We start from the raw sequence: 288358 nt of genomic DNA on the forward strand, positions 1-288358 counted from the left end.
CATACAGAATAAAGGAGAGAGAGAGAGAGAGAGAGAGAGAGAGAGAGAGAGAGAGAGAGAGAGACGAAGTGAATGCAAGGTAGTACCTCTGATTCAAGTCGCATATCTCTTGTGCACCATATTTTGATACATGAAAGGAATCGGCGACCGAGAAATTGAAATAGCCCGAAGCCATCCGGATTTACCGTGACATCCACAGTTTCTGGAGTCTTATTGATGGCAGTCGTAATACGTCTTTGACCGCCCTTGTCACGAGTGAAGAAGCATTTTGTAGCTATAGGATCTCCAAATGCATTCCCAAAGGTTATTTATTTGATTATACACATTCCCCATATTATATATATATATATATATATATATATATATCTATATATCATCTAAAATTGAAATGGTTGAATAAAATTTTCAATGTCATTGATCATCTAAAATTGAAATGGTTGAATAAAATTTTCAATGTCATTGACCTCGCAACAAATCTTAGAAATTTTATGCTAGAAGGAATATGTGAATGTGTCCGGAAGCATATTACATTCCATTATCATTTATAGATTTTGTATTGTAATTTTTCTACTTAAAGAACTTAGCATATTTTGAATTTCGTCTTGTATCTTAGTTGATATAATTTTTAGGTAAATTGGACTTGTATATCAAGCAGTTATTTTCCTTTTTGCCCAAGCAATTTCTTTTTATAGTTCACAGGTTTATTGCGAAATTCGACTTTTTGGGTCACGTATCTCATCTAGAATGTGTACCGTATTTAGTTTATTGGTTCTGCCATTCAGTCTTTATTTTTTTAACTCCTCTGAACCTTGCCCGAACACGATACGATGTCTTCCTTCAACTAAAAAGAAGAAATAACTTTATTCTTAATTTAAATTTTGGGTACTGCCACCACAGAGAGGGACCCACCTTCTTCACTGTCAGTCAAATTTTCAAATGAATCTTAGCAATATCATTACTATGATCATCATTCCCATAGCCCAAAGGCTGCTTCGATACCGAGCATCATAACCTGAAATCATCATGTATTCTGACATACTGTATTAATAAATACTGTATATCATTAGTAAATCGAATTATTTATATATAGTAAGGCATAGGGAAAAAAAACTATTTCAATCAGGTTAAGGAAGGAAATGCCATGGTAACCAAATCAAAAGTAATAACTGCTCTAAGTGCATCTGAGATTCAAAAACGTAGAAGTCGTACGAATTCCAACCAAGGTCTATAGATTATATCTATAGACCTTGATTCCGACGACGCATATTCGGTTGTGACCGAGGCTTTATAGTGACGGACTACCGGGTGAGAATTAATTCTCACCTTGAGTAATCTTTTGTTAGCTTCAACATATTTCCAAACCTTGCCTTTTTGGTACGTAAATCAAGAAACCTCAAAGATCACATCAAATCAAGGTGTTCGTTTATCGTGAGGGAATTTCGAAGAACTCAGTGCCTAAGGATGTTTAGCCTACATATTAACCCAATATAACTGCAGCTTTTGAAAAATGGACGAAAGGAATAGGGGCATGTTTTTTTTTTTTTTTTTTTTTTTTTTTTTTTTTTTTTTTCGGGTGGGGGACAATAGGGATACACATATATTTAGACTCTACACTTATAAATATACACTTGGTTTTTTAAAAAGTCTCTACTGAAAGTTCCTTACATATATTTTTAAATAAATGAGGAGGATAAGCATTATATTAAAATTATTGTGATATAAATTCAATCTCATTAAGGATGTTTTGCCCGTTGGGTGATAACGTATGGATATGCTGCTATGTTTGAACATGGATGAATAACAGTCATAAAAATCAATATCTTGACATGAGAAAGTCTTTTTTTTTTAAATAGTATCATTTAAAACATTCACTTATCGAGAGATTAAAATACCTAGAAAGATTAGCTGATTATCATGTTTATGGTGAATCGTTAAATTTGTTAGAGTGTAAGCCGTCAGCATACTCTAAAAATGTTTCAGCTGTCTGTTCTTTTTCGTCCACATAGCGTTTAATTAAATGATAGCCTTACACCGAGAGATGCCTATCCAGCACATGTTCCTCAATTTCTAATAGTTTCTTCAAATCTACCTTGCTAAAATCGTTAAAGAAATATGTTTTTATCATCAGAGATTTTTTTTAAATAAGAGCAACCGTCGCGTGCAACGGCATGTTTGTGAATAGGGGTGTGAAATCAAAGTTCAAACCTCAACATATAGAAGTCAGTGTCCTACGATATAATGCTAGGTAGAATGTTTGCTGAATTGAATAAAGAATATCCGTTAATTGTATATAACAGTTACATGGGAACTAAATATTTGGATATTTGATAATTTGGATTATTTTATAAGATGCGAAAATAGGTCGTAATGGAATATTTTTTTGTGTATTTTCTGATGGGCATATGATAATCCATTTTAAGAAACTAAGCGAAAAAAGCATTCCATCGTTACCATTATCTACATTTAAAGTTCTTAGTTTCTTAATATATGATGAATGTAGTAGGAATAGTTCTCAGATTTGGTGCTCCTGTTCAAGCCGTCTGCGAGCGCTGGTCTCAGTGAATACAATCTCATCAAAAGGTGTTAATGGAAATTTATTTTCCTATACCAATGCACTTGAAATCTATCTTAGAAGAAGAGCTATTAAGTGCAGTACAGTACATATGCACTTTGTTTTTCTTTTCTTGTTAATCTAACAGCACACAAGAAAGAAAATTAGCAAGATTTTGAGTTATTGGTGGAGGTATGCTCATAGGATGTTGGTCTGAGATTACTATTGTTTTATACCTACTCGTAAGATAAATATATAGGTCTCAAAAAAAAAAAAAAAAAAAATTCACGCAGACTTTTATCAAAATAAATTCAAGAGAATATTTCAGATATACTTCTATAATGTAGGTGCAATCTTGTGGCTACTTCCTAGCTTAGTGGTCACTAACTTCTCTTGAGAGGGCTTTCTTTAAGGCTAGAAGGAATTAAGTATAGACCACAAAATATCAGGATTTTTTTTTTATTAAAACTGACAAACTTAGACAAAACCAATTAGTAAACCTTTGGAAATTTTCTCTTGGGAAGGCTATAAAATCTTTTTTTACTCTTGGTTTATTTCCTAACACGTATTTTATGAAATATCCATAATGAATTTTAAAGAACATCATTAAGCCTGCCATTCGATTTTCATAATATTGTACCAACCGTGTGTCACACGATCATACATAGTAACGACCTTTTTTTTTTTTTTGTATATATTATGCTTTGTACCTTCGCTCTCCCCTCGCACTGATAAGGACCTGAATAAACATGTCTGTTTTTCTCACCGTTAACTGTTAACAGCAACAGTTGTCGGTTGAACATGAAATTGCCTGTTATGTTCCTATGATCTTTTTGCCTACTGTAGAGTTTATGTATATATAAACAGATGTTCTGTAATAAAGTTACTCAGTTGCTTTCATCCTGCCTTCTTAGTCACAACCTCTCTCGGCCTGTCACATTGGTGACCCCGGAAGTCGACTCGCTCCTCCCGCCTTCCAACCCCCCCACCCCCCCCCCCCCCACCCCCCACCCCCATCATTGGTACTATGGCTGACTCCACGGAAGTTGGCACCGCCCCATTGAAACTTTCGTCTTTCACCAGCCGAGAGGCGTTTGCTTGGTCTCAGCGCACAGAAGTCCAGTTCCGCATCAAGGGCATGAATCGCTCAACCACCAAAGCAGATTATGTTCTCGCGGCAATACCCGAGGACACCTTCCCGGAAATATCCGACTGGCTTTGTGAACAAGGAGACACCCCAATAGCGTATGACGCCTTCAAAACATACCTTGCAGTCGCCAGCCGCCCGTATAGCAAAGTTTTTCAGCTCTCTCAACAACCATTGGGGGACCAAAGGGCTTTGCTCGCCCTCAGGGATATGACCAGTATCGCTTGCCTGCAACCTGCCGCAGACGGCTCTCCTCGTGAGGTGAACCTACTTCGTGCTCTTTGGATACGCCGTTTACCTGAACCTGTACGCGCTGCCATACCTGATGTCGATAGTATACCCATAAAGGACTTGATGACCAAAGCCAACGCCCTTATGGACAGCCACTTCGCGACCTTCAAGACCTCCATCAACGCCTCCACTCCTGACAAAGAGGACACCTATTCAACGTCAACCGAATCTGACGTGAATGCCGTAGGACATACACGCCTACCCGTGACGTGCCGGAGCGGCGACAAAGCCACCCATCACCCACCACTTGCTCGCGCCCCAACCAACGACTTCTACAGCCACTTACTGCCGCCCATCGGCCGCAGTTTTGCTACTACCATTACAGATTCGGGGCAGCCGCGAAGAAATGTGCCAAGGATTGTCAGTGGCCAAAAACGTGTAAGTTGGCCATCGCTCGTGGCAGTGGGCTCCCGTGTTTCTTATCTTTTCTTTTTACATGAGGCCGGAACGGCGGGTGTGCGATTTTTGGTAGACACAGGTGCTTGTCGTTCTCTTTTGCCAAGGGAACTCTTCAGGACATGATATAGTCTGTCTACGTGTGCCAACGTCCGCCTGGTAGCTGCTAACGGATCTGCGATACCCACCTACGGTTACGAGAACCTCACATTATCGTTTGGAAACAGTAAATTTAATTGGAAGTTTCTCATTGCTGACGTCACATTGCCAATCCTCGGTGTGGATTTCCTCTCTCATTTCCACCTTCTGGTCGATGTCGCCCACCGACGATTGGTCAACGCAGACTCGTACTTGTCGACACCTCTTCAACCCACCCCCTCCAACCTCGCTCTCCACATCAGCACACCCACGGATACCTACACCCACCTTCTCACGTCGTACCCGGAAGTTTTCCGTCCAGAACTTCGCCAAACGCCCACGGCTCCTGCCAAGCACGATATTTATCACCATATCAAGACGACGGGACCCCCAGTCTTTGCAAAATTCAGACGTCTGGCACCGGTAAGATTGGCAGCCGCCAAACAGACGTTCACCGAAATGGAGGAAATGGGCCTTTGCCAAAAGGCCTCCAGCCCATGGTCGTCACCCTTACACATCGTTCTGAAGAAAGACGGCTCCCTTCATCCGTGTGGGGATTACAGGCGCCTGAACATGCAAACAGAACCGGATCACTACCCCCTCCCAAACATCGCCGACGTAACCTCCTACCTGCACAAATCGAAGGTTTTCTCCACCCTCGACCTCCTGAAAGGGTATTATCAGGTGCCTATGAACCCAGAAGACATCCCTAAGACCGCCATCACCACTCCGTTTGGTACATACACCTTCATTTACTCCTGTTCTTGCCTTCATAATGCTGGGGCCACTTTTCAAGGTCTCATGGATGGCATCTTAGGGGGCCTCCCCTTCTGTGTATGTTATGTGGACGACATACTTGTGTTCTCTTCCTTAAAATAGGAACACCTCCGTCACCTGCGCATCGTGCTCGACCGCTTGCAACAAAACGACCTTGTAGTCCGGTACGACAAGTGTACCTTTGGCGCCAACGAAGTGTCGTTCTTAGGGCACCGCATCATTCCTGAAGGAGTCCATCCACTCCCTGAGAAGGTAGCAGCCGTTCAGAACTTCCCCATGCCCTCGACCGTCAAAGCTCTGCAGGAATTCTTGGGCATGATCAACTATTATCACCGTTTTCTGCCAGCCATTGCCACCACTCTTGCTCCCCTCTACGCCTCCCTCAAGGGCAAGCCAAAAGACCTGAAGTGGGGTCCCCTTCAAGAAGCGGATTTCTGCAATGCAAAGAAGGCCCTATCAACCGCTGCAGCTCTCACTTTTCCCATCCCACATGCCCCTCTCCTTCTCTCCACCGATGCCAGCAATGTTGCTATTGGTGCAGTACTTGAACAGGTGGTCAACGGCTCGCCCCTCCCATTGGCCTTCTTCAGCAGAAAACTATCCAAGGCAGAATCGGGTTGTTCTACCTTCAATCGCGAATTGCTGGCGGTGCACATGGCTGTCCATCACGTTTGCCATTTCTTAGAAGGTACGCCCTTCGTCATTCGCACAGACGATATGTCCCTGGTGCATGGTCCGTCCTTCAACGCCGACATCTCTCCCCCATGGCTGAATACAATTGCACCCTTCAACACGTCCCTGGGAAAATGAATCCCATTGCCGATGCCCTGTCAAGAATCACGTTGGCTGCCATTTAACTGGGATCGGATTACAACGCCTTGGCTGAAGCCCAACGACAAGATCCAGAGTATCAAGCATGTAGGACATCATGCACATCCCTCCGTTGGGAAGATATCCCCCTTGACGACTCCAACACCACCCTCCTCTGTGACGTCAGTACTGGTAGACCGCGACCTTGGATTCCTGCTCCCATGCACCGACAGTTGTTTGATTTCATTCACAGCCTTTCACATCCCTCATGCCGTTCTACTGCACAGCTGCTGAAGACGAAGTTCATTTGGCACGGCATTTCTAAGGATGCTAAGGATTGGGTCCGTGCCTGTACTTCTTGTCAAACTTCCAAAGTACATCGGCACACGGATTCAGGAGTGGGCACCTTTCCTCAACCTCAGCGTCATTTCGCCCACATTCACGTCGACGTTATAGGCCCCCTACCCACATCAGAAGGACATCGTTACCTGTTTACTGTCATCGACCACTCCACTCGTTGGCCTGAAGCCATTCCCATGGAAACTGCAACGTCCGCCTCATGTACATCTGCCTTACTCTCTGGATAGATTGCAAGATTTATTATCCCTGAGCATATTACTTCTGACAGGGGTACCACTTTTACCTCTCAATTGTGGACATCATTAGCGAATCTCCTGGGCCTCATCCTACATCAGACAACTGCCTACAACCCCGCTGCCAATTGAATGGTTGAACGTTTTCATCGCACCCTCAAAGCAGCTTTGATGTCCTGCTGCAAGGATTCCAACTGGTTCACTCAGCTTCCCTGAGTCCTCCTGGGACTAAGGACCACTCCTAAAGACGCCCTCGACATCTCGGCAGCTGAAATGGTGTATGGCGACACGTTGGTCGTCCCTGCCAAATTTTGCCTGTTATGTTTTTATGTCCTTTTTGCCTGGGGTTTATGTATATATAAACGGATGTTCTGTAATAAAGTTAATCAGTTGCTTTCATCCTGCCTTCTTAGTTACAGCCTGTTATGCTTTTATGTCATTTTTGCCTGGGGTTTATGTATATATAAACGGATGTTCTGTAATAAAGTTAATCAGTTGTTTTCATCCTGCCTTCTTAGTTACAGCCTCTCTCGGCCCGTCACAATATCCTGTTTATTCCACAAAATTTGTGTAAGGTTTGGCTATCTTAATGTTTTCATGTACCTATTTTTATTATTCATGTTAAAAAAAGAAATGTAATATTTAACAACAAAATCTCATACCTATTAGAAGATGGATTGGGAATTCATTTAATGTTTAAAACACTTTTAGCTTCCTCTACTCCTGAGGGTAGATGATTGGGAGGAAGCTTCTTTAAAGGAATGCCCTAGGGTCTCTCTTGATCTAATTCAGCCCATGCTCTAGTATGGCTAGCAAGCATTGTTAAAGAAGACTGTTACTTGACATGCTTATTTTGCAAATGTATAAGTCTTGCTTTGAATTTTCCTCTTATAAATTTGTATGTATATGAACTTAAACATTCATACACGAACTTAATTACCTTTAGCAACCATGCATTAATTTCCTCCCATTTTATTCAATCTCACTTATTCTTTGTACTCACCCAACCATGCATAATTTTACTTCCCTCTGAGTTTGTGTTATGTTTTTTTTTTTTTTCTATTGCAAATCTAAAGTAATTTTAATAATGTCCAATTTCAAATTAATCAAAGACGATAACTGAAATATGTTTTCTATTAAGGAACATTTCGTAATTAACCAGTTTTTAAATCATTCCAGATCTGTGAGGTGGTATATCAAGTTGTAAAACAAGAAGTAGGCTATTTTTGCCAAGAGGAATTTCGCAGTGTAGGAAATGGATGGACGTCGCAACGTAAGGTTTAATTGTGGCCCACAAGAATCCGAAGATGCCTTCCAGAGGGATGGCGAGAGTGGTGAGATAGCCACCAACAAGATGTGCGTCTTAAGGAGGCATCCGAATAAATTTCATTGTCAATCTCATTGTGTTAGTCACTACCATTTCCGGCCGTTTCCACTATTCAGAAAACAAAATTACTCTCAGAGACTCAGGATACAGGAAAACATGACAAATCTTAACATTCGGTTACATCAAGAGAAACGTGTTCCACATAGTTATCAGTCAGTGAGACATGTTGATGTCGATCCTGTTCTGGTTACCTATTTGAAAAGTTTTGATGAGAGACCGTTATTTCGAATACCTGAGGAGTGTTGCCGAACAAACGCAAAGATTGAAAAGGAGCCTTGTTTAATGCAAGAAGCCCAGGTCATCAATATATGGGAGGAATTTATCCATGGCACCTCTGTGCTCAACAATAGTTCCCAAAAGAATAGCAGCGAGAGGGACAAAACCCTGGCAGCCACCTTTCAAGAGTATCTTGGTCAGTTTCTCTCTCAGTCTCTGATCAGCGTAGCAATATACCTCGCACATTTTATCATCTATTTCTTTTCAATGTGTTTCTATAACTTCTTTTGGTCGTTTCTGGGCTATATTCTCCTCGATGGTCACATCAGAATCCACGAAAGAGCTTACAAGTACAATGTTAACGTGAAGTTTGGAGGAAGTGTTTTCCAGGGACCAGCTTATATTCTCGTCAGAGATTGGTGTGATCACTGTCAGCAGACTGAGCGGGAGAGGATGTCGATTCGCCTCATGAAAAAGATGAAGAGAGACATCATACTTCATGCGAAAGGTCTCGTATAGCTATTTTGAATTTATAATTGTTTTCACATGCCGTTTGTATTATGTGTTATCCGCTGTAAACTGTTCTGCAGTAAAACTGCGCAATACAACTGTAATTATTACAAATATATTTATACATGTTTCGTTTTTATGTCTTGGATACATTAGTTTTGGTATATTGGAGTCATTCTTCTCGCATTCACATTAATTGAAGTAAACATAAAAATAAATAGAAATAAAACTATCAGTCAGAATAATAAATTTGTTAGAAGGGTTATTTGTATTTAATAAATCTTGGAATTAAATTTCTCATTACTTGCCATTAAATGGGGGAATGTTGTCTCCATAAACCTTTTGAAGAAGGACTGTCTTCAAATTAGTTCTGTTTCGAATTATCCATTCAGTTATTTCATTTCAGTGTGGTAGCATTAAACACTAAAGTGACTGCCCACTTACCACAGAAATGTAAATTCGAAGCTAGTATCCATGTCTCTCACACAAAATAAACAAAGTGCAAGGGACGAGGAAGATAAGCTTGACAAGTGTACATATAAGGAACTGGGATTCAATAAAGTTTGAAACTGTATAACTTTCTATTGAGATAATTATCCATGACGGTATGTTTTAAAAGGAAGTGTGCATATCTAATATTGTTTACTTCCATAAACAATTATTGCAGATGTAAGAAGTATTAAATGCTATACTCTCCATTTTGGCTCCCTCTAGTAAAGGTAACTTTAAGATGAAAAAACTTCAAAAGCTTTATCAATATTTAACGTTCAATCAACAATGAAGGTTTCACTGACTATGGAATAAATAGCCCATTAGGCCTTGGCTCTGTCCCAGTCACGTGTATAAAAATGAGAGGTTTTTAGTCTATATAACAACAATCGAAGAACAGAGACGTAATCCTTCCTGGTCCTTTTTTCCCTGATGTTCTGGCCAGATTGGTTGAATTTCACTAGAATATTCAGAGCTACAAACCTACAGTATGTACCTAAAAAGTAGAAACTAATGAATGATTACTTAACTTAATCATTATTCATAATGGCTGCTCAAATGTCAAATCAACTTGCTTCTCTTTACCAGTGGAACCCCAACCTGGGTTCGGTGAGTCCGACGCACGGTCATATGTTGCGACCGCACAGATGTCAATTTTGAAAACTTTGACAGAATCATTGAACTACAGCAGAATCAGGTTCAACAGAAACGTTCTCAACGCTGCTGTCACAAAATCGTTGCGCACCTTTTCGCTAAGTAGGAAATCCCTTGAGATATTCAAACCATCTGTTACAACGTACCCTTGCAAGCAATCCTTTTCGAGGTTGGAAGTCATAAAATTGACGAGAAAAAAAGTCTTTGTTGCGGAAATAATGAGAATGGCACTTGCCAAGGTGAATCCACGTATTTCTAAACATGTCTCTGAAAGGCAACTGCAAAAAGACATATTTACTGCAGCATATATTGGACTCTTGAGTGTATGAAATTCATATTTTGCTAATTTTGTTCTTTGAACCCAGTGATTTTGCGTGCAGCTGATGCTGGATTCATTTTGTTCATTAATGAAATATATACCTATGGTTTGAATTGGAAAAATGATATATATATATATATATATATATATATATATATATATATATATATATATATATATATATATATATATATATATATATATATATATATATATATATATATATATATATATATATATATATATATATATATATATATATATATATATATATATATATATATATATATATATATATATCATTTTCCAACTACGATGGTTTGGTGAAGGCACGTATAAAACTTGCTGAGTTCAGTATTTTCAACATGCGTGACGTCATGCAATGCTTCATCCGCATTTCTGTACAATTTTTGAAGGTTTTGTATTATTCATTTATCTTTTACACTTTCCAAATATACCAGTTAGCTTGAATTTTGATGACATTTTCTTCTTATGGTGCATTATTTGCGAACTTTATTTGGCGTACACCTTACATTAGAATTTGTATCCTTCGAACAGTTGTATACGCTTTTCAAATATGATATTTCCTTTCAATGCAAATTGTTATCTTTTTCGTTTATTAAATTAGAGTGTTCGGCGAGTTTGCCGAGGATTCGGTACCTCGTAAAATGTTGTGTTGAGAACCTAGAGTCTACTGTAGTTATATGCCGCATCCCATTCAGTTGTAACAGTGCTTATTTGATACACTGTGATGGAAAAATATTATGATTCACAAACTTGAAATCTCTATCCAGAGTGTTCTGGTAAGCAGGTATTCTGAATTTATTATGCAGCAAATTAACTCAACAACAACTTCACCCAAGATTTTCAGTAGAACTCGAAATTTCACGACAAAATCTATAATTTGTAGAGTTACTCCATTGCTATACAGCTGGCACATTTTCCCCTGTGGATATAAAGACAACCCGAACAAAGTATTGTTTAGGCATTCTTATTGAATTACCTAGCTGATATGATTGCATCATCATTTAACCTTCGTCCTGTAACCTTGATGTTTCCCATTAGTTGAAATACTAATCATCGTCAACTAGATATACGCAAATGCTAGGTGACAAAGGCTTCCCGTGTAAGTTGATCAGCAGATACACCAATGTATATAAGATATAGGACACCGCCATAAAATCCTCCTACGCGGAAATGTGGAACAAATGGAGATTTGAAACTAACATATCTGTCTAATCATTCCTGAATATACTGTAATGTCCTCCGCTTACAAAATCAATAAACTAACTGACAATGAAAGTGTTAAAACAATTAATCAATTTATTAATCCTTAAGGAAAAAATACTTCATGCCCAAAGTTCTTCCTAGCTTTTAATGAAAAGAAACATTACTTTCCTCATCCCTATTTTCAAGAAAAATTACACCGTTTCCGCAGCTAAGTTGGTATGAGGACCGAAAAAGCAAATAACGAGTACAATCGTCAATCTCAGAAATAGGTGTAAAATCCCAAGAACTAGTCTCCCACATCATTTAATTGAGAAACACATTTGTACCAACTACCGGAAATTAAACTGGCTGGAATTTCTGGAAACTTTGTACATTGAAAAGAAATTCTGTATTTGGCATTAAGGCTGAAGGGTCTTATGGAATTTCTCTCAGAGCAATAATAAACATTGTCGAATGGATTAGTCCGAAATATATAAAATAATTTTGATATAAGTATGTAATGCTCATCCTATATTGATTTGACTTGGCATTAGTAACTTTGTAATCATACTCGTCAAAATACAATTGGTTCCTGGTGCACCTTGTTAAATGTTTAAAAGGTATTCCACCATCAACTTGAACCTTCCACATCACATAAATATTGCAATCAATTTTTGAAAAGCTGACCATTTTTTTGTATCCTAGAGGTGGTTCGAATACTTTAATATCTCATGGATATTATAAGTTTTTACCGTAAAGTTGATAGGTAACACAAGAAGAATTATCGGTCGATGATAATTTAACGGAAAATATAATCAGCCATTTTTTCATAGCTTCCAACAACATGTTTTCGTTAATTTGTCTAATAATATACATGACTAAGGTTCTGGGTCAGAAAGAAGAAAGCCGAGAAATTACAATTCCCTATTATTATTATTATTATTATTATTATTATTATTATTATTATTATTATTATTATTATTATCAAGCTACAACCCTAGTCGGAAAAGCAGAATGCTATAAGCCTAGGGGCCCCAACAGGGAAAATAGCCCAGTGTGGAAAGGAAATAAGGAAAAATAAACTATTTTAAGAAGAGTAACAACACTAAAATAAATATTTCTAATACAAACTATAAAAACTTTGACAAAACAAGAGGAAGAGAAAATATTGTGTGCCCGAGTGCACCCTAAAGCAAGAGAACTCTAACCCAAGACAGTGGAAGACCATGGTACAGAGGTTATGGCACTACCCAAGACTAGAGAACAATGGTTTGATTTTGGAGTGTCCTTCTCCTAGAAGAGCTGCTTCCAACAGCTAAAGAGTTCCTTCTACCTTTACCAAGAGGAAAGTAGCCACTGAACAATTACAGTGCAGTAATTAACCTCTTGGGTGAAGAAGAATTGTTTGGTAACCTCAGCGTTATTAGGTGTATGAGGAGAGAGGAGAAGCTTTAAAGAATAGGCCAGGCTATTCGGTGTATGGGTAGGCAAAGGAAGAGTGAACCGTAACCAGAGAGAAGGTTCCAATGTATTACTGTCTGGCCAGTCAAATGTCCCCATAACTCTCTAGTGGTAGTATCTCAACCGGTGGCAGGTGCCCTGGCCAACAATAATCCTTTGGGTATAGTCATTTACATGGATTTTTTTACTCGTCTCTGACCATCCAATTCTGTGACTTGATCCTAACCAATGGGAGGCCAAGGCATTATTAAGAGAACCCCTGGAGACGGCGATCTTATGTTTTTTTAATCTGACCGAAATACCTTTGGATGTTTGGCCGACATAGAATAAGTTACACTCTGAACAAGGAATACAATATACTATATCATTATCCTTTCCATGGCTATTTTAATCAACATGTTTTTTTATGTACAATTATATTTAGACTACCTTAATATCTAGTTTTTTAAAACAGGGGTATAACATCTAAAAAACAATCATGAAATGACAAACAAAGCATATTATTAATTGCTTCCTTCCTCTCTACCTGGACACTATAAAATGTTTTCTTAGCCTTATTCATACATTTTTCTAAGAAATATTTGGGATAACAAAGATCTGTTGCAGTTTTTTTATTTTAGTGAACTCGTCCTCAATGTACTCAGGGCTACAAATTCTAAATTCCCTGAGGTACATGGAGGAAAAAACAGAAAGCTTTATATTTATAGAGTGGCCGGAGTAGAAATGTGCATATGAAAAGTTATTGGTAGGCTTTCTATATACGGAAAACTTAAATCTATCTGTTTGTCTACCTTTTAAAACGTCTAAAAATGGGATACTGTTATTTTCTTAATTTTCTGTAGTAAATTTTATAGATGGTACCAATGAATTAATGATTGAAACAAAACCCTCAAGATTGAAAATTTTCTTCTAAAATACCTAGAACATCGTCAACATATCGATGCTAAACAATTTGGGAGAACCCCACTGGTAGAATTAATCTAGATTCAAAAACTCCATATATATGTTGGATCAAAGAGGGGACAAAGGATTACCCATGGCCATACCAAAAACTTGTTCATAGTAATCTCCATTAAAACAGAATCTACACTTTTCAAGACAAATGAGATCAATAACAGTACGGGTTGGTAAAGGTAAATCATAAGCATCTAAAATACTCGAAAGGAAATCCAATGAGTCATCAACCGGCACCTTGGTAAACAACTAAGTCACATCAAAACTTACTAATCTATGTCTGGACATTAGGTTAACTTTTTGTATTTTTTCGCAAAGATCAATGGAATTTTTTATATGAGAGGTTCAAATAGATCTTAAGACTAGGGAAAGTAATTTGACAAAATATTTTGATAATTTATAGTTAATGGAACCAGTTGCAATAATAGTTGGTCTGTTTGGATTTCCTGTTTTATGGGTTTTAATTAAACCATATAAATAAGGCAAAGACGGACCAGTAGAGTTAAAGGCATCAATTAAGGACTTTTCTTGTTTTAAGATAGATTTTAAGTTCTTATCAAAATCTTTGATAACATCGTCTAGGGGATTTCTAACTGTTATTGACAAAGTTTCTCATTACGCTTCTGTGAGGTTGGTTCCACTAATCTGTCTGATACTGCATATTTTTCCTTTTAATTTTCATTTAAATTTTAATTTTCATATTTCTCTTGTATATGTTTTATTTGTAGCCCTGGATAATGTGAATAAGAATCACGAAACGTTGGGAATGAAAAGGATATCAGGAACAACTACCCTTTCCCATCAATACTATGAAATGTACATTCATTACTGGATTTCGCTACCTTCACCGATGATGTATATATATATATATATATATATATATATATATATATATATATATATATATATATATATATATATATATATATATATATATATATATATATATATATATATATGTATATATATATATATATATATATATATATATATATATATATATATATATATATATATATATATATATATATATACATATATATATATATATATATATATATGGTGTAAGAATTGCTCATAAAATTATTAATGAAATCTCGACTGGGGTAAAGAAGAAAAAGCATATAAGTATCAAAAGAGAGATGGATCTACTATAACAACAGAAGATGAAGAAAAACAATGTTGGATGGAACGCTTTAATGAGGTTATGAACAGGAAATATGAAGGGAATAATTTGATTGATATACCTGAAACTAATGAAGACCTTGATGCACCCATGAATGAATTCAGTCTGTTTGAAGTTGAAGCTATCCTCAAAACACTAAAGAGATGGAAAGCAACTGAATACGATGGAATAACTGTCGAGATGATACTGGCCGAAAATGAAGTGACTCCCAGACTACTTACAAGATTGTTTTGAAGAATGTGGCATGAAGAGGCAAAACCTGATGAATGGGAGTTAGAAGTGTAGGTGAAAATAGCATAAAAAATGGAGGCCAGACTGATTACAACAATTACAGAGGCATAACACTTACCTCAGTTGTTATGAAAATATATAGTATGCTTATTCTAAAAATTAGAGAGAAAAACTGATTAACTGATGAACAAGCAGGATTTAGAAAAGGTAGAAGTTGAACTCACCAAATTTTCATTTTGAGACGTTGTACAGCATTGCGTAGAATATAGAAATCAACTTTTGATGACATTTGTTGACTATAAAAAGCCTTTCATAGTGTGCACCGGCCAGTTTTGTGGAGAATCCTGTGTTATTTTAGAATTCCTCTTAAATATGTAAAGTTGATTAAGTCTGTTCATGAGCATAGCAAGTGCAAATGTAATGTTAATGGAGTATTGTCAAATGAATTTCCAGTAAACAGCGGAGTACTTCAAGGAAATGTATTGTCCCCTATGTTGCGTAGAACATTCGGAGATGGTGTAGATGGATTGGAGTGGATTGGTGATAGTAATTTAGCAGACCTAGAGTATTCTGATGATGCTGTCCTTATTAGCAGAATACCAGAGGATTTGCCATGCTTGCTTGCCAGAATGCATAAAATTTCACACGAGCTTGGCTGACGATAAATAGAAGGAAGACAGAGACGATGAGAACGGATTATGCAATAGAAGATGAAATATCATTGGAAGGAAAAAGGATTATAAAAGTAGAATCATTTAAGTATTTAGGAACTATGATCTCTAGTACAGGGTCTTTACAATTAGAGTTTAATAAAAGATTGAAAAAAGTAAATCAGACAATGGCTAGGTTAAGTAAAATTTGGAAATCAAGTCGCCTGAAATTGAATATAAAAATCATATTATATATCAGTTTAGTGAGATCAGTGTTACTCTATGGACATGAGTCGTGGTATGACAATGAAACAATCTCCAATACATTTAATAGATTTGAGAACAATACCGTCAAAAGGATGTTGGGAGTTAAATGGCAGGACAGGATTAGAAAGGAAACCATAAGAGAGATTACTCGAGTCCCATATGTGGATGAGATCATGATGAGGGGTAGATGGAGATTGTTTGGGCATGTTCTTCTCTTTCCCCAAGAAAGATTAGTTCACCGAACGTTCAGCTGGGCTCCAAAAGGAACTAGAAGAGTTGGAAGATCCAGACGTACATGGCTGAGGACTATGAAGCGCTAAGTACGAGATGATGAATGGAGGAGTATTGAATTAAAAGCTCAAGATAGAGACGACTGACGAAATCTAACAGAGGCCTTTTGCGTCAATAGGCGTAGGAGGAGATGGTGATGATAACTCTCTGATAAATGGGCGTCTCGTCATACAGGTGGATGCGTATTGGTGTGCTTGAGCACTCTCCCACATCATCATCACCAGTACTGATGACTGGAAGATGACATCGAAGTATTTGACAAAACTGGTCCTTCTGAGAAGAGTCCAGTTCGTCGGAGATAGACAGATTGTCTATCTCTTCCAATACGCTCGGTTCAGGAGTCAGGTCACACTCCTGTGCTATCAGGCAGGATAGAGGAGCATCCACCATTGCCATGGTGAACACCTTCCCCAAGAGATCGCCCTTCTTGATCTTGGCAGTTTCTTCAGATGAACCCTTGACTAAAACTGAGGCTTTCCTGTCTTTCAGTTCAAGGATGCCAGGGATTGCTGTAACTTTCCTTGACAGACCAGGGGTTATGATGTCGCCATCATAATACATTTCCGGCCAACAGTTGGTCGGACAAGCAGGGCACCTAAAAGACGTGTCAAGTCCCTTAGGCAAGTTAACAGTAACTGGAACAAGTACTGGCTTAATACTGGCAATCCTCATTGAATCGGCTGCGTGGACCTCAAGTGCGTAAAGCACTTGCTGACAACAGGCTCCACGTATCGGGACATAATACTCCCAAAGAAGCTCTTGGGGAGTACTGCCAACGCTCAGCCGATTTCGGGCTCCGTCAACTATCACCCCATTTGCTCTCAAGAACTGGTAACCAAGCACTACGTGCTCAGCCATAGTCCCTGAAGGCACTACATGGAACACACCCGGGGCGAATGTCATTCCATGCAGTATAGGGGTCAACAGTACAGTACCTAGGGTCTTAGGTCCTGTTTGCCCTAAACCCTTCAGTCCAATGGTGTTGGGTACCATCTACAGCTGGTAATCCTGTACTACTCTCGATGACAGGAGGTTGACCTCAGCTCCGGAGTCAATGAGAGCATCCAATGCTCCCGATGGAAACTCAGACATGGTCACTGGGACAACCATGAGTGGTCCAGGAGCCAACTGCTCCAGGTTAACCCTACGAAGGGTTTTCAATACCGCCTCAGCTTCTGCTTTCTCCCTGGAGGAGTCAGTTGGAGAAGCTCTGGACTGTGTCGAGGACAGGTTATCACAGGCCAATCCTGAAAGAGCCATTGGAGGTGCAATGACTTTTTCAGGTTGAGGGGTAACCTTGGAAAACGAGATTTCCGAGGCTGCCGCCGCAATACTAGGAGCATGCACCCTAGCACTCACACCCTCCCTCGATGTAGCCCCATCTTCTACATCGAAGGCCTGGTGTTTACAGCCCTATGATACTCCTCAGTTCTTGACTTCCTGGGCTTTGCCTTCTTGCCTCTCTTCTTCTTATTCCCCACAGTCCGAGAAGGAGCACTGGACTCGCTCCCATTTCGGGTCTCCCGGCTACTGGTAGATCCAGAATAGGACGACGGGGTCGGAGTAGCATTCACCGGTACTGCTCTCCACCTTGAAGGAGTCTGGACAGAGGTAGTCTCCCTCCCAGGGCTGCGGGCATTAGCTGTGTTCTGGACAGGTGATCTGCTCATAACCGGCGCCTGTCGTCCACACTGTGCCACATGATGGTTGGACGAGCCACAACGTAGGCAGAGGTTGAGGCGTCTGCGACACTCGTCCACAAAGTGCCCTGGTTTTCGGCACCATGCACAGTACCTCCTCTGGAATTGGGGAGATCTATCCAGGGTGCGCGATGGTGGCAGGCGCACTTCCACAGGTGCAGGTTTGGGGACCGGTCGAGGAGGAGTGCGTACATACGCTCTGTCAGGTCCAGGTGAACGGCTGGGGGCAGCCATGGCAACCCTGTCGGCATACGAGCCGTGCCATGACTGTCCCACACGACTGATGGCCAAATCCTCTGCCTTCTGGCTTCGCTGATGGGATGCCTCGTCGAGAACACTCAACATGTGCAAAACATCCTGCCAAGTGGCCTGATGGCCAGGGGAGACATTAATGGTGGCCAGAGTCTGTTCCAGCCAACTCGCAGCTTTGCTTGGAACAGTTCTGAGGAGCTTCCGCCTAAGCTCCCTCCGGTCCAAACTATGGCGAGGATAGGCAGACTTGTACAGGGAGGCTAACCGGACGGCGTAGATTTTCAGCAGTTCGCCCTCGCCACAGGTAGCACTGCTGAACCGGGCCTTTCTACCCGCATCACGCCTCTCTCGGGCTTCTCGACACCAGTTGAGGAGGCGTTCCTTCATGATGGGGTATGAGATCTCAGGACCCCCCATGGCTGAGAATGCCTCATGAATTTCTCCCTTCAGAAATCTTCCAAGGTCAACAGTCCACCGGCCAGAGCTTCCTGCGGTATATTTACTGGCACAGTAGGCCTCGAAATCCTTCAGGAATCGGGCAAAACTCTGGCCAGTTTCCAGCTGGAAGATTCCAGGCTTGGGGTTCCTCCTGGAGTCGAGGACCTTAAGCAGATCAGACAGACTGCGTTCTGTCTGGAGGGACTGCACGTGGTCGGTGGAGACTGTGTCAGCTGAGCTGACACTGAGGCAGGAACTGATAGTGTCTCCAGAAGTCTCGCTGCCAGAATCGTCGCTGGTTGAGTCCTGCGACATGGTCATTTCGGGTATGGCTGGTCTGGTTCTTTCCTTGGCCTGGCGTCTCTGCTTTGTGATAGCCCCTGTCTGGGTAAGAACTGCCTCAGCGGTAGCTGCTGGAGCCTTTTCTGGCCTACTGGCTTCAGCCAGATTATCCAGGAACTGCTCCCCTAGTCCACTGGCTGCAGGCTCTTGTGGACTAATAGAGTTAGTTGCCAGAACAGGCGAGGAAGCAAGCAGTTCACTTGGCACAGGAGACTCCCAAAAGCCTGGTACAGGGGGGATTAATGGTATGAACCCTGGAGGGGGCTGGAGACCTCCAATCAGTGGCTCTGCTCCAGTCACTGGAATTGCCAGACCATTGTAATTTGGCCAAGCAGGGGACGTAGATGGAGCACTGGTGGTCACTGTGGTTGTGACTCCAGTGGCAACGTGGCACGTTGGTGATGGCTCAACGGTCTTCAGGGCCGCCACTTGAAGTGTCAGGGACTTGACCTGAGTTGTCAGGTCACTAACAATCCTGACAAGACTCTCTACATCCCGGCTCAGGCTCTTCTTAGCCTTTCGGCGTTTACTGGATGACGATGCCATCACTAAAGGTTGGTGTTTCCCTGGTCTGGGCACCAAAAATTATGTAGTGGTTTGCGGACTGTGGCCAGAGGTAGCACCCGAACTGCCTAGTGTCCGAATGCCGACCACAACCCGACGTTCACTACACAACAAATATACAACGGTGGAATACCCAAAAAACCTAAGTAACAGGTCAAGAGAACGGAGCTCTGGGCACCACCCCTTGATTTATACTGGGCAAGGGGACCCAGCTTGAATCTTGTTGTTTATCATACCTTTCATTGGTCTAGCTGGATTAACATGTGAGTAAAGGTATAAGAACATTAGGTGAAAGGGATTATTATAAGTTACTTGAAAGATTAAAAAAACAGTGGCTGAGTAGGGGAACTCAGTGGTTTAAGGAACTGGAAGGAGATGCTGTATTCATAAAAGAAAGAAAGAATTTATTTGTAAATATTCATCTGTCAATTCCAATAATCAGATTTAGGGCAAAATTAACATCCCTTTACATCAAGCTTCGGCAACAGGATAACAAGATAAACAAATTTTGAAAAAGAATAAAAAAATTATTCACATACTGGTCACTCACGTTTACTAAGCCATCTCAAACCAACCACCAATAAGAAATATATAAATCTGTGAGACTACTGAACTACAATACTTTCCCCTGAATCACTACTGTCCTTTCAATATCCAGTTCACCACTAAACTGCAAAGTCACTTAAAATTATCATACTCTAAACGGTAAGGCCGCATACGATGCCGTGCAGGTCTCTGCAGGCCCACAATAACAATGTCTCAAAAATTTTGTCAACAACACGAGCAATCGCCAATGGCCTTATAATACATTGGTTGTGGTGTTATTCAGTCAAACACATGATGGTACTTACAGTTCACAGGCAGTGTAAAATGAATACAGAGCAGACACACACACCACTACACACTGGTAACAGGCCATCAACCACATTCATAATTGTTATGAGCAGTACTAGACAGATACTCTGTTCCTATATACTGTACATACAGTGGTCTCGAGTAAACTTCCCTTACAATTGGGAACTTATGTCAACATAAATGTCTGCCGTATCTGTTCTTTTTTTTTCTTTTCTTGATGAAGGAACCTATTCTTGTACAGTACAGTACTTCTATTGACTCAAACTCTGGTTACACATTCAAACCCTACAGAGAGTAGGGCGTGCTGCAAAAACAAATGTTGTTAAGACAGTTGGTAGGACCAAACAAAAATATATACATACCCCTTAAACATATACATTATGCTTGCAAAACATTTAAACCTATTTAAGAAAAATTGAAATCTTTACAGTGAATAAAATGTTATATTTGGAAATGCTCTGTATTTTTCCAAACTACTATTAATTTTTTCACATTCCTCCCCTCTAGATTTTTTTTGGTCCACTCAACATTGACTAGCAACAACGCCCTACACCAACTCCATACATTCAAGTGAAAAAATTTTACCTTGCAAAAATAAATTCAGTAAAAAGGGTAGGATGATCAACTAAAGATTTAATTCACCATCCCTTCCTTCAGTTACATATCCAATATATCAATTTACATTAGGTACAATAAAATTTTCCCATAACAAAAAGCAATAGGAATAGACAAACTATCAGACAATATGGAAACACCATACTGAAAAACAAAAAATTTGATTACCGTCTATTCCTCCCAACAATGCTTCAATAATATACAATATAACAATTTCCATTATATTCAGGAAACATCAGTATTACAGGTATACATTCAGGATCAGTCAAAAAATTACATTCATTGTAGTCCAAAATCAATTTAAAAACATACAAAACTCATTGATTTTGGACTACAGGTATTACATGATGAAAGCAATTTATTGAATCTATTATAATTGTCACGGTCAAGGTCAATTTACAGTACAACAATAATGCAACAATTACAGAAACCGTGACTAAATAAAGATTTCCTCACACCACGTGTCCCTTTCTCAGCCTTTCAAATACCCAATGTGGGAATTAAAATATGACTAATAAAAACAAAAAAGGGTAATTACTATCAAAACTTTCTTTAAAAAACTGTTCAAAGATTAATTCAGTGGGAGAATTATAGTTCTTCTTCTGAGTCTCAAAATTCTGTCTCCGGACATGCGCTGGGATTCAGCAATCTGCTGGCGAGCCATATTAATATCTCGCAGCACAGAAGACAGGCTAAGCCGGCGACTCTCCAGATACAGGCTGGGTGTCTTCAATCGATCGATAACCTCGCACAAGAGTTGGTATCGGCGGGTGATCGACACACTTTGAGGTAAACCAGAGACAGAATCCGTACACTCAGAAGAGGACAATAAAAATCCCGAAAAATCAAGGGATGACTCGGGGCAACGTTGTGTTTCGGGCGACCCAAACCGTGTTGTAACGTTCAGGTTAGATATACCTGACTGTGCCACTTCAGCCTCGAGCTCTGACCGGTATTTTAATCCACCATCAGAATGTAGGAAAGGGTTTGTATTCTGAGGTGACTCAGGAATGGAGGATGGTTCCCTCTCTATAATATTCGTCTGGTCAGTGAGACAAGGTCTCCACTCCAGGACTCGAGACTGAACTAAAGGTAGGTCAAGAACAGGACCTTTTGACCTAGTCCATGGGGGACTAAATCCACTAGAGGTAGGATCCACAGGCAACAGTCGGTCGTCACAATCGGGTGGCAAAAAGCCGAAAAAGTCATTATCAGGATGAATAGACACTGCCGATTCAGAAACAGGGCTTTCTAAAGTAGCAGGTCTTGACCAATCTGGACTGGAACCCTTGGAACCAACAGAAGGTAGTTCCAATAATGGAATACTGGAAACTTCCCAGAATTCCCAACTCCCCGGAGGATGAATGATACCTTCCTCTTGGAAAGAAGAAGCTAAGAACTGGGGCGTTGGCAATTCAGGAACAGGACAGTGAACCACTGACTCGGGAGACAAAATAGGGGTTTTACACATTTCAGTGGGGCTGTTCTCCCATAGTTGGAGGACCAAATGATCTCGAAACGATTCAGGCTTTAATACAGGAGTTTCATCACAATTTTCTGGAGGATATAACCAAGCATCCAGTGCTGTCTTTCTCTCGTAAGTCCTAGCTGGCTTAAGAATGGGCTTAGGCTGAGTAGTAGCTCTAGTAGGATGGTGACTTTTCCTCTGTCGTCGGGACTTGATACAATCTCGAGACAGAAGGTAGGACGCCACTACTGCAGCCACCCCATAGGAGTCGCCATCACTACTAGAACTAGAACTCTCAGAGACTTCATAGCCCAGCGGCATAGTAAGAAATATGAAACCAATTGTTCAAATTGTTCTAAAAGCACCAAAATTGGCACACATGTGGATTAATACATTCTGAACAATTTTGGATATGGAGGCATTCAAGATTCTCCCCGTAGCACATTTGGCGGCCATTTTTCAAAATGGCCGCTATTTACCGTTAGCGTCATTGAATATGTACCATAATTTGTCTTTTTGTGGATGCTAAAGGTGATAAGTGTGCTAGAGGTGATAAGTATTGTACAATTACACATACTTCTGTGCTTACCAAATAATTTGGCTACCATTTCACAAGAAAATGAATTTTACTTTGCAGCGGCAGCGTTGGTGGCAGTGACGGCGGCTGCAGTAATAGTATAGTGTTGATAGTCATGGTGCTTGTAGTAGTAACTTGTGGTAACATGGTGGTGTTTTGTGTCTTTGCAGGTGAGGCAGCAGCAGCACCACCTGACATCAGAGACGCGTTGTTCCAGACTGCAGCCATGGCAAAGAAGTTCCAACTGGTCGATACTTTTGAGCAACGTACTCCCACAACACCTCCTGAGACAAACTGGAAGCTGTGTCTTGTATGTCAAGAGGAGACAACAGAGTCACTTGTCTGCCCAGTACTGTCTAAACGCCGAGACCCTGGGAGTGGATACACGACAATGGCTGCAAACTTGGTCAAATTTGATGAACTCGGAGAACTGCCAAGAACTGTTCAGTTACAGAGACTAGATGAAGGACAAGGTGTTGAGGCGACAATGGTTGCCCACCAGGCCAAGTGGCATAAAACATGTATGCTCAAATACAATAACACAATGCTACGAAGAGCAGAGAAGAGACGCATCGCAAGCAGCTCAGCATTTGATAGTACTGACAATGTCCAGGCCAAGCGCGCCAGAACACACTCTTCAGAAGCCACTACCAGCGGCACCTCCTGCTTTTTCTGTGGAAAGTCTGGCACAGAGACCCTACATGAAGTAACAACCTTCCAGGTGGACACACGCGTACGGAAGTGTGCAGCGCAAGTTGGGGACAATGAACTCATAGCCAGGCTCAGCATGGGTGATATGGTGGCTCTGGAGGCCAAGTACCATTCCAAGTGTTTGTTGGCTCTTTACTATCGTGCAAAGACCACTGTAGAAGCCGAGCAGAAAACTGACCATGAAGGTGTAATGTCAAGAATCGTACTGGCTGAACTGGTCCTGTATATCGAGGAAACCCACCTAGAAGAGGGCACCACCCCAGTCTTCAGACTCGCAGAACTTGTAAAGCTATACACAACAAGAATGGAACAGCTCGGGGTTGTTTTGTGCCAGAAAGTTAAAAGCACAAGGCTGAAAGAGCGCCTGTTAGCCCAGATACCAGGCCTGAGATCCCACAGCAAAGGCCGAGATGTTTTACTAGCGTTTGATGAAGACATTGGTGAAGCGCTAGGCAAAGCCTGCGAGCAAGACTGTGACACTGAGGCAGTTCACCTTGCGCGTGCTGCACAGATAGTTCGTCGATATATGTTTGAAGACACTTACCAATTCCGTGGATCATTCCCGGGCGGCTGTCAGGAGGACTCTGTGCCAAACGTACTAGTTGCAATGGTAAATATGGTGCTGGATGGCCCCACCATCAAGAATCAAAGCCATTCCTCTTCAACACAAGCAGCTCTTTCCATTGCGCAGCTTCTCAAGTTCAACAGTGTCAAGCAAAGTCGGAAGCAGGGAGCAACCAAGACACAGGAGCCTCCAGCTGTCAGACACAGTACGTCTCAAGAAACTCCTCTTCCAACCTATGTTGGGCTGATGCTGTATGCTGAAACACGCAAGAGAGGACTTGTGGACAAGCTCTTCTCTCTGGGCCTAAGCATCTCATATGACAGAGTCCTACGTCTTTCTGCCCAGATGGGAAACAGCGTGTGTCAGCTGTACCGCATAGAGGAAGTGGTCTGCCCGCCTACCCTGCGTAGCAATGTGTTCACAACTGCGGCTGTGGACAACATTGACCACAACCCAAGTGCCACCACAGCCAAGAATTCATTCCATGGAACAGGAATCTCGCTTTTTCAACACCCAACGTGTGCAGATGAGGGAGTGGATCATAGCATTGCTCTCACTGGGCGTGATACTGGATCAAAGACGGTTGAGCCTCTACCAGAATATTACACGGATGTACATCCTGTTGCTTCTTCTGTCAAAGGGCAAATGATCCCAGCTACTTCTGTGACCTCTCTTAGACGCCACAACTGTGAGCAGCACATAGAAGATGAGTATATGTGGCTGGAGAACACGAGAAGTGTTCTCAAAGATGATGTTGAGGCCTGTGAAAACACATCATGGGCTGCATACCATGCAAGGCACAAAGATCCAAAGCAACCAGTCATCACACCAACGTCCCTGCTTCCCTTGTTCCAGGAGAGTGCTCACACTGTGGCAATGATCAGACTCTCTATTGATGTAGTCAGGAGTGCAGTTAAACATCTCAACCCAGGCCAAACTCCAGTTCTGACTTGCGACCAGCCACTATTCACTCTAGCAAAACAGATCCAGTGGAAGTGGCCAAACACATATGGAGAAGACCAACTGGTGGTGATGTTTGGGGGGTTGCATATCGAGATGACGGCACTGAAGACCCTGGGTGACTGGTTGCAGGGAAGTGGGTGGACCCAAGCACTGGTACAAGCAGAGATCACAACTGAAGGAATAGCAGACTCATTTCTTCGAGCAGCTCACGTCACACGCACCAGAAGAGCACACCAAGTCACAGCGGCTGCGTTGTATAATCTCCAACGGCGTGCCTATGACAAGTACAGCACCACCAATACAGAAGATGATGAGCACCCTGAAAGCTTCGAAGACTGGTGCAGTCAGAGAGAACAGAGTTATCCGCAGTTTCAGTACTGGTCAACAGTCTTGGCACTGGAGCTGTCCACTCTGATCTATGTGCGATCTCTGAGAGAAGCCAATTTTAGCATGTACGTGGATGCTCTGACAGAACTGGCTCCGTGGTTCTTCGCACTAGACCACACGAACTATGCCCGATGGATACCAGTGCATCTACGGGACATGGCAGAACTGGCAAAGAAACATCCAGACGTTTTCACAGAGTTTAGCAAGGGACACTTCACAGTCCAGAAGACCAAGAGGATCTTTTCAGCAATCCCTCTTGACCAAGGACATGAGCAGAACAACGCGTATGTCAAGGGTGATGGAGGAGCCATCGGCCTCACAGACAATCCAACTGCACTGAGGCGCTGGATGGTTGCCGGACCGGAGGTTGCTAGAGTGATTGTGGAATTTGACGACTTCAATCTGCATCCACACGATCAAGAGGAGACACGTCACCACGAAGAGACACCAAGTGTGCAGAACACTTTTGCCAGAGATGTGCGCTCACTCGTGGCCGTCATTGAAGAGCTGGGTAACCCTTTCGAGGAGGACAGTCAGGACTTGCTGGTGCTCGACACAAAGGAGATCGCAGACCCTGCAGTCATAGAAACAGTCCGTAACGCCAAGCAGATTGGCCAAGACCAGTTTGAAGCATTCTCAAAGGAATGCATCGTGGACAGAACCAAGTCCATTGAGGTGGCAATCCACCGGAACAAGCTACCACTGTTTGCGACCAAGAGAGGACCCAATATACCCAAAGGAAAAGAACAGGTCAAATCTCTGAAGAATGATGTTGCGCTCTTCGCACGATTATATATCGGCTGCCAGACCCGTGATGGGAATCTAGAAGAGTTCTTCAGGCATGAAAATCAGCAATGCCCTCCAGCTTTATCTGACGGAGGGAGACTGTACCTAGGGAGCAAGAGTGACTTGCTGGTGTGCCTTGAAGGCCATGCTGAGCCTCAGTTTGAAGCTCCTACTGTCACTGCTGTTGTCCTCGATGGAGCAGTAATCGTACAGATGTTGAAGCCGGGTACTGCCAACACGTTCGAGGAATATGCACAGCAAGTGTTCATCCCATACGTTGTACAACGTTTCCAACATGTATCACGTCTTGACCTTGTGTGGGACAGCTACAGAGCAGATTCCCTGAAGGCATCAACCAGAGAACAGCGTGGAAAGGGAGTACGTCGGCGTGTTGTCGACTCAGCAGTCATACCAGGAAATTGGCAAAGTTTTCTGCGAGTTGATAGAAACAAAGTGGAGCTCTTCAGCTACCTCTCCACCATGCTTGCAGAGTCCTTTCAAGAAGAAGGCAAGGAACTGGTCGTCACTGATGGGGAGCAGGTGATCTGTGTTCCACAGCAAGAGGATGTCAACTCACTCGCACCATGCAACCAAGAAGAGGCAGACACCCGCATGATGCTACATGTAGCACATGCTGCACAACATGGTCACCACCAGATACAGGTTCGAACAGTAGACAGTGACGTCGTGGTCCTAGCAGTGATGGTAGTCCAGAAACTACCAGCTGGAGACGAACTCTGGGTAGCCTTTGGGACAGGCAAGAACTACCGCTACATTGCAGCCCATGAAATAGCTTCCTCCCTTGGTCCAGAGAAGGCATGTGCTCTTCCAATGTTTCATGCCATCACAGGGTGTGATACTGTGTCAGCCTTCATCGGACATGGGAAGAAATCTGCCTGGGCAACATGGAACACGCTGCCAGAACTCACTGATGCCCTGCTGAGTCTGGCAAATGCACCCACAAGCATCCAAGAGGATACAATGCATGTCATCGAGAGGTTTGTCATACTCCTGTATGACCGCACAAGCAAATGCAAGGACGTCAACAAGGCGAGAAAGCAGCTCTTTGCAAAGACGAACTCTGTTCAGAACATCCCGCCAACCTACGCTGCTCTGGAGCAGCATGTGAAGAGATCTGCCCTTCAGGGTGGTCATGTCTGGGGCCAGGCATTGGTACCAACGCCCGTGCTCCCTCCACCAACAGACTGGGGCTGGCATCGGAGTGATGATGGGCTCTACACACCACTCTGGACCACACTCCCTGAGGCATCCAAGGCCTGCTATGAGCTGGTGTCTTGCGGATGCAAGAAAGGCTGCAAAAACCGCTGCAAGTGCAAGAACGCTTCACTGCAATGCACTGGTCTATGTTTCTGTGAAGGCGAATGCCAGTAGATTGGGACAGAAAACTTGCTAACCAACATTATGATCTGTAGACATTCATAATTCTGGTGACCAGATTTGAAAAGTTCGGAATCATAATTAACATAGTGTGGCAAAATCTACGTTATTGTATTACATGTATGTACTGCAGGATTACACAAGTACTGTGCCTAGAGACTGGGCTTTTGGTCGACTATATAACTACAATCTGACCATACTGTAAACTTCCCGTACTCTGTGTATTATTTTGACTAGCAATTTTGCCAGCAATTTGAAATAAAAAAGCAACTTGAGCAATTAAAGTGTGTTCCTGAAATCAGGTACTGGTTATTAGAGGTATTATGTCATTGAGTATTGAAATATTCATCAAATGTCCACTTTTTCCACAAAATGGCGGCCAGTTTGGGGGCCATTTTTGAGAAGATTCATCTAAATATCTGTTAAACATTTATTGATGTTAATTCTGATGTAAAAAAAGGGAATTTTGGCCCATCTAGCACCAAACTAACGACACATAATGAAGTCTATGTAATGACGCTAATGTTAAATGGCGGCCATTTTGAACAATGGCCGCCATATCTTCCTAAGGGCTAATCTTGAATGCCTCCATATCCAAAAATGTTTAGAATATATTAATCTACATGTGTGCCAATTTTGGTGCTTTTAGACCAATTTGAACAATTGGTCTGCTATGCCGCTGTACTATCAGAAGAAACAGGACTGTCATCCATGAGTTCTGGACTATTCAGAGTCTCTGTTACAGGATCAGGACCCTTCGGATACCAGAGAAAGTGCCTCCTAAGATAAACTGGAGGTTCAAACCAGGCCTTTAACTGGATATGGTGAGCTTTTACCAGTTCACCATCACGCAGTCTCTGCAGCTCATAGGTGACCTTATTCTCGTGTACCTTAGTAACACTGAATACCCCCTCAAACCTAGGGATGAGCTTGTTCGTCAGAAGGTGTCCCAACAGGTGCACCTTCTTAAGCACCAGAGAACCCTCTTTAAACGGTTTGTACCGAGGATGTCCTTCAGCCCATGGGTCTCTCGTTTCTGCTGATAGCAACGGGATACTATCAACATCGTGAGCACCCTTCAGTATGTTCTCAGCTGGAGTACAGCCAATCTCAGTGTGGTGGGAATGGATGTAGCTGAGAACTGCTCGGGATAAGAACTGGTCCCATTTCCGAGATTCCCCAGAAATCACCCTCAGTAACTCACTAATGGTACGATTCACTCGCTCCACTGCACCGTTACTAGAGGGTTTATACGGAGTTGTTTTCACGTGTATAACATTATACCGCTCCAACAACTCAGTAAATTCCTGGGAAATAAACTCAGGGCCGTTATCAGTCAATATCCGGACTGGAACACGAGGAATAACAGGAAAAACTCGGTCTTCAAGCGCCTGGCATATCGTACTGCTCTTCTTATTCCTTATGGGTACTGCCGTCACCCACTTGGAATAATGGTCGACTACCATCAGACACCCAATAAAACCAGTACTGGTTGTTGGGAGACTCACAAGATCCATAGCAACCAATTCAAAGGGAGAAGAGGTCACTATTTTCAAGGTCGGAGGGGCAACCACCTCCCTTGAGACCTTACAAGTCTGACATTCCCAACACGTCCGGCAGATATCTCTGATTACATTAATCAAAGATCTGTGCCAGACGAGTCGACGGAGCATTGCACTCTTTTTCCCGATCCCCCAGTGAGCATTCTGGAGGTGTGTCTCGACAACTAGGTCAATCGGGACATTGAAGGTGACTACTGGGACTACTGAGCCGTTTAGATTCCGCTTCACTAGCAAACCCTGGTGAACTTCCAGGTTCAACCAACATCTCCTATAGGGTAGACAGGAGCGTGGAACTCGAGATGCAGGAACCCCAGAGTAGATCATCTTAATGACAGATTGAATCTGTCGATGATCTCCTTGGATCTTGGACACCTGACTAAAGGACAGAAGAGCATTTCCAGAGAACACTCCCTGATCAGATTCAGGATCAGTTACCTTCATAACAGTGGTCTCGGTATGCAGGGAGGAGACTGAGAGTACCTTGGGAGACAACTGAAGAACAGTAGTGTGGTCATACACCAACTGTTCTCGGGGTGAATCCAGTGTCAGGTAGGCTGCGTCCAGTATATTCCTACCAAGAACAAAACAAAAGTTAATGTCTTTGGCAGCTACCACCGCATAGTTAAACAGCGGTAGCCTCCACTCAGAAGGACACTTCACCTCTAACTGGACGTAGCCTAGAATGCTGGTGCAGAACCCAGTCAACCCCTCTAGCTGTTCTCCTGACAGTACCTGGTACTCTATGCCAAGTTGGCTCAGTACAGATTCACTTACTAGACAAACCTGTGCTCCTGTATCAACAAGAGCACAAAATAATGTCTCCTGTATCATTACTATCCCTACTGCCGAGTGTTGAGACACATGGGTACAACTGGACTGACGAGGTGCCTTTTCTGTCACGTACTGGATTACAGGACAATCCTCCGGCGCTTCCTGATCATCAGTGATCAAGCCCTCGGCGTTAGGAACACGAGATTTTACCTCCGCCTTATGGCCCAGAATCACGTCAGTTGGAGGGACGTAATTGCGGAGCTCGATCAGAGGGTTAAAATGCACTCCAGACAGACACTGAAGATGCACACACTGAGGCTCAGTCACGGATGGATCACGATAGACTACGGGACAAGTGGGACCCCAATGGACCCAGATTTCCAGGTTCAATAACTTTGATGCTGTCAATAGCAACTCCAGAGCTGGGACTGTACCTGGAAATCTCATTGCCTTGATCCTGTTCCTGCTGGTCTTGTCCAGTTTGAAGCCTAGTCGACCGCGTCTTTCAGAAACTGCTGAACTAAGGCATCCCGGAGCTTGGCTCCCTTCAGCGGAGAGTCGGGTGCGACACCTGACCCTTCTGTCCAGCAGTTCACGACTAGCTCCAAGGATTCGATAAGAGAATCTGGACCACCACGAACCTCCTTATACAAGGCCAGTCCAGTAGGCATCTTCGGAGTGGTGGGTTCAGTAGCTAACAGACAGTCAGTTAATGCAGGCCAGCGGGATAACCAGTCAGCGGCGGCATTCTGATCTCCTGGACAGTAATTAACAATAAAGTTAAATTCGGACAGTTCCTCCAGTGTCCGTGCTAGACGACTGTCCACCATCTTCATGTCATGAAGGTACATCAGGGGACGGTGATCAGAATGGATCACTAAGAACTGACCATAGAGGAAGGCTCTGAAGGTTTTCACTCCCCATCACAGAGCAGCCAACTCACGCTCAATGGTAGAGTAACGGGTCTCGCAGTCAAGGAAAGTCATAGAGTCGTACGCTATAACCCGACGCTCCCCTGGATGCTCCAAGGACTCCTGGCACAGACAAGCACCAGCACCTTCACCCGAAGCATCAACAAATAACTCCAAGGGTTTAGCATCAGCGGAGTAGTCAGGATATGACAACATAATGTCCTCTTTGATCAGTTCCTTCAAGCGCACAAAGGCACTTTCCATTTCTGCAGTCCACTTCAGTTTCCTATTTCCTTGAGATTTTCGTCCTCCAGTCTTCGCAGATAATGGTTTGGCTATCTGTGAGCACATGGGGATAAACTTCCGTTGGAAGTTGACCAGTCCTAGGAATCCCCGTAGCTCACGCAGAGTGGTCGGTTTAGGGAAGTCTTCCACTTTCTAGATGTATTCTGGTAGCTTACACATACCAGAACGTCCAACCAGATGACCAAGATACTGGACCTCGGCTTAAACCCAAGAACACTTCCCGAGTTTTATCTTGAGTCCGTGCTTCTGGAGAGTAGCCAAAACTCGTTCTACCAGTTTCAGGTGTTCCTCGAAAGAAGACCCAAGTATCAAGATGTCATCAATGTAGACAACCACCTTGGCTTTCGGGAACTCTTGGAGAATACTCTGCATTTCTCTCTGGAACACTGAAGGTGCATTTTTCAGTCCAAACGATAAGCGTCTGAACTGCCAGTGTCCTAAGGTGGTAGAGAAAGCCGTGTATTCCTTACTGTCCTCTGCCAACGGTAACTGGTAGTATCCACAAACCAGGTCAAGGGTTGTAAAGTATTTGACTCCTTGAAGTCCAAATACAGAGTCGGCCATGTTAGGCCTCGGGAACTTATCACAGACAGTCACCTTATTCAGTCTACGGTAGTCCACACACAACCGTATACTATTGTCCTTTTTTCCTACTGGAACAATGGGTGAAAACCAAGGAGAGATGCTGGGTTCAATAATACCCAGTTCAAGCAACTCCTTGCACTGTTCCTCGATGGCTTCAGCGACAGGTTTGGCAAACTGTCAAACTCTCTGATAAATGGGCGTCTCGTCATACAGGTGGATGCGTGTTGGTGTGCTTGAGCACTCTCCCATATCATCATCACCAGTACTGATGACTGGAAGATGACATCGAAGTATTTGACAAAACTGGTCCTTCTGAGAAGAGTCCAGTTCGTCGGAGATAGACAGATTGTCTATCTCTTCCAATACGCTCGGTTCAGGAGTCAGGTCACACTCCTGTGCTATCAGGCAGGATAGAGGAGCATCCACCATTGCCATGGTGAACACCTTCCCCAAGAGATCGCCCTTCTTGATCTTGGCAGTTTCTTCAGATGAACCCTTGACTAAAACTGAGGCTTTCCTGTCTTTCAGTTCAAGGATGCCAGGGATTGCTGTAACTTTCCTTGACAGACCAGGGGTTATGATGTCGCCATCATAATACATTTCCGGCCAACAGTTGGTCGGACAAGCAGGGCACCTAAAAGACGTGTCAAGTCCCTTAGGCAAGTTAACAGTAACTGGAACAAGTACTGGCTTAATACTGGCAATCCTCATTGAATCGGCTGCGTGGACCTCAAGTGCGTAAAGCACTTGCTGACAACAGGCTCCACGTATCGGGACATAATACTCCCAAAGAAGCTCTTGGGGAGTACTGCCAACGCTCAGTTGATTTCGGGCTCCGTCAACTATCACCCCATTTGCTCTCAAGAACTGGTAACCAAGCACTACGTGCTCAGCCATAGTCCCTGAAGGCACTACATGGAACACACCCGGGGCGAATGTCATTCTATGCAGTATAGGGGTCAGCAGTACAGTACCTAGGGTCTTAGGTCCTGTTTGCCCTAAACCCTTCAGTCCAATGGTGTTGGGTACCATCTGCAGCTGGTAATCCTGTACTACTCTCGATGACAGGAGGTTGACCTCAGCTCTGGAGTCAATGAGAGCATCCAATGCTCCCGATGGAAACTCAGACATGGTCACTGGGACAACCATGAGTAGTACAGGAGCCAATTGCGCCAGGTTAACCCTACGAAGGGTTTTCAATACCGCCTCAGCTTCTGCTTTCTCCCTGGAGGAGTCAGTTGGAGAAGCTCTGGACTGTGTCGAGGACAGGTTATCACAGGCCAATCCTGAAAGAGCTATTGGAGGTGCAATGACTTTTTCAGGTTGAGGGGTAACCTTGGAAAACGAGATTTCCGAGGCTGCCGCCGCAATACTAGGAGCATGCACCCTAGCACTCACACCCTCCCTCGATGTAGCCCCATCTTCTACATCGAAGGCCTGGTGTTTAAAGCCCTATGATACTCCTCAGTTCTTGACTTCCTGGGCTTTGCCTTCTTGCTCTTCTTCTTCTTATTCCCCACAGTCCGAGAAGGAGCACTGGACTCGCTCCCATTTCGGGTCTCCCAGCTACTGGTAGATCCAGAATAGGACGACGGGGTCGGAGTAGCATTCACCGGTACTGCTCTCCACCTTGAAGGAGTCTGGACAGAGGTAGTCTCCCTCCCAGGGCTGCGGGCATTAGCTGTGTTCTGGACAGGTGATCTGCTCATAACCGGCGCCTGTCGTCCACACTGTGCCACATGATGGTTGGACGAGCCAAAACGTAGGCAGAGGTTGAGGCGTCTGCGACACTCACCACAAAGTGCCCTGGTTTTCGGCACCATGCACAGTACCTCCTCTGGAATTGGGGAGATCTATCCAGGGTGCGCGATGGTGGCAGGCGCACTTCCACAGGTGCAGGTTTGGGGACCGGTCGAGGAGGAGTGCGTACATACGCTCTGTCAGGTCCAGGTGAACGGCTGGGGGCAGCCATGGCAACCCTGTCGGCATACGAGCCGTGCCATGACTGTCCCACACGACTGATGGCCAAATCCTCTGCCTTCTGGCTTCGCTGACGGGATGCCTCGTCGAGAACACTCAACATGTGCAAAACATCCTGCCAAGTGGCCTGATGGCCAGGGGAGACATTAATGGTGGCCAGAGTCTGTTCCAGCCAACTCGCAGCTTTGCTTGGAACAGTTCTGAGGAGCTTCCGCCTAAGCTCCCTCCGGTCCAAACTACGGCGAGGATAGGCAGACTTGTACAGGGAGGCTAACCGGACGGCGTAGATTTTTAGCAGTTCGCCCTCGCCACAGGTAGCACTGCTGAACCGGGCCTTTCTACCCGCATCACGCCTCTCTCGGGCTTCTCGACACCAGTTGAGGAGGCGTTCCTTCATGATGGGGTATGAGATCTCAGGACCCCCCATGGCTGAGAATGCCTCATGAATTTCTCCCTTCAGAAATCTTCCAAGGTCAACAGTCCACCGGCCAGAGCTTCCTGCGGTATATTTACTGGCACAGTAGGCCTCGAAATCCCTCAGGAATCGGGCAAAACTCTGGCCAGTTTCCAGCTGGAAGATTCCAGGCTTGGGGTTCCTCCTGGAGTCGAGGACCTTAAGCAGATCAGACAGACTGCGTTCTGTCTGGAGGGACTGAACGTGGTCGGTGGAGACTGTGTCAGCTGAGCTGACACTGAGGCAGGAACTGGTAGTGTCTCCAGAAGTCTCGCTGCCAGAATCGTCGCTGGTTGAGTCCTGCGACATGGTCATTTCGGGTATGGCTGGTCTGGTTCTTTCCTTGGCCTGGCGTCTCTGCTTTGTGATAGCCCCTGTCTGGGTAAGAACTGCCTCAGCGGTAGCTGCTGGAGCCTTTTCTGGCCTACTGGCTTCAGCCGGATTATCCAGGAACTGCTCCCCTAGTCCACTGGCTGCAGGCTCTTGTGGACTAATAGAGTTAGTTGCCAGAACAGGCGAGGAAGCAAGCAGTCCACTTGGCACAGGAGACTCCCAAAAGCCTGGTACAGGGGGGATTAATGGTATGAACCCTGGAGGGGGCTGGAGACCTCCAATCAGTGGCTCTGCTCCAGTCACTGGAATTGCCAGACCATTGTAATTTGGCCAAGCAGGGGACGTAGATGGAGCACTGGTGGTCACTGTGGTTGTGACTCCAGTGGCAACGTGGCACGTTGGTGATGGCTCAACGGTCTTCAGGGCCGCCACTTGAAGTGTCAGGGACTTGACCTGAGTTGTCAGGTCACTAACAATCCTGACAAGACTCTCTACATCCCGGCTCAGGCTCTTCTTAGCCTTTCGGCGTTTACTGGATGACGATGCCATCACTAAAGGTTGGTGTTTCCCTGGTCTGGGCACCAAAAATTATGTAGTGGTTTGCGGACTGGGGCCAGAGGTAGCACCCGAACTGCCTAGTGTCCGAATGCCGACCACAACCCGACGTTCACTACACAACAAATATACAACGGTGGAATACCCAAAAAACCTAAGTAACAGGTCAAGAGAACGGAGCTCTGGGCACCACCCCTTGATTAATACTGGGCAAGGGGACCCAGCTTGAATCTTGTTGTTTATCATACCTTTCATTGGTCTAGCTGGATTAACATGTGAGTAAAGGTATAAGAACATTAGGTGAAAGGGATTATTATAAGTTACTTGAAAGATTAAAAAAACAGTGGCTGAGTAGGGGAACTCAGTGGTATAAGGAACTGGAATGAGATGCTGTATTCACAAAAGAAAGAAAGAATTTATTTGTAAATATTCATCTGTCAATTCCAATAATCAGATTTAGGGCAAAATTAACATCCCTTTACATCAAGCTTCGGCAAAAGGATAACAAGATAAACAAATTTTGAAAAAGAATAAAAAGATTCTTCACATACTGGTCACTCACGTTTACTAAGCCATCTCAAACCAACCACCCATAAGAAATATATAAATCTGTGAGACTACTGAACTACAATACTTTCCCCTGAATCACTACTGTCCTTTCAATATCCAGTTCATCACTAAACTGCAAAGTCACTTAAAATTATTATACTCTAAACGGTAAGGCCGCATACGATGCCGTGCAGGTCTCTGCAGGCCCACAATAACAATGTCTCAAAAATTTTGTCAACAACACGAGCAATCGCCAATGGCCTTATAATACATTGGTTGTGGTGTTATTCAGTCAAACACATGATGGTACTTACAGTTCACAGGCAGTGTAAAATGAATACAGAACAGACACACACACACCACTACACACTGGTAAGAGGCCATCAACCACATTCATAATTGTTATGAGCAGTACTAGACAGATACTCTGTTCCTATATACTGTACATACAGTGGTCTCGAGTAAACTTCCCTTACAATTTGGAACTTATGTCAACATAAATGTCTGCCGTATCTGTTCTTTTTTTCTTTTCTTGATGAAGGAACATATTCTTTTACAGTACAGTGCTTCTATTGACTCAAACTCTGGTTACACATTCAAACCCTACAGAGAGTAGGGCGTGCTGCAAAAACAAATGTTGTTAAGACAGTTGGTAGGACCAAACAAAAATATATACATACCCCTTAAACATATACATTATGCTTGCAAAACATTTAAACCTATTTAAGAAAAATTGAAATCTTTACAGTGAATAAAATGTTATATTTGGAAATGCTTTGTATTTTTCCCAACTACTATCAATTTTTTCACAGTATAACATCAGGTTTTGGGATTTAGTCAGAATCTAAGAGTATTTAGTCTTATGTCGGCGACCTGTCGGCAGGGCGAATGGGTTGTAGGATACCATCATTCCCCTGCCGGCCAGGTGGCCGGTAATGGAGGTTAGCCCTTATTAGCCGCACTTGAAGTTATGGTAGGATACCATCTTCTCCTTGCGACTAAAAGACTAGTCCTATGCCACAGTTCTCTGGGCTGAAGAGTAATTTTCTTTAGCCTAGGATACGTGGCACTGGAACTCTGTTTCTTCTTTGTTGAGAGGAGGCGGCAGTGCCGCCATCCCCTTAACTGTGTCGGCAATCTCTGGGATGGAGAACTGAGTCTCTCCTGTTCCCTGGGATTCTGCCGATACCGAAACAGAGTTTCTTTTACAGGTGGTAGGACTGACAATTTTTGCCAGTTCCTTTCACACTCGTTACAGGACCCTGTTCCCAACCCCTCCGTCCACTTTTGATGGCTGAGCCATTGTCTTTCTTTAGGCCGGCATCTTGCAACCTTACCTTTGCTGGTAGGTTGTCGGAGCCAGCCAGACTCCCTCTCTAGTCTTGTCTTTGGCTGACGGCAGAGCATAATGCCGCCAACCACATCATCTGTCGGCAACTGCCGGCCCAGCCGGCAGCCAAGATGGCTGCTGGCGACCATGATAGCCATGAGAGGGAAGTCCCTTCTGTTCCCAAGGTTCTTCAGTCCTCCCTTGGACTGCTGCTACAGGTCCTGTTGCCGGGGTACTGCCGACCAGGCCGGCACAGATAGTGCTGACTCAGTTGGCAGCACGCCGACTGTACTGGTACTGCAGGACTTTCTGGCCGGCAGTGTATCGGCGGTACCTTGTCGGCAATAGTATTGTAGGTGCATGGAAGCTTGAATGGTACATTCTCCCCTTCTATTAGAACCTTCTTTCTGGAGAAAGGCAGTCAAATTAGACTTTTACATCCTTAATTACTGTATACATTCACAGTAAGGAGTAGCCTTTTTTCCATGCTATCTCTCTCTCCCTCTCTAGCTAGCATGCTGGGTATGCCGGCAAGACCTAGCTATGCCGGCTAAACTACTGTATATATTATACAGGCAGCCAGTATATCTGCAGTATAGAATATACTGCAGATGGAAAACAACTATATAGTTTATACTAGTAGTTATTTCCAATATATTTTGGATATCCAACACAGGCATTTGCTGAGCCCAATCCTATATTGAATGAATAAGATTTCTTCAATATCCTGATTAGAAATCAGTATTAGGATTACCCTACAATATTAAACACTTCAAGGCAGGAGTAATACACTCCTAACCCTTAAAGGGTGGAGCCTTTTTCCTTGAGTCTCCCTGATCAGGAAACTCTATATCTTAATATAGTAGGAAGACTACGGCAAATAGGCTGAGTGGGATATACAAATATATGTATTTATTTTCCTAGTCCAGCTGGCTTCATGCTAGATGGACCATACTGTCATATGCTACTATGAAGGCAGCATAATGACTAGACTACAATACATGATGTACAGTAGCCAGTAAATTGCAATATAGACTTACTGCAATTAGAAAACGACAGTACCATGATACAGTAGTATTTCTGATATACCTTGGGTACCCTTGTACGAGCATTCTGCTGGTACCGTTCATATATTGAATGAATAGTTTTCTTCAATATTCTGATCGAGAATCAGTCATCCTGACCCCACAGTATTAACATTATTTTTGGACAGTGATTTGATACTTCTCTACCCCTAGGGGTAAGAGTCCTTCTACTTGGAGTTACTCTATAGAGAAATCTCCATGTAGTTAATACTGAGGGGAGGCAACAACATTTGCTCACAGGGGTACACAAGTATGTATCTCCTACTATCCCTTTATAGCTTACAATCCTAAGCTACTCTATTGTAAAGGACATCTGCATGTTGATTGTCAAGGAGATAATCCATTGTATACTCATTTGGTTTTTCTTTCTTTACAGGAGGAACACCTGATACCTTGTGCTGCAGTCCTCTGCAAGGCCAAGAGTAAGTATTTTTACGGTCATAATACTTGCAGGTTTCATGCCCCCTGCAATATTATTTCCGGATCCCTACATTATTGGAACCCACAGGTTTGCAATATATGTCGGACATTAATGTCCGAAGGTTTTGAAAATCCCAAGTCTACAGAGACTAGGGATACAGCTCAATATGAATTACACAACTGGGTGAGAGGCTTTCAAAAGATCTCTCTGGGACCTTTCCTACCTAAGCTACTATTTCCGGAAGCAAGTGAGGAAACAGTAGTGTCTCAGGAGCTAACTACATCCCCTGACGGCCAGAAAACCTTTGGGATTAAGGGCAAGAAATGCCCCAAGGTAGAAGAGGAAAATGTTGCGTCAGAATTTCCTCCGCTTTAGAGCCATCGATGTCGACATCTTCATCTTCTACCCCTAATTTGGATAATGTGGTACAATTATGTATCCAACTGAAGAATCAAATAGAGAGCTTTCATAGACAAAACGAAAAGCAGGAAGTAAAACGCAAGATAGATCCTCGTAAAGTTTCTCTTGTCGCTTCCCAGGGGTCAGTCAAACGACCCATGAATCAAGACCTACCAACATGCTCCATAACCAATCCCTGGAGGCTCGCGGAGCAGATGCCGATTTCAAATGGCAATCTCTGCATCTCAGAGAAAATAGGTGCTGTTCCTTTGGACAAAATTCAATTTTGGCCAAGCTTTGATGCTTTCCCTAATTGTTGGGTTCGACTGAAGTACGAACTAAAGTCAAGAAAAGGAACGGAACCAAAGGAGGTCTTGATTCTCGACCATGATAAGGTACAGACTATCCTTTCAGGTAGTCTAAGAAAGGCAGGTTATTCAGAGTCGAAGGTATTCTCACTGAATAACGGACACCCTTCCTTTCTTGCTCCTACTTCACTCTCATTCCCCTTTATGGGGAAGGCATTTACTTCTGTTGCCAAAGCAGTAGAGGCGGGTAAGCCATGTCCCACACTCGATGAGTGCAAGCCTTTGTCACCAGCTTTTCCCGGACAGGAAAAGGATTGGAAGGAAGTCCATTTGACATTTTCAGTAGGAAAATTAGACAAGGGCGTCACAAGTCGACAATTCAAGGTATGTCTCCCTAAATTATCTGAGTTGCTCTTGTGTAATAAACAGGAGTCAAAGGAGAGACTTGCGACATCCCTTTCTCTACAAAACTACATAGAGTTGTGTTCAACCTACGAGAGTACCCCAGACATGCTCATGGTCATAGCCAAAATGCATATGGCTATCTTGGTGAAGGACCTTTACGCCTTTATGAAGGCTAGGAGAGCATGTAGAGAGTTTGTGTTCGCTGATGCAACAGTAAAACACGAAACAAGGAAGCTAATATCTTCCAACATCCGGGGTAAAGACCTCTTCCCACACGAGGTCACTAAGGAAGTAATTAAGAACGCCACCATGGAGAACATAGGTCTTCTCCAAAAATGGGGCATTCCTTCAAAGAGAAAATCTTCTGTGGTTGTGGGTCCCCAACCTAAAAAGAAGATTAGAAATGCTGGAAATATCCGGGCTGCTCAACAACATCCCACTATTCCAGTGATCACGATGCTACAGGCAGATGGTCAAAAGTCTAAGCCTACTGACTACTCGAAGCATAAAGACGCTTCGGCTAGGAGGAACTTTCCCTCAGGATCGCAGGACCTTCGATCCTTCGGTCCAAAGCCTATTCAAGATAAGCCATTGATGGGAAACAGAAATGTCCCTACCATCATTTCCTTACCTTCTCCTACAGTTCAAAACCCTCCTGGAGGAGTATACCTGAGAGCTATAGAGCATACAGGTAGTAAGAAAACTTTAGCTCATCGAGTTCCAGGAAAGGCTGCTTCGTGTTCACGAGAAGGACTCAAGATATCAATGAGCCATTCTGAACTTGTCGCCACTCAACAAGTTCATAAAAAACAACAAGTTCTGAATGTTAATCCTTCTGAACATATGGACCTTGTTCCAATTAAGGGTGTTTGTAGTCTTTTCAGACCTAAAAGGTGTCCTTCGGAACCTTCCAGTCAACCAACCCCCTTCCTCCTATCTAGAATTCATGTTACAGAGAGTAACATTCATCCTAAGGAAGATATGTGTCGGACTCACAGTTCTAAGTATCTTCAAAGGATTGACGAACTTAGTCACGTCAAATTCAAGCCCAGAAATAGATCAGGTATTAATATACCTGATCAAGAGGCTGGAGTGGGCAGCACCCGAAGTGTCCGGCTAATGTGCATTCAAAGAGATGACCCGGTTCCTGGGACATCACGGATGTAAGATAGGCTTCTAGAAGTCTCGACTTTCTCCAGCTCAGGGGTTTCGATATTTAAAAAACCATCGAAGCCCTCAGTCACATCAACTCTCCTCTCCTTTAGAAATATAAAAGGAGCTCGTGAGGTCTGTCAAGAGACTCAGGTATTCAGTCAGAATACCAAAACGCCAACAGGAAAAAGCGCTAAACTTTCCCCAGTTTGCTATAGTGACAGACCTGGTGCTAAGGGCACACCGGAAAGATGCGTTAAGAGCTTGGAGAAAACACGCATCAAACGCTTGAGGAGATAAAAAAAAGACTGAGATTGGTCCCCCTTTAATCGCTTCTCTAACAGAAATTAGAGCATGAAAGACCCAAGACTCTGCTGGTCCTTTCATGGGTGGGGAAGCCCCCTCCACACAGATCAGGCTCCCTACGACTGATCTGGGACACCGAAGCGATAATAAGACGTCACATTCGAACATCTCATTCAGTCTTGGTGAAGTTACCCATCCCTCTCTTAAAGGGACGGCACCTACCAGCAGTTCATTTACAACTGATCCACGATGTGACGGTGGATACTCTATTTCGATACAAACCAATAGAGTTGGAATGGTCCATGGGCGCAGACATATTCCCTCCCAGATGGGAACAAGTCCCGGAACTGCAATTCGACCTCTTCATCACGAGCGTCTTCGAGAAACTACCTCGCTATATAGCCCCATACGAGGATCCTCTAGTGGGGCTGATAGACTAGATGAGGCTGGTCCTAGCTCTGACCCTAGGTATATTTCCGAAGATTCAGAAATTAACTGCCTTCGTTTTATCACAGAGAACCCAAACCCTTCATTTCATGATTTTCTCGTTCTAGCGGTTAGAAAAAGGTTTGGGATCTCAAAAGGCAATATAGAATTCTTAGAAGAATACAAGGCCAAGTCAACTAGAAGACAATATGAGTCTTCCTGGAAAAAGTGGGTTGCGTTTGTCAAAGCAAAAGGACCGAAAGAAATTTCAATGAACTTCTGTCTGTCCTTCCTTGTCCACCTTCATAGCCAAGGTCTGGCGGCCAATACGATAAATACGTGCAAGTCAGCCTTGACTAGGCCTCTCCTATATGCCTTTCAAGTGGATCTGGCGAATGAAATCTTTAATAAGATTCCGAAGGCATGTACTATGCTTGAGCCCGCGGTACCACCAAAGCCCATCTCTTGGTCTTTGGACAAGGTCTTACATTATGCCTCATCTGTGAACAATGAAGATTGTTCTCTTAAGGATCTAACCCAAAAGGTTATTTTTCTGTTCGCTATCGCCTCCGGGGCTAGGGTTAGTGAAATAGTGGCCCTATCCAGAGATGAGGGTCACATTCAGTTCACGGAAGTGGGAGAACTGAATCTATTTCTTGATCCATTCTTTCTCACTAAAAACGAGCTACCCACTAAGAGGTGGGGTCCCTGGAGAATCTGCCCTCTGAAGGAAGATGTCTCTCTATGTCCTGTAGAGTGTCTAAAGGTCTATCTTCATAGAACTTCAGACTTCAGGGGAGGACAGCTCTTTAAAGGAGAAACTTCTGGATCAAATTTATCCCTAAAACAACTAAGTCCCTGGAGAATCTGCCCTCTGAAGGAAGATGTCTCTCTATGTCCTGTAGAGTGTCTAAAGGTCTCTCTTCGTAGAACTTCAGACTTCAGGGGAGGACAGCTCTTTAAAGGAGAAACTTCTGGATCAAATTTATCCCTAAAACAACTAAGGGTGAAGCTCACCTACTTTATTCGTAGAGCGGATCCGGACAGTACTCCCGCAGGTCATGATCCGAGAAAGATTGCTTCATCACTGAACTTCTTTCAGTATATGGACTTTGAGCGCCTTCGTTCATACACTGGATGGAAATCCTCCAGAGTGTTTTACAAACACTATGCAAAACAAGTGCATGAACTGAAACACTTAGTAGTGGCGGCAGGTAGTGTATTAAAACCTGCCCCCTAATTACTGTAGTAAACAATTTTTGGTTTGGGACCTCACATGTCCTCGCACATGTAACGGATGAGAATCATACAGAGTGTTCTACATACACTATGCTAGACAAATTCATGATCTGAAGCAATATGTGGTGACGCCAGGTAGAATATTTAACCTGCCGTCTAATTCTACGATGAACAGCTAATTGACTGGGACTGTCAATTAAAGGGAGAAGAGGTCACCCTTCTTAGGTGTGACTTCTTTTAATTAAGTGTCACCATGATAACACTAGCTCTGTTCAAAATCCCAGGTGTGGAATTATTCAGATAGCACTAGTGCCGGTGTACGAAGTACACAGTGCAGATAGAAGTAACCAGTACAGGAATTATGAAGAGAAATTGTTTTATAATTTTCTTCAGTCTGAGAGTGGCACTCATCATTTCTTCCTTCAAGAAGGAAAAATAGTCTCTGTACTTGTTACAGGTATAATCCCATTGTCATACTACATTCGTTTTACTGAACATCTTTTAGTCATTTATTAGTAATAAATGTCTATTAGAATGTAGTGCGTCCACCTTCGCCAGACAATTGTATGTATACATACCAGAGTTCTTCAACTTACCAAAGTAAGTATCCCTCATATATTTGTATGCATCAAATAATAGATATAAGAGACACTGATGTTATTTTAGCAAATATACAACTATGAGACTATTTGTATATTCAGTGTGTACTTATGTTTGGTCATACTATGTATGTTAACCTCAAGATCCCTTTTCTACTGTCTGGAATGACTCTTCCCTGTAGGAGGCAGGAAGCACTAACATTGGTTATGATTAGTGATGGTGACGAATAACGGTAATGTCCCTTGTCTCATGTGGTCCCCATGACCATAGAAAAGGTTGCTATAAGGTTAAGGCACTGATTAAAAATCCACAGATACACTAATGCTCTGGTATGCTTCCATCAGGACAACATGGCTAGAGCCCAAAAAACGGATTTTGAGCGAAGCGAAAAATCTATTTTTGGGTGAGATGGCCATGTTGTCCTGATGGACTCACCCATCTCTTCTTAAAGAAAAGATCTTCACAGTATTCCTCCCGTGGTACTGTATCTGTAACACCACGCTCAATGCTACAAGGAATGTCCGCCGTCGTGGGAATGGCGCTGTTGTATTCCCAATAGTATTACGAGAGCGGGGAGAGCCTTTGGACGGCTCCCTTTTGCCACATCCTCCTCGAAGCCAAAACACTGTTCGGGGTGCAGATTGCTATGGAGGCGTGTCAAGAATGCGTCTGCTGATATTATGCGATATCCTTTGGAGAAATTTTAAGAATATTCGCGCCAGGAGTTAGAATTCTGGATACCTAAAGGTAAAATTCTCTGGGAATATCACTGTAGTACATATACCCCTTAGGAAGCTACTTTAAGGAACTTCCATCAGGACGACATGGCCATCTCACCCAAAAATAGATTTTTCGCTTCGCTCAAAATCCATTCTATATATATATATATATATATATATATATATATATATATATATATATATATATATATATATATATATATATATATATATATATATATATATATATATATATATATATATATCAACTGCAGGAATCGTCATAATGCTTGTAAATCCCAGAACACTCCATACTCTGAGCTAGCCTTTGCTTTTTTTTTTCTTTTCTTTTTCTCAGCATTAAGCAAAATGCTATTCACTGGTTTACTAGCTAACAGATGGACGGAATTCATATCCCAAGATAACATAATAGCATTATTCTTTTATGTAAAATAGTATGTAGGCAAGCTCTGTGTATTTTGTTCCGGTTATAAGTTTTACAAGGTAAAATCAGCAAGTTATTTGAAGGTTGTAATTTTTCTGAATTGGCCTAATATTCATCAAATGGTAATTAGAATATTGTAAATTGCATAGGTCAAAAGTTTGTATTTCAAGACAAAATATCACGCAGACTATTGTTTCAATATTATGTATATCGTAGACTATTGCTCAACTCGTCGGATTCGTTCTCTGAATAAGACAGCCATGAGTGGTAGCAGGCATGCGATAAACCCTCCTCGCCCTCGGAAACTTGCCAAGCAATTGTATTTGTAGCCTCTACTACATCCCTGCATGTTGTCACGTATTCATTATGTTCTTAGGTCCGATTGCAAACAGTTAGCAGCAACATATATGCTTATCACATGCTAAACGTGAAGAAAAGTATGCCAGACATGTACATGAAATTTAGCGTGTACAATAATGTACTAAAAAAATCCTAATCATGTTCTGGTAGTATCTTTATCATCTTAATCATGCACTCAGTGACCTTTGAACTAGGGTAAACAAACCGCTAGGTAGTCAAAAAGATGTCAATTACAAATGGAGTTGTTCTTTTTTATATATTTTAGCCGATGTTATAACTTCAATTTCCATTATGCCATCGCTTTAAGTATTTTATTAATTATGATTAATCCGATTGTTTAGAATAAATTTAATCACAATACATCAGAAAAAAATTCGATAAAAACAATGTTTATTGTGGGAATTACTCTAGTACTGATAACTAATACTACTGTATATTGCTTACATCTTCAAATTATATAGATTCTACTGAAAATATCTCCTAAGATATTCCATATTTTTCTATCAATAGGTATCACATTTATAAAAGTGACTCTAGTCAAATATTTGAGAGTTTACGTGAAAAGAGTTTTTTGTTTCCAACCAAACGTATCCAGAGACAACTTTTACTCGTAAATAAGAGATAAAGTGCGGCTGCCGTGAGAGTGACCGTCTGCTGAATGACGACTGGCAGCTGGAAGTGCCAATCTTACCCTGTGGTAGACGAAACTCCTCAATACTTTGTGAGAATTTAACTATTAGATTAAATTTTATCGGGTATAATTCTGGCTTCTCAGTTTGTTGTTGTTTTTCAGGTATGAAAAAGTTTATAATCCCCGTTTCTCTGCTTTAGACATTGTGATAAATTATATATCATAAGAAATGACACTGAAAGATATTGTGTAGGTTACTGATTAATTAATCTTATATGATAGGAAAATCCTGTATGTTGACATTTGTGGTACCAAAGTCCATAACTTATTAATAAAATCAAGGCCAGTTTGTTATGGATTCTACAAGTATCGATTGGGTTGACCGACCTCTGCTGTTTTGATTTTTATTCCATGTAGTGTTTTGAGACTTTCTCACCAAATACTTTTCCAGAGTATTAATATATTATGTATATCTGACTATTTTCTTATAAACCACTAGATTATATGTTTCCCAACTTCTTAACTTGAAATGATTTATTAGAGTGAGTCTTGATTACAAATACAAAAATATTACAGAAGTAAAAAAAGAATACTGTACTGTATTCATAGCCTACTGCAAATCAAACCATAACAAGTTTGTGAAATCCATATCAAACAATAGTTATTGATAGTCATCATAACAATCATGCTGAGATTATACATGGAAACATGAACGTGTAGCAAAGTTTGTAACGAATACATTCTTACCTAACCTATCCGGTAAATATATACAATACAACTACTGTACTCTATATGATACAGGCAAAGTAGGGTTTTTCTGGCATTTTCATAAGTTTTGTAAGGTTTTTATATCCATTAGTAACAAAAATTTATTGTTTTGGAGTGAGGGCAATTTTTCAATAAGTCCAAAACCTAACATTTTCCGGTAAAAAACTTATCGCACCCATCATAAAATCGTGAAAATACACCTGGAAAATCATATTTCATAAAGGTAGAGATTGAAACTTTGAGAACAGGTCACTGTTAGCTGCATAATAGAAAGGTCATCCCTACCTTATAGTCAAAGTATACTTACATTATTAGAAGGCAAGTAAGTTATTGTTCACATGATATTTACAATTTTTTACTTAACAACTATTAAGAGTTCTTGAAAATACTCTTTACAGAAATAATTCATGCAATAACTTTTGATCTTATTGTTATTGATTACTAAGATTTGTTTTTATGTTAACTAATAATGCAAATGAATCCATAAACAAAATATTAAAGCCGGGATCAGTCAACATCCTATCTTCCCGATGGCTGGGGTTCAACTGTTTGAAAGACTTCAAGACCTCTAAATTTAAAATGAAGATCAATGGTAGGCCAAGAGAGGTCACATGATAGAGACTAACACCAGGAGATGACTTATGATGAGCCACTTTTTTTTTATATTGCACACTTAGGCTATGTGATCCATTATTAAGGAATATCGAGTAAATAGTTTTTTTACGTGAAAAGGGAGGGTTTCTGTGACTAGTTGCATGGAAGAAACTACTGTAGTTTGTTATTGAGACTAAGATTGTGTAAATAAAAATGCCTAAATCATAGCAAATACAGGTATGCATTCTAACCTTATGTAATACTCTATAGTTTTCCAGTTCCTTGACATAGAGTGCCAAAAGTCTTAATAAAACTCTGCGGTTCAATCCTTCTTAACCTTCCACATCATGCCATACCTAGCATGTGTTACAACCCCTTTTCTCCCCATCACAGCATGATTGGTCTCCTCATGATCGTTCCCCTTGTGACCTCGGCCCACCTTTGACGTTCCCGTGCACTTGCATATACGGGAGCAAGATAACCTGTTACCTGTTCTTTCTTACCTGGCTAGTCCATGAGCCAGGAAATTTGCTCCCACTTGCATGACAGGGAACAGAAACAAGTGACCCCCCAGGATCGCTCTCTGCACTCGCGCAAGCATTGAGATGCCCTATCGCTTTCTCTCGATTTGTATCAAGGTTCTTCGCCACTTGAGTGACCTGTGAGTGTGAGAGCCATAGGCAGTGTTGCATTTGAAGGGGAGGCAGATTGTCAGTCATGACCCCATTCAAACTCTTCACAGTATATTCTTGAGTCTGGTCTTGGTCCACATTGTGCATTCTCTTTGGGGGGGGGGGGTTAAGAAATAAAAAGATAAAACAACAACATTGCTCCAACGGTGTCCGACACCGGTCCTACGCCAGCATAGATTTCTGAAACTGAGGGATCATTCTTGACCTTCTTGCACTCATTAGTGAGAGTAATGTCCTTGCAAAACCTGGCTCCTATAATTGTGGGCGTGACTGTTGTTCATCAAAGTTTTGACTCCCCTCAAGGATCAAGGACCTCACTTTAATTACCAGGGTCGGAACTTGCTCTTATGGCCTTGGACACAGTTAAATTCCAGATAGCCGGGCCTGAGAATTCACTGTGATCGAGGAAGAGCCTTTCTCACTCGTTCTCTCAACAGGGGAGATTCTTTTGCCTTAGGGTGTGAGCCCATCTTTCTTCCGGTTGTTTTTCCTATCTCTACATAAATGACAGGTTTGCCTGCAAAGAGACTCAAGACCGAGGGCATAGTCACCTCAGCTCTTGAGTCTACTGCCATGAAAACCTTTCATAGTCTGCCTCGAGGCAGCTTCCTGGATTTCCCAGTGGTTTGGTGCTTTGCCACTACTTAGGATTTGGCAAATCCTGATATGGCAAATTACGGTAATACCTTAAGGTACGAGTTTAATCCGTTCCGGTACCGAGTTTGTATTTCAATTTCCTCGTATCTCAGATGAATTTTTCCCATATAAAATAACTGAAAACAAATTACTGTAATCCGTTCCCACCCTCTGAAAAACCTCTAAAAACAGTACAGTATATTACAGAGGGAAGACACGTTTTTAATTGTTGTAATCAACATCCTACACTAACAAAATAACAAAGGCTATAAGCTTGTTATGAAATGTAACATTATTATGGAGTTCTTACCTTCGAGGAAGACGGTAGCGGCTAACGGCGGTGTGTGCGGAGGAGGAAGAGGAGGGAGAGAGGACGGGGAGGAGAGAGACTTGACGGCAACACGTTCGGTACGCAACACTTTTGTAACACTTCGTAACATAACTTTTAATTGTTCCGTAACTGAAATACAAACCACGCTATTTAATATGGGTAATTACTTTCGGCGTAGCTGAAACGACGAGCCATTAGATTTTTAACGAGGGTTTACTACCCCACCGCTAGTCAGCGGGGGTTAGGGAGGGGTAGCTTGTCCCCCCCCCTCCTCACACACACCTGTGATTTAGCTCACTTTGCTATCGGCTGGGGTGACGGTCGGACGTGTCCGCTTTCACCCTCGCTTTTGTTGATCAGCCATTATTAATCTTTCTTTGCTTTTTCTTTTTCCAGAGTGTTTGTGAAGTTGGCCTCTACCATTCAGTGTAGCCTAAGTGGCCTGGTTTACCTGACCGCCCTTGTGGCACATTTATGTCGACGGTCGACACGGATCCCCACACCTTGTGTCCTCATTGTAGGGGCCAACGGTGTGATAGTGTTGACGTATGTTGTGAGTGTAGGGAGTGGTCTACCTCCCAGTGGGAGAGGTTTTCTCGGCGCCGGAAGAAGAAGTCCAAACGGGAAATTTCTCTTTCAGAGGTTTCATTGAAAAGAGAAAATCCCAAGGACTCTTCCTCCGTTGCCTAAACCTCCTCCGAAGCTCCCACTCGATCGGTTTCTCCCGAGAAGCCATCGAGTGATAGCGTAGACCGTAGTTCTGTTGACCGATCCCGGGGTTTGGGAAAGGGAGTTGCCTCCCATAGTGAGGCAGCTCCTCCTCCTCCCCCGGAGGAGGATATTTCTTTTTCTGTTAATAATAATGATTTATTACACCTTTGGGCTTCCTTGGCTCTGTTTGACATGATCAAGTTTTGAGCAGCTGTCAAACAGTCGCCAACGGTAGCAGAGATCGATCCTCTGTCTATCGTCGACGTTGTTGTGACAGAGGCTTCTGACGTGTTATCTCAAACCTCTGCTCCTGATGTTGCTGCGGTAGCTGAAGGCTTAGTTTCCCCCTCCGAACATCCTTTGAGGGAGGAACTAAGTCATACGGTCTCTCCTGCCGGTGATTCTACCCCTCGGGGGAGTTCACTCACAGAGACTCCTCTTCGGAGGACTGCTGATGGTCAGCTCGCTGACCCTACGGTCCCCAGAGGGCGTATAAGGCGGAAAGCTCGCCTTCCCCTTCGCCGTAGAGGTCTTCCTTCACCTCACAAGGATGTTAGGAGGCGCCTCTTCGGCTCGTCATTTCCGCAGTCCTCCGCAGAAGAACCTCGTCGTCGTTCACCTATCCTGCCAGCTACCTCCTTGGACCTCTCCGGAGATCGTTCTGGAGATCGTTCACGATCTCCTTCGGTTGAAGGTTGTCCTTACACAGGGCACGCCGACCTTCCACCCTCCAGAACTGCTGACCTGCCGTCGCCGTTCCTGACTGCCGATGCGCTGTGGGCGCCATCACACCCTGTTATTAAACAGGCAGCGGTCCCTTCGGGGCATAAGGGACTTGAGCACAAGATTGTGTCTGTCCCTTAAGCGCAAGGTACTCCCTGCACGCCAATGACCTGCAGCAGATGTTCCTGTCTTAGCGCGCCAGCGCTCACCTGTGCGAGTGCACGCACTTGCTGTTGATCCTGCTATTACACGCTAGGGTTCCCCTGCGCGCCCACGACCACCTTCGCGCCAGCGCGCCCCTGCAATAGTTCCTGCAATAGCGCGCCAGTGCTCACCTGCACGCAACCGCTCTCCAAACCGATAGCGCACTTCTGTGCACCCGCATCCTGATGCGCGTCATGCGAGCCCACGATCTCCTGCTCGCCAGGCACGCCCACGATCTCTGGATCTGGGCGTAGTTCCAGTTGCTCCTGCTCGCCAGCGCTCACCTGTGCGCCATCGCGCACAGTCTCCATCGCGCGCCCACAAGGTTGCGCAAGTGCGCACTCGCCTACTGCATCAGCCAGATACGCGCTCGTGCGCTAGAGATATTTCTCCTGCGCACGTGCGCCCAACGTTTTCCTCCTCACGGGCCCTTCGGCAAGATCTGCGCGCGTGCGAACAATCGCCTTCGCGCGCGAGCGCTCATCCAGCCTCCTGCGCACCACCTGTCATCGCCTGTTCAGGCCGCCATGCGCCCGCGCGCGCGCGATCATTCTCCCGCGCGCGACCCAGGGCAGGGCCCATCGCGCGATCCCCAGAGCGATCATAGGCGCGATCCCACATGTGAGGCCGCAGGACATCGCGCGGCCAGGTCATCATCGTCTATTCCCCACCCCGCAAGTGCAGAATAGCGCGCTCGTCGGAGGAGGGGAGGTTCCCGGATAGGTTCAAGGACTCTTCTTCTTCTGTTTCAGCATCTTTTCAGGCGAACCCTCGTTTGGTCACTCCCCCTAGGGATCGAACGATCCCCTTCCCTCCAGAGGAAGTGACTGACAGCGCGACTGTCAGTCCTCAGCCCTGGTTTGGTACCATTGTCAGAGCTTTCTTGCAGGCTTTTAAGCCTGTATTCTCTGAACTTGGTCACAAAACAGTGGCGGCTTCATCTCCCCTGAAGAAGAAGAGAGGAGTTCCTTCCGTGGTAACTTTTCCAAGGGCGAAACTGTCTCCTCGGAAGTTCTTGAGGAAGGCTCCCTCTCCCCCCCAGACTTTCTCTCCCTCCCCTGCGGACGAGGATTTCCCGTCCTCTGAGGAGTCAGGTGAGGCGGGTCATTCCCCCATCGCACCAATGGGGGAAACCCCACCTCTCCCCGAGAAGTCTTCTAGGGTAGGGGTTGAGAAGAGTCTTCCACCATCACTGCTGGAGTCCTGTCTCCCTCCTAGGAGGGAGCCGAAGGACTCGAAGACTTTGCCCAAGTCTTCATCAAGGATTAGACAGGAGCCAGCAAACTCTCGAGTGAGACCGCAAGACTTCATGTGCACACTGGACCTGAAGGACGTGTACTTCCAGATCCTAGTCCATCCGTCTTCAAGGAAGTACTTAAGATTTTGCCTAGACAACAAGATCTACCAGTTCAAGGTGCTGTGTTTCAGTCTCCCCACAGCACCGCAGGTGTTCACCAGAGTGTTCACCCTAATATCTTCATGGGCTCACAGGATCGGTATCCGTCTCCTCCGTTACCTGGACGACTGGCTGATCCTAGCAGACTCGAAGGCAACCCTTCTTCGTCACTGGGACAGACTTTTGGGACTTTGCCAAGATCTAGGGATCATGGTAAATCTCGAGAAGTCCTCTCTGCTGCCCACTCAGAAACTGGTTTACCTAGGCATGATCATAGACACCAATCTCTACAAAGCCTTCCCATCAGACGACAGGATAGCAAGGCTGAGGAAGGTCGCAAGCCCTTTTCTCAGATGAGAAGAACTTCCAGCCCAATCGTGATTACGTCTCCTCGGTCACCTTTCATCATTGGCTCGTCTAGTTCCCAACGGTCGCCTCAGGATGAGATCCCTCCAGTGGCGTATCAAGGTTATGATTTCCTGGACGTCCTGATCCCTATGGGACCTGCGGAATGGACGGACCTCCAGTGGTGGGTGACAGACGAGAACCTATGAAGAGGAGTGGATCATCTCGTTCTTCCCCCGGATTTGATGCTGTTTACGGACGCCTCAAAGAAAGGTTGGGGGCCCCACGTACTGCATCACAGGACCTCAGGCCTGTGATCAGAATCAGAAAAGTACCTCCATATAAATCTCCTAGAGATGAAGGCCTTCTTCCTGGCTCTTCAACAGTTCCATCAATACCTGGCGGGTCACTCTGTGGTGGTGATGAGCGACAACACCACAGTAGTGGCTTACATCAACAAACAAGGAGGTACCTTTTCGAAGCAGCTATCCCATCTTGCAGTAGAGATACTGAGATGGGCCGAAACCCACTTGATTCCACCATCGGCACGCTTCATTCCAGGCAAAAGGAATGTGCTCGCCGACAATCTGAGCAGAGCATCTCAGATAGTGAGTACTGAGTGGTCTTTGGATTATCTAGTAGCCAACAAAGTCCTGACTTTGTGGGGTTCTCTGACTGTAGATTTGTTCGCAACAGCGCTGAACTTCAAGCTTCCGCTGTACTGCTCCCCAGTCCCAGATCCCAAGGCTCTCTGGCAAGATGCTTTCCAACAACGGTGGGACAACATCGACGTTTACGCCTTTCGACTGTTCTGTCTGATGAGGAGGGTGCTCAACAAGACCAGAACATCAGTCAATCTCTCAATGACCCTCATAGCTCCGCTATGGCAGTACTGTGCGCGGAATGGTTGCCGGACCTTCTGCAACTCCTAACGGAGCTACCGAGAGAACTCCCTCCACAGCACAATCTTCTCAGACAACCACATGCCAACATCTACCACTTCACGCCTGGAGACTATCCAGCATCTCCTCGCTGAGAGAGGATTTTCGCAGCAAGTTGCTGTCAGGATGTCTGGACATCTGCGAAAGTCATCCGCAATAGTCTACCAGGCAAAGTGGAAAGTCTTCTGTGGTTGGTGTCGTGGAAGGGGTATCTCTCCACTCGATCCCACTATTCTAACAATAGCGGAGTTCCTGGTGTATTTGCGAGAAGAAATGCGCCTTTCACCATTGGCAGTGAAAGGCTATCGCTCAGCCTTGAGTCTAGCTTTCAGTCTGAAAGGAATGGACATTTCTTCATCGCTAGAACTTTCTCTACTCATACGTAGTTATGAACTTACCTGCCCTCAGTCGGAAGTGAGACCTCCTCCATGGAACGTAGTTCGAGTTCCCAGGTCTCTTAAGAGACCTCCCTATGAACTATTACGCCAGGCATCAGATCGCCACCTAACCTGGAAGACGGTGTTCCTAATAGCTTTGGCTTCGGCCAAGCGTGTTAGCGAACTTCATGGTCTCTCATATGACACTACCCATTCAAGGGGATGGGGGGAGGTAACATTCAGCTTCGTCCCTGAGTTTATTGCTAAGACTCAGAATCCTGGGGTAGCGGATCCTCGGTTCGACTCCTTCCGGATTTCTAGTCTCCGTTCTGTAACAGATGACCCAGACCATCTCTTACTATGCCCAGTAAGGAGTTTGAGGCTATATCTTAAAAGAACAGCTGCAGTCCGTTCTCATGTGCCAGCATTATTCGTCAGCACAGGGAGGACTAAGAGGAGGGTCACCAAGAACACCATCTCGGCATGGATTCGTAGGGTGATTCATCTGGCCTTGAATTCAGATCCTCCTCCGTCACATCCCCCCTAGAGCCAGGTTTCCCAACCCTGGGGTCGCGACCCCAAATGGGGTCACCAAGCGTTTTTCCTGGGGTCGCCAAAATCTCAAAATATCAAAATTAAAATAATAATTCAAAATATGGCAGAACTCGCAGTAGAGAAAAAATATATAAACGTATTTGCAGACCTTTATTTATCGACTTGTATATATCTATTCATATATAAATATAAAAAAAACTAAATTTCAATGGTGGTATCCCTGAGTGCCGTAAGCGTTTGATATGTGAATTGTGAACAGCATCACCGCCCACTTCCAACCAGGCAGGCAGGCACTCCAGCTGTACTGCCGTAGCGGGAAACACTATCTGCAATTTGTTCGTCTTATATCGGTATTCTGATGCATTTATATCTGTATAGTGATTTTGAATGTGCTGCATAGGTTGAACTCGGTCTTTGTTTCTTCAAAATTCTTAATTACTCTCGAAAAAGTGGTATGCCGACAATAGAAACTGAGTACTTCCCTTGCTGACGAAGTACTGCAACACAGTGTTAGTGGATGATAGCCTATCACAGTGTTCATAATTAAGGCTTCTAAAACCACATGGTACCCCCCACCATATTTAAAGAGAGAGATGGGCAAAGGAAGAGGAAGAGATGCGGAGAGGCCAGGGAGGGAGGAGGGGGCACTTTTTATGCCCTCTCTTACATTTTCCTCTTTCCCCTCGCCACCCTTTCCTTGCTTTTCTTCCCCCTTCCCCGTCTTTCCACGCCCCTTCTCCTCCTGCTTCTGTTTTACTCCTCCCCTCCTCTCCTCCGTCTGGTCCCCCCTCCTCTCTTCGATATTTCCTTGTCACCTCCCCTTCCTTTTTATTTACCTCTTGTGCGTTTGTTTTGTTTTTATTGTTATTTCATTTATTGTGTCATTAGATGAGTGATTTTATTTGTATGTTCTTGTGAAGTTGGCGCGTCTGCGGCGCTGGTCACTTGGACAAAAAGGTCGTTGGTTTGGCGGTTGTTTAGAAATTTGGAGGCTTTTATGTCGTTGGTTTTTTAGGTTGTTGGTTTGGCGGTTGTTCAGAGATTTGGAGTATTGTATATGGCTGGTTATTGAGGTGGTTGTTTTGGCGAGATTTGGAGTGCTGTATATTATTGATTTTTTCGGTTTTTGCTTCGTCTTATTTACTGCGATTTGCAAATATATTACATCTATTTTCCTTGTTACACCTTCCTTGACCCCTCCCCTCCTCTACACCTCCTCCTCCTTGTTCCTTGCCCCTTCACTTTTCTTGCTACCTACCCTCTTTCTTTATTCCTCATTGTCATATTTGCTTCTCTCCGTCCCCCCTCTTTCCTATTCTCTCAACCATCCTTCTCTTTCCTTGTCCCCCTCCTCTTCTCTTTCCTTGTCCCCCTTCTCTTCTCTTTCCTTGGCCCCCATCCCCTCTTCTCTCCTTGGCCCCTTCCCCTCCTCCTTCATGGCTGACTGTACCAAACATCTTTTGTCTGATTTGTAACTGAACTGCCATCAAAACAAAAAACAGAACATGATTTGAGGGTAGCACTTTGTAAGACTGAACCACGAATAGAGAAACTTAGCAGCATGATCCAGGCCCAAGGCTCCCATTAAAATCAGTTTACCATTTAACAGAAAACATTTATACTTTGTTTGTTTTTGTGGAATGTGACAAAATATTATACCAGAAGTGGGGTTTTTGATTGATATTAAGCCTTAAATTTTAAATATTAAACTTAGCCGGTGAATATATTGGCGTGCTACTGTCTTAAGCACACATTTGAGTATGAGTTGTTTTCAGATGTATTTAAATGGATTAACTGAATACATCTTAATAGTTTTTAAGTTTTATTCTATAAAACAACAGAGTTAAACATCTCCATCACTGGAGGAAGCTGTGTTGGTCCAGATGACCAATTCTGGTGAAGTTTAGATATGAACTGAATAAATTATCGATATCACAGATATCGTATGCTTGGTTTAATTTAGCCACGTGACGGAATCGGAAGACACCTGCATCCGGTGACGTCACAAACTTTCACACGAGGAGACAATGTGTTGACGTTAAGAAAGACTGTCAATTTGCCGAGGTTTGCATTATACGTCCTGTTTACAATTTGAATGACTACAGCAAATCCCAGGGTTAGCTCTTCCAACCAACATGACATATTACGTCATTTGTTTTAAACATGTAATATTAACTATTCTAATCATTACAAATATATATATAGCTTACGTCCCCGACAGTCGACAGATTCCAAAAACTCGCGAGCGATCGCCATGAAGGCTGCCGGGTGTGCCCACCAGCGCCGACTATCGGCCAGATACCGCATATACTTCTCAACCAAACCAGTTCTTCTCTGTCGGTGGTAGTGACAGCATTGGTTCCGCTCGCGCTTTACCTCAAGTTTCTACTGATTGGTGAAGTACTTGTTCATGGTTTTATGGCTTTCGCCGTGTTGGATTATTCTCAAGCAATACGATCTTCAAAAGAAATGCTTTTGAAAGAAGAGAAACATTTTTTACCCTTGCTTTTTTAATCTCTCTCTGGATTTTCCATAGAGAAAAGATGGCCGACCCTTCCCTCAGTGTACGGAAGTGTGTTAAAGGCTTTTAGTAATTATTTTATCACTTTATGAATTATTGTTGATATTTATAGATTTACCTCTATATATTTTATATCTCACCCGCCTTTATTAGGCCTCTTCGATTCCCTTTCCATTTATACTAAACACCGAGATAAATTTTATATATTTGTTTAGAAGCGACCTATGCCTATTCTTTGTAGGCGGTACGGACTTGGAAAGCGAAGTTAAACAACGTTGAGCCCATTCAACTTTTATATTTGTTTAGATTGATGAGATGAATATTTTTAGAAAATATTTTAAGAAATTTATTCTTTGAATAGCCTTTGTGCTGTTTTCAAAGATGAACTAACGTTTGGTTTATTTATGCTACGCAGTTTGCACTCTATCGTTACGATAGAGAAAGAGAGAATCACGGTTTCACTTTGCAGAAAGAGTAAATCGTTTTTGACGTTTTGTTCATTCTTCTTACAAACTGAAGTTTTTTAGATACTAATATAAAGGAACATGTTAATTTTCAATTTCTTAGTCCTTTTAGTATTTTCCTTTAGTCAAATAACCTTTTATTGACGAAGAGTGAGTGAGCCTTTCTCTTGTGAGTGGCAAGAGAGCGAGAGAGAGAGAACGATCCAAATCTTTATTCTCGCAGATATTTACTCTCGTCCCAAGTCTCTGTACGGGGGGAGAGAGAGAGAGAGAGAGAGAGAGAGAGAGAGAGAGAGAGAGAGAGAGAGAGAGAGAGAGAGAGAGAGAGAGAGAGAGAGAGAGAGGATATAACGTTCTAGTTTTTATTCTCATCCCAAGGCACTGTACGGTGAGAGATTGAAAACGTTGTCCTTAAGTGATTTGGTTTTAGTCTCCTCCCAAGTCACTGATCTTTTTAACTTTATATATTTCCGTTTTATTCTATATATATGTATATGTTTATTATTTGCATGTGTGTTTCATTTTGTACTAATGAGCTTACATTATACGACATTTTTCGCAATTCTAACCTTTTGATTTAAGGGAGAATTGCGTGCTTCAGGTAGAAATCAGCTTTATTCATGTCTAATGTGAAATTATTAAAAAATGCAATGTCAGTGAAGAAAGTGCGAAAAACATGTTCAGTGTTGCGGAGGGTTTGTTTGTTCGTGCTTGTCACTTGCCTAGTCCGAGACCTCTTTCAGGCTCCCCTACACCAGGGAGAAGGAATGTCGTAGGACCTAAGGTAGTGAGAGGTGTAAACCAACGAACAGACGTTCCCTCAAAGGTATCAGACGTTGCTCTTCAAGCACGTCCTTGCCATAGGACAGGAGAGACGAAGTTCTCCTCGTCTTCCGATGATTCGTCTCTTTAAAAACCTTGGCGTAAGGTTTCGAGACGGTTGAAACGTTGTTTAGTTCCTTCAGAACAAGTTCAATGTCCTAGCTGTAGTCATCATGAGAGTCCCGTTCATAGCGATGACGTTCATGTACAGACGTTTCCGACGTCACGATCTATTCAGAGTGCGGTTGATCCGAAGTTAAGTGTTTTGCAAGATATGCTGTTAAAGCTTTCTTCTTTAATGAAAGCTTACGATCCTGTTCCTGTGCGAAAGGATCCTTTGCTTTTTGTACGTCACGGTTCTGGGATACGTGATTCAGGTCTTCAACCTTCTAAACGAGCTTTGTTACGTCACGTTGACGTTATCCCTAGTGGCAGCTTTGCTGTTAAACGAGATGCGGAGCATAAATCTCGATGTAACTTTGATCGACAGTCAGTTAAGTCGAATCATAACTTTGATCAGCAGTCACTGCAGTTCCTCCGAGACTTTGAACGTCAGCCACCGCAGTCACAGCGTGACGTTGAGCTGCAGACACCGCAGACTCGACGTGACGTTGAGCGGTAGACACCGTAGACGCGACGTGACGTCGAGCGTCAGTCACCGTAGTCACGATATAGCATCGAACAGCAGTCACCGCTGTTACTACGTGACGTTTGAACGTCAGCCACCGCAGTCACAGCGTGACGTTGAGCTGCAGACACCGCAGACACGACGTGACGTTTAGCGGTAGACACCGTAGACACGACGTGACGTCGAGGGTCAGTCACCGTAGTCACGATATAGCATCGAACAGCAGTCACCGCTGTTACTACGTGACGTTTGAACATCAGTCACTTCTGTCACGACGTGTAGTAGAATAACATTCTCTGCAGTCACAACGTGACATCGACCCTCCAACTTTAACTTCTGTTCATATACAGGTTGATGTAGCCTGTCAGGCTTTTCCTTCACGTCATTCTGAATATAAATCTCCTTCTCGCAAGACTTTAGATTTATCAGATGATGTGCCTTCTGAAGAGGTTGATGACCCCCTTTCAACTAATGTACCTTTGGGGATTCATTCAGAAGAGGAGTAACCTAGGGTTGTCCAACAATCCCTTGTTTTTAAAATTATGAATTTCTTTAGGGAAATTTTGTCCTACTCGTTTTGTAACGGCTGCTCCACGTTCTCCGCCGTCTGAGTTTACTCTTGGCATGACTTTCTGCGACTCCTACATATACGAAGTCAGTTCTCTCTTGTTCTTCCAAGAGAGCCATGCTCTTACTGGGAGACTGGTTGGAATCCAGGAGAGGTTTAGGAAAGTCTGCTTTTGCTTTTCCTCCTTTTTAAATTAGCTTCTCGCTTGAGCGTCTGGTGTGACACAGGAGAAGTTCTCGGCTTGGGAGTACCTGCCTCTGCCCAGGGAGACTTCTTAAGCCTAGTGGACTCTCCTCGTCGTCTAGCCATGAGATGCTCCAAGATTTTATGGTCTTCTTCAGAGCTAGACCATCTCCTGAAAGGAGTTTTTCGAGCGTTTGAAGTATTTAATTTTTTGGATTGGTCCCTGGGAGCCTTAAGTAAGAAGGTCTCTCCAGCTGACAATGTATTGCTGTACAAATTATGTCATGCATGAACAAGGCTATAAGGGATGGCTCCAATGAACTGGCAGCCACGTTCACTGCAGGAGTACTTAAGATGTAAGTGCACTCAATGTGTTCATTGTCAAGACAAAGTTCACGATGAAGACTGCCAAATCTGTCTTGGCAGCAGTAAAGGAAGGCGTCTGGATGGTCTCTCTCGACCTTCAGGATGCATACTTCCACATCCCGATTCATCCAAACTTTCAACAATATCTGAGGTTTGTGGACGGGAAAGTAGTGTACCAATTTCGAGCACTGTGCTTCGGCCTCAGTCCTGCTCCTCTTGTTTTTCTCAAGGCTCATGCAAAATGTAGCAAGCTTTCTACATTTTTCAGGGATCAGAGCCTCCCTTTATTTTGACGACTGGCTAATCAGCGCGTCGTCATTAAATCGCTGTCTGGAAAACCTAAAATGGACAATAGACCTAACCAAGGAGCTAGGTCTCATAGTGAACGTAGAGAAGTCGTAACTTACAGTACTCCATCCCAGACTATTCTTTATTTGGGGATGGAGATACAGTGTCGAATTTTTCCGGCCTTTTCGTCTACCACAAGAATGGAACAAGCTCTGTTAAATGTCCGTCACTTGCAAGAGAAAAACAGTTGCTCTGTAAGAGTTTGAACGAGCCTCGTGGGAACTCTTTCATCGCTGGAGCAGTTTATCTCTCTGGGGAGACTCAACCTTTGCCCTCTCCAATTTCACCTAAACCATTGGAACAAGGAGAAGGGCTTAGAGAGTATCTCTATCCCAATCTCCAACTCAGTCTAGACATGTCTGACTTGGTGGGACAGCAACATCAGACTTCGAGAAGGTCTTTCTCTTGCGATCAAGAACCCAAACCATGTGTTGTATTCAGATGCATCGGATTTGGGTTAGGGAGCGCCACTGGACAGTCTGGAATGCTCGGGTCTTTGGTCCACGGATCAGAAGGAACTCCATTTAAGGCAAGTAACATCTCTCTTTTGACGAGATTTGTGCAAGGAGAAATGAATGTCTTAGCGGACTGCCTCAGCAGAAGAGGACAAGTCATCTCCATGGAGTGGACGTTGCACAAGACTGTGTGCGAGAAGCTATGGATGGCATGGGGTCAACCCACCATAGATCTTTTTGCGACTTCACTGACAAAGAGGCTCTCGACTTACTGCTCTCCAGTTCCAGATCCAGAGGCAGCCCACATAGACGCTTTCCTGTTGGACTGGTCTCGCCTAGACATCTATGCCTTCCCACCATTCAAGATCCTAGACAAGGTTCTTCAGAAGTTCGCCTCTCACGAAGGGACCAGGTTGATGTTGGTTGCTCCCCTCTGGCCCGCGACTGAGTGGTTCACAGAGGTACTTCTATGGCTAGTAGACATTCCAAGAAGTCTACTGTTGCGGATGGATCTCCTGCGTCAGCCTCACGTAAAGAGATTTCATCAAAGCCTCCCCACGCTTCGTCTACCTGCCTTCAGACTATCGAAAGACTCTCTAGAGCTCGAGGGTTTTCGAAGGAGGCAGCTAGAGCGATCGCGAGGGCTAGAAGATCCTCTACCATCAGGATTTATCTATCTAAATGGGAGGTATTTAGAGACTGGTGCAAGTCCTCCTCTATTTCCTCTTCCAGTACCTCTGTAGCGCAGATTGCAGATTTTCTGCTTTATCTGAGAAATGGTCGCTCCCTTTCTGCATCTACCATTAAAGGCTACAGAAGCATGTTAGCTTCTGTTTTCAGGCATAGAAATTTGGGTCTATCTAATAACAAAGATCTTCAAGACCTTCTTAACCCTGGATAGGTACGCTCCTCGGACACCCCTTTAAGGGTATACTCGGACGCGAACGACCCCGACGCCAAAAAAAATGCTTGAAAAATCAGTTTTTGCAGTAACCTCTTTTTTTCTTTTGCCAAAAAAAACTTCAATGAATGCTTAAAACAACTGTAAAGATAAATACTACTCATCTGCAGAAAAACTATTTATTATAAATATTTTAAAAAATTAAGTAGAAAAAAAAAAGACCTGACATAAAAATTCATAAAAAAAAAGTTTATACATATATACACAAATCCTTTTAGGAATTGATTCTTGAATGTTTAGGACACATCTTGATGTATTTTGGATGAAGTCAGACCCATGGAGGTGAAGATCTGAAATGAGAAAAAAAGTGTAACTTTTTTTGGCCAAAAAAATTTGTCCAAATTTCATGAATTTTTTTGGGTACCCAAATGAAATAGGAAGTGGCTAATTTTTTTGGGGAATAAACATATGTTATCCTAAAATAGAAATATGTAAAAAAATCTTCATTATTTTGTAAATTACATTTATATCAGGGGCCATATCTAAAGGTAATTTTTTGAGTACTTAGAAATTTCGTAAAAAAATACATATATTTAATATATAATATGATATTTATGCAGGTAAAAATATACCAAAATATCACAAATTCTATAGGGAACAAGAATATATATAGATAGGGCAACTTACGCTTCGGATATGTCCACAAAATGGCCGCCAACCACACTGACTCAGACTCCCTAATCTGCCACTTGAAATGTAGGAAGGGCATGTCAATTTCAAGGTGTTATTTACTAATCTAATTATTATTGGATATGCATAAAAATTGTATGGTGGGTTGCTGGATAATTGTCGATTATTTTACGACTATAAAATTGAAATTCTGACCCAAAAAATTTTTTTTGAAGGGAAATAAAATCGAAAAAAAAACAAAAATGTGGAACAATATAATATTTTAGCTAAAAAAATTTGATGATATTCAATCAAAAAAGAAGTAAACAAAATTTTCCGACAAATAAACATCTAGAGGAATCATTACTCTGTGATAGTTCCTTAGTACGTAGTAATTTTGAAAGAAATGGGAAAAAACGAAAAAATGGCAATCACTGGAAAATCGAACACATACCTATATATACGCCATATCTGGCTAAAAAAAAGATAGGCATGGGTAGCCAGATCATCTAGAAACACTTTCCAACACTATAAAAATATAAGTTTTGCGACACTACTTGCCAATTCCTTACGGTAACATGACTAAACAAAAAAATGCAAAACAAATAAGAAGGAGCACTCGCGGAAAAATGGCTAACATTCTAATATACGGCATTTCAGAAAAAAAAAAATTCAGCCACGTGCTAGGCAAACCATCAAGGCACATTTTCCGACAAATAAACATCTAAATGAATCATTACTCTGTGATAGTTCCTTAGTACGTAGTAATTTTGAAAGAAATGGGAAAAAATGAAAAAATGGCAATCACAGGAAAATCGAACACATACCTATATATACGCCATATCTGGCTAAAAAAAAAGATAGGCATGGGTAGCCAGATCATCTAGAAACACTTTCCAACACTATAAAATTATAAGTTTTGCGACACTACTTGCCAATTCCTTACGGTAACATGACTAAGCAAAAAAATGCAAAACAAATAAAAAGGGGTACTCGCGGAAAAATGGCCATTCTAATATACGGCATTTCAGAAAAAAAAAATTTCAGCCACGTGCTAGGCAAACCATCAAGGCACATTTTCCGACAAATAAACATATAAATGAATCATTACTCTGTGATAGTTCCTTAGTACGTAGTAATTTTGAAAGAAATGGGAAAAAATGAAAAAATGGCAATCACAGGAAAATCGAACACATACTTATATATACGCCATATCTGGCTAAAAAAAAAAAATAGGCATGGGTAGCCAGATCATCTAGAAACACTTTCCAACACTATAAAAATATAAGTTTTGCGACACTACTTGCCAATTCCTTACGGTAACATGACTAAGCAAAAAAATGCAAAACAAATAAAAAGGGGCACTCGCGGAAAAATGCCCAACATTCTAATATACGGCATCTCAGATAAAAAAAAAGACATGCACGTGTTAGCCCAACCATCAAGGCACACTTTCTAACACATAAACATGAAAAAAAAAATGAATAATATACGGCAATTCCTTACTACGTAGTAAATTTTTACAAATATTGAAAAAAAACAGAAATTGGCAACCGCAGTTAAATACCCAATATACCAATAACTACGTCGCATCTGACAAAAACAAAGTCACGCATGGGTAGCCAGATCATCTAGACACACTTTCCAACACTAAAAAAGCAAAAGTTTTACGACACTATTTGGCAATATCTTACGGAAAAATGACTTGGCAAAAAAATTTAAAAAAATGAAAAAGGGGCACTCGCGGTAAAATGCCCAACATTCTAATATACGGCATCTCAGATAAAAAAAAAGACATGCACGTGTTAGCCCAACCATCAAGGCACACTTTCTAACACATAAACATGAAAAAAAAAATGAATAATATACGGCAATTCCTTACTACGTAAAATTTTTTACAAATATTGAAAAAAAACAGAAATTGGCAACCGCAGTTAAATACCCAATATACCAATAACTACGTCGTATCTGACAAAAACAAAGTCACGCATGGGTAGCCAGATCATCTAGACACACTTTCCAACACTAAACAAGCAAAAGTTTTACGACACTATTTGGCAATATCTTACGGAAAAATGACTTGGCAAAAAAATGAAAAAAAATGAAAAAGGGGCACTCGCGGTAAAATGGTCCTCGTGGTGATGAACGACATTTTAACTAAAAAAAAAATCATGCACATGGTAGCCAAACAATCCACCAAGACTTTCCACAACTGATAACCTATACAAGTTGCACCATTCTACGACAATTTCATAATACGTAATAACTTTGATAATTATGCAAATTACCTTAGAAGGGTAAACTCGGTCGCGCTCGACCCCGACGCGTCTCAGAAATCGGGGAAGGAGTACAGCTACAGCAATGCACATCTGGACACTACTAGAGCGTGTAGGGGAGACACCTCCTGCAGGTCGATCACCCACAAATTCAGTCACGGGGGTGAGTCACGTGAGAAAAACCTCTTTTTTTTTTACGCTCGGGGTCGCGTACGACCCACCGTACCTATCCAGGGTTAAGTCTTTCGAGACTTCCAATGAGCGTCATATTTCTGCTCCTACTTGGAACTTGGACGTGGTCCTGCAGTTCCTTATGTCAGACAGGTTTGAACCGTTAAGTTCGGCCTCCCTGAAGGATCTTACCCTCAAGACACTTTTCTTGGTGAGCTTGGCTTCTGCGAAAAGGGTTAGTGAGATACATGCTTTTAGCAAGAATATTGACTTCTCCGCTAATAAAGCAGTATGCTCTCTTCAGCTTGGTTTTTTGGCCAAAAATGAACTTCCGTCTCGTCCATGGCCTAAATCGTTTGAACTTCCCAGTCTATCTGAAATTGTTGGGAATGAAGTTGAAAGAGCGCTATGCCCCGTTAGAGCTCTTAGTTTTATTTATCTAGAACTAAACTGCTGTGAGGTTTTTTCAGAGGCCTTATGGTGCTCCGTTAAAAGCCCTCTTTGCCTATGTCGAAGAATGCGTTGTCTTATTTTACTGTATTAGACTATTGATTAGAGAGGCACACTCTCATTCAAGTGAGAAGGATCGTAATTTGCTTAAAGTTAAGGCTCATGAAGTTAGAGCGGTAGCAACTTCAGTAGCATTTAAACAAAATAGATCCCTTAGAAGTATTAGGGATGCGACCTTTTGGAGAAGCAAGTCGGTGTTCGCTTCATATTACAGTACTTGAAAGATGTCCAGACTCTTTATGAGGACTGCTACACATAGGGACCATTCATAGCATCGAGTGCAGTAGTGGGTGAAGGTTCTACCGCTACATTCCCTTAATCCCAATATCCTTTTAATCTTCTCTTGAAATTTTTAATATTGTTTTGGGTTGTACGGGAGACTAAGAAGTCTTTCGCAATCTTTTGATTTGGCGGGTGGTCAAAATATTGTTTCTTGAGAGCGCCCAGATTAAGGGTATTGATGAGGTCTTGTTGTAGGGGTGTTCACCCTGATTATAACAGCTCCTAAAAGTCTTTCAGCATCCTGAGAGGATCGCTGGGCTTCATAAGGATAGCGAACTAATGAGTCAGAGTATTCATCAGAGTTAGCTTCCTTATCAGGTACCTATACTTAAGTTTGTTTTTTGAATATTTGTCAAAAACTCTTGAGCATATACGCCTTTATTGTTTTAATACTGGTCTCTACCCACCACCATGGGTGTGAATCAGCTATATATATATTCTCCAGCTAAGTTTAATATTTAAAAATGATATTTTCAATTTAAAATAAATTTTTGAATATACTTACCCGGTGAATATATATGATTAAAGGCCCTCCCTTCCTCCCCGATAGAGACCCTACGGACTGAGAAGAACTGGTTTGGTTGAGAAGTATATGCGGTATCTGGCCGATAGTCGGCGCTGGTGGGCACACCCGGCAGCCTTCATGGCGATCGCTCGCGAGTTTTTGGAATCTGTCGACCGTCGGGGACGTAAGCTATATATATATTCACCGCGTAAGTATATTCAAAAATTTATTTTAAATTGAAAATATCATATTTATAATGCTATGATAAAATTTAATGATGTTAATTTTGTCTTTTCCAACCTTATATTACCTCTTTTATATAAGGATGTTTATTGTCCCTTACTTTTACAACCAACAACTAGTAATATATAATAATGCATATACAACTAAACTAGTGGGGTTGTGGTCATGGCTTGAGGTGCATGATTGGGGTCACCTGAAAAAAAGGTTGGGAACCACTGTCCTAGAGCACATGATGTTAGGAGCATAGCTACGTCCCTGGCCTTCAAAAGAAATTTTTCAATGACGCAGGTTCTTCAAGCTGTGATATGGAAGTGCCAGACAACCTTCACAGCCCACTACCTGCAAGACATGACCCACAGGAGGCTCGATACGTTCTCTATCGGTCCTGTGGTGGCTGCACAACAGCTGGTTTAAAACCTCAAGCTCCTTATTGGACAAGTAGCAGAAGGTTGAGGGCATTGTTACCCGGTTTTAGTCTGCATGAATGAAAAGGTTTGACTGGCCCTTATTCTTTTCTTCATCATCCCCTCTCTTGGGGAAAGCAGCATCCTGGGTTCTCTGCATAGCTGACCTCAAACCACTGCAGGTAAACCATGTTCCCTTGTGTTCCTAGTATTAAGTTAATACAGTACTGTCACGTCCCCATACCCTGACGAGGTGGTATTGTTAAAGTCCTAGTCTACAAGTTTCCATCTAAAGAACTTCAGATCAACTTCCTAGGACGAGTCACACTTCATTATACCTTCACACACAGCTTGCGTAGGCCGCAGTCCTTGCGTAGCAAGGTTCTAGCGAGGTGCAGGGACTCCTTATTTCTTGGGTGCTGACACTCAAATAACGAGTCCCCGGGCAAAGCCAAAAAGCCAGTACTGGCTGGGACGTCCACCCTTCCTAATGGGTGAGTCACCCCTATTAAATAGCGTCGTTTGTATTTCAGTTACGGAACAAATGACAAATTCGTAGATAATTTGTATTTTTCCTAACTATACAAACCGTAGCTATTTAATCAAACTTGCCCGCCAGCCCTATCCCCCTTGAATTCCTACCTCCAAGCAAAGTGAGCTCAAGCACAGGTGTGTGTGAGGGGGGGTGGGTAGCAAGCTACCCTCCCCTACCCTCGCTAACTAGTGGTGTGGGTAGTAAACCCTCGTTAAATTTTAATGGCTCGTCATTTCAGCTACGCCGAAAGTAATACCCCTATTAAATAGCTAAAGTTTGTATAGTTAGGAAAAATACAAATTATCTACGAATTTGTCATTTTATTTTGTTCCCTCGGGGTTCCTCTTCGGAGTTCCTCCCTAGGGAATTTCTGTTAAATAATTATTTAATTTTATTTTCCCAGTTAACTATGCAGTTTTTCTTCGTTTGACTAAAGAGTGCCAACGAAACAGAGCTATTCTGTTCATGCGTAGGGAATCTGATGTCACCGCCGTCCCTCAGAGGACGTCGTCTTGGGCGTCATCCCTTCTCTTAGAAGTACTCCCGTGACAACATGGCCAGCACTTCAGATGATCATAGAACGCTAAAGGAGGTTCGCCTCCAGGCGTTGGACAACTTCCCTTCGTAGGGAAGTTTCCTCCCCAGGTGTGAGGTTGTATCTCCCTTCAGAGGGAGAACTTCCCATATCTTAATAAATTCATTGTCTCAGACTGCTGTTGCTGCCCTTCGGCCAGACTTCTCTCCCCCCTTGCTGAGTTTCTCTTCCTTCAGGGGCGGAGTACGGTCTTGGCAAGTCTCTTCTACGAAGTGTTCACCTCTCTCGTTCGCGAGAGAGGCCACTCATAGAGACTCCTCTTCGGAGGATCGCTACTGCTAAGGTCAGCTTGCTGATCCACCGGCCCTCAAGGGGCATCATCATGGTCGTCTTCTAGTCTCTTCTACGAAGTGTTCACCTCTATCGTTCGCGAGAGAGGCCACTCATAGAGACTTCTCTTCGGAGGATCGCTACTGTTATAGGTCAGCTTGCTGATCCACTGGCCCTCATGGGCTTTATAACGGGTGTCTTCAAGTCTCTTCTACGAAGTATTCACCTCTCGTTCGCGGGAGAGGCCTCTCATAGAGACACCTCTTCGGAGGATCAAGCAGACCTTCCAGCGCATCAGACCTACCAGGACCTCTTCGGTGGTTGCTCGCCCTTCCAAAGGGCACATCTCAGTTCCTGATCGTCCTGCCAGCTGACCTACCGATCTACCAGCGCAACCTTGTGCTGCAACGTAGTCCTTTGGAGTTCGGTTCTGGACTCTAACACGGACCTTTTACGGTCCCCATCGGTGGATGCTTGCCCTTCCAAAGGGCACATCCCAGTTCCTGATGGTCATGCCAGCTGACCTACCGATCTACCAGCGCAACCTTGCTCTGCAACGAAGTCCAAACAATGCAGACCTACTTACGGTCCCCATCGGTGGATGCTCGCCCTTTTTTAAAGGGCACATCCCAGTTCCTGATCGTCCAACCACTGGTCATCCTACCAGCTGACCCGCCAACCTACTAGCGCTACCTTCGCGCGCGCGCTCGCCGACATTCTTATGCGCTCGAGCGCCGACGATCTTCCTCGCGCGGGTAACGATGGTCTCCCGCGAGCACGTCGCTACCTTCGCGCGCGTGCTCGCTGACATTCTTACGTATGCGAGCGCCGACGATCTTCCACGCGCGGGTAGTGAGAGTCTCCCGCGCGCACCAATAGTCTTGCACGCGCGCGCTCGCCAATAGTCTTGCGCATGCACGTGCCAATAGTCTTGGGCGCTCGCCGATAGTCTCGCGCGCGCGCCAACAGTCTTGTACGCACGCGCGCCGACGATCTTCCATGCGCGGGCGGTGATGGTCTCCCCCGCGCGGCGACGATTTTCTGTGCGCGCATGCCAACGATCTTCCGCGCGTGCTAGCGCTAATGTTCTTGTGCGTATGCCGACGATCATCCGCGCGCGGGCGCCGCTAGTCCCCCGCGCGCGGGCGCCGCTAGTCTCCCGCGCGCGGGCGCCGCTGGTCTCCCGCGCGCCGATGATTTTCCAACCGTGCAAGCGCCAATGCTCTTGCACGCGCCAATAGTCTTGCACGCCTAGGGTCTCCCGCGCGCGCACCAACAGTATTGCGCGCGGGCGCCGATGGTATCCTGCACGTACGCCAACAGTCTACCGCGCATGTGCACCGACGGCCTTATGCGCACCGACGGCCTTATGCGCGGGCGCGCGCCGACGGCCTTATGCGCGGACGCGCGCCGACGGCCTTATGCGCGGGCGCGCGCCGACGGCCTTATGCGCGGGCGCACGCCGACGGCCTTCGCGCATGCGGGCTCCAATAATCTTGAGTGTGCGCACACAGCCTTCCGCGCGCCGACAATCTTCTACGTGCGGACGCCGATGGTCTTCCGCACGCACGTGCCAACAGTCTCCACGTAGTACTCTCATGCATGCGCCAATGCTCCCACTCTTGCACAACCAGTCACACGCTTCGGTGCATTCTAGGGAGAAAGCACAAAACTACACAGTGCCTTACTGCGCGCCAGCGCTCTTCCTCACTTTCCTGCGCCCTCCTGCGCAGTAAACGGTCCCAGATCCAAAGAGTCAAGGCTCGCAGATCCAATGCACCAGCTCTTGCCTAAGAACCAGCGCTTGCCTGTTCTCCAGGCAGATATTAAGCACCAGCATCATCCTGTGTGCCATAGCTCCAGACTCACCTACACACTGTTAGTAAAAAGGAATAAAAGGAATAAAACTATTTGGACAGGTCACCATTGCCCCATTCCTCCCTGCAAACACTTAAACATAGCCACCGGGAAAAGAGGAATAAGGCTCCACAGAAGAATTCAAGATCCCAAAGATTCCATCCTACAAGGGAATCGAAACGGGGAATCCTTAGTCCCTGTCTCTTCTGAAGTTTCTTTTTTCCTTGACAGACCACCGTCAGCAAACATGAAAGCATCAACAGACTGATCTCTAGATCACTGTTTGCTGATGGCTAGTTCACAGTTTACTGATCGCTAGGTCGCCGATCACCTGATCGCCAATTGTTAGCACAATGCTGATCTTTGACCTCTAGTCCCTCCAATGACTAACGATCTCCAATTGCTAGCATTTCCAATCACCGATTGCTAGTCAATAACCAGTCATCAGCTTGCTTATCACTAGATCACCGATGGGCAGCTCATCTTTCTTCGATTGTTGAACTGAGCTCGCTAATCTCTGACCAGCCCATTTTCAGCTTGCTCATCTCTGACCAAACAGGGGGGACCATAATCAGCTTGCTGATCTCAAACTCACCATCGGCTCACAGACCACCGATTCATCGGTCATCGGTTATTTGCCAGCAGTTCGTGACTCGAACTTACTAGTCAACCGCTTCTTGTAGTTCCTAGATCAGAAGTTATACAACATACTTCTCGCTACTGGCCATTTGCCATCACACTAAAGTGATCGGTAAACGTTCGACAACCCTCATCAACGGCTTGCCAACAGGGAACTACTTGCGAGCACTCTCCAACTGCACAGTAACCACGATACCCAATGGTTAACCATTGATTAAGATTCGCCAGATTGATTCTATTCTAAGGAATAGCATCAATCCTATTAGGGCGCGTGGTAAGGTTAAGCGTGGCCTTCCTTTTAAAGAAATTCTCTTTCAGAGAAGAATTATTATACTGGGTATCGCGCCTGATCCTTTACGACACGAGTCAAGACTCCAGCGTCGACAATCTTCCATGCAAAAGGATCGCCAAGGAGCTGATCCTTTGGGTCGATGTCCACACCATGTTGGAGTTCGATCAAGTGCTAAGACCTCAGGTCTTCATTTGCACATTGGACCTAAAGGACACTAACTCCCAGGTCCAAACCATCCATCTAGGAAGGTTGGAAGATTCAGTCTAGACAAACAAGAAACACCAGTTCAAGGCACTGTGCTTCGGTCTTTCCACAACACCTATCCTGGTCTCACAGGATTGGCTTCTGTCTCCACTCTTTCGGGACGACTGACTGACCTTAGCAGACTCAGTAGCAACCTTGCATTAACACTGGAACTTCTGAAGTCTTTCTTTTACCAAGATCCAGTGATCAGGGTAAACCCACGGAAATCTTCCCTACTTCCCTCCCAGGAGACTGGTGTATCTGGCAATGATTTTAAACACCAATCTCCAAAAAAACCTTCTCGAAACAAGAACGACTTCCATTCCAGGAGACTTGAGTTGGAAAAAGAAGAAAGGAGGGACCATAGTGCTGCACCACACGACCTCATCCCTCTGGACAGAACCCGAAGGTACCTTCACTTAAATCTCTTAAGAGATGAGGGCCAACTTTCCGGTCCTTCAACAGCCTCATCGGTTCCTAACAGACCACTCAGTGATGTGATGGACGACACACCACACACCACATAGAGACTCACATCGACAAGCAAGTAGGAACTGGCTTGTAGCCTCTTCCCATCTAAAAGTATAAACACCAAGATGGCCAAAGTCTGTTCGGTACCACTATCAGCCCGCTTCATTCCAGACTGGAAGAACGTGCTCGCCGACAATCTGTGCACAGCATCTCAGATAAGGTATACCGAATGGACTTTGGATCGCCATGTAGCCAACAAAGTCCCGACTTTACTAGGTCCTCCGACTAGGGGGTCTGTTCGCAATGCTCCTGAATCTCAGGCTACCGCTGCTCACCAGCCTTAGACCCCCAAGGCTCTCTGGCAACAACGGTGGGTATAACAATGACGTTTATTTCTCGTCCCTGTTTTATCTGCAGAAGGGCACTCAACAAGGCTAGAACATCGGTCATCCTCTTAAGGACTCTCCTAGCTCCGCTATGGCATTATGCAGAACGGTCTCCAAACCTTTTGCAGCTCCTGATAGAGCCTCCAAGAGAACCCTCTCCACATAACAGACAACCCACTTCGACACCTACCACAAGCTATAGCTTTGCTATGATTGTACGCCTGAAGACTACCCAATACCTCTTTGCGAAAAGGTTGTCTAGATATCTGAGGAATTCCTCAGAATCAGTCTACCAGGCGGTATCGCGTCTTGTGTGGTTGGCGTCATGTAAAAGTGTCTCTCCACTTGATACCTCGATTCCAGCAATAGCGGAATCCTCAGGTATATGCAAGAGGAAAAGACCCTCTATTCAGTTTCGACAGGTAAAGATGATCACTCAACCTTGATCCTTCACCTTCAAACTGAAAGAAAGGGACACCCTCTCATCGATAGACTTTTCCTAACTCATACGGACTTACAACTTGCCTTTCCCCAGTCGGAATTGAGACCTTCCTCTCAGAATATGGTTCAAATCTCTGATCCCTAAAGGGATCTCCTTGTGTTCCACTTCACCAGGCAACAAATTTTCTCCTGATTTAAGAACACGTTCCTACACACTCGGACAGCAACCATACGAGTCAAGGAACTTCATGGTCTCTCTTTCGACATCACCCATTATTGAGGAGGGCGAAAGACAATGTTCAGTTTCGTCCCTGAGTATGTTACCAGACACAGTCTCCAGAGGTGACGGATCCTACACAAGTCTCAACTAGGTAACGGACGATCCAGATCATCCGTTAATGTACCCAGGGTAAGGTATGAGACTTTACCTAAAGGAAACGGCAACAGCCTGCCCGGGTCCCTCCTCGTGTCAGCACTGGGAGAGACTAAAGGAGGATCACCGAAACATCATCTCGACATGACGACTTACAGTGTCAGGGGCATAACCATGCCCCTGGTCCTTCTTAGCAGATTACTCTGTGATGCAGGTTTTACAAGAAAGGATGTGAATGCTCCTGGTGACTTTCACAACCTTTCTCCTGCAAGACGTGACCCACAGGAACTCGATACGATATCTATCGGTCCGGTGGTGGCTGCACAACAGCTGGTTGTATACCTCAAGCTCCTTATTGGACAAGTAGCAGAAGGTTGAGGGCACTGTTACCCGGTTTTAGTCTGCGTGCATGAAAAGATTTGACTGGCTCTTATTCTTTTCTTCATCCTACCCTCTCGTGGGGAAAGCAGCATCCTGGGTTCTCTGCATAAGCTGACCTCAAACCACTGCAGGTAAACCATGCTCCCTTGTGTACCTAGTATTAAGACTAATACTGTTGCGTCCCCATACCCTGGCGAGGTGGTATTGGGAAGTCTTGGTTACATAAGGTTTTTCCGACATAGACTCAGAATAACTTTACCTAGACAGTCACACTTCTACACGTCTCAACACACAGCTTGCGTAGGCAGTGGACCTCGCGTAGCAAGGTTTAGCGAGGGCAGGGACTCCTTATTTCTTGGGTGCTTGCACACTCAAATAACGAACCCCCAGGCAAAGCCAAAAGCCAGATTGGCAGGGACGTCCACCCTTCCTAATGGGTGAGTCACCCCTAATAAATAGCATGGTTTGTATTCCAGTTACGGAACAAATGACAAATTCGTAGATAATTTGTATTTTTCAATATTAATCTTACCCGATAATCATGTAGCTGTCAACTCCGTTGCCCGACAGAAATCTACGGACGGGATACGCCAGCGATCGCTATACAAGAGGGGGGTGTACTCACCAGCGCCATCTATGGTCAGGTACTCCAGTACTTCTTGTCAACACCACCTCAATTTTTCCTCTGTCGTGCCGCCGGCAAGACCTACATGGATACGCTGTTGATTTTGGAGTCTTTGTTCACGGTTTTGGTGAAGTATTGCTCTGAAATTTAGCCTTCGCTATACAGGAAGCTTTTCCCTTAGCTTAGATAGCTTTTGGATTTAAATTGATTTAATGGTATAACGATCTTTGCTTTAATTTGGAATCCCCCCTTGACTGTTCTCTAATTCAAGATGTCCGACCACTCTCAAGCTCCTAGACAAAGGCGATGTAGTGTTAGGACTTGTAGTAGGCGTCTTCCGAAGGCCTCGGTTGATCCTCACACCGTTTGTTCCGACTGTAGGGGAAAATCTTGTCAGTTGGAAGATCGATGTGAGGAATGTGCCGGGCTTTCGGAATTCGATTTTAATGAATTCCTCAAGTATACGGCTAAGTTAGAGAGGGAGAGAGTTAGGAGGAGTTCTTCTCGCTCTTTGGTTTATTCCTCCCCCCATGATCCTCAACCTTTTCCTTCCCCTGTATTGGTGACCCCCGAACCTATTACGAGTGCTCAGCCTGATATGTCGGATATGTTACGTGCCATTCAGGCTCTAGGTGATAAGGTGGAGTCTTTAGTGAGTGACCACAATCTTCTCTTGGCAGATGTCAAGGAACTTAAAGTGAAAAGTGCAGTGGGAAGTGGTAGTGCCAGTGCTGTGCCTAGTGTCAGTGTCAGTGTTGCGCATGAGGATACTTCTGTGCGTGCCAGTCGTCCTCCCAGTCCGGGACCTCTTGCAAGCTCCCAAGCCCAGGGGAGAAGCAATGTCGAAGGGCAAAAGGGTTCGGCAGGCCTTGATCGGCGCACAGTTGTATCCTCAGTGGTTGCGGGCGTATCTGATAGAGATCGTCACTTCCACTCCCAGACGATTGAGCCCTTAAATTCCTCGTCTGCGGAAGAAGTTTCCAGGAGGAAACGCTGGACCCAGGTCTCACGGCCTCTTAAGCGTAAAGTCCAGACCGAGCGAGTCCAACAGCCCAGGTGTAGCCACTGGGCCAGTTCGGACTCGCCGCAGTCATCTGATGGCTGCACGCCTCCTAAGAGAGGTAAAGCGATGCCTCAACAGGCCTCTGCTCCAACTTCTGTTGATCCCAAGTTGGCTATGCTGCAGACAATGCAGTCGCAGATTGCGGTGTTGATGCAGGAGTTTCAGGCAGAGAAGGTTAGCACACCTCCTCCTGCGAGCGCTCCTCCACCTCTGCGCAGTCCACCCTGCCAGACGTATGATGTTAAGGCTCCTCCTGCCTCCATGCGTGAGCTGCCGCATTGGGAGTTGCCAGGTACCAGCGCTATGCAGCAACCTCCACTTTCCTTGAGGCAGGAGCCTCTTGCTATGCGGCAACCTCCTCAACCCTTGAGGCAGGAGCCTCATGCTTTGCAGCAACCTCCTCTACCCTTGAGGCAGGAGCCTCATGCGTTGCGGCAACCTTCTCCATCCTTGAGGCAGCAACCTCATGCGTTGCGGCAACCTCCACCATCCTTGAGGCAGCAGCCTCAACTCTTGCGGCAACCGCCTCAACTCTTGAGGCAAGAACCTCAACTCTTGAGGCAAGAACCTCAACTCTTGAGGCAAGAACCTCAACTCTTGAGGCAAGAACCTCAACTCTTGAGGCAAGAACCTCAACTCTTGCGGCAAGAACCTCAACTCTTGAGGCAAGAGCCTCTCTCTGCGCAGCCACCTCCTCAATCCTTGAGGCAGGCGCAACCCTTGAGGCAGGAACCTAATGCTATGAGGCAGCCGCCTCAACGCATGCAGCAACCGCATTCTTCGCAGCATGAACCTCTTCCCATTCAACATGAACCGCATACTATGCAGCATGAGCCTCATGCCTTACAGCATTCGCTTATGACCACGCTTGCTCCTCAGACCTCCGCAGAACCTCCTTCATCCCAGCCTCATGACTTTGTCATTGCCAGCCCTCATCCTCTTCAGCAGAGGCTTGATGATGAATCTGCAAGTGCGCATGCACCCGTTCTTCAGGATTCAGCCATTCAGCATACCGCTTTATCGTTACCTCTCGCTTCTCAACCCTCAGGTGATGAGGTTCCTGAGGATGAAGCTGCTCACCTGGATGATCCTCCTTCTGATGTGGAGGAACACAAGTCGTCGCCACCTTCCATAGACTTTCGTAAGGTCCTGACTCTGTTCAGAGAGTTATACCCTGAACACTTTGTTTCTGCAACCCCTCGTTCTCCTCCATCCGAGTTTTCTCTAGGCATGCAGCCTATTAAGTCTGCCTACACTAAGCTTGTCCTTGCCAGGTCATCAAAAAGAGCTTTGAGGATTTTAGGGGATTGGTTGCAGTCCAAGCAGCAACTGGGAAGGACGTCTTTTATGTTTCCTCCTCCTAAGCTGGCTTCTAAGTCGGGCGTCTGGTATGCCACGGGAGAGGAACCAGGCTTGGGGGTCCCTGCCTCTGCCCAGGCCGACTTCTCAAGTTTGGTTGACTCTCCCCGTAGGTCGGCTATGAGACGCTCTAAGGTCTGCTGGACCTTTTCTGATCTGGACCACTTCTTGAAGGGAATCTTTCGCGCCTTTGAAATTTTTAATTTCCTCGACTGGTGCCTGGGGGCCTTGAGCAAGAAGACTGCCCCTTCTGACAAAGACTCGGCCATGCTGATCATGTCCTGTATGGACAGAGCAATTCGCGATGGTTCTGGCGAACTTGCTTCTATTTTTGTCTCAGGAGTCCTCAAGAAAAGGGAACATCTATGCTCCTACCTTTCTACTGGTATCACCTCTTGCCAGAGGTCACAGTTACTGTTTGCTCCTCTCTCCAAGTTCCTGTTTCCGGAGGAGCTAATCAAAGAGATGGCTGCGGCTCTTATCCAGAAAGATACGCATGACCTCATGGCCTCTTCAGCACGTAAGGCTAAAATTGTACCTTCAGTATCGAGAGCTTACCGCACCCCGGTGGCTGATACACCTGCTACCAGATTTATTCCGCCCTTTCGTGGCAGAGCCCCCAGCCGAGGAAGTTCCCGTCCAGACGGTCACAGGGGCAAGTCCAAGAAAGGTGCCAAGTCCACGAAAAGCAAGCATTGACTTTCCTCCTCTCCAGACAGCTGTAGGAGCCAGACTCAAGACCTTCTGGCAAGCCTGGGAAAGAAGAGGTGCAGACGCTCAGTCTGTCAAGTGGCTAAGGGAGGGTTACAGAATTCCGTTCTGCCGCAATCCCCCTCTGACCACATCTCCCATCAACCTCTCTCCCAACTACAAGGAGAAGGACAAGAGGCTAGCGTTACATCAAGAGGTGTCGCTCCTGTTACAGAAGGAGGCAGTGGTGATAGTCCGGGACCATCAATCCCCGGGCTTTTACAACCGTCTCTTCCTGGTGGCCAAGAAGACAGGAGGTTGGAGACCGGTGCTGGACGTCAGTGCGCTCAATGCTTATGTCACCAAGCAGACGTTCACAATGGAGACGACGAAGTCGGTCCTAGCAGCGGTCAGGCAGGAGGACTGGATGGTCTCGTTGGATCTGAAAGACGCCTACTTTCACGTTCCCATCCATCCAGACTCCCAACCTTTTCTGAGATTCGTCTTTGGAGAGGTTGTGTACCAATTCCAAGCCCTGTGTTTTGGTCTAAGCACGGCACCTCTTGTGTTTACGCGACTGATGAGGAATATTGCGAAATTCCTTCACTTGGCGGACATCAGAGCCTCCCTTTATTTAGACGACTGGCTTTTAAGAGCCCCCACAAGTCGTCGCTGTCTGGAGAGTCTCAGATGGACTTTGGATTTGACCAAGGAACTGGGTCTTTTGGTCAATTTGGAGAAGTCCCAGCTTGTTCCTTCCCAAACCATCGTTTACCTGGGAATGGAGATTCAGAGTCGAGCTTTTCGGGCTTTTCCGTCGGCCCCAAGAATCAACCAAGCCCTAGAGTGCATCCTGAGCATGCTGAAGAAGAACAGATGCTCGGTGAGACAGTGGATGAGTCTAACAGGGACTCTGTCATCGTTAGCCCTGTTCATCGAGTTAGGGAGACTCCACCTCCGCCCCCTTCAGTACCATCTAGCAGCTCACTGGAACAAGGATATGACGCTCGAGGCGGTCTCTATTCCTGTTTCCAAAGAGATGAGGGCTACTCTAACGTGGTGGAAGAGCAACATCCTTCTCAAGGAGGGTCTCTCTTTAGCTGTTCAGACCCCCGATCTTCATCTCTACTCGGACGCATCAGACTCGGGCTGGGGCGCGACATTGGACGGACAGGAATGCTCGGGGACATGGAACCAGGAACAGGAAACGCTTCACATCAATTGCAAGGAGTTGTTGGCAGTCCATCTGGCCTTAATGAACTTCAAGTCCCTCCTGCTAAACAAGGTGGTGGAGGTGAACTCCGACAACACCACAGCTTTGGCGTACATCTCCAAGCAGGGAGGGACTCATTCGAGGAAGCTGTTCGAGATAGCAAGGGACCTCCTCATTTGGTCAAAAAGTCGAAAGCTCACGCTAGTAACGAGGTTCATTCAGGGCAATTTGAATGTCTCGGCAGATCGCCTCAGCAGGAAGGGTCAAGTCATCCCCACAGAATGGACCCTTCACAAGAACGTGTGCAGCAGACTTTGGGCCCTGTGGGGTCAGCCAACGATAGATCTGTTCGCTACCTCGATGACCAAGAGGCTCCCATTGTACTGTTCCCCGATCCCAGACCCGGCAGCAGTTCACGTGGATGCTTTTCTGCTGGATTGGTCCCACCTCGATCTGTATGCATTCCCGCCGTTCAAGATCATCAACAGGGTTCTTCAGAAGTTCGTCTCTCACGAAGGGACACGGCTGACGTTGGTTGCTCCCCTTTGGCCTGCAAGAGAATGGTTCACAGAGGTACTGCAATGGCTGGTCGACGTTCCCAGGACTCTCCCTCTAAGAGTGGACCTTCTACGTCAACCTCACGTAAAGAAGGTACACCCAAGCCTCCACGCTCTTCGTCTGACTGCCTTCAGACTATCGAAAGACTCTCTAGAGCTAGAGGCTTTTCGAAGGAGGCAGCCAGAGCGATTGCCAGAGCAAGGAGGATATCCACTCGCAGAGTCTATCAATCTAAGTGGGAAGTCTTCCGAAGCTGGTGCAGAGCCAATGCAGTTTCCTCTACCAATACCACTGTAACCCAAGTTGCTGACTTCCTGTTACATCTTAGGAATGTTAGATCTCTTTCGGTTCCTACGATCAAGGGGTACAGAAGTATGTTGGCAGCAGTTTTCCGCCACAGAGGCTTGGATCTTTCCTCCAACAAAGATCTGCAGGACATCCTTAGGTCTTTTGAGACCTCTAAAGAACGTCGCTTGTCCACTCCAGGCTGGAATCTAGACGTAGTCCTAAGGTTCCTGATGTCATCTAGATTTGAACCTCTCCAGTCAGCCTCTTTCAAAGACCTTACTCTCAAAACTCTTTTCCTCGTCTGCCTTGCAACAGCCAAAAGAGTTAGTGAGGTTCACGCCTTCAGCAGGAACATAGGATTCACATCTGAAACGGCTACATGTTCCTTACAGCTCGGTTTTTTGGCAAAAAATTAGCTTCCCTCACGTCCTTGGCCTAGATCGTTCGAAATTCCTAGCCTTTCCAACATGGTGGGTAAAGAACTGGAGAGAGTTCTTTGCCCTGTCAGAGCTCTTAAGTACTATCTTAAAAGGTCAAAACCCTTACGAGGACAATCAGAGGCCTTATGGTGTGCCATTAAGAAACCTTCGATGCCTATGTCTAAGAACGCAGTTTCTTATTACATAAGGCTTCTGATTAGAGAAGCTCATTCTCACATGATGGATGAAGACCTTGCTTTGCTGAAGGTAAGGACACATGAAGTGAGAGCTGTGGCTACTTCAGTGGCCTTCAAACAGAACCGTTCTCTGCAGAGTATTATGGATGCAACCTATTGGAGGAGCAAGTCAGTGTTTGCATCATTCTATCTCAAAGATGTCCAGTCTCTTTACGAGAACTGCTACACCCTGGGACCATTCGTAGCAGCGAGTGCAGTAGTAGGTGAGGGCTCAACCACTACATTCCCTTAATCCCATAACCTTTTTAACCTTTCTCTTGAATGCTTTTATTGTTGTTTTGGGTTGTTACGGTGGGCTAAGAAGCCTTCCGCATCCTTGTTGATTTGGCGGGTGGTCAATTCTTTCTTGAGAAGCGCCTAGGTTAGAGGTTGTGTTGAGGTCCTTTAGTATGGGTTGCAGCCCTTTATACTTCAGCTCCTAAGAGTTGTTCAGCCTCCTAAGAGGACCGCTGCGCTCAGTAAGGAAGATGTACTTATTAAAGGCAGAGTAATGGTTCAAGTCGACTTCCTTACCAGGTACTTATAATTTCATTTGTTATTTTGAATAACTGATAAAAATGAAATACGGGATACTTAGCTTCTTGATTAACATGTACGCTGGTTTTCACCCACCCCCCTGGGTGTGAATCAGCTACATGATTATCGGGTAAGATTAATTTTGAAAAATGTTATTTTCATTAGTAAAATAAATTTTTGAATATACTTACCCGATAATCATGATTTAATTGACCCACCCTTCCTCCCCATAGAGAACCAGTGGACCGAGGGAAAAATTGAGGTGGTGTTGACAAGAAGTACTGGAGTACCTGACCACAGATGGCGCTGGTGAGTACACCCCCCTCTTGTATAGCGATCGCTGGCGTATCCCGTCCGTAGATTTCTGTCGGGCAACGGAGTTGACAGCTACATGATTATCGGGTAAGTATATTCAAAAATTTATTTTACTAATGAAAATAACATTTTTCCTAACTATACAAACCTTAGCTATTTGTACAAACCTTAGCTATTTGTACAAACTTGCCCGCCATCCCTGTCCCCCTTGAAGTCCTACCTCCAAGCAAAGTGACTAAATCACAGGTGTGTGTACGGGAGTGGTAGCAAGCTACTCCCCCCCTACCCCCGCTAACTAGCGGTGTGGGTAGTTAACCCTCGCAAATTTTTAATGGCTCGTCATTTCAGCTCCGCCGAAAGTATAACCCCTAATAAATAGCTAAGGTTTGTATAGTTAGGAAAAATACAAATTATCTACGAATTTGTCATTTCAACTAGGACCTCCAGCTGCTTCTTCCTCAAAGAAAAGTAAAGACAGGGCTCCACCGTTTCATGCCCAACCTGGCGGCCAATTCAGGAAGGGTGGTAGAAATAAGAAGGGAGGATGCCAGACAGTACTACATTGGATCCTGCTCTCTGGATACGGTTCACTTTCCCTTTGCCTACATATACACTGAATAGTCTGGCATATTCTTTACAGATTCTCCTCAGCCCTCATACACCTGACAACACTGAGGTTCAAACAATTCCCCTCCACCCGAGGGGCTAACTACTGCACTGTAACTGTTCAGTGGCTACTTCCCTCTTGGTAAGGGTAGAAGAGACTCTTTAGCTGTGGTAAGCAGCTCTTCTAGGACGACACTCCAAAATCAAATCATTGTTCTTCAATCTTGGGTAGTGCCTTAGCCTCTATATCATGGTCTTCCACTGTCTTGGGGTAGAGTTCTCTTGCTTGAAGGTACACTCGGGCACACTTCTATCTAAGTTCTCTTCCTCTTGTTTTTTTAAAGTTTTTATAGTTTTTTAAGGAAATATTTATTTTAAGGTTGTTACTGTTCTTAAAATGTTTTATTTTTCCTTGTTCCCTTTCCTCACTGGTTTATTTTCCCTGTTGGGCCCCTTGGGCTTGTAGCATCTTGCTTTTCCAACTAGAGTTGTAGCTTAACAAGTAATAATAATAATAATAGTAATAATAATAATAAAGTTGGCAGCCCCTGCTGATGTGAGTGGGGGAAGGCCTGTCATGCCATTGGGTAACATGGGGAAGAGCATTGGATGGAAGAAATCTTTTGTCTCTCTTTCCTCCTGTGGAAAAAGGCTAGCCATGGGACCCTTAGTTTCCTTCACCCACCAGCAAAGGAGTTAGAGATCCAGCATCGGCTCACAAAGTTATGTACATCTGGTTCTCCTTAGCACTCAGGCAGAACCTGTCGGTGGCTTTGGTATTTAAACGGAAGCTTGATAATGCAGATTTCTCTTACCTCCCACCATCTGCGGGAGTATACTCTCAAGTCCTTAGGTACCTTTACTCATGGTGGCTACTGAGCAGGTTATGTAGCCAGCCTAGCACTTTCACAGGACAGGTTGCATATCATCAAAGATACAGTTCTGATGTAAGCTTAGATTGAAAGGTAGAATGACTAGCCTTCTACCCTTCTTTCTTCCCCCTTCCTAAAGGGTGCAGCAGTCACGGTTGCCATATATGAGCAGGTGAACTTCATAATTGAGCAAGCTTCTTTTTTAGACAAGATCTGTTAAGTAGTATTTCCCCTATCCTCCCAGACAAAAGGGGTTATATATAGAATGCATGGAAATCCATTTCTTAATGTGAAGAGTATATGTTCGTACAACATATTGTATACAATGATATAGGTTCTCCTTTCATTGATTACCATTTTTCTTGGTAGGAGCCTATCGTAACACCTGACATCTCCATCCTAAGACTGTTAGGAGGTTGTCAGGAGTCATCATCACCTTCCTTCCCAGAGGACAAGGTGTTCTAAGACTTCCCGGGAAAGTTAAAACAGGAATTTTCTCTCTCCTAATAGATGATGCTATTAAAGGATGATGATTTATATTCATGTAAGAACAAATCTCATACTTTTTAAGTACTGTAATTGTATTTTTCCTAACTATGCAAATCTAAATCTATTAAGTTACACTTCTCGTCTCAACCACCTGCAAGTGCTAGGCCTAAGGTTTAAAGCGAGTGTCTAGGTGACCAACAGGTGGGTTGGGATTCCCGCCACCTGCCGGTAGTTATAACTACTGTATCTCGTTTAATTTTAATGGCTATTCTAACCTTTGATGAAGTCATGCTTCAATTAAAAGACTCAGATTTTTATAGTTAGGAAACACAAATTAAAGTACAGTAATGTACTTCAAAAATTTGAGATTTGTTTCTACACTAATACAAACCATCATGTTTTAATAGGAAACTCCTCCTGAGGGGCCAGGAAGTCCCTATGAACCAAATTCTGGTTGCTTTATCTTTTCTGAGAAATTTCAGAGTACCTATTCTGTATAAGAGTGAAGGTGAAAAATTGTGATTTTAAAACTATAATGCATTAACATATTGATATAAAAGATAGAATAATACAGGTAGGTACTGTAATTTTAAATTATTGTTAAAGAAGAATAAAAGTAAATCTATTAAATTGTAGGGTGGAAGAAGCCTGCATTGGTGCAATATTGAAATGTTAACTGGTTATCAGTGAATAGCATAGATACAGTAAATTTCCCTATTGATTGTTCCTGGACTTTAAATTAGTTATTGAATATAATTTACAAATAACATTAATATTTTTTTTCAGGTTCCGCAATGACTGTTACAATAACAGCAGAACATGTTTACAAGGAACCTGTAGAAGTGGTGGCCGCCACCCACTTGTCAAAATTCCCTAATGACCACGATCCTAATATTGTACTCTGCAATACCATAGAGAGAAGCAAAACAACAGATGGACGAAATTATACAAAGAGAGTTGCTCTTGTTCGTAATGTTCTGCCATCCATACTGAGACGAGTAAGTGAAACTTTTAGTATATTAATTCAAGTACAGTTGTCTTATGTTTAAAGAAATGTAGTTGGTGGAGTGTGAAATAGGGTTAATAAACGGATTTTGAGCAAAGCGAAAAATCTATTTTTGGGTGAGATAGCCATGTCGTCCTGATGGTAGGTTCCTATAAGTAGCTTTCTAAGGGATATTTGCCACAGTGATATTCCCAGAGAATTTACCTTTAGGTCTCCAGAATTCTAACTCCTGGCGCGAGTATCCTTAAAATTTCATTTAAGGAAATCGCATTAATCAGGGGACGTACAGTATATCTTGATACGACACATAGCAATCTTCACCCCGAATAGCGTTTTCGCTTCGAGGGGGAAAGTGGCAAAAATAGAAGGGGAGCCGTTATCAAGGTACCCTTCCTCCCGTACTACTACTGAGTATCTAGATGGCACTGTATGTCAAGCTAGCGGGCTATTCCTTGTAGCGTTGAGCATGGTGCTACAGATGTAGTAATTTCGGGAGGAATCCTGCCAAGACCTTTTCTGTAGAAAAGGAGGGTGGGTTCATCAGGACGACATGGCTATCTCACCCAAAAATAGATTTTTCGCTTCGCTCAAAATCCGTTTTTTGGGCTCAAGCCAGGTCGTCCTGATGGAAGCTTACCAGAGAATTACTAGAAAGTACTGTATCTGTGGATTTTTAAAGTGCCTTAACCTTGGGACAGTTTTTCCTGGTCATCCAGACCATTGAGACATATGACGTTTCTGTTATACGTCATTACTGCTAAACATAAACCATGTTAGTGCTTCCTGCCCTCTGCAGGGAAGAGTCATACTAGACGTAGGAAAGGAGTCTCAAGGTTTGCATATAACATATGAACAAACATAGCATTAACTACATACAGGTCTCGCTGTATGTATAACGAATTGGAACAAGCATTACCAGATAATGTTTGTATCATGTATAAGAACAAGGGTTTGTTCCGTAACTGGAATACAAACCACGCTATTTAATAGGGGTATTACTTTCGGCGTAGCTGAAATGACGAACCATTAAAATTTAACGAGGGTTTACTACCCACACCGCTAGTTAGCGGGAGTAGGGAATGGTAGCTTGCTACCCCCCCCCCCCTCATACACCTTTGCTTGAGCTCTCTTTACTTTTGGCTCGGAGCGAGAACGGTTGTTTCCTCTCTCTCTCGTCGCCTATTTTGGACTGCCATTAATTTTTGTCTTTTTACCTACTTTTTCTTATACTTGTAAATATATATATAAACATTCCTAATCTTTATGTATATATATGTGTATAGAAATGTAGTAAATTTTCTTTTCAGTGTTTGTGCTGTGTGTGTGATATACGACAACGACACTTGCGTAGTAGCAAGGCCAGCACAGTTCCACTTCGTGGGGGACGGCATCTCCCTCTCTGGTCCATCGGTCTTCCCGTCTGCATATTTCCGTTAACTCAGCCGCCGCAGGGGAATCGTCATCACCTGGACCTTCTTCATTCATCTATTATCTTCGCTTTTCCTCTTTTCCTACGGGAAACTTGGATTCTGGGCGAAGGGAATGTGGCCTTTTAAGATTGACTACAGTCTCTCTCTTTTCGAGGTCGTTCACCTTTACTACAACTACGTACTATTACGGAAGCTCTTTTCCTGTTGTGGGTTAGGTTGCTATTCCGTTTGTTTGTCTCAATTATTTTTTAGTGAAATCTAATTGTATTTTAACTTTTCAGCTTTCTCCGTGGGGAACACTTCCCTTCGGGGGGTCGGTGGTTCTCACTATTAGTGAATATTCTTAGAAGATTTAGATAATTATAATTCTGTTATAATTCTGTTTATATTACAGTTACTCCACTCCCCCCCTTCTCCCATGGATGTCATCTGGGGAAGGAGGGTGCATACTTAATTCTTATTTGTTCCGTAACCGAAATACAAACCACGCTATTTACATAGGGTATTACTTTCGGCGTAGCTGAAATGACGAGCCATTAGATTTTTAACGACGGTTAACTACCCTCTCGCTAGCTAGCGAGGGGGTAGGGGAGGGGTAGCTAGCTACCCCTCCCCCCGCACACACCGGTGAACTGCTTCACTTCGCTTTTGGCTCGGACAGTGGGCAGACGTCTCTGTCCCGTCCTCGCATGGCAGCCATTAATGTTTTGTCTTTACTTAATTACTTACTTTTCTTATACTTGATATATATGTAAACATTCTTATGTTTATGTATATATTTGAGTATAGAAATACAGTAAGTTTCCTTTTCAATGTTTGTGCTGTGTGTGTGTGTGTGTGTGTGTAGGAAGTCCACTCAATTGTACGACAACATCTCCGTGTGGTTCCAGGCCCCCACGGTGACATTTCATGGTTCGCGATCTCTCTCTTGGTCCTTCGGTCTTCCCTTCGGCGGGCGCCGTGGGGAATCGTCATCGCTGGACTTTATTTATTAATCTGTTTCGCCGCCGTTCCTCCTTCCCTACGGGGAACTTGGTCTATCAGCGTAGGGAACATGGGAGTTTAGTTTGACTACGGTCTCTCTCTCTCTCTCTCTTGAGGTCATTCACCCTTTTATTACTACTACGTATTACGGTAGCTTCCTTCCCGTTGTGGGTTGAGTTGCTACTCCGTTTATTTTGTCTCAATTATTTTTAATCAAATCTAATTGTATTTGTTAACTTATCAGCTTCTGTGTAGAACGCTTTCCTTCGGGGTTCATTCGTTCTTACTATTAGTGAACATTCTTAGATGAATTACATAATTATAATTGTTATAATTCTGTTTTTGTTACAGTTCTCCGCCTTCCCCCCTTCTCGTGAGTGTCAGTGGGGGAGGAGGGCGCATTCCTGGTGCGTAATTCTTATGTTCTTTTCCCTCGGGGTTCCTCTTCGGCGTTCCCCCGGGGGAATAAATGTTAACTAATTATTTTATTTTTACAGTTAACTATCTAGTTTTTTCGTTTGCCTAATGTGCCAACGAAGCAGAGCTGTCCTGTTTGGGCCTGGGGAGTCTGCTGTTGCCGCCTCCTCTACGACTTCGTCATGGGCGTGTTTCCTTCTTCTAGAAGTTCTCCCGTGACAACTGTCAGCTCCTTAGTTCATTTAGAACGCTCAGGAGGTTCGCCTCCATGGGTGGGTAACTTCCCTTCCGAGGGAGGTTCCCTTCCCAGGTATGAGTTTTTTCCCCTTCATGGGGGGCAACTTCTCTTACCTTAATAATTCCTGGATTGGTTTTTTCCTGGTCCTCGGGCGGTTATGCTCATGTTGCTGAGCGACCGCTTTTGTAACCATGCTCTAGGGGCTGAGCGGTTGCAAGGCCGGACCATGGAATTCGTGCGATTACAGTATGCTCTTGGTGCTGAGCGGTCGCACTTGCAGCTACGCTCAAGGGGCTGGGCAGCTGCAGGAGCTCCTCTTCGGAGGGTTTCTCTTTATGGTCAGCTTGCTGATCCAATGGCCCTAAGGGGCGCCTTCATCAGTTCTTCAGGTCTCTTCTACGAAGTGTTCTCCTCTCTCGTTCGCGATAGAGTCTCTCGTTCGCAAGAAGACACTCATAGAGACTCCTCTTCGGAGGACTCCCCTGCTGTTGTTGCTGATGTTGCTGAAGGCTCAGTTCCCCCCTCTGAACATCTTTCAAGGGGGCAGCTGAGTCCAATGGTCTCTCCTTCGAGTGTCTCTCCCCCTCGGGGGAATTCACTAACAGAGACTCCTCTTCGGAGGACTGATGATGGTGCTCCTGTTCTTGGTCGTCTTCATCTTCAGCCTCAGAGGATCCTCCTCGACGAGAACAGACCGTTACAGCTGCTTCGCTAGATCTTTTGGCAGATCGTTCGCTATCTCCGACACCTGCCAGACCTTCTTGTCTTCCATCTCCGTTCCTGGACGCAGATGCGCAGTGGGCGCCACTCCACCCCGTTTTCCGATGGGCACCGGTCCCTTCGGGGCAAAGGGCTTATCTCACAATGTGAGTAAGTCCCTTAGTGCCAGGTTTTTACCTGTGCAACCTCGTTCTCCTGCGCACTCGCGCGCAGTAGTTCGTAAATACTCTCTGGCTGTGGACCAGTCTTCTGCTGAATCAACACTCCAGCGATCTCCTGTAGCTGAGTCTCGCCGTAGATCTCCTGATCGCCAACGCTTCTTGGACCTTCTGTGCGGCTACGCGGCTTGTGCACCAACGGTCTCCTGAATGCCCACGATCGCCTGCTCGCCGGCGCACATCTTATCGCCCTTTTCTGATGTGCGCAATGCACGCCAACGTTCGCCCTCGCGCCTACGATCTCCGGATCTGGGCGCAAGCAGGGAGATTATTTCTTCGCTGAACTCTACGTTCACCTGCTCGCCAGCGCACATCTGCGCCCCCTTTCCTGATGTGCGCAATACACGCCAACGTTCGCCCACGCGCCCACGATCTTCGCATCTGGGCGCAGGCAAGGAGTTTATTCCATCGCCTCCTCGCCGACGATCTCCCTGGTTCTGCACCCTCGCTGATATCTTCTGGCCGCGCATATCTTCTGGCCACGCAACTACGGCCTCGTCGCGCGCAGTTCAAGAAGTTCCTACGCTAGCGCACAGGCGCTCACAGGTTCTTCTGGACTCGCAGCGCCCTTCTGGAGTTTCGCGCCGTTGGCGCGCGGTTCCAGTTGCAGCGTGCCAACGCGCCAGCATGCTTCCACTTCACACCGCGCTGCCCAGGAGACACCTAAGCTAGCGCACGGGCGCTCACAGGCACCCCTGGGCTCTCCTTGTGCGCCAGCGATCTCCTAAGCGCCCGCGCGATTCTTCGCCTGGGAGCAAGCGATTTCAACGTGCCAACACTTCAATCGTCGTAGGTTTCCTACGCGCACATGCGTTAACTCTCCTGTATGCGATCGGTCGCTACGCGCCAACGCGCTATCGCTTGCCAACGCGCCATCGCTCGCCAACGCGCCTTCGCCCGCCAACGCGCCTTCGCCCGCCTACGAGCCATCGCTCGTCAACGCGCCATCGCTCGCTTACGCGCCATCGCTCGCTTACGCGCCATCGCTCGCTTACGCGCCATCGCTCGCTTACGCGCCATCGGTCTCCCGGCCGCCTGTGCTCGCCCTTACGACCGGGCGCCCGCGCACATGCGCACCCATGTTCGCCCGCGCGCGAACCAACGGTTTTCCATCGCGCGAGCGCCAGCGCGATTTCATTCGCGATTCCCGTCGGGTTTCGCAACACGGGCAACCTGGCGAGTCTTCTGGAGCGCGTACTTCCAGATCATTTTCGGCATGATCTCTCACCTGTAGACGCAAAGCAGCGCACGTGCAGGAGCAGGAAGAAGCTTTAGCTTCTTCTCCTTCTTTTCAGGCAGGCCCCATCATCTCTACTCCTCAGGATCGTCCGATCCCATTCCCTCCAGCGGGAGTCGCTGACACTGCGTCTGTTAGCCGTCAGCAGAGGAGGTACTTCGAGATCATGGGAGAATCTGGTTTAGCCCTTCCTCTCCACCATTCCGTGGAAGGGGCTTACCAGGGAATTTTTCTCTCGATAAATTCTCCGCCCGGCAGGTGACATTCTCGACTTCGGAGATCTTAAGCCAGGAGAAAGCCGCAAAGTGTGCCATGCAGGCCTCTTCGTGGCTGGTTGTCTGGCTTGGATCTCTGGGCATCCTGTTGCGATCCGAGAATTTGTCCAAGGAGAGCTCCAGGAAGGTCATGGAAACTTTCCTCCTCCCTCTCGGGCACGAGCACCATCGTTTCCCGGCTCACCAACTTTCGAACTTGTGGGCAAACTCGATGTTGAAGCATTGAGATGCAGTGACCGAGAGGTTCCTCTCGGAAGTCCCAACCATGGATGTCGGCAAGATCAGACACTCTTCCATCCTTGGAAAGACCTTGTTTTGAGCCCCAAGGACGGGGAACGGACAGCTGAGAGGTGGAGAAAGTCGAATCACGATTCGCTCCTCCAAAGGCGCTTACATCCAGACCCTACAAGCCTCCAGTGCCTCAACAACAGCCTCGTCAGCCTAGGACATCGGAACCAGCCCCGGCAGCTAAGACAAGGTGTCTAAACAGCAGCCCCCTCCTGTCAGAGACAAGAAGGGCGGGAAGTCCTCCTGGGGAGGCAATAATCCTAGAGGGAGCGGCCGAGGCCGCAAACGCTAGGATTGGCAACCCCCCTGCATGGTCCCCAGTGGGGGGATGCCTAAGGTTGCACGTTCAGGTGGCAGCAACTCAGGGCCGATTCCTGCACGATCTCCGTGATCAGCCAAGGATATCGCGTCCCGTTCTTAATATCTCTACATCCACTGACAGCGAATCCAGTGTCGCTGAGCTCCTATGCCATGGGATCGGCAAAGGGGCTAGCCCTTCGGGCAGAAGTTGAGACTATGCTCTAGAAGGATGCTCTCCAAAAGGTCATCGACGGCTCCCCCCCCCCCTGGCTTCTTCAGTCGACTCTTTCTTGTAAGAAAGCGTCTGAAGGCTAGAGACCTGTCATCGACCTCTCAGTCCTGAACAAGTTTGTCGAACAAACTTCGTTCAGCGTGGAACAGCAGAGTCGATCAGGCTTGTAGTGAGACCACAAGACTTCATGTGCACACTGGATCTAAAGGACGGGTACTTCCAGATCCCAATCCATCTGTCTTCCAGGAAGTACTTGAAATTCAGCCTAGACAACAAGATATACCAGTTCAAGGTGCTGTGTTTCTATCTCTCCACAGCACCCCAGGTGTTCACCAGAATGTTCACCCTGATATCTTTATGGCCACACAGGAGCGGCATCCGTCTCCTTCGCTTTCTGGATGACTGGCTAACCCAGGCAGTCTCGGAATCGACCCTTCTTCGACACCGAGACAAGCTTCTGGGACTTTGCCAAGATCTAGGGATCATGGTAATTCTCGAGAAGTCTTCTCTGCTTCCATCTCAACAACTGGGATATCTAGGCATGATATTAGACTCCAATCTCCAAGCCTTCCCATCAGATGACAGGATAGCAAGGCTGAGGAGAGTGGCAGAACCTCTCCTCAGACGAGGAGAGCTTCCAGCCCAATCTTGGTTACACCTCCTAGGTCACCTTTCCTCCTTGACCAGGCTAGTTCCAAACGGCCGCCTCAGGATGAGATCCCTGCATTGGCGGCCCAAGTCCCGGTGGAATCAAGACAACGATTCCCCAGACATTCTGGTCCCTTTGGGACCTGCGGAACGAAGGGACCTGCAGTGGTAGTTGACCTACGGAAACCCTTGCAAGGGAATGGATCTTCTCGTCCTTCCTCCGCATTTGATGCTGTTCTCGGACTCGTCAAAAGAAGGGGGGGGGGGGGGGGCACGTTCTGAATCTGGCCTATGGTCAGAACCAGAAGGGTACCTCCACATCAATCTGCTAGGATTGAAGGATGTATTCTGGCCCTTCAACACTTCCAACAGACCCTGGCGAGTCACTCCGTGAACGACAACTCCACGGTAGTGGCTTTTTTTCAACATGCAGGGAGGTACCTTTTCATTACAGCTTCCTCATCTTGCAGTAGAGATACTGAGATGAACCGAAGTCCACTCAATACCCTATCGGCTCGCTTCATTCCGGGCAAAGGAATGTGCTCTCCGACAGTCTGAGCAGAGCCTCACAGATAGAGAGTAGCGAGTGGTCTTGGCCCCCCCTGGTAGCCAACAAGTCCTGACCTTGTGGACCTGTTTGCGACAGCCTTGAATTTCAAGCTGCCGCTGTACTACTCCTCAGTCCCAGACCCCAAGGCACTCTGGCAAGATGCCTTCCTACAACGGTGGGACAACATCGACGTCTACGCCTTCCCACCGTTCTGTCTGGTGAGAAGGGTACTCAACAAGACCAGACTATCGGTTAACCTGTCGATGACTGATAGCTCCGCTACGGCATCATGCAGAGTGGTTCCCGGACCTTCTGCATCCCCTGACGGAACTCCCGAGAGAGCTTCCCCCACGACACGAGCTACTCAAGCAACCACCCTGCAACATCTACCACAAGCCGTAGCATCGCTTCGGCTTCACGCCTGGAGACCATCCAGCATCTCACAGAGAGAGGCGTTCCGCAACAAGTTGCGGAGCAGATGTTTCGACACCTGCGAAAGTCATCCGCAGGGGTCTACCAGGCGAAGTGAAGAGTCTTCTGTGGTTGGTGTCGTGGGAGAGGTACCTCTCCCCTTGATGCCACTATTCCAGCAATAGCGTAGTTATTGTATATCGGCAGGAGGAAATGCGCCTTTCGCTCTCGGCGGTGGAAGCCTATCGTTCAGCCTTAAGCCTGGCCTTCAGGCTGAAAGGAATAGACATTTCCTCCTCGCTGGATCTTTCTTCGCTCATACGAAACCACGAACTTACCTGCCCCCAGTCGGAAGTGAGACCTCCTCCATGGGACATGGTTCGGGCTCTTAGGGCTCTGAAGAGATCTCCTTGCGAACCATTACGCCAGGTTTCTGATCGTCACCTGTCTTGGAAGACGGTGTTCCTGCTCGCTCTGGCCTTGGCCAAGCGTGTCAGCGAACTTCATGGTCTCTCGTACGACGTCGCCCATTCAAGAGAATAGGTGGAGGTAACGTTCAGGTTCGTCCCTGAGTTGGTTACTAGACTCAAAATCTTGGAGTCCCGGACCTTTGGTTCGACTCCTTCAGGATTTCGAGTCTCCGTTCTGTAACAGATGACCCAGACCTTCTCCTACTATGCCCAGTAAGGAGTCGGAGGGGTTATCTTAAAGAAAAGCTGCAGTTCGTCCTCACGTGCAAGCCCTGTTTGGGAGCACAGGGAGGACGGAGAGGAGGGTCATCAAGAATGCCTTTTCAGCCTGGATTCAAAGGGTCATCCATCACGCCCTGAATCCAGACCCTCCTCCGTCACGTCGCCTTAGAGCACACGATGTCAGAGGCATCGCAACGTCCCTGGCCTTCAAGAGGAACTACTCTGTGACGCAGGTGCTACAAGCTGGAGTCTGGAAGCGTCAAACGACCTTCACAGCCCACTACCTGCAGGACGTGACCCACAGGAGCCTCGATACGTTTTCTATCGGCCCTGTGGTGGCTACACAACAGCTGGTCTAACCTCAGGCTCCTTAATGGACAGGTAGCAGAAGGTTGAGGGCATTGTTACCCGGTTTTAGACTGCATGAATGAAAGAAGTATGTCTGGCCCTTACTTCTTTCTTCATCCTCCCCTCTCTTGGGGAAAGCAGCATCCTGGGTTCTCTGCATAGCTGACCTCAAACCTCTGCAGGTAAACCATGCTTCCTTGTGTTTCTAGTATTAAGTTAATACTGTCGCGTCCCCCATACCCTGACGAGGTGGTATTGGGAACGTCCTAGCCTAGAATTCCAGCCAAAGGAGTTCAGGTCGACTTCCTAGGACAAGTCCCACTTCTTCTCTCCACACACAAGCTTATGTAGGCCGCACGTTCTTTGCAGAGCAAGGAACTTGCGAGGTGCAGGGACTCTTTTTCTCGAAGTGCTGCTCACTCGGATTCTGAGTCCCCGGGTAAAGCCAAAGCCAGTAGGCTGGGGACTTTCCTCCCTTCCTAAGGGGTAAGTCACCCTATGTAAATAGCGTGGTTTGTATTTCGGTTACGGAACAAATGACAAATTCGGAGATAATTTGTATTTTTCCTAACCATACAAACCTTAGCTATTTACACATATTTGCCCGCCAGCCCTGTCTCCCAAGGCAAGTCCTACCTCTAAGCGAAGTGAAGCAGTTCACCGGTGTGTGCGGGGGGAGGGGTAGCTAGCTACCACTCCCCTACCCCCTCGCTAGCTAGCGAGAGGGTAGTTAACCCCCGTTAAAAATCTAATGGCTCGTCATTTCAGCTACGCTGAAAGTAATACCCTATGGAAATAACTAAGGTTTGTATGGTTAGGAGAAATACAAATTATCTCCGAATTTGTCATTTTATGTTATTCCCTCGAGGTTCCTCTTCGGAGTTCCTCCCTAGGGAATTTCTGTTAAAATAATTATTTAATTTTATTTTCCCAGTTAACTATGCAGTTTTTCTTCATTCGACTAAAGATTGCCAACGAAGCAGAGCTGTCCTGTTCATGCCTGGGGAATCTGCTGTCGCTGCCGTCCCGCAGAGGACATCGTCATAGGTGTCATCCCTTCTCTTAGAAGTACTCCCGTGACAACATGGCCAGCACTTCAGATCATCTTAGAACGCTAAAGGAGGTTCGCCTCCAGGGGTTGGACAACTTCCCTTCTGAGGGAGGTTTCCTCCCCAGGTGTGAGGTTTTCTCCCTTCAGAGGGAGAACTTCCCATACCTTAATAAATTCATCGCCTTCGACTACGGTGGCTGCCCTTCGGCCAGACTTTTCTCTCCCCCCTTGCTGAGTTTCTTTTCCTTCAGGCGTGGAGCAGTCTTTGCAAGTCTTTTCTACGAAGTGTTCACCTCTCTCGTTCGCGAGAGAGGCCACTCATAGAGAGTCCTCTTCGGAGGATCGCTACTGATAAGGTCAGCTTGCTGATCCAACGGCCCTAAGGGGCGTCATCACGAGTGTCTTCAAGTCTCTTCTACGAAGTAGTCACCTCTCTCGTTCGCGGGAGAGGCCTCTCTTAGAGACTCTTCCTCGGAGGATCAAGCAGACCTTCCAGTGACCTCAACCTTGTGCTGCAACGTGGTCCTTTGGATTTCAGTCCTGAACTCTAACACGGACCTTTTACGGTCCCATCAGTGAATGCTGGCCCTTCCAAAGGGCACATCCCAGTTCCTGATCGTCCTGCCAGCTGACCTACCGATCTACCAGCGCAGCCTTGCGCGGCAACGAAGGACTTCGGTCCTGGACTCTAAAGCAGACCTGCTTACAGTCCTCATTGGGGGATGCCCACCCTTTTTTTAAAGGGCACATCCCAGTTCCGGATTGTCCTGCGAGCTGACCCTTCAACCTACTAGCGCGCTCACCGATCTTCTTACGCGCACAAGCGCCGACGATCTTCTTACGTGCGCAAGTGTCGACGATCTTCTTAGGCGCGCAAGCGCCGACGATCTTCTTACGCGCGCAAGCGCTGACGATCTTCTTACGCGCGCAAGCGCCGACGATCTTCTTACGCGCGCAAGCGCCGACGATCTTCTTACGCGCGCAAGCGCCGACGATCTTCCACGCGCGGGTACCGATGGTTTCCCGGGCGCGCACCGCTACCTTCGCTCGTGTGCGCTCGCCGATGGCCTCACACGCGCAAGCGCCGACGATCTTCATACGCTCACAAGCGCCGATGATCTTTCCCGCACGCGGGTATCGATGGTCTCCCGCACGTGCGCCAACAATCTCGTACGCGCGCGCGACTCATTCTGGTACGCGCCGACGATCTTCCACGCGCGGGTATCGATGGACTCCCGCGCACGCGTCAATGATTTTCCACGCGCGCTAGCACCAGCAAGCGCACAAGTGCCAACAAGCGCGCAAGCGCCAGTGCCATTGCTCCTGCGTGCGCTTCATAGTCTGGCACGCGCGCGCGGCAACAGTTCTGCGGGCATGGCCGACTTTCTCCCCAGCGCGAGGCCCTGGGGTCTCCCGCACGCACATCAGCAGTATTGTGCATGTGCGCACCGACTTTCTTCTGCGCGCGGGCGCCGAGGGTATCCTGCACGTGCGCCAATAGTCTACCGTGCAAGCGCACCGACGGCCTTACGCGCGGGCGCGCTCCAACGGCCTTCACGTGTACGCATTTCAATAATCTTGAGTGCAAGCACACAGCCTTCCGTACGCTCCGACGGTCTTCCGCACGCACGCGCCAACAATCTCCACGTAGTACTCTAACTCACGCGCCAATTCTCCCACTCTTGCGCAACCAATCACACGTTTCGGTGCATTTTAGGGAGAATGCACTCGGTGCATTCTAGGGAGAATGCACAAACTACGCAGTGCCTTACGGCGCGCCAGCAGTCTTCCTCACTTTCCTGCGCCCTCCTGCGCAGTTACAGTCCCCGGATTCATACGCCAGCTCTTGCCAAAGAGTCAAGGCTCGCAAATCCAATGCACCAGCGCTTGTCTAAGAACCAGCACTTGCCTGCTTTCCCGGCAGATATTAAGCACCAGCACCATCCTGTGTGCCATCGCTCCAGATTCTCCTACACTCGCGCAATTGTCAGTAAAAAGAAGTAAAACTTTTTGGACAGGTCACCATTGCCCCATTCCTCCCTGCAAGCACATAAACATTGCCACCGGGAAAAGAGGAATAAGGCTCCGCAGAGGATTCAAGATCCCGAAGATTCCATCCTACAATGGAATCGAATTGGGGAATCCTTAGTCCCTGTCTCTTCTAAAGTTTCTTTTTTCCTTGACAGACCAGTGGCAGCAAACAGGAAAGCATCAACAGACTGATCTCTAGATCACTGTTTACTGATGGCTACTTCACAGTTTACTGATCGCTAGGTCACCGATCACCAGATCGCCAATTGCTAGCTCAATGCTGATCTGTGACCTTTAGTCCCTCCAATGACTAATGATCTCCAAATGCTATCATCTCCAATCATCGATTGCTAGTCAATAACCAGTCATCAGCTTGCTGATCACTAGATCACCGATGGGCAGCTCATCCTTCTTCGATCATTGAACTCAGCTCGCTGATCTCTGACCAGCCCATCTTCAGCTTGCTCATCTCTGATCAAACAGGGGGATCATAATCAGCTGGCTGTTCTCGAATTCACCATCGGTGCACAGACCACCGATTCATGGTCATCTGTTATTTGCCAGCAGTTCGTGACTCGAACTTACTAGTCAACCGCTTCCCGTAGTTCCTAGATCAGAAGTTATACAACATACTTCTCGCTACTGGCCGTTTGCCATCACGCTAAAGTGATCGATAAACGTTCGACAACCCTCATCAACGACTTGCCAACAGGGAACTACTTGCGAGCACTCTCCAACTGCACAGCCCAACAGCTAATCAGTGATTAACATTCGCCAGATTAACTCTACTCTAAGGAATAGCATCAATCCCATCAGGGCGCGTGGTAAGGCTAAGTGTGGCCTTCCTTCTAAAGAATTCTCTCCCAGAGAAGAATCCTTACACTGGATATCGCTCCTGTTCCTTTACGACACGAGTCAAGACTCCAGCGTCGACAATCTTCCATACAAAAGGAACACCAAGGAGCTGTCCCTTTGGGTCGATGCCCTCTCCATGTTGGAGTTCGATCGAGGGTTAAGACCTCAGGTCTTCTTTTGCACACTGGACCTTAAGGACACTTACTCCCAGGTCCAAACCATCCATCTAGGAAGGTTGGGAAATTCAGTCTAGACAAACAAGAAACACCAGTTCAAGGCACTGTGCTTCAGTCTTTCCATTACACCCATCCTGGTCTCACAGGATCGGCTTCTGTCTCCGCTCTCTCGGAACGACTGACTGACCTTAGCAGACTCGGTGGCAACCTTGCATTAACACTGGAACTTCTGAAGTCTTTTTTTACCAAGATCCAGTGATCAGGGTAAACCTATGGAAATCTTCCCTACTTCCCTCCCAGGAGACTGGTTTATCTGGCAATGATTTTAAACACCAATCTCCAAAAAAACCTTCTCGAAACAAGAACGACTTCCATTCCAGGAGACTTGAGTTGGAAAAAGAAGAAAGGAGGGACCATAGTGCTGCACCACACGACCTCATCCCTCTGGACAGAACCCGAAGGTACCTTCACTTAAATCTCGTAAGAGATGAGGGCCAACTTTCCGGTCCTTCAACAGACCACTCAGTGATGTGATGGACGACACACCACACACCACATAGAGACTCACATTGACAAGCAAATAGGAGCTGGCTTGTAGAATCTTCCCATCTAATAGTATAAACACTAAGATGGGCCAAAGCCCGTTCGGTACTGCTTTCAGCCCGCTTCATTCCAGACTGGAAGAACAGGCTTGGCGACAATCTGTACACAGCATCTCAGATAGGTGTACCGAATGGACTTTGGATTGCCATATAGCCGACAAAGTCCCGACTTTGCAAGGTTCTCCAACTAGGGGGTCTGTTCATAATGCCCCTGAACCTCAGGCTACCGCTGCTCACCAGCCCTAGACCCCAAGGCTCTCTGGCAACTACGGTGGGTACAACAGTGACGTTTACGTCTCGTCCCTTTTTTATGTAGAGAAGGGCACTCAACAAGGCTAGAACATCGGTCAACCTATCAAGGACGCTCCTAGCTCCGCTATGGCATTATGCAGAAAGGTCTCCAAACCTTTTGCAACTCCTGATAGAGCCTCCAAGAGAACCCTCTCTGCATATGAGTGTACGCCTGAAGACTACCCAATACCTCTTTGCGGAGAGGATGTCTAGATGCCGGAGGAGTTCCTCAGCATCAGTCTACCAGGCAGTATCACGTCTTGTGGGGTGGGCGTCATGGGAAAGTGTCTTTTCTCGATACCTCGATTCCAGCAATAGCGGAATCCTCAGGTATATGCAAGAGGAAAAGATCCCCTATTCAGTTTCGATAGGTAAAGATGATCACTCAACATTGATCCTTCACCTTCATACTGAAAGAAAGGGACACCCTTTCATCGATAGACTTTTCCTAACTCATACGGACTTACTACTTGCCTTTCCCCAGTCGGAATTGAGACCTTCCTCTCAGAACATGGTTCAATCTCCGATCCCTAAAGGGACCTCCTTGTGTTCCACTTCACCAGGCAACAAATTTCCTCCTGATTTAAGAACACTATGTTCCTACACACTCGGACAGCAACCATACGAGTTAAGGAACTTCATGGCCTCTCTTTCAACATCGCCCATTAGTGAGAAGGGCGAAAGGCAAGGGTCAGTTTCGTCCCTGAGTATGTCACCAGACACAGTCTCCAGAGGTGACGGGTCCTACACAAGTCTCAACTAGGTAATGGTCGATCCAGATCATCCGTTACTGTACCTCAGGGTGAGGTATGAGACCTAGCCTAAAGAAAACGGCAACAGCCTGCCCGGGTCCCTCCTCTTGTCAACACCGAGAGAGACTAGAGGAGGATCGCCGAAACATCATTTCATCATGACGACTCACAGTGTCAGGGGCATAACTATGCCCCTGGTCCTTCGTAGCAGGTTACTCTGTGACGCAGGTTTTACAAGAAAGGATGTGAATGCTCCTGGTGACTTTCACAACCTTTCTCCTGCAAGACGTAACCCACAGGAACTCGATACGATCTCTATCGGTCCAGTGGTGGCTGCACAACAGCTGGTTTTATACCTCAAGCTCCTTATTAGACAAGTAGCAGAAGGTTGAGGGCACTGTTACCCGGTTTTAGTCTTCGTAAATGAAAAGATTTGTCTGGTTCTTATTCTTTTCTTCATTCTACCCTTTCGTGGGGAAAGCAGCATCCTGGGTTCTCTGCATAGCTGACCTCAAACCACTGCGGGTATACCATGCTTCCTTGTGTTCCTAGTATTAAGACTAATACTGTTACGTCCCCCTACCCTGACGAGGTGGTATTGGGAAAGTCCTAGGCTACAAGTTCCCATCTAAAGAACTTCAGGACAACTTCCAAGGACTAGTCACACTTCTTCATACCTTCACACACAGCTTGTGTAGGCCGCAGTCCTTGCGTAGCAAGGTTCTAGCAAGGTGCAGGGACTCCTTATTTCTTGGGTGCTTGCACACTCAAATAACGAGCCCCCAGGCAAAGCCAAAAAGCCAGACTGGCAGGGACGTCCACCCTTCCTAATGGGTGAGTCACTCCTATTAAATAGCGTGGTTTGTATTTCAGTTACGGAACAAATTACAAATTCGTAGATAATTTGTATTTTTCCTAACTATACAAACCTTAGCTATTTAATCAAACTTGCCCGCCAGCCCTATCCCCCGTGAAGTCCTACCTCCAAGCAAAGTGAGCTCAAGCACAGGTGTGTGTGAGGGGGGGGGGGGTTGGGGATAGCAAGCTACCCTCCCCTACCCCCGCTAACTAGCAGTGTGAGTAGTAAACCCTCGTTAAATTTTAATGGCTCATCATTTCAGCTACGCCAAAAGTAATATCCCTATTAAATAGCTAAGGTTAGTATAGTTAGGAAAAATACAAATTATCTACGAATTTGTCATATTAGCTATACATATTGTTCATAAGTAAATATATGCATTTTATTAAAGGGTAATAAAACTGATATATTTTGATTGAAAATCAATTGTAGGGCGAAATAAGACGCAAATACATATTGATAATTTTATTGTCAATAAATGACCAACATAAAGTAACATGTATAACATAAATGTTAATAAATGTAATGAGAAACATATCAAACAATCAAAGCACAGAAAATATTTGTTTTCACCTGAAAGGGAAAGCTTATTAATGCCACCATAAATCCAAAAATTCGATAAATTTTCTAATATGAATTTCTGTGATGTTGAATGTCTATTCACACTGTGTAAGTACACATGGCACAAGTGTTATTTATATGTTTCTTCAACTCAACTAAATAGAACAGTCCTTAGTGTCACCCTGGTGACACTCACTTCAAAAGTATTGCACTGAGAGGTGTCAACACCTTCACCTGTATAATTGATGTTCCCAATCAATTCACTGTTCATCGCAGCACTAGACGACAGGTTTTAGTACACTACCTGCCGCCACCACGTATCGCTTGAGTTCATGCACTTGCTTTGCATAATGCTTGTAGAACACTCTGGATGACTTCCATGCAGTGTATGAGCAAAGACGCTCAAAATCCATATACTGAAAAAAGTTCAGTGATGAAGCGATTTTCTTTTAATCATGACCTGCGGGTGTACTGTCAGGATCCGCTCTGCGAATAAAATAGGTGATTTTCGCCCTTAGTTGTTTTATGGATAGGTTTGATCCTGAGGTTTCTCCTTTAAAGAGCTGTCCTCCCCTGAAGTCTGAAGTTCTTCAAAGATAGACCTTTAGACACTCCACTGGACACAGCGAGACATCTTCCTTCAGAGGGCAGATTCTCCAGGGACTCCATCTCTTGGTGGGTAGCTCGTTCTTAGCGAGAAATGTATGATCAGGAAAAAGATTCAGTTCTCCTCATCTCTGGATAGGGCCACTATTTCACTAACTCTGACCCCCCGAGGCTATAGCAAACAAGAAAATTACTTTTTGAGTCAAGTCTTTCAGAGAGCAATCCTCATTGTTCACTGTTGAAGCAAAGTGTAAGACCATGTCCAAGGACCATGAAATAGGCTTCGAAGGGGCTGCAGGGCTTAGGGATCTTGTTAAAGATTTCGTTTGACAAGTCTACTTGGAAGGCGTATAGTAGAGGTCTAGTCAGAGCTGATTTACACATAGTTATCGTATTGGCTGCCAGAACTTGTTTATGAAGGTGGATAAAGAAGGACAAACAGAAGTCCATTGAGATTTCTTTTGGTCCTTTTGCTTTGACGTAAGCAACCCACTTTTTCCAAGATGATTCATATTGTCTTCTGGTTGACTTAGACTTATATTCTTCTAAGAACTCTATAGTGCCTTTCGAGATCCCAAATCTTTTCTTTTAAACATCTGACTTACCGGTAGTTATATATATAGCTTACGTCCCTGACGTCACGGCAGAAATTTCAAAACTAGTGGCAATCACCGATTGGGTAGCCAGGTGTACCACCAGTGCGCCCTCTAGCCAGGTGTACCACCAGTGTACCCACTAGCCAGGTACCTGGAACCATTCCAGTGATTCCACAGATCTTCCCTGCCACCGCACCAGCGACATCGTTGGATATTTCACTCGTTGTTAACCTGAATTATTGCAGTTATCTTGGTGATGTACTATTTGATTATTGGCTTTCGCTTGTTTGGATTTACTTTTGGATTTTCTTGAACCTCTATTGGACTTTTGTTATTTTGACCCTTGCTTGTTTGATCTCTCTTATAAATATTCAGAATGGCTGACCCTCCTAAATCTTATAGAATGTGTATGAGAGGTAAGACCCGGCTTGCTAAAGCCTCTATTGATGCCCACTCCATTTGTAATAAATGTAGAGGTAAAGTTTGTGAGTTGGGGATGCAAAATGCAAATTTCAACAGACACAGATATGGAAGTCCTCAACTTCCTACAGGGAAATAGGGAATAAATAATCCCTTATCAAAATTCAGATCTGCAAAGACTGGATGAGGACAACTACTTAATAGCAGACATTAAAATACACAAGATAATGAAAGCAGTGAAAACATTTAAACACAATGCACCAGATAAAGGTGACATAGACAAGTTAATGCTATCAAAACTACCAATGGTGGCATGGAGAAGACTCCAACAAATATTAAACCTTACACTGTCAATGGGATATTACCCAAAACCAAGCAAAGAAGGAATTCTCATACTTCCCCCCAAACCAGAGAAAGACCCAAAACTGCTAGCAAACAGAAGGCCAATCACTTTGCTGGAAGTGCTGGGAAAAGTTTTTGAAAAAATCATTTTAAATATTTAACTTAGCCGGTGAATGTATAATAGCTGCAACTCTGCGGCTCGACAGAAAACACACTCAAAAAACTCGCGAGCGATCGCTATGAAGGTTGCGGGTGTGCCCACCAGCGCCAACTGTCGGCCAGATACCACTCTTGTATGTAAACAAAACCTTCAATTCTTCTCTGTCGACGTTGACATGCATAAACAAGGCTTTCAGGGATGGCTCCAATGATCTGACAGCCACGTTCTCTGCAGGAACAAGTCCCTCAGGGATGGCTCCATGATTTGGCAGCCATGTTCACTGCAGGAGTACGTAAGAGGCAAGTGCGCTCAATGTGTTCATTGTCAAGACAAACTTCACGATGAAGTCTACCAGGCTGTCTTGACAGCATTTATGGAAGGCGACTGGATGGTCTCTCTCGACCTTCAGGAGGCATACTTCCACATTCCTATACACCCGGATTCCCAACCGTTTCTGAGGTTTGTTTACAGGAATGTGGGGTACCAGTTTCGAGCTATCGGGGATCCGAGCCTCCCTGTACTTGGACGACTGGCTTCTCAGAGCATCGTCCAGCCTTCGCTGTCTGCAGGATCTACATTGGACGTTGAGTCTGGCCAGGGAGTTGGGACTTGTGGTCAACCTAAAAGTCCCAACTGATCCCATCCCAGATTATTCTATTTTTGGGGATGGAGATTCGCAGTCAAGCCCTGCTCGAAGTCCAACTAATGCTGAAAATAAAACGTTTATTCAGTCAGGAGTTGGAACAGTCTCGTAGGGACACTCTCATCCCTGGAGCAGTTTGTCTCACTAGGGAGACTACCCCTTCTCTCTCTCCGGTTCCATCTAGCCTCTCACTGGAACTAGGACAAGACATTAGAGACGGTATCATTCCCAGTCTCCGAACCAATAAAGGCATGCCTGAAATGGTGGGACAGCAATATCAGTCTGAGAGAGGGACTATCCCTAGCAGTCAAGAACCCAAACCACGTGTTGTCCTCAGACGCGTCGGGTTTGGGTTGGGTGCGACCCTGGACGGTCGGGAATGCGCGGGTCTGTGGACCTCAAGTCAGAAGAGCATGCACATCAACGGCAAGGAGCTATTAGCAGTCCACTTGTCCTTGATGATATTAGGAAGCGTCTTCGAAACTAAGTGGTAGAGGTCAACTCAGACAACACCACAACTTTGGCGTACATCTCCAAGCAAGGAGGCACACACTCCTTCACGCGGCTCGAGATCGCAAGGGACCTTCTCTTATGGTCTAGAATTCGAGGCATCTCCCTGTTGACGAGATTCATCCAGGGGGACTTGAACGTCTTGGCAGACTGTCTCAGTCGGAGGGGTCAGGTGATACCCACGGAATGGACCCTCCACAAGGACGTGGGCAAGAGTCTTTGGGCTTCTTGGGGTCAACCAACCATAGACCTCTTTGCCTCCTCGTTGACCAAAAGGTTACCAATCTTTTGCTCTCCAGTCCTAGATACAGAAGCAATCTACATAGACGCGTTTCTACTGGATTGGTCTTTTATGGACTTATATGCATTCCCACCATTCAAGATAGTCAACAAGGTACTGCAGAAGTTCGCCTCTCACGGAGGGACAAGGTTGACGTTGGTTGCTACCCTCTGGCCCGCGAGAGAGTGGTTCACCGAGGTACTTCAATGGCTGGTAGACTTTCCTAGAAGTCTTCCTCTAAGGGTAGATCTGTTACGTCAGCCCCACGTAAAGAATGTCCATCAAAGCCTCCCCGCTCTTCGTCTGACTTCCTTCACACTATCGAAAGACTCTCAAGAGCTAGAGGTTTTTCGAAGGAGGCAGTCAGTGCGATTGCAAGAGCTAGGAGAGCTTCTACCATTAGAGTATACCAGTCGAAGTAGAAAGTCTTTCGAGACTGGTGCAAGTCAGCATCTGTGTCCTCGTCCAGTACCTCTGTAGCCCAAATCGCAGATTTTCTTTTACATCTGAGAAAGGTTCGCTCCCTTTCAGCTCCCACGATTAAGGGCTACAGGAGCATGTTGGCTTCGGTCTTTCGACATAGAGGCTTAGATCTTTCCAACAATAAAGATCTCCAAGATCTCCTTAAGTCTTTCGAGACCTCTAAGGAACGTCGTTTGGCAACTCCTGGATGGAACTTAGACGTGGTCCTAAGGTTCCTCATGTCAGACAGGTTTGAGCCATTACATTCAGCCTCCCTGAAGGATCTCACCCTCAAGACACTTTTCCTAGTGTGCTTGGCTTCGGCTAAAAGGGTCAGTGAACTTCATGCCTTCAGTAAGAACATCGGCTTTTCTACAGAAAAAAGCCACTTGTTCACTTCAACTTGGTTTCCTGGCCAAAATATGAACTGCCTTCTCGTCCTTGGCCTAAATCTTTTGATATTCCTTGCTTATCAGAGATCGTAGGCAACGAACTGGAAAGAGTATCATGTCCTGTTAGAGCTCTTAAGTTCGATTTAGCTCGTACTAAGTCATTACGAGGGAAATCTGAGGCATTATGGTGCTCAGTTAAGAAACCTTCATTGCCTATGTCAAAGAATTCTTTGTCATATTTTATCAGATTTTTTTTTTTTAATACGAGAAGCTCATTCTCACTTGAATGAGAAAGACCGATGTTTGCTTAAGGTTAAGATGCACGAAGTTAGAGATATAGCAACCTCCGTGGCCTTCAAGCAAAATTAATCTCTGCAAAGTATTATGGACGCGACTTCTTGGAGAAACAAGTCAGTGTTCGCGTCATTTTACTTAAAAGATGTCCAGACTCTTTACGAGGACTGCTACACACTGGGTCCATTCGTTGCAGCGAGTGCAGTAGTGGGTGAGGGTTCTACCACTACACTTCCCTAATTCCAATATCCTTTTAATCTGTCTCTTGAAATGTTTTTAATATTGTTTTATGGGTTGTTCGGAAGGCTAAGAAGCCTTTCGCATCCTGGTTGATTTGGCGGGTGGTCAAAGTCATTTCTTGAGAGCGCCCAGATTAGGGGTTTGATGAGGTCCTGTTGTATGGGTTGCAGCCCTTGATACTTCAGCTCCTGGGAGTCTGTCAGCATCCTAAGAGGATCGCTGGGCTCCGTGAGGAAGACAGACTTACAAGGCAGAGTAATCGTCTAAGTCAACTTCCTTACCAGGTACCTATTTATTTTGGTTTTGTTATATTGATAACTGTCAAAATGAAAAAACTCTTAGCTTATACGCTGTAAACATAATTAACTCTGGTCTCTACCCACCTCCTTGGGTGTGAATCAGCTATTATATATTCACCGGCTAAGTTAAATATCTAAAAATGATATTTTAATTATAAAATAAATTTTTGAATATACTTACCCGGTGAATATATAAATTAAATGACCCTCCCTTCCTCCCCAATAGAGACACAGCGGGACGAGAAGAATTGAAGGTTTTGTTTACATACAAGAGTGGTATCTGGCCGACAGTTGGCGCTGGTGGGCACACCCGCAACCTTCATAGCGATCGCTCGCGAGTTTTTTGAGTGTGTTTTCTGTCGAGCCGCAGAGTTGCAGCTATTATATATTCACCGGGTAAGTATATTCAAAAATTTATTTTATAATTAAAATATCATTAAACACAAGACTTAGGAGATTCCTAGAAAATAACAAAAAATTCCACAAACACCAAATTTTTTTCAGAACTGGAAGAAGCACTGAAACTGCCCTCATGGCAATTTACAAAACAATAGTCATGAACCAACTAAATAAAAAACACTAATGCAATGTCATCCGCAGAGATATCTCTAAGGCATTCGACAAAGTATGGCATGACGTCCTCAAATATAATATACTCCAATTGGAATTACCAATAATAATGGAAAAACTCCTCTCAAGCTACATAAAAGAACTTTCAGAATGCGTAACAGAGATGGAAAACTAGGAGAAACAATAGATATAAAAGTGGTGTGCCACAGGGGGCCATAGTATCCCCAACACTTTTTATAATCTACACAGCAGATATGCCAACCATGTCTGAATATGCCATAAACTGTCTATGCAGATGACATAACACAAGTAATAATGCACCCTACAAATTCCAAAAGATTTAAAAAAATAAAAACCGAAAGAGAGATCAAAAGAATAAATGATTTCGAAAATAAGTGGAAAATAAAAACAAACAGCAACAAATTTCAACTCCTATCAGTATAAAAAAAAAAACTGCACCAATAACAGTAAACAATATGAATATTCCATTTATCAACGAAGTTAAAATCCTTGGTCTCTCCTTCAAAAGAACTGGCATAAGCTGCCATATCAAACAAAAACTCTAACTGGCAAAACAGAAAAGGAGCATTAAAACGTTTCAAACTATTTGTTGAAAACATAGGTAGTAGGTTGGCCAGGGCACCAGCTACCCGTTGAGATACTACCGCTAGAGACTTATGGGGACCTTTGACTGTCTAGACAGTTCTACATTGGATCCTTCTCTCTGGTTACGGTTCTATCCCTTTGCCTACACATACACCGAATAGTCTGGCCTATTCTTTACAGATTCTCTTCTGTCCTCATACACCTGAATACACTGAGATTACCAAACAATTCTTCTTCACCCAAGGGATTAACAACAGCACTGAAATTGTTCAGTGGCTACTTTCCTTTTGGTAAGGGTAGAAGAGACTTTAGCAGCTCTTTTAGGAGAAGGACACTCCAAAATCAAACTATTGTTCTCTAGTCTTGGGTAGTGCCATAGCCTCTGTACCATGGTCTTCCACTGTCGTGGGTTAGAGTTCTCTTACTTGAGGGTACACTCAGGCACACTATTCTATCTAATTTCTCTTGTTGTTTTGTTAAAGCATTTATAGTTTATATAAAAATGTTTATTTTATTGTTACTGTTCTTATATTATTATATTTTCCTTGTTTCTTTTCCTCACTGGGCTATTTTCCCTGTTGGGGTCCCTGGGCTTATATCATCTTGCTTTTCCAACTAGGGTTATAGCTTAGCAATTAATAATAATAATAATAATAATAAGAATAAATCTCTACAAAAGCCTGATAAGACCTCTATTCAAATAGCCAGTAGCATCGCCATGCACAATAGCTCAATCAAAGACGAAAACCCTACAAAAATTCAAAAATGGAAACATAAGAAATGTACATGACTTAAACCATAATAACAATAATAATAATAATAATAATAATAATAATAATAATAATAATAATAATAATAATACTGTAATAACATAAATGAAAACGATACACTCCATAACCTATACAATCTCAAACCAGTAAATGTCAGGTACCACAGAAGAGCCACACAAGCCTGTGAAAGATTCAAAACATTTACCTAGAACTTGCAACAACAATTGAGGAAATAACAGACACACAAAATTAGCATTCCTGGTGGAAAAGGATTGCTCCTTTCATTGCTCAGGACGAACCAAATCCTGAGTATTGAAATAAACCAATAAGACAAAAGTAGACAGATATAGATAAATAAATAAGCCACAGAAAAAGGAATAATCATGAAAACACAAGTCCCTTGGAGGCTGGCAAGAGAACTCACCTTCTGGAAGTCCACAAAGCATGATGTTGACAACAAAAAATCAACAACAAAGAGCTATTGGGTCTGGCCCAATCTTTTCATTTCCCACTGTACTTCACTTTAACACTTTTCTCTTCAATCCTTACAATCCTAATCTCCCCCCCCCCCACCTATCCTATCCCCAATATTGTAGCTGTAGTTGTAATACAAGGAGCCCTTGGGTAAAACCAAAAAGCTAGATTGACAGGGACGTCCACCCTCCTAATGGTTGAGTCAACCCTAATAAATAGCGTAGGTTTGTATTCCGGTTACGGAACAAATGACAAATTCGTAGATAATTTGTATTTCTCCTAACGATACAAACCTTTAACTATTTATACAGTACAAACTTTCCCGCTGACCCTATCCGCCTTGAAGTCCTACCTCCGAGCAAAGTGAGCTAAATCACAGGTGTGTGAGTGGGGGCGGTAGCAAGCTACCTCCCCTAACCCCGCTAACTAGCAAGATGGGTTGTTAACCCTTGCGAACATTTTAATGGCTCGTCTTTTCAGTTTCACCAAAGGTAATACCCCTAATAAATAGCTAAAGGTATGTATTGTTAGGGAAAATACAAATTATCTACAAATTTGTCATGTTAGTTCAAGCTGGCAAATGGCTATAAAACTAATGAGGTGTCAACAACCATTCTGGTTGTTACCAGTGGTAGCAAGTAGAAGTACTGCCCCCCACCCCTGCTCCCTCTTACCCCTTCACTTTGATCTTAGCTGTGGATGGAGACAGAAGTTGGCTTCCACATTCACTGGCTGTGGCAAATAAAACTTTTTCTCTTGGGATTTTTTCCCATTGACACTTGCGTCTTGAGGATTTTTTTTTTCCTCGAGTTGGAGACTTGTTTAGACTCAGGAATCCATTAACTCCAGGTTGGTTAAAGGTGAGTAACTGTAGCCAGGGAATTACCTTACTGCCTTGGAGTTAGACCTCTCTGAAGTCCTAGAAGTCGAAATCCTCTAAAAAGGATGTCTGTTCCATCTATGTGTGCCGATCTGTTGACAGACACAAGAGCAACTTGCATCCTAAAGAGTGCTGTGGATTCAACAGTTCAGCCTCATTTATTGGAAGCAGTTGCTTTGCAACCAATTGCCAAATTTGGTGAGTGATTTGGGAAGTTCACTTTTTAAGCTACCTCTAGTCTAGGCACACTCGGACACTCAAGTGGATGGTAGTCTTTCACTTGAGAAATATGTTTGCCATTTTCGCCCTTTGATCCTGCGGGCCTTTCCGGTGTTTTGGCAGACAAAGTTGTTACCACGGTCTGCTGTCCTCTCCAGATAACTCGGAATCATTCTCACGTACCGACACTAGAGCGCTCAGGCTCTGTTTAGTTGCTGGGAGCACCTGGCGGCTGTCTCAGTTGCTGTGATGGCATCAGAGGTGAAAGCTAGCGTTTCACATGATAGTTTACTCAATGCGAGCGATCTCTACCACCTAGAGACATGATTCAAGCTCTATCGAGCCTGAATCACGGCACCAAAAAGGAAAATTTTCCTTTCACTTAAGAATTTTTTTGAGCCAAATTTACGCCGTGATTAAAGCTCTAGCGAGCCTAGATTGCGGCCCATCAAGGTGAAAGGTTCCTTTTTCCTGAGAGTTTTGCTTAAAGCAGCGATATCTCCCTTCTTTCAACGCTATTCAAGCTCTAGTGAACCTGGATTGCAGCACCAAATGTGAAAGCTACTTTTCAGCTGAGAGGTTTGCCAGAAACAAGCGATCTCTTTATTCCCCAGTGAACTTGGGTCATGGGGCCAAAGGTGCCTTTCACCTAAGAGGTTTGCTTAAAACCAAAGATATCTCAATTCCTTGTGACCCAGGCTCACATGAGATCTAAAGGTGAAAGTTTTTCTTTCACCTGAGAGTTTTGCTTCTACTAGCGATCTCTCATTTCCTAGCGACGTGATTCAGCTGGATCATGACGCCAAGGGTGAAAGCTAGTCTTTCACATGAGATTTTGCTGGAAGACAGTGATCTCTCTACCACTCCCAAGCATAGGCTCACAACAGGAATCAGTCTCTCAGAGACTCTGGATTGCAGTGCCAAGAGTGAAAACTAGCCTTTCACCTGGAAGTAGCTTGATGTAAACGATCTCTCAACACTTCACGACCTGGATCCGCATACGTTTCAGGGTAGCAATGCAATTCTGACTCGCAACCAGCCTAGATATTGGCACCAAAGGTGAAAGGTATCCTTACACTGGAGAGTTTGGCTTGAAACAAGCAATCTCTCATTGCGTGCAATTCAGTCTCTTGATGCAGCTCGATCCAGGCTTACGGGGAGTCTTCGCACAGTTGCTCTATGAGCCAGTGACTATTTAACTAGGCTCTAACAATCATGAAGCAGTTAGAAATCTATAATAAGTGGCTTTACCTCTTGTACACGGACATTAGTCCTGCCTTAAAGCTAAAGATTGTTTTTTTTTATGAGAAACCCTCGTTACTGCGATAGCTAGTTGTATGCTTGCATACGCTATCCAGCATTCATGTTTAAGAAAGTGTTTATGGAAACAAATTCTTTCGAGAGCCTTAGTCTCGGCCTTAAGGGAAGAAATAAAGTTGTCAACTTTTTTACTTTTTCCTACTCATTTCTTTCTCTCTCGTAAGATTGCAATAAAAATTCTGGGTTAGCTTGTAAAGTTCCAAAATATTTTGGTTGCTTGGAGGAAATATAAAGTGCTTTAGATTTGTAACTTCTCTTCGGAAATACACGATAACGATCGTGCATTTGACCCTATCTTAGAGAAATCAACAAAAATTCATACATGCTCGCATAAGACTCTAAGCCATCCCAGAGTTTAGAGAAAGTAGAACCTACTAGTACAGTACAATAATAACGTGGTTGCCTAACATTACGTATGGCATGAGTTCGATCCCGCTCGGGATTGTGTTCCTTTTTATTTGTTTATTTGGTAGATAGTAGATTGGCCAAGGCACCAGCCACCCGTTGAGATACTACTGCTAGAGAGTTATTGGGTCTTTTGACTGGCCAGACAGTACTACATTGGATCCCTTTCTTTGGTTACAGCTCATTTCATCTTTGCTAACACATACACAGAATAGTCTGGCCTATTCTTTTCACATTCTCCTCTTTCTTCATGCACCTGACAACACTCAGATTATCAAACAATTCTTCTTTGCTCAAGGGGTTAATAACTGCACTTTATTCGTTCAGTGGCTACTTTCCTCTTGGTAAGCGTAGAAGAGTGTCTTTAACTATGATAAGCAGCTTTTCTAGGAAAAAGACACTCCAAAATCAAATCATTGTTCTCTAGTCTTGGGTTGTGCCATAGCCTCTGTACCATGGTCTTCCACTGTCTTGGGATAGAGATCTCTTGCTCGAGGGTACACTTGGGTACACTTATCAGTTTTGTTTCTCTTCCTCTTGTTATTTTGAAGTTTTTATAGTTTATATATGAAAGATTTGTTTTAAAGTTATTTTTTTTAAACTTCTCTTGAATTTTATTTCTTTATTTCCTTTCCTCACTGGGTTACTTTCCCTGTTGGAGCCCTTGGACTTGTAGCATCCTGGTTTTCCAACTAGGATTGTAGCTTAGCTAGTAATAATAATAATAATAATAATAATAATAATAATACCTCGCAAAAAAGTTTATGGCTAGTTTCAGCTTTGCTGATGTACAGTAATATATTCACAGTAAAGAGCTCAAGGTTTGTATAGTTTGGGAAAATGGGAATTACTTTCAAATTTGCCATATTACACTACCTCCAAATTTGTCATTCTTTTATGAAAGCCTTTTTTTAGTATTCTCATTTTCTTTTCCAGAAATAGATGAAGCCTTTGTTTAAATTGTTAAAGTGCTGTAAATGGAAAATCATTTGAATTTTTTGAAGAACTTTTATATCTAGCCAACTGCTGATTTTGTGATTGGCAGGTCTCTACCATGACAGTTGATTTTAGGTGTGGCTGCCTGATATTTTGTCTAGTTAAAGTTATAGATAAAGTCCAGCTTTAAGATGCAGTAGTTTATAATAAGTGTTGTAGTCTGCATAAGTATTGTACAGTAGTCTCGTGTTGGTTTTTGTCACTATAAGCATTGCATGATTCATCATAATTTTTTGTAATTGTTATTATAAATTCATCATATTTTTTTTTAAATATTTTCATTGCTATATGTTCATTGCAATTTCTTTTATTGAAACATTAAAATCCTTTTCCATATCTCTGGAGTTTTATGTGGTGTGACTTCATGGATTTGTGCTATTTAATTAAAGCATAATTTTTGGGGTTAATGTGCTTTGTGGTTTCCAAGGACTTTTCTGTAAGAGGATAGAACACAGAATCAAATATGACATAAATTCCGATGAAATATTGTTTCCCTTCTGTAGGGCTAATGTACCGATGTGCAAAGCACAGACTTATTTTGTATAGGAGAGACCTTCAAGTTCAGGCACTATTGAACTTGACATAGCACCTCCAGTACTGAAGCCATCTGACTATGGGTGACTTCATTACTGTCTTCACTGAGAAACCCCAACTACAGCTGGAAACAGTGCTACCTGCTCATCAACTTATGCTCAGCTGCATCTAATTTCCTGTCATCGAATTGCAACATTGTTCCTGGCTTCGTCTTTGTATAGCGAGGAATCTTCAAATACGCTTAAGATATATAACAGGAACCATGTTATGTTTAGTTTCACTGTTCATATTTCCGTTGACATATTAATGGTTAATTTGTGAGAAACCCTTAGTAATTCCGTGATGGATGTGCTTTCTGGTCTGAGTAAGTACAGTACTTGATGTTCAGTGAAAGGACGGTCAAGGATCTGTCCTTTTAAGGCATGTCCCCAACGAACCCCGAAAGAGGTCCTAATGCCATGTAAGTCTACCTTGAATAGTCTGGCAGAGGCAGTTTCAGAAGCTTTAAATTTCCTTTGTTCCGTAACCATACAAACCTTAGCTATTTACACAGGGTTTACCTTTTAGCGCAGCTGAAATGGCGAGCCATTAGAATTTAACGAGGGTGTATTACCCCCGCGCTAGTTAGCGGGGGGGGGGGTGGGGGTAGGGGAGTGGTAGCTAGCTACCCCTCCCCTCCCTCACACACAGATGAATGCTCACTTTCACTTTTGGCTCGGACTGTGACAGACGTCTCTGTCTTGGTCCTCTCTTGGCAGCCATTGTTTGTTTTGTCTTTACTTAATCGCTTACTTTTCTTTTACTCAATATATATGTAAACATGTTTTCATGTTTGTATACATATTTGAGTATAGAAATCAGTAAGTTTCCTTTTCAGATTTGTGTGTGTAGTGTACTTATCTATGTGGTGTCCTCGGCAGTTGGCCGCCACGGCGTTATGGGTGGCGATCGAGTTTGACTTATGTCTTTCTCTCTCTCTCTCTCTCTTGAGGTCGTTCACCCTTTTACTACATGTTACTACGCCCTTGTAGCTTCCTTTCCGTGTGGGGGGGTTGCTACGCCGTACGTTTGTCTCAATTAGTTTATGAATCTAATTGTATTTGTTGATTTTTCAGCTTTGTAGAACGATTCCTTTCGGGGTTCTCGTTCTTTCTTTAGTGTTCATTCATTTTTAACCCTTTTACCCCCAAAGGACGTACAGGTACGTTTCACAAAATCCATCCCTTTACCCCCATGGACGTACCGGTACGTCCTTGCAAAAAAATGCTATAAAAATTAGTTTTTCATATTTTTTGATAAATTTTTTAGAAAATTCAGGCATTTTCCAAGAGAATGACACCAACCTGACCTCTCTATGACAAAAATTAAGGCTGTTAGAGCAATTTAAAGAAAATATACTGCAAAATGTGCTGGGAAAAAAATAACCCCCTGGGGGTTAAGGGTTGGAAATTTCCAAATACCCTGGGGGTAAAAGGGTTAAATTACATAATTACATACATAATTATAATTGTTGTAATTCTGTTTTGGTTACAGCTCTCCTTCCGTGAGTGTAAGTGGTTGTGAGGGCACGTGCCTGTTGTATAATTCTTGTTTCCTTTCCCTCGGGATTCCTCTTCGGAGCCTTCCCGGGGGAATGAATGTGTACTAATGTTTTTTTTTGTTTTATTTTTTTACAGTTACCGATCTAGCTCGTTTCTGTAATATGGCAACGGTGTGAGCTGTCTTGTTGAGTCCTGGGGATTCGGCTGTTGCTGCCTCCCCCCTTGTGTTTTCGTCAGGGGCGTGTCTCCTTCTACTGGAAGTACTCCCGTGACGACGGACAGCTCTCCAGTTCATTTTAGAACTCTCAGGAGGCTTGCCTCCTTGGGCAGGTAACTTTCCTTCCGAGGGAAGTTTTTCCTGTCCAGGCTTGAGTTTTTCCCCTTATGGAGGGTTCTCCTCTTGCCTTTTTTTCGTGCAACTATGCTATTGGTTCTGAGCGGTCACACCTGCAGTTTCGCTCAAGGGGCTGGGCAACTGCAGGAGCTCCTCTTCGGAGGATTGCTCCTTTTAGGTCACTGCTGACCAGTCTCTTCTACGAAGTGTTTCTCTTTCGTTCGCGAGAGAGTACACTCATAGAGACTCCTCTTCAGAGGTTTCTTCTGTTGCTGTTGGCCTCCCTCGCCGTAAGGCCCACCGTCCGCCTCGTCGTAAGGGCCTCTCATCTCCCTATAAGGGTGCTTGAGGTGCCTTTTTGAATCTCCGTTTGCAGCCTACAACTCCTTTTTCTCGATCTTCCGCCTTGGTGCAAATGGACAGCAGTCTGATCTCGTCTTCCGACGGGCAACGGTCTTCCCGACGGACAACGGTCTTCCCGACGGACAGCGGTCTTCCGACGGACATCAGTCTCCCGGCGGACAACGATCCCTTCGGGGCAAAGGGTTGCCTCCCACGGGGGTTCTTCCCTTGCGTGTCAGGGTTTCCCTGCGCGCCCTTCTGCTGTGTTCTCTCCTGCTCCTGCTCAGTGCTAACGCACAGGCGCTCTTCTGCTCATCAGCGCTCTCCTGTTCGTCAGCGCTTTCATGATGATCATCCCTGCTGTTCCTGTTGGTTCCGGTTAAGCGCCCTGTGCGCCCACGTTCGCCCTCGCGATCTAGAACTTCGGTTCAGGTCGGGGTCAAGGACTCTTCTTCTATACGCAGGCTTCCACGCGTAGCCTTCTGCTCGTCAGCGATCATCAGCTCGCCAGCGATCACCTGTCTCTCGGCGATCTCCGGATCGCCCGCGTGTGTTACAGCCGGCACGCCAACGTTCTCCAACTCTTCTGAAGGAACATGGTTCGCCAGCTACTAGCTCACCTGCGCATGCTGATCGCCATCGCGCGACCCTCAACTGCGGATGCTGATCGCCATCGCGCGACCCTCAACTGCGGATGCTGATCGCCATCGCGCGACCCTCAACTGCGGAGGCTGATCGCCATCGCGCGACCCTCAACTGCGGAGGCTGATCGCCATCGCGCGACCCTCAACTGCGGAGGCTGATCGCCATCGCGCGACCCTCAACTGCGGAGGCTGATCGCCATCGCGCGACCCTCAACTGCGGAGGCTGATCGCCATCGCGCGACCCTCAACTGTGGAGGCTGAGCGCCATCGCACGACCCTCAACTGCGGAGGCTGATCGCCATCGCGCGACCCTCAACTGCGGATGCTGATCGCCATCGCGCGACCGCACACCTGCGGATGCTGATCGCCATCGCGCGACCGCACACCTGCGGATGCTGATCGCCATCGCGCGTCCCTGCGCGTGCTGATAGCCATCGCGCGATCGCCCACATGCAGAGGCTGCTCACCATCGCGCGACCGCCCATCTGCGCATGCTGATCACCATCGCGCGATCGCCCTCCTGCACATGCTGCTCGCGATCGCTCACCTTCGCATATTGTTCGCCAACGCACGATCGTTCACCTGCGCATGCTGCTCGACCATCGCGTCGGCATAACACAACGCGTCATCGCCAACCTGCGCGTTAGCGCTCACCAGCTCACCACCGATCGCTTGTTGATCCATATTGCCAGCGGTCTTCCTTGCCCACGCGGCAGCGCGTTTCCTCGCCATCGCGCTAACGCTTGCGTTCGCCGCCTCGGACTCGCGCTCATCCACCTGCCCACCCTCACGACCGCTCGCCTGCGCGCCCGCGCGACCGCTCGCCTGCGCGCCCGCGCGACCGCTCGCCTGCGCGCCTGCTCGCCCGCGCGACCGCGCAACCGTTTGCCCGCACGACCACGCGACCATTCGCCTGCGCGCCCACACGCCCACATGCCTGCACGTCTACGCTCATGCGCGTCCGCGCTCATGCTCTCCAATGTTCGCCCACGCGCGAACCAACGGTTTTCCATCACACGGACGGATGGTGTTCCGTCGCGCGAACCTACAGTGTTTCTTCGCACAAACGTCGGCTTATTTCTTGCAGTATCCATTGCTCGTCTATGGGTTATCGCTCGCCGACCACCAGCTCTCGCCCTTCCTACCACGCTCCCCCTCCTTCTGCGCTCCTTCGCTCACCTTCGTTTGCGTTACCGCGCATGGGCGCTTCCACGTTCGCCCACGCGAAAATCTTTGAATTACCGTCGCGCGAGCTCCAGGGCGATTGCGACCACGATTCCCAATGGGGTTTTCGCAGCATGGCCAGCCTGGCGAGTTCTTCTGGAGCGTATTTCCAGAACACGGCCTCACCACGTAAACGCAGAGCATGGCACTTGCAAGAATAGGAGAAACTTAAGGGAGATCTGAGCAACACTCCTCTTTCCTGAACCTGGTTAGCCCTTCCCCGTCATTCCCTGGAAGGATTTTTGGCGGGGGGGGGCCTTTCCGTTCGAGATTTCTCCATCGGACAAGGGGTGACTGCTTACCCCTTCCTCTGGGAGCTTACCGGGTTCTTTCCCTCCTCGGTTACGGCCCGAGGTTTGGTTCAAGGAAGCTACAGGAAGAGCATGGGTACTTTCCTCCTCTCGAGCTCAGGCACCTTGGCCTTTCGTCGTTAAGTATCTAACTTGCGGACAAGCTCGATGTTGTACCATCTGGACGCGCTGACTGAGGGCTTCCTTCGGGTGTCTCATCTGTGGAGGTCGACGACCTCAGACACCCTTCCATCCTTGAGAAGAGTTTGTTTGTGCCCAAGGACAGAGACTTAGACAGCGGCTGTGCGGAGGAAATCGACTTCCGTTTGCACTCCTCCAAGGCGCTTTCTTCCAGACTCTGCAGGGCTCCAGCGCCCTTTTCTTTCAATCACGTCGGCCTAAGTTATCGGCTACGACAACTGGGACAAGGTGTCCAATTGCAGTTTCCTCCTGTCAGGAACAGATGGCACGGGAGACTCCCCCGGGGGGGCATAGTCCTAAAAGGAGTTCACGAACTCTAGGATTGCAGGTTTTTCTCTGGGAGGATGCTTAAGGTTACTCATCCGAATGACAGCTTCCCGATGCCCATTCCCGCACAATCTCTGTGATCAGCCAAGGATATCGCGCCTGCCGTCTCTGTCAGCGAATTCAGTGTCTCTGAACCTCTATGCCATAGCGTCAGCAGAGTTGCCCGGTTGGGCAGAATGATCCATACCTTAGCCGAAGGTCTTCCTTAGGATCATCGACGGCTTCACCCCCGGCCTCCTCAGTCGATCCTTTCTTGTAAGAAAGGATCTGAGAGGGGATGTCCTTAGTCGACCTCTCAGCCCTGATCAAGTTTGTCGAACAAACTTCGGCCAGCGTAGACCAGCAGAATCGATCAGACTGGTAACGAGGCGACAGGACTCCTTAAACCCTGGATCGGAAGGACGGGTACTTTCAGTTTCCATTCCATCCATCTTCCAGGGTGCTTGTCGAATTCAGCCTAGACTGCAAGTATTCCTGCTTATGATGCAGTGTGGCTATCCCGCCGTGGCATAGCAGGTTTGTTTCCCCAGAGAACTCTCCCTGCCTTCCTCTTGGCCGCTCAGGTGCAGGCTTCCGCCTCCTCTGCTGTTTGGAGGGCTGGTCAACTCCGGTAGGCTCGGGTTCGACCTTCTTCAGCGCCGGGACAAGCTTCCGGATGCTTACCATGAGTGTGGGCTCATGGTATTTTGCTTGGAGCCTTCTCTTCCCCTGCCTCAACATCTGGAGTATCTGGCCATGATATTGAGTCAACGGCCTTACCACGTTGGAAACCCCGCTTCTCGTCCGTCCAGCGAGGTTAAGCAATGTCGGTTCTGGTCGTTACTTGGATGGGTGACCACCTGGGGACGCCAGATTCTGTTACCACATCCTCCGAGCCTTCCTTTCGGTTGACTGTGGCAAGACTGAGGAGAGTCGCAGTACCTGTTCTCAGTCAAGCAGAGCTTTCACCCCTACCTTGGAACGTTTCCTAGTTCTCCTTTCCTCATTGACCTGTCTATAGTCCGAACGGTCGCCTCAGGATAAGTTCCATGTAGGCCGATCCAAGTTCCGGTGGCTTCAGGCAATGTTTAACCGGACTTCCTGGCCCCTATGGGACCAGCGGAACTATTAGACCTGCAATGGGTGTTGACCTATGGAGCCTCTTGATGGTAGTGGATATTCTCGTCCTTTCCCCACATGCTGTTCTCGGACTCGTCAAAGGAAAGGGGGGGGGGGGGGGCATGTTCCGGTCCAGGCCTATGGTCAAGACCTGAAGGATACCTCTCCATCATTCAGGCAGGCTTAGGGGCCTTAGTCTGGCCCCTCTACAGATCCTACAGCTCCTGCCGAGTCTCCCCGTGCGCGTCGACTTCATGATTCTGGCGTATTCTAACCAGCAGGGGACGCATTTTCACACCTTCACATCTTGCAGTAGAGATACCGGTATGATTGAGATTCTCTGAATACCACCATCGGCTCTCTCATTCCAGGCAGGGGAATGTTCTCTCAGTCTATCCGAGCAGAGCCTCGTAGAGAGAGTGTACCTGGGGGTCTTTGACCTTGGGTAATCAGCAAGTACTGGTCTGGGGGACCTGATCGCGACAGCTTGGAACCTCAAGCTTCCGCTATTCTTCCCCCCAGTCTCAGACCCCGAGACTCTGGCAAGATGCATTCCGGTGATGGTGGGACAACTTCGACGCCTGCGTCTTCCCTCCCTTTTGTCTGTGGACAATGGGTCTCAACAAGACCAGGTTGTCTGTCAACCTTTCAATGGGAGAGCTCCACTGGGACTATGCGCAGAACAGTTTCTGGACCCTCTGCTTCCCCTGACGGAACTCCCGGGAGAGCTTCTCCCACGGCGCAGACTACTCAAGCAACCACACTGCGACATCTCTCCCGAACCGGGGCGTCGCTTCGGCTTCATGCCTGGAGACACTACGCCTCCTCCTCAAGAAGAGACAACCCGCTACAGTCGCAGTACGGAGGTCGCGTCATCTGCGATAGTCATCCACAGGGGTCTCCCAGGCAAAGTGAAGAGTCTAAGGTGGTTGGTGCCGTGGGAGATATACCTCTTCCCTTGAGGCCTCTTCTCCAGCAATAACGGTCTTATTGCCTTTCGGCGGGAGGAAACTCCTTTCCGCTCTCTGCAATGAAGCCTGTCGCTCAGCCTTTCCCTGACCTTCAGGCTTAAAGGAATAACTTTTTCCTGCCCGCTGGATCTATCCTCGCTCATGCGAAGCTACGATCGTCCCTGCCCTAGTCGGAGGAAGACCTCCAACTTGGAGCATGGCTCGGACTTTTAGTCCTTTAAGAGATCTTCTCAAGACCCTTTACGACAGGCCTCGGATTGTATTCCGCCTTGGGTCTCCTGCTCACTCTGGCCACGGCCAGTGTGTAAGAAATCTTCTTGGTCTCTTACGACTCCCCCCTTTCTAAGGAAGAGGGGAAGGCAACATTCAGGCTCGCTCCTGAGTTGTTGGCTAGACTCAGAATCTGGGGGTCCCGGCCCTTCGGTCCGATTCATTCAAGATTTCGAGTCTCCATTCTGTACCTGATGTCCCAAGACCTTCTCTTTCTTGCCAGTAAAGGAATCGAGAGGTTAGCGCTGGGAACAGCTGCAGTTTGTCCTCAGTTGCAGCCGATTTGGGAGCACAAGGAGGACATGGGGGAGAGTCACCAGTATACCTCTTCAGCCCGGACTCAAGGACATTCATCTCGACCTGTCTCCAGACCCTCCCCCGTCACGTCGCCCTACAGCACGATGTTGGATACATCGCAACGTCCCTCGCCTTCGAGTAATACTACTCTGTGACGCAGGTGCTACAAGCTGGAGTCTGAAAGCGTCTAATGACCTTCGCAGCCCGCTTCCTGCAGGGGGTGACCCACAGGAGTCTCGATACGTTTTCTATCGCTCTGTGGTGGCTACACAACAGCTGGTCTAACCTCAGGCTCCTTTTTGGACAGGTAGCAGAAGGTTGAGGGCATTGTTATCAGGTTTTAGTCTGCATGAACGAAAGAAGTATGTCTGGCCCTTACTTTTTTCTTCATCATCCCCTCTACGGGGAAGCAGCATCCTGGTCTCTGCATAGCTGACCTCGAACCTCTGCAGGTAAACCATGCTTCCTTGTGTTCCGAGTATTGATTCAATACTGTCGCGTCCCCCATACCCTGACGAGGTGGTATTGGGAACGTCCTAACCCAGAGTTCCTTCTGGAACTCCAGGTCAACTGCCTAGGACTGGTCACACTTCTTCCTTCACACACAAGCTTACGTAGGCCACATGGTTCCTTGCGAAGCAAGGAACTTGTGAGGTGCAGGGACTCCTTTTATCGAGTGCTACTCACTCGGATTCTGAGTCCCCGGGTAAAGCCAAAGCCAGTATGGCTGGGGACTTTCCACCCTACCTAAGGGGTAAGTCACCCTGTGTAAATAGCGTGGTTTGTATTTCGGTTACGGAACAAATGACAAATTCGAAGATAATTTGTATTTTTCCTAACCATACAAACCTTAGCTATTTACACACATTTGCCCGTCAGTCCTGTCCCCCAAGACAAGTCCTACCTCTAAGTGAAAGTGAGCATTCATCTGTGTGTGAGGGAGGGGAGGGGTAGCTAGCTACCACTCCCCTACCCCCCCCCACTAACTAGCGCGGGGGTAATACACCCTCGTTAAATTCTAATGGCTCGCCATTTCAGCTGCGCTAAAAGGTAAACCCTGTGTAAATAGCTAAGGTTTGTATGGTTAGGAAAAATACAACTTATCTTCGAATTTGTCATTTCAGACCACAGTTGGTCAATGGTTCTTCGGTTGGAGTGACAGTGCAGGATCAAAACTCCCTTTTTGACCAAAACAGTGAAGGAGGTGCTACTGAAGGAGAGTAAATCACAACGTCAGGCTTGGAATTTTGGAAATTCAGATTATTGCCTTTTCCAAATAGGTTTTTAATGAAAACAATTTGTTTTATTGCTAAAAAATTATTTTTGTATATTCTCACAAGCGTGTCCACTTCTGTACACGACTATTTTCTGACCTGTGTACCTATATATTGACTTTTACGTCAATTTCTATGGAAAGTTATTTATTTTGGCATCCCTTAAACAGTAATTACTCCCCCATTTTCTTTGATTTCCTGAGGAATAGATTACTGTATTAGTTTTCTTATATTCGATATTGTATTCGTAAGTAAATTTTTGCTGCATGTATGTTCTTATTTCTTTTTCTGCTCATTTATATGTTTATAATTTTTATGCTATGATTACTGCACTGAACAGACAATAACCAAGCCAAAAGCATAAAATTAGCCCAGAAAAATACACAGCCGAGAACATGATTATGCTAGCTACATCTTGCTCGTGTGCAAATTTCTAATGTATTATATATTGTGTGTTTGGGGAGCGATGATTTTTTATGTGAGAGAAGTGGCTCACGACTGGCTAGTAAGTAACTCCGAAATAGAGGATTATATCCTTGATTAGTGAGTAACTTCGAAATAGAGAATTTTATCCTTAATGGTGAGAAAAATTGCTGCTAAAAGCCATACAGTATTTATACAGTACATACTAAAGTCTATTCGGTCAATCTTCAAAACAAAAAACCTTGAAGCCTGTTTCATCAAAACTTGTAATTTTCAGAGAAAAATTGCATCAAACTACAGTATTATACTTTTGACCAAAATAGATAAGGAATTTTATAACCTACGATCTTGAAAATTACTCTTTGAAAAAACTAAAAACTTCCATATGATAGATAGTCAGTTTTAAAAGTGACTTCTATACTTAGATAAAAATAATACCGTACTGTACATATAAAAAAATCTAATGCTATGAATGAAAATTTCTTCTTTCCAAATTTTTGTTTATAAAATTATCTTTCAAATACTTTTTTTAAATGAAAGATATCCATCAAAAAAACAGAAAGTAATTAGTTTGAAGTACTGTAACCCTAAAATAAAAATGTTTTTATGAGGATTTACACAGTTGAAAGGTTTTCTTGAGGTCTTTTTCCCTAAATAATGTGATGTTCAAGGAGGTACCAACCAATTGAATGACCATTTTCCTTTGGTTGTCGATCATCAGAGATCTGCAGAATTCAGTGTCTGGCAGAGTTTCCTTAACCTCGTTTCTCTCATGTCCTCTTTGGTAGTGAGAGCTATTTGATAATTCTCAACTGGCCACCTCTACTTTAGTAAAGCAGCTCGTAAGACTACCAATGAAGCCTCACAGAACTTTATTAAAGCAAAATTCAAGGTGAGGTGCCACATACTGGCTACCTTCGATCTGAAGTTTGAGGTAGAGGATTCCTTTACAGTTATCCTCAATAATATTCCTTTTCCCCCCAAGCTTTATTGGACAAAGCCAAAGCCAGTACAGAGTCAATGGCCCCTTGACCACTAAAAAATTTAGGAAATGTTTTCAGTCTTTCCTAAAGAAGTAGGCCTCCTTTCACAAGGCTGCAGCTTATAAGAACAATCGGCAGGCTTAAAAGCAACCCACAAAGATGACAGATCCTTTTTCCCATCCCAACATGTCCTACACCTTTCCCTTGGGAATATCACAGGCAGCAAGGCAAGGTTCAAATCCCTGATCATTCAGGACTTCTTCGAAGAAGGAGAGGCTACTGGAAACAGTAAAGGAAACAAGATCTGATCATTTGAGTAGAGGCAAAGGATTTCATCAATGAGAGGCTTCCGGTTGAGTGGTCATCTCCATTGTTTTCGAGAAAGCTGGACATTTTTTTCTGTGGCTGTCGTGTGGTTTTGGTTGGTCCAGGATGTTAAAACTACCTCCGCACCACCGATTTTCACAAGACAAGACCCTGGAACTCGACTCCTTTGTAAGCAAGATAAAAAAAAACAGTCTTACGTAAGAGCAGGTTCTTAGGATTCCAGGGTAGATTATTCAGCTTACCGGAGAAAGACTCCCCAGAGAGAAGAGTGACACTTGACCTGTCTCATCTCAACAATCATATCAGATGCGATGTATTCCAAATGAGGAGTATCATGCATTTTTGCCAATTACTACACCTAGGGGCTTGGACTTATACTTTAGGTGTAAAAGATGCGTATTGGCTCATCCTTTTGCCCCCCCCCCCCCACACACTTCCAACCTTAACTAGGGTTTTGGCTCAGGAGGCTTTTATGCAGGTTCAAAGCGATACCCTTTGGCCCCAATATCATCCCAAGAGTGTTCACAAAACCAGCATATTAGTGATCAAACTCCTGCATCTGCATGGAATTTTTTCCATAACCTATTTAGATGACGGTCTGAATTTGACAGAGACAATGGAATTGAGCCTCAAATAGACAAATCAAACCTGCAAGTTCCTCAGAAAATAGGTTTCCTGGTCAATCTTGTAAAATCAAAGACTTAATTCAAGTAAGGATATTCCAGTGGCTAGGTGTTCAATGGAATATGTTATCTCTAATTATCGATTCCTAGGCAGTGGTAAGAGATGCTCTGAATATGGATCGAAACAGATGGTGGTTGATCTATCTTTTTCCTCTGATGAGTTTGATTTCTAAGGCTTTGAATTTCCTTATGGGTTTTTCAGACACAGCTGAGCTCTAGTAGCTCTGCTATCGTCAAACAGCCCGTGTTATCCACTGCTTCAGCATCAAGGACAAACGTTACACAAGGTGCAGTCTACACAGCTGCATCAGAAAGTAGGTAGTTTAATTATCTTCACTTCCTCCTTTCTGACCCAGAGCCTCCATGCTTGGATTTTCTCCATTAGTTACTAGAGAGATTTATCAGCTTATGACATGACTTGTTTTATGAGGTCCAAGAGATCTTTATCCACAAGACAAGACCAATCAGTGGGGAGGCATGGATGGCTTATTTGAGGACTAGGACACCTTGTCAGTTAATCCTGGATTTCTCAGCTTCTTTCATGGTCCAATTCTTTAAGGATAGGATGCTTCAGTCATCATTGATCTTGTTCTACAGATCGTCATTGACAGAGCCTCACAAGTGTACGTTTGGCATGGATTTAAATTGACATGTTTCATAGTGCATAGACCATCTCCACCAATACCTGCATTATGATGGTCTGTGGATAGGGTGTTGAATTATTAGCAAAGTTAAATAATTCCTCCACCTCCCTCAAAGCACCATTACAAAAACCTTATTTCTTATACTGCAGCTTTAGGCTCAGGAGCAAGAAACAGTGAACTTGCTGTCTTCCAGAGAGGTCAGGAGTGCATTACTATATTCCCAGTCGTCTTTTAATCCTGACCCTAGGCCTCTGCTTTTTAGCCAAAAACAAAAAGATTTTTTTAGAGATGGTATCCACTATATCATTGCCCTAGAGTCTGGAGATTGTAATTTCTGTCCGTTATCTACCCGGCAACTATACCTACAGAGATCCGCCCCCCAGATGCTGAAGCCTTGATGAGGATAGGGGGCTTAGGGATTAGCAGCTGTCGATCCAACTAAATCAGTCAGCACTTTCTCTTTTACTTTTGGTTATTTCTTTTTTTCTCCCATCTCTTCCTTTTGGGCTTGATATTGTTGACGACATTGGCATATTTGATTATACTTTGGCTGCTGCTTTGGATTTGGCACAGTGTGGGATGGACGGCATTCCATCTCAACCTGTGCCAATTTAGACGCCATCACCCTCTGGCAGACCCCATTGGGTGCAGACCAAGTCTGTTAAGAGTCGGGCTCCAGTGATCCGGTTTTAAATCACCCATATTTGCGGGTAATGGGTGATGCCAGGCATTGGAGTCGACGGTGGGAGGGGCTAACTACCCCCACTGACCAGTGTACGCCCACCTAAAGAGAGGCAGCCCCTCTCTAATAGAGGACTGGTCCCCGCTGAAGCCTCTTCTCGTGTTGGGCCACATGGGATAGGAGGACTGACATCCTCCGATAAGAGGTGGATAACCCGGCTTGCTCAAACCAAAAATAACCCACCCCTCTGTTGACGACCTGGAAAATACAAACATGGACCTCGGGCCGACAGCTCCAACTCGGGTTCTAATATTATTACATTAGAACCTTATTCATATCATGTGAATAATAAAACACTAGAGAAGAAGAGAGAGAGAGTGAAAAATGATGACAGTACAGAAAGTTATAGAAAAGTAGAAGTATTACCTGGTCACTATGAAGTAGTGAATTATGAAAATTTTTTATCTTGGAATTTGAAAACGGAAGAAATGAGCGTATAAATGTTTTTAAAGCTAATAGGGAAATAGTTACTTTATGTGGAGGGCAGCCAAAAACTCTACCCCAGGGAAATGGAAGTCTCTTGATAGAGACACTGTCCCCATTACAAGGTGAAAGGTTAAAAACACTTGCAACATTGAATGGGCATAGCGTAAAATGCGTTTTGCACCATACTTTCAACCAGAGTAGAGGTGTGATATATGCTCCAGAATTGTTGGATATAGAGGAAAAAGAAATTGAGGATGAACTGAAAAATCAAGGAGTAGCTAAAGTAGTCAGAATGAGAAAGAGAGTTGGGGAACAACTTATTCCTCTTGCTACTTTAATTATAACATTTGATCAATGCCGATTACCAAATGTTATAAAAGCTGGTTGGCTATTTTTTAAGGTAAAACCATATATCCCTTCACCATTGCGATGTTATCATTGCCAAATGTATGGCCATTTAAGCCAGAAATGTAAGGAAAAACTAAGCAATAAGCCAGCTGTTTGTGCCAACGGTGGAAAAAGTAGTCATGGAATATGCATAGAAAACCCTAATTGCATACATTGTGAGGAAGCACACCCAGCTACATCTAAAAGCTGTGTTAAGTTTATTTTTGAAAAAGAAATTCAGGCCATTAGGACCATGAAAAGGGTTACTTTTAAAGAGGCTCGTAAAAGAGCTCTTGAAAAGCAAATAAGACCAGGGCAACCTTTTTCAATGGCTCTGAAGAAAAACTTGCCAAACCACACAGACGAAAATTATATCTCTGCTTCTAAGATAAAGAAACAAATGAAAGTAGTTAAAGAGGTTGAAAGTCCCATCGAAAATCTATATCCAGAAATTGTAGAAAAATCAAAACGGATACTTAAAGATCTGAAAATTATTCAAAAGCCAACTACTCCGATTTTAAACATTAGTACAAACCTCTCACATGCCGTGTCCTTGCCTGATCTGATGGAGGTTCCACTTGAAACCAATTTACCTGGTGAACCTGTAGTGGGGAAGGTGCAAAAACCTGATAGATCACAACCTTTTAATCGAAAAAGAGAGAGACCTCCATCTCTCTCGCCTCCTACCATAAGAAACATTAAAGTCACGACTTCAAATAAATATGATATCTTCTCTGCTGATGTTTCTGATCAACTAGAAGGTAAATTGAACCAATCAGAAATTCAAGTTGAGGTCCACCATCCTCCTCAACAATTAGATCAAAAGGACACAAAGAAAAAGAGAAACACAAAACCCACTATATCAAGATCCTCTCTAGAGATACCTCCAGGAAATATTGTTAGATCAAATATTGCCAATGGGAAGACTTCATCTAAGGTGTCTTCCAAAAAATAAACCATAGTTTTTTCCTCCATTCTGCAATGGAATTGCCTGGGTTTAAGGGCGAAATATGAACAACTTAAGCTCCTCATACGTGAGCACTCCCCTATAACAGTATGTCTACAAGAAAGCAAGCTCGATGCTAATACTCCTTGTCCTCAAGAGTATGTTAGCTATAGGACACCATATGATCAACGAGCTGGGAGCCATGGGGGAAGTCTTATATACGTTCGTCGAGATGTTCCCCAAATATCTTTGTCTACCCCTCTGCAGGCAGTGGTTGTACAGATTGATATAGGGAGAAAATACACAATCTGTTCTCTTTACTTGCCTCCAAATGATATCTCATATGATAATATAGTAGAAGTGATTAAACAACTCCCACAACCCTTTCTCTTACTAGGAGATCTTAATAGTAGACATCCTTTATGGGGTGATATTTTGGGAAATGCAAGGGGTAATATTATATCATCAATTTTGGAGAATGAAGATGTCGGACTCCTCAATACAGGAGAGCCCACACATTTTCATGTACAGACAGGTACCATGTCCTGCATTGACCTATCAGTTGCAAGCTCTAACTGTCTTCTCGATTTTAATTGGAGAACATTAGATGATTGGCATACTAGTGATCATGCACCAATCATTATAAACACCAACAATGGTCCACCTTTACAGAGATCGCCTCGATGGAATCTTGATAAGGCGGACTGGGATAGATTTCGGGAGCTAAGTGAAATTGAAGGAAATGCAGAACAGTTTGAAAGTGTTGATGATGCCATAGACTTACTCAATGGAACTCTTCACACAGCAGGAGTAAATTCCATTCCCAAAACAACAGGGATATTCAGACGACGACCAGTCCCCTGGTGGTCATCTGAACTAACTGCCCTGCACAGAGCCACAAGAAAGTCTTTAACTCGATTGCGCATGCGCCGTACTGAGGAGAATTTAGTCATATACAAGAAATGTAGAGCACAGTTCCGTCGTGCCATGAAAGAAGCTAGGCGCCAGTCTTGGATGTCATTTGCTTCCTCCATTAACAGTAGAACATCAACTTCATCTGTGTGGAGGAAAGTCAAAAAGATAGCGGGCAAATTCACCCCAAACCCACCACCAGTGTTAAAGGTAAATGTCCAGTATATGACTGGAGCAACCTAAGTTAGCAATGCCCTGGCTGACCATTTTTCAAATGTATCGTGCAAGTGTGAAGCTGCTCCTGGTCACCAGTATAGGAGCATTGAAGAAAAGAAAGTTTTAAATTTCGCAATAAGAAAGCAAGAGTCATACAATTCTCCTTTTACTGAAAGAGAATTTGATTCTGCTCTTGCTACGTGTAACGATACAGCCCCTGGACACGATGGAATTCCATATGCAATGATTAAACACATACATTCTAATACAAAGTTATTTATTTCAAGCATTTTTAATAGAATATGGCATGATCATAGTTATCCAAGTGTTTGGGAACCAGCCATTATTTTAGCCTTTTTAAAACCCGGTAAGGACAAGTTTTTAGCAGCAAATTATAGGCCAATTGCATTGACATCTTGTTTGTGCAAAATCATGGAGAAGATGGTCAATGTAAGACTGATGTGGTACCTTGAAAAGAAGGGTTTTTAAATATTTAACTTAGCCGGTGAATATATAATAGCTGACGCCTCCGGCGGCTCGACAGAAAAACACAAAAACTCGCGAGCAATCGCTATGAAGGTTGCGGGTGTGCCCACCAGCGCCAACTATCGGCCAGATACCGCATATACATGTAAACAGCTCCAATTCTTCTCTGTCGGTCTGATCGACAAGACGTACCATTACTCGCTGTTAACCTGGAATTTTTCAAGTCTTGGGGAAGTACTTCCTTTTGGTTTGAGCTTTCGCAGTGCAGGTGTTTTATCTTCAACTTAAACTATTGAACTCTTTTTTGGATAGATTTAATTGTTGATTACTTTGGATTGTTTTTTGGACTTTCTTTGACTTTTCAAAATGGCCGACCCTTCCCTTAATACGGAAGTGTGTTTTAGGCTTTTAGCAATTATCTTATCACGTTATAAATTTTTGTTGTTAATTATAGATTTTCCTCTATATATTTTATATCTCACCCGCCTTTATTAGGCCTCTTCGATTAGCTTTCCATTTATACTAAACATCAATATAAATTTTAATGTTTTGTTTATATGCGGCTTTACCTATTCCTCCCCTAGTCCGAGAGTAGGCGGTCCTAACTTGGAAACCGAAGTTAAACAACGTTGAGCCCATTCAACTTTTATTTTCGTTAAGTTTAAATCATTTGCTCTGTAAGAGTTATTAAATGAATATTTTTTATTAGATATTTTATGAAAGAGTTTCTTTGAATAGTCTTCGTGCTGTTTCAAAGATGAACTAACGTTTGGTTTATTTATGCTACGCAGTTTGCGCTCTATCGTTACGATAGAGAAAGAGAGAATCACGGTTTCACTTTGCAGAAAGAGTAAATCGATTTTGACGATTTGTTCATTCTTCTTTCAAACTGAAATGTTTTAATACTAATTTAAAGGAACTTGTTAATTTTCAATTTCTTAGTCCTTTCAGTTTATTTCCTTTGGTCAAATAACCTGTTTATTGACGAAAGGTGAGTGGGCTTTTCTCTTCGGTGTGAAATCAAGAGAGAGAGAGAGAGAGAGAGACGGAGAGAGAGAGAGGAAGAGAGAACGTTCCGATCTTTATTCTCGTCCCAAGCGAGTAACGTTGTTCTCGAGTCAGTTTTTTACTCTCGTCCCAAGTCTCTGTACGGAGAGTAAGGATAAAACGTTTTTAGTTTTTATTCTCGTCCCATGGCACTTTACGGTGAGAGATTGAAAACGTAGTTTTGAATGAACTAGTGTTTAGTCTCCTCCCCAGTCACTGATCCTTTTATTTTTATATATTTCCGTTTTATTCGATATATATGTTTACTGTTTTTTTTGCTTGCATTAATGTGCTTACATTATACGACTTATTTCGCAATTATAACCTTTTGATGTAGGGGAGAATTGCATGCTTCAGGTAGAAATCAGTTTTTATTTATGCCTAATGTGAAATTATTGAAAAATTCGATTTCAGTGAAGTAAGTGCAAAAACAGAAAATTGTAGTGATAAAGTGATAATTGCGCAAAGTGTTATCAGTGTTGCGACAGAGGGTTCGTCTGTTCGTGCCTGTCGTTCGCCTAGTCCGAGACCTCTTGCAAGCTCCCATGCCCCAGGGAGAAGTAATGTCGTAGAACTTATGGGTTCGAGAGACTTTAACCAACGAACAGACGTTCCCTCTATGGTTTCAGGCGTGTCTCGTCAAGACCGCCCCTACCATAAGACGAGCGAGACGGTTTTCTCCTCGTCATCCGAAGGCTTATCGCGTAAGAAACCGTGGAGCAAGGTTTCGAGACCCTTAAAGCGAAAGTCAGTCCCTTCAGGACAGGTCCAGCGTCCTGGTTGTAGCCATTGGGACAGCTCTGACAGTCTCCGAGAGTCTTAGTGTAGGCAAGGTTTTGCAGTCACAGACGTTACCCTCGTCTCTTACCGCACCCATTCCCGTTGATCCTAAATGGGTTGTACTGCAAGACATGCAGAATAAGCTTGCCTCTCTTATGGAGGACTATTCTGCTGAGCAGGTTCACGATGATCCTCGCCGCTTAGCTTATCGAGATCCTGGCCGTCAGCCGCCCAAACGAGCCTTTGCTCGTCCTGTTGACGTTGACGTTACAAAGTCACGTCAGTCACGTTTTGTAGAGCCTCACTCGATGCAATCCAGTGTTGACTTTCAGCCGCTTGTGGACGTTCAGCCGCTGCCGCATGCTCTTGTTGACGTTCAGGACGTTCGCCAACCAGCGAAGTTGACTTGTTTTGACGTTGAACGTCAAGCACCGCAGTCAAGAGTTGTTTTGACTGCTCAGTCTAGGCAGTCAAGGCAGTCTCGAGTTGACGTCGAGCGTCCTCCCGCACCTGTTGTTGTTGCTGGTCAGTCCTTTAAGCAGTTACATGACATAGCGTCCTTGACTGCTACTGTTGCTCCTTTGCGTGTGGACTCTGCTTGTCAAGCATTGCCACCACGGCAGGTCTCTCCCTTGCTTGAGACTCGGCAATTGTCGGACGAGGTTCCTTCAGATGAGGAAGTTGCTGATCCCCCTCCTACTGATATTCCCTTGGGGACTCTGTCAGACGGAGAGGAGCCTAAAGCTGCTCAGCCCTCTATGGACTTTAAATAAATCATGCTGATTTTTAAGGATCTTTGTCCGGATCTTTTTGTAACTGCTGCTCCTCGTTCGCCTAAACGTCAGAGTTTACACTAGGCCTAGCTACTTCGAAGCCGTTGTTTTCTAAGCTAGTGCTCTCTCGCTCTTCTAAGAGAGCTTTACGTTTGCTAGGCGACTGGTTGATCACCAGGAGGAGTTTGGGGGAGACAGCCTTTGCTTTCCCTCCTTTTAAACTGGCTTATAGAGCGAGAGTCTGGTATGACACGGGAGAAGTTCTCGGCTTGGGAGTTCCTGCCTCTGCCCAGATAGACTTCTCAAACCTCATAGACTCTCCCTGGCGCCTGGCCATGAGACGCTCCAAGATTTTATGGTCGGCTTCAGAGCTAGACCATCTCCTGTTAGGAGTTTTTTCGAGCGTTTGAAGTTTTGCTGTACAATTATGTCATGCATAAACAAGGCTATCAGGGATGGCTCCAATAATCTGACAGCCACGTTCTCTGCAGGAACAAGACTATCAGGGATGGCTCCAATGATCTGGCAGCCACGTTCACTGCAGGAGTACGTAAGAGGCAAGTGCGCTCAATGTGTTCATTGTCAAGACAAACTTCACGATGAAGTCTACCAAGCTGTCTTGACAGCATTAATGGAAGGTGACTGGATGGTCTCTCTCGACCTTCAGGATGCATACTTCCACATTCCTATACACCCGGATTCCCAACCGTTTCTGAGGTTTGGTTACTGGAATGTGGGGTACCAGTTTTGAGCCCTGTGCTTTGGCCTCAGTCCTGCTCCTCTCGTGTTTACGAGGCTCATGAGGAATGTGGCAAAATTCCTCCATATATCGGGAATCCGAGCCTCCCTGTACTTGGACGACTGGCTTCTCAGAGCATCGTCCAGTCATCGCTGTCTGCAGGATCTACATTGGACGTTGGGTCTGGCCAAGGAGTTGGGACTTTTGGTCAACCTAGAAAAGTCCCAACTGATCCCATCCCAGACTATTCTATATTTGGGGATGGAGATTCGCAGTCCAGTTTTTCGGGCTTTTCCGTCTGCCACCCGAATAGAACAAGCCCTGCTCAAAGTCCAACTAATGCTGAAAAGAGAACGTTTGTTCAGTCAGGAGTTGGATGAGTCTCGTAGGGACTCTCTCATCCCTGGAGCAGTTTGTCTCGCTAGGGAGACTACACCTTCGGCCTCTCCAGTTCCATCTAGCCTCTCACTGGAACAAGGACAAGACGTTAGAGACGGTATCAATCCCAGTCTCCGAACCAGTAAAGGCATGCCTGAAATGGTGGGACAGCAATATCAGTCTGAGAGAGGGACTATCCCTAGCAGTCAAGAACCCAAACCACGTGTTGTTCTCAGACGCGTCGGATTTGGGTTGGGGTGCGACCCTGGACGGTCGGGAATGCTCGGGTCTGTGGACCTCAAGTCAGAAGAGCATGCACATCAACGGCAAGGAGCTATTAGCAGTCCACTTGGCCTTGATGAAATTCGAAAGCTTTCTTCGAAACAAAGTGGTAGAGGTCAACTCAGACAACACCACAGCTTTGGCGTACATCTCCAAGCAAGGAGGCACACACTCCTTCACGCTGTACGAGATCGCAAGGGACCTTCTCATATGGTCAAGAAATCGAGGCATCTCCCTGTTGACGAGATTCATCCAGGGGGACTTGAACGTCTTGGCAGACTGTCTCAGTCGGAGGGGTCAGGTGATACCCACGGAATGGACCCTCCACAAGGACGTGTGCAAGAGTCTTTGGGCGACTTGGGGTCAACCCACCATAGACCTCTTTGCCACCTCGTTGACCAAAAGGTTACCAATCTATTGCTCACCAGTCCCAGATCCAGAAGCAATCCACATAGACGCGTTTCTACTGGATTGGTCTCATCTGGACTTATATGCATTCCCACCATTCAAGATAGTCAACAAGGTACTGCAGAAGTTCGCCTCTCACGAAGGGACAAGGTTGACGTTGGTTGCTCCCCTCTGGCCCGCGAGAGAGTGGTTCACCGAGGTACTTCAATGGCTGGTAGACATTCCAAGAAGTCTTCCTCTAAGGGTAGATCTCTTACGTCAGCCCCACGTAAAGAATGTTCATCAAAGCCTCCCCGCGCTTCGTCTGACTGCCTTCAGACTATCGAGAGACTCTCAAGAGCTCGAGGCTTTTCGAAGGAGGCAGCCAGTGCGATTGCGAGAGCTAGGAGAGCTTCTACCATCAGAGTATACCAGTCGAAGTGGGAAGTCTTTCGAGACTGGTGCAAGTCAGCATCTGTGTCCTCTTCCAGTACCTCTGTAGCCCAAATCGGAGATTTTCTTTTACATCTGAGAAATGTTCGCTCCCTTTCAGCTCCCACGATTAAGGGCTACAGGAGCATGTTGGCTTCGGTCTTTCGTCATAGAGGCTTAGATCTTTCCAACAATAAAGATCTCCAAGATCTCCTTAAGTCTTTCGAGACCTCTAAGGAACGTCGTTTGGCAACTCCTGGATGGAACTTAGACGTGGTCCTAAGGTTCCTCATGTCAGACAGGTTTGAGCCATTACATTCAGCCTCCCTGAAGGATCTCACCCTCAAGACGCTTTTCCTAGTGTGCTTGGCTTCGGCTAAAAGGGTCAGTGAAATTCATGCCTTCAGTAAGAACATCGGCTTTTCTACAGAAAAAGCCACATGTTCACTTCAACTTGGTTTCCTGGCCAAAAATGAACTGCCTTCTCGTCCTTGGCCTAAGTCCTTTGATATACCTTGCCTGTCAGAGATCGTAGGCAACGAACTTGAAAGAGTGCTGTGTCCAGTTAGAGCTCTTAAGTTCTACTTAGCTCGTACTAAGTCCTTACGAGGTGGATCTGAGGCATTATGGTGCTCAGTTAAGAAACCATCATTGCCTATGTCAAAGAATGCTTTGTCATATTTTATCAGATTTTTAATACGAGAGGCTCATTCTCACTTGAATGAAAAAGACCGATGCTTGCTTAAGGTTAAGACGCACGAAGTAAAAGCTATAGCAACTTCCATGGCCTTTAAGCAAAATAGATCTCTGCAAAGTATTATGGACGCGACCGTTTGGAGAAGCAAGTCGGTATTCGCGTCATTTTACTTAAAAGATGTCCAGACTCTTTACGAGGACTGCTACACACTGGGTCCATTCGTTACAGCGAGTGCAGTAGTGGGTAAGGGTTCTACCACTACATTCCCTTAATTCCAATATCCTTTTAATCTGCTCTTGAAATGTTTTTAATTGGGTTGTACGGAAGGCTAAGAAGCCTTTCGCATCCTTTTTTATTTGGCGGGTGGTCAAATGTCATTTCTTGAGAGCGCCCAGATTAGGGGTTTGATGAGGTCCTGTTGTATGGGTTGCAGCCCTTGATACTTCAGCTCCTGGGAGTCTTTCAGCATCCTAAGAGGATCGCTGGGCTCCGTGAGGAAGACAGACTAACAAGGCAGAGTAATCGTCTAAGTCAACTTCCTTACCAGGTACCTATATATATTTGGGTTTTGTTATGATATAACTGTCAAAAACTCTAAGCATATACGCTGTAAACTTAATTAACTCTGGTCTCTACCCACCACCATGGGTGTGAATCAGCTATTATATATTCACCGGCTGAGTTAAATATTTAAAAATGATATTTTAATTATAAAATAAATTTTTGAATATACTTACCCGGTGAATATATAAATTAAAGGCCCCCCTTCCTCCCCGATAGAGACCCAGCGGGATGAGAAGAATTGGAGCTGTTTACATGTATATGCGGTATCTGGCCGATAGTTGGCGCTGGTGGGCACACCCGCAACCTTCATAGCGATCGCTCGCGAGTTTTTGTGTTTTTCTGTCGAGCCGCCGGAGGCGTCAGCTGTTATATATTCACCGGGTAAGTATATTCAAAAATTTATTCTATAATTAAAATATCATATTTTATCACCCATTCAATGTGGATTCAGAAAAATGCACTCATCGACTGATGTGCTGATACAACTTGAGTCCTCCATTTGTGAAGCCTTTGCTTCCAAACAGCACCATGTGACAGTCTTTTTTGATCTTGAAAAGGCATATGATACCACATGGAGATATGGTATACTTAAAAGAATCCATGAGTTTGGATTAAGAGGAGAGCTACCATTATTTATTAAGTCATTTCTTTCACATAGAGTTTTCCAAGTGAGAGTTGGGGAAGCTCTATCAGAAAGTAAATGCCAGGAAAAAGGAGTTCCTCAGGGTAGTGTGCTGAGTGTAACCCTTTTTGCACTAGCAATTAATGGGATATCTTCAGTCATTCCCTGGGATGTTCTCGCAACATTATTTGTGGATGATCTCTCTATATCATTTGCTGGAGCTAGAATGGCAATGGTTGAGAGAAAAATACAACTCTCTATTGATAAAATTATCCAGTGGGCTGATATGAATGGATTTAAGTTCTCGACAAGTAAAACTACAATTTTCCATTTCTGTCGTATCCGGGGAGTACATCTAGACCCGGATATATACATCAAAGGTCAACGGGTCCCATGTGCAAGTGAAGCTAAATTTTTAGGGTTGATATTTGATTGTAGGCTTACATGGGTTTCTCACTTAAAAGCATTAAAAGCTAAATGTCTTGAAGCTATGAATCTTTTAAAAGTATTGTCCCATACACCATGGGGGGCAGACCGCAATACTATTTTGAAATTATACAAGTCCTTGATATTATCCAAAATTAGTTATGGATGCGAAATATACTCCTCAGCCACCCCAAGCCGGTTAAAAATATTAAATTCTATACACCATGCTAGTATTAGATTGTTCACAGGAGCATTTAGGACCTCACCTATCACAAGTCTCCTTGTTGATGCTGGGGAGTTGCCTCTGAACCTTTACCGAATGTCCTCTATTCTTCGGTATTGGTTTAGATTGCAAAGACTCCCTAATTCTTCAGCCTTTCAGACTGCAAGCCTTGTAAGGCATTCAACATACTTTGAGTTGCACCCAAAATCTCCTCAACCTTTTTGGTTTCGGGTGAAACAATTATTAAACAGTCTGGATATAATTAGAATTAAGGTGCTCCCATTCAAGGTATCGTCAACGCCTCCATGGAAATTACCTGACGTATCTTTCTGTAAATACTTTATTGGAGTTAAGAAGAATATGACTGACTTAGAATCCAGGTCTCTTTTCATGGAACATGTTGCAGAACATAAGGGATCGTGATGCAAGGAGTGTTCTTCAAGCTTTAGAAGTTTTTAATTCTAGTAACCCTCTAGTTTTAAAGATTTTAGAATGGCTTTTTATTATTGGACAGAGAGGTATAATAGTTTGATTTTGTTGGGTTCCAGCACATGTAGGTGTGTCTGGGAACGAGAAGGCAGATTTACTGGCGAAGAATGCGACATCCGAGTTGCTACCAAGGAGGTATCCTATTCCCTGTAATGATTTCCTACCTACCATCAAGGAATTGGTTCTTAATAAATGGCAACAGCACTGGGATAGTCTAGATGGCAATAAAATGAGAGAAGTAACAAATATCATATCACCTTGGAGGTGTAACATGATACCCCGATAATGGGAGACGATTCTTTGTCGTCTCCGTATTGGCCACACACGGTTGACACACGAGTATCTGCTGAAAAGCCAACACCAACCGTATTGCGAGGACTGTTTAGTACCTTTAACAGTGAGGCATTTGTTGACTGAATGCCCTAATTTTGATAACCTAAGAAATAGATATTTGTTTGAGGCTCGAGGTGAGGATGGCAGGTTCATCCTTGCCAAGATTCTTGCATATGATGTATCCTACTATGCAAGCAGCATTTTTAGATTTATTTCAGAAGCAGGTCTTCTAAAAACTATTTAACTATTATAATGACTTCTTAACTTTTATGGTTTTAATTGAATTCTCTTTTATTTTTCATATATAATAAATGCTATCGGCATCAATGACCTTAGATCTCAGGATGCCAGAAAACTTTCAATCAATCAATCAATCAATACAGAGATCCATGCCCTCAGATGGTAGTTTGTTCCAAATATTGCACACAGACAAACATTCCCTTTCTACAGGAGTTATCTGTATTTTAATGACTTTCCTATTTAAATAAGATGATCCTAACTCCATCCCTAAAACTCACGATGTTAGAAAAATTGCTGCTTTGTTAGCATTCGTTGCTAATATGCAATTTTAGGACATTCATAGCTTTATTGGTTAGTTTGGTCATATGGTGTTTATTAAACACTACCTAAAACAAATCCAAGCTTTACACTTTCAAATATGATACTTGGCTCGTTCGTGACTCCTTCAGAGGGTAACCCAGAGAGATGACCAATTCAACCAGTTCCTTCAGCAGAAGCATGATGACAGGCATCCAGTGTTCTCTGGAATTATCCCTTATGAGGTGAGAATCAGACTAGTTAGTTTTTCTTCTCATCTATACAAACAAGTGTACAGTAAGTTGTTGTATCTTGTTACTCGTGGTAGATGGTTATCTTCAGTAGTGCATGAGTCTTCTCAATTAATGCTCTGGTACTAGTCATTGTAGACCATGCAGCATATTAACCAAAAAAGAGGTTTTGACGAAGGGAAAACCTATTTTTGGAAAGCGCTTTGTGGTCTTCAGGACCCTCCCTTTTCTCTAGCCTCATGAATGGGAGCTGAACAATGGATTCTCACTTGGAAATGAAAGATGGCAGCTGGGTGCAAGTTGATGCTGAGGTAGAGCTGTTGTGGGGTTTCTCAGTGATGACGTTGTAGTAGTCTGTCACCCATAGCCAGAGGGTTTCAGCATTGAAGGTGTATGTTGTTATTCGTGGTAGATGGTTATCTTCAGTGGTGCATGAGTCTTCTCAATTAATGCTCTGGTACTAGTCATTGTAGACCATGCAGCACATTAATCCAAAAAAAAGAGGTTTTGACGATGGGAAAACCTATTTTTGGAAGGCTCTTTGTGGTCTTCAGGAACCTCCCTTTTCTCTAGCCTCATGAATGGGAGCTGAACAATGGATTCTCATTTGGAAATGAAAGATAGCAGCTGGGTGCAAGTTGATGCTGAGGTAGACCTGTTGTGGGGTTTCTCAGTGATAACGTTGTAGTAGTCTGTCACCCATAGCCAGAGGGTTTCAGCATTGAAGGTGCTATGTCAAGTTCAATAATCCCTGAAATTGAAGGTCTCAAGTTTGTGCATTGCAAGTTAATATACTATTGTTCCGTAACCGAAATACAAACCACGCTATTTACATAGGGTTTACTTTCGGCGTAGCTGAAGTGACGAGCCATTAGATTTTAACGAGAGTTAAACTACCCCCCCGCTAGTTAGCACGGGGGTAGGGGAGGGGTAGCTAGCTACCCCTCCCCCCTCCACACACCGGTGAGCTGCCTCACTTCATTTTTGGCTCGGACGATGTACAGACGTTTCTGTCCCGTCCTCGCATATTGACAGCCTTAATTTGTTTGCTTTTTCTTCCAGTGTGTGTTTGTTTGAAGTTGGCCTCTACCTTTGCTTTCCCCCATGCGGAAATGCCCTGGACTTCCCTATCGCCCCTGCGGAACTTTTATGTCGGCGATCGAGACAGACCCTCACACCCTTTGCCCGCAGTGTCGAGGTCAACGGTGTAGTAGTGATACTGTAATCTGTGTATGGAATGTCGGGAGTGGCCTACCTCCCAGTGGGAGAGGTTTGCGCTGCGGCGTAAGAAGAGTTCTAAGAGAGACCGTTCTTCCCGCCAGGGGAAGGAAGGCTCCAAGGACTCTTCTTCCGTTGCCCGAACCTCCTCCGAAGCTCCTACTCGTTCGGTCTCTCGTGAGAGGCCACCGAGTGGTAGCGTAGGCCCTTCTTGTGTTTCCCAAACTCGGTGTGTGGGAGAGGGCGTTGCCTCCCATAGCGAGGCAGCTCCCCCTCCTCCTCCGGGGGAGGATATTATTGATTTTGTAGATTACGACCAAACTGTGTCTAATGATGATCTTTTCCAGCTTTGGGCTTCCTTGGGGCTTAAGGGCTCGCCCTCCAAGGAAGCCTGTTTGATCTGATCCAGTTGGGGGCAGCTGTCCAACAGTCGCCGGTAATACCAGAGGTAGATCCCCTGGCTATTGACGACGTTGTTGTGATAGAGGCGTCCGACGGGTCGGGTCAAACCCCTGCTGCTATTGTTGCTGTTGCTGCTGAAGGCCCAGGTTCCCCCTCCGAACATCCTTCGAGGGGGAAGCTGGGTCCAACGGTTTCTCCTGCGATTGTTGCTCCCCCTCGGGGGAGTGCACTAACAGAGACTCCTCTTCGGAGGACCGACGATGCTGATACCCTGCCACGAGGTCGTCTTCGCCGTAAGGCTCACCCTTCTCTTCGTCGCCGAGGCCTTCCTTCTCCATACAAGGGAGTCAAGAGGAGCCTCCTCTTCGGGTCGTCATCCTCGTCGTCCCCTGTGAAGGACTCTTCTCGTCGGGAGCAGACCGTAGCAGTAACTCCTCTGGACCTCTCTGCTGATCGTTCGCGATCTCCTGTGCGTGCCAGATCTTCCTTGCCTACGCAAGCACCGGTCCCTTCAGGGCAGAAGGACCTCTCTCACAATGTGGGTGAGGCCCTTCCGCGCCAGGTTTCACCTGTGCGCCCTTCAGTAGCGCGCAAGCGCCACGGCTCTCCTGATCGCCAGCGCCCGTCTGCTCGTCAGCGCTCTCCTGCTCGCCAGCGTTCTCCTGCTCGCCAGCGCTCTCCTGCTCGTCAGTGCTCTCCTGCCGTAGAGTCTCCTGACTCTCCTCGCCAGCGCTCTCCTGCTCGTCAGCGCCCTGCGCGCAAGCGCTTTGCAGCAGATGAGTCGTCAGACTCTTCTCGCCAGCGCTTTCCTGATCGCCAGCGCTCTCATGACCGCCATAGCTCTCCTGATCGCCAACGCACCCCTGTTCGCCAGTGCTCTGCTTGTCAGCGCTTGTCAGCGCTCTCCTGCTCAGTGCTCGCCTGCGCGCACGCGCACTTCAGCCCCTGCTGCGCGTCCTGCACGTCAACGGTCTCCTGAGCGCCGTCAACCTCCGGCGCATCAGCGCACTATGGCACGCCCAGTTCCTGATGCGCGCTTAGCACGCCAACGTTCGCCCGCGCGCCCACGATCTTCGGATCTGGGCGCAGGCAAGGACATTGTTCCTTTGCCTCGTCAGCGTTCCCCTACGCGTCGACCACCGCCTTGCTCCAGTCTCCAGCGCGCACTAAAGTGCATGCGCGCCCACGAGCCAGTTCCTGAGCCTGCCCACGAGCCTTCACCTTCGAGACCTTCAGCCACGGCGCGCCATCCTACGCGTCAGCGATCTCCTACGCGCCCGCGCGATCCTTCGCCTGCGCACGAACGCTCACCAATGCGCCAACGCGCCCACGCTTATGATCGCCACAGGGCTCCGACTCGCCCACGCGCCAACTCACCAGTGCACGGTCGGTCGCCCACGTGTTCCACGCGTCATCAATCACCAACGCGCCGTCACTCACCAACACGCCGTCATTCGCCAGCCCGCCATCGCTCACCAACACGCTTGATCTCGCCTAGGCTACATCGTTTGCCTACGCACCATCATTCTCCTGATCGCCAGCGATCACCCAGGCACTCGCGCTCACCTGTGCATTCACGCACACCCTCACCTGCGCGCCAAGTCGCCAGCGTGCCCACACGCGCCCGAGCCCGAGCCCTCATCTCCACGCGCCAACAGTCGCCTGCGCGCGACCCAGCACCCACGCGCGACCCCACGATTCTGCCATCGCGCGAGCGCCAGCTCGACCCGATAATTCTGCCACCGCGCGAACGCCAGCGCGAACCAGCGATCCTACCATTGCGCGAGCACCAGCGCGATTCCCGCCGGGTTTCGCAGCGCGCCCAGCCTCGCGAGAAACCGGGGCCGCGTACTTCCAGATAGTCCTCGCGATCACCATCGCGGAAGCGCCGAGCACGCGCCCAGGAGCAGGAAGAGTCATTGGACAGGTCCGGACAACATTCTTCTTCCCTTTCTTCTTTTCAGGCAGGCCCTGTAGTATCCACTCCGAAGGATCAACCGATCCCTTTCCCTCCAGCAGGAGTCGCTGACACTGCGTCAGTTAGCCGCCAGCCTTGGTTCGGTTCCCTGATGAAAGCGGTGGTGCAGGCTATGAAGCCAGCCCTCGCTGATCTGGGACTGAAACCAAAGGCTCCCTCGCCCCCACTGAAGAGAAGGAGAGGAGTGGATTTCGCGGTGACTTCTCCCAGGGTTAAGCTGGCTCCCAAGAGGTCCGTCGGGAAGGCTCCTTCCCCCTCGCAGACGTTTTCTCCTTCTCCTGTGGACGAACCTTTCCTGTCCTCGGGAGAATCCAGCGAGGTGAGACACTCTCCCACGGCACCAATGGGAGGAACCCCACCTCAAGGAAGAGAAACGTCTCGCGTAGGAGGGACCTTCCAGACCACCTTGCTGGAGTCCTGTATCCCTCCCAGGAGGGAGCCCAAGGACTCCAAGATGTTACCCAAATCATCGTCGAGGTTTCGTCCAGAGCCAGCCCTTCCCCGGGAGAACGTCTGCGTGTCCCCCATGAAGAGCCAATGGGGACAGGAGACTTAGCTGCCAGTCCACAAGGAGGAGAGCAGCACGAATCAGAGCACGCCTTCTGGCAGGTCCTTGGACTAATGAGGCAACTCAATAGTTTCAAGGATCCCGAGACCGCCCCTCGCGAAGGCAAGGATACAGTCCTGGACCAGGTTTATGGCATTCAGAAGCCTCCCAAGACCTGTGCAGCCCTGCCCTGGTCCCAAGGGGTGAAGAGCGCCAGGGACAAGGTCGAGGGCCAGCTTTCCGAGCTTGCCTCCTCCAGCCGTTCTTCTGCCGGGAACAAGCTCCTCCCACCTCCTTGCGTGCAGCAGAGGAGGTACTTCGAGATCATGTAGGAGCCTTGTTTAGCTCTTCCCCTCCACCACTCCGTGGAAGAGCTCACCAGGGGTCTCTCTGTAGAGAAACTCAACTCCCGGCAGGTGACATTCACAGCGTCGGAGGTCCTGAGCCAGGAGAAGGTCGCGAAATGTGCCATGCAGGCCACTTCATGGCTGGATGCTTGGCTAGGATCTCTGGGCATCCTATTGCACTTTGAGGACTTGTCCAAGGAGAGCAATAGGAAGGCCCTGGAGACCTTCCTCCTCTCAGGAACGCGCTCTATCGAGTTTTTAGCTCACCAGGTCACGAACCTGTGGGCTAACTCGATTCTCAAGCGCTGTGACACGGTGACCGAGAGGTTCTACCCAAAGGTCCCCGCTATGGATGTCAGCAAGCTCAGACACTCCTCCATCCTTGGAGGAAGCCTGTTTAAGCCCAAGGACGTAGAACGGACAGCTGAGAGGTGGAGGAAGACGAGTCAAAATTCGCTCCTCCAGAAGGCCCTTACATCTCGGCCCTACAAGCCTCCAGCTCCTCAACAACAACAGCAGCCTCGCAGGACACCGAAGCAGACTCCGGCAGCTATGACCAAGGTGTCTAAACTGCAGCCCTTTCCTGTCAAAGACAAGAAAGGCGCAAAGTCCTCCAGGGGAGGCAAAAATCCTAGAAGGAGCAACCGAGGCCGCAAGCGCTAGGATTGGCAATCCCCCTGCGTGTCCACCTGTGGGGGGATGCCTACGAAGTTGCGTGCTCAGGTGGCAGCAACTCGGGGCCGATTCCTGGACGACCTCTGTGGTCGGACAAGGATATCGCATCCCGTTCATTTCATCTCAACCTCCCCTGACAGCGAATCCAGTGTCGTTGAGCTCCTATGCCACGGGATCGGCAAAGGGGCTAGCCCTTCGGGCAGAAGTCAAGACCATGCTCAAGAAGGATGCTCTCCAGGAGGTCGTGGACGGCTCCCCAAGCTTCTTCAGTCGACTCTTTCTTGTAAAGAAGGCGTCTGGAGGCTGGAGACCCGTCATCGACCTCTCAGCCCCGAACAAGTTTGTCAAGCAAACTTCGTTCAGCATGGAGACAGCAGACACGGTCAGACTTGCAGTGAGACCGCAAGACTTCATGTGCACACTGGATCTTAAGGACACATACTTCCAAATCCCAATTCATCCGTCTTCCAGGAAGTACCTACGTTTTAGCCTAGACAACAAGATCTACCAGTTCAAGGTGCTGTGTTTCGGTCTCTCCACAGCACCTCATGTGTTCACCAGAGTGTTCACACTGATATCTTCGTGGGCGCACAGGAACGGCATCCGTCTCCTTTGTTATCTGGACGACTGGCTGATCCTGGCAGACTCGGAGTCGACCCTTCTTCGACACCGAGTCAGGCTTCTGGGAATTTGCCAAGATCTAGGGATCATGGTAAATCTCAAGAAGTCCTCTCTGCTCCCAACACAACGACTGGTATATCTAGGCATGATATTAGACACCGATCTCCACAGAGCCTTTCCATCAGACGACAGGATAGCAAGGCTGAGGAGGGTTGCAAAGCCTTTCCTCAGTCGAGAAGATCTTCCAGCCCAATCATGGTTATGTCTCTTAGGTCACCTAGCCTCCTTGGCCCGTCTAGTTCCCAACGGCCGCCTCAGGATGAGATCCCTGCAGTGGTGGCTCAAGTCCCGGTGGGATCAAGGCATTGATTCCCCGGACTTCCTGGTCTCGATAGGACCTGCAGAACGGACGGACCTGCAGTGGTGGCTGACCGACGACAACCTTCGAAAGGGAGTGGATCTTCTCGTCCTTCCCCCGAATTTGATGCTGTTTTCGGACGCGTCAAAAGAAGGGGGGGGGGAAAGTTCTGAACCAGAGGGCCTTAGGCCTATGGTCAGAATCAGAAAAGTACCTCCACATCAACCTGCTAGAGCTGAAGGCCGTTTCCCTGGCCCTTCAACAGTTCCAACAGACCCTGGTGGGCCACTCTGTGGTGGTGATGAGCGACAACACCACAGTAGTGGCTTATATCAACAAGCAGGGAGGTACCTTTTCACAACAGCTATCCCATCTTGCAGTAGAGATACTGAGATGGACCGAAGTCCACTCGATACGTCTATCAGCTCGCTTCATTCCTGGGAAAAGGAATGTGCTCGCCGACAATCTAAGCAGAGCTTCGCAGATAGTGAGTACCGAGTGGTCTTTGGATCCTCAGGTAGCCAACAAAGTCCTGACTTTGTGGGGTTCCCCGACAGTGGACTTGTTCGCGACAGCCTTGAATTTCAAGCTGCCGCTGTACTGCTCCCCAGTCCCGGACCCCAAGGCACTCTGGCAAGATGCCTTCCAACAACGGTGGGACAACATCGACGTCTACGCCTTCCCACCGTTCTGTCTGATGAGAAGGGTGCTCAACAAGACCAGACTATCGGTCAACCTGTCGATGACAATAGCTCCGCTATGGCATCATGCAGAGTGGTTTCCAGACCTTCTGCAGCTCCTGACGCAACCCCCGAGAGAGCTTCCCCCACGACACGAGCTACTCAGACAACCACATTGCAATATCTTCCACAAAGCCGTAGCATCGCTTCGGCTTCACGCCTGGAGACTATCCAGCGTCTCCTCACAGAGAGACGCTTTTCGCAACAAGTTGCGGAAAGGATGTCTCGACACCTGCGAAAGTCATCCGCAGGGGTCTACCAGGCGAAGTGGAGAGTCTTCTGTGGTTGGTGTCGTGGGAGGGGTATCACTCCCCTCGATGCCTCTATTCCAGCAATAGCGGTGTTCCTCGTTTATGTGCGGGAGGAAATGCGCCTTTCGGTCTCGGCGGTGAAGGGCTATCGCTCAGCCTTAAGCCTTGCCTTCAGGCTGAAAGGAATAGACATTTCCTCCTCGCTGGAACTTTCCTTACTCATACGTAGCTACGTGCTTACCTGCCCTCAGTCGGAAGTGAGACCGCCTCCTTGGAACGTGGTTCGGGTCCTCTGGGCTCTGAAGAGACCTCCGTTCGAACCATTACGCCAGGCCTCTGACCAACACCTAACTGGGAAGACGGTATTCCTGCTCGCTCTGACTTCGGCCAAGCGAGTCAGTGAACTTCATGGTCTCTCATACGACGTCGCCCATTCAAGGGGATGGGGGGAGGTAACGTTCAAGTTCGCCCCTGAGTTTGTTGCCAAGACTTAGAACCCTGGAGTTCCGGACCCACGGTTCGACTCCTTCAGGGTTGTGAGTCTCCGCTCCGTAACAGATGACCCAGATCACCAGCTACTCTGCCCAGTAAAAAGTCTGAGACGTTATCTGAAGAGAACAGCTGCAGTCCGTCCCCGCGTGCAAGCCCTGTTTGTGAGCACAGGTAGGACGAAGAGGAGGGTCACCAAGAACACCATCTCAGCCTGGATTCGACGGACCATTCATCATGCCTTGAATCCAGACAGTCCTCCGTCACGTCGCCCTAGGGCACATGATGTCAGGGGCATCACCACGTCCCTGGCCTTCAAGAGAAACTTCTCTTTGACGCAGGTTCTACAAGCTGGAGTCTGGAAGCGTCAGACGACCTTTACAGCCCACTACCTGCAGGACGTGACCCACAGGAGCCTCGATACTTTTTCTATCGGCCCTGTGGTGGCTGCACAACAGCTAGTCTAACCTCAGGCTCCTTAATGGACAGGTAGCAGAAGGTTGAGGGCACTGTTACCCGGTTTTAGTCTGCGTGAATGAAAGAGTATGTCTGGCCCTTACTTCTTTCTTCATCCTCCCCTCTCTTGGGGAATGCAGCATCCTGGGTCTCTGCATAGCTGACCTCAAACCTCTGCAGGTAAACCATGCTTCCTTGTGTTCCTAGTATTAAGTACTGTACAATACTGTCGCGTCCCCCATACCCTGACGAGGTGGTATGGGGACGTCCTAGCCCAGAATTCCATAGAAAGAACTTCAGGTCAACTTCCTAGGACGAGTCACACTTCATCTCTCCACACACAGCTTATGTAGGCCGCTCGTTTCTTGCGTAGCAATAAACTTGTGAGGTGCAGGGACTCTTTTTCTCGAAGTGCTGCGCACTCGGATTCTGAGTCCCCGGGTAAGCCAAAGCCAGTAAGGCTGGAGACTTTCCACCCTGCTTAAGGGTAAGTCACCCTATGTAAATACAGTGGTACCTCTACATACGAATTTAATCCGTTCCACAACCGACTTCGGATGTAGAAAATGTTCGGATGTCGAAACGAATTTTCCCATAAGAATACATTGAAATAGGATTAATCCGTGGTTGAGCCCAAAAACCTATGATAACTTCTTAATAAACTACTACACATAATTTCCCATGAGAATAATGCACACTAAATTAGATAATGGACATGTAAAAAAGAAGAATTATCAAAAAATGATAAATAAGAAACGGGTTTTTAGCGTCACTTTACCTTAGAAACTCCAGCGCAGGTGTTGTTGGTCTTGCTACGCAGAGAGGAGACGGACGGGCGGCGAGGAGGTAGAGAGGTTAACTACGATAAACGTACACTACCGTAACTTATTCTAACTTACACTAAGTGAACTTTAACATAACTTAGCTTATTTTTTTTTTTTTATATTTCATATTTTTTTTTACATTTTCTTTTTTTCTTTTTGATGATTAATTTTAATCACTTTCACTCTCTACACTTAAAATTGATTGAATTTTTTTCTCTTCACTCTTTGTTGTTTTCTTTGAACCACTTCCTTCCTCTTCATCACGAGTTCGCTTCGTAGTTTTTTAAAGAAGCTATCGATAGAAAGTTGCTTGGTACAGCTTTTCAGAATGTTTCGAAAATAAGTTAGGGAAACATCATCAAACTGCGCAACTACACGACAAACCTGCAATTTCTTTGGATGGTATTTGTCGATGAAGTCGACCACGTCTTGATATTTTCCTAACACCTCTTTTATTTGCGCCGAACCTATTGCAAGTTCACTCATACGGACGCCCCGCTCATGCTTTTCAATAATTCCTTGCTTTACTTCTAAAGAAAGCATTCCCTTATTCCTTTTCTCACCACTACCACTACCACTTGGGAAACTAAGCCTTTTAGGACCCATGATTTACGTAAAATACCGTAAAAGGATGAACGTAAAAAATCACGATTAAAACACAGTTAATAGCAGAACGCACAGGGCACAACCACACGAAGCCGAGAGAACAGAGGAATGTCCCAAGCCACGCCAATTGAGGGTCCCTCCGAGGTCGAAGTGCTGCCTTCTAACGGCGGAAATAAAAAACACATCAGGCGCTATGAGCACCGACTACGCGTACGAGTATTGTTTACTTCGGGTGTCGAAAAAAAAATTCGGGTGTAGAGTAGAAACGTGTTCGAATTGTACTTCGCGTGTCAAAAAATTCAGATACAACCGGTACGACGAAAATTGCTTATTTCGTGTATCGAAATAAAATTCGGGTGTAGAGTCAAAAATTTGCTCGAATTTTACTTCGGATGTTGGAAAATTTGGATGTAGATACGTTCGGATGTAGAGGTTCCACTGTAGCGTGGTTTGTATTTCGGTTATGGAACAAATGACAAATTCGAAGATAATTTGTATTTTTCCTAACCATACAAACCTTAGCTATTTACACATATTTGCCCGCCAGCCCTGTCCCCCGAGACAAGTCCTACCTCTAAGTGAAGTGAGGCAGCTCACCGGTGTGTGGAGGGGGGAGGGGTAGCTAGCTACCCCTCCCCTACCCCCATGCTAACTAGCGCGGGGGTAGTTTAACCCTCGTTAAAATCTAATGGCTCGTCACTTCAGCTACGCCGAAAGTAAACCCTATGTAAATAGCTAAGGTTTGTATGGTTAGGAAAAATACAAATTATCTTCGAATTTGTCATATTCTAGAGCAGGGGAGACTATATTTCCTTGGTATTTATGTCATTTTGGATTTCCTGTTCTAGCCTCTGCAGAAAAGTCCTTGGAGACTACACAGCACCTCCCAAACAATAGTTGTTCCTACACTAAATACAAACCTTCATTCTTTATTAAAGGAGATATTCTAGTGCGAGCTGGAAAATACGGCAGAAAAACCTTAACAAGGTCGTTAACGACCGGGCTGGTAATTATCCACCTGTTAGGGGTGGGGGGCTGCTGGCCGGTAGCTACTGAATACCTCCAATCGAATTTTAGCCGTCACAGTGGTAACACCGCTGCTTCTGCTTTTGTTTGACTGGCAGACTAGCCTTTCTTTAGTGTGTTTTTTATTAACTTTTTCTTTTTCTTTCTTTATTAGATTTGATGTCCTCCAATATAAGGAAGTGTCCCGGGATTTCCCCGAAATCTTGTGGCACATTCATGTCACCACCGGAGGTGGATCCTCATACCCTATGCCCTTCGTGTAGAGGTCATAGGTGTTCTGAAGGCTCCCTCTGCCAAGTATGTAGAGAATGGTCGCCAACGCAGTGGGATAAGTTTATGAAGAGGAAGAAGAAGAAATCCAAGAAAGATTCGTTACCTCCAGGTTCGCCGTCGAAAGGTAAGGAGTCTCGGGCCTCTTCTTCGGCCTCTCGATCTCTTCCTTGCCTCCTTCCTCCGGGGGGAAGTCAAGGAAGAGCGGCACCATTGACTTAACTCCCATTCCCCCGGGTCAGGTGGATCAAGTTGCCCCTTCCAGTGGGGCAGTTTCTTCCATCATCAGAAATAATTCTATTACCGCTTCTATTCCAGATAACGTACGAGCGGTATGGCCTGCCCTTGGACTTACTGGTTCTCCTTCGGTGGAAGTGTGGAACCAGTTCCTCGCGGGCACAGTTTTACCTCAGGTCCCTTCTGTTTTGGAACCTTCGGGAATTCCGGACCTCGCCGACATCCTGTCAGCCCAATCGGCGGCCGCTGAAGTGTCAGCAGATGTAAGAACTTCAGCTCCCGCGGAACCTACTTCGCTCCGTGCTTGCGCTTCTACGAAACAATGTCGCAAGCGCGATCTTCGCGATACCCCCCCTTTTCCTCCTCCTCCTCCTCCTCCTCCTCCTCCTCCTCCTCCTCATCGTCTTCGTCATCCTCGGAGGATAGGAAAGAGAGAGAGAAGCGGAAAAGGAGAGCTCGCTCTTCTTCGCCCAGACATTCTCGTCGGAGAGAAAGGCAACATAGGAAGAGACGTCATCGTTCTATCTTCCTCGCTTTCTATCTCTTCACGAAATGTCTCGCCGAGAAGTGATAACCGTTCTCGTCATAGACATAAGAAGAATACATCCTCGCGTCATCGTTCTGCTTCGCGATCGTCTTCCTCTCGCGAGGAGTCATCTAGGTGCTATAAGAAGAACTCTATGATACATTCACGCTCTTCGTCACGAGAGCTTTCTCGTAAGCGCAATAAGCGCTCCCGTTATGGCGATTCCTCCCCTTCACATATTATCGGGAGGAGCTCAGATCACTCTAGGGAATGGAGAAAGAATACTTCTTCTCGCTGTCACTTCATATCTACAGAGAGAGAGCGCTCCTGACCTTCAACCTCCCGATCACGCAAATCTCCGGACATATCCGCGCGGGGTCATTCACCTCGCCCTCGCGGGTCAGACAGAACAGCTCCCGTTCCCGTACTTTCTAACTAGTTACGGAATATGAGCTTCACGAGAACTTCAGAAGAAGACTCAGGGGTTCAACCCTTCTTCTCTTCGGCTGAGAACAGAGGAGAAAGGCCAGACCGCCGATCAATGCAACCTCTTATTGAGACAGTACCATTAATTCAGTTGCTTCGCCTAAACCATCAACTTCCAGGCAAGATCAGGCACGTGCAGCGCCATTGGCTAGCGGCCAGCCTTCCCTTGGAATATCGGCAATGGAGTATGCTACTTCGCCCTTACCTTCAGACACTCGGGCTTCTATCACCCCCCCTCGCTAGGAAATAGCGCGACCGGAAGATTCCTCGGAAGAACAACCATCAAAAGATTTAGAGTCCACCTATCTGAGAGCTCTAAGAACGATGTGTAATATCTCAGGCCTCGGAGATTTACATCTGTCACCTTGACATACCGACACTCCAGCTTTAGACAGACTATGTCGTCCTCCACCAAACCCTAAGACCAGAATCGAACTTCCCTGGTCTATTCACACTGCAGGCTGTCTGAGGAAGGTCTCGCAGGCGGTCTCGGGGGAAACGGGTTCCTTGAAGTCTCAAGGATCCCATAAACTTCTGCATTTTCCTTTATCGAGACAAAGGCATTTTTACAAGGTCAGAGACGCCAACCCCTCTTCTCTGACACTGGATCCCCTCTCAGCAAGGCTCACGCCTGGCTGCTCTGCAGAGAGACTCTCTTCTCTCCCAGTCTCTTTCACCGCCACAGAAGCCTCGGCAATGGAAGCAGCGTCAATATCCCTTCTGGAGGCATTATCCTGGTTTGACACGTGGTCAGGTACAGTTGGCTACCTAGCAAGTCACGAAGACCTTTCAAACCAAAACTCCATGCAGTCCCTACAGGAAATCTTGGCTGCCGGGTCCAAAACGATGGACTTCCCAACTGCTATGGCTGCAACGATGTGGGGCAACTGGATTCTCAAAAGGAGGGAATCAGTAGTCTCCAGACTTCATAGGAGCATCGTTAAGACTGAAAAGTCTGATTTGAGGAACTCGGATCTTCTGCAACCTCTCCTCTTTTCTAAGCAGGCAGTCTCCTCTGCCCTAGATACTTGGAGGAAAGAGACGCAGGACACCGCGATGCAAAATGCTGCTTCCTTTCGCCCAATGCAATAGCAGCCAACCCCACAACCCAAAGCAACAATCGCAACTCCACTGCCAGCCAAGACCCTCAGCCACCCCTCTTTTACACCCAAACCTATGGGCAGAGGAAAGTCGGCTCCTCCTAAGGCTAAAGGCAGAGGGAGGAACCTTAGACAGAAATAGGGTCACGGCTCCCCCCTCACAGTGCGTAGGGGTGTGCCTGCAGGGGAGTTGGAGGAGGTGGAAGGCTATGGGGGCCATGCAATGGACCATCAAGGTGCTTGGTTGGGGGTACTGCATCCCTTCATAGACTCTCCTCCTCCTCTAACTCCTCCCCTGATCTCGTCCTCCCAGATCCCTCGGGATCCTGGGAAACAGCAAGCCCTAGCTCGGGAGATCCAGAGCGTGCTTCTAAAAGATGCCATTCAAAAGGTCTCCAACACTTCCCCGGGGTTTTTCAGGCGCCTCTTTCTGGTAGAGAAAGCCTCGGGAGGTTGGAGACCAGTAATCGATCTTTTGACCTTGAACCAGTTTGTAAAGCAAACTCCATTCAAAATAGAGACAGCTGCCTCCATGACCCAAGGGGTGCGTCCAGGAGACCTTATGGCATCTGTGGACTTAAAAGATGCATATTTCCAAGTGCCGATCCATCGCACATCTCGGAAATTCCTGCGCTTTCTGGTTCAGGGTCGAATCTTCGAGTTCAAGGTCCTGTGTTTCGGCCTCTCGACTGCCCCACAGGCCTTTATGAAGATTTTCGAACTCGTATCTTCGTGGGCTCACAAGCATGGAATTCGTCTGCTAAGATACCTGGACGATTGGCTACTCCTGGCCTCGTCCAGGGAGCTAGCTCTGGATCACCTGAGAAGACTTCTGAGCCTTTGCAAGGACCTGGGGATCCTTGTAAACGCAGAGAAGTCTTGCTTGACTCCGACCCAAATCTTAAACTATCTGGGTATGTCCATCGGAAGACAGGCTTCGGAGACTGGATCAGTCCATCGCCCATCTCGTCTCCACTTCCGCCTTCAGCCAAGTCGTGGCAGTGTCTTCTGGGCCATCTTTCCTCCCTGGAAAAACTAGTTCCAGGCGGAAGGTCGAGAATGAGAAGTCTCCAATGGCATCTGAAGACTCATTGGTCTCAAAAGACAGATTCCCCATTCTTGGCAGTGGAGGTTCCAAATCTGGTGTTACAAGATCTTCATTGGTGGTCGACCAGAGAGAATACCCAAAAGGGCATTCCCCTACAAAGCCCCAGTCCGAAGTTAAAACTCTTTTCGGACGCGTCGCTACCGGGATGGGGTTCCCACCTAGGCCCGAAATTAGCATCAGGAGTTTGGTCTCCGGTAGAGAAGTCTCTCCACATAAATCATCTGGAATTATTAGCAGCCTGGAAAGGCCTAAAATTCTTTGTAGAAGATCTACAAGGACGAGAGGTGGTTCTGATGAGCGACAACTCCACAGCCGTCTCGTACATCATCAAGCAAGGGGGTACTCTGGCAAGAGATCTCTGTCTGCTAGCAGTCCAGATTTGCCAGTGGGCAGAAAGTCACAGCATTGTTCTCACAGCCAGGTTTATTCCGGGCCGGAGAAACATCATGGCAGATCAACTGAGCAGGCATCACCAAGTGCTGAGTGGCGAATGGTCTTTGGATCCTCGAGTAGCGAAGACAGTAATAGCTTTGTGGGGTTTCCCCACAATAGACCTGTTCACCACCTCTCTGAATGCGAAACTTCCCCGCTACGGGTCCCCAGTTCCAGACCATCAGGCAGCGATCCAGGACACCCTTCAACACTCCTGGAACAACCTGGACGCATATGCCTTTCCACCCTTTTGCCTGCTCGGAAGGGTGATCAACAAACACAGGACCTCCAGGAACTGCAAACTAACGCTAATAGCTCCGGCGTGGCCAAGCAGAGAGTGGTACGCAGACCTTCTTTCCCTGCTGGTTCAGGTACCGAGGTTTCTACCACCAGAACCCCGTCTGTGGACGCAGCCACACAGTGGTATCCCCACGTGAGAATCCACTTCCTGAAGCTTCACGCCTGAAGGCTGTCCAGTCTCTCCTCAGAAGCAGAGGCTTTTCAGGGAAGGTGGCTGAACACATGTCCAGGCACCTGCGCCAATCTTCCACAAACCTCTACTAAGCAAAATGGAGAGTGTTTGCAGCTTGGTGTAGAGTGCGAGACGTGTCTCCACTCAATCCCTCTCTTCCTTTAGTGACAGACTTCCTGGTGTACCTCATGGAGGAGAAATTCCTATCGATCTCTGCAATTAAGGGCTATCGTTCAGTCTCAAGCCTCATCTGTAGACTGAGAGGAGTTGACCTTTCCACCTGAGAAGATATCACCTTCTTCATTTGAGGTTTTGAGAGATCTTGCCCCCCAGTGGAGATTAGACCACCACCACCACCACCTTAAATAGGGCCTCTGACTACTTCCTAACCCTTAAGACCGTCTTCCTAGTAGTTATGGCCTCGGCAAAAAGGGTTGGTGAACTTCATGGTCTATCCTACGAAGTCACCTATTCTAGAGGATGGGGGAAAGTCTCGCTCAACTTCGTGCCAGGCTTTGTGGCCAAAACTCAGAATCCTTCATCAGCCGATGAGAGGTTTAAAGAATTCCAATTTTCCAGCCTCAATAGGGTAATGCAGGATACTGACCAATTGCTACTGTGCCCAGTCAGGGGGCTAAGGAAATACCTGAAGCGCACCAGACCTTTCAGACCACGCCTCCGTCATCTCCTCCTCAGTACCAATAGGGTAAAGAAGAGAATCTCTCGCAATACCATCTCTTTCTGGCTCAAGAAAGTTATTGCGAGAGCCATTCACGGAGACCCAGAAGCAGCTCAACCCATAGCCCATCAAGTTAGGGGAGTGGCTGGCTCTTTGGCATTTAAGAAGAATTTTTCAGTCTCCCAAGACTTAAGAGCTGGAGTCTGGAAACGCCAATCTACATTCACCTCTCACTATTTAATCGATGTGACACATAGGTCTCTAAACACCTTTTCTATAGGGCCTATTGTGGCAGGGCAACAAGTGCTGTAACTACCTTTGCGCCCTTTCAGGCGACAGTAGCCATTGGTCGAGGATTCTGTGTTACACTAGGTTTTAGAAGAACATCCATCTATCTTCTGCTCCTTTCTTCTTCCTCCCATCTGGGTATTCTAGTCTGTAACCAGTTTCAGGTGGACTCACCAATGGAAATAAGGTATGAAACTCATCTGACTCCTCTCACAGGGTATAAGTTATACTTGTAGTCACGAGGAGTCCCCTTTTCAAGGTCAGGGGAATCCTACGTATGGAAGGGTCCAAGTCATTGTTCCCGACCCTCTTCATACTGAAACTTTTGTTTCCACGTAATTACAAACCTTCAGTCGTGCTAAGATTTTGGGGATCTACAAAGAAAAGTTAATGGGAGCTTTGTTCATCAATAGAGTGTAGTCTGAGGACTATCTTCCCTAGGAATAGGGAACCCTTCGTCCACCCTGATCTCAAGACTAAGTCTCCTATAGTAAAGAATGAGGGTTTATATTTAGTGTAGGAACAAATGACAAACTTATAACAGAGTTTGTATTTTTCCTAACATACAAACCCGAATTCTTTACTCAAATCTTCCCTCCGTCACCGCCCCCTAAGTTAGTCCTAGCTAGAATCCGATTGAAGGTATTCAGTAGCTACCGGCCGGCAGCCCCCCACCCCTAACAGGGGGATAACTACCGGCCCGGACGTTAACGACCTTGTTAAGTTTTTTCTGCCGTATTTTCCAGCTCGCGCTAGAATATCTCCTATAGTAAAGAATTCGGGTTTGTATGTTAAGAAAAATACAAACTGTTATAAGTTTGTCATGTTTTTCTTTCATCAAAAGCAAATTTTTTTTAGTACTGTATACCAAATCAATAGGAAATTACTCATTATTCAAGGTTTTCTTTTAGTATTTTATTTTGCATCTGTATATGTGATTAATGTATTCATGAATAGCATGTAATTTATATGTATTGTCAGCTTTATGTGTGTAAAGTGATTTCTGAATTATGCTCAGTTAACACACTCTCTCTCTCTCTCTCTCTCTCTCTCTCTCTCTCTCTCTCTCTCTCTCTCTCTCTCTCTCTCTCTCTCTCTCTCTCTCTCTCTCTCTCTCTCTCTCTCTCTCTCTCTCTCTCTTTCTTTTTTTTTTTTACATACATATCTACTTCAAGTTCATGATATTCTCCTTATTTTCCAAGCAGCTGGAATAGTCTGGTTACTTGGTAGGTTTTTATATCTTTTTTATGTAAAGTGTAATGCACCTGCTTTTGTAGTATTACAGCTCACTTTATTAGATCTTGCTCTCCCTCATTAACTGCTATTTTTCCTTGTTTGTTTATAATAGAAATGAGATATGAAATGTAAGTGGAATGAAAAACTAAAGCAAAAAAAAAAATTACTAATACAAGTTTTCCTCAGTTTTTGAGAAAATCAGACAAATATATTTTAGTACAGTATACAGCCCAAGCATCTTATCCGCAGATTCACAAACCGTGCATTCATGTATACTGTACATAGTTGACCATTTAGTACTAATTTAGAAAATTATGCACAGAAATTCACTAATATACATCCCAAAGAAGTTAACAAAAGTTACAATGTTTGGCAAAATAAAAAAGAAAGGGCTGGGGGAAAGCAAAGTCCTAGGCGATGTCCTCCTTCGGGAGGACATCTCTCTCGTCTGTAAGAGGAAGCTTGTGACTGAGCAGACTACCTCTTCGGAGGAATCTAATAGACGTTCCCCTTCAAGGGTTTGTCGGGTAGAGGAGTTCTTACTCCTCGTCACCCAGGGCGTGCTCCCCCCCTGCGGTAAGGAGAAGCCTGTTTGAACCTTCAGATTCTCGTCTCGCTGAACCCTTGTCGGGTTCTCGGGACACGGAGCCTTCGGGCTGTTGTGACCCTGTGCCCTCCAGCTCTCGTCACACTGAGCCTCCGGTCTCTCGTAACCCTGAGTCCTTGGGCTCTCGTAGCACTGAGCCTTCTGTCTCCTGTGAACCTGGGCCTTTGGGCCTTCGTTACGCTGAGCTTCTGGGCTCTCATGACCCTCAGACCTCGGACTTTTGTCATATTGAGCCTTCGGGTTCTTGTGACCCAGGGCCTTCGGGCCCTCATTAGGCTGAGCCTCCGGGCTCTCGTAACCCTAAGCCCTTGGGTTCTCGTCACGTTGAGCCTTCGGGCTCTCGTGACCTTAGTCTTCCGGGCGTATGTTACGAAGAACTACCGGGTTCTCGTGACCCAGAGCTTCCTGGCACTCGTTGCGCTGAGCCTTCGGGCTCTCGTTGCCCTGAGCCCTGGGGCTCTTGTTGCGCGGAGCCTTCAGTCTCTCGTGATCCTGGGCCTCTGGGCTCATGTTTGGCAGTACCTCCAGGATTTTGTAACCCCAGAGTATTCGGGCTCTTGTTGCGCTGAGCCTTTTGGGTTTCGTGACCGCGATCCTTCGGGCTCTCGTCGTGCTGAGCCTTCAGGCTTTGTGACTTCAATCCTTCGGGCTTTCGTCGCGTTGTGCCTTCAAGCTCTTGTTGCGTTGAGCCTTCAGGATCTCAGGAATTCGGTCCTTCGGGGTTTGTCATGCTGAACTTCTGAGCTCTTGGGATCTGGAGCCCTCGGGCTCGTATCTCGCTGAACCTTTGAGCTCTTGCTTCGACGATCCCTCGGGATCTCGTAGAGGGACAAATGCTCTCTCTGGTGCAGCATTGCGTGACTTACCAGCATCGCGTGACCTGCCTTTCCACACTTCACCTTACCCTACTGGTCGCTATGCGCCAGCCAAGTTTGTCTTGCCAACTCCTCGTCACTCATCCCCGTACGAGATACCGCCACCTTTCCAGCTGACGAGGGATCGTATCTCTTAACAGAGAGACCCTCTCTCTAGGCCAGACGACCACCAGTCTTACCAGCCGTGTGAGCGGCATTCTCCACCTCTCAGGCACTCTCCAGCTAAACGCCAGAGACACTCTCCTAGAGGTCGCAGGACTCTCTCTCTTGCCACTTCGCCACTTGCCTCTTCGTCAATTGCCCGTGCATCGGTCCCCGAGAACGACTGCCCCGATTCCCTTACAGGCTCGCAGGGGCCTGTCTCCTAGGGATCAGTATCCTCTAGATCGGGTTCAGGGCAATCGACATAGGGTTGCACTGAAGCAGAGCAATGGTTTGAGGGATCAGCACACGGCAAAACCCTCGCCAGGTAGACTGGTGCCACTCTTGCCTGCAGGTAAGGTGTCTAATCAACCTTTGTTTCATGTTCCCAGATCTAGGGCTCCTGGCCACTCAAGGGATCCTCCACCCAGGTCATCAGGATGTAGGAACAACCCATAGCTAAGCGCACTATTCATCGTATTGTGGAAGGCTATTACATGGGCAATACTCCGTTCTCAATCCATGGGTGGTAGGTACGCCTAGGATTCCCCTATTAGCTGCTCTCCTTCCTGGAGCCTCTACTCCTGCAGACCTTATTAGGAGTTTTGAATTTTCCTCCATGGCGGGACCTTCCCTTAGGGAAATACCCATCTCCCCCTGGAAGAGGAATCGGGAGGAAAGAGCCACTGAGGTTCTTGGGAGCCCCTTGCAGGTACGGGTTCCACCAGTAAAACAAAAGGGGAAAAGGAAAACGATTAGGCAGTCTCCCTCAAGGGAGGACAGGGTAATCTCTATGACGGACTCGTACTGCCTCTTACCGATAGAGGTGGTGCCACCAGAATCTCGTCCTCCATCGCAGCCTGATGTGATTTCTTCTTCCGGAGTGGACCAATGTCCTCTCAGGCAAGAAACGGCTGTAGGGCCTTCTCCTTTGGAGGAATTTTGGCCCTAGCACAGTGAGCCGAAGGACTTATTTACCATCCCTAAGTCCTCGGCCTGTGCTTCCATGCCTCGGCAAAAGAGGCCAAGGGAAGGCTCTTCAAGTATGTCAGCAAGAGTCGCCCCATCAACAGCCTACCTTGACAACTTAAACCCACTCCTGGTTCCTATGGATGAGAGCTTGGAGGTGGATGAGCAATTTGGTCTTGAGTACGACCATTTGCCCAGAGCCGCTAGCCCTAACCTCACGGAGACGGAGCAGAAGGAGTATGAACATGCCTTCTGGCAAGTGTTATCCTGCATTAGATCCATCAATGGGCTGCCAAACCCATCGACAGTCCCGGAGGGTGGGAAAAACACCGTCTTAGATCAGTTCTATGGCACTCAGAGACGTCTGAGGGCCAGTGCAGCTTTGTCCTGGTCAAAGGGTTTTAAGAGTACCAGAAAGAAGGCAGTGTTGCAAGCTAAAGGCTCCTCTACCTCCCTCCAAACAGGCTCTTCCTTTAAGCTCTTCTTGCTGCCATTCATGCAGCAGAGGAGGTATTATGAGATCTTGAATGAGCCTCTTCCAGCTCTGCCTCTTGATCCCTCCATAGAGGGTCTCACGAGGGGTATTCCTTTGAGAGATTTACGGGACTCTGTCTTGTACTCAGCCTCAGAGATCATCAACCAGGAGAAGGTTGTGAAGTCTTGGGTAGTGCCATAGCCTCTGTACCATGGTCTTCCACTGTCCTAGGTTAGAGTTCTCTTGCTTGAGGGTACACTCAGGCACACTTGTTTCTAATTTCTCTTCCTCCTGTTTTGTTAAAGTTTTTATAGTTTATTTAGGAAATATTTATTTTAATATTATTGTTCTTAAGATTTTCTATTTTTCCTTGTTTCCTTTCCTCGCTGAGCTATTTTCCCTGTTGGAGCCCCTGGGCTTATAGCATCCTGCTTTTCCAACTAGGGTTGTAGCGTAGCAAATAATGAAGATAATAATAATAATAATAATTAGAAAGCTGAATAAACTTTATATGTATTTACTCATTGGGCTTGTAAATCTCCATCCTTTTATTAAGAATACCATAATTTATGTAGTTGAAGAATGGATGACTCACCAGGTTAAAATAGGGAATAAGTAGATTTTTTGTAAGTAATTGTAATTTATTGTTGGTTCCGTAACTGGAATACAAACCAACGGTGTTTATAGGGGTATTACTTTCGGCGAAGCTGAAAGGATGAGCCATTAGAATTTAGCGAAGGTTAACTAACCATCCTGCTAGTTATGGGGGTTAGTGGGGTAGCTAGCTACCCTTCTCACTCACATACTTGTGACTGTTCTTCACTTTGCTTTTGGCTCGGATTGAGAACAGTTGTTGCCACTCTTCCTCCTCACTTATATTTTGGACTGCCATTAATCATTGCTTTTTTTGTCTTTTTCTTTCAGTGTGTGTCTGCGCCTTCCTGCCGACTATGTGTACCTCCCCTTGTCCTGAGGGCCGCACATTATTATTATTATTATTATTATTATTATTAGCCAAGCTAAAACCCTAGTTAGAAAAGCAAGATACTAAAAACCCAAGGGCTCCAACAGGGAAAAATAGCTCAGTGAGGAAAGGAAATAAGGAAATAAATAAACTATGGGAAAAAGTTAACAATAAATTTTTCTAAAAACAGTAACAACATGAAAACAGATATGTTATATAAAAACTATAAAAAGACCTATGTCAGCCTGTTCAACATGAAAACATTTGCCGCAACTTTGAACTTTTGAAGTTCTACTGATTCAACTACACGATTAGGAAGATCATTCCACAACGTGGTCACAGCTGGAATAAAACTTCTAGAATACACTGTAGTATTGACCCTCATAATGGAGAAGGCCTGACTATTAGAATTAACTGCCTGCCTAGTATTACGAACAGGATGGAACTGTCCAGGAAGATCTGAATGTAAGGGATGGTCAGAATTATGAAAAATCTTATGCTTACTTTACTTTGATGGCTGCTTTTCCAGTCCCATACAGTAGGGGAACCCTACTCTCTACAGTTGTTGTTTTACCTCGTTTGTTCAGAGTATTTATCGTTTCAAATCACGTATAGTTCATTTACTGTTAAATCGTCACTGTTGTATGATTTTTTAAATAAGAGTCTTCAGTTTCCTCTTGAAAGCCTTAATGTCTTCAATCATTCAAATGTTTCGTGGGAGCTTATTATATAGTCTCGGGGCCGCATGTTTAAAGGCTCTGAAGCCTAAAGTAGACATATCTAGGTTCCAACAGTTTGAAGCAATCTGTAACTATTCTCGTGTCGACACGATTTGTTGGCTGCGCAATATGTAGCAATTCTCCTAAGTATTTTGGACGACCAGTTCTGATAACTTGGTGTAAATCAATTAGTATAGGGGTGATCCTTTCTCTAGGTGGGACACCTTTTATCTGTCTTGCTCCTCTGTTTATTATGTTTTGTAATTTCTTAAGTTGCACTTTTGGTAAATTGTAATAGATAGAGTTGCAGTAGTCAATCCTGGTAATAACACAGTTTATCACAAGTTTCTTTACAGAATTTTCGTCCAGGTACTTTTTTATAAACGCCATATTTCTTAGATGATAACCAGCAGTTTTTATTACATTATTTATTTGGGCATTTAGGGACAGGTTACAGTCAAGAAATACACCTAAATCTCGAACTTTACTAGATATCGGAACCGAGTCATTATTTATGTACATTTGAATATCACCCAAGTTTCTCATGCTGTTTCTCTTACCCACCACCATGAATTCAGTTTTATTCACATTTAGTTTTAGTTCTTTAAATTTCATCCATTTTCTAACACTATCAAGGATTCGGTTTAGAGTTTCAGTAGTGTCATGTATATCATTTATGATGAAGTAAAATTTTGTGTCATATGCAAATAGTTTGAACTTCACGCCATATCTTTGTAGTATTTTCGATTGACCAATAGTATAGATGCAGAATAAGATTGGGCCAATTACACTCCCCTGGGGTACCCCTCTGTTTAAGGGTTCATATGATGAATAAGAGTTTCCAATTTGAACACAGTAATTTCTATCAACATAGTAGTCTTTTAGATATGCATAATGAACTACAGTAATTGAACAACAGTGCCAAAGATTATATCTAGATCAGGGATAAGAAATTTAATAGACGACAAGTCTCTGTCCAACAAATTAAGATGAGAATCAGCAGCTGAAGACCAAACAGGAGAACAATACTCAAAACAAGGTAGAATGAAAGAATTAAAACACTTTTTCAGAATAGATTGATCACTGAAAATCTTAAAGACTTTCTCAATAAGTCAATTTTTTGTGCAATTGAAGAAGATACAGACCTAATGTGTTTCTCAAAAGTAAATTTGCTGTCAAGAATCACACCTTAAATTTTGTCATACAAAGTTAAAAAAACATTATCAATGCTGAGATCCAGATGTTGAGGAGCCACTGTTCTTGACCTACTTGCAATCATACTTTGAGTTTTGTTAGGATTCAACTTCATACCCATGATATGCACCATACACTAATTTTAGCTGGATCTCTATTAAGGGATTCAGCAACCCCAGATCTACATTTAGGAGATGGAACTGATGAAAAGAGAGTAGCATCATCTGCATATGCAACATGCTGGTTTTCTAGGCCAAACCACATGTCATGTGTATATAGTATGAAAAGTAATGGGCCAAGAGCACTACCGTGTGGAACACTAGATATCACATTCCTATACTCACTATGGTGCCCATCAACAACAACTCTTTGAGATCTATTACTTAAAAATTCAATAATAATGCTAAGAAACAACCACCCACTCCCAACTGTTTGAGTTTGAAAACAAGTGCCTCATGATTAACACGGTCAAAGGCAGCACTAAAATCAAGGCCAATCATACAAAATTCCTGACCACAATCAAGGGATTTCTGTACAACATTGGAGATTGTAAGAAGAGCATCATATGCTCCAAGGCCTTTACGAAAACCAAATTGCAAACTAGGAAATAGATAAATACCTTCAGCAAACCTATTAAGACGTTTTGCCAAAAGACGTTCAAAACCTTTAGATAATGTGGGAGTTATGGAAATTGGGCAGTAATCAGTTGGACTTGAGCTACCACAAACACATTTACATAGAGGAGTAACATTAGCAATTCTCCAACAAGTGCTAAAAGTTCCTCTTCTTGCTAACTTGTGCAAAATAACAGATAACTTTGGAGCTAAGAAATTTGCAGTCTTTATAAAAAACAAAGGAAAAATACCATGTGGGTCTACACCTCCATAAGCATCAAGGTCCATCAATAGAGCTTTAATTTCACGAGATTGAAAAGCTAAGCTAGTTAGTTTAGCCTCAGGAAAACAGGAAAGAGGAAGTTTGAGTTTCTCATTGCTCTGTTTACTGTCAAACACATCAGCCAAAAGTGTTGCCTTTTCCTTTGGACAGTGAGTGACTGCGCCATCTGGTTCAAGTAAAGGAGGAACTGTTGCATCTACACCAAAGAGTGGAGATTTAAGGGTAGACCACCACTTATGCTCCTGGGTTGTAATAGAAAGGGTTTCTTTTATGGTTAAATTGTATTCTTTTTCAGTTGAAGCATAAACTCTCTGAGCAAAAGCTCTGAGTTGAATATAGTTATTCCAGGTCAAATCAGATCTGTTACCTTTCCAAAGATTATAGGTCTTCTGTTTCTCCAAATAAGCACATCTACAATCATCATTGAACCAAGGTTTGTCCTTCACTCGGTACCTTAGCACACGAGAAGGGATACGCCTGTCAATTATGTTGACTAGATTCTCATTCAAAGGGACTATTCAATACGACACAAAACAGGACGATATCTTGAAGGGAACTCAAGTTTATTCGAAAGCGCATGCGCGGACTACAACAAGTATGGTGCACCATATGTACCATATACAGCATCTCCCCTTTAAGATTGTTTGATAATCATTTAAAGTTAACAATCCATTTTTAAATATTAAACTTAGCCGGTGAATATATAATAGCTGACGTCTCCGACGGCTCGACAGAATCCAAAAACTCGCGAGCGATCGCCATGAAGGTAGCGGGTGTGCCCACCAGCGCCGACTATCGGCCAGATACCGCATATACATGTAAACAGCTCCAGTTCTTCTCTGTCGGTCTTGTCGACAAGTTGATTCCATTACTCGCTGTTGACCTGGAGTTTTTCGTCATTCTTGGTGAAGTACTTCTTTTTGGTTTTGAGCTTTCGCAGTGCAGGTGTTTTTATCTTCAATTAAAACTCTTGAACCCTTTTTTGGATAGATTTTATTGTTGATGACCTTGGAGTAAAAGTGTTTTGACCTTGCTCTTTTATCTCTGGTTTTTTTCCATAGAGTAAAGATGGCCGACCCTTCCCTTAGTGTACGGAAGTGTGTTTTAGGCTTTTAGCAATTATCTTATCACGTTATAAATTGTTGTTGTTAATTATAGATTTTCCTCTATATATTTTATATCTCACCCGCCTTTATAAGGCCTCTTCGTTTAGCTTTCCATTTATACTAAACATCAAGATAAATTTTATGTTTTGTTTATATGCGGCCTTACCTATTCCTCCCTTAGTCCGAGAGTAGGCGGTCCTAACTTGGAAACCGAAGTTAAACAACGTTGAGCCCATTCAACTTTTATTTTCGTTAAGTTTAAATCATTTGCTCTGTAAGAGTTATGAAATGAATATTTTTTAGTAGATATTTTATGAAAGATTTTCTTTGAATAGTCTTCGTGCTGTTTCAAAGATGAACTAACGTTTGGTTTATTTATGCTACGCAGTTTGCGCTCTATCGTTACGATAGAGAAAGAGAGAATCACGGTTTCACTTTGCAGAAAGAGTAAATCGATTTTGACGTTTTGTTCATTCTTCTTTCAAACTGAAGTGTTTTAAATACTAATTTAAAGGAACTTGTAAATTTTCAATTTCTTAGTCCTTTCAGTTTTTTCCTTTGGTCAAATAACCTGTTTATTGACGAAGGGTGAGTGGGCATTTCTCTTCTGTGTGAAATCAAGAGAGAGAGAGAGACGGAGAGAGAGAGAGGAAGAGAAAACGATCCGATCTTTATTCTCGTCCCAAGTAAGGAGTTTGGGAGCGAGTAACGTTATTCTCGATTCAGTTTTTTACTCTCGTCCCAAGTCTCTGTACGGGGAGAAAGGATAAAACGTTTTTAGTTTTTTATTCTCGTCCCAAGGCACTGTACGGTGAGAGATTGAAAACGTAGTCTTTAATGAACTAGTGTTTAGTCTCCTCCCCAGTCACTGATCCTTTTTAACTTTATATATTTCCGTTTTATTCGATATATATGTTTACTGTTTTTTGCTTGTACTAATGTGCTTACATTATACGACTCATCTCGCAATTATAACCTTTTGATGTAAGGGAGAATTGCGTGCTTCAGGTAGAAATCAGTTTTATTCATGCCTAATGTGAAATTATTGAAAAATAAGATATCAGTGAAGTAAGTGCAAAAAACAGAAAATCGTAGTGATAAAGTGATAATTGCGCAAAGTGTTTTTTAGTGTTGCGACCGAGGGTTCGTCTGTTCGTGCTTGTCGTTCACCTAGTCCGAGACCTCTTTCAGGCTCCCATGCTACCAGGGAGAAGTAATGTCGTAGGACTTATGGGGACGAGAGGCTTTAACCAACGAACAGACGTTCCCTCTATGGTATCGGGCGTGTCTCGCAAGATCGCCCCTACCATAAGACGAGCGAGGCTGTTTTCTCCTCGTCATCCGAAGGCTTCTCGCAAAAGAAACCTTGGAGCAAAGTTTCTAGACCCTTAAAGCGGAAGTCAGTCCCTTCAGGACAGGTCCAGCGTCCTGGCTGTAGCCATGGGGACAGCTCTGACCATGTGCAGTCATCGGAAGACTGCTCGCCGCCTAAACAAAAGCGTAACACGGGCTCCGAGAGTCTTAGTTTAGGCAATGTTTTGCCGTCACAGACGTTACCATCGTCTCGACCCGTACCGACTCCCGTTGATCCTAGATGGGTTGTCCTGCAGGATATGCAGAATAAGCTTGCCTCCCTTATGGAGGAGTATACCGTTGAGCAGGTTCACGATGATCCTCGCCGTTACGCTGATCGAGATCCTGGCCGTCAGCCGCCCAAACGAGCCTTTGCTTGTCCTGTTGAAGTTGACGTTACAAAGTCACGTCAGTCACGTGACTTGGAGCCTCACTCGATGCAGTCCCGTGTTGACTTTCAGCCGCTTGTTGACGTTCAGCCGCTGCCGCATGCTCGTGTTGACGTTCAGGACGTTCGCCAACCAGCTCAGTTGCCTTGTTTTGACGTTGAGCGTCAAGCACCGCAGTCAAGGGTTGTTTTGACTGCTCAGTCTAGGCAGTCAAGGCAGTCTCGACTTGACGTCGAGCGTCCATCAACTCCTGTTGTTGTTACTGGTCAGTCCTTTCAGCAGCGACATGACGTCGCTTCCTTGACTGCCACTGCTGCTCCTTTGCGTGTAGACTTTGCCTGTCAAGCATTGCCACCGCGGCAGGTCTCTCCTTTTCATGAGACTCGGCAATTGTCGGACGAGGTTCCTTCAGATGAGGAAGTTGCTGATCCCCCTCCTACTGATATTCCCTTGGGGACTTTGTCAGACGGAGAGGAGCCTAAAGCTGCTCAGCCCTCTATGGACTTCAAATAAATCATGCTGATTTTTAAGGATCTTTGTCCGGACCATTTTGTAACTGCTGCTCCTCGTTCGCCTAAACGTCAGAGTTTACACTAGGCCTAGCTACTTCGAAGCCGTTGTTTTCTAAGCTAGTGCTCTCTCGCTCTTCTAAGAGAGCTTTACGTTTGCTGGGCGACTGGTTGATCACCAGGAGGAGTTTGGGGGAGACAGCCTTTGCTTTCCCTCCTTTTAAACTGGCTTATAGAGCGAGCGTCTGGTATGACACGGGAGAAGTTCTCGGCTTGGGAGTTCCTGCCTCTGCCCAGAGAGACTTCTCAAGCCTCATAGACTCTCCCTGGCGCCTGGCCATGAGACGCTCCAAGATTTTATGGTCGGCTTCAGAGCTAGACCATCTCCTGTTAGGAGTTTTTCGAGCGTTTGAAGTTTTGCTGTACAATTATGTCATGCATGAACAAGGCTATCAGGGATGGCTCCAATGATCTGACAGCCACGTTCTCTGCAGGAACAAGACTATCAGGGAGGGCTCCAATGATCTGGCAGCCACGTTCACTGCAGGAGTACTTAAGATGTAAGTGCGCTCAATGTGTTCATTGTCAAGACAAACTTCACGATGAAGACTACCAAAGCTGTCTTGACAACATTAAGGGAAGGCGACTGGATGGTCTCTCTCGACCTTTAAGATGCATACTTCCACATCCCGATTCATCCAAACTTTCAGCTACATCTGAGGTTTGTGGACGGGAAAGTAATGTACCACTGTCGAGCACAGTACTCCGACCTCATTCCTGCTCCTCTTGTTTTTACAAGGCCCTTGCAAAATGTAGCAAGCTTTCTACATTGTTTGAGGATTCAGAGCCTCCCTTTATTTTGACGACTGGCTGATCAGGGCGTCGTCATTATATCGCTGTCTGGAGAGCCTCTAATGGACATTAGACCTAACCAAAGAGCTAGGTCTCATAGTGAACGTAGAGAAGTCGTAACTTACAGTACCCCATCCCAGACTATTCTTTTTTTGGGAATGGAGATACAGTGTCTGATTTTTCGGCCCTTTTTGTCTCCCGCAAGAATGGAACAAGCTCTGTTAAAAGTCCTTCACTTGCAAGAGAAAAACAGTTGCTCTGTAAGAGTTTGAACTAGCCTCGTGGGAACTCTTTCATCGCTGGAGTAGTTATTTCTCTGGGGAGACTCAACCTATGCCCTTTCCGATTTCACCTAAAACATTGGAACAAGGAGAAGGGCTTAGTGAGTATCTCTTTCCCAATCTCCAACTCAGTCTAGACATGTCGGACTTGGTGGGACAGCAACATCAGACTTCGAGAAGGTCTTTCTCTTGCGATCAAGAACCCAAACCATGTGTGGTTTTCAGATGCATCGGATTTGGGTTAGGGAGCTCCACTGGACAGTCTGGAAGGCTCGGGTCTTTGATCCACGGATCAGAAGGAACTCCATTTAAGGCAGTAACATCTCTCCTTTGGAGAGATTTGTGCAAGGAAATGAATGTCTTGGCGGACGGCCTCAGCAGAAGAGGACAAGTCATCTCCATGGAGTGGACGTTGCATAAGACTGTGTGCGAGAAGCTATGGATGACATGGAGTCAACCCACCATAGATCTTTTTGCGACTCTCTCTGACAAAGAGGCTCTCGACTTACTGTTTTCCAGTTCCAGATCCAGAGGCAGCCCACATAGACGCTTTCCTGCTGGACTGGTCTCACCTGGACGTTTATGCCTTTCTACCTTTCAAGATCCTAGACAAGGTGCTGCAGAAGTTCACCTCTCACGAAGGGACCAGGTTGACATTGGTTGCTCCACTCTGGCCCACGAGAGAGTGGTTCACAGAGGTACTTCAATGGCTGGTAGACGTTCCAAGGAGTCTACCTTTAAGGATGGATCTCTTACGGCAGCCCCAGGTAAGGAGTCTTCATCAAAGCCTCCCCGCGCTTCGTCTGACTGCCTTCAGACTATCGAAAGACTCTCAAGAGCTCGAGGATTTTCGAAGGAGGCAGCCAGAGCGATTGCGAGAGCTAGGAGAGCATCTACCATCAAGGTCTACCACTCGAAGTGGGAAGTCTTTAGAGACTGGTGCAAGTCATCATCCATTTCCTCTTCCAGTACCTCTGTAGCCCAAATTGCAGACTTTTCTCCTACATCTGAGAAATGTTCGCTCCCTCTCAGCGCCCACTATTAAGGGCTACAGGAGCATGTTGGCGTCTGTGTTCAGACATACAGGCTTAGATCTGTCCAATAATAAAGATCTCCAAGATCTCCTTAAGTCCTTCGAGACCTCTAAGGAGCGTCGTATGGCAACTCCTGGATGGAACTTAGACGTGGTCCTAAGGTTCCTAATGTCCGACAGGTTTGAGCCATTACATTCAGCCTCCCTGAAGGATCTCACCCTCAAGACGCTTTTCTTAGTGTGCTTGGCTTCGGCTAAAAGGGTCAGTGAGATCCATGCCTTCAGTAGGAACATCGGCTTTTCTACAGATAAAGCCACATGTTCACTTCAGCTTGGTTTTCTTGGCCAAAAATGAACTGCCTTCTCGTCCTTGGCCTAAGTCATTTGATATACCTTGCCTGTCAGAGATCGTAGGCAACGAGCTTGAAAGAGTGCTGTGTCCAGTTAGAGCTCTGAAGTTTTATTTAGCTCGGACTAAATCCTTACGAGGTGGATCTGAGGCCTTGTGGTGCTCAGTTAAGAAGCCTTCATTGCCTATGTCAAAGAATGCTTTGTCATATTTTATTAGATTTTTAATCCGAGAGGCTCATTCTCACTTGAGTGAAAAAGATCGTTGCTTGCTTAAGGTTAAGACGCACGAAGTAAGTGCTATAGCAACTTCCGTGGCCTTTAAGCAAAACAGATCTCTGCGAAGTATTATGGACGCGACCTTTTGGAGAAGCAAGTCGGTATTCGCGTCATTTTACTTAAAAAGATGTCCAGACTCTTTATGAGGACTGATACACACTGGGTCCATTCGTTGCAGCGAGTGCAGTAGTGGGTAAGGGTTCTACCACTACATTCCCTTAATTCCAATATCCTTTTAATCTTCTCTTGAAATGTTTTTAATTGGGTTGTACGGAAGGCTAAGAAGCCTTTCGCATCCTTTTTGATTTGGCGGGTGGTCAAATGTCATTTCTTGAGAGCGCCCAGATTAAGGGTTTTGATGAGGTCCTGTTGTATGGGTTGTCGCCCTGGATACTTCAGCTCCTGGGAGTCTTTCAGCATCCTAAGAGGATGGCTGGGCTTTATGAGGAAAGCGGACTAACAAGGCAGAGTAATCGTTAGAGTCAGCTTCCTTACCAGGTACCTATATTTATTTGGGTTTTGTTATGATATACTGTAACTGTCAAAAACTCTAAGCATATACGCCGTAAACTGTATTAATACTGGTCTCTACCCACCACCATGAGTGTGAATCAGCTATTATATATTCACCGGCTAAGTTTAATATTTAAAAATGATATTTTGATTATAAAATAAATTTTTTAATATACTGTACTTACCCGGTGAATATATAAATTAAAGGCCCCCCTTCCTCCCCGATAGAGACCCAGCGGGATGAGAAGAACTGGAGCTGTTTACATGTATATGCGGTATCTGGCCGATAGTCGGCGCTGGTGGGCACACCCGCTACCTTCATGGCGATCGCTCGCGAGTTTTTGGATTCTGTCGAGCCGTCGGAGACGTCAGCTATTATATATTCACCGGGTAAGTATATTCAAAAATTTATTTTATAATCAAAATATCATTTTCCCCTTAAGAAACATAACAGTTTTATGAAGTTACATAATCCCTTTCCTCCCTACATGTTTTTGTGATAATATAAATAATAGTGACCCAGCAATCAAATATAATACACTACATGACAAACACAAATAAACTATAGGGCTCAACATTTATCCACAATTAGTATATGACAAATGTTGTGAATGTCTTGAACATTATTGTTTAAATGTGACATTAACATGGCGTTAACACTAAGTACATGTTCATTTTATGTCATTGACATGGTTGAGGTGAAAGTAAATTAATTTAATAATAAACCATAGCGGGTTGTTGGGTTGTTTTTGTCATTCTTCCCGACGTTCTGGGGGTCACTTTGGGGTTTGATATGGCAGGTGTCGGGGTTTTGGGGAGGACCTTTGGTAATGGTAGGGATGGATGGTTCGGGCCCAGTCTGTCGTGGTTCAGTCTGAACTCGTAGGGTGTCAGGTGGTTCCGGACCCTTCTGCGGTGGCGACTCTCGGGTGGTGCCGGTATGAACTAGAGGGCTTCAATTGCGTTGAATAACACTTCCGTTATCCATAGCTACCCGGTAGGATCTAGGGTTGGTCATCTGGTGTTTGATTTCACCGTAGCTAGACTGGTCTCTCACAAAGACTTCATCTCCTGGTGTGAGACAGGGGAGCTGCACAACTCTATGATAGCGGTTATGCGCTTTGATGTACTGATTCTTGTACTCTTCTTCTCCTTCCTTGATCTTCTGATGGTCTGGTACTGCGGTATCAGCTAAGCTAGAGCTGTCGGGACATAAAGAGCTGACTTGGTGACTTGCCATTGTAGAGCGGGGCCGATGTAGAGGCAAGTAGTCCGAGATAGGGGTTTTGGTTTGTGCTCAGAATCTCTTTCGCTGTTCTGACGGCTCTCTCAGCTTCTCCGTTGGCTTTTGGATTCCGCAGTGATGAGGTGATGTGTGTAAACCCCCAGACTTTGCTGTAATCCTGGAACTCTCTTGATGCATTGTAGTGGTTTGCGGACTGTGGCCAGATTTAGTACCCGAACTGCCTAGTGTCCGAATGCTGATCACACCCCAACGTTCACTACACAAAAAATATACAACGGTGGAATACCCAAAAATCTAGGTAACAGGTCAAGAGAACGGAGCTCTGGGCTCCACCCCTTGATTTATACTGGACAAGGGGACCCAGCTAGAACCTTAGTTTCTTTTTATCTTCCCTTGCCTTAATCTTGCTGGATATAAACGCGTAAGATGACCGTTGATTCATTTCTGAGAAGTTAGCAGAATTTAGGTAATTTAGGTAAGATGGTTTCAAGCTCAAGTAAAACTGTCGGAACATTAGGTGAAAGGAAACATTATAATTTTTTTAAATCTAACAGGATACAGTGTGGGAGAAAAAAAAATTATGATAAATAACTTTTTAGAAAGATTTAAAAAAACAACTACTACTAAGAAAAATACAGTAGCTGAGAAGGGGACACAATGGCGAAAGGTTCTGGAATGAAATTCTGTCTTCATAGAAAACAAGGAATATATTTATTTGACACGAAACAAAAAAAAATATATGATTTCTGAGGAAAAGAGAAAAAAATTTCAATAAATAACTTATTAGAAAGATTAAAAGAAACTGTTGGGATTACATTAACATTGTTTTGTCAAATCCCAATAAACTGTTAGGATTACATTAACATTGTTTTGTCAAATCCCAATAAGCAATTAAAGGATAAATTCGTACCCCTTTACACTCCAATCTCACAATAACAAGATAAACAAATTTTGAATAACAAAAAAATTATTCACCATCTATTTAGGATACATTCAAATACTAGTAGCTGGCCTCATGATCAAAGGGTTCATAAAACAAGGATTGCAATTCATGCAGTAAAACTAGAAGCTCCCGACAAACTTGCTTTTATTAGGCTACCCCAGGCTGACTAGCAACATACTCTGGTGGATCATGCAGATTTATTCCTGACTATGACAGGAACAAACTTGAAGCTTAAAGGAGAACCCCGTAACACTGTGGTTCATAATCTGCATGAACAAGCCACTGGGTTTAGGAATTGGCAACACTTATAAAGTTTGTCTATCATTGCAAAAAAACTTCTATGCCACTTTATGTTCACTTGGTTCTGGGGCAAGTATTTGAAAACAGTGTCCATAAACCCTCTGTGTCAATATATTACCACCTAGGTCAGTGATAAGACTAATTTAGTTTCATTGGCTCCTAATTTTGAATCAAGTTACCATGTAGCAGGGCAGAAATATTTATGATATATGTCTTGAGTAACTATTCTTTTGGCAACTTCATCTCTCCTATATACAGTACTTAGAATAGTCTAAATTCCTCTCCCTACTGAGTGTAGGGGGCTGCTGTCAGTACCTAGAAAGAAATAATAACGGATTAAGGCACTTTTGGGGGCGCACAGAAGGATATACAGTATAAATTACAGAAAGAAAAAAAGTTTTTTTCATACACAAATCATACAGTTTTCTTAGACACAAACCCCTATATATTGCAGCGTACTGAGGTCCTTTGTCGGATATTACAACCTTGGGAGGTCCGTGAGTGGCGAAGACTTCGCAAAGCTTCCGGGTGACAGCTTGACTGGTGGTAGATTCTAATTCTTTGAACTCAAGCCATCTAGAACCGTAGTCTACTATCAACACATACTGCTTCGACTTGTACTCAACAGGTCAGTTCCCACTCTTTCCCAGATTTTGTTGGGGGGTGAGAGGGCCAGGAGTGGCTCGGTTGGTTGGTCACGATGCAGGATGCAGGTTGAACAGCTTCTGCACATTACTTCTACCTGTGATGTGATAGACGGCCACCAAACACTTTCCTTCACACAGGCCTTGCATTTGGTCATACCCAGGTGTCCAGAGTGGAGTTTCTCCAGGATATTCATCTGGAGTGACTGTGGGATGACTAGATGGTCGTGAAACATCAAGATCTCGTCGTTGATGGTGAAGTGTGGTGCCTTCTCCCAGTAGATCTTGAGGAGCGGTAAGTTGGGCATCACAGGAGGCCAGCCTTCTTTCACCCACTTCCGGATCTGCCTACAGACTGCGTCATTCTGTTGGGCTTCTCGGATTTCTTTGAGTCTCTTTTGTCACTGGCAGGCAGGTGCTGGATCACTGAATCCTTGAAGGCCTCTGTTTCCAGGCAGAAAATCTCTTCTTCCTTGAAGGGCTTCCCAACAGGTGCTCGTGAGAGGGCGTCAGCGGTCTTCTGATATACAGTACCCCTTGGACATACTTCACTTCCGGTGAGTATCTCATGAGCCTTAGTCTGAATCTGAGGATGCGGGCTGGCAGTTTGGACAGGTCAGTTGTTGTGAGTAGTGGTAAAAGCGGTCGGTGGTCTGTTTCCACAGTGAATTTCGAGCCAAGCACATAGTCTGAGAATTTCTCGCACGCCCAGGTTACAGCTAGTGCTTCCTTTTCTATTATCTCGTATCTCTTCTCTGTGTCAGTAAGGGACTGAGATGCATAGTATATCAGGCATCAGATGCTGTTGCTGTCAGTTTGGAGAAGGACAGCCCCAAGGCCATCTTGGCATGAGTCTGCTGCGATGACACATGGTATGTTCCGGTCATAATGGGCTAGGACTTCAGTTGAGGACAGCATGCGTTTGATGGTGTCGAAGGTGTCTTGTTGAGCCTTGTCCCACATCCACATTTGCTCCTTCTTCAGAAGTTGGCGAAGAGGCTCGTTCACTCGGGCTAGTGTCGGTATGAATTTGGCGAGTTGGTTTGTCTTGCCCATAAACCGCTGTAGCTCTGTGATGTTTTGAGGCTCTGCTAGTTCCTGGATGGCTCTTGTCTTATCTGGATAGACGCCGATGCCTTCTTTGGAGACGACATGACCAAGGAACTTCAAGCACGGTTGATTGAAACTGCATTTATTGTTCAACGTCACTCCGGCGTCTCGCAGCCTCATCAACACATTCCTCACTCTCTCATCATGTTCAGGTTTAGTCGCTGCATGAATCAGTATGTCATCCATATGACTGATTACCCCTTCTAGCCCATTTAGGATCTTCGACATCAGTCTCTGGAATACTTCCGGCACCGAACTAATGCCGAAGGGCAGCCGGTTGAAACAGAAGCGCCCGTATGGCATGACAAAGGTTATCAGTAAATCTGGGATCTCCCAGAAGCTGGAGTTTGCATCTAACTTGCTGAAGATTGTGCTTCCCCTAATCTTCACCAGATTGTCATCTACCTTTGCCATCGAGTGAATTTCTCTTCTGACTGCTCGGTTCAGTGGTGTCAGGTCCACACATATACGGACGTCTCCTGATGGTTTTGGGACGACGACCATGCCGGAACACCATTCGGTCGGCTCAGTCACTGCAGAAATTACGCCAGACTTCTCCATCTTCTCTAGTTGATCTTTCACTTTGGGAAGTAATGGGTGTGGCACTCGCCTCGGTGTGTATAAGCATAACGGGGCGGCGTCGTCTCGTAGCAGAATCTTGTATGTCTCTTTGAGCAGGCCTAGCCCCTTGAAGACTCTGGGGAACTCCTCCTTGAAGTCTTGGGACGAATCAACTGCGTATACCGTGGAGGCCGGTGTGAGTAGGGCTAGCGCCTATATAGCTGATTCAGAAAGGAGTGTTTTGGACTGATTCCTCATCACATAGACATCTTCACTATGTGTGCGCTGACCTGATTTGATCTCCGCTTGACGTAGAACTCCAACGATTAGGTGGTTTAGGCTTACTCCTCCAGGGCCTCGGAATAGGTTGTTTGATTTGGATAGAACTAGACCTTGCGTCCATGGTGTTGAGTCTCCCATGACACATATCCTGGACCCACTATCGAGTTTGAATCCCTTTTACATGGTTGTTGACTTCTACATCAGTTGACCAGAAATCGAAATCGTCATCGATCGCATCTACGCTAATCACTTCACCAAGATACATCGTTGATGTAGAATCTTCAACGGTGATTTCGTTGCTTTCATTGAGGTACTCAAAAGTACTTGGCATTTCTTCAATTTTGTGAGTTGCCTTGCTTCGGCAGGCTGCGGCCCAGTGGCCTTTGTTCTTATATTTCTTGCAAGTGTCATTTCTGGCTGGGCACTGCTCTCTTGGGTGCTTGTCTTTCCCACAATAATTGCATTTTGGCATCTTTGTAGAGTTGTCCTTGCTGGCGGGTTTCTTGCCTTGGGCTGGGGACTGTTTTTGGCCTTGCTGATTCTGATGATTTGGACCTTTCCGACCTTTCCTCATCTTTTTCAGATGGTCAACTGGAGCTACCCCTGATATCGCTTCTTTATGGCTGCGGGACATCTCCGCCGCTCGAAGGTTCTCAATCACCTGATTAAGGTTGTTCTCGCAACAGTTTCTCTCGGCTGGTCTTGTCAGTTGTGCTGATGACAATTCTGTCCCTGATTAGTTCATCTTGTAGATTGCCAAACTCGCACGAATTGACCAATCGGCGTAACCTCATCGCAAAACCATCTGTCGTCTCATTGCTCTTCTGCTTTGCTGTACTGAACACGAACCTTTCATATAAGACGTTGCGTTGAGGAATAAAATACTCCCTGAGGGCTACGATGATGCGTTCAGGGTCTTTTCTTTGATTATCAGTGAGTGTTGGTAGGTTTGTCAGCACTCGCTTGCATGCTTGGCCCTTGACTGCACATAGCGTCGCTACTACCATGGCTGTCCTTGCAGGATTTCGGGTATTGTCTTCATTTCTCAGTTTCTTATCAAGTTCAGTGGCAACAAGATAATCTCCCCAGGTAGACACAAATTCTTTCCAGTTTTCCACCACATCGCCTGTTATGGACATGGGGGTTGGGGGAGGGATTTCATAAGTGGCCATGGTTAAAATAGTCAGTCAAGGGCACATCAATCAAAGGTTAGATACTCAATCAAAGGCACATGTAAAAACAGTATCAATCAAATGTGAGAAATGACATTCCATGAACACCTAGCTGAGAGCATACTCTAGAATACCTATCTCTTGAGAGCTTACTCTAGAATACCTATCTCTTGTCAGGTTTTACATAGAAAAACATGAACAAAGCATAAACAAAACACTGGCGAGGTATAAGATTAACTGCCACAGTCTGTTGTTAACAACTACGTTGTCTGTCCCATAAGTTTAATACATCAATTGGTTTGTAGCTGCCTTTGGCTTGATCCTCATCTTGGGAGTTGGATCCTGCTGCTGGCTTGCTAAAACTTGATGTCTTGATTGAAGACTTGGACTTAACACAGATCACCTTGTGGGCGAAGCACTAGATCAGTTCATGATTCTAAAATACTAAGTTGTATACATTGACTTTAGTGCGGAGCCTATATTATCGTTCACACCACACCACGTGCTTGTTTGCTCGTCAGATATTTCCACTTGGATTACCGCACATTTGGGGCCAAATACACAGACATTGCATTCAGAATCATAACTTCTGTACTTTCTGGCACAACGATCACAGTCTTAAATCACATCCGTGGTGACAAGGACGGGATAGATTTCAGGGTGAAGAGCGGTATTCATCCTAGGCTGTCAAGGCGGTGGCGCGATTTTGCTTGGCCATGCTAGTTGAGGGCCGGCACATTTGCGATCCTTTTTCTACTCGACAGTTCTTGGCAAATAGCATCCTTCTCCTCTCTGAACATTGCCGGTGATGTTTTATCCGTTTCACAATTATTTAGAATCCATTAGGTAGCACTGGACGCGTATATAGGGCAGAGACTGCTTCCACCATATTCAATACGACACAAGACAGGACGACATCTTGGAGGGAACTCTCGTTTATTTGAAAGCGCATGCGCGGACTACAACAAGTATGGTGCGCCATATGTACCATATACAACAGGGACTACAGGATCAACACTACTATATAATTGTGACCAATTTAACCCCAAAAGATCATGCAAAATCTCATTCCATTCTGCTTGAGTTTTCATATGAATTTTAAGTGAGTATGATACATCAAGGACGGGTAAGGAAATCAAGGCATGATCAGATGTCCTGACAGGAGAACCACCCTTACTTGTTATAACGCCAGTGGAGTCGTGTATACGAGGTCTAAGCAATTACCAGATCTGTGAGTAGCTTCACTTAGGATTTGCTCACAGCCTGATTCAGAGGCAAAGTCTAAAGCTCTTAAGCCATGGCAATCGGTTGGAGAAACAGAACTTAACCACTTCTATGGTGAGCATTGAAATCACCAACAAGAACAAAAGAAGCCTTTCTATCATCTTCTTGTATCTTAGCCATAATGGTAAGACAATCGAAGATAGAATAATCCATGTCTAGATTCCAGAACACAAATAGAAGAAATGCCTGCCACAAACTTTTATTACCTGAATCTCATGACATCCACATTCATAGCAACACTTATGAGAAGCCAGGTACTCACTCCTAATATACACCGCCATTCCCCTGGCCCTAGGGATAGAATCAAGTTTCAACATTATTGGCTTCTTAAAACCAGTTATAAGGAGTTCAGATGAGTGCCTCATATTAGAAACCAAAGTTTCTGAGCGCAAAAGAATATCATACTGTCTGGACGCAACTGTAAGGTCTTGAATATTTGCATAAAAAACTAGATTAACAAGAATTATAACGAAAATAAAATGTACAGAAATATAAAGTGATTGATCAAACCCATAGTTTTGAATATTTAACTTAGCCGGTGAATATATAGCTGCAACTCTGTTGCTCGACAGACAAACTCTACGGAAAAAACTCGCCAGCGATCGCTACACAGGTTGCGGGTGTGCCCAACAGCGCCATCTGTCGACCAGATACCCAGCTCTTATGTAAACAAAGACTCAATTTTCTCTCTGTCGAGGTGTCGACAAGACGTACTTTACTCGCTGTTGAAACCTGGAGTTTTCCCATCATATTTGGTGAAGTACTATATTCTGGTTTGAGCTTTCGCAGTGCAGGTGTTTTATCTTCATCTTAAATCTTGAACTCGTTTTGGATAGATTTAATTTTGGTGACAAAGAGAGTATGGACTTTCTTTCACTTTTAAATGGCCGACCCTTCCCTTAGACAGAAGTGTGTTTAGGTTTTTAGTAATTATCTTATCCCGTTATAAATTAATTTTCCTCTTCGATTAACTTTCCATTTATAATAAACATAAAAAATAAATTTTAATGTTTTGTTTATATGCGACCTTTCCTGAGAGTAGGCGGTCCTAACTTGGAAACCGAAGTTAATCAACGTTGAGCCCTTTATATCGTAAATAGCTTTTAAAGAGCTAAGGATTTAAAACTTTTTAAATGAAATATTTTATGAAAGAATTTCTTTGAATAGTCTTCGTACCTTTTTCAAAGGTGAACTAACGTTTAGTTTATTTATACTACGCAGTTGTTGACGTTCAGGACGTTCAACATGCGCTCTATCGTTACGATAGAGAGAGAGAGTGTATCACGGTTTCACTTTGCAGAAAGAGTAAATCGATTCTGACGTTTTGTTCATTCTTTCTAAGCTCAAATGTTTTAAATTCTATTTTAAAGGAACTTTTTAATTGAAAAACCTTTCAGTTTTTTCCTTTGGTCAAATAACATGTTTTTTTGACGAAATGTAATTGGGCTCTTCTCTTAGGTGCGAAATCAAGAGATAAAGAGAGAGAGTTAGAGACGGAGGGAGAGAGAGGAGAGAAAACGTTCCGTTCAAGCGGGTAACGTTGTTCTCGAGTTGCTCTCGTCCCTAGTCTCGGTACGGGGAGAAAGGATAAAACGTTTTTAGTTTTTATTCTCGTCCCCAGGCTATGTGCGGTTAGAGATTGAAAACGTAGTTTTGAAGGAACTAGTGTTTAGTCTCTTCCCCAGCCACTGAAATTTTTATCTTAAAATATGTTTTCTGTTTTTTGCTGTTATTAATGAGCTTGCATTATACGACTGATTTCGCAATTACTACCTTTTGATAAGGGTAGAATTGCGTGCTTCAGGTAGAAATCAGTAAGAGTTTCGATTTCAGTGAAATAAGTGCAAAACAGAAAATCGAAGTGATAAAGTGATATTGCGCAAAGTGTTACAGTGGTGCGTCCGAGGGTTCGTCTGTTCGTGCCTGTCGTTCACCTAGTCCGAGACCTCTTGCAAGCTCCCTAGCAGGGGAGAAGTAATGTCGAACGACTTATGGGTTCGAGAGGCCTTGATCAACGAACAGACGTTTTCCCTCTATGGTATCGGGTGTATCTTACCAAGATCTCCCCTACCATAAGGCGAGAGAGACTTTTTTCTCCTCGTCATCCGAAGGCTTTTCGCATAAGAAACCTGTAACAAGGTTTCGAAGCCCTTAAGCGAAAGTCAGTCCTTTCAGGACAGGTCCAGCGTCCTGGTTACAGCCATTAGGACAGCTCTGACCCTATGCAGTCATCGGAAAACTGCTCGCCGCCTAACAAAAGCGTAACACAGACTCCGAGAGTCTTTTTTGTTGGCAAAGTGTTGCGGTCACAGACGTTAACCTCGTCTCTTACCACAACCATTTCCGTTGATCCTTAATGGGTTGTACGGCAAGACATGCAGAATATGCTTGCCTCCCTTATGGAAGACTATTCTGCCGATTAGTCCGTTGAGTCTAGCCGTTTATCTTATCGATATCCTGGCTTTCAGCCAACCTAACGTTCCTTTGTGCTTCCTGTTGACGTTGGCGTAGCTAAGTCACGTCAGTCAGGTTGTTTAGAACCACACTCGATGCGGTCTCGTGTGGATTTTCAGCCGCATTTGGACGTTAGGCCACTTGCTGATGCTCCTGTTGACGTTCAGGACGTTCGCTAACAATCGGAGTTGACTTGTTTTGACGCTGTGCATCAACCTCCGCATTCTAGAGTTGTTTTGACTGCTCAGTCTAGGCAGTCAAAGCAGTCTCGAGTAGACGCTGTGCGTCCTCACGCACCTGTTGTGGTTGACAGTTCAGTTGTTGACAGTTCACAGACTGTCAAGCAGTTACATGACGTTGCGTCCTGGTCCGCTACTAATGCACCAGTGAGTGTGGACTCTGCTTGTAAAGCATTGCCACCACAGTAGGTCTCTCCCTTCCCTGAGACTCAGCTTTTATCGGACAAGGTTCCTGTAGATGAGGAAGTTGCTGTTCCCCCTCCTACTGATATTCCCTTGAGGACTCTGTCAGATGGAGAGGAGCCTAAAGCTGCTTAGCCCTCTATGGACTTTAATTAAATCATGATGATTTTTTTTTAAGGATCTTTGTCCGGATCTTTTTGTAACTGCTGCTCCTCGTTCGCCTAAACGTCAGAGCTTACACTAGGCCTAGCTACTTCGAAGCCGTTGTTTTTAAGCTAGTGCTCTCTCGCTCTCCTAGAGAGCTTTACGTTGGCTAGGCGACTGGTTTATCACCAGGAGGAGTTTGGGGGATACAGCCTTTGCTTTCCCTTCTTTTAAACTGGCTTATAGAGCGATAGTCTGATATGACACGAGAGAAGTTCTCGGCTTGGGAGTTCATGCCTCTGCCCAGATAGACTTCTCAAATCTCGTAGACTCTCCCTGGCGCCTGGCCAGGAGACGCTCCAAGTTTTTTACAGGTCAACTTCACAGCTGTTTTCGAGCCTTTGAAGTTTTGCTGTACAATTATGTCATGCATAAACAAGGCTTTCAGGGATGGAAAGCGGTACCGCCTCAGTCGCTAACCCCGTCTGTTGCCGCACCTGCTCCCGTAGACCCTAAATGGGCTTTGCTGCAAGACATGCAGTCCAAGCTTGCGTCCTTGATAGAGGACTTTAATGCGGAGAAGGTTGCTGCCGAACCTTCTGGCCAACAACCTTCCAACCGGTCGGTTGTGCGTCCTGTTGACGCTGAGGTAACCTTCTCGCGTCTGCCAGTTGAGGTGGTTCCTCCACCGATGCGACCCAGTGTGGGTTGCCAGCCGCACGTTGACGTTAAGCGACGCTCGGAGGTGGTTGTTGACGTTCAGGACGTTCAACAACCAGCAGAGGTGACTTGTTTTGACGCAGTGCGTCAACCTCAGCAACCCGGTATGGTGTTGACTGCACAACCCAGACGGTCTAGACAGTCTCGGGTGGACGCTGTACTTCCTCGCGCACCCATGGTTGTTGACAGTTCACAGACTGTGCAGCAGTTCCATGATGTTGCGTCCGGCTCCATCACGCATGCACCAGTGCGACCGGACTCAGCGAGCCAGACGTTGCCCACTCCGTTGCCGTTTCCTCATCAGTTTTCGGATGAGGAACCCTCTGATGAGGACGTTGCTGAACAACAAGACGATCAGCCCCCAGACTAGATCAAGCCCTGCTATCCATCCAGAAGATGCTGAAGAAGGAACGCTGCTCAGTCAGGCTGTGGATGAGTCTGGTAGGGACGCTGTCATCCGTGGAACAATTTGTGTCACTAGGAAGACTACACCTCCGTCCTCTTCAATACCATCTAGCTTTTCACTGGAAAAAGGACAAGATGCTAGAAGCGGTCTCGATCCCGATTTCCGAAAAGATAAAGTCTTGTCTGACTTGGTGGAAGGACAATATCAACCTAAGAGAGGGTCTTCCCCTGGCTGTTCTGACTCCCAACCACGTTCTCTTCTCGGACGCTTCGGACGTGGGCTGGGGCGCAACACTAGACGGTCGGGAATGCTCAGGACTGTGGAACTCGAGTCAGAGGAGCATGCATATCAACTGCAAGGAGCTGTTGGCAGTACATCTGGCCTTGAAAAGCTTCAAGTCTCTCCTTCGAGGCAAAGTGGTGGAAGTAAACTCGGACAACACCACGGCCTTGGCGTACATCTCCAAACAAGGAGGTACCCACTCACTGACGTTGTACGAGATCGCAAGGGACCTGCTCATCTGGTCAAAAGGTCAAGACATCTCCCTAGTAACGAGGTTCATCCAAGGCGACTTGAACGTCATAGCAGATTGTCTCAGTCGGAAAGGGCAAGTAATTCCAACCGAATGGACCCTCCACAAGGATGTGTGCAAGAGACTTTGGGCCACTTAGGGTAAACCATCCATAGATCTCTTTGCAACCTCGCTGACCAAGAGGCTTCCAATCTATTGCTCTCCAGTCCCGGACCCAGCAGCAATACATATAGATGCTTTCCTCCTAGATTGGTCACATCTGGATCTCTACGCATTCCCACCGTTCAAGATTGTCAACAAGGTACTGCAGAAGTTCGCCTCTCACGAAGGGACAAGGTTGACGTTAGTTGCTTCCCTCTGGCCCGCGAGAGAATGGTTCACCGAGATACTTCGATGGTTAGTAGACGTTCCCAGAAGTCTTCCTCTAAGGGTAGACCTTCTACGTCAGCCACACGTAAAGAAGGTACTCCAAAGCCTCCACGCTCTTCGTCTGACTGCCTTCAGACTATCGAAAGACTCTCGAGAGCTAGAGGCTTTTCGAAGGAGGCAGCCAGTGCGATTGCTAGAGCAAGGAGAGCGTCTTCCATTAGAGTCTACCAATCGAAGTGGGAAGTCTTCCGAGACTGGTGCAAGTCAGTTTCTGTATCCTCGACCAGTACCTCTGTAGCTCAAATAGCTGATTTTCTCTTATACCTGAGAAAAGGACGATCCCTTTCAGCTCCCACTATCAAGGGCTACAGAAGCATGTTGGCATCGGTCTTCCGGCATAGAGGCTTAGATCTTTCCAAACATAAAGATCTGCTAGACCTCCTTAAGTCCTTTGAGACCACCAAGGAGCGTCGTTTGGCTACCCCTGGATGGAATTTAGACGTGGTACAGTGAACCCTCGTTTATCGCGGTAGATAGGTTCCAGTCGCGGCCGCGATAGGTGAAAATCCGCGAAGTAGTGACACCATATTTACCTATTTATTCAACATGTATATTCAGACTTTTAAAACCTTCCCTTGTACGTAGTACTGTTAACAAACTACCCTTTAATGCATGTACTACAGTACCCTAAACTAAAACAGGCACAAATATTAAAGGTGATTTTATATCATGCATTTCCTAAACATGCTAAAAAGCACGATAAAAAATGGCAACCAATGTTTTGTTTACATTTATCTCTGATCATAATGTAGAAACAAACTGGAGGTAGAGCTTTGCTTATTACCCAGACATATTTCCCATACTTTTCCCCTAGAATTACATCACATCTTCCTACTTTAGATATATACCTGTATATATATATATATATATATATATATATATATATATATATATATATATATATATATATATATATATATATATATATATATATATATGTGTGTGTGTGTGTGTGTGTGTGTGTGTGTGTCTGTGTGTATATATATATATATATATATATATATATATATATATATATATATATATATATATATATATATATATATATATATATATATATATATATATATATATATATATGTATACACATATACATACATACATATACCAAAGGCACTTCCCCCAATTTTGGGGGGTAGCCGACAACAACAAGAAACATAACAAAAAGGGGACCTCTACTCTCTACGTTCCTCCAGCCTAACCAGGGACTCAGCCGAGTTCAGCTGGTACTGCTAGGGTGCCACAGCCCAACCTCCCACATTTCCACCACAGATGAAGCTTCATACTGCTGAGTCCCCTACTGCTGCTACCTCCGCGGTCATCTAAGGCACCGGAGGAAGCAGCAGGGCCTACCGGAACTGCGTCACAATCGCTCGCCATTCATTCCTATTTCTAGCACGCTCTCTTGCCTCTCTCACATCTATCCTCCTATCACCCAGAGCTTTCTTCACACCATCCATCCACCCAAACCTTGGCCTTCCTCTTGTACTTCTCCCATCAACTCTTGCATTCATCACCTTCTTTAGCAGACAGCTATTTTCCATTCTCTCAACATGGCCAAACCACCTCAACACATTCATATCCACTCTAGCCGCTAACTCATTTCTTACACCCGTTCTCACCCTCACCACTTCGTTCCTAACCCTCTCTACTCGAGATACACCAGCCATACTCCTCAGACACTTCATCTCAAACACATTCAATTTCTGTCTCTCCATCACTTTCATTCCCCACAACTCCGATCCATACATCACAGTTGGTACAATCACTTTCTCATATAGAACTCTCTTTACATTCATGCCCAATCCTCTATTTTTTACTACTCCCTTAACTGCCCCCAACACTTTGCAACCTTCATTCACTCTCTGACGTACATCTGCTTCCACTCCACCATTTGCTGCAACAACAGACCCCAAGTACTTAAACTGATCCACCTCCTCAAGTAACTCTCCATTCAACATGACATTCAACCTTGCACCACCTTCCCTTCTCGTACATCTCATAACCTTACTCTTACCCACATTAACTCTCAACTTCCTTCTCTCACACACCCTTCCAAATTCTGTCACTAGTCGGTCAAGCTTCTCTTCTGTGTCTGCTACCAGTACAGTATCATCCGCAAACAACAACTGATTTACCTCCCATTCATGATCATTCTCGCCTACCAGTTTTAATCCTCGTCCAAGCACTCTAGCATTCACCTCTCTCACCACTCCATCAACATACAAGTTAAACAACCACGGGGACATCACACATCCCTGTCTCAGCCCCACTCTCACCGGAAACCAATCGCTCACCTCATTTCCTATTCTAACACATGCTTTACTACCTGTGTAGAAACTTTTCACTGCTTGCAACAACCTTCCACCAACTCCATATAACCTCATCACATTCCACATTGCTTCCCTATCAACTCTATCATATGCTTTCTCCAGATCCATAAACGCAACATACACCTCCTTACCTTTTGCTAAATATTTCTCGCATATCTGCCTAACTGTAAAAATCTGATTCATGCAACCCCTACCTCTTCTAAAACCACCCTGTACTTCCAAGATTGCATTCTCTGTTTTATCCTTAATCCTATTAATCAGTATTCTACCATACACTTTTCCAACTACACTCAACAAACTAATACCTCTTGAATTACAACACTCATGCACATCTCCCTTACCCTTATATAGTGGTACAATACATGCACAGACCCAATCTACTGGTACCATTGACAACACAAAACACACATTAAACAATCTCACCAACCATTCAAGTACAGTCATACCCCCTTCCTTCAACATCTCAGCTTTCACACCATCCATACCCGATGCTTTTCCTACTCTCGTTTCATCTAGTGCTCTCCTCACTTCCTCTATTGTAATCTCTCTCTCATTCTCATCTCCCATCACTGGCACCTCAACACCTGGAACCGCAATTATATCTGCCTCCCTATCATCCTCAACATTCAGCAAACTTTCAAAATATTCCGCCCACCTTTTCCTTACCTCCTCTCCTTTTAACAACCTTCCATTTCCATCTTTCACTGTCTCTTCAATTCTTGCGCCGGCCTTCCTTACTCTCTTCACTTCTTTCCAAAACTTCTTCTTATTCTCTTCATATGACTGACCCAGTCCCTGACCCCACCTCAGGTCAGCTGCCCTCTTTGCCTCATGTACCTTGCGCTTTACTTCCACCTTTTTCTCTCTATATTTTTCATACTTCTCTATACTATTACTCTGCAGCCATTCTTCAAAAGCCCCCTTTTTCTCTTCCACTTTTACCTTCACTCCTTCATTCCACCATTCACTGCCCTTCCTCATGCTGCCTCCAACAACCTTCTTGCCACATACATCACTTGCAATCCCAACAAAATTTTCTTTTGCTAACTTCCACTCCTCCTCTAAATTACCAGTTTCTCTTACTCTCACCTCGTCATATGCCATTTTCAACCTTTCCTGATATTTACTTTTTACCCCCGGTTTTATTAGCTCTTCAACCCTCACTAGCTCCCTTTTACATCCACCTACTCTATTCCCCCACTCTTTTGCTACAACCAATTTTCCTTCCACCAAAAAATGATCAGACATACCGTTAGCCATACCCCTAAACACGTGCACGTCTTTCAATCTTCCAAACATTCTTTTTGTTATCAACACATAATCCATTAATGCCCTTTCTACTACTCTTCCATTTGCCACTCTTACCCATGTATACTTATTTTTATCTTTCTTTTTAAAAAAGCTAGCACTTATTACCATCTCTTGTTCAACACACATATCTACCAGTCTCTCACCACTCTCATTTTCACCTGGTACGCCATATTTCCCAATGACACCTTCTACCTCTCCAGCACCCACTCTAGCATTTAAGTCACCCATAACAACTACATAATTCCTTCTACCCAGTCCTTCTACACACCTAGTTAATTCACTCCAGAACTCATTCCGCTCTTCTTCACTTTTCTCACTACCTGGCCCATACGCACTGACAAACGCCCAACATTCCCTACCCAACCTAACCCTTACCCACATTAACCTAGATGATATCTCCTTCCATTCCACTACTTTACCTGTCATCCATTCACTCAACAATAAAGCCACACCCTCTCTCGCTCTTCCCCTTTCAATCCCAGACACTCTACCAGACATTTCACCAAACATCACTTCACCCTTTCCTTTCATCTTTGTCTCACACAAGGCCAATACATCCATCCTTCTACTTCTAAACATACTTCCAATCTCACATCTTTTACTCTCTATCGTACTACATCCACGCACATTCAAACACCCCAAAACTAGAGTGCGGGGAGCAGTCACTCTCCCCCCAGCTCCATCTCTTTGTTGCTGTCTCACAGGATACTTTTACAGGAGAGGGGGTTCCCAGCCCCCTCGTCCCGTCCCTTTTACATACCTACATATATACATAAATAAATGCATACATATATATATATATATATATATATATATATATATATATTACTGTATATATATGGGTTATGGAAAAAATCCGCGAAGTGGTGAATCCGCGATGGTCGAACCGCGAAGTAGCGAGGGTTCACTGTACTAAGATTCCTCATGTCAGACAGGTTGGAGCCGTTACAATCAGCCTCCCTGAAAGATCTCACTCTTAAGACTCTTTTCCTGGTATGCTTAGCCTCGGCTAAAAGAGTCAGTGAGATTCATGCCTTCAGCAAGAACATCGGATTTTCGTCGGAAAAAGCCACTTGTTCGCTGCAACTTGGTTTTCTAGCCAAAAATGAGCTGCCTTCTCGGCCTTGGCCTAAATCTTTCGATATTCCCAGCTTATCGGAGATCGTAGGCAATGAACTAGAAAGAGTCTTATGCCCTGTTAGAGCTCTTAAGTTCTATTTAAAGCGTACTAAACCTTTTCGAGGCCAATCTGAAGCTTTATGGTGTTCAGTTAAGAAACCATCCTTGCCTATGTCAAAGAATGCTTGGTCAGACTTTATCAGATTGTTAATACGAGAAGCTCATTCACATCTGAGTGAGGAAGACCGAACTTTGCTTAAGGTGAAGACGCACGAAGTTAGAGCTGTAACAACTTCCGTGGCCTTTAAGCAAAATATATCTCTGCAAAGTATAATGGACGCAACCTATTGGAGAAGCAAGTCAGTGTTCGCGTCATTTTACTTGAAAGATGTCCAGTCTCTTTACGAGAACTGCTACACACTGGGACCATTCGTAGCAGCGAGTGCAGTAGTGGGTGAGGGCTCAACCACTACAATTCCCTAATTCCATATCCTTTTAATCTGTCTCTTGAAATGTTTTTTTATGGGTTGTCCGGAAGGCTAAGAAGCCTTTCGCATCCTGGTTGATTTGGCGGGTGGTCAAAGTCATTTCTTGAGAGCGCCTAGATTAGGGGTTTGATGAGGTCCTGTTGTATGGGTTGCAACCCTTGATACTTCAGCTCCTAGGGGTCGATCAGCATCCTAAGAGGATCGCGAGGCTCCGTAAGGAAGACGTACTTAAAAGGCAGAGTAATTGTTCAAGTCGACTTCCTTACCAGGTACTTATTTATTTTGTTTTTGTTATTTTGATAACTTCTAAAATGAAATAAAAAAAACTCTTAGCTCATAAAATGTAAACATATATTACTGGTCTCTACCCACCATCCTGGGTGTGAATCAGCTATATATTCACCGGCTAAGTTAAATATTTAAAAATGATATTTTAATTATAAAATAAATTTTTGAATATACTTACCCGGTGAATATATAAATTAAATGACCCTCCCTTCCTCCCCAATAGAGACGCAGTGGGACGAGGAGAAAATTGAGTCTTTGTTTACATAAGAGCTGGGTATCTGGTCGACAGATGGCGCTGTTGGGCACACCCGCAACCTGTGTAGCGATCGCTGGCGAGTTTTTTCCGTAGAGTTTGTCTGTCGAGCAACAGAGTTGCAGCTATATATTCACCGGGTAAGTATATTAAAAAATTTATTTTATAATTAAAATATCATACTTTAGAAAAAAAAGTCAGAATAACTGGTCAACATGGAGAAGCCGATACACCATGCAAGGATAAATACCCTCCAGGATAGCCACTTCAACTGAAGGGAGGACAGTAAGGATGGTTTTGAGAAGAAATAGAATCAAATAAGGAAAAAACAACCTCTTGATAAACCACCAGGCATCCATGGCCCTTCTATTAAGCTTGCCCAACTCACCATTTCAAAAGTAACAAGAGGAATAGAAAAAGAAAATAAGATGAGATAGAATAGTGTGCCCGAGTGTACCCTGAAACAAGAGAACTCTAACCCAAGACAGTGGAAAACCATGGTACAGAGGCTATGGCACTACCCAAGACTAAAGAACAATGGTTTGATATTGGATTGTCCTTCTCCTAAAAGAGCTATTTACCATAGCTAAAGAGCCTCTTCTACCCTTACCAAGAGGAAAGTACATTGAACTATTATAGTACAGTAATTAGCCCCTTGAGCAAAGAAATGTTTGGTAATTTCAGTGTTGTCAGGCGTATGAGGAAAGATAAAAATCTGTAAAGAAAAGGCCAGACTATTCGTTGTATGTGAAAGGCAAAGAAAAAATGACCTATAACCAGAGAGAATGATCCAATGCATTACTGTCTGGCCAGTCAAAGGATCCAATAACTCTCTAGCGATAGTATCTCAACAGGCGGCTGGTGCCCTGGCCAACCTACTACCATAAAAACCTTTATGTTTGCGGAGGACACCGATCCTCATCGTCTATGCCCGGCCTGCAGGGGCCAACGCTGTGAGGAAAGTAACAAGTGTGTTGAATGCCGGGAGTAGTCTGCCTCCTAGTAGGAAAGGTTTGGGCGTTGGCGAAAAAAGGTCAAGCGAGATTCTTCTCCTTTGACAGTATCTCTGAAGCAGAAGAAACCCAGGGCTGCTTCTTCCGCCTCCCGACCTTCCTCCGAAGCTTCTGCTCGAACGGTTTCTTCCTGGGAACCGTCGAGTAGTAGCTAGGCCAATTAACCCCTAGACAACCTCAGTCCTCGAGAGACAGTGTTGCTTCCCTTAATGAAGCAGCCCCGGCTCTCCCCCTGAGGGAGTCCTTATATAGCTCTCCCTTTTTGCAGGTTTGGCCATCCCTAGGCTTGCCTGGCCCTCCCTCCAAGTAGGCTCTGCTGCAGCTACTTCATCGGGGAGCTGAGCGATAGCGTTCGGCAGCGTCGAACGTTGACCCTTTGACCCTGGTCGATGTCGTGGTGTCGAAGGAGTCGTCTCCTGCCCTGCCAGCAGACTCTGTTAACACTTGCTTCATCATCTGCTTCTGCTGCTGCTGCTGAGGACTGCGTTTCCCTGTTTGTTGACCGTCCTTCGAGGGTGGTGCAAAGCCCAAGGCATGTCACTCCTACGAGTGTTCCCCTCTCGTTCGCGATAGAGGTCACTCATAGAGACTCCTCTTCGGAGGCCTGTTACTGATTAGCCTGCTGATCCCCCTGCCCCGGAGGGGCATCTTCACAACATGGTCGTAGACTCCGCTGTGCTTGTTCCCCGCTTTGCCTTAGAGGTGCTTCTCTGCCTTCGGTGAAGAGATGCCTCTTTGGCTCTTAAGCTTCGTCACCGCTGCTCTCCTATTCGGAGGAGCCTTCTCGTCGTGTCTCTACTGGTTCCCGACCTTCGCCTGTTTCTATGAACTCGCCTGCTCGTCAACGAACCCAGGTTCGTGACTCCCCGTTGAGAAATCGTTCCTGATCCTCTCCTGGGGATGTTTGCCCTTTCAAAGGGAAAACCCTTTTGCCAGATCATCGTTGGCTGTTTGCTGACCAACTGGTCACCGATTGCCTGCTCACCGATCTCCTGCTCACCGATCGCCTTCACATCTGGATCCTGCTCACCTACCTGCTGTTTGTTAAACTATTGCTCGCTGATCCCCAGCTCATCAATCGCTTGCTAAACAATCTTTTCCTGTTAGCTCTTCTCCGCCTCAACGATTCCAGGATCGCCGTTCGTCGACTCGCTGATCTTTTGACCGTAAATCGCTGTCACGTCGTCTTACAATATTTTCACAGCATCACCAACGTGTCTGTCGCCTTCGCATCAACCCTACCGTTTGCCGAAGCAGCATTCACCTCACTGCTCACCAACGGCTTACCAACGGCTTGTCGATCGCTGGCTCGCCGATCGTCGATTCATCATCCTCCCTCTCATCGGGTGTCAACAGCTGACCCAGCACCAACTCGGCAATGATTGGCAACGCGTCAACACTCTATTGCACCAACACTCATCATCAACGCACCAGCGTCTGGCAACGCATCAGCGCTCGCCAACGCTTCAACGCTCGCCATCGCACCAGCGTTTGCCAACGCATCAGCAGCCGTCGGTCATCTAACGACCCTCCCATCGTTTACCAACTAAGGTAAGTAGTTAGTCACCATCAGCCACATGCCGATAGCCAGCTTTCATCTATATCCCAACAGCAGGAATATGAAGGTAAGAACCTTTCCAGATCATTTCCACCGCGAACTTTAGTTCTCTCACCAAGAAAAAGCAAGATTCCTCCCCACCATTCACCGTCACCTCATTTCCCTCCCTGCAGGTGTATAACAGCGCCACCGCTGGGGAAGGAGGAAAAGGGCAGGCCACAATTATTGAAGATCCCGAAGCTGCCTGCCCCTAGGAAGAAATCAATATCCCATCAATCGACACTTCCGAATTCCTCCTCTTTGGAGATGAAGACTCCTCGGAGAGACCCTTCAGTTTCGTTCCCTTCAGGGGAATTCTTGGACAGCTCCTCCATCAGCAAACAATCGTGGTTTGGAGCCTTGGTCAGGGCGGTGACACAGGCCTTCGGGCCAGGTGTGCTATCCTTGCGCCCTGAGGAGGCTCCTGAGTTTCCCAAGAAGAGTCTGACTTCAGACTCAAAGCAAGAGCCAGGGTTTCGTCTCCTCTAAAGAGGAAGAGAGGGGTTCCATATGTCATTGCATCATCAAGGATCAAGCTGACTCTAGTAAGGGCTTCTAGAGTAGAGGCTAACCCCACTGTTTCCTCTTCTCCCCAATCTCTTGCTTCCTTGTCACCTCAGCCAAGAGGCACTTGCAGAGAAGTCTTTGTCAGACTCTCCCCGGCCGTCCACGACGGAAGAAGCTCTACGAGACAGCAATGTCTCGGCTTCGGAATCCGTAGAGATTTCCAGGCTTCCCTTTATGAACATCCGGCAGAAGGTCATGCCATCAAGACCTTCGGTGTTGGAGACCTTATTTTCCTCCTAGGAGGGAGCTGAAATACTCCAAGACACTGCTGAAATCCTCGTCTTGGAGTCAGATCATCAGTCAGCCAACTTAATATCGACCATGACCCACCCCGAGTCATAGCATGCTTTTTGGCAGGTTCTGGCTTCTATAAGGGCCCTCAATGGGTTGTCAGATTCGGAGATGGCCCCTGAGGAGGGCAAGGACACGGTCTTGGATCGTGTCTTAGACACTCACAAGCCTCCAAAGTCCAGTGCAGCTTTGCCCTGGTCTCAAAGGATGAAGAGTGCCCAGCGTAAGGTTGCCTTTCAGCTCTAGTTCTCTGCATTGCTCTGATCAGGCTCGTCCTCCAAACTCCTCCCATATCTTAGTGTCCAGTAGAAGAAATATTATGAAATCCTAGACGAGCCCTGCTCGACTCTTCCTCTCCTCCATTCGCTAGAGGAGTTGACAAAAGGGATCTCGCTGGAGAGACTTTCCAGTTGTCAGCTCCTCCCATCTCTTGGTGTCCAGAAGAGGAAATATTATGAAATCCTAGACGAGCCCTGCTCGACTCTTCCTCTCCTCCATTCGTTAGAGGAGTTGACAAAAGGGATCTCGCTGAAGAGACTTTCCAGTTGTCAGGTTGCTTTCTCAGCCACAGAGATCCTGAACCTAGAGAAGGTAGCAAAGTATGCCATGCAGGCTACTTCGGGGCTGGATATTTGGTTGGGAACCTTAGGGATCCTGGTACAGGCAGAGGTATTCTCCAAGGAAAGCATCAGGAAAGGGATGGAGACATTCATACTCTCAGGTACCCGTACCATCGAGTTCCTGGCCCACCAAGTGATAAACTTGTGAGCCAACACCATCCTGAAGCGTAGGGACTCGGTAGCCTAGAGGTTCCATCACCAAGTCCCTAATGTCGAGATTGCAAAGCTCCACAATTACTCTCTGGAGGGTTCCTCTTTGTTTGAGCCTAAAGACGTCAAGCAGGCTGCAAAGAGGTGGAGAGAAATCCCACTAAGACTCCATCCTCCATAGGGCCCTGACATCCCGGCCCTACAGGCCACCAGCTCCTCCACAGACCAGTCAACCTAAATCTTCAACCAGCAAAATGGCAGCAAAAGAAAAAGTGTCTAAGAAGCCCTTTCCTGCCAAGGACAGGGAAGGCACCTAGTCCTCCTGTGGAGGGAGACAACCTAGAGATGGCGGCCGAAGTCGCAAATGCTAGGGTAGGAGTTCCCCCTGTTTGTCCACTAGTGGGGGAATGCCTACAACACTCCTTGAACAGGTGGATGGATGCAGCTCGAGGCCGAACCCTGGACGGTCTAAGCGGTTCATTCAAGGTATCGCGTCCCGTTCATTTCATCTTTCCCTCCATTGATCAAGACTCCAGTGTCAAGATTCTGTTGAGCATCCTCATTATGAACTTTACTGATACATCTTCCAAGCATCTTCATACCTCCATAGGGATATCATCTGGACTCAACTTCATCTCGCTTATGACATTTACTTCCCTATATGTCGTGCAACTTCAATCAGTCTCTCCTCTTTTGCATTCTTCACATTCATGAGCTCTCTTAAAGTATTCTTTCCATGTATTTAGCACCCTCCTATTTTCAGTTAAAACATTGGCTGGGGCACCAGTCACCCATTGAGATACTACTGCTAGAGAGTTATGGGGTCCTTTGACTGGCCAGACAGTACTACATTGGATCCTTCTTTCTGGTTATGGTTCATTTCCCCTTTGCCTACACACACAGCGAGTAGTCTGGCCTATTCTTTACTTATTCTCCTCTGTCCTCATGTACCTGACAACTCTGAGATTACCAAACAATTCTTCACCCAAGGGCTTACTGCACTGTAATTGTTCAGTGGCAACCTTCCTCTTGTTAAGGGCTGAAGAGAATCTTTAGCTATGGTCAGCAGCTCTTCTAGAAGGGCACTCTAAAATAATCAAACCATTGTTCTCTAGTCTTGGGTAGTGCCATAGCCTCTGTACCATGGTCTTCCACTGTCTTGGGTTAGAATTTTCTTGCTTGAGGATACACTCGGGTATGCTGCCCTGTCTTGTTTCTTTTCCTGTTGTTTTGTTAAAGTTTTTATAGTTTATATAGGAGATATTTATTTTAATGTTACTCTTCTGAAAAAATTTATTTTTCCTTGTTTCCTTTCCTCACTGGGCTATTTTCCCTGTTGGAGCCCCTGGGCTTATAGCATCTTGCTTTTACAACTAGGGTTGTAGCTTAGTAAATAATAACAATAATAACCCTTATATGTTGTTTATCTCTCTCTGCTTGGCCAATCAGTACATGTCTTTTTCTCCGTATTTTGTATCCAGCCTTTCTTAGTACTCATCATATGCTTCCGCCCTTGCTTTTCCTGCTGCCCTCTTAACTTTTTCCCATTTCGCCTTAAATCCATGCTTACTCTTAGTATTTCTTTGCTTGAATCATTTATGCTTTGTCATTGCTTTTCTCTTTATACATTCCCAGACTTGGCCATTCCACCATCAAGTTTCTTTTTCATGCTTTGACATCCCTGATGAAATACCAAACACCCTACTTCCAGTCTCATATTAATTTTGCTGTCATTTCTCAGTCATCGGGCAAATTTTCACTAACACTCAGAGCTTGCACTGCTTGATTAATCCCTCTCTAAAGTTGGTTTTGCATTCTTCATTTTTCATCTTCTACCATCTGGTCCTTGATTCTGCTGCTGCAGTCTTCCTTTCACTACAGATAAGGCCATCGCACATAGGTTACCAGCATTCAATGCTGTTTTGCCACACAATCCCCAGCTACCACTTTACATTCTCTAACTTTGGGATTACACTTCCTACCCATAATATAATCTATCTGTGAGCACATTCCTCTAATAATCTCTTTAGTTTTAAATAAACTTTGTTATGTAAAAGGTGGCAATGCAGATGTTTTGTGAATTTCTTCTTAGCTTATGCTTTTTTTCTTTTATATTGTGTGGGAGCTAGAAGATGGTAACTGGCCAATTTCCAGAAGCTATTTTCAAGGTAAGGTAACCAGTTCCATCTTCTTGACCCTAAACAGTTAATTGATATCCTGCTAACATATTTGCTCTTTGGAACACCAGGTGTGTAGTTGGACTTTATTAAAATACTGGCATGCATGAGTCACTATACCTCTAGTGGCACAATCCTTACCACACCTGCAAGAGCACCTCTCTTTAATTCTAGTGAGAGGCAAAAGAAATTAGCTTGTTTCCTTGAACCATATTGGGCTCTTGTTAACCTAATCCATAACTCAATACATTTAATATAAGCTAATTGACTACCTTGGATCACTCCCAAGGTATTTAAAGACAAGAGGCTTGTTGCCTCATTCTTAATTGATTGCTGATAATAGAAGGGTGGAACGTTGAATCACCCCTTGTGATAGGAAGAGGCATACAAGTGAAATTATGTGAGATGTGAAATATATATACATTCTGTAAATTATTTCTTTTTCCAGACCAAAAGCCTTCAGGTTGACCATTTTGAAATGGAAGAGCAATGCTGGTGGGATAAGAAAAAGAGAGAATTCCAAGTCCAGTGTGAGAACAAATCTGTAAAAGAGTGGATTGATATGAAAGAATCATCTGTTTATTTGCCACATAAACAGAATGCCAACTGGTATGTGTCCTTTTATTTGATTTAATAAACCCTCTCATTTGTCATTGTTACATTGCATAGTTGTTCTAGAAATGCAGTACCAAGTTCCCAAGTTGGCTTGAAAATATACATAAAAAAAATTTTTAGTTCTCATTTTTCCAAAAAAAAATAAAATACATGTTAGATTTCAGTTACTTTTAATTACTGTATTTTTCTGCATATAAGATAACCCTTAAATGCTAAAATTCACCCCCATGAAAATTAGAGAGTCGTCTTATACAACTGATATGAAAATCACACCTTGATTACTAAGTCTTGTTTATTGGTGAGATAGCATAAGCCTCAGTATGGTAACGGATGGTAAATATAACCTAACTATATTTTCCTTACATATTATTGGCATAAGTTCATAATAAATAGCCTGTTTGAGGAAAAATTCCATAACAAGGAAATCAACTTTTATATACGCGAGTCGAGCTGAGAAAATGTAAATATAGAGTTATGGTAAAATTCTCAGTAAGATTTTTCTCTTTCTCAAACTTTTTGATAATTTTAATGGTAGTGTTGATGACGGAAGAAATAACATTGAGATTAGCATAATACTAATTTGTTTCGGCATAAATACAAATCCTCCGCTATTTAAAGGGGTATTACTTTTGGCGTAGCTTAAAGACGAGCCATGATAATTTTAGAGAGGGATAACTACCCCATCCGCTAGTTAGTGGATGGGGGGTGGGTTAGACTGGCTACCCTGCTCACTCACACCTCTCGGCTGAGTAACCACTACTTTATGGCTCGGTAGAGGACGGACATGCTGCTCTTCTCTCCCGCAAAGACTTACCTTGATTGTTTTTCTGTTTAGTTTATTTTTTTGTGTATGTTTTTATCTTATACATATATATATGTGTATATATGTATATATGGAAACATACTCATATGTTGTTAAATACTTGCAACTTTAATTACAGTTTACAACGTATCCGGGGGTCTTCGCTGTAAGGGAGTTGTCATTGTGTTGATACTACTACTCCCCTTTCTTGCCGCCCTCCCCTGCGTGGGTGGCCGTCAGTTCCTCAACACTCCTGTGTGTTTGTTTCATACTTGAGTTAAAGTTTATAACAGTGCCGCTGCCTTTCAAAGAATTCTCTTACAAGGAAGGGGACTTATTCCCTGAATATTTCATGTTATGCAGCGGAGTTATGAATTGGGAGAAAGTTCCTCTCGTTCGCGAGAGAAAATGTATGTTCAGATTTTGTGTTAGAGCTGCTGGCTGTCGCAGACGCTGCAGCCCGTCAGTCAGGCCTTATGTCTGTTTTCCGACGCCGAGGAGTTTGCTGATCCAACAGGGGCGATGGAAGAGCTTTCTCCAAAGAAGGTTTTCCCTTCAGCGGAACAAGTCTCTCATTCTCGAGAGAAGACCGCCTCTGGGCATCGCCGTTCCCCCTAATGCTTATGTTTCTCCTCCAGGGCGGAGCAAGAGCATTGTCTTACACGACGTTCTCCTTCGGGAGAACAAACCTCCCCTGCGGAGGAGGTATCTTTAGAGCTGAATCAGTCTCCCCTTGGGCGGAATCTGCTCTGCTTTCCTATGCGGATGATCATAGGTTGGAAGGGTTTGTAACCCTTCTCCATCCTGGACGTTCTCCTCCTCGTATTATGAGAAGACCGCTTTTTGTACCTGCGAGTTCTCCTCATGGTGATCGTGAGCCTTCGGACTCTCGTCATATTGATCCTGCGGGTTCTCATGACCTGAGGAGTCCTTCGGGTCTCCGTCGCACTGGACTTTAGAGTTCACGTGACTTGGAACCTTTGTGTTTCAGTCACACTGACCCTTCGGGCTCTCGTAACAATGGTTACGCTGAACCTTTGGGCTCTCGTACCATCAGTCACGCTGACCCTTCGGTGTCTCGTGACAAGGAAACTTTGGTTTCCCGTTGCGCTATCCCTTCGGGTTTCACAACACAGGTTATGCTGAGCCTTCGGGCTCTCGTGCCTTTAGTCACTCTGACACTTCGGTGTCTCGTGACAGGGAAACTTTGGTTTCCCGTTACGCTGACCCTTCGGGGTCTCGCAACACAGGTTATGTTGAGCCTACGGGCTCTCGTGCCTTTAGTCACGCTGATCCTTTCGGGTCCCGTGGCAGGGAGACCGGGTTTTCCCGTTACGTTGACCCCTCAGGGTCTCGTAACATCGGTATCGCTGAGCCTGTAGGCTCTCGTGCCCAACACTACGCTGAACCTTCTGGTTCTCGTAGCAAGGAGTTCTCGCCTAGTCGCGTGACCTCTAGGGGTTCACGTGATCACACTGTACCTTCTAGTTCTTGTGACCCTTGTCTTCAAGAGTTTTACTCTTATGACAGAGAGTCTTCGGACTCTCGTCGCACAGAATGTTCGCGCAATCAGCGCTACGCGAGCGCCCTTCTCGGTGCGCGTAACCAACTCCATGTGCGCGACTATCGTCATCAAGAGTTTTACTCTTTTGACAGAGAGTCTTCTGACTCTCGTCGTGCGGAGTGTTCGTTCACGCGACCATCTCGGTGCATGTGATCAATTCTACGCACGCGATCAACTCTACGCTCGCGACCATCATCACCAAGGGTTTTACTCTTATGACAGAGTCTTCGGACTCTCGTTGCGTGCGACCATCATCATCAAGAAATTTTACTCTTATGACAGAGATCTTCGGCTCTCGTCGTGCAGAGTGTTCGCACGATCAACTCTACGCACGCGACCATCGTCATCAAGAGTTTTACTCTTATGACAGAGAGTCTTCGGACTCTCGTCACGCGGAGTGTCCGCGCGCGCACGACCAACTCTACGCGCGCGACCATCGTCATCAAGAGTCTTACTCCTATGACAGAGTCTTTGGATTCGTCACGCGCGCGACCATCGTCATCAAGAGTCTTACTCTTATGACAAGAGTCTTTGGACTCATCGCGCGCGACCATCTCGGTGTGAGTGACCAATTTTATGCACACCACCAACTCTACTCGCGCGATCAGTCCTATGTTGAACCCTCAGCTCGTGCAGCTCACTTCTTGTTTTCCATCCAACAGGAGTTAGTGATGAGGTAACTTGCCGCGCGAGTTCTGACAGAGCGCGAGATCATGGTTCATGACCCTCTGTTGCTCCCCCACATGGTTTCCACCTCTGGACCCAGCTCTTTCTCACGCTGCGTCACACGACACTATCCGAGCGCCAGCGCTTGACATTCCTACGTCTTAGTCTAGAGAGGGTTCTCGCGGGTTGCCATCCTCGCGTAACCAAACTCGCCTCTCTTCGGTGGTTACCTTGTTCTTGGACAAAGTACCATCTCCTTTTTTGGCTGCAGAGGGTAACTCTACTGTAAGGAGAGACACTCATCAGTCTCTCAGAGACAGCAGTCGCCCACGTGACAACGCCCAGACTCTATCCCTAAGGGTAGGCCTGTGCCGCGCTTGCCTGCCGGGAAGCCTCCCACAGGCAACAAGGCTCAGAAACCTGCCGAGGTTCATAAATCCTGAGGGATGCCTGCTGCTTTACAGTTTCCGTTTCCCTACAGGTAACTATGACATAATTCCTTTGGGATCTGATCGTGCTTCTTGTTGCGTGAACCCCAGTGGGCTCACACGACACAATTCCTGAAGATAGAGTTCCTGCAGGTTCTCGTCACAACGATCTCTTAGGGTCGCGTGAAGTAGATTCACGAGCCTTTAGGGTCACGAGAAGGAAATTCCCGAAATAAATTTAGAACCCCTAGGTTCTCGTCGCGCCAAATCTCTCGGTTCCCGCGATCCAGAGTTTTTTCTAAAAACTCTATGGTCGACCTTAGCCCTCTACGCGATGGGTCTTCCGGTGTAGCAGGCAGTTAATTCTAATAGCCAGGCCTTCTCCATCATGAGGCTCAATACTACACAGTATTCTAGAAGTTTTATTCCAGCTGTTACCAAGTTGTGGAATGATCTTCCAAATCGGGTAGTTGAATCAGTAGAACTTCAAAAGTTCTAAGTTGGAGCAAATTTTTTTGTGTTGACCAGGCTGACATGAGTCTTTTTATAGTTTATATATGACATATCTGTTTTTGACGTTAATAGTTTATATAGGACATATCTGTTTTGACGTTGTTACTGTTTTAGAATGATTTAGTGTTAACTTGTTCTCATCATTTATTTATTTCCTTATTTCCTTTCCTCAGTCGGCTATTTTTCTCTATTGGAGCCCTTGGGCTTATAGCATCTTGCTTTTCCAACTAGGGTTGTAGTTTGGCTAGTAATTATAATAATAATAATAGCATGACTTGTTACGTCACTCTACATTCCCAGCTGATTGCTATGTCGGCTAGGCTGGTCTCTCCAGCACCGATCCCTTCATTTACGAACGAACCACCGTCATCTTCCCTCCACCCTCCCCCTTCAAGTGGTTGGGTTAGCAGGTGGCTTGTGATCCTCTCTCGTCATCGAGAAACCCTCAACTGCTGGGACGGAAACTAGCGCGGAATGAAACACTTTTTACATTCCAGTTCATTTCCCCTTGCAGACCTTGCATGAATTAGACAGTAGTTTTCTCACTAGCGAGAAAGCATTCGATGGCAACTCCTTCGGGTAAGCTGTCGATGGCAATCTAATGTATGGTCTAGTTGAAGCAAACCCCTACATACGAGACTTCACCCTTTTCAGGAGACACTCGTTCCTGAGAAGTTTTTCATAACTTCAACAGGTGTTGTTAAAACTTCATAAAGGCCTTTAGCCTTCCCGGAGCATGCTCTTTATCCAAGACAAAACCGTTAGGTTGATTGCCATAAACTCCGGTTTTACCGTTTGATTATGTCATCTGCATCCTGTTATTGTACCTCGGGTACAATGACTTATCATTTTACACAATAGGCTTCTGAGACTTTTTATTCTACCCTTACAGGGTTATTGTCTCAAGCAATTAGTCCCAAAGGAGCAGTGTTAGCTTACGTTTTAGTACGATAGCAACAGCATGAGCAGCTTTTCATTACGTCTACGAACGTTTCAAACCCCGCCCACAGGGAACCAGACATCCCTGTCTGTGTATGAATGATGGCTTGCCCATCCCATAAAGAGGAGGGGGCAAACCGTAGGAGAAATGATCACTTCTATAACTGAATATTTTGTTTGAGAACATATGCTCTCTCATTTGAAAAATTACTACAGCTAGTCAACAATCAAAAATTCCTTGGGCAATAGTGTTGTGATTCGGCACACATACATTATTCCCGCAACCGGATTTGTTGCAAACGGTTCTTTGATTACACATGCGCTAGTGCAGATGGGCAAGTACATATGCGTGCAAACGATCTTTCTGCCAATAATGGCTATACACATCTTGCACTTAGAACTCCGTTCTATTAAGTTGTATAGCTATATCCCTTACTGAAATCAGGTTCTTCAGTACGTTACTTGGCTATTTTCCTGTATAACTAGACATGCGGCATTTACGTTCTGCCTTCTTATAGGCACTTCTTCCTTTCTCCCGATCGGAAGTCTTAGTCTCCTACAATGACTTTGACCGGAAACTTCTCACAAGCATACCTGTGTCCTAGTAGGGAACATTCAATATTTATGCTAGTTTACCGATCAGAGACAGAGAAGTACAGACGTTTTCGTCCAAAGAAAGAGGAATCTCCGTTACGAACGTTTTCAACGTTCTCCAACTGAGTTCCGGACACGACTTTGTCGGGCTATGCCTGAATGCTTGTCATGCTCACAGTTCGGTGTTACTACTCCATAGTAGACTTATGCTTATTACCCTTTCAACAGTAGATTGAAGATACGTCTCAATCTCTTCTTGGGGTTGGTTGGATGTGTTAGGTAATTACTGCTAGTCTCCTGTCCGGAAGGCGATCTCTATGGAGATTCACTCTTATAACATAAGCTGTACTGACTAACTGGTTCACCGTTTGGTATCGGTCTTATTTGACCAACGCCCACTAGATTAGTGGCAGTTGGAGGGAGGACAGGCTCCTCCCCTTAATTGCAAGAACGTGCAAGAAGTTGCACGTTTTCGACATCACCTTTCCACTGAGGTTTTACCCAGTGAGGAGTGCGTGTTATTAGCTTAAGAGAACGACACCAGCTCGCCCCCTGTGTCGGCACTGTTGACCAGCATGGGGAAGGTCGTCAAGAGGAGGATCACAAGGATCTCCTTTCCCTCTGGGATTGGAAGGCTATTGAGTTTGCTCCCAATCTAGACCCTCCTCCATCCTAGGACCCAGAGTGCGTAACGTCAGTGGCGTTGCTACGTCCCTGGCGTTCAAGAAACTATTCTGTGGCGCAGATACTGTAAGTGGGCGTGTGGAAGCGTCAATCGACCTTCACAGCCCACAACCTGCAAAGACGTAACCCACAGGAACATAGAGACCTTTTCCATTGGTCCTGTGGTGGTCGCATAACAAATGGTCTAAACACCTCAGGCTCCTTGATGGACAAGTAGCAGAGGGTTGAGGGCTGAGGTTACCCGGGTTAGTTTAGGGTGAATGAGTAAGAATGACTGGCTCCTTTCTTCCTTTCACCTTCTCCTCTCTGGGGAAAACAGCTCTGCAAGCCTCAGCATAGCTGACCTCACCATGCTGCAGGTAAGACTCATTTCCCGTGTGCCTCCTCAGTATAGAATAATACTTTGTTACGTTCCCATTACCTTGTTGAGGGAGGGTATTGAGTAAGTCTTAAGAACAATAGGTTTTCACTCGAGTTCCTATGTTAAAGACAAGCCACACTGTTAGTTCCACTCACACAAGCTTTTGCAGGCCGCTATCAGTGCATTACCTCATATCGGCACTTGATTTTAGCGAGGGTAGGGTTCCTTATACTATCGATCACAGATCGAAATAGAGAGGACCCCGGGTCATGACCAAGGCCAGTTAGTGAGGACTTCCTCCCTCCTAAGTAAGTCAGCCCTATAAATAGCGGAGGGTTTGTATTTATACCGGAACAAATAACAAATTTGGAAGTCATTTGTATTTTTCCTAGTATACAAACCTGAAGCTATTTATACAAATTGGCTCGCCACCTTGTCCCCCGAAAAGTCCTGCCATAAAGCAAAGTGGTTACTCAGCCGAGAGGTGTGAGTGAGTGGGGTAGCCAGTCTACCCCAACCCCAACCCGCTAACTAGCGAGTGGGGTAGTTATCCCTTGCTAAAATGAGCATGGCTCTTCTTTTAGCTATGCCAAAAGTAATACCCCTTTAAATAGCTTCAGGTTTGTATACTAGGAAAAATACAAATTACTTCCAAGTTTGTTATTTTTCATTAAAATCCATTATGATTCAAATTACCCTCACTCTTTCTCCAATCAAACTTGCGCCATCTTCTCTGGTGCATCAAACATTCTAGTAGCTGCACAATCAGTACAATTGTTCAATTCTTTGGCTGCTTGTATAGCTTTTGATCTAAAACTAGGCTAGTAATTATTTTTTTGCTTGTGGTTCTGTAGTTGATGTGGGTACAAGTTGTTGTAAAATTAAACTATAGTTAGGAAAACTAATTCAGAAATAGAATGTTCAATTATCCTTTGTAGCAGTTTAGAATGATTGTAAATCATCATACTGTCATTAGCGGTAGATTATTATTGTTGACTAAACGCAAACAAAATGTTTTCCTGTTATAGAACGTGTAGGAATATCTAGGGATACAGTAAGTAAAATATTTGTTATAACCTAACGGTGTACCTGTATTTAATGAAGCTCTTAGTATCATTAGGTATCACTTGGATGTGTAAATGCTTTTGTTTGTTCTTTATGATCGGCGATGAAACATAAACAAAATAATGGTTTCTGTTTTAGGCAGTGTTTAGGAAAAACATATAATATTGCACTCATTTCATTTATTTTGAAGTTCTAAGGAAAAAGTAAGTAGATCAACATTAGTACTGTACAGTAATAACAAAATCATTATGTACATAATCAGTACTCTACTTGGTAAGGTATTTGTTGCTGCAAAAGTTAACTTGTAAAAGGATTTGTAAATGTTTTCGTTTGTTCATTATGATTGACGATACACCATAAAAAAAAACAATGATTTTGTGTTTTAGACGGTGTGTCTAGGAAAAGCATGATACGAAATCATCTTTATTTAGTTTATTTCAATTTCTAAAACAAAGCAAAATCTAGCCTATACACTGATGGTTTTGTAATTGGTTGTCTTATATAACAGGTATGACCTAAATTCATTAACATTTGTCCTAATTTTCTCTCATCCCATCTAAATGTTGTCATATAAGCGGAAATATACAGATACTGTACAGTGATTGGCTTTAAAGTTATTTTGTATCCTGCATACTGTATTTTACTAGCATTTGAATTAGGGGCAGAAAAATATATAATGTAACTAGTAACCTGCTCTTAAGCCTGATGCAACTGCCAGATGTGGAGGCACTTGTTTGGTTGAATTAGTCTGATTGTAAATTAACTCCTAAATATTTGTTATGAAACACTTGGTTTTGTTATTGTATCAATGCAGTACATCTGATAAACAAACAAATTGAAGGCCATCAATTTAAAAAGGCAGTGTTATACTGTATGTAAATATGACTTTCGAGTATGTACGCATAGTTAAGCATGTCATCTATGTACCCCAATTTCAACCAACAGTGGATGCTAAGTTTCAAAGATTTTCATCATTATTATCATGCACATGGTAAACATGTAATATATGTACTGTATAATGTATAAGTTTTTGCTCAGCTTCTAATAACCAGTACTGTACTTTTTCAGGACACAATTTGATCAGGTGGGAACTCTAACAGTGAATGGGCTAGGAAGAATTGGAACCATCATTGAAATCTTTGGTCAAAAGTAAGTTCTAAAGGCTATTTTAGTATTGTTATTTGATTTTTTAGTTAATCTTTATTTCCATGAATTTTACCTTTTAAATAGAAAATGCTATTGAATGCAAGTACCAACTTGGCAACCTGTGATATGTGAATAAAAACTAGAATTTTTTCACTCACCACGATATCATCCCCCCTCTAAGAGAGCTACATTGCCACCCACCTGCCAAGTACCGATAGGCAAGTGAAGCTCAGAGGTTCCCAGGAAAGCAACTTTCAGAAAAGACTAAGTTTAAACAGCATTGTGTCTAGCTTTAGACACCTCTACATTCATTTGAGGATCAAGGGCTTTTTGTTTCTACACGTATACAAACCTCTTCCTTTTCAATAGAAAATTTCTTAAGCTGAGTTGGAATGGTCATTGAATTCATTGATGACAGTATAGGAGTGGACAAGTAGCCCCTCCCACTGTTCTTTGTTACGACCTACCCAAAGGCTTTAATTTTTTCTCATACTAACAGGTTGAATGGTTGACTGTTGGATGTGAAAGAACTGCTTAAATGTAGGGGTAATGGTTGTTGCTGTAACTGGTTCAGGACTAGACTCTGTAGAACTACACTCTCTGCACTTGTAAAAATCATGATTGATTGCAGTCATCTTCATGTGCCAAGTGCATATTGTGGCCTGTTCAGTACCAGGCTTATTCTTTGAAGAATAAAAAGGTAAAACATTTCTGTCATCATACTAGGGCAATGATGCCAAAGAGATTTCATAGAACTTTAACCTTCTCTTTGAGTTCACCGGCCATTCAAGCTCCTAGTTACATGCCGCTGACTTGGTCCCTGGGAAGTTTGCTTTGGAAGCATAGAGAGCTCAAATTTGCTTCCGCAAGTTTTTTAGGGTTTGGTGAAGTGTAGTTTCTTTAGTGATTGCCACAAACCAGCATGTTCTGGAAAGCCTCCCATGGCCCTGTAGACTGCCTATGACAAGTTTAACCTAAGCAAGGCTTGGCCTTCCCTAGATCTTACAGGTAGGCCCTCAATATCTTTTCTGAGGGAGATTGTGCCTAAGGATACTTGGCCCTAGGTGTCCCCAGCACTAGTGGCTCAAGTAGTAAAGCGGGTGATCTCAGTGCCAGTTAGGATTATCGCAGTGCACACCAGGACCAAGAAGACAGCTAAGAAAGCTTCCCCCCCCCTTTGGTAGTACCAATTCCCAGGCCAGTGAAAGGGCATAGGCAGGCGCCAGTGTCAGTGAAACCTGTGTGTTGCCCTGGCTCCTTTCACCAATGGCTGTCCCTCTTGTTTCTGTCACCCCTGTGCCTGTGCCTCCCCCTACTAAAGGGAAAGTTGGTAAGAGGAAGAAGTACATTTGCACCTCTTCCCCTTCCAGCTCCTCCTCTTCCTCTTCTGACACTTCTACCCACAAGAAGAGGTAAATGAAATCCTGTAAGCCCTTTTTAAGACATCCCATAGAACTCTCAATGACACCACCCCTCGCGAGGGATGGATGGGTCCAGGTGTTCCCCAACCCCCAGGTTGTTTGACTATCCTGGTAGCCAGACTAGCTAGTGATGCAAAACTCATCACAGGCTGCTCGCTTTCTTTTTGCCAGGTGTTTGAAGAGCTCCAGTACCCTCCTTCACCTTTTATACCTGTAAGGAGGATTGCTGCTTCCTTCTCTAATTAGGGTGCCTTGGTGTCACAAATTAACAAGATGGCACCTCTTGAGGACGTTGCTGCCCACTTGTGCACACCTGGCAACTTTGTGTCGTTAACTGGTTGGCCATAGCACGAAGCCAAGTTGTACCCTCTTGTCTCAATTGACAGAAGGAAAGGTACATGGTACCTCTTCTGTCTGTTTTGATTGGTGCCACAGATCTTTCTCTCACTGATGATAACCTTCGTGGTCTGTTATCAGCCCCTGACTATGTTGCTGGTGCTAGTATTTGTGGGAAGGGAATACTGTAGATCTTCGTAGTAGCCTCCCGAACCTCAACCACTGAATGTACTCGGGATTCTCTTTCCAAGAAGTTTCTGAGCCTTGATTCGGTACCAATGAAGGAGAGAACTAGGTGTTGGTTTGTTCCTTTCCAGTTTCTTGCACTCATTCCTGAGTACAATGAACTTTGTGGTGACCATGGGGCCAACTTCAGGAAGGACCTCGGTTATTGACCAGCACTTTGATTCCCTTCTCTGGACGTGTCATGATTGGATCTTGCTAGTTTGGTCCTGGAACTAGTTGACGATCAAATCTGTGGATCTGAGAACACACTCACTTTCGATTGGTCTAACAAAATCCTGCCCTCCTCACTCTCAAAGCAAAGAAAGTTCTATATGCCAGTGTCTCCTGCATCGTCACATCTTCAAGTTGACCTATGAGTGTGTGCAGTGACTCTTCTCAAAAGAAGTCTGTCACTGTTCCAAGTCAGCTACTATGTAGCCATGAACCATGGGCACCCTGCAAACAATCTTGTGGATTAGCTAGTGGTCAGGCAGCATGATATACTTAGCAGGAACAACAGAGTTATCAATTGCTGACTCTTAAGATCAGTACAGGAGACTCGTGCTGTCCAATGGGAAGGCAGTGGGCTAACTTGTTTTGAAGAGGTTCCCCAATCCTCAAAATAAGTAGGTACAGGAGACCACATCATTTTTGCCAAGGAGTTGCATGCAGGTGGCAGGGGAATGATCCACTCATTCTCTTTCAGTGCCTCTGACTCATCAAGGTCATATACAGCCAAACCTCAGGTGCAGCCTTGTCTTCGGAATCGGGGAGGTCACCTCAGATCAGAAAGTACGTCCTTCTTGGCTTTTGAGTTGAGCTAGCCTCCAAGCAATCTCTTGGCCTGCCCAGTTGTCAGGCGCCATAATGTACCTGTACTGCAAAGGGACAGTGTGGCTGTCAACTCTTGATATTGAAATAATACAGGAGACACGTGCTCTCTGTTAGAAAGACAGTTACCTTTCTGGCTCACTAGTCAGCAAATCAATTGACCAACTGGGTTTTGAATTGGAGGGATACCCTGGTATCCTGATTCTCAAAACTAGTTGGTCCAGAGGTATGACCAAGGCTATGAAACCCATTGATGCAAAAGTCTACACACTCTTGCCGAGGAGTCACCTGCAGATGGCGGTGGACAGGTGAATGGTGCTACCGAAACAAGTACTCTTTTTAAAGAGATTAGGCTCCTCTAGGTTGTCTGTGGACAAACAGTTGAGTAAGGTCATGATTGTGGGATCGGTGGCAAAGAAATACGCCTAGATCATCTCTAGATCCTGATCAGGTTCACCTCTAATGTGATCCACTCAAAAGGATTCTACGCATGCACAGCCCTTTCAAGACCCCCAACTTGTCCATTTCAGGGAGGGAGGCAGAGGGAAGATGGGAGGTAAATGGGGACACTAATGTTTGCGTCCAGTCTCTCCTGCAACTGCGAGTAAGGGGATGCCTGTCATGTTATTTAGCATTGTGGCAGTGATATGAGGCCTAGCCATGAGTACCGAGTGTCCTTCATTGTGGGTACTAACTACCTTTTTTGGACTGCTGGCCACCCCATCTCACTTACAGACAGTATTCTCAACCTATCCTCTAACATCACCGAAAGCCCTAGCGCTGCTAGCAGAATTAAAAGGCATGTTGGAGAATAATTTGTTGTTCCCATACTAACGAACCTTTTGTGACCCGGAACTTTCAGGTTCCCGTCGCATAGAGCCTCCGGGTTGTCGTGACCTGCTTTAAGTTGAGCCTTCAGGCTCTCGTGACCCCCGTTAGGTTGAGCCTTCGAGCTCTCGTAACCCAGAGTCTTCGGATTCTCATAGGGCTGAGCCCTCGGGCTCTTGTAACCCTTGTTGCGCTGAGTCTTCAGGCTCGTGTGATCCGCGTCCCGCTGAATCTCTGGGTTCTCGTGACCCTCGTTACTCTGAGCCTTCGGGTGCTCGTGCCCCTCATTACGCTGAGACTTGAGGCTCTTGTGACACGCGTTATGCTGAGCCCCCATGCCTTGTAACCCAGAGTTTTCGTACTCTTGTCACACAGAGCCTCTGGGCTATCATGACCCTCATCACGCTGAGCTTTCGAGCTCTCGTAACTGTTATTAGGCTGCGTCTGCGGGCTCTCGTGACACCGGTTATGCCGAGCCTCTGGGCTCTCCTAACCCTCGGAGACCTTCGGGTCGTCATCACGACAATCTCTCCTGATCTCATGACACAGAACCTCTGGGTTCTCATCGAGTAGACCCTGTGGGCTCGCGCGACCAAGTTCTTCATAGTTACTACGATCTTTCAAGATTCGGTGACTTGAATCTCTGGAATCTCGGCGCGCCAAACCCCTGCGTGACCTAGAGTTTTCATGCTCTACTGCTACCAACCCCTCGGGGTTTCGTCATCTGGCTTTTGCTCGGTTTCTAGCTACTTCACATGGCAGAACAGCTTCTTGCAACGTAGTAGTGCCAGTCAGTTTGGTCGTACCAACTGCTCAACCTTCATCCTTGGACGAGGTCCTGTCGCCTTTCTTGGTTGCGGGATAGTGTTTTCCTGCCTAGGGAAACCTTCTTGCGAGGCAAGATTCCCATCAGTCTCACCAGTCTTGCGGGCCTCCACCTGCCCCTTGCCATTTGCCCTCTCAAGGAAGAAGACTGGGAGAAGCTCTAGAGCACTCCAATCCTCAGAGCTATCAATGCCCACCACCTCCCATGAAGGGTAAGCCAGTGTAAATCCTGCATGCAGCAAAAGAGTTTGGGAAACCTACCCAAGTTCCTAAACCCCGGGCTCCATGTCTTCCGAAGGTTCCCCCTCCCAGTTCATCAGGAGGAAGAGACCCCTCCCCCATGGCTGAGAGCATGTGTAATGCTGGAGGCCAGGACGTGGGTCATCTCCTGTTCCCAGTCCTTGGGCGGTACCCCGAGGATTCCTTTATTGGCTGCTCTCCTTCCAGGTGCCTCTCCCCCTGCAGATCCCAGGAGAAACTTGGAAGGCTCTGCTATGACAGCACCTCTTTGTAAGGAGATACCCCTCTCTCCTCGAAAAAGGACCTGGGAAGAGAGCACCCCAGAATCCCAAGGGAGTCCCCTACAGTTTAGGGTTTCTCAGGCCAGACCTAAGGGGATGAGGAAAAGGATCAGACTGTCTCCCTCAAAAACTGGTATACCTGGTCATGTTAATAGACACCAAATGGCACAAAGCTTTTCCATCAGACGAAAGAATTCAGAGGCTGAGGAAGTTTGCACAGCCCTTAGGCAAGAAGATCTCTCAGTCCAAAGCTAGCAACGTCTCCTCGGTCATCTATCTTCTCTGGCCCATCTAGTTCCTAACAGACACCTCAAGATGAGAACCTTCCAATGGCGTCTCAAATCCCAGTGGAATCAGGCCATCGATTCCCGTGATCTCCTAGTCCATATAGGACGGACAAGAGGTACAGACGGACCTCAGATTGTGACTAGTAGACGAGAACCTCTGCAAAGGGGTCGATCTTCTCGTTCCCCCCCCCCCCCCCCCCCCCCCCGAAATTGATGTTCTTTTCAGATGCATCAAAAGAAGGTGGGTGCTCCACATGCTGCACCACACTATCTCTGTCTGTTGGACCAAATCAGAAAGGTACTAGCATATAAATCTCTTAGAGATGAGGGCAGCCTTCCTTGCCCTACAACAGTTCCACCGGTTCCTGGCGGGGCACTCTGTGGTATTAATGAACGACAATACCATAGTAATAGCTTACCTAAACAAGCATGGCGGCTACATATTCGCCGCCCCTGCGCCATCAAGCAGTAGAGATACTCAGATGGGCAGAAGACAACTTGGTGACTCTATCTGCTCAATTCATTCCTGGTAATAGGAATATGATTGCAGACAATCTAAGCAGAGCGTCCTAGATAATGGGCTCCGAGTGGTCTTTGAATCATCTAATAGCCAACAAAATCCTGACTTTGTGGGGTTCCCCGATTATGGACGTGTTTGCAACAGCCCCCAACTTCAAGCTCCCGTTAAACTGTTCCCCAGTCCCGGATCCCCAAGCTCTTTGGCAAGATGTATTCCAACAACAGTGGGAGAACGTGGACGTGTACACGTTCCCCCCGTTCTGTCTTACTTTGACGGCTGCTTTTCCGGTCCCATACAACAGGGGAACCCCACTCTCTACAGGACCTCCACTGTCGTTCTACCTTGTTCGTTCAGAGTATTTAACATTTCATATCACATATTGTTCATTTACTGTTAAATCGTCACTGTTATGCGACTCATGAAATAAGAAAGTCTTCCGTTTCCTCTTGAAAGCCTTAATGATGTCTCGTGGGAGCTTATAATATAGTCTCGGGGCTGCATATTTAAAGGCTCTGGAGCCTACAGTAGACATATATCTAGGTTCCAATAGTTTGAAACCATCTGTAACTATTCTCGTGTTGACATGATTTGTTGGGTGCGCAATATGTAGTAATTCTCTTGAGTATTTTGGACGACCAGTTCTGATATCTTGGTGGGTTATTGTACATATTTTGAATTCAATTCTCACTTTAATCGGCAGCCTGTGTAAATCGATTAGTATAAGGGTGATCCTCTCTCTAGATGGAACACCTTTTATCAATCTTGCTCCTCTGTTTATTATGTTTTGTAATTTCTTGAGTTGGTCTTTGGTAAATTATAATAGATGGAGTTGCAGTTGTCAATCCTGGTAATAACACAGTTTATCACAAGTTTCTTTACAGAATTTTCATCCAGGTACGAATGGAGCATGCAAAGCAAACCGCCAAGGATTGTTTTTATCGAAGGGCGGCAGCTTCGATGCGTCTGGGGCAGAAGGGGGAGGGAACTGAGTTCCGGCGCGAATCAGAGTAGCCATCATATCCTTAATCTCTGTTATTGCACCAGAGTGATGTTGAACTTGATCCCTGACCAATCCTTTGATCAGTTGGATGGGGAGGAGATCAGCCCAGGGTACCTGAAAGTCACCCGTTGGTTTTTTCTTGGATTTGGTAGACTTAGACTTCTTAGGAGTAGTGGTTTTACGAGGAGCAATATGAATATCAGGAGCTGTCGAGGGTCCGGGGACCGGTGACGTTGATACTGGCAAAGCTGAAGTCTTATAAGTTCGAAGTGGCTTCACCTTGGGTCGTACGGAGGCAGAGGGATCCCGAGGAGAAGCCTTAGAGTTATCAAAACCTAGAAAGGAAGAGGTAGAAGAGGGAGTAGGAGAGAAAAGGGTTTCCACCAACTCGGCACCACTTACCTGCTCGTCCCTGGGTTCTACGTCTATATCCAGACCAGCCATGTCCATCGGTACGAGGGTTTCGTCCTCCACGGAAATGGTAGTCCTGACTTCTTCAATTAAAGGGGCAGCAAGGTCAGGAGAGACTGCAGCAGTAGTCGAGCCTGGGAATAGACGGGAGGCCATATCCCCATCGAGGAGATAGGGAGCGCCAGACGGGGCATTCCTGCCAAAGCCCGACACCCACAGCCGAAGAGTAGCCCTTGCTGACCGAAGAGAGACATCATCGGCCTGTAAGATTTGCAGTGATTAGTGATGGAGGAGGGGGTTTGCCCTCCTAAATATACTGTGTATATCATATTCATGTCTATATTAGTGACTGCCAACGAGAAATAAGGAACAAAGGGAAAACCCACTTACATCATCATTCAGCAGAACTGACGACAACTCGTAACAGAACGAGCACAAATCCGGGAACCACACTGGGTATTGGGCCTGTCCCGGTTCCTGGATAAAGGGAATGGAGCAGTGAGCATGAGACCGGCAGAGGTCATGCCCAACGGGGTCGCTGAACGAGGCAGAGCATCCTTCAGCAGTACAACGGGCCTTCTGTAAAAGAAAGGAGACATGAGTCTGGTGATGCTTGAAACTCTGATAAGGGATAAAAACCTATTATTTTAGAGTTCTGGCACTCACTGAATTACCTAAGCACCCATATTGCATTGACCAAACAACTAACTATTAACTTTAAGTTGATACTGCCCCATACCATTGTTGGCACTTTAAAATTCAATTGTCTGTATATTTGTAATGCACCCAATGTCTGTTAATGACATAAGGATAATAAGCTTAAAGTAATCCGCCGACCTCCAAGGGTCGGGGAAGCAATGACATGCCCTTAAAATAAATACAAACACCAGCCTTAGCTAAAGGCAAGGCAAATATAAGTGTGAAGTGTATGGGCGACCTCCGGTGAAGCCGGAGCTCCGGTGAGGCCGGATCGTAATGAAATGTCCTGAATAAAGGAGCCTTAGCTAATTAGCTAAGGCAACTTTAAGTGTTAAGTGTTTGGGCGACCTCCGGTGACGCCGGAGGATAATGAGATGCCCTGAATAATTCAATTGTGGCTAATAATTCAATTGTGAAAGATAAAAAGCTAAGTCGTAGCTAAAGACTAAAGCTTAGATTATAGTAAAGCGTATTTACGATCTCCGGTGAGGCCGGAGGGAGAAGAAAGGTCCTGAATAATTATTGTGAATAACAACACAGTTGTAATAACAAAGGCTATTGTGGATATGGCCGTGGCCTGAGACCGAAGTAAGGGCCACCGGAGGGTCTTATCTAAACAATATGAAGCCCGTCCCATGTAGTAAACAATATAAATATAACAATAGAACGAAAGTTATTGAGAATCCCTCGTGGCGGAGTATAACTCAAGGCGGAGTGGATAACGTTCATAACTACTCCCGAGCCGTAACGGGGAGAGGACGAAACACGGACCAAAATAACGCTAACAATTGAAAAGTCACGAAAAATAAATAACTCGTAAGTTATCATCCACCCAGAGGGGGAGAGGTGAGGGAGGGAGAACCCGCTGAACGCACAAAACGGAAAACGGGAAATCCGCTCCCCCACCGGAGCTAAGAAAGAAAACGAGAGAAAGGGGTAACTCGTGACTGCGAACAGAAAACGGGGACCCCAATCTCCCGCTCTCTTGGACACAAAAACAGGACTAAAAATCACAAAACACTATTATAAACGTATAAAATAAAAATGTACATCCATATAATACTACGATCGAAGAATAGCATCCGTTAAAACTTAAAATAAATAGCACTGTTCCTTTAACCGAGTCGAGTGACGAACGCCTCGGGCGGTTACTAAACAAAAACAAAGCTAAATCGCTATCTCGATCGTAGGCTGGACTTACTAGCAAAAAGTACCATGAGCATAAAATAAAAATAAAAATAATAACGGTTCTAAAGGCATAAGGCCAGGGACTTAACCAAGAACCTAAGTGACAGAGTACTAAACGGGCAGATAAAGATGAATTCCCAAACAAGTGAACAAACAATGGCCGCCATGAAAGGCCAGACGGATAATAAAACAGACTATACTGGATATAAAACACAAGCCCGGTACAATAAAATACTGTCAAAACAAACTATGGTACTTAACATTGGAATGTGTGAAGATGGAGCTTCGGACATGACAAAATAAATCCACGATAGATAAAAAAGACCGAGAGCACAACGAAAACATTCAACACTTTGAATTCCAAAAAGAAGGATGTTGTTCAGATGGCGCTCGCGTCGTGGCGTGGGTGGTGCGGCGATGGGGATGTGTCTAGGGCCTCTGTATCGGCCCATCCCTTTGGCGAAGGAATTAACTAAATGGAAGACAACCTGTGAATAGTGGATTTCACGCGCCTTTGCTTTATACACGACACCCAAAAGGTGCTCGCGCGAGGGTTGTAACCTCAGCATTCCATGCTTTTATCTTTCTCTGGTATAATTGGAAGGTTTTTATCAGAAAAGGTATACAAGAAGGACTTTTCGCCCGGCGCCACAGGTTCGACCCAGAAATAGATTTTTCCTTCGTCAAAATCCCTTTTATAAACGCAATATTTCTGTTAACCGGCAGTTTTTACTACATTATTTATTTGGGCATTGAGAGACAGGTTACAGTCAAGAAATGCACCTAGATCACAAACTTTACTAGATATTGCCACTGAGTCATTATTTATATTCATTTGAATGTCTGATGAGAAAAGTCCTCAACCAGGTGAGAATAAGCAAGAACTTATCGATGACTCTATTAGCTCCGCTATGGCATCAAGCAGAATGGTTCCTGGACCTTCGGCAACTCCTAACGGAGATTACGAGACAGTTCCCTACTCATCCTGATCTATTCAAGCAGACACATGCCAACATCTTCCACAAAGTCATAACTTCACTTCGACTCCAAGCCCGGAGACTGTCCAGCACCTCCTCTTTCAGAGAGGCATTTGTAAAGAGTTGCAAAAAGAATGGCTGGACACCTCAGACATTCTTCAGTATCAGTCTTCCAGGTGAAGTGGGCAGTTTTCTGTGGCTGATGTCATAGAAGGATTATCACTCCCCTCGATGCCTGTTTTCCACAATAGCGGAGTTCGTTGTACACCTTCGGGAAGAAATGCTTCTCTTGGTTATGGCAGTCAAAGGCTAGTAATCAGCCCTGAGTCTCACCTTTAAACTGAAAGGAGTAGATATTTCCTCCTCGTTGGAACTTTCCTTACTCATACAGTTATGAGATTACTTGTCCCCAGTCGGATCTTAGACCTCCTCCTTGGAACGTGGTTCAGGTCCTTCAGTCTCTGAAGGGTCTCCCCTATGAAGCATTACACCAGGCAACAGATTCCCACCTTACCCTGAAGCCGGTGTTCGTACTCGCTTTGGCTTCGACCCAAAGAGTTGATGAGCTGCATGGTCTATCTTACAATGTCTCCCAGTCAAGGTGATGTGGAGAAATAAATACTTAGCTTCATCCCTGATTACATTCCTAAGACTGAAAATCCTTGTGTGCTGCACCATAGATTTTGCTCATTCTGGATAGAGAGTCTCCATTCTGTAACCAAAGATCCAGATCAACTGGTACTTTGCCCGGTAAGAAGTCTGAGGTGTTACCTTAAAAGAACAGCAGCAGCTCGCCCCCATGTGTTAGCACTATTTGTCAGCGCGGGAAATGTAAAGAGGAGGGTCACAAGCAATACAATTTCCTCTTGGATCTTCAAAGTCATTGATTTTGCTCTTAATCCTGACCCTCCTCAAAAACGACCGAGAGCTCATGACGTCATGGCCATTGCAACATGTCTGGTGTTCAAGAAAAATTACTCTGGCGCAGGTACTGCAAGAGGGCGTGTGGAAGCGTCAGACTACCTTCACCGCCCACTACCTGCAAGACGTAACCCACAGGAACATGGATACGTTTTTCATTGGTCGTGTGATGGCTGCACAACAAGTGGTCTAAAACACCTCAAGCTCCTTGATGGACAAGTAACAGAGGGTTGAGGTTACCTAGGTTAGTCTGGGGTGAATGAGTAAAGAATGACTGGTTTCCTTCTTCCTTTCACCTCCCCCCCCCCGTGAAATCCTGAAAATCTGGTAAGACGTTGCCCAGGTTCGACCGGTCTGAAAAGCTGCCATTATGAAAGCCGCAATGAATAAGTGAGTTCAGGGAGCTCTCCGACAGACTTGCAGATAAGCAGCAGACAGACAGTTGAAGAGAATGATATGTGCACCGGAGGTGGACAGTCCTCGGTGCAATGTTGCACCCAATGACGCAAGTAGTGAAAGTTTCATTGAAGGCTACTATTCTGCTTTTGTTTAAAGATAAATCAGCACCATGGTACCCAGCACAGCTGACCTCGCCCCTCTGCAGGTAAAATTCATTCTGCTTTTGTATCCTAAGTATAGAAATAATACTTGTTGTGTCTGCAATACCCTTGTGAGGGAGACTATTGGGCAAAGTGTCAGTACTTTCAGATCCCTATGACTCGAGATCCTATTGCCAAGACCAGCCACATTGCTAGTACAGTACTCTATCACAAACACACGGCTTCTGCAGGCCGCTAATTTTGCATAGCACAACTATTTTAGCTATGGCAGGGTTCCTACTATCTTCGGTCTCATTCCAAAGGAGAGAGAACCCCGAGTCAATGCCAAAGTCAGTTGGTGAGGACTTCCACCGTCCTAAGAGGTAAGTCATCCCTATAAATAGCAAAGCGTTTGTATTTGTCAGACAAAGGATAAATTTGTAAGTAATTTGTATTTTTCTTAACATAGAAACCTAGAGCTCTTTGTACAAATTGGCCCACCAGCCCTGTCCCCCAAGAAGTCCTGCCAGAAAGCAAAGTGGCTGCTCAGCCCAGGTGTGGAGTGAGTGGGGTAGTCGACTACCCCACATCCCTGCCGCTAACTAGCAGTTGGGGTGGTTATCCCTTGCTAAAATTATCATAGCTTGTCTTTCAGCTGTGCCGAAAATATATCCACATAAATAGCTCCAGGAATAATACAAATTACTTACAAATTTGTCATTTTGTTGTTATGCTCATTAAGCTGATGGTTCATTGTAAACTTCACTCTATGGTATTTGGTTTATTGGGGATAGCAACGAAGATGGATATGTACATCTCTTTTGGAATGTATCCTGTGTTATATATTTTGTTTACCAAGACTGCAGTTTTTCTTAGTCCAGTTCTATTGTTACCCCATCATGGTTATGGCTTTTGCCTTTCTTTAACTTTTTCATTACAACTACTATTTCTTTTTCTAGTAATTCTGATCCATTCATTGGTAGATGTAACCTAGGTCTATTGCCTCTATCCTCCTCTAAAAGATTCTTCACTTATTCATACAAACATTTAAGAACATCCACTATCTTAATCACGTTCTCTCTTCTCTCTCTTTCTTCCAATGACTTCTCTTATTTTCTTATGCACACAGTACTCTCATATCTATGATTTCTTTCTAATTCCTCTACTTCTTCACACTGTTCATTGATCCAGTTTTCCTTTCCTGTGTTACACTGCTGTCTAATTTGTAAGTCTAGTTCCTCATATCTTTGAGGATTTCTTTCTTTATTCCTTCTTCTTTCTTCCATCTTATCAAGTATGTCTTCAGTCATCCAATTCAGATGTCTTCTTTCTTGTTTGGGTACTAGATCTTTAGTTGGTTCTTTTAGGGTGGTTTTTAGGGTTATCCAATCTCTGTCTAGCTCTTTCTCCTCCTCAAGTAGTTATTCTTTATTCAATACCTCATATCTGTTTGACACTTTAATTTTTTATGATTCTTTTAGTTGTTGGTATGTTACTAGGAGTTTTAGTTGCCTTTTTTCTTTCGTTTTTTTTTTTATTAATTTCTTTAGATTTACTCATAGTGTTTTTACCACCGGCGCATGGTCGCTGTAGCAATCTGCTCCTGGATATGTTTATGTGTCCAGTACAGCATTACTAAATCTTTTGTTAATTGTAATGTAGTTAGTTTGATTTCTACATCTGTCTCTTGGGGTTTTCCATATCCATAGTAATCTTGGAGGTTCGAGCCATGTGTTCGTTAAAAAGAGTATCGCACCATGATATTAATCTTTCTCCTGTTATTCCTTTCTCCTTGTTCATATGGCGTGACTATGTCTTCAAAACGTCTTTTTCCTACAATTGCATTCAAATCTCCCATTACTATTACAATTTCATGAGATTTAAATTTTTTTTGAGTCTTTTCTAGTTGGCCATACAGTTTGTCTGCTTCCTCTTCTGTAGAATCTTGTGGTGGAGCATATACTTGTACAGTATTATGTTTATATTGAATGGATGTCCTTTTGTCTACGCAACACATAACCCTTTCCAATATTACCCAGTACCCCAGTATACATTTTGATACTATTTTATTGACCATTATGTCAACTCACCTTTCTTGTTTATCAGCTCCAGTATAAAAGAAAGTGATTCCATCACCACCAGTCTATCACGATTCATTATATTGAAGCATTCTTTAAAAATTTAAAAGCTTTTCCCACATTATTATTATTATTGTTATTCCTAGAAAATCTACAACCCTAGCTGGAAAAGCAGATGCTATAAACCAAGGGGCTCCAACAAGGTAAATAGCAGAGTGAGGAAAGAAAATAAAGAAATAGATAAACAACCAGAGAAGTAATGAACAATTAAAATAGAAAGTTTTAAGAACAGGGATTTGCTGTGGTGTAAGAATTGCTCATAGAATTATTAATGAAATCTCTACATGGTCAAAAAAGAACCATATATATACTCATTAAAAAGAGAGATGGATCTGTTATTACAATAGAAGATGAAGAAAAGCAACATTGGATGGAACACTTTAGTGAGGTCATGAATAGGAGATATGAAGGGAGTAATTTAATTGATATACAGTACCTGAAGCTGATGAAGACCTTGATGTGCCCATAAAGGAATTCAGTGTGTTTTAAGTCAAAGCTACCATTAAAAAACTAAAGAGATGTAGGTAGTAGGTTGGCCAGGGCACCAGCCACCCGTTGAGATACTACCGCTAGAGAGTTATGTGGTCCTTTGACGGCCAGACAGTACTGCTTTGGATCCTTCTCACTAGTTACGGTTCATTTTCCCTTTGCCTACACATACACCGAATAGTCTGGCCTATTCTTTACAGATTCTCCTCTGTCCTCATTCACCTGACAACACTGAGATTACCAAACAAGTCTTCTTCACCCAAGGGGTTAACTACTGCATTGTAATTGTCCAGTGGCTACTTTCCTCTTGGTAAAGGTAGAAGAGATTCTTTAGCTCTGGTAAGCAGCTCTTGTAGGAGAAGGGCACTCCAAAATCAAACCATTGTTCTCTAGTCTTGGGTAGTGCCATAACCTCTGTACCATGGGTCTTCCACTTTTTTGGGTTATAGTTCTCTTGCTTGAGGGTACACTCGGACACACTATTCTATCTCGTTTCTCTTCCTCTTGTTTTGTTAAAGTTTTCATAGTTTATATAGGAAATACTTATTTAAATGTCACTGTTCTTAAAATATATTATTTTTCCTTTTTTCCTTTCCTCACTGGGCTATTTTCCTTGTTGGGGCCCCTGGGCTTATAGCATCTTGCTTTTCCAACTAGGGTTGTAGCTTAGCAAGTAATGATAATAATAATAATAATAATAATAATAATAATAATATGATGGAATAACTGCCAAGATGATATTGGTCAAAAATTAAGTGACTCCCAGAATACTTAAGATTAATTTGAAGAATGGGCCGTGAAGAGGCAAAACCTGATGAATGGGAGCTAGGAGTGTTGGTGAAAATGGCAAAAAAAAAAGAGATCTGACTGATTGCAATAATTGCAGAGGCATCACACTTAGTCAGGTGTCATGAAAATATATAGTATGCTCATTCTAAAGAGATTAGAGAGAAAAATTAATGAAAAGCTGAGAGATGAACAAGCAGGATTTAGAAAATTTAGAAGTTGTGCTAACCAAATTTCCATTTTAAGACATGTATAGCACGGTGTAGAATATAGAAATTTACTTTTGATGGCATTTATGGACTATGAAAAAGCCTTTGATAGTGTTTACTGTCCAATTTTGTGGCGAGTCCCACATTATTATGGAGTTCTTCTCAAATATGTAAATTTAATTAAGACTGTCCATGAGCATAGCAAGTGCAAAGTTAAAGTTAGTGGAGTCCTATCAAACAAATTTCTAGTGAATAGTGGGGTACTCCAAGGGAATGTGTTGTCACGTATGTTGTTTATCCTCCTCATGGATTTTGTAATGCATAGAACAATTGGAGATGGTGGAGATAGATTGGACTAGATTGTTAACAGGAAATCAGCTGACCTAGAGTATGCTGATAACACTGACCCTATTAGTAGAACACTATAGTACTTGCAAAATTTGCATACTAAAAGGCATGAAGTATCACATGAGGTTTGGTTTAAGATAAATAGAAGAAAGACAGAGATGATGAGACCGAAATATGCAATGGAAGATGAAATGTCATTCGAAGGAGAAAGGATTAATGAGGTGGAATCGTTTAGATAATTAGGAGCTATGATCTCTAATACAGGATCTTTAGAATTGAGTTTGATGAAAGATTGAAAAAAGCAAATCAGACAATGGCTTGGTTAAGTAAAATTTGGAAATCAAATCGCCTGAAATTACACATAAAAATCAGGCTATTTATCAATTTAGTGAGATCGGTGTTACTGTATGGACTGAGTCGTGGTATAACAGTGAAACAATTATTATTACTATTAATAGCTAAGCCACAATCTTAGTTGGAAAAGCAAGATGCTATAAGCCCAAGGGCTCCAACAGGGAAAAATAGCCCAGTTAGGAAAGGAAATAGATAAACGATATGAGAAATACTGAACAACAAAAATAAAATATTTAAAAAGCGGTAACAACACCGAACAGATATTTCATATATAAACTAAAAAAAAATTTATGTAAGCCTGTTCAACATAAAAATATTTGCTGCAAGTTTGAACTTTTGAAGTTCTACCGATTCAACTACCTGATTGGGAAGATCATTACACAACTTGGTCACAGCTGAAATAAAACTTCTAGAATACTGTGTAGTATCGAGCCTCATGATGGAGAAGGCCTGACTATTAGAATTAACTGCATGCCTAGTATTACAAACAGGATGGAACCATCCGAGAAGATCTGAATGTAAAAGATGATCAGAATTATGAAAGATCTTATGCAACATACATAACAAACTAATTGAGCGACGGGGCCAGGGATTAATATTTTAGATCAGGAAAGTTCCTGTCCAACAAATTAAGATGAGATTCAGCAGCTGAATATCCCACAGATTTTGTAGTTTTGAGAAGAAAGCCCTCAGAAGAATATTGGTAGTTAATGGCAGGACATGATTAGAAATGAAACTATAAGAGAGATTACTAGAGTGCCATATGTGGATGAGATCCTGGTGAGGGGTAGATGGCGATGGTTTGGGCATGCTCTTTGCACTCCCCAAGAGAGATTAGGTCATTAAACTTTCAATTGGGCTCCACAATTCACTAGAAGAGTTGGAAGACCCAGGCCTACATAGTTGAGGACTATGAAACGTGATGTAGGAGATGATGAATGGAGAAGTGTTGGTTTAAAAGCTCAAGATAGAGGTGACCAGTGAAATCTAACCAAGTCCCTTTGCTTCAATAGTCATGGGAGGAGATGATGATGATGAAAAACAGTAACAACGTTAAAATAGATCTTTCATGCATATGCTATAAAAAGAGATTTATGTCAGCCTGTTCAACATAAAAACATTCGCTGCAAGTTTGAATTTATGAATTTTCACCTGATTATGATGAAGAACTATCCTTTATCTCTCATTGTTTCTCTCAACTAGGACCTTTAAGCATGAAGTGCAAATGTCTAACATTAATGGAATGGGTGAAAGACTTTCTTTATCTTTTTTATTGACATCGGTAATTGCATGAACTCCGGAAGCTGTATTTACAGCTTCCAAGGGTCATACAGCCTCTTAGCTCCATAGTGTCTTTGGCAGTCTTCAAATGGTTTATCTTGAATGCTGATATTTGTCTTTCACCTTAAGAATTAACTTGTGGTGCTTGTTTCCTAGAAAGGTAGTTGCCCTAATCATTTATCTATTCTGTTGCATTTATGTCTAGTATAGCTAAAGTAAATGAAACTAATTAGTACTCTTTATCTTGAACACTTTGAATCCTTCATCCTTCTTTAACTGTCATGGGTGTGGCTTATGTGATGCAAAATTTACTACACTATTGAGTTTCCTGTTTCCCCAGTGGGGCATCCTTTCCCAATTACTATGGAGAATATTTTATCATTAACATTTATCTTTCCGAGGTAACTGGGTCTTTCTAACTTTGCACATAACTTTAAATTGCCTTGACAGAGAGAAATTTTAAAGATAACTATGGGCCACAAAATATTATAATCATATGTTAATTCATTGTAAGACATGCATGGACTCTTCTACCTTTTATAGAAAGTTATTTTGTTCCTAGGTTAGCCCAACTAACAAACTTGATTGTCAATATAAATACTTAAACAAAGGAATTCTTTGGAAATTTTATGAAAGGAATTAATAAAAGAGTTTAGGAAATGTGTTATAGGGAGGTCTGTGCAGTTTATTTGATTAGTTCATAATAGGCCTTACTATGGGTTATTCAAATATTATAACATTGTCAAGGGTGGCTTAGTTTCTTTCAATTCTTGCAACTGAGGATTTAGGTTAAGAGAAGGAAGCCTTTAGATACTAATCTAGAAATAACTTCTTTTTTCCTAAGAAACCAGCTAATAGTGAAAATTATTTTCAATATAAAGTATACAAATTATATTTTCATCACATTATTAAATGCAAGCTATTGAATTTTTTATGGGTATTCAAGCCTCTGTATTTTATAAGTAAGGAAAGAGGTTTGTAAACATAATAGAAAAACAATATTTAATTGATTTTTCAGGTTTTTGAGTGTAGGAGCCCAGCGTGGGATCAAAATAACGGAGGCTTTGATGGCTGAAAAATCTAAAAGACTTACTTCTTTTTGGTATTCAGAGTTTCTCTTTGCTTGATACTTCTGTCTACCATTTTACTGCATTTTCAAGGTTTCAATGGATATATTAAGCACAAATACTGTATATGGTGCCTTGGAACCCTGGTAAGTGTTACTGAAGTCATAAACAAAATATGAGCCTGTTTGGGTACTGTACTTGTCTATTTTTTAGTATTATAGAAATATTTTTGTATAGTGTATTTGATATGCTCTTACCGTAGGAACACAAGGGAAGTTATGACTTGCTCTATAGTTCTTCCATCTGTTGCAAAAGTTTTGCAACTTTGCCATTCCTCATCAATTAAATGTTTATTTCAATTGTCTTTTAGTAAAATTATATTATAAAGTCTGTTCTAGAAATTTTGTAGAAGATATTTCATTAAAGGTATCTTTAAAAGCATAGTTCATCTCAGAAAGTACTTAATAGAGTCTGTCGTGATGCTGTTGCCATTAGACACTTTGCTAATTTCTTAAAGATTATCTTTTCTGAAACTGATGTTCATTGCAGTGTCTTGCTTTAAATTAAAATCTCTGCAACTACAGTACTTGGTAGATTGTGTTGAAACCTAAGAATGGGCATTTTCTATCTTACAAACAGGTTAGATTATTGAATTACAACATGTCTTTCTATTTTTACTCATATATATAACTGTGATAGTGAAATACATGAATAAACTTTTCTTTCATATTTTTGTCTAGGTTAATCTTGAACTTAGAGTATGATATTCCTCCTGTTATTTATTCATGTTTTCTTAAATGACAAATGTTGACATAACTCACAGAAATGCAATGTTCAGAATCCTGGTGTTGCTGCATATATCCCCTTTATCATTTTGATTTGCTTTGATAGATAAGAGGCTAATTTTGTAGAGATTCTTTTATTGTTTTTTATTTCTTCTATATAAGATATTCTTTAAAAGTAATTGACTTTTCGGGATTCTTTTATAGCATCTTTGATAGTTGCTGTATTGTGTATAGAGTTTTCTTATGACTGATAATTATATATAAAATTCAGTTTTCATTCTATATCTCTGAAAGCACAATTTTGGTTCCAGAAGTTATATTTGTTCCAGCGCAACATGCAAACCTTCTGTTCTTAAAAAAAAAGCTCCAGGTTTGTATAGCTACGAAAAATACAAATCATTTTCAAACTTTTTATTAATTTCCGGTGAATAAATAGAGAACCAGTGACTAGCAACAATTTTAAGCCAGATTTTTATTATACAGTAAAAAGTATCACAAATAACTTGAAGTTGTTGACCTCAAATATGGAGGTTATGATTTTGATTAATTTTGTTTTTACAGTATGTCTGTTAACAAGATACATAGAAATTGATGAATGGGTTTTGATAAACTCACTTATAGGCCTAAAAATTTTCATTACAATGTCTTTTAATGAAGATTAAAGGGTTTTACTCCCTGATTCAATTCAGTCATTTAGTTTATTACTATAGAAACGATTGTAATCCAGAGTCCCTTCTGCTACTTCGATGATAATTTTTCCCCCAAGTAAATCCTCTCCCCTCCAATTCCCAACTGTTTGATATTGGTTGAGTGCAACAAAGAGCAACCCATATAGTCTAATTATTAGTCTGTCTTTTAAATTTCAATTGTGATGCTAACAAAATTGAACTGGCCATTTTTATCTTGTTCCATTTTTCCTATGAAGTAGGCTTACTGAACAACTTTGAAGCAGCTAGCCATTATACTGTATGTTATGCTATTGAACAATAGTTTTCTATAGATCATCAGTCTTTATACCAGTGGGGAGTTTCATTAGTTAGGATTTTTAGCCATCAGTCTTCTTTCTGCATTAGAGAAATTCCAAGTTGTATCCAGGAGTACAGGTACCAGCCATTGTCTATGTGCACAAAACATATACACTACAGTGCTACGGTAAATATGATAATAAAATGATCAGCATTACAAAAACTTGCAGCATCCATGTTAAATTTCCTGCAATAAATTATTTTCTTGCTTTGAAAAGGACTCGCAGTTTCAGGACGGGGGCCAGTTGTCTCTTCAAATACCAGATTATCTTATGAATGTATTATTTGAGAGGAGGTGAGTCAATTGTCATCAGGACCATTCTTTTTTCTCCCTAACTTTGTAAAACACCATCTCCCTTAACCAAGTGAGCTATCTCTCTCTCCCAAGAAAGAGGTAATTTATTGCTCAATGTCCTGAGTTACTTTATTATCAGCTTGATGACATCGATAATCATTTGTTAAGCATTTGGACTTCATTTTCAGCCTTCTCTTGGACAAGAGATCCCTTTTTCTTTTCAGTTGCTTAGGAAGGTGACTTCTCAAGCCCACTTCATACATCTCATAATCTTGGTTTGGAAAACCAAAACATCATCTTTGCAATTTGTCGTGATTTTTTTCACTTTGCGAGGTCTAACATATGTTTTGTCTTTTTCCCATCTTGTGCAATTTCTTTTTTCAGAAATCTCATTGGACTCGGGTCTTTTTCTATGCTCATTATCTTAGGTTTTTTAGGGACCTTTTTACTGGTCTTTATCTTAATACTTTAGCACTTACTATAATTCAAGTGTACGTGCTTCAATTCCTTTCTCACATACTAACTCATCTTGATAATTGAGGTTTCCTTATATTCAAACACTATGATAGTTGCAAATGTTAACTTAGTAATCTTGTTAAACTACTAAATCTTTTTTTTTTATCGATAATCCATGTATTCATACTTATGGACAGGGCATATCTTGTCTATTTATTTTTAGTATTTTCATAATTCACTACAGCCACAAATGTCGGCATTTTCCAAACTATGACCCAATGCCTGTATGTAGAAAATGCAAGTCAACATTGATAATCAACACATTTTATATGAACGCCCAAATTTTAACCAGCACAGAATGCCAAGCTTTGGTATCATTTGAGAATTTTTTTTTTTAGGTTCTTCAATGTTATTTATTCAATTTATTTTTTTATTCTTTTAAATTTAATATGATGAATGACATTAGAACCTTAATTTAGAGTAAATCCTTTGGCTCAGCTTTATGAGAGTCTTAAGATTGATAAAACTAGCTAATAATGATGATAATAACAATAATATAACGTTGTAGTATCAAACTTCATCCAAATCTCGTTTTCTTCTTGCTTGTGACAATATTTTCTCTGTTTCATTGTTCTCAGTGTTATTCATTACAGAAGACATTTAAAGGCCCTTAGAGTATTTTAAAGTTAACTCTGCAATTTCTATGTTTTTATAATAACTTAATTGGGTATTCTATGAGGAAATAAAAGGAGTCTTGATGTCACCTTTCATTTATTAGTTATTGTATAAGAAATTCTTTAATTATTATTATTATTGTTACTATTATATAAAGAAGTCAGTGGTCAAGTTAAACTACCTAATAGGACTATGATGAATTAGTTTAATGAGATAGTTGAGTCACATTGTTTGTCTTATAGAGCCTGCCTAAAAGGTTTGTTCTTAAAAGAGGATAACAAATGTAACTAAGTAAAGTTATAAATTTTTGACAGTTTGAAGAAGAGAGATCACAGGGAATGGATAAAGAATCATTTAGTTATAATTCTGTGTATATAAATTTAAATAATCTTTAGTGTCAGTGTTTGAAAACCATTGTGTTTTTAAGACATCTGTATCCAGATCATATTAAAATTGTTAAATGATAATCAGATTTTTGTATAGTACTTGGCTTGTTTTGAATGCAAATGCCTATCAAAATTTCATAAAAATGTATGGTAAAACATTTAGCAATCAAAACTGCAAATTTTATACTATGGGTAAGGCTAAATAAAAGACAATAATATTTGAAATGTGCTTTATGGAAAGATATAACAGTTTTTTATTAGATGTAAGAGGCAATGTATGACAGTAGCTTAATGTAGTTTTTACATTAGTTACTTGACTTGAGTCTATTCGGACCAATGTTTTAATATGTGGAATCTTAATATCATTGTAAGCTGAACTCTAAATGTATGCAATGAAGTAAGAGAATACATTTACATAATTTGCCAAAATGTTCATGGAATAATGCCCTTCTTATGGTATAAGAAATTGCCATTTCACATGAACACTAGTAATTTTATTTTGAGCATTATACAAAGCACATAAAGACCACTGTGTTCTTTTTAATCAGTTTTTGGGCTGGTTTTCAAAAGAGATTTCATAGTACATGTACGGTAATGTATCTGTATAGAAGAGAGGCACTGGTAATTTGTAAATACTGAATCAGTCATAATGGAATGTATCTTTCTTTTTGTATATTGCATTGACAGTTACCTATTTGCAGTACGTAACGTATTTAGCAAAACAGTGCTTACTTATGATCAAAATAATGTCAATGTTTGCAAAAATTGTGTAGTGTATTAAAGCACAAGTTTTCAAGAATATTTAAAACTATAATTTTCTATGCCTTTAATAAATATATTATCTGTCGTCTGGTCTCTTTTATTTCAGTTGCTGCCTATTTTATATTTGGTGTTTTATGTTTAGAAGTCATTTCAGTGTTAAAAGTTTTATATTAAATGTTCATTTTTCATGAAAAAATGAACCAAATGGGGATACCTTAATGTGGTGAAAGGGTTTGAGTATCGTCATGATCAGGAAAGCTGTACCAGTCAGAGCCACCCATACTAGGTTGGTTTACTATAAGTGATCAAATGAAAATCTCCCACTATCAACAATCTGTAGTTAGCCAGCATGGTGATGAAAACTGGCCAAACCCCAGACATACATAAGGATATATCTAAGGCCTTTGTCCAGCAGTGGACTAAAAACAGCTGCATTTGTTGCTGTTGTATAGGCTATATGTTTCAGGGGGAAAAAGCAGTTGGATTTGTTTACCCCAAGTGAAAAGCAAATATTTTAACATGAAATCTACTCCTATAATATAAAAGGTGATTGATATGGGTTTACAGTCACAGGTATAATGTAATTGGGCCCCAACATACCCATGTTAACACTATTTCAGCAGAGGCAGAGGGATATAGTTAGCTACACTGTAAATAGTTGCTGCAAATTCCTGTAAAAGAATAAGTTTTATTTTTGGGGTGTTTTGTTTTGTTTGAATGTCCACTTTGCCAGAAAAAGGCAAAAGATTCATGGTGCGTTATAAGAAAAGTCTACAGATACTAAAAAATGCCCTAAAAAGAATGAAAATGTGTTTATGGATTATATTGTATGATATATTGTTTTGGTCCAAATAAAAAAAAGATGTGATATTACAGTAGATAACTATAATGAGAGCCAAGTACTGTAAAATTACAATGTGAAACAATTTTTGTCTTAGGCTGGATCAGATTCACACATTTTGTCAAATTAAATTATTTTCATATACAGTATGTTGATCTAGGTGTCAGCCTACGTGTAATGTTTCTTCATATGATTTTCTATTTTGTCATCTTGCACATAATGAGTGTCTCAAACAATATTTTATGTTTATGGTTTGAAAATCACACTTTTAAATATTTAACTTAGCCGGTGAATATATAATAGCTGCAACTCTGCGGCTCAACAGAAAACACACTCAAAAAACTCGCGAGCGATCGCTATGAAGGTTGCGGGTGTGCCCACCAGCGCCAACTGTCGGCCAGATACCACTCTTGCATGTAAACAAAACCTTCAATTCTTCTCTGTCGACGTTGACGACAAGACGTATCAATACTCGCTGTAAAACCTGGAGTTTTCTCAACATATTTGGTGAAGTACTTCATTTTGGTTTGAGCTTTCGCAGTGCAGGTGTTTTATCTTCATCTTAAATCTTTAACTCGTTTTTGGATAGATTTAATTTTCGATGACAAAGAGAGTATGGACTTTCTTTGACTTTTAAATGGCCGACCCTTCCCTTAGACGGAAGTGTGTTTTAGGCTTTTAGCAATTATCTTATCACGTTATAAATTAATTATAGATTTTCCTCTATATATTTTATATCTCATCCGCCTTTATTAGGCCTCTTCGATTAGCTTTCCATTTATAATAAACATCAAAATAAATTTTAATGATTTGTTTATATGCGACCTTTCCTGAGAGTAGGCGGTCCTAACTTGGAAACCGAAGTTAAACAACGTTGAGCCCTTTTCAATCGTAAATAACTTTTACAGAGCTAATGATTTAAAACTTATTAAATGAAATATTTTTAGTAAATATTTTATGATAGTTTTTTTCTTTGAATAGTCTTCGTACTGTTTCAAAGATGAACTAACGTTTAGTTTATTTATGCTACGCAGTTTGCGCTCTATCGTTACGATAGAGAGAGAGAGTATCACGGTTTCACTTTGCAGAAAGAGTAAATCGATTCTGACGTTTTGTTCTTTTTTCTTTCAAAGCTTAAATGTTTTAAAGACTATTTTAAAGGAACTTTTTATTGAAAAACCTTTCAGTTTTTTTTCCTTTGGTCAAATAACCTATTTATTGACGAAAGGTAAGTGGGCTCTTCTCTTCGTTGCGAAATCAAGAGATAGAGACGGAGAGAGAGAACGTTCCGATCTTTATCTCGTCCCAAGCGAGTAACGTTGTTCTCGAGTTACTCTCGTCCCTAGTCTCTGTACGGGGAAATAGGATAAAACGTTTTTAGTTTTTATTCTCATCCCAAGGCACTGTACGGTGAGAGATTGAAAACGTAGTTTTGAATGAACTAGTGTTTAGTCTCTTCCCCAGCCACTGATTTTTTTATCTTAAAATATGTTTACTGTTTTTTGCTGTATTACTGTGCTTACATTATACGACTGATTTCGCAATTACAACCTTTTGATGAGGGTAGAATTGCGTGCTTCAGGTAGAAATCAGTTTTATTCATACCTAATGTGAATTGTTAAAAAATTCGATTTCAGTGAAATAAGTGCAAAACAGAAAATCGTAGTGATAAAGTGATATTGCGCAAAGTGTTATCAGTGTTGCGACCGAGGGTTCGTCTGTTCGTGCCTGTCGTTCGCCTAGTCCGGGACCTCTTGCAAGCTCCCAAGTCCAGGGGAGAAGTAATGTCGTACGACTTATGGGTTCGAGAGGCCTTGATCAGCAAACAGACGTTCCCTCTATGGTATCAGGTGTATCTTACCAAGATCACCCCTACCATAAGGCGAGAGAGACGATTTTCTCCTCGTCATCTGAAGGCTTTTCGCATAAGAAACCGTGGAACAAGGTTTCGAGGCCCTTTAAGCGAAAGTCAGTCCTTTCAGGACAGGTCCAGCATCCTGGTTTTAACTATTAGGACAGCTCTGACCATATGCAGTCATCGGAAGACTGCTCGCCGCCTAACAAAAGCATAACACAGACTCCGAGAGTCTTTTTGTAGGCAAGGTTTTGCGGTCACAGACGTTACCCTCGTCTCTTACCGCAACCATTCCCGTTGATCCTAAATGGGTTGTACGGAAAGACATGCAGAATAAGCTTGCCTTCCTTATGGAAGACTATTTTGCCGATAAGTCCGTTGAGCCTAGCCGTTTATCTCATCGAGATCCTGGCCTTCAGCCACCCTAACGTTCCTTTGTGCGTCCTGTTGACGTTGGCGTAGCCAAGTCACGTCAGTCAGGTTGTTTAGAACCACACTCGATGCGGTCTCGTGTGGATTTTCAGCCACATTTGGACGTTAGGCCACTTGCTGATGCTCCTGTTGACGTTCAGGACGTTCGCCAACGATCGGAGTTGACTTGTTTTGACGCTGAGCGTCAACCTCCGCATTCTAGAGTTGTTTTGACTGCTCAGTCTAGGCGGTCAAAGCAGTCTCGAGTGGACGTGTTGACAGTTCACAGACTGTCAAGCAGTTACATGACGTTGCGTCCTGGTCCGCTACTAATGCACCAGTGCGTGTGGACTCTGCTTGTAAAGCATTGCCACCACGGTAGGTCTCTCCCTTGCTTGAGACTCGGCTATTGTCGGACAAGGTTCCTTCAGATGAGGAAGTTGCTGTTCCCCCTCCTACTGATATTCCCTTGAGGACACTGTCAGACGGAGAGGAGCCTATAGCTGCTTAGCCCTCTATGGACTTTAAATAAATCATGCTGATTTTTAAGGATCTTTGTCCGGATCTTTTTGTAACTGCTGCTCCTCGTTCGCCTAAACGTCAGAGCTTACACTAGGCCTAGCTACTTCGATGCCGTTGTTTTATAAGCTAGTGCTCTCTCGCTCTTCTAAGAGAGCTTTACGTTTGCTAGGCGACTGGTTTATCACCAGGAGGAGTTTGGGGGAGACAGCCTTTGCTTTCCCTTCTTTTAAACTGGCTTATAGAGCGAGAGTCTGATATGACACGAGAGAAGTTCTCGGCTTGGGAGTTCCTGCCTCTGCCCAGATAGACTTCTCAAACCTCATAGACTCTCCCTGGCGCCTGGCCATGAGACGCTCCAAGATTTTACAGGTCGACTTCACAGCCATTTTCGAGCCTTTGAAGTTTTGCTGTACAATTATGTCATGCATAAACAAGGCTTTCAGGGATGGCTCCAATGATCTGACAGCCACGTTCTCTGCAGGAACAAGTCCCTCAGGGATGGCTCCAAGGATTTGGCAGCCATGTTCACTGCAGGAGTACGTAAGAGGCAAGTGCGCTCAATGTGTTCATTGTCAAGACAAACTTCACGATGAAGTCTACCAGGCTGTCTTGACAGCATTTATGGAAGGCTACTGGATGGTCTCTCTCGACCTTCAGGAGGCATACTTCCACATTCCTATACACCCGGATTCCCAACCGTTTCTGAGGTTTGTTTACAGGAATGTGGGGTACCAGTTTCGAGCCCTGTGCTTTGGCCTCAGTCCTGCGCCTCTCGTGTTTACGAGGCTCATGAGGAATGTGGCAAAATCCCTCCATCTATCGGGGATCCGAGCCTCCCTGTACTTGGAAGACTGGCTTCTCAGAGCATCGTCCAGTCTTCGCTGTCTGCAGGATCTACATTGGACGTTGAGTCTGGCCAGGGAGTTGGGACTTTTGGTCAACCTAAAAGTCCCAACTGATCCCATCCCAGATTATTCTATATTTGGAGATGGAGATTCGCAGTCAAGCCCTGCTCGAAGTCCAACTAATGCTGAAACGAAACGTTTATTCAGTCAGGAGTTGGAACAGTCTCGTAGGGACTCTTTCATCCCTGGAGCAGTTTGTCTCACTAGGGAGACTACTCCGTCTGCCTCTCCGGTTCCATCTAGCCTCTCACTGGAACTAGGACAAGACATTAGAGATGGTATCATGCCCAGTCTCCGAACCAGTAAAGGCATTCCTGAAATGGTGGGACAGCAATATCAGTCTGAGAGAGGGACTATCCCTAGCAGTCAAGAACCCAAACCACGTGTTGTCCTCAGACGCGTCGGATTTGGGTTGGGGTGCGCAGTGGCGATTCTAGGACTCTGAAAGTGGGGGGGCCACTTCAGGGCCAATATAAATTTTGGGGGGGCATTTATTGTTGGTGGCTAGGTGGCACTCTGAAGACAATATTATGTCATTAATGAAATAACAAATGACAATAATAACACCTCATTACTTTCATAACTTGCATTTGTAAAACATATACATGTATGCCTACACAAACATTATGATAATGGAGGTTATTCGTATTACTTAAAAAAAAATATATATGTATTTCTTGCAATATATTTTTAACAAAATCGCAAAAATATGGCAAAAATATCTTCAAAACAAAAATGAATCATGAGTTATGAATGTAATGTAAATATTATGTTGATATTAAAACCCCATGCAAGCATGCATGAAGTAATGCAGCGTTGCCAACAGGGCGAGTTTCCCTTTCCTGAGGTGAAGTAGATTATAGTACGTATATTTAGTGCAGCTTAATTCTACGATTATCATGCCGGCTATCAAATTCATCAACAAAACAGTCTAAATCAATTCCCTCGGCACGTGCACTTTCAATGGACAGTAATGCGATATTACTCAATCTAGCACTGGTCATGGAATTTCTGAGAAATGTTTTCACTAATTTCATTTTTGAAAAACTTCTCTCACAAGAAGCACTGGTAACAGGAAGAGTGACAGATATTAACAATAGTTTGTACAAACAGTCAAATGCAGCCTTATAAGGACTAAGGAATGACAGGAATTGTGTAATGGATGTAGGCTGTATTGGCTCTTTCGTGAGTAATTTCTTCACCAGAGGGATCTCATATTGTAAATCATTTTGACTGACCGAGTATGCCATTGCATATGCCTTCAAGTCTTCTTCTAACAAGAATGTCTGTCCTCCAGGACAGAGAGCTGAAATACCACAGAAAATTGCATTTGACTCTTTGGAGAAACGACGGTCTAATTCACTAATTAAGCAGTCTAGGACTTCATAGAAAATCCTGATGTGTTGCACATGACATGGAACAGAAGATCCTTGACCACTTGTTTCAAACACGATAAATCCATCAAGCTTACGAGGTTTCTTTACCCGTTTTCTTGTTGTTGTTGGTGTAATGCAGCATTTCCTGCAGAGTTCATTAACCTTCTCAGAGTAATGGTCATTCAAGTCAGAGTTGCGTACATTAACTAAATGTTCATGGAGTGACGAAATTAGATTTGCTGCTTTTCCTAGGTCTGCTTGTTTATCCTGCAGCTGTGTAGACACTTTATTAACTTTTCCAAGAATATCTGTGAAAAATTGCAATAAGTAAACAAACTCTGCATCAATCTGGGCAAGCAAACCGTGAGCGGATACAGCTCGGGCACCAGTGTCATCTTCAGAAATTTCCTTCAAAAGTCTCATTATGCATTGCAGACGGAGTAGAGCATTTTCACACGAAGTGGCCCGACACCACCACCTTGTGTCACTGAGATGCTGCAGTTCTCGTACTTGTTCTTTAGGCAACATTTCACGCTGTATCAAAATGAATTTCTCATGAACTACCGAGTTACTAGCAAAGATATAGAGTTCTTCAAGCAAACTAAAGAATTCAGCAGCTTCGGGTACATACTTTGCAACATTTATCAACACTAAATTGAGCCTGTGTCCATAGCAGTGTATATAATATGCAAAAGGAGCTTTATCACGAATTCGTTTCTGAACACCACTAATCCCTCCACTCATCACTGATGCCCCATCAAATCCTAATCCTACAAGAGAAGATTTGTAATCCAACCCCAGTTTATCCAAACTCTTCAAAATAATATCTGTGATAGAGGCAGCATCCAACAAGTCCATCTGAGTGAAAGAAATGAAGCACTCCTGAATACAATTTGCTATTTCATCATAAAATCTAATAACTAATGCCAACTGCTCTGCCTTACTAACATCCTTGGCTTCATCAGCTTGAACAGAAAAGTAATGACATGACCTAACTTTTTCTGCAATTTCTTCCTTCACCATACATGCAAGTGTGTCAATCATCTCATTCTGTATTGCAGAACAAGTGTATTTTTCATTTTTTGGACCACTTTCTACTCTATCAGCTATAATAGGATCACGTTTAGCAGTGAATCTGAGAATCTTACGAACATTTCCTGGATTCAGTTCATCATCACCTTCTCTATGTCCTCTCTGCGAAATGTCTTGTGTTACAGTCAACAGGATTATTTCACCTAATGTCTTTATGTAATGACGATTTTCAAGAACTTTCTTCTGGTATGCCTCACTTATACACTGAGCAATTGATGTTTTATCAGCTTTATTTCGTTGATAGTCCGCCCATGCAATACAAGAAGTTTTGTGGCACTGAGAGGAAATGTGCTTTTCGATGGCACCATCTTTTCCATGTGCTTTCTTCCATCGTCTAAAGCCACTCTTTATGAATGCTTCATCTGCATTGCCATATGTTCTTGGAGCAAAGTGCCTGCATGCAAAACAGAACATTGCATCTCGTTCTTTAGAATATTCAGCCCATTCATATTTGTCGAACCAAGCCCCCACAAAAGACCGAGCATGAGACTTTCCTTCACTATGCCTTGGATACTCTTTTAATCGTACCTGAATAGGATTCTCAGAAGCAGATTGAGAAATGTCAGCTGGTGCAGAATCTTCCTTTTTCTGTTTCTTTGTTGGATGATCACGTGAACTTGATCTTGCAGGATTGCCAATACTTTCACGATCACAGTCTCCCTCTGACTTCTTAGCAGGTTTATCAGATTCAAGGTTTACTGTCAATGGTGTATCACATTCACTGCATTTTTTTAATTACAAATTTATCCATGATTGTCTATAGTACAATAAAATTATCTGTGATAGTAAGTTCTGAAAAAAAAATAAATTAAATCAAATAATCACACGTAATTCACAATTAACACAACACACCTGTCACCACAGAAAAATGTGATAAAATTTGCGGTTTTGCCGACTACCGACTGGAAGAATAGAAGATGATGACAGCACGCACACACACACACTGTCACACACACACACACACACCCACACCCACATATATATATATATATATATATATATATATATATATATATATATATATATATATATATATATATGGGTGTGGGTGTGTGTGTGTGTGTGTGTGTGTGTGTGTGTGTGTATAACATGTATACAGTATAATAAATATATGCACATATAGGCCTACACTATCACTGCCAACATTCACGAATCACAAAAATTATGATACAATTAGGCCTAGACGATTTTTATTATTATAGGAATTGTTTTCTATGTAAAAATAAAATGGGGTTAATTGTCACCGACTCACCAGCTACTTGTATTTTGGCCTATTTAGTTATTTTCTTTCAAATATGGCTAACGACAATATTTATATTTGGCTTTTGTCAGATCTGTTTGTGAAAAGGTTAACACTGGGTTGAAGGGTTAAAACTTGAGTTGGGATATAGACCTACATCATATAACAAAAAAATTAGTGTACATTGTTTGCTACTTTACACCCGCCTGTCAGATTCTTCTCATTCTTTTTCTAAGATTTCGTATAATTATTTTTTTACTCTATTTTCGTATCCGCTTCTTATGTGAAACACCCACATACTGTACATAAAGATCGAATATCTTATAGCCACTAGTCTACTCCCACTTTGTATGAGACGAAATAATGAATACCACTTATGCTCAAATGCACTTATGCACAAATAATTATGCTTTAGACACTCAATAAGACACTAATCGGGTAAAAACTGACTTGACCGGCTCACAGTCTCACAGAAACGGACTACATGTACTGATCACATCATCACATCATACATGGAAGAAACATACGCGTCTGATTCGCGTCACACAAACACAAGCGGGCGAGGAGGACGGAGGTGTAAAAAAAATTCCAATAATTTTAATCTAGCAACGTTACCATCTTTTTTTTTTTTTTTTGTGATTACGTCTAGTTATTGTGATAGGATGGGATATTTGAGTGTATATATAGTATACTGTATAATTTATAAGGTATATATTTATATTATATATCATATTATATTATTATATATGCCTAAACTAAGCTTATTTAGAATTAGGATATGGAAACAAAAACTGGGGGGGCCAAGCTGGGGGCCAGCCAAAAAACTGGGGGGGGCCATGGCCCCCCCTGGCCCCCCCCTAGAATCGCCACTGGGGGTGCGACCCTGGACGGTCGGGAATGCTCGGGTCTGTGGACCTCAAGTCAGAAGAGCATGCACATCAACGGCAAGGAGTTATTAGCAGTCCACTTGGCCTTGATGATATTAGAAAGCTTCTTCGAAACTTAGTGGTAGAGGCAACTCGGACAACACCACAACTTTGGCGTACATCTCCAAGCAAGGAGGCACACACTCTTTCACGCTGCTCGAGATCGCAAGGGGCCTTCTCTTATGGTCAAGAATTCGAGGCATCTCCCTGTTGACGAGATTCATCCAGGGGAACTTGAACGTCTTGGCAGACTGTCTCAGTCGGAGGGGTCAGGTGATACCCACGGAATGGACCCTCCACAAGGACGTGGGCAAGAGTCTTTGGGCTACTTGGGGTCAACCCACCATAGACCTCTTTGCCTCCTCGTTGACCAAAAGGTTACCAATCTATGGCTCTCCAGTCCTAGATACAGAAGCAATCTACATAGACGCGTTTCTACTGGATTGGTCTTTTCTGGACTTAAATGCATTCCCACCATTCAAGATAGTCAATAAGGTACTGCAGAAGTTCGCCTCTCACGAAGGGACAAGGTTGACGTTGGTTGCTACCCTCTGGCCCGCGAGAGAGTGGTGCACCGAGGTACTTCAATGGCTGGTAGACTTTCCAAGAAGTCTTCCTCTAACGGTAGATCTGTTACGTCAGCCCCACGTAAAGAATGTCCATCAATGCCTCCCCGCTCTTCGTCTGACTTCCTTCAGACTATCGAAAGACTCTCAAGAGCTAGAGGCTTTTCGAAGGAGGCAGCCAGTGCGATTGCAAGAGCTAGGAGAGCTTCTACCATTAGAGTATACCAGTCGAAGTGGGAAGTCTTTCGAGACTGGTGCAAGTCAGCATCTGTGTCCTCGTCCAGTACCTCTGTAGCCCAAATCGCAGATTTTCTTTTACATCTGAGAAGGGTTCACTCCCTTTTAGCTCCCACGATTAAGGGCTACAGGAGCATGTTGGCTTCGGTCTTTCGACATAGAGGCTTAGATCTTTCCAACAATAAAGATCTCCAAGATCTCCTTAAGTCTTTCGAGACCTCTAAGGAACGTCGTTTGGCAACTCCTGGATGGAACTTAGACGTGGTCCCAAGGTTCTTCATGTCAGACAGGTTTGAGCCATTACATTCAGCCTCCCTGAAGGATCTCACCCTCAAGACACTTTTCCTAGTGTGCTTGGCTTCGGCTAAAAGGGTCAGTGAACTTCATGCCTTCAGTAAGAACATCGGCTTTTCTACAGAAAAAAGCCACTTGTTCACTTCAACTTGGTTTCCTGGCCAAAAATGAACTGCCTTCTCGTCCTTGGCCTAAATCTTTTGATATTCCTTGCTTATCAGAGATCGTAGGCAACGAACTGGAAAGAGTATTATGTCCTGTTAGAGCTCTTAAGTTCGATTTAGCTCGTACTAAGTCATTACGAGGGAAATCTGAGGCATTATGGTGCTCAGTTAAGAAACCTTCATTGCCTATGTCAAAGAATGCTTTTGTCATATTTTATCAGATTTTTTTAATACGAGAAGCTCATTCTCACTTGAATGAGAAAGACCGATGTTTGCTTAAGGTTAAGACGCACGAAGTTAGAGATATAGCAACCTCCGTGGCCTTCAAGCAAAATAAATCTCTGCAAAGTATTATGGACGCGACTTTTTGGAGAAGCAAGTCAGTGTTCGCGTCATTTTACTTAAAAGATGTCCAGACTCTTTACGAGGACTGCTACACACTGGGTCCATTCGTTGCAGCGAGTGCAGTAGTGGGTGAGGGTTCTACCACTACACTTCCCTAATTCCAATATCCTTTTAATCTGTCTCTTGAAATGTTTTTAATATTGTTTATGGGTTGTTCGGAAGGCTAAGAAGCCTTTCGCATCCTGGTTGATTTGGCGGGTGGTCAAAGTCATTTCTTGAGAGCGCCCAGATTAGGGGTTTGATGAGGTCCTGTTGTATGGGTTGCAACCCTTGATACTTCAGCTCCTGGGAGTCTTTCAGCATCCTAAGAGGATCGCTGGGCTCCGTGAGGAAGACAGACTTACAAGGCAGAGTAATCGTCTAAGTCAACTTCCTTACCAGGTACCTATATATTTTGGTTTTGTTATATTGATAACGGTCAAAATGAAAAAACTCTTAGCTTATACGCTGTAAACTTAATTAACTCTGGTCTCTACCCACCGCCTTGGGTGTGAATCAGCTATTATATATTCACCGGCTAAGTTAAATATTTAAAAATGATATTTTAATTATAAAATAAATTTTTGAATATACTTACCCGGTGAATATATAAATTAAATGACCCTCCCTTCCTCCCCAATAGAGACACAGCGGGACGAGAAGAATTGAAGGTTTTGTTTACATGCAAGAGTGGTATCTGGCCGACAGTTGGCGCTGGTGGGCACACCCGCAACCTTCATAGCGATCGCTTGCGAGTTTTTTTAGTGTGTTTTCTGTCGAGCCGCAGAGTTGCAGCTATTATATATTCACCGGGTAAGTATATTCAAAAATTTATTTTATAATTAAAATATCATATTGTCTCAAAACATTTGTAATTTCAACTTACTGCCGTAGACTGAAATAGATAGTACTGTTGCATATGTGAAAATGCAAAGATCTGACAATATTAAAATATGAATGGACAGTTTTATGCCAGTTTTCCATAACCATTTGACCATGTATCAAATTTCACTCTGTAAGAACAAGAAAACAAACCTGTTATAAGAAATTTAATCTAAAACCAATGGGATAGTTTACGAGTTCACAGATTACGATAATCCCTATAAGCAGACCAGTGGCAGTAGTGTTTTTGTTAGATTTAACTTTACTCAATATTTGATTTTTTTAAGGTTAACCTAAATAGCAAATTTTTAGTGAAGGGTAAAACGTTTAATAGGACGAAGGTTTAAGAAGTTGAACTGCTATGTGGAAAAAGACAAAACTGACACAGTAAAGAACATAGTGTATCTACAGTGACCAACTGACACAGTAAAGAACATAGTGTATCTACAGTGACCCATGCAAAACTTGGTTACAATTGGTGTCTATTGTCTATACATTTGTACACTATAGTACTGTACAACTAACATAACCACAGTAGTAAGGATTAGTTATGTGGAATCAATTTTATTTGTAATATTGCCATAAGGAATAGGTAGTAAAATTTTAAAAGAAAGTAAGTTCAAGTAAGTTACATTAGGTACACATCCACATAAGAAAAGTAAGCAGCGCAAAAACTTACAATGAGTGCATGTAAATCGGGACATTACCTGGTAGTGGTTTACAGCTTGGGGAAAAAGAATTGTCCAAGATGAGTTTCTAATTAAAGTACTGTAAAATACCTTCACCATAGGCTACTACTCAGGTTAAATCCTAAGAAAATAATTTAGAGTTAAAATTTTACGCAACTTATATAATAAAAAATTTACATTAATGTGTTGAATTAATTTAGCATTTTTTTTTTCACTTGAAGATTCTTGGTTACAAGGACATTCCCGTCAAAAATTTAATTCTCTGTTAAGAAAGAACCCTGATGCAAAACATCATTGACTTGCAACCAACTCAAGTACTGTCCATCTGCACTTGAAACTGATGAAACTTACTCAAATTATAAGTAAAAAAGAAAAATTAATGTTCCAAATGCAGTATTTTAGGTATAAGTAATGCCTCAAGATACACAATTATTTCGCTTTGGTATCAAGAAATGTTTGTATTACGATTCATGATTTACTTCTAATTCGTCTGTATCATTCCAAACCGCACAAAAACACCACATTAAATTTTATGATAAAGCTATTATAGTACAGTATAACCACGATGAAATACTGTACAGCCAAATACATTTTGAGTCCTTCAATATACCTAGTTCAACTGTTAATACCTGTAAATTAAGTAGTTATTAGAACATCATGCAATAATAAAAGGAAAATAATTCAATACATACAGTGCAATACTGTATATATACAAAATATGCAATGCCATATGCACTCTACTATTATTCTAGTTACCCTTACTATAGAAAGATACGTTTTCTATTATGTATAAACAACTCGATTTCTTCAACTGAGCACATATTTGTCATGGGTGACTATTTTATTCTAGGTCTGGCTAGCAAATCTCTTTTCTTATCATGAAACATTTTCTGCAGTGCGAGTCTGAAAAATCTTTCCATCTCATTTCGCAGAGTGGAAATTTCGTAAGCATTAGGGTATTATTTTACTGTATTACAGGGCAATGTAACCTAGGAAAAAAACTACTTTTTTCTATAGTGTGGAGAATTTTTTAATGGTTATGTTCTGAGTGGGAACTTAGTCCGGGAAAGTCTCCTTATAACAGTTACACAAAGTTCAACAGGGGAGGATAGGAGCACTTACTCTCGGGGCACAAACACCCTGCTAATACTTTACTGTCACAATTCACTAACCATCACTCAAATACAAAAGGGGGAATTTACTGTCCAGAGGCCGGAGTACTCCACACGTAGAATATATATGTAATTTTATGGCCTACTCTAGCTTTGTCAGGTCTATAGTCATCTCATTCTCAGGCTCTGTTCCGGCTCCGTCCCAGCTACCCCAATGAAATGCTGGACAGTTATTTTACGTTAATGTAAGGTAGACAAAATCCAAAATGGGAGCAGTGATGTAAAGTAGTTTAAAAGTTTAAAGATAAGGATCTTTACCTTCGAAGCAAATATATTAATGCAAAGTACCTCGCTGTTACCACCTATAGACTTACTCTTTAAATATTGGGTATTTTGTCCCGGAATCAACTATTCATTTCACACATTAAAATAAATGAGGGAGCAAAAATACTAAGGAGGTTTGATTAACCTAATATTGATTTATTCACAAATTTACATTGAAACAAAACGGACATCTTAACAAAGACAAAATGGAATCATAAAAATGCAATTCAAAATGATGAAAATTAGTTAGTTAGACACGTGGTCTGCAACAATCAAAATCAAAATGGGGTCTGGCACGTGGCCCACGTGACCCAGAGACTATGCTAGTCTCCAAGCAAGAAATAATAATGGAAAAATATTTACACACAATCCCACCGCACACAGTCCGAATATTGTAATTAGCCAGGTACCCTATCAAATTAAAATTAGTCTAAGCTAATAAAAAATGGGGGAAAACTAAATGGCCATTGATGTAGTACCTGCACTCCTTTGAAGTTTAGTCCTATGCCCGTGATAGCTGTTGACCTGGTTGTCGCACTAATTTCTTGCCTGGCTCACCCCAAGAATTCTCACTGTAGCTGTAACTAGGTACATCAGGGTCCTCTTCTTCTCAATCTCTCCGACCGGCAGCAACCTTTTGTGAGTCGAGTTTTGGGAGAGAGAGTGGGGTGAGCCAGAAGTGGCCGGGTTCAATGACCAGGCAGGTCAGCAGGCCAGGGCAGCTCCTCGTAGAATGTGCCGACACTACGGTCGAAGAGATCACCTGGCTTCACCTTTCCAGACAGGTGAGGAGCTCGATGCGCATGGTAATCCATTGGGGTTGCCATATTGGGACTTCAGGACAGTGCAATATTTTGTTGCAGGGAGTGCAGAGGAGGCAGGATTTTGTACTAAATACTTAGAGAAATCTTGCTGCTCTGAGGGAGGTTATATATACAATAATCCTACCTATTCTGGCTTGCTAAAAAATAATATTTAAAATGATTAATTAGCAATGGACTGGTACGATGGGCATACATCTTAAAATTAACAAACCTTAATTGGTATTGAGAAATATAAGATGCATTAATTTAGCATTATTGGAATTTGTATCAAAAAGGCAGTTTATGAATTTAATCTCGACCCATGTAGTTAAGGAAAGAACCAACATACGCCGGGGTTACCACTAAGGCCATCTGTTGTGCGTATCTACGCTGTGACGTCACGAGCTTGGCGTGCGCCACTGTCAACAAGTTTAGATTAGTCTTCCCTATATTTCGTTAAAGAAAACTAGATGTAGGAGAGAATTTTAAGGGGTAGCTATAGTATTAGTAGAAGAGAGCTAAAAATACGATTAAAAGAAGAAGAGTGAAGAAAATTCTTCACATATAGAAAACATTCCGCTCTCTTCGAAAATAACACTTGTTCCCGTCGCAAATGAATAGTTTCAGAAATATATATATATATATATATATATATATATATATATATATATATATATATATATATATATATATATATATATATATATATATATATATATATATATATATATATATATATATATATATATATATATATATATATATATATATATATATATATATATATATATATATATATATATATATATATATATATATATATATATATATATATATATCCTACGATAATGGGGGACCTCCAGTGGGAACTCGGGGTTTTGGGTGGGGAAAACATACTGGGGAAACTATATATATATATATAATGGTAAAACAAGCCTTTTCTTCTCTATGCATTACCTTCTTGGATGTATAATAAACACATCTTATCTATCATTTAAAAAATGATTTATTGTGGGGTACGCTATCCTGACTTCTTTATCTCATCAGGAAATCAACACGGAAAATAAAACTAGTTGTGTATAGTTGTTTGTCCGAGGGTGTGGACGTGTGTTTTAATGCTCTGTATCGAAACTGGCTTTAAACGGAATCATTGTGTATCTCGTTGTTTATACTATGAAAAATCTCTTTGTGGGTGTTTGCTAGTATTGATATTAGTGAAATATAGTGTTAAAAATCAGTAGTTTCCTTGTATAGTATGTGAGGTCTGTAGCGAAAGGCCTGACCCAGCAGTTTTGTGTTGGGGCGTGGCTACTTGAAAAGTCATTGAAAAATGACTCAATATGCCCTTCTCTAGAAAACGAAAAGAAAAACTTAATCCCGTGAATGATTTCGATCTATTTGTGACTGAAATCGACATGGTACTCCAAGGAAAAGAGGAAAATATAATGGCAGCAGCTAATGAAGAATGTGATAACAGAGGCAATCATGGCATGTGTGGGCACTGTGAGTCCTATGTCGCTGATGGGATACAATGCGATGAATGCCGAAGATGGTACCATGATGAAGAAGCTTGCTCTAATTTAAGGGATGGTACATGTAATCTTTTACATAGCAGGAACATCATTTATAAATGTCCAAGATGTGTTGAGATTGCAAATCCCAATGGTTCATGGGCCAGGCAATCATGGGAAGACATGATGAGACTAAGCATCAACATAGAAGAGATGAAGGTAAATGTACAACAACAGATGTCTGGTTTTATGGATATGATAACTGCTCAATACACTGATATGCGTCAAGAAATTGTTGAGCTGAAAGAGAAACTTATGGAATACGAACAAGAGAATGTGACCAAGACCACATATGCAAGCAAGTTGAAATCAAGAAAAACTTTGGTTATAAAATCTACGGAGGAAAATACGAAGGCTTCAGAGATCAAGAAAACTATCATGAAGAAGATAACCACGAATGTCGAACAGGTCAGAACCTCTAAACAAGGCCACTTGGTAGTTAATTCTGCTGATAAAGCTGGGTTAGAAAAGGCTAAAAATGACTTAGAAGAGGTCAAGAATGACATTAAGGTAGAAGTAAATAAAAAGGATCTACTTGAACCGAAGATCAAGGTCTGCAATATTGATGAAAATGAAGATGATATAATTGCCAGTATAATGGAGAAGAATGAATGGTTGAATGATATTTGTGAAAATGAAGAGGACTTTAAATTGATCAGGGAGTTTAAATCAAGACAAAGCGGCAAATTACATGTCATTATAAAGTGTAGTCCAACTATCAGGAAAGTCTTCAGTAAAAGGGATGATAGAGTATATACCACGCTTGGAGGATGCTGCAAAATTTATGATTCCTACAATGTATTTCAGTGTTATAAATGCCAGGAATTTGGTCATACTGCCGAAAATTGTAGCAAGACTCAGGTATGTGCCAAGTGTAGCCAGGATCATCGAACCACGGATTGTACTGTAAATACGTTAAAGTGTCATAACTGCACAGTGAGGAATTACAATGATACAAATCATAAGACATATGATGATACCTGTAAAGTATACAAGGAGGAGCTTACCAGGATAAAAAATAGAACCGATCATGGAGTCTAGCCCATTGGTTAAGTGTGGTCTGATAAATATTCAATCGGTGGGGAATAAAACCATAAAGATTAACGAAATGGAATTAGATTTATGCTTATTAACGGAAACTTGGTTGCAGGGAAATATTAGTGATAACTCAAAGATTCAGGAGATGACGCCGTGTACTCACGATTTCTACCACATACCAAGAAAGGACAAAACTGGAGGAGGTGTGGGTGTCTTTGTGTCGAAAACCTTCTCTAGGGTTTCTATCATGAATGAAATTGTATTTGAAACGTTTGAATATATCTGTTTAAAACTGACAAGAAACAATAAGGTATTGAATATAATATCATTATATAGATCACCAGGGAGTAATATGAGGAAATTCATTGAAGAATTTAGTATTCTTGTGGGTGTGGTGGACGATGTTAAAAATACATTAATTGGTGGTGACTTTAATTGTTGGGTAGATGATGAAAACGGTTATAAGACTAAAGAACTCAAGGAAGTATTTGAGATGTTTAATTTAATAAACAGTGTTTCGGTATCAACGTCAGTAGGTGGTCATACACTCGACTTGGTCATATGTGGAAAAGACTCAGACCTAATAAAAAACCTTGAAGTGGAACCAGACTTTGAGATCTCAAAAACACATAAACTCATTACTTTTGATGTTAATATAGATTGCACCAGAGTATTGAAAAAAATGGATCACATATAGGGAACGGAAAAATTTTGATGCTGAGAATTTTATTGAAGCTAGTGTAGCGCAAATGTCTCGTGAGAACACACAATGTGAACATATGGTAGACAGAGAATGTGTTGGGTGTTATACCAAGAAATACAACGACAATTTTGGAAAAATGTACGATACCATGTGTCCCATAAAGAACAAACAAATAGTTGTGCGCAAAAATGTTAGATGGTATAATAGTGAGCTATTACAGGCAAAAAGACACAGACGTAAGATGGAAAGTAGATGGAAAAGAGCCAAATCCTCACAAGCCAGAAATCTATATAATAAGGCCAGAAATGACTATAACATCCTGTTAGAAAAAACTCCAACGGCGAATGTAAAAAAAAAACAATAACATGAAGGACTTTCACAAAAACCTTGATGATTTGATGGGTTTAAAGAAAAAATATGTCTTGCCTGACAATGTTTGTGCAGAGAGATTTGCTATATTCTTCAATGAAAAAATTGATAAAATCTATAGAGGTTTCCCCCAAAATCACATGGAAGGACAGTCAGCTATGCCAGTGAAGGAGGGAAAGCAGTTAATAAAATTTAAGGAAATAAATATGTGCGACTTGTTAAAGGTTATGTGAGAGATGAAGAATACATATTGTGGAAACGACCCTTTCCCAAACAGTTTAATAAGTGAAGCTCCAAACAAGCAAGTTGTATATAATATTTACCTGAACATAATTAACCTAAGTATATCACAATCCTGTTTTCCTAGCTGTGAAAAAACTGCGTTGATCAAACCAATTTACAAAGGAAAAGGTGATGTAAACGAGCTAAATTCATATAGGCCTATTTCAAATTTATCCTACATGTCAAAAGCTTATTGAAAAGGTCATAAGTGAGCAATTATGGGCGCATATTGATGAGTTAGAGGTATTCCCAGAAAATCAATCGGCCTACAGAGCTAATCATTCTACAGAAACTACCTTATGCTCAATAATGAATGATATGATAGGATTAGCTAATACAGACGCCATTTATCATGTCTTCCTTTATAATGTTATCAGTATGCTTAATAGCCCTGACCCAGTTTTCCTTGCAAATCTGAAACAAAGTCGTTTTGGATATGTTGGTCACATCTGTGACACGTTTGATTGCTTGGTCAATTACAAATTGACAGTTTCATCATAACTATGGTACACGTACTATTCAGAGCTTGCGTACCATGTACAATAATGCCCGTACAATGTACCATAATTTCAACCTCTCTCTCTCTCTCTCTCTCTCTCTCTCTCTCTCTCTCTCTCTCTCTCTCTCTCTCTCTCTCTCTCTCTCTCTCTCTCTCTCTCTCTCTCTCTCTCTCAAAAGAAAAAAAGGTCGGAAAGTCTTTCAACGGACAATGAAGCTATGAGTGAAGAATCTGACCTGGGTTAATACCTGCAGATTAACTCATTTAACGTGTCGGTGTGTCACCTTTGAGGAGTAAAGGTATTTCCTTCAAATAAGAATAATCTTGTTTTTGACTTGCAGGTGTGGGGAAACCAATTAACCAAATCTTAATCCTTAGCCCGTGTCTGGATGGCCTGGAAGGTCCAAGTAATCTACTATGATGGTTTAAACTATCTGTGAACTATTGAAATTTGAAATAGAATAATCGATCTACATTTCCACTTTGAAATTATTATAAAAGAAATTGCATTTGTAAAAACCATTTAAACTATTGGTGCCGCGGTTTATTTCTTCCAGAGTAGCCCAATTTCAGCCAAGTAGCGGCACCCTTTTATAACCCGCGGCAAGGTGTTCAAAAGTAGCCCAATTGGGCGGGTAAACCGCGGGTTTGGCAACACTGGACTTAGACATGCCGATGACCCACATAGACTATTCGAAATTAGTGTGAATCATGCAATAGAAGGGAGAACGTTCAGTTATGCTGCACCGAGACTCTTTTAACGACCTTCCACTCGATGTCAACCGAGACTCTTTTAACGACCTTCCACTCGATGTCAACCGAGACTCTTTTAACGACCTTCCACTCGATGTCAAGAATAGCAATAATGTGGCAGCTTTCAAGAAAAACCTGAAGACTTATCTTTTTAGAAAGTGTTATAATAGTGACCTGAAAACTATTAAGCCTGAATGCAAATGCTAACGAAATAACTGATAACGATACAGAGCAAAATATTAACTGGAAAGAAATTATTTTTTCACACACTAAGGCCCGCCTGAACAGACCTTTAGTGTCTGATGGAGGGCGAGAAATAAACCCGTAAAGTAAAGTAAAGTTTGTTATATTTCAACACAACCCGACACCTTCATTTGACAACTATACTGATAATTAACCTTATAGTTATTTTTCGTTATCTTTTAGAAAGCTTATTCTATTTTAGAATTCATACTATGGATTACATAATCTAGTTGGTGCAAACACTGTGGCAAACAATTTTCCCTAAACTATTAACGTATCAGAAATTGTAAAATTCTAACCATACTCCCTGGCCAGAAACATCGACCCCACATAGAGGTGGGAAAAGATGCAGACAAAGAAGTATGGTTAGAATTTTACAATTTCTGATACGTTAACAGTTTAGGATAAATGTTTGCCACAGTGTTTGCACCTATTAGATTATGCAATCCCCAGTAGTATGCATTTTAAAATAGAATAATGCTTCTGCAAGGTAACGAAAAATAATGAAAAAGTTACTTACCAGTATAGTAGACAAATGAAGGTGTCTGGTTGTGTTGAAATATAACAAAACTAGTTCTATTTTCCACGTTGATTTCCTGATGTGGTAAAGAAGTCAAGATAGCGTAGCCCACCATGAAAAAAAAAAAAAAAATGTTGGAAAATGCTTATCATTTTGGTAGTGTCTGGAAGTACTTGTTGCGAATTTTAACTTGAAAATTATAAAAGTAAAAAGAATAGATTAGTGTGGACGATTTTTTATATGATAAATAAAGCGTATTTTTGGGCTCAAGCCATGGCGTCCTGATGGAAGGTTCCTTTTTTGGTAGCTTCCTTGGGTATATAACTACTAAGATATTCCCAGAGAATTTAACCACAGGTTATCACAGAATTCTAACTTCTGGAGCGAGTATCCTAAAGGTTTCCCTTTAAGACATCGTATATCAACAGGGGACGCATGTATTAACGCGCCACATAGCTATCTGCACCTCATACAGAGTTAACACTTCGATATGGAGGGACAGAGAATAGCTGGGGAGCTGTTCCACAGCTAATCCCTTCCGTGGCTACTTTTGGTACTCGAGACGTAAACAAACGGGCGCCACCGCTAGATGACGCCACGTCCATCCTCATCCTTCATTTAGTCCTTGCCTTACTAGTCGGACTTTTCCCTGTGTGATCTTTATCGACTTGCATCTTAGCCATGTCTCTACCCTCGGCCTCGCCTTCTTCTGGAAAGTTGAGTACAAGGTTCCAGTATTGTTTAAATAAGCTCTGACTGTAAAGTAACTTTTACTTTTCGAGATATTTGATGTTTTGTGGCAGAGCTGTGCCTCGACCGGACCGGCCCTTTTATGGCGTCGCTGTTGTTTTATATGCCTTATTTAGATAGCCTCAACAGCGTTTTCTGGCCTCATTAACTAATCGATACTATTAGTTATTTAGTCTTCATAGCTAGGAACTTTTATATCGTGTTTTGACGCCTTTTTATCGGTCATCACTGACCCCATACCAGTTGGCTAGTATAGCCCTAGGCCAGAGCGCCTATATCAGTGTTCATGCATGACATTTATCAGTGTTCCTAGGTTTATTTATGAAGATATTGGCATTATTTTACAATACTATTGACTGTGATGCAAGTGTTTTCGCCTTCAGGGACCATATAAGGGACAGGTTAGATAGTGTGTCTTCCTAACCTAACCTACAAGTAGGACCCCTATATGCTTCCTTCATCCCCTGCCTTAGGGCATCCCCTCTGTGTAGCCTTGCTCCCCCTACCATGTAAGGGGATCAAGCTCATATCAGAGTATTTATCGCTTCTCTGTCCTCCCTAAGGGAATGATCCCCCCTTAGGGTTGCGTCCGAGAATGAGGAACGGCTAGTCCTTCCTCTATTGCTGGGGCTAGGTCTCCGACCTTCCCTGCAATAGCGATACGTCTTCCATCCTTCCTAGTTCAGGGTGTAACATCCCTGCTCTAGGTTAGGTTTTGGAGGGGTTAGTTCTGTACCTTGCTGAAACGATACCCATGCACCGTTTTCAGACAGGCTGCCTTACCTTAGGCTAGGGAGTGTCCTCCCTTCCTTGGTGGCCGCTCTGGTACAGAACCTCCTCCACAGAAGACCCTTCTCTTCTCCCCTCCCCACCTATCTCTTGTATGGCCTAGCCTATACTTAGGTTAGTCTATACTCATCTGTCCCCTGTCCTACAACTCCTCCTTAGGGTGGAGTAATAGGGCTACCTTGAGCTTCTGTGTGCAGTCCGCTCTGGTACATATACCCTTCATAGTGTCCTATGAGGTTAACCACTGGATGCATTCTGTCTACAGGGGTTCTCCCCCCTCTTGGGTGTTCCCTGCCCTCCCTTGGGCTCCCTTAGCCCCCGGTCCTCTGCGGCCCCTGCTTCTGGGTGATAGGGCTAGCCTCTATCATGGGTACACCCACTCAGGTGGGATGCCTTGGGGTCCGTGGCCGGACCCCTACATCCCCCTCTTCTGTCTCTTTCACTATCCTGGTGCCGGTCCCTTGCCGCCTCTACTGTCGGTGATACCCACCTCCTACCTTGGTGACTTACCCCTTGCCCTCTGGGCCGTCAGTCCTCCGTGTGCCGGGGGACTTCCGCCTGCCACCGGCGCCTAGCCGATGGCCTTCCCTCTTTCCTCATAGCTTCAGTCGTCCGTCCACCGGCCGGCCCCCGGAGTGCCGGCATCCGCTGCCGGCAGTCCGGTTCTGCTATAACCATCCTTGTTCCTGTCACCAATCCGGCAACCTCCGGCTGCCGGAGCCGCCGCTCCCCGCCGGCGTGCCGCCGCTGTGCCGGCGGCCGCCACCCTTTTATTACTCTTGACTTCTATATTGTCTTCCCTAATGCCAGAAACTCTGCTGGAGCGGCCTCCGGCGTGCCGGAGCCTTCCGGAGGCGTCAAGGCGACTTGCACCCCCTTCTACTAGCTATCATCTGATGTTGATAGCCCTACATCGCAACCAGATGGTTTGATTACATAATGGATAGGTATTGCCTTACCGTTCCATTAGTAACCATGCTGTCTTCTTGCATATCACAGATTTCCAGCATGTTACGTGTATCTTAGCACGGCCGGTTACCGGAAACCGTTACCCTATGGGATCTTCTACGTTCCCAATCCTTGGGTCTGAGTGGCCTCAGTCCCAGTTCTATATCCTTGGCAATCCCCACTAGAATTCCCACTGCCTTCACGGCATGCTATGCGGAATTCTGCCCTGTGTCCTCGGTCACAACAAATTGCCTACGGATAAGGTTACGGTAACCGGCCGGGCGGGTTACACGGCGGATGTGTCTATCTCCTTCTTTTCCGCCCACTCTCTGAACGTCACAGTATTTCTACCACTGAATATTAGGTTAAAGATTAATCACTTAATACTTAACCTTAAAATAGAAGTCATCCTTATGACTCCCCCATACTCATGTCCTCTTTCTCTTACAGGAGGAGTACGTGAAGTGCGACCATGGCTTCTGTGGAGTGAAGCGCCCGCACTTTTATGGGCACACGGCGTGTAGGACTCACGCCCCTTGTGCAAACAAAAAAGGTGATCTGAAGTTCTGGGACCCACTGAACTGTACGGTCTACCAGGAACGCCTGGTCGAGGCGTTCAATAACCCTCCCTCAGCGGAGGTTAGGGACGCTTCTCGAGAGAAGCTACGCAAATGGGTGCGTGGCTTCCAGAAGAACGCCACTGGACCGTACCTTGCCACCGAAGACTTGAGGGCCTTACTGTTCCCAAAGGCATCCCCAGACTCTGTGGTCCCCAAGGATCAGATCCCCACCGTCCAGATCACGGTGGAACCCGATGTTGTCATGGCTCAGGCCATGCACGAGTGTCGCCTGGATACCGACAACGCGGAATGTATGTCGGAAGTGTCGGAGACAACGGAGAAGAACCTCATGGCCGAAGAATTGGATTATGAGTAGGACCAAGTGGATTACGCTGGGTCGGAGCAAGAGGTCGCTCCGCCTTCCACCACCACCCCAACTCCTATACCGACGGAAGTATCACTCCCGTCTACCTCCGCCACCCCGGACCCCATCCCAACCAGCGCCCAGGAGATGTTTCGGACGCTCGAAGCCATCATGGACAAGAAACTCTGTGAGACACACGAATACATCAGGACCATGGGAAGTTCCAAGGAGCCGAAAAGGAATTCGGTTAAGGACCTCCCTGCATGCTCGCACGCCAACCCATGGAGGTATGCCGAGCATATGCCGATCGCAACGGGCAGGATCTTCATCAGTGAGAAGGTCGGCTCGGTTGTCCTGGAAGAAGTGGAATTCTTCCCAAGTTTTGAGGCTTACCCGGACTGTTACGTCCGGCTTCGATCCGAACCTGCCTCTAAAGAAGAGACCGAACCTAAGGAGGTGATAGTGTTCGATCTTCCGAAGGCCCAGGCTATGATGGCCAACACCCTTAAAAGTAGGGGTTTTACCTGCTCAAAGCTTCCGGCGTTGAGCAAGAAGCCCCCTTCCTACATCGCACCTGATGATGCGATCCTCCCCTTCATGGAAAAGGCCTTCACAGCGGTACACAGGGCAGTGGAAGAAGGGAAACCTTTCCCTGCACTGGAGGAGTGCAGACCCTTCTCCCTGGTCACTCCCCCCGATGCTCGACACTGGAAGGATGTCCAACATACCTTCGTGGTGGGAAAACTAGATCCTGACGTTGCTGGACGTCAGTTTAACGGAGACCTCCCGAAACTTAATGACCACCTCCTTCGTCGGGAACAAGATACGAAAGAAAGACTTGCCGCATCCATGTCCCTCCAGGTCCAGCTTGACGTCATGGCCGGTGACACTAGAGTCCCCGACCACTACATGGTGCTCGCCAAGACGCATCTGGCGACTGTAGTCAAGGACTTACACAGCTTCATGAAGGCTCGGAGAGCCTGTCGTGAATTCGTGTTCTCAAGTGCCACAGTGAGACACGAACCCCGGAGGCTGATTTCCTCCAACATCTGGGGTAAGCACCTCTTTCCCTCTGGTCTAGTGAAAGAGATTACCGACAAGGCCGCCACGGAGAACAGGAACCTTCTTCACAAGTGGGGCATGTCGAAGAAGAGGAAATCCTCTCAGGACGACGGCCCTCAACCTAAGAGGAGATCCTCCAAGCCGAAACCCCAACAACGTCAACAGAGACGGCAGTTTCCGGGACCCGCTACTCCCCAAGTGGTTGCTCAGCCACAACAGACCTTTCAGCTGGTCACCCAACCGGTCTTGCCCCAATCACCGGTTTTCACCCCTGCCTTTGAGCAACAGACGACTACCTTTCGTCCCAAAGGTTGAGGCTCAAGCAGAGGTGCAGGCAAGAGACGCATCTCGCCGTCCCTCCAGAGGCAGAGGAGGAAAGGGAGCTAGCGGCCGAGGTGGTACACCCTCGGGACACCAGAAGCAATGAAGTGCTTCCGGTGGGAGGAAGACTCCGCCAATTCCAGGATCGTCGGACCTTCGATCCCTGGGCACACAGCATCGTCGACAAGGGTCTAGGCTGGAGTTGGACTCAACCACCCCCAACCTTCCAGCAATTCTTCCAACAATCTCCCCCCCCCCCCCTTCTGGAAGAATATGTCCTAGATCTCTTGAACAAGAAGGTGATTAGGAGGGTAAAGTCAACCAGGTTCCAAGGGAGACTGTTTTGCGTCCCCAAGAAGGACTCAGACAAGCTCAGAGTCATTCTAGACTTATCCCCCCTCAACAAGTTTATAGCGAACAACAAGTTCAAGATGCTGACTCTTCATCAGATAAGGACCCCTCTGCCTCAGGGTTCCTACACGGTCTCCATAGACCTGGCGGATGCCTATTGGTACATTCCAATGAACCACCACGCTTCCTCCTACCTAGGATTTCGACTCCAAAAGGAAAAGCTACGCCTTCAGGGCCATGCCCTTCGGCCTCAACGTGGCCCCTCGGATCTTCACAAAGCTGGCAGATGCCATTGTTCAACAGCTGCGCCTCCGAGACGTCCAGGTGATGACCTACCTCGACGACTGGCTAGCCTGGGCTCCATCGCCCGAGGATTGTTTAAAATCCTGCAACAAAGTCACCCAGTTCCTAGAACACCTGGGATTCAAGATAAACGCGAAGAAATCTCGCCTCTCTCCAGCTCAAAGGTTCCAATGTCTAAGAACCCAGTGGAACCTTCAGTCACACCGCCTTTCCATCCCCCAGAAGAAAAGAAAGGAAATAGCAGGGTCTGTCAAGCGACTGCTGAAATCCAAACGGATCTCAAGACGTCAGCAGGAATGAGTTCTAGGCTCTCTACAGTTCGCCTCAGTGACAAACCCAGTGCTACGTGCACAGCTAAAGGATGCCGCGGGAGTCTGGAGACGTTCCGCATCCATCGCTCGAAGAGACCTCAAGAGACGGCTCCCAAACAGACTTCGGCTGCTCCTCAAGCCGTGATCGGAAGCAAAGGCCCTGAAAAGGTCCATTCCTCTTTAACACCCACCTCCATCACTCAACATCCACACGGATGCTTCGCTGGAGGGTTGGGGAGGTCACTCCCACCAAAAATAGGCTCAAGGCACATGGTTTCCCCTATTCAAGACGTTTCACATCAACATCTTGGATACCATGGCGGTCCTTCTAACGCTGAAGAAACTTTCCGTGCCTCCCTCGATCCATATTCGTCTATCCCTAGACAACTTGGTGGTAGTTTGATGTCTCAATCGCCAAGGCTCAAGATCGCCCCAGAGAATCAGGTGCTTCTGACAATCTTCCGTCTGGCAGAGAAGAAGAAATGGCACCTGTCTGCAGTTCACCTACAAGGATCTCGCAATGTGACGGCGGACGCTCTATCCCGGACAAGTCCGATAGAGTCGGAATGGTCTCTAGACGCAAGATCATTCTCCTTCATCTCTCACGAAGTCCCAGAACTTCAGACCGATCTCTTCGCAACGAGCGACAATAATCAACTTCCTCGATATGTAGCCCCGTCCGAGGACCCCAAGGCAGAAGCAGTGGACGCCATGTCACTGGACTGGAACAGATGTTCCAAGATCTACCTGTTCCCTCCCACCAACCTTCTGCTGAAAGTCCTCTCCAAGCTGAGAACCTTCAAAGGGACAGCGCCCCTAGTGGCTCCCAAGTGGCCCCGGAGCAATTGGTACCCCCTGGTCCTAGAGCTGCAGCCCACGCTGATCCCTCTCCCGGGCCCAGTACTCTCCCAGCAAGTACAGAAGTCGACTGCCTTCGCTTCATCATCGAAAATCAAGGACCTTCATCTCATGATTTTCTCTCCCTAGCCGCGAAGAAAAGGTTTGGGATCTTGAAGAAAAGTCTAGACTTCCTCGAGGAATACAAGACCGAATCCACACGACGGCAATACGAATCGTCTTGGAGAAAATGGGTCTCATTCGTCAAGGCAAAAATCCTACGGAAATCACCATTGATTTTTGCATGTCCTTCTTTATTCACCTTCACGGACAGGGCTTGGCAGCCAACACCATTTCTACTTGCAAATCGGCCTTGACTAGACCACTAATGTATGCCTCCAACTTGGACAATGATTCGTGCCCTCTCAAGGATCTGACTCAGAAAGTTATCTTTCTCTTTGCTCTTGCTTCAGGAGCCCGAGTCAGCGAAATAGTGGCATTATCAAGGGACGAGGGCCACATCCTGTTTACAGATTCAGGTGACCTTACCCTCTTCCCGGATCCGACGTTTCTCGCCAAAAACGAATTACCCACCAAAAGATGGGGCCCTTGGAGAATATGCCCCCTGAAAGAAGATGCCTCTCTATGTCCAGTAGAGAGCCTCAAGGTCTATCTTCATAGAACTTCGGACTTTGGTGGAGGCCAACTCTTTAAAGGAGAAACTTCGGACAGCGACCTGTCACTGTAACAACTAAGAGCGAAAATCACCTACTTCATTCGCAGAGCGAATCCTGACAGTTCACCCGCCGGTCACGATCCTAGAAAAGTTTCATCGTCTCTGAATTTCTTTCAGAGTATGGATTTCGAAAGTCTTAAGAGTTTGACAGGCTGGAAATCCTCGCGTGTTTTCTTCAAACATTATGCGAAACAAGTGCACGAAGTCAAACATTTGTGGTAGCCGCAGGTAGTGTTATGAAACCTGCACCTAACTCTGCATAGAACAGTGAGTTACTTGGGACTCTAACTCCTCGGGTGCCTATGTTGACCCTCGCGTGATACGTAGTGTTTTAAAAAACACTTAGTGCTTTTTCATAGACTGTTCTTCTCCCAGGTGAAATGTCATAGTCCTCACATGAGTGCCGCATGCCTAGAGCATGATGTGTTTTATTTTAATAGACTGACGTTCCTCTGGAACGAGTGCCTACTAATAATTTGAAATTCCATTTCAGATTCAAGAGCAAGTCTTTCATGACTATGTACATTATAATTTATTGTAAATAACTTTTACAATTTTATTGCATTTCCTTAACATGTTCTGCAATGGTGAAATAAAATTTCTATTTTATTACTTGTGCGTCTCAATCCGCTCCTACTTATACTATGAAATACATGACTGTCATAGTTTTATTATCCCCTTCCTCTTATGTCGATTAAGATGACTAAGGGTTCAACCCTTATCATATACTCACTTCTGCAATGTAATATTCCTACTCGAATACTTACTTACATCATACCTTAGAGACCAGACGACTCTATTCACATACAGTGCCTAACCACCACTTGTCTACCTTTGTGAATGTTCCTATATGAATGCCAACCATTCAGTCTTGTCTCCGAGTTCTTCATGTTCTCCCAGCAAGGTGAGTAGCCCTTCGATGACCACTTTGATCTTCGGCATGGTCCGTTGGGACTTCGCTGCCAGGGGGGGCAGGAAGTTTCTTCCCATCGGTTCTCTTATTGAGGTTACTATGCTTATCCTGCCAAAGCCCTAGGCACTTCCACTACAAGGGGAAAATCTACCATGATACATTGATTCTCTGGTACTCTTCCATCTGGACGCCATGGCTTGAGCCCAATAAACGGATTTTGAGCGAAGCGAAAAATCTATTTTTGGGTGAGATAGCCATGGCATCCTGATGGACCCTCCCTGCTACTTCGTTCAGTTTGTCAGGTCCCACCCTGCGCTGCTGTATCATGGTGATCGGCAAGCAACAGGCTTCAGGATGAGGACGGACGTGGCGTCATCTAGCGGTGGCGCCCGTTTGTTTACGTCTCGAGTACCAAAAGTAGCCACGGAAGGGATTAGCTGTGGAACAGCTCCCCAGCTATTCTCTGTCCCTCCATATCGAAGTGTTAACTCTGTATGAGGTGCAGATAGCTATGTGGCGTGTTAATACATGCGTCCCCTGTTGATATACGATGTCTTAAAGGGAAACCTTTAGGATACTCGCTCCAGAAGTTAGAATTCTGTGATAACCTGTGGTTAAATTCTCTGGGAATATCTTAGTAGTTATATACCCAAGGAAGCTACCAAAAAGGAACCTTCCATCAGGACGCCATGGCTATCTCACCCAAAAATAGATTTTTCGCTTCGCTCAAAATCCGTTTATGTTTCCCGAGATTCCCGTAGTTTCAAGTTGTTTTCGTGTTCTATAGACCTTGGTTGTTTTAATGAATATCATCAAGGCTACTTATAAAGTTGGGTTTCCTTCGTGGAAAACTGGACTCTCTCTCTCTCTCTCTCTCTCTCTCTCTCTCTCTCTCTCTCTCTCTCTCTCTCTCTCTCTCTCTCTCTAATAGTCATTACTAAGTGGGAACAAAATCCACATGCCAAACGTTCTCAGCATATTATAATTGTTTATTTATTTTAACTATGGGATATATTTTAATTTTATTTTACCAGCCATCCTACCTCTCAATGGCAATGGAATTATCGGAAATTTAGTTAATTTTGTGTTATTGTTACCACATCTGACCCTTTATATGAATGTTATACTTGTCTTTTATTTATTTATTATTATTATTTTTTTTTTTTTTTTGCTAAGCTGCAGCCCTACTGTAGTTGGAAAAGCAGGATGCTATAAGCCCAGGGGCCCCAACAGGGAAAATAGCTCAGTGAGGAAAGGAAACAAGGAAAAATAAAATATTTTAAGAACAGTGACAACATCAAGATAAATATTTCCCATATAAACTATAAAAACTTTAACAAAACAAGTGGAAGAAATAAGATAGAATAGTGTGTCAGAGTGTACCCTCAAGCAAGAGAACTCCAACCATTCATGAGTGATCTTTAAACCTTTAATTGCCTCCGGGAGTATCTTCAGCTTTTACCCATTTTCAAATTGGGTCCCTGTTTCGATTCGAACATATTCAACATTTCAAATATTTTTTGACTGGTAATATTAAAAAATAAAAACCGATATATCAAAATAAAAGTTTAGTTTCTATTATAGAATGAAAGTAGATGAAAAGATAAATAAATTAATACGAAACACAAAAATAGATAACTGAAAACCAGTGATTAAGATGAGGACGAAATGCAACTACAGTCAAATGAGACTGAATAAACACAAGAAGACTTAGCGAACAGTAGCACATTTCGTGACCATTCTAAGGTCAAGTTGACACCAAGGACTCTGTAAGAGTCCCAGTCACTGAACACGACAGAAAATTCACAGTAGTCTTATAAGGAGAGGTATTGAAACCATGGCTACTGCTGTCACTGCTGATTCTGCTGAAACAACAAGAAATACTGGTCTGAGTGGTAATTTCCCTGACTGGTGATCTCCAGACTGGGGTTCGAGTATCACTCAAACTCGTTCGTTTCTTTGGTCGCTACAATCTCACCATCCTTGTGAGCTAAGGGTGGGGGGGGGAGCTTATAGGTCTGTCTGCTATGTCATTAGCAGCCATTGCCTGGCCCTCATAGGCCCTAGCTTGGAGGGGGAGGAGGGGCCTTGGGCGCTTATCATATTATGTATATATGGTCAGTCTCTAGGGCATTGACCTGCTTGATGGGGCAACGTCTGTGACTGACTTTTCTCTCTTGTTTTTCATCTAGTTAGTTGAGTTAGATTATGGGATTTGGGGCCGGGGAGACCAATTAGTTTGGTGAGTAATTTTTATTTTCCCTTTTTGTTCAAGTTCTTTTTTGTTCTCGTCTATTTTGAGATATTGCAATATCCTCTTACAAATTACTGCATAATTTGCATGCTTGAAGGAGATGGAGAATGTGTGCAAAAAAAAAAAAAAAAAAATTGTTTTTGAAGGAGATGATGAATATGCTCCATCAAACTTATTTTAAGTTTGTGTTTTATGCAATAAAATTTGAGAAAAATTGTGAAGGAAATATGAGTGTGTTTAGACTGGAATTAATCCAAAGGAAATCTTCTCATGAGATGGAAAAAATATAAGGATATATTGAAAAAAAGGCAGCGAATTTAGCAGTTGCTGAAGGGCGCCGTTTTCCATATACTTTATCAGTGGATATTATTTCCTTAGATTTTTTTAAATTCTATTCAGCAGTAAGATTTCATATTTTGTTGATATATTGGGTTAATAGAAACTGGATTACCCTTTTTTTGGTATATATATATATATATATATATATATATATATATATATATATATATATATATATATATATATATATATATATATATATATATATATATATATATATATATATAGGGTAAAAGAATCAATGAATTCATTTTGAAAACTGAATCTCATTCCAACATCTGTCAAATGTCTCTAGATACAGACAGAAAAGGCATTTAAAGGTTTAAAGGTCACTCATGATGACAGAGGAAAGAGACAGTGACATTGCCCTATCAAGCAGGACAATGCCCTAGAGAGTGACTATATATATGCATATAATCAGCGCCCAAGCCCGCTCTCCACCCAAAGCTAAGACCAAGGAGGGTCAGGTAATGGCTGCTGATGACTCAGCACATAGACTTTAGGTTCCCCCCCCCAAACCCCCATCCTTAGCTCACAAGGATGGTGAGGTTACAGCGACCAAAGAAACTAGCGAGCTTGAGCGGGATTCAAACCGCAGTCTGGCGTTCAGCAGCCAGGGAATCTTATTCCATCTGTCAAATGTTTTCAGAAACTGGACAAGTTTCCCAACTTCCAATTTAAAATTATGAAATACGGACTATCACACAGACCATTCTAAGCAATATAGGTTCGCTTGTTGTGAGCGATCAGGTGAAAATCTCCCACCATCACCAACCTGCAGATTAATATGAACTTTAGATTCATTTTATGTATGAGGTTCTACAAAAATTATAATTGAATATTTTAAAAATATATTCTATATAAAACTAAAAATTGGAAATTTAAACTATAACAAATTTCAAAAATCCTGAGATTAAGAAGAGGATAATTGTTAATCATTTACTTATTTTTCTATCTATCTATCTATCTATCTATCTATCTATCTATCTATATATATATATATATATATATATATATATATATATATATATATATATATATATATATATATATATATATATATATATATATATATATATATATATACATATATATATATATATATATATATATATATATATATATATATATATATATATATATATATATATATAATATATGTATATGTATACACACTCAGACATAAACAGGCACATACACCACCACAGAGATTATCCATATTTCTTTCATCTTGAAGGGAGTGTATTACTAGAATCCCATTGAATGTCAAGTGTTGGCCTTTGAATAGCGATGCTTACAGCTTCAGCTATCATGAGCTGGCCATAGTTCCTCTCCTTCTGAACAACGTGTGTTCCTTCAAATCATTCTGTATGAGAGGGTTGCTGGTTGTGGATATCAATATAATATTCGTTTATTGACCCCCGATTTCTGCGTGGTTGCATACATCTTCAGGGTGTCGTGATTCACATATTTCCTCTGGGTAAACCAACACTATATTGATATCCACGACCAGAAACCCTCTCATACAGAATGATTTGAAGGAACACACGTTGTTCAGAAGGAGAGGAACTATGGCCAGCTCATAATAGATGGAGCTGTAAACATCGCCATTTGAAGGCCAACACTTAACCATCAATGGGATTCTAATTATACGCTTCCTTCTACCAGAAAGCCATGTGTGTGTGAATATGTCATATATATATATATATATATATATATATATATATATATATATATATATATATATATATATATATATATATATATATATATATATATATATATATATATATATATATATATATATATATATATATATATATATATATATATATATATATATATATATATATATACATATATATATATATATATATATATATATATATATATATATATATATATATATATATATATATATATATATATTTATATATATATATATATATAAATATATATAAAAATTAATCAATTCATACATACCACTACCAAAGTGACATATATAAGGGTTTCGCTCTGACCAAAGAGCTCATCAGGTGGGTTTTGCCCACATCCATTATTGCAGGCTTAGTTCCCACGACCCTTTCTTCCTTCCCTCTTTTTTTTATTTCCTTTTCATCTCAATTCATAATTCATCAGTACTTCATAAATGTATTATGATAATTCATGACTTATATTTAAGTCGGAAGAATAAGGGAAGCAATTTGAAACCTACTTCAGTTTTCTGGGCATTGAACTTTTGGGTTTTTCCGCCGTGCCAGAGATTGCCCTTCCTACTGAAATAGCTTTCGGCCAACTTCCCTCACTACAGCTATCCTATTAGGGGTCAGTCATGACTTATATTTGAGTCGGAAGAATAAGGGAAGCAATTTGAAACCTACTTCAGTTTTCTGGGCATTGAACTTACGGGTTTTTCCGCCGCGCCAGAGGTTGCCCTTCCTACTGAAATAGCTTTCGGCCAACTTCCCTCACTACAGCTAGCCTATAAGAGGTCAGTCATGACTTGTATTTGAGTTGGATTACTTAGAGAAGCAATTTGAAACCTACTTGTTTTCTGGGCATTGAACTTACGGGTTTTTCCGCCGCGCCAGAGGTTGCCCTTCCTACTGAAATAGCTTTTGGCCAACTTCCCTCACTACAGCTAGCTTATTAGGGGTCAGTCATGACTTGTATTTGAGTTGGATTACTTAGAGAAGCAATTTGAAACCTACTTCAGTTTTCTGGGCATTGAACTTACGGGTTTTTCCACCGTGCCAGAGGTTGCCCTTCCTACTGAAATAGCTTTCGGCAACTTCCCTCACTGCAGCTAGCTTATTAGGGGTCAGTCATGACTTGTATTTGAGTTGGATTACTTAGAGAAGCAATTTGAAACCTACCTCAGTTTTCTGGGCATTGAACTTATGGGTTTTTCCGCCGCGCCAGAGGTTGCCCTTCCTACTGAAATAGCTTTCGGCCAACTTCACTCACTACAGCTAGCCTATTAGGGGTCAGTCATGACTTATATTTGAGTCAGAAGAATAAGAGAAGCAATTTGAAACCTACTTCAGTTTTCTGGGCATTGAACTTACGGGTTTTTCCGCCGCGCCAGAGGTTGCCCTTCCTACTGAAATAGCTTTCGGCCAACTTCCCTCACTACAGCTAGCCTATAAGAGGTCAGTCATGACTTGTATTTGAGTTGGATTACTTAGAGAAGCAATTTGAAACCTACTTGTTTTCTGGGCATTGAACTTACGGGTTTTTCCACCGTGCCAGAGGTTGCCCTTCCTACTGAAATAGATTTCGGCAACTTCCCTCACTGCAGCTAGCTTATTAGGGGTCAGTCATGATTTGTATTTGAGTTGGATTACTTAGAGAAGCAATTTGAAACCTACTTCAGTTTTCTGGGCATTGAACTTACAGGTTTTTCCGCCGCGCCAGAGGTTGCCCTTCCTACTGAAATAGCTTTCGGCCAACTTCCCTCACTACAGCTAGCCTATTAGGGGTCAGTCATGACTTGTATTTGAGTTGGATTACTTAGAGAAGCAATTTGAAACCTACCTCAGTTTTCTGGGCATTGAACTTATGGGTTTTTCCGCTGCGCCAGAGGTTGCCCTTCCTACTGAAATAGCTTTCGGCCAACTTCACTCACTACAGCTAGCCTATTAGGGGTCAGTCATGACTTATATTTGAGTCGGAAGAATAAGAGAAGCAATTTGAAACCTACCTCAGTTTTCTGGGCATTGAACTTACGGGTTTTTCCGCCGCGCCAGAGGTTGCCCTTCCTACTGAAATAGCTTTCGGCCAACTTCCCTCACTACAGCTAGCCTATTAGGGGTCAGTCATGACTTATATTTGAGTCGGAAGAATAAGGGAAGCAATTTGAAACCTGCTCCAGTTTTCTGGGCATCGAACTTACGGGTTTTTCCGCCGCGCCAGAGGTTGCCCTTCCTACTGAAATAGCTTTCGGCCAACTTCCCTCACTACAGCTAGCCTATTAGGGGTCAGTCATGACTTATATTTGAGTCGGAAGAATAAAAGAAGCAATTTGAAACCTACTTCAGTTTTCTGGGCATTGAACTTACGGGTTTTTCCGCCGCGCCAGAGGTTGCCCTTCCTACTGAAATAGCTTTCGGCCAACTTCCCTCACTACAGCTAGCTTATTAGGGGTCAGTCATGACTTGTATTTGAGTTGGATTACTTAGAGAAGCAATTTGAAACCTACTTCAGTTTTCTGGGCATTGAACTTACGGGTTTTTCCGCCACGCCAGAGGTTGCCCTTCCTTCTGAAATAGCTTTCGGCCAACTTCCCTCACTCTAGCTAGCCTATTAGTAGTCAGTCGTGACTGATGACTTTTGAAATTTAGTGGTGAAGCCAAGGGCCATTGTTTTGCCAGGCGGTGAAGCCAAGCGTCATATTTAAGCCGGGCGATGAAGCCAAGCAGGCTAGGCGGTGAAGCCAAGCGCCATTGTTGTGCCGGGCGGTAAAGCCAAGTGTCATTGTAAGCCGGGCGGTGAAGCCAAGCGGGCCAGGTGGTGAAGCCAAGCGCCATTATAAGCCGGGCGGTGAAGCCAAGCAGACCAGGCGGTGAAGCCAAGCGCCATTGTTGGGCCGGGCGATGAAGCCAAGCGGGCCGGGCGATGAAGCCAAGCGGGCCGGGCGATGAAGCCAAGCACCATTGTTTTGCTGGGCTGTAAAGCCAAGCGGGCCAGGTGGTGAAGCCAAGCGCCATTGTAAGCCGGGCTGTGAAGCCAAGCACCATTGTAAGCTGGGCACTGAAGCCAAGTGCCATTGTAGGCCAGGTGTTGAAGCCAAGCACCATTGTTTTGCCTGGCGGTGAAGCCAAGCGGGCCATGACGTGGAGCCAAGCACCATTGTTTTGCCGGGCGTTGAAGCCAAGCGGGCCAGGCAGTGAAACCAAGCATTATTGTAAGCCGGGCACTGAAGCCAAGCGGGCCAGGCGGTGAAGCCAAGCACCATTGTTGGGTTGGGCTGTGAAGCCAAGCGCCATTGTAGGCCAGGCGGTGAAGCCAAGCCGGCCAGGCGGTGAAGCCAAGCCGGCCAGGCGGTGAAGCCAAGCGCCATTGTAGGCCAGGCAGTGAAGCCAAGCGCCATTGTTGGGCCGGGGGTGAAGCCAAGCGTCATGTTTGGGCCGGGCGGTTAAGCCAAGTGGTCCGTGCGGTGAAGCCAAGCGGGCCAGGCGGGAAAGCCAAGCGCCATTGTAGGCGAGGCGGTGAAGCCAAGCAAGCCAGGTGGTGAAGCAAAGCACCATTGTTTTCCCAACCCAAACAGGATGCGCTCATTCATCATTATACAGTTGTTCTTCACCTGCATAGCCAGTCCTTAAGCCTAAAAAAAAAAACCTTGAGCCTAAAAAAAAAAAAAAAAAAGCAATTTAACAATCCTAAGCGCTATTGTTGGGCCAGGCGGTGAAGCCAAGCGGGCCAGGCGATGAAGCCAAGCGCCATTGTTGTGCCGCGCGATGAAGCCAAGCGGGCCAGGCAATGAAGCCAAGCACCATTGTTGTGCCGGGCGATGAAGCCAAGCGCCATTGTTGGGCCGGGCAGTGAAGCCACGCGGGCCAGGCGGTGAAGCCAAGCGCCATTGTTGTGCCAGGCGATGAAGCCAAGCGGGCCAGGCGGTGAAGCCAAGCGCCATTGTTGTGCCGGCCGATGAAGCCAAGCGGGCCAGGCGGTGAAGCCAAGCGCCATTGTTTTGCCGGGCGATGAAGCCAAGCGGGCCAGGCGGTGAAACCAAGCGCCATTGTTGTGCCGGGCAATGAAGCCAAGCGGGCCAGGTGGTGAAGCCAAGCGGGCCAGGCGGTGAAGCCAAGCGGGCCAGGCGGTGAAGCCAAGCGCCATTGTTGTGCCGGGCGATGAAGCCAAGCGGGCCAGGCGGTGAAGCCAAGCGCCATTGTTGGGCCGGGCAGTGAAGCCAAGCACCATTGTTTTGCCGGGTGATGAAGCCAAGCGGGCCAGGCAATGAAGCCAAGCGCCATTGTTTTGCCGGGCGATGAAGCCAAGCGGGCCAGGTGGTGAAGCCCAGTGCCATTGTTGTCCCGGGCGATGAAGCCAAGGGGGCCAGGCGGTGAAGCCAAGCGCCATTGTTTTGCCGGGCGATGAAGCCTAGCGGGCCAGGCGGTGAAGCCAAGCTCCATTGTTGTGCCAGGCGATGAAGCCAAGCGGGCCAGGCGGTGAAGCCAAGCGCCATTGTTGTGCCGGGCAAAGAAGCCAAGCGGGCCAGGCAGTAAAGCCAAGCGCCATTGTTGTGCCGGGCGATGAAGCCAAGCGGGCCAGGCAATGAAGCCAAGCACCATTGTTGTGCCGGGTGATGAAGCCAAGCGGGCCAGGCTGTGAAGCCAAGCGGGCCAGGCTGTGAAGCCAAGCGGGCCAGGCTGTGAAGCCAAGCGCCATTGTTGTGCCGGGCGATGAAGCCAAGCGGGCCAGGCGGTGAAGCCAAGCGGGCCAGGCGGTGAAGCCAAGCGCCATTGTTGTGCCGGGCGATGAAGCCAAGCGGGCCAGGCGGTGAAGCCAAGCGCCATTGTTGTGCCGGGCGATGAAGCCAAGCGGGCCAGGCGGTGAAGCCAAGCGCCATTGTTGTGCCAGGCGATGAAGCCAAGCGGGCCAGGCGGTGAGGCCAAGCGCCATTGTTTTGCCGGGCTATGAAGCCAAGCGGGCAAGGCGTTGAAGCCAAGTGCCATTGTTTTACCGGGCGGTGAAGCCAAGCGGGCCAGGCGGTGAAGCCAAGCGGGCCAGGCGGTGAAGCCAAGCGGGCCAGGCGGTGAAGCCAAGCGCCATTGTTTTGCCGGGCAGTGAAGCCAAGCGGGCCAGGCGGTGATGTGAAGAATTTTCTTCACTCTTCTTCTTTCAATCGTATTTTTAGCTCTCTTCTACTAATACTATAGCTACCCCTTAAACATTCTCTCCTTCATCTAGTTTTCTTTAACGAAACATAGGGAGGACTAATCTAAACTTGTTGACAGTGGCGCACGCTATGCTCGTGACGTCACAGCGTAGATACGCACGTTAGAGGGCCTTAGTGTAACCCTGGCGTATGTTGGTTCTTTCCTTAAACTACATGGGTCGAGATTAAATTCCTAAACTGCACATTTTATATAAATTCCAATACTGCTGAATTAATGCATCTTATATTTCTCAATACCAATTAATTAAGGTTTGTTAATTTTAAGATGTATGCCCATCGCACCAGTCCATTGCTAATTAATCATTTTAAATATTATTTTTAGCAAGCCAGAATAGGTAGGATTATTGTATATATAAACTCCCTTAGAGCAGCAAGATTTCTCTAAGTATTTAGTACAAAATCCTGCCTCCTCTGCACTCCTTGCAACAAAATGTTGCCCTGTCCTGAAGTCCCGATATGGCACCCTCAATGGATTACCATGCGCATCGAGCTCCTCACCTGTCTGGAAAGGTGAAGCCAGGTGATCTCTTCGACCGTAGTGTCGGCCCATTCTACGAGAAGCTGCCCTAGCCTGCTGACCTGCCTGGTCATTGAACCCGAGTACTTCTGGCTCACCCCCCCCCCCCCCCCCGCACTCTCTCTCCCAAAACTCGACTCACAAAAGGTTGCTGCCGGTCGGAGAGATTGAGAAGAAGAGGACCCTGATGTACCTAGTTACAGGTACAGTGAGAATTCTTGGGGTGAGCCAGGCAAGAGATTAGTGCAACAACCAGGTCAACAGCTATCAAGGGCATAGGATTAAACTTCAAAGGAGTGCAGGTACTACATCAATGGCCATTTAGTTTTCCCCCATTTTTTATTAGCTTAGACTAATTTTAACTTGATAGGGAACCTGGCTAATTACACTATTCGGACTGTGTGCGGTGGGATTGTGTGTAAATATCTTTCCATTATTATTTCTTGTTTGAGACTAGCATAGTCTCTGGGTCACGTGGGCCACTTGCCAGACCCCATTTGATTTTTGATTGTTGCAGACCACGTGTCTAACCCATCATTTTTTATTATTTTGAATTGCTTTCAATTTGCATTTCTTTTGATACCATTTTTTGTGTTGTTAAGATGTCCGTTTTGTTTCAATGTAAATTTGTGAATAAATCAATATTAGGTTAATCAAACCTCCTTAGTATTTTTGCTCCCTCATTTATTTTAATGTGTGAAATGAATAGTTGATCACGGGACAAAATACCCAATATTTAAAGAGTAAGTCTATAGGTGGTAACAGCGAGGTACTTTGCATTAATATATTTGCTTCGAAGGTAAAGATCCTTATCTTTAAACTTTTAAACTACTTTACATCACTGCTCCCATTTTGGATTTTGTCTACCTTACATTAACGTAAAATAACTGTCCAGCATTTCATTGGGGTAGCTGGGACGGAGCCGGAACAGAGCCTGAGAATGAGATGACTATAGACCTGACAAAGCTAGAGTAGGCCATAAATTATTGTTAATCCTACGTGTGGAGTGCTTCGGCCTCTGGACAGTAAAATTTCCCCCCTTTGTATTTAAAGAGTGTGGTTAGTGAATTGTGACAGTAAAGTATTAGCAGGGTGTTTGTGCCCCGAGAGTAAGTGCTCCTATCCTCCCCTGTTGAACTTTATGTAACTGTGATAAGGAGACTTTCCCGGACTAAGTTCCCACTCAGAACACAACCATCAAAAAATTCTCCACACGAGAAGCCAAGCGCCATTGTTGTGCTGGGCAGTGAAGCCAAGTGGGCCAGGCGATTAAGCCAAGCGCCATTTTTGGGCCGAGCAGTGAAGCCAAGCGGTCCAGGCGATTAAGCCAAGCGCCATTGTTTTGCTGGGCGATGAAGCCAAGTGGGCCAGGCGGTGAAGCCAAGCGCCATTGTTGTGCCGGGCGATGAAGCCAAGCGGGCCAGGCAGTGAAGCCAAGCACCATTGTTGTGCCGGGTGATGAAGCCAAGCGCCATTGCTGTGCCGGGCCAGGCGGTGAAGCCAAGCGCCATTGTTGCGCCTGGCGATGAAGCGAAGTAGGCCAGGCAATGAAGCCAAGCGCCATTGTTGTGCCGGGCGATGAAGCCAAGCGGGCCAGGCAATGAAGCCAAGCACCATTGTTGTGCCGGGCAATGAAGCCAAGCGGGCCAGGCGGTGAAGCCAAGCGCCATTGTTGGGCCGGGCATTGAAGCCAAGCAGGCCAGGTGGTGAAGTCAAGCGCCATTGTTGGGCCGGGCAGTTAAGCTAAGCGGGCCAGGTGGTGAAGCCAAGCGCCATTTTTCCCAGGCGGTGAAGCCAAGTGCTATTTTAGGCCAGGCGATGAAGCCAAGTGCCATTGTAGGCCGGGCGGTGAAGCCAAGCGTCATTTTACCCACTCAAACAAGACACGCTCATTCATCATTATCAGGGTTTTTTCACTTGCATAGCCAGTCCTTAAGCCTAAAAAAGAACCTTAAACCTAAAAAAAATCCTTAAGCCTAAAAAAAAAAACCTTAAGCCTAAAAAGAAGTTAAGCCTAAAAAGAAGTTAAGCCTAAAGAAAAACCTTAAGCCTAAAAAAAAACCTTATGCCTAAAAAATACCTTAAACCTAAGAAAAAAACCTTAAGCCTAAAAACAAACCTTAAACCTAAAAAAAAAAAAAATCTTAAGCCTAAAAAAATACCTTAAGCCTAAAAAAATGAAGAATTTCGTGATGGCATCAGCTCACCAATTGTAAGGACCAAACCTTACTCTGCTCATCCCAGTTCTTCAACCTTCATCAGCAGCCATTTGATATCGGAACACCTTTCCAGACTGACCTGCTCCTAAGAGGCGCAGCTTCCTTCACTAGCTGATTATCTTGGTCCAACATGTAAGGACAAGACTGCCTACTATAAGAAGCCTAGCTCGTTCCCTCTGCAGAGCCGGTCTTCTAGATTATTTCCCCAGAACCACCCGAAGGTTGATATCCAAAAGAATAGATCTAGATATCCGACCATTTGTACACTTGAGAAACGGCTTGTACTCGTCCATCAAGGTACAGAGCATACTAGAATCAGCGGGGTTTCTTCCCTCAGTAGGCCATTGTCCTCCAGGTTATTCCAAGAGTTCTAATTCAAGCTGGATAGCTAAGCCTTGCATCCTCCAAGCTGGTCAGTCCTTCCAAGTATCCTCCCTCTAGCTGTCTGTCAATCAGTCAGTCCATAGATCCCTGTGGGGTGGGGGGGGGGGATCTCCTTCCTGTGGATGTGGTATCTCGAACTAATCCTGATTGGATTGAGCATAATTATCTGAAGGTTTAGTCCTGGCAAAACTCGGCTGAATCTCCTTTCCCTCACAAAATAAACTGAAATTAAACTTTTTTTTGTTTTTTTTTCTTTCTTTTTTTGGGGGGTTTTTCATTTTTAGATTTTTTTTATTCTTTTTTCATTTTTTATTTTTTTATTTTTTTTATTTTTTTTTTTTCATTTTTTTTATCCATTTGCTGATCGAAGTATTTAAGTACCAGTGAGACTCCTCAGAAGCCATTCGATATGATCAGCTGCTAATTGAACCTGCTTAATGGTACCACTGATGGTGATTAAATTACTATATTCGTGCTTTCGTGGCATATCTATTAAGCTGACTCCACTCTGCCGGGTGATTTCCATCAGCGTCCTTCCTTCCACTCCATACATGGCTCTGTGGAACTTCCTCGGGACATTCAAGTCGACAGCCACATGCCCGTTGAGGCCACAGTCCCTTGTGGTGGTGGCTTTAACCTTTTCACCTTGGAAGGTGATGTGACTACTTTTTGGCTTCTCGGGTTCCAGGTCAAACACGATAGGTTTTCTAGTAGTTTTTGCAATCTTTTCTTCCTTTTGCTTCTCCTCCTCCTCCTTCTCCTCCTCCTCCTCGTCCCTGGAAGTTTCCTTTTCGAGCTTCTGCTCTTCTTGGCGGTTGTTGGTGTCAGGGAGAGCGCCTTTTGAGGCTAGTAGCCAGCCAAGTACCTGACCCACACCAGATGCCCCTGCAACTTCCTCCTTTTCAGCCTTACGTCCGTTGGGATCCTGGTCCTCTGCCTCGACTACTTTTTCCTCACCTTTATTGTCTCTGACATCCTTTTGGACATTTGTCTTCTGACCATCCTTAATATCCATCTCGGTCGAGATTTCTAAACTTGTCCTGTTAAGTCTCACTTTCCTCATTCCAGGTCTGTTTTCTTTCATCTTATCTCCCCCTTCAAGTTCCTCCTTGAGTGAAGGGATGATCTCATTTGCCGCAAGCAGCTCGTCCTTAAAACTAACATTTTTTTCAGACTTGAATTTTTCCAGTTCCTCCCTCAATTGAATATTTTGTTGCTCAAATTCACTCAATTTAGTCAAATTTTCTTTCTTTAGAGTTTCTAACTCTTGTAAAAGGCATTTGTAGCGGCCATTTCTGATAAGATCATTTATCCTTGCCTCGTCGAGGCTCTTTTGGAGTTCAAGTCTCTGTTCTGAAATCTGCTCAATTACTTCCATCTTCTTTTCAACGAACTTTTCCATTTTCCTTTTGTTATGACGAACTTTTTCTAATTTCTGAGTCAGTTTAATATTTGATTTGTCTTTTTCCATTAATTTATTTTTATATTGTTCAAGGACAACTTTTTTATTGCAGAGTTCCTGTTTTAGATGTTCGTTTGTTCGTTCCAGGTCGTCATTCTTGGATGCCAAATTTTCCATCTCGATTTTCTTATCGATTTGAAGAGTTCCAATAATTTTAGAGAGATGTTGATTCTCTGCTCTCAGCTCTTCATTCTCTGCTAAGAATTTCGATTCTACTTCCTTTCTGGAGCTGATCTCTGCAAACGCTGCTTCCAGTTCCTTTTCCAGGGAACTGATGCGTTCCTCCAATGGCTTTTGAACATTATTATTCTTCTTCTTCGCCACCTCTTCTCTTTTCTGTTCCTTTTCCTCTGGGGGTCCTCCTTTCACCTTCTCCTCCATCCCACCCTCAGAGTTGAAGGGGTCCTTAAACCTTATCCAAGAGGTCATCCTATACATTAAGGATACTTCCTCTTGTGGTTCCGTGAAAACCACACCGCAAACTGTTTCAACTTGAAGATGACCAGTATTAAACTGGGACATCTTGTTTGTTTCTCCTTGCTGCATGTTTAGCATTCCTAGAAAACTCTTATTCATTTTGATTTGCTTTGAAAAATCTATATGATAGATGACTAGATTCTTCTTCTTTTTTCCAGGTATAATATTAAAAACGTAAATTTTCCCTCAAACGATTCCTGGAGACCCTTTGGATCGAGAATCTTTTTGGAGACACCGGGAAGACAAGAATGATTCTTGAAGACTCTGGAGACAATTTCGTTGGCTCCGAGAGAAACCCTGAGCTACCCGGGGAGGGAAATTCCCCCTTCTAGAGGGGGGAGGACTCCTCTTTCTTTTGTTATCGATTTAAGAACCTCTGTCGTAAGATTCTCATTTCTTTCCTTCTTCGGAACATTAAAATATCTCCGCCATTGAACAATCTCTTTCCATCCTTTCCAAGGAGAAATTCTCGGAAAACTTTCAGCGAAAAAAGATGAAATATAACAGATTTATTAACATCGAAAGTTGAATTTACTAATAGATTTTACTGTCATTTTATTGTGCAACAAATGAAGTCCTTTGAATTGATATAGAGTTTCTCTAAATAAAAAAAAAAAATTGACATTTTTTTTCAGCTCTTTAGAAACCGAGCCGTCTTGGCTTAGCTTCGCTGAGAAATCTCGGAAGCCAGAAAAAATCTTTTTCGTTTAAAGTGAATTTCACACATAAATCTCATATTCCATTATTATTATTATTAATATTATTATTATTATTATTATTATTATTATTATTATTATTATTATTATTATTGTTGTTGTTGTTGTTGGTGGTGGTGGTGGTGGTGTTGTTGTTGTTGGTGGTGGTGTTGTTGTTGTCTTAAGATTGGGTACATAATCTGTAAACATTAAGAGCCTTATATATATATATATATATATATATATATATATATATATATATATATATATATATATATATATATATATACATATATATATATATATATATATATATATATATATATATATATATATATATATATATATATATATATATATATATATATATATGTATATATATATATATATATATATATATATATATATATATATATATATATATATATATATATATATATATATATATATATATATACATATATATATATATATATATATATATATATATATATATATATATATATATATATATATATATATATATATATATATATATATATATATATACAGTATATGTGGAGAATTTTTTAATGGTGTGTTCTGAGTGGGAACTTAGTCCGGGAAAGTCACCTTATAACAGTTACATAAAGTTCAACAGGGGAGGATATGAGCACTTACTCTCGGGGCACAAACACCCTGCTAATACTTTACTGTCACAATTCACTAACCATCACTCTCAAATACAAAAGTGAAATTTACTGTCCAGAGGCCGAAGAACTCCACACGTAGGATTAACAATAATTTATGGCCTACTCTAGCTTTGTCAGGTCTATAGTCATCTCATTCTCAGGCTCTGTTTCGGCTCCGTCCCAGCTACCCCAATGAGATGCTGGACAGGTATTTTACGTTAATGTAATTAAGACAAAATCCAAAATGGGAGCAGTGATGTAAAGTAGTTTAAAAGTTTATAAAGATAAGGATCTTTACCTTCGAAGCAAATATATTAATGCAAAGTTCCTCGCTGTTACCACCTATACTTACTTAGGTTTACTCTTTAAATATTGGGTACTTTGTCCCGTGATCAACTATTCATTTCACACATTAAAATAAATGAGGGAGCAAAAATACTAAGGAGGTTTAATTAACCTAATATTGATTTATTCACAAATTTACATTAAAACAAAACGGACATCTTAACAACACAAAAAATGGTATCAAAAGAGATGCAATTCAAATAATGAAAATGATGGGTTAGACACGTGGTCTACAACAATCAAAAATCAAATGGGGTCTGGCACGTGGCCCACGTGACCCAGAGACTATGCTAGTCTCAAACCAGAAATGATGACGGAAAAATATTTACACACAATCCCACCGCACACAGTCCGAATAGTGTAATTAGCCAGGTTCCCTATCAAGTTAAAATTAGTCTAAGCTAATAAAAAATGGGGGAAAACTAAATGGCCATTGTTGTAGTACCTGCACTCCTTTAAGATTAGTCCTATGCCCGTGGTGGCTGTTGACCTGGTTGTCGCACTAATGGGCACGTTGCCCTCTTGCCTGGCTCACCCCAAGAATTCTCACTGTGGCTGCAACTAGGTACATCAGGGTCCTCTTCTTCTCAATCTCTCCGACCGGCAGCAACCTTTTGTGAGTCGAGTTTTGGGAGAGAGAGTGCGGGGGGTGAATCAGAGGTGCACGGGTTCAATGACCAGGCAGGTCAGCAGGCCAGGGCAGCTTCTCGTAGAATGGGGCGACTCTACGGTCGAAGAGATCACCTGGCTTCACCTTTCCAGACAGGTGAGGAGCTTGATGCGCACGGTAATCCATTGGGGTTGCCATATCGGGACTTCAGGACAGGGCAATATATTGTTGCAAGGAGTGCAGAGGAGGCAGGATTTTGTACTAAATACTTAGAGAAATCTTGCTGCTTTGAGGGAGGTTATATATACAACAATCCTACCTATTCTGGCTTGCTAAAAATTAATATTTAAAGTGATTAATTAGCAATGGACTGGTGCAATGGGAATACATCTTAAAATTAACAAACCTTAATTGGTATTGAGAAATATAAGATGCATTAATTCAGCAGTATTGGAATTTATATAAAAAATGCAGTTTAGGAATTTAATCTCGACCCATGTAGTTTAAGGAAAGAACCAACATACGCCGGGGTTACGACTAAGGCCCTCTATTGTGCGTATCTACGCTGTGACGTCACGAGCATGGCATGCGTCACTGTCAACAAGTTTAGGCTAGTCCTTCCTATGTTTCGTTAAAGAAAACTAGATGTAGGAGAGAATGTTTAAGGGATAGCTATAGTATTAGTAGAAGAAAGCTAAAAATACGATTGAAAGAAGAAGAGTGAAGAAAATTCTTCACACCCTGGGGATAAAGGGGAGAAAAAAGGGAGAGGGGTTAGTTCCGGCAAATGTGATTCAACTACTTGTTAGTATGAGCGAGATAAGGTTACTGGCTGAATAATGAGTGAAGTTGTTCTTCACATCAACGTCCGTTTAAAGTTAACAAAACGCTGTTAACGTTAATTGAAATCAATTGAATCAAAAGTTATGCTTTCACGTGAATTAGGGGAAAATTGAACCACGCAGGCAATGTTTCACGGAAGCGTTAATATAAGTAAATGATCAGTGTTAACTTGAAACGTACGATGCAATGGTAATTAAACGTTTAAAAGTACTCAATTCTTCCCACCCTAGGGGTACGGATAGAGCAAACAAAACGTAATCCAATTACGGTCGATTTCAGCAACAAGTCAGGCCAAATGACAAATTAAAAATTATGGGGGTGAATCCCAATCCCGGTCTGACACCCAACGTTTTACATGAAATGTCTTTACATATAAAATGACTAGCGTGATGAAAGCTTTGAATTTGTCGCCTGACAAAAGGAGAAAAGTTACCTCCTTTTCGGCGTTAAAAGGTGAAAAGTTATTTGACACTAGCCTGAATGATAAACCGGGACAAACTAGGTCCACGGGGACATCGTATTTCTGAGAGTGAGAGTCTTGGATGTCGTCTTTAACAGAAACGTTTAAGATGGGAATATTAAAAACAAAACTTATTTTCAGCACGAGCTGAAGGATGTCAGGGGGATTATAGCAACATGACAAGTTGTCAAGGCAAAAATTAAATTTACGCTTTGAGGTTAAAGCAAGTGATTGACCTGGAAAATGCTGCTGTACGACTTGGCAATAATAATAAATGCTTACAGTTGCGCCATATAAAAGTGAATGAAAATAATGAATGGCGTTCAATGTACCGTTATCCTTAAGCAAGGTGAATCGTAGACAGGCTCTAATCTCCGGTGCTAGGTCTACATGTGTGACCTTCGCTAAATCCGCCGTCAGTGCACAAGGTTCCTTTCTGACTGCTAAGGTCTTAACTTTGCGATCACGCGGCTCTTTCTGAGGGCGTGTTTCAAATCCTGATGGGGATGTTTTAGTGTCAACACGGGTTAGAGCGGAAGTTACGGGCTTAAGAACTGGACAGTCAGGCAACGTGAGCACTGGTCCATGGGATGGTACGGTTTTAATGACTGACTTTATCGGTGTAGGCCTTTGCTGGCCTTCAAGCACACGGTTAGGTTGAGTTGTATTTGCGCTACAACTTGGGGGGTCCATGTTAAGACAATGAATGGGTTTTTCTCCGGGACGGACTGTCACCGGCGGCAAAGACAGAGGGGGTTGAGGGTGATCAAACGCTGGCGGCCTAAGGTTCGGAGATGAGGACGGAGCACGTGGGACTGACACAAACTCACTAATCGTATGCCGTGTTGGCAACATAGTACTGGAATGTGACGATTGAACAGGATGGGGTTTTGATGCAAAATTAATTACATTGTGCTTTACTGGCGAGACGTTAAAAGGATCAACTATGGGATCGTTAATAACATTTTCAACGGGACGTGTCACTGAAGGTGTCGTCCTCGTTGAAGAACAAGACTGATTAGGTTTAATTATTAAATTGGGATGAGCCATGAGGCTATTAAAGGCAATTTCAACTTTACTTGAACAGGCAGCAAGCACGGGATAATTTAATTTAACAATGGGATGGTCGTAATGACGTCTCCAAAAATTCTTGTAATGGTTAAGTTCATCTTTTACTTTACTAATTTCACTTTTAAAATGACCCATGGCTTCAGGACCCATGTTGGGAAAATCTACTGAAGCAAGAGCATGAAGTACTAGGTCTGCGTCCTCACAAACAAAGGTGAATGTTAATTCCTGTTCCTTAAGCCTAGCGTTAATCTCCTCGGGGCTAAGCATTTCCGCCTTAGGCGGTGGAGGGTTGTTTACGTTAAACATGAAGTCCGCCATCTTAGAATGACCACGTTTGATGAACGGATTCGCAAAACAAAACAAGGGATAACTGAATTTTCAAAAGGAATGTAAAAATGAAACTTTACACATTTACTAGCGTGGCAATTGAATATTTAAATTTACTCATGATGAGAAAAAATGGTTAAATGACAACACAAAGGTAAATAACAAAACTACTTTAAAATTCAAATTGACTGGGGCCTAACAAAGCAGACGATGCCCAGGTCACGTGACGTTAAACACTACTAAAATGAATTATTTACGCATGTGGCGATAATGATTAATCAATTTACTTTAAAGAAGAACATATTAGAAAGCACATGGCTTTTGAATGCAAAGATTAAAGTTAAAAGTTAAAATAACAGGTCGAGGCTGACACTGTTGTGACGATTTCACAATTACGGGCGCACTAAGGCAGCCACTGATCTATTCAAAATGTAGATAGGCGCACAAGGCCAAGACTTTAAAGAGCACTCTCGTGGAGGCTAAACAAAAATAAAATTTCCCTCACGCGGAGGTAAAACAAAAATAACCTCGCTAAAGGACAAAAACAATATCTCCTCGCTAAAGGAAATTAAATGCACTACACGCAGTAATTTACTTACGGTAGGAAACAATTACGCACCCTTAGTTTGAGCTGTAAACAAGATTCGCCATCTCGGAACAAACACGTGGAATGAAACGGACTTGGTGTTAAGTTTCTACGTTACTCGTAAGAAGACTTAAAATTTTGTTACGCCAATTCGCTCTGTAGGACAAGGACACGTTCTAGGTATACGGTGATGTTAGTTAGAAAAGTTAAGGTTGGTTAGGGAAGGTAAACGACACAAAGGAAGGTAGACCAAGGTACAAAATGTTACAAATTAGATGCTTAGCTAGCAAAATTAGTTGACAGGACGAGTACACCGGCGCTCTAGCTGAGCAGTAAACACGGGCGTCTGAACAACAAAAAACCTTAGTTCAAGTAGCTTAGAACTTTCTGGTATAAGTGGATTCCGCCACACGTGGGTGAACGGATCCGAGATAAAGTGAAGTTCCTACAACAAATTCTAGTCTTTCTGTAGAGAACATTCAAGCAACAAATTAACCTGGTTACGTGGCTCTTTCTTTAAACACGCGGTCGATACAAAAAGATCATAATGATTACAAGTTTCTCTCCCCAATTAAAGTCTGGGCATTACATATTCGACAAACTGGCTGTGTGCATGTGGGTAAGTGATATAGCGAGTTACTATATGCTTAATCAAGCTGATTAATTACGTTAATGCTTCATAAGTCAAAGGTAAAAAATCCGGTTCGAAAGACCACTCGTGTGGAGAATTTTTTAATGGTGTGTTCTGAGTGGGAACTTAGTCCGGGAAAGTCTCCTTATAACAGTTACATAAAGTTCAACAGGGGAGGATATGAGCACTTACTCTCGGGGCACAAACACCCTGCTAATACTTTACTGTCACAATTCACTAACCATCACTCTCAAATACAAAAGTGAAATTTACTGTCCAGAGGCCGAAGAACTCCACACGTAGGATTAACAATAATTTATGGCTTTGTCAGGTCTATAGTCATCTCATTCTCAGGCTCTGTTTCGGCTCCGTCCCAGCTACCCCAATGAGATGCTGGACAGGTATTTTACGTTAATGTAATTAAGACAAAATCCAAAATGGGAGCAGTGATGTAAAATAGTTTAAAAGTTTATAAAGATAAGGATCTTTACCTTCGAAGCAAATATATTAATGCAAAGTTCCTCGCTGTTACCACCTATACTTACTTAGGTTTACTCTTTAAATATTGGGTACTTTGTCCCGTGATCAACTATTTATTTCACACATTAAAATAAATGAGGGAGCAAAAATACTAAGGAGGTTTAATTAACCTAATATTGATTTATTCACAAATTTACATTAAAACAAAACGGACATCTTAACAACACAAAAAATGGTATCAAAAGAGATGCAATTCAAATAATGAAAATGATGGGTTAGACACGTGGTCTACAACAATCAAAAATCAAATGGGGTCTGGCACGTGGCCCACGTGACCCAGAGACTATGCTAGTCTCAAACCAGAAATGATGACGGAAAAATATTTACACACAATCCCACCGCACACAGTCCGAATAGTGTAATTAGCCAGGTTCCCTATCAAGTTAAAATTAGTCTAAGCTAATAAAAAATGGGGGAAAACTAAATGGCCATTGTTGTAGTACCTGCACTCCTTTAAGATTAGTCCTATGCCCGTGGTGGCTGTTGACCTGGTTGTCGCACTAATGGGCACGTTGCCCTCTTGCCTGGCTCACCCCAAGAATTCTCACTGTGGCTGCAACTAGGTACATCAGGGTCCTCATCTTCTCAATCTCTCCGACCGGCAGCAACCTTTTGTGAGTCGAGTTTTGGGAGAGAGAGTGCGGGGGGTGAGCCAGAGGTGCAAGGGTTCAATGACCAGGCAGGTCAGCAGGCCAGGGCAGCTTCTCGTAGAATGGGGTGACTCTACGGTCGAAGAGATCACCTGGCTTCACTTTTCCAGACAGGTAAGGAGCTTGATGCGCACAGTAATCCATTGGGGTTGCCATATCGGGACTTCAGGACAGGGCAATATATTGTTGCAAGGAGTGCAGAGGAGGCAGGATTTTGTACTAAATACTTAGAGAAATCTTGCTGCTCTGAGGGAGGTTATATATACAACAATCCTACCTATTCTGGCTTGCTAAAAATTAATATTTAAAATGATTAATTAGCAATGGACTGGTGCAATGGGCATACATCTTAAAATTAACAGATCTTAATTGGTATTGAGAAATATAAGATGCATTAATTCAGCAGTATTGGAATTTATATAAAAAATGAAGTTTAGGAATTTAATCTCGACCCATGTAGTTTAAGGAAAGAACCAACATACGCCGGGGTTACGACTAAGGCCCTCTATTGTGCGTATCTACGCTGTGACGTCACGAGCATGGCATGCGTCACTGTCAACAAGTTTAGGCTAGTCTTTCCTATGCTTCGTTAAAGAAAACTAGATGTAGGAGAGAATGTTTAAGGGATAGCTATAGTATTAGTAGAAGAGAGCTAAAAATACGATTGAAAGAAGTGAAGAAAATTCTTCACACACACACACACACACATATATATATATATATATATATATATATATATATATATATATATATATATATATATATATATATATATATATATATATATATATATATATATATATATATATATATATATATATATATACATATATACATATATATATATATCTATATATATATATATATATATATATATATATATATATATATATATATATATATATTTTATATATATATACTTATATAAATACATACATACATACATACATACATACATATATATATATATATATATATATATATATATATATATATATATATATATATATATATATATATATATATATATATATTTATATATATACTTATATAAATACATACATACATATATATATATATATATATATATATATATATATATATATATATATATATATATATATATATATATATATATATATACATATATATATACATATTGTGGAGAATTTTTTATGGTGGTTATGTTCTGAGTGGGAACTTAGTCCGGGAAAGTCTCCTTATAACAGTTACATAAAGTTCAACAGGGGAGGATAGGAGCACTTACTCTCGGGGCACAAACACCCTGCTAATACTTTACTGTCACAATTCACAAACCATCACTCTCAAATACAAAAGTGAAATTTACTGTCCAGAGGCCGGAGTACTCCACACGTAGAAATGTCAATAATTTATGGCCTACTCTAGCTTTGTCAGGTCTATAGTCATCTCATTCTCAGGCTCTGTTCCGGCTCCGTCCCAGCTATCCCAATGAAATGCTGGACAGTTATTTTACGTTAATGTAATTAAGACAAAATCCAAATTGGGAGCAGTGATGTAAAGTAGTTTAAAAGTTTAAAGATAAGGATCTTTACCTTCGAAGCAAATATATTAATACAAAGTTTCTCGCTGTTACCACCTATAGACTTACTTAGTTTTCTTTTTAAATATTGGGTACTTTGTCCCGTGATCAACTATTCATTTCACACATTAAAATAAATGAGGGAGCAAAAATACTACGGAGGTTTAATTAACCTAATATTGATTTATTCACGAATTTACATAAAAGAAACGGGCATCTTAACAAAGACAAAAATGGAATAATAAAGAGAATGCAAATTAAAAGCAATTCAAAATTATAAAGATGATGGTTTAGACACGCGGTCTGCAATAATCAAAATGGGGTCTGGCATGTGGCCCATGTGACCCAGAGGCTATGCTAGCCTCCAAGCAAGAAATAATAATGGAAAAATATTTACACACAATCCCACCGCACACAGTCCGAATAGTGTAATTAGCCAGGTTCCCTATAAAGTTAAAATTAGTCTAAGCTAATAAAAATGGGGGAAAACTAGATGGCCATTGATGTAGTACCTGCACTCCTTTGAGATTTAGTCCTATGCCCGTGATAGCTGTTGACCTGGTTGTTGCACTAATGGGCACGTTGCACTCTTGCCTGGCTCACCCCAAGAATTCTCACTGTGGCTGTAACTAGGTACATCAGGGTCCTCTTCTTCTCAATCTCTCCGACCGGCAGCAACAGGACTCCTTGGTGAGTCACGTTTGGGAGAGTGGGATGGGATGGGGGTGAGCCAGAAGTGCACGGATTCAATGACCAGGCAGGTCAGCAGGCCAGGGCAGCTTCTAGTAGAATGGGGTCGACTCTACGGTCGAAGAGATCACCTGGCTTCACCTTTCCAGATAGGTGAGGAGCTTGATGCGCACGGTAATCCATTGAGGTTGCCATATCGGGACTTCAGGACAGGGCAATATATTGTTGCAAGGAGTGCAGAGGAGGCAGGATTTTGTACTAAATACTTAGAGAAATCTTGCTGCTCTAAGGGAGTTTATATATACAATAATCCTACCTATTCTGGCTTGCTAAAAATAATATTTTAAATGATTAATTAGCAATGGACTGGTACGATGGGCATACATCTTAAAATTAACAAACCTTAATTGGTATTGAGAAATATAAGATGCATTAATTCAGCAATATTGGAATTTATTCAAAATGTGCAGTTTAGGAGTTTGATCTCGAACCATGTAGTTTAAGGAAAGAACCAACATATGCCGGGGTTACGACTAAGGCCATCTGTGGTGCGTATCTACGCTGTGACGTCACGAGCATGGCGTGCGCCACTGTCAACAAGTTTAGATTAGTTCTCCCTATGTTTCGTTAAAGAAAACTAGATGTAGGAGAGAATGTTTAAGGGATAGCTATAGTATTAGTAGAAGAGATCTAAAAATACGATTAAAAGAAGAAGAGTGAAGAAAATTCTTCACACCCTGGGGATAAAGGGGAGAAAAAAGGGAGGGGGGTTAGTTCCGGCAAATGTGATTCAACTACTTGTTAGTATGAGCGAGATAAGCTTACTGGCTGAATGAAGAGTGAAGTCGTTCTTCACATCAACGTCCGTTTAAAGTTAACAAAACGCTGTTGGCGTTAATTAAAATCAATTGAATCAAAAGTTATGCTTTCATGTGAATTTGGAGAATATTGAACCATGCAGGCAATGCTTCACGGAAGTGTAATATAAGTAAATAATCAGTTATAACTTTAAACGTACGATGCAATAATAACAGAACGATTAAAAGTACTCAATTCTTCCCACCCTAGGGGTACGGATAGAGCAAACAAAACGTAAGCCAATTACGGTCGAGTTCAGCAACAAGTCCAACCAATGCTTAATTCAAAATTATGGGTGTGAATCCCAATCCCGGTCTGACACCCAACGTTTTACATGAAATGTCTTTACATATAAAATGACTGGCGTGATGAAAGCTTTGAATTTGTCGCCTGAAAAAAGGAGAAAAGTTACCTCCTTCTCGGCATTAAAAGGTGAAAAGTTATTTGACACTAGCCTGAACGATAAAATGAGACAAACTAGGTCCCTGGAGACATCGTATTTCTGACAACTAAGGTCTTGGATGTCATCTTCAAGGGAAACGTTTAAGATGGGAACATTAAAAACAAAACTTAATTTCAGCACGAGCTGAAGGATGTCAGGGGGATTATAGTAACATGACAAGTTGTCAAGGCAAAAATTAAATTTACGCTTTGAGGTTAAAGCAAGTGATTGACTGAAAAAATACTGCTGAATGACTTGGCAATAATAATAAATGCTTAAAGTTGCGCCATATATAACTGAATGAAAATAATGTATGACGTTCAATGTACCGTTATCCTCAAGCAAGGTGAATCGTAAACAGGCTCTAAGCTCCGGTGCTAGGTCTACCTGTGTGACCTTCGCTAAATCCGCCGTCAGTGCACAAGGTTCCTTTCTGACTGCTAAGGTCTTAACATTGTGATCACGCGGCTCTTTCTGAGGGCGGGTTTCAAATCCTAACGGGGATGTTCTAGCGTCAACACGGATTGGAGCGGAAGTTACGGGCTTAAGAACTGGACAGTCAGGCAACGTGAGCACTGGTCCATGGGATGGTACGACTTTAATGATTGAATCTACAACCGGTATAAGCTTCTGCTGGCCATCACGCACACGGTTAATTTGTGTGGTATCTGCGCTACCACCTGGGGGGTCTATGACATGACAATGAATGAGTTTTTCTCCGGGACGGACTGTCACCGGCGACAAAGACAAAGGGGGTTGAGGGTGATCAAACGCGGGTGGCTTAAGGTTCGGAGATGGGGACGGAGCACGTGGGACTGACACAAACTCACTAATCGTATGCCGTGTTGGCAACATAGTACTGGAATGTGACGATTGAACAGGTTGGGGTTTTGTTGCAAAATTAATTACATTGTGCTTGACTGCTGATATTTTAGAAGTAACAATTAGGGGACTATTAGTAGCGTTTACAACTGGATGTGTCACTGAAGGTTTTACCCTTGAAGAGGAACACGATTGATTATCTTTAATTATTAAATTGGGATGAGCCATGAGGCTATTGAAAGCAATCTCAATTTTACTTGAACAGGCAGCAAGCACGGGATAATTTAATTTGACAATAGGATGGTCGTAATGACGTCTCCAAAAATTCTTGTAATCGCAAAGTTCGTCTCTTACTTTACCAATAAGGGTTTTAAAATGATTTACGGCTTCTGGACCCATGCTGGGAAAATCTACAGAAGCAAGAGCATGAAGTGCTAGGTCTGCGTCCTCACAAACAAAGGTGAATGTTAATTCCTGTTCCTTAAGCCTAGCGTTAATCTCCTCGGGGCTAAGCGTTTCCGCCTTGGGCGGTGGAGGGATGTTTACGTTACTAGTGAAGTCCGCCATCTTGGAATAACCACGTTTTGATGAACGGATTCGTAAAAGCAAATAAGGGGTAACAGAATTTCAAAAGATCATGAAAATGAAACTTTACAAATTTACAAGGTTGATAATTGAACATTTAAATTTACTCATGATGGGAGGAAAATGGTTAAATGGACAAAAAACCTATAAATCATGAAATTACTTTAGAATTCAAAGTGACCGGGTCCAACAAAGCAGACGATGCCCAGGTCACGTGACTTTAGACTTCACTAAACAGAATTATTTACGCACGGGGCAATAATGACTAATTAAGTAGAATATTAGAAAGTACGTAGGCTTATGAATGCAAAGTATTAAGTTAAAAGTCAAAATAACAGGTCGAGGCTGACACTGTTGTGACGATTTAACGATTACGGGCGCACTAAGGCGACCACTGAAATACTCAAAATGTAGATTGGCGCACGAGGCAACGACTTAGATTTTAAAGTGCACTCTCTTGGAGGCTAAACAAAATGAGATATCCCTCACGCGGAGGTAAAACAAAAATATCCTCGCTAAAGGACAAAAACAATATCTCCTCGCTAAAGGAAATTAAATTAACTACACGCAGTAATTTACTTACGGTAGAAAATAATTACGCACCCTTAGTTTGGGTTGTAAACAAGATCCGCCATCTCGGAACAAACACGTGGAATGAAACGGACTTGGTGAAATTAAGTTTCTACGTTACTCGTAAGAAGACTTAAAATTATGTTACGCCAATTCGCTCTTTAGGACAAGGACACATGCTAGGTATACGGTGATGTTAGTTAGAAAAGTTAATGTTGGTTAGGGAAGGTAAACGACACAAAGAAAGGTAGACCAAGGTACAAAATGTTACAAATTAGATGCTTAGCTAGCAAAATTAGTTGACAGGACGAGTACACCGGCGCTCTAGCTGAGCAGTAAACACGGGCGTCTGAACAACAAAAACCTTAGTTCAAGTAGCTTAGAACTTTCTGGTATAAGAGGATTCCGCCAGACGTGGGTGAACGGATCCGAGACAAAGTGAAGTTCCTACGACAAATTCTAGTCTTTCTGTAGAGAACTTTCAAGCAACAAATTAACCTGGTTACGTAGCTCTTTCCTTAAACACGTGGTCGATACAAAAGGATCATGATGATTACAAATTTCTCTTCCCAATTAAAGTCTGGGCCTTACACATTCGACAAACTGGCTGTGTGCGCGTGGGTAAGTGATATAGTGAGTTACTATATGCTTAATCAAGCTGATTAATTACGTTAATGCTTCACAAGTCAAAGGTAAAAGATCCGGTTCGAAGGACCACTCGTGTGGAGAATTTTTTATGGTGGTTATGTTCTGAGTGGGAACTTAGTCCGGGAAAGTCTCCTTATAACAGTTACATAAAGTTCAACAGGGGAGGATAGGAGCACTTACTCTCGGGGCACAAACACCCTGCTAATACTTTACTGTCATAATTCACTAACCATCACTCTCAAATACAAAAGTGAAATTTACTGTCCAGAGGCCGGAGTACTCCACACGTAGAAATGTCAATAATTTATGGCCTACTCTAGCTTTGTCAGGTCTATAGTCATCTCATTCTCAGGCTCTGTTCCGGCTCCGTCCCAGCTACCCCAATGAAATGCTGGACAGTTATTTTACGTTAATGTAATTAAGACAAAATCCAAATTGGGAGCAGTGATGTAAAGTAGTTAAAAAGTTTAAAGATAAGGATCTTTACCTTCGAAGCAAATATATTAATACAAAGTTTCTCGCTGTTACCACCTATAGACTTACTTAGTTTTCTCTTTAAATATTGGGTACTTTGTCCCGTGATCAACTATTCATTTCACACATTAAAATAAATGAGGGAGCAAAAATACTAAGGAGGTTTAATTAACCTAATATTGATTTATTCACGAATTTACATAAAAGAAACGGGCATCTTAACAAAGACAAAAATGGAATAATAAAGAGAATGCAAATTAAAAGCAATTCAAAATTATAAAGAGGATGGTTTAGACACGCGGTCTGCAATAATCAAAATGGGGTCTGGCACGTGGCCCACGTGACCCAGAGGCTATGCTAGCCTCCAAGCAAGAAATAATAATGGAAAAATATTTACACACAATCCCACCGCACACAGTCCGAATAGTGTAATTAGCCACGTTCCCTATAAAGTTAAAATTAGTCTAAGCTAATAAAAAATGGGGGAAAACTAAATGGCCATTGATGTAGTACCTGCACTCCTTTGAGATTTAGTCCTATGCCCGTGATAGCTGTTGACCTGGTTGTTGCACTAATGGGCACGTTGCACTCTTGCCTGGCTCACCCCAAGAATTCTCACTGTGGCTGTAACTAGGTACATCAGGGTCCTCTTCTTCTCAATCTCTCCGACCGGCAGCAACAGGACTCCTTGGTGAGTCACGTTTGGGAGAGTGGGATGGGATGGGGGTGAGCCAGAAGTACACGGGTTCAATGACCAGGCAGGTCAGCAGGCCAGGGCAGCTTCTAGTAGAATGGGGTCGACTCTACGGTCGAAGAGATCACCTGGCTTCACCTTTCCAGACAGGTGAGGAGCTTGATGCACACGGTAATCCATTGAGGTTGCCATATCGGGACTTCAGGACAGGGCAATATATTGTTGCAAGGAGTGCAGAGGAGGCAGGATTTTGTACTAAATACTTAGAGAAATCTTGCTGCTCTAAGGGAGTTTATATATACAATAATCCTACCTATTCTGGCTTGCTAAAAATAATATTTTAAATGATTAATTAGCAATGGACTGGTACGATGGGCATACATCTTAAAATTAACAAACCTTAATTGGTATTGAGAAATATAAGATGCATTAATTCAGCAATATTGGAATTTATTTACAATGTGCAGTTTAGGAGTTTAATCTCGACCCATGTAGTTTAAGGAAAGAACCAACATACGCCGGGGTTACGACTAAGGCCATCTGTGGTGCGTATCTACGCTGTGACGTCACGAGCATGGCGTGCGCCACTGTCAATAAGTTTAGATTAGTCTTCCCTATGTTTCGTTAAAGAAAACTAGATGTAGGAGAGAATGTTTAAGGGGTAGCTATAGTATTAGTAGAAGAGATTTAAAAATACGATTAAAAGAAGAAGAGTGAAGAAAATTCTTCACACACATATATATATACATATATACATTTATATGTATATATATATATATATATATATATATATATATATATATATATATATATATATATATATATATATATATATATATATATATATATATATATATATATATATATATATATATATAACTATATATATATATATATATATATATATATATATATATATATATATATATATATATATATATATATATATATATATATATATATATATATATATATATATATATATATATATATATATATATATATATATTTATATATATATATATATATATATATATATATATATATATATATATATATATATATGATTATGCATACATACATAAATTCATATACAGTGAGGAGAATTTTTATCTGAATGGTTGAGTGGGAACTTAGTCCAGGAAAGTCTCCCTACGGCAATTACCCAAAGCTCAACAGGGGAGGATAATGAGCACTTACTCTCGGGACACAAACGCCCTGCTAATACTTTACTGCCATAGTTCACTAACCTTTCACCCTTAAATACAAAAGGAGGCAATTTTACTGTCCAGAGGCCGGAGAACTCCACACGTTAATTTGGAAATAATTTATGGCCTACTCTAGCTTTGTCAGGGCTAGAGTCATCTCACTCTAAGGCTGTTTCGATTCCGTCCCAGTGACCCCAGTGAGATGCTGTACAGGTATCTTACGTTAATGCAACTAGAGACAATAAAAAAAGGGGGGGGGAACAGTGGAGTATAAAAGTATAAAGTAAAGTTAAATGGGGATCTTCACCTTCAAAGCACTAAGTTAAAGAGCGTACACTCGCTGATACCAACTTACCTGTTTAGAGTAGGTTACTCTCAACACCTTGGGTACTTCTGACCCGTCCCATAGTATAAATTGGCTAAATTCATATAATGTGGTTAAAGATACCAAATTGTGTAATCTATTCCAAATGATTTATTACAGAAAAGGGGATGGAAATAACTCGATAATTTTAACACAACAAAATTAAAAATTGGAAAAAATATCAGTAACTCAATTATAAGTTTTACATATGATAAAATGAATAAGTGAATTTACAACACAAAAAATTGAAAATGTTAAACGGAATTAACTCGTGGATTAAACCTCAACAGAATAAATAAAAGTAAAAAAACTCTGATCAACAATTTGTGCGGTGGCTGCTGTGAGGTCCCAACATGTGGTCAGTAACCTCAAGCAAATACCAAGATCAAAAAAATATGAGTACATTAATTTCCATGCACGCAGCCCGAAAGATGTAATGCCAAAATAATACCTAAACTTAACTTATGAGAAATTGAAACTTATCTAAAGGGGGAATGGCCATTAGTTAAACTCACAAGATTTTTATATGTTGTGGGCGCCCGTGTCCTAAATGTGGCGGTCTTCAGTTTGCTCACTAGGCCTACAGCACTTATTCTGCAGAGTCAACGGCCCCCTCCAAGCTCTCCAACTAGCCCCCAAGACTGGAACCGACGTGCTGTAGAATTAGCAGCTATGCACTAACACTGGTCATCTGCTTGACCTCTTCTACGACGTATTCTTGGCTAGTTATTGTGTAAGGGGACAGGCTAGTGATGGAGAGTGGGAGCACGAGGTTGACATTGGAGCCTAACTGGGCAGCTCCGTTTCGTACCGTGGCCTGTGTGTTTGTGAGGTCGAGTTCAGGTCAGCTGCGTCCTCCTTCCTTCCCAAAAAAAAGCATATCTTGGTGCGTAGGCCTACAGTCTTGAGGTGCCAACTCTCATTTAGGACAGGCTCAAAAACCTTGTGCCTTGTGAATTTCAAGCAACACACTTATTTAGAATACAAGGAGAAATCTTGCAACTCCAGGGGGCAAAGATAATCCTAATTCTAAACAATTGGCATACAGAATAAAAATGAAACTAAAAGGTAATTTAGCAAGTCGGGCTTACGTGTGTGGACAACAATACCTCCTAGACTAGCAGACTTGAGTTGTAATTAAGAGATTTAAAATACTGTACCTAAATACTTACGGTAGAATAATGTATACAAACAACACAAAAGTATTAATCTTGGGACACTCGCTCAAGAAAGACACATTACTCACATTTTTCCCTGCCGTGACGTCACGAACAATAACAAAGTCTACGTATAAACTATGAAGAAGAAGAGTAGTAAAGAAAATTCTTCTCATACAGTATATATATACTGTATATGTATATATATATATATATATATATATATATATATATATATATATATATATATATATATATATATATATATATATATATATATATATATATATATGTATATATATATATATATATATATATATATATATATATATATATATATATATATATATATATATATATATATATATATATATATATATATATATATATATATATATGTGAAGAATTTTCTTCACTCTTCTTCTTTCAATCGTATTTTTAGCTCTCTTCTACTAATACTATAGCTACCACTTAAACATTCTCTCCTACATCTAGTTTTCTTTAACGAAACATAGGGAGGACTAACCTAAACTTGTTGACAGTGGCGCACGCCATGCTCGTGACGTCACAGCGTAGATACGCACGTTAGAGGGCCTTGGTTGTAACCCCGGCGTATGTTGGTTCTTTCCTTAAACTACATGGGTCGAGGTTAAATTCCTAAACTGCACATTTTATATAAATTCCAATACTGCTGAATTAATGCATCTTATATTTCTCAATACCAATTAAGGTTTGTTAATTTTAAGATGTATGCCCATCGTACCAGTCCATTGCTAATTAATCATTTTAAATATTAATTTTTAGCAAGCCAGAATAGGTAGGATTATTGTATATATAACCTCCCTCAGAGCAGCAAGATTTATCTGAGTATTTAGTACAAAATCCTGCCTCCTCTGCACTCCTTGCAACAATATATTGCCCTGTCCTTAAGTCCCGATATAGCAACCCCAATGGATTACCGTGCGCATCATGACCGTCACTTGTTTGGCAAGGTGAAGCCAGGTGATCTCCTCGACCTCTGTGTCGGGCCATTCTACGAGAAGCTGCCCTAGCCTGCTGACCTGCCTGGTCATTGAACCCGAGCACTTCTGGCTCACCCCCCCCCCCCTCTCCCAAAACTCGACTCACAAAGAATTGCTGCCGGTCGGAGAGATTGAGAAGAAGAGGACCCTGGGATACCATAGTTGTAGCCAACGAGGATTCTTGGGGTGAGCCAGGCAAGAGTGCAGCGTGCCAAATAGTGCAACAACCAGGTCAACAGCTATCACGGGCATAGGACTAATCTTCAAAGGAGTGCAGGTACTACATCAATGGCCATTTAGTTTTCCCCCATTTTTTATTAGCTTAGACTAATTTTAACTTTATAGGGAACCTGGCTAATTACAATATTCGGACTGTGTGCGGTGGGATTGTGTGTAAATATTTTTTCGTTATCATTTCTGGTTTGAGACTAGCGTAGTCTCTGGGTCATGTGGGCCACGTGCCAGACCCCATTATGATTTTTGATTGTTGCAGACCACGTGTCTAACCCATCATTTTCATTATTTGAATTGCATTTCTTTTGATACCATTTTTTGCCTTTGTTAAGATGTCCGTTTCTTTGATGTAAATTTGTGAAATAAATCAATATTAGGTTAATTAAACCTCCTTAGTATTCTTGCTCCCTCATTTATTTTAATGTATGAAATGAATAGTTGATCACGGGACAAAATACCCCATATTTAAAGAGTAAGTCTATAGGTGGTAACAGCGAGGTACTTTGCATTAATATATTTGCTTCGAAGGTAAAGATCCTTATCTTTAAACTTTTAAACTACTTTACATCACTGCTCCCATTTTGGATTTTGTCTACCTTACACTAACGTAAAATAACTGTCCAGCATTTCATTGGGGTAGCTGGGACGGAGCCGGAACAGAGCCTGAGAATGAGATGACTATAGACCTGACAAAGCTAGAGTAGGCCATAAATTATTGTTAATCCTACGTGTGGAGTGCTTCGGCCTCTGGACAGTAAAATTTCCCCCTTTTGTATTTAGAGTGATGGTTAGTGAATTGTGACAGTAAAGTATTAGCAGGGTGTTTGTGCCCCGAGAGTAAGTGCTCATATCCTCCCCTGTTGAACTTTATGTAACTGTTATAAGGAGACTTTCCCGGACTAAGTTCCCACTCAGAACGTAACCATCAAAAAATTCTCCACAATATATATATATATATATATATATATATATATATATATATATATATATATATATATATATATATATATATATATATATATATATATATATATATATATATATATATATATACTGTATATATACATAGTAAGTACTAGGAAAATCGAGACATCAACTAATTTAATACAGTAAATCTTCAATTATTATTATTATTATTATTATTATTATTATTATTATTATTATTATTATTTTCATCATTATTATTACTACTACTACTACATACACTTTTCTCGTCGTCATTTTAACCTCAAGAGATTACCCATGCCATTATAAGAATCATAATATTTTGTTTTATCAACATTCCCTGGTGATCTCCTTGAGGTGTTGGCTGAAGATGAGATCATTGAAACAGAACTCTGGTCCTCTAGATAAAGGGTTTTGCCCCAAAATAGTTAATGCCGCATGTAAGCAAAATTACACACACACACACACACACACACACACACACACACACATTTATATATATATATATATATATATATATATATATATATATATATATATATATATATATATATATATAGATATAGATACATACATACATACATACATACATAGACAGATACATAGATAGATATTGAAGTATTGAATTAAAAGCTCAAGATAAAGACGACTAGCGAAATCTAACCGAGACCTTTTGCGACAATAGATGTAGGAGGAGATTTTATATATATATATATATATATATATATATATATATATATATATATATATATATATATATATATATATATATATATATATATATGTGTGTGTGTGTGTGTGTGTGTGTGTGTGAAGAATTTTCTTCACTCTTCTTTCAATCGTATTTCTAACTCTCTTCTACTAATACTATAGCTATCCCTTAAACGTCCTCTCCTATATTGAAGTTTCTTTAACGAAAAAATAGGGAGGACTGATCTAAACTTAAACTTGTTGACAGTGGCGCACGCCATGCTCGTGACGTCACAGCATAGATACGCACAACAGAGGGCCTTAGTAGTAACCCCGGCGTATGTTGGTTCTCTCCTTAAAGTACATGGGTCGAGATTAAATTGAATTGAGATTGAATTTTTATATACATTTC

At 43.7% G+C, this 288358-nt stretch overlaps 2 protein-coding genes across 4 annotated transcripts in view; both read left to right on the plus strand.

The window, feature by feature from the left end:
- LOC137621209 (uncharacterized) overlaps positions 1–9337 on the plus strand; it is a 14723-nt gene extending 5386 nt beyond the window's left edge. For both annotated transcript variants that reach the window (XM_068351615.1, XM_068351616.1), the window contains exon 2: positions 7883–9337. In XM_068351615.1, the coding sequence (XP_068207716.1) occupies positions 7959–8825 (867 nt within the window). In that variant the 5' untranslated portion in view covers positions 7883–7958 and the 3' untranslated portion in view covers positions 8826–9337. The remainder of the gene's footprint in view (positions 1–7882) is intronic.
- Positions 9338–45956: 36619 nt separating this feature from the next.
- Positions 45957–224239, plus strand: LOC137620745 (PRELI domain-containing protein 2-like). Of its 2 annotated transcripts, none has more exons than XM_068351125.1 (5): positions 45957–46070; positions 83109–83320; positions 192641–192801; positions 201492–201572; positions 219722–224239. In XM_068351125.1, the coding sequence occupies exons 2-5, from the start codon at positions 83117–83119 to the stop codon at positions 219828–219830; spliced, it is 555 nt and encodes a 184-aa protein (XP_068207226.1). In that variant the 5' UTR covers positions 45957–46070; positions 83109–83116; the 3' UTR covers positions 219831–224239. The 2 variants fall into 2 exon arrangements, with proteins under 2 accessions (XP_068207226.1, XP_068207225.1); XM_068351124.1 differs by having other exon boundaries at positions 45975–46142.
- Positions 224240–288358: the final 64119 nt, after the last annotated feature.

This window comes from Palaemon carinicauda, chromosome 27, assembly GCF_036898095.1.
Source record: "Palaemon carinicauda isolate YSFRI2023 chromosome 27, ASM3689809v2, whole genome shotgun sequence".
NCBI lineage: Eukaryota > Metazoa > Arthropoda > Malacostraca > Decapoda > Palaemonidae > Palaemon > Palaemon carinicauda.

What these genes read in the sequence shown, in the direction of transcription:
- LOC137620745 (XM_068351125.1), top strand. Translation starts at nt 83,117, where the DNA reads ATGACTGTTACAATAACAGCAGAACATGTTTACAAGGAACCTGTAGAA. An exon ending in CATAAACAGAATGCCAACTG is followed by an intron (nt 192,802 to 201,491) that starts GTATGTGTCCTT and finishes GTACTTTTTCAG; the next exon opens with GACACAATTTGATCAGGTGG. An exon ending in ATTGAAATCTTTGGTCAAAA is followed by an intron (nt 201,573 to 219,721) that starts GTAAGTTCTAAA and finishes TTGATTTTTCAG; the next exon opens with GTTTTTGAGTGTAGGAGCCC.